Source organism: Melospiza melodia, chromosome 10 (genome assembly GCF_035770615.1).
Source record: "Melospiza melodia melodia isolate bMelMel2 chromosome 10, bMelMel2.pri, whole genome shotgun sequence".
NCBI lineage: Eukaryota > Metazoa > Chordata > Aves > Passeriformes > Passerellidae > Melospiza > Melospiza melodia.
Window position 1 is genome coordinate 16133480 of NC_086203.1, and position 270114 is coordinate 16403593.

General features: G+C 43.6%; 12 protein-coding genes, 1 long non-coding RNA gene and 4 other non-coding genes across 39 annotated transcripts; 8 read left to right on the forward strand and 9 right to left on the reverse strand.

Moving 5' to 3' along the window:
• Window positions 1-4618: 4618 nt before the first annotated feature.
• Window positions 4619-39358, forward strand: STIMATE (STIM activating enhancer). The gene is made up of 8 exons (XM_063164537.1): window positions 4619-4787; window positions 22063-22111; window positions 23915-24010; window positions 26095-26216; window positions 32534-32646; window positions 33541-33618; window positions 34373-34522; window positions 35367-39358. The coding sequence occupies exons 1-8, from the start codon at window positions 4619-4621 to the stop codon at window positions 35481-35483; spliced, it is 894 nt and encodes a 297-aa protein (XP_063020607.1). The 3' UTR covers window positions 35484-39358.
• Window positions 39359-41863: 2505 nt separating this feature from the next.
• Window positions 41864-45386, forward strand: MUSTN1 (musculoskeletal, embryonic nuclear protein 1). Its single transcript, XM_063164538.1, has 3 exons — window positions 41864-42023; window positions 44728-44848; window positions 45046-45386. The coding sequence occupies exons 1-3, from the start codon at window positions 42015-42017 to the stop codon at window positions 45150-45152; spliced, it is 237 nt and encodes a 78-aa protein (XP_063020608.1). The 5' UTR covers window positions 41864-42014; the 3' UTR covers window positions 45153-45386.
• A 2895-nt stretch (window positions 45387-48281) lies between these two features.
• ITIH4 (inter-alpha-trypsin inhibitor heavy chain 4) lies at window positions 48282-65487 on the forward strand. The gene is made up of 23 exons (XM_063164539.1): window positions 48282-48387; window positions 50287-50447; window positions 50851-50955; window positions 51881-52043; window positions 52143-52253; window positions 52338-52466; window positions 53332-53448; window positions 54025-54193; window positions 55188-55304; window positions 56730-56911; window positions 57308-57490; window positions 58062-58201; window positions 58807-58955; window positions 59375-59407; window positions 59751-59798; window positions 60038-60070; window positions 60508-60561; window positions 60851-60893; window positions 61365-61474; window positions 62118-62292; window positions 63660-63814; window positions 64565-64667; window positions 65151-65487. The coding sequence occupies exons 1-23, from the start codon at window positions 48313-48315 to the stop codon at window positions 65224-65226; spliced, it is 2631 nt and encodes an 876-aa protein (XP_063020609.1). The 5' UTR covers window positions 48282-48312; the 3' UTR covers window positions 65227-65487.
• A 2554-nt stretch (window positions 65488-68041) lies between these two features.
• Window positions 68042-88081, reverse strand: LOC134422463 (inter-alpha-trypsin inhibitor heavy chain H3-like). The gene is made up of 21 exons (XM_063164540.1): window positions 87961-88081; window positions 84026-84049; window positions 82733-82899; window positions 81622-81726; window positions 81037-81199; window positions 80257-80367; window positions 79672-79797; window positions 79145-79261; window positions 78224-78392; window positions 77781-77906; window positions 77358-77539; window positions 76188-76373; window positions 75743-75882; window positions 75192-75346; window positions 72559-72573; window positions 71703-71753; window positions 71216-71329; window positions 70439-70643; window positions 69175-69347; window positions 68583-68694; window positions 68042-68482 (listed from the first exon to the last, which is right to left on the reverse strand). Exons 1-21 carry the CDS (start codon window positions 88048-88050, stop codon window positions 68353-68355), a joined length of 2661 nt encoding a protein of 886 aa, XP_063020610.1. The 5' UTR covers window positions 88051-88081; the 3' UTR covers window positions 68042-68352.
• Window positions 73748-76766, forward strand: LOC134422464 (uncharacterized). Its single transcript, XR_010028812.1, has 4 exons — window positions 73748-73819; window positions 74746-74858; window positions 75645-75720; window positions 76718-76766. It is a non-coding gene; the product is annotated as an uncharacterized LOC134422464 (long non-coding RNA).
• Window positions 88082-88992: 911 nt separating the features above from the next.
• NEK4 (NIMA related kinase 4) lies at window positions 88993-102460 on the forward strand. 3 transcript variants are annotated; one of them, XM_063164541.1, is made up of 16 exons: window positions 88994-89141; window positions 91639-91905; window positions 92879-93076; window positions 93917-94024; window positions 94685-94839; window positions 95474-95615; window positions 96448-96873; window positions 97277-97330; window positions 97548-97688; window positions 98482-98607; window positions 98943-99006; window positions 99402-99508; window positions 99620-99708; window positions 100330-100532; window positions 100664-100797; window positions 101482-102460. In XM_063164541.1, the coding sequence occupies exons 1-16, from the start codon at window positions 89049-89051 to the stop codon at window positions 101572-101574; spliced, it is 2400 nt and encodes a 799-aa protein (XP_063020611.1). In that variant the 5' UTR covers window positions 88994-89048; the 3' UTR covers window positions 101575-102460. The 3 variants fall into 3 exon arrangements, with proteins under 3 accessions (XP_063020613.1, XP_063020611.1, XP_063020612.1); XM_063164542.1 differs by having other exon boundaries at window positions 89008-89105; XM_063164543.1 differs by lacking the exon at window positions 98482-98607 and having other exon boundaries at window positions 88993-89141.
• A 288-nt stretch (window positions 102461-102748) lies between these two features.
• Window positions 102749-105791, reverse strand: SPCS1 (signal peptidase complex subunit 1). The gene is made up of 4 exons (XM_063164548.1): window positions 105587-105791; window positions 104528-104587; window positions 104131-104217; window positions 102749-103208 (listed from the first exon to the last, which is right to left on the reverse strand). Exons 1-4 carry the CDS (start codon window positions 105620-105622, stop codon window positions 103086-103088), a joined length of 306 nt encoding a protein of 101 aa, XP_063020618.1. The 5' UTR covers window positions 105623-105791; the 3' UTR covers window positions 102749-103085.
• Window positions 105792-105865: 74 nt separating this feature from the next.
• On the forward strand, window positions 105866-112555 carry GLT8D1 (glycosyltransferase 8 domain containing 1). 2 transcript variants are annotated; one of them, XM_063164546.1, is made up of 10 exons: window positions 105866-105966; window positions 107527-107586; window positions 107689-107787; window positions 108225-108441; window positions 109061-109178; window positions 109715-109799; window positions 110010-110122; window positions 110638-110804; window positions 110932-111044; window positions 111682-112555. In XM_063164546.1, exons 2-10 carry the CDS (start codon window positions 107571-107573, stop codon window positions 111870-111872), a joined length of 1119 nt encoding a protein of 372 aa, XP_063020616.1. In that variant the 5' UTR covers window positions 105866-105966; window positions 107527-107570; the 3' UTR covers window positions 111873-112555. The 2 variants fall into 2 exon arrangements, with proteins under 2 accessions (XP_063020616.1, XP_063020615.1); XM_063164545.1 differs by having other exon boundaries at window positions 105869-105969; window positions 107531-107586.
• A 1169-nt stretch (window positions 112556-113724) lies between these two features.
• GNL3 (G protein nucleolar 3) lies at window positions 113725-121041 on the reverse strand. Its single transcript, XM_063164544.1, has 15 exons — window positions 120980-121041; window positions 120688-120746; window positions 120454-120591; window positions 119701-119814; window positions 119453-119536; window positions 119080-119215; window positions 118526-118629; window positions 118130-118265; window positions 117581-117668; window positions 117019-117202; window positions 115926-116068; window positions 115129-115265; window positions 114436-114668; window positions 114159-114240; window positions 113725-114069 (listed from the first exon to the last, which is right to left on the reverse strand). The coding sequence occupies exons 1-15, from the start codon at window positions 120990-120992 to the stop codon at window positions 113981-113983; spliced, it is 1740 nt and encodes a 579-aa protein (XP_063020614.1). The 5' UTR covers window positions 120993-121041; the 3' UTR covers window positions 113725-113980.
• LOC134422726 (small nucleolar RNA SNORD19) lies at window positions 116688-116764 on the reverse strand. Its single transcript, XR_010028917.1, has one exon. It is a non-coding gene; the product is annotated as a small nucleolar RNA SNORD19 (small nucleolar RNA).
• LOC134422727 (small nucleolar RNA SNORD69) lies at window positions 117267-117342 on the reverse strand. Its single transcript, XR_010028918.1, has one exon. It is a non-coding gene; the product is annotated as a small nucleolar RNA SNORD69 (small nucleolar RNA).
• LOC134422725 (small nucleolar RNA SNORD19) lies at window positions 117767-117837 on the reverse strand. Its single transcript, XR_010028916.1, has one exon. It is a non-coding gene; the product is annotated as a small nucleolar RNA SNORD19 (small nucleolar RNA).
• LOC134422724 (small nucleolar RNA SNORD19) lies at window positions 118952-119024 on the reverse strand. The gene has a single exon (XR_010028915.1). It is a non-coding gene; the product is annotated as a small nucleolar RNA SNORD19 (small nucleolar RNA).
• A 115-nt stretch (window positions 121042-121156) lies between the features above and the next one.
• On the forward strand, window positions 121157-178280 carry PBRM1 (polybromo 1). 20 transcript variants are annotated; one of them, XM_063164568.1, is made up of 32 exons: window positions 121157-121233; window positions 123544-123666; window positions 124694-124849; window positions 125594-125691; window positions 126233-126380; window positions 128629-128769; window positions 129404-129520; window positions 129923-129991; window positions 130743-130841; window positions 131265-131350; window positions 133866-133964; window positions 135495-135586; window positions 138903-139119; window positions 144586-144727; window positions 145195-145292; window positions 147984-148260; window positions 149063-149168; window positions 150312-150954; window positions 151827-152038; window positions 152809-152994; window positions 154234-154391; window positions 154957-155223; window positions 156591-156736; window positions 157027-157184; window positions 157851-158034; window positions 159212-159422; window positions 161827-162028; window positions 165778-165936; window positions 169598-169753; window positions 171977-172047; window positions 173848-174064; window positions 175167-178280. In XM_063164568.1, the coding sequence occupies exons 2-32, from the start codon at window positions 123628-123630 to the stop codon at window positions 175337-175339; spliced, it is 5127 nt and encodes a 1708-aa protein (XP_063020638.1). In that variant the 5' UTR covers window positions 121157-121233; window positions 123544-123627; the 3' UTR covers window positions 175340-178280. The 20 variants fall into 20 exon arrangements, with proteins under 20 accessions (XP_063020638.1, XP_063020619.1, XP_063020625.1 ...); XM_063164549.1 differs by lacking the exon at window positions 165778-165936 and having other exon boundaries at window positions 123544-123675; XM_063164555.1 differs by lacking the exon at window positions 165778-165936 and having other exon boundaries at window positions 123544-123675; window positions 154957-155193.
• Window positions 178281-181817: 3537 nt separating this feature from the next.
• Window positions 181818-183616, reverse strand: LOC134422312 (ubiquinol-cytochrome c reductase complex assembly factor 5). The gene is made up of 3 exons (XM_063164295.1): window positions 183602-183616; window positions 183211-183395; window positions 181818-182146 (listed from the first exon to the last, which is right to left on the reverse strand). The coding sequence occupies exons 2-3, from the start codon at window positions 183359-183361 to the stop codon at window positions 182070-182072; spliced, it is 228 nt and encodes a 75-aa protein (XP_063020365.1). The 5' UTR covers window positions 183362-183395; window positions 183602-183616; the 3' UTR covers window positions 181818-182069.
• Window positions 183617-183843: 227 nt separating this feature from the next.
• NT5DC2 (5'-nucleotidase domain containing 2) lies at window positions 183844-209390 on the forward strand. Its single transcript, XM_063164570.1, has 14 exons — window positions 183844-184120; window positions 191061-191245; window positions 191967-192041; window positions 193817-193872; window positions 195572-195665; window positions 199215-199343; window positions 202374-202434; window positions 202680-202782; window positions 203260-203361; window positions 204584-204665; window positions 207673-207759; window positions 208169-208309; window positions 208541-208605; window positions 209049-209390. The coding sequence occupies exons 1-14, from the start codon at window positions 183877-183879 to the stop codon at window positions 209308-209310; spliced, it is 1686 nt and encodes a 561-aa protein (XP_063020640.1). The 5' UTR covers window positions 183844-183876; the 3' UTR covers window positions 209311-209390.
• Window positions 209391-211702: 2312 nt separating this feature from the next.
• On the reverse strand, window positions 211703-263852 carry STAB1 (stabilin 1). The gene is made up of 69 exons (XM_063164326.1): window positions 263818-263852; window positions 262606-262740; window positions 257090-257226; window positions 255526-255641; window positions 254348-254433; window positions 253249-253318; window positions 252337-252432; window positions 251769-251885; window positions 250836-251032; window positions 250517-250650; window positions 248723-248850; window positions 248418-248509; window positions 247380-247502; window positions 245720-245866; window positions 245070-245132; window positions 244361-244474; window positions 243920-243973; window positions 243031-243111; window positions 242586-242744; window positions 241021-241083; window positions 239624-239725; window positions 238634-238720; window positions 238203-238314; window positions 237536-237719; window positions 237260-237353; window positions 236218-236376; window positions 235263-235358; window positions 234795-234890; window positions 234133-234180; window positions 233140-233270; window positions 232652-232760; window positions 232349-232426; window positions 231875-231976; window positions 231304-231411; window positions 230695-230826; window positions 230388-230516; window positions 229635-229691; window positions 228736-228831; window positions 227486-227681; window positions 226912-227007; window positions 225889-225934; window positions 225179-225258; window positions 224967-225092; window positions 224424-224497; window positions 224010-224084; window positions 223307-223426; window positions 222316-222363; window positions 222112-222195; window positions 221371-221517; window positions 221097-221231; window positions 220463-220522; window positions 220186-220362; window positions 219604-219690; window positions 218992-219138; window positions 218757-218822; window positions 218030-218258; window positions 217256-217405; window positions 216606-216710; window positions 216051-216158; window positions 215712-215905; window positions 214972-215116; window positions 214437-214570; window positions 213957-214122; window positions 213647-213753; window positions 213316-213435; window positions 212788-212940; window positions 212548-212667; window positions 212219-212359; window positions 211703-212029 (listed from the first exon to the last, which is right to left on the reverse strand). The coding sequence occupies exons 2-69, from the start codon at window positions 262684-262686 to the stop codon at window positions 211703-211705; spliced, it is 7941 nt and encodes a 2646-aa protein (XP_063020396.1). The 5' UTR covers window positions 262687-262740; window positions 263818-263852.
• Between the last annotated feature and the right edge of the window lie 6262 nt (window positions 263853-270114).

A 270114-nucleotide genomic window follows, 5' to 3' on the forward strand; every position in this document is an offset into this window, starting at 1 on the left:
TGGGTGAGAGCAATGTTTCACCATCAGAAATCACTGGGACTGCAGTCATTTAAGGTTCAGGGGTTTGTGCTGTCCTCTAGCACATAATTCACCACACAGTACAACAAAGCTGGAGTCCAGGAAAAGGCACTGATGTCTAAACAAATGCCTCCAGTACAAGAAAATGAACTCTCCACTGAGCCTTGTGTACTGTTAATGTGGCTGGGAACGGGAGTTTACCCTTGGCTTGACCCACTGAGGGTTTCTTGCTTGTCATGTTTTCATATGCATTGTGCAGTGTTGGGTTTGCACAATGCACCTTTAGAAACCTGGTGGTGCCACTTTGGCTGGGCTAAGCTCAGCCTTGTTAGGCAGGAGGATTTTGCTGGGTCACTGTTGTGTGCTTTCTGCACCAACTCAAGGATTCTGTAACAGAGAAGTATTTGACCTCCAAAAATGCCACAGAGGTTTAATGTGGTAGAATTATTCCCAAAGCACAAGCAGCTTGCAGTCCATCCTAAACTGAAAGCAGTCCTTCCAGGCAAGGAGAGGTACAGCACTGATCTTTGTGAATGAAGATTACTTTTTTCCTATCTCTAAACATTTCTGAAAGTTCCTCTTTGAGGAATTAAATAAAAGGCAGATTAATTTCTGTATTGTATAGAACCCCAGGAGTGTTTGCAGTCTCTCCTGGGGTTAATGGAAACAGTACATACAGAGTTTGGGAGTGGTTTTAAAGATTACATTCTCTGTCACAACTTTTAGCAGTATTTTGTTGTTTTAGGATTTGCTAGTGTTTGTTCTTTATTCCAGTGATGCTTTAAAGGAGGGAAGGAGTATTTAGCTGCTAGGTCCACAGAAGTGTAAATATATTTACAGGCAATTGGACTGAGCACTCCATTCTTCTGTATGAAGTACAAGCCTTGGTACTTTGTTGGCAGAAAGCCCAGTGGCTTGTGAGATTTTTGAATGTAATTGAATGGGCTTCAAAACTATCGAGCTGGAGTTGGAGACTGGATGGATACCTTTGGACCAAATCTGTTGTTACTAAATGAAGTAGCCTTACCAGAAAGCCAAAAATATGATCCTGTACAAAGCTACTCCTTAACCAGTCCTGTCACAAAGTGTCAGCCTGGTTACTGCCTACTGTGAGCTCAGAGTACCTAAAAGTAACTAAGCACAAAGACATAGGCTGGGTCAGGAGACCTCAGATGTAGGATGAAGGCTCCCTTACAGGGGATTGTGTGCTGACCCCTTGTTTCAGAGTGCTGCTGCCCTTCCCCAAACTTGCATGTAGCCTTGTTTTCAAAGGCAGCCTTTTGGGTGAAGGATTGGGACCACCAGAGACAAGAAGCCTCTTTTATTGTTGTAAAACCAAAATACCAATCTGTATCAAACACAACAAAAATGAGTTAAGGTTAGTGACACTTTGTCTCCATGGCCATTTTGGTGGTATCTGTTCTGAAATGCACCAGACATGCAAGTGGACAAAGTTGCTCAGTCCAGGTGCCCAGGCAGCAGTGTTTGGCCCAGCTTTAAGCCATGGAAGTGAGCAGATGTGTGCTGACAGGGCTCCAGGGCTGTGGGTCTGAGTGACTTAGCACAAACAATGGCACCCCTGGCCTGGCACAGACCGGGGGAGCAGCCCTGGGGCTCGGGGACAGCACTGAGCTCTGGGCACAAAGGAATTGTCACCCACTCTGAAAGCTGTTGAGCACCAGTTTCCAAGAAACCTCAAGGCAAAACAAACAAAAAGAATCTGGAGGTGTCATGTTTCTCCTCTCCTTTTTAATTTCTTTTTTTTTTTATTATTTCTGTTTAAAATAAATTTTAAATAATCTCTATAGACAATCAGAGGTCTTCTAGGAATCTCTACCCAAAAGGGTGCCAGCTCCACACCTGTAGGCCTCTTTCTTATACTAACTCATTGGAACTGATGCACTTTTCCTGTATTTTGCCTTTTTTAATTAGCTGCTTGTTCTTAAACAAAGATTTAAATGCATCTTGTGTTGTGTCCCTTCTGCTTGTTTTATCTTTCTTTATCTTTTAAAAGAAAAAAAAATATATATGCAGTGAGACTGAAGTACTACATGGAAGAGAAACATGCACAAGAAAATATGCCTATTAAGTCCCACCATTGTTTGAGCAGGTGTAACAATTTAATCAGAGGATTTTTTTAAAAAATATTTTGGATGGATATTTTACTTGTTTTGTCTGTAAATAGTGTACAAAAGTTTGTGTTATATGACAGTTTTAAGTGGTTGTAAGAAAATTAAAAAAGATACTTAAACTGTTACTGATGGCTTTGGTATTAATATCATAAATACTGCTGCTGACCATGAGCAATTTTCCATCTTGGAAAACTGTGGAAAGTTGTTTGGAATGTTCCATTGCTTGCATAAAAGGTGAATGCAAACCACATAAATACCACTTGGAGAGGCTTCATGCTGATTGGGTTTATTCAGTCCCCTCAAATGGAGGAGTCCTCTTTATCAAAGCTTCTTCTAAGGTAACAGGTTTTGTTTCACAGGATGCTGAATCCAATTAATATACAGGAGCTGAGGACAGGACCTACAAATTGGAGTCATTTTCTTTTATTGCCTTCTTCAAGCCTTGGAAGATGCTTGATACAATCCACTGCAAACCTTGCAGATGCTGCAGCCTCTGGATGGTTTTGTAAAGGTTAGTGCTACCCCAGCAAGCTGAAATTTTAAAACAGGCTGGCTTTGCTTCCTCTGAATAACATGAGATGTTTCAGAAAACTTTGCCTTGCAAAGTTCTTGTTTCCTTACTTGGCATTCCAACAGATTGTACTCAGCACTTGTTTCTTGGCTGCACTTCAGTTACCTTGAGCTGATTTTACACTGGCTGCAGAAAATGCATAGGAGTGGGATGAAACTGATTTGCTTAACACTGTATTTAGACCTCTATAAATAAGCAGGATTTAACATAAATCTTCTACTTGCCTTCCCAGAGCACTGTCTGCTTGAGAGAAATCTGAAGGCTTGTGAATAGTACATAGCAGGAGGCAGTGATTTGTCTGCCACAGGTTTCAGAAGGGCTTATAGGAGTCATGATGCAATGAAACCCTTGAAGAGGCATTTTGGGGGAATGATCTGGTTTAAAGCATGGAATATGGAGTAACATGAGGCATAAGCCCTTTGAGTTATGTTTCCAGATTCATGTCTGAAATATAGATTTTGTGTGTAAATAGCATTAGGTAAATCTTTAACCAGTATTGGGGTTAAGGTCAGGTACATGTGTGGGATGACTGATGTTCAGCAGCAGCTGTGAAAGCTAAAAACCACCCTGGGCCACAAGCAAATAGGTCAAGTCCAGGTTGCAAATGCAGTGCTTGATGGGTGTTACCACTGTGTGCAAGGGGGAGAAAAAGTAACCTGCTTTGGTCTGTGTCTTTTCTGTTAGATAACTGTTTGCTTTCCTGAGCTCTTGCTTTTGGCAGCTCAGAGCAGAAGAGTGTTGACCTGGGGCCAGAGGCACTGGACAGAGCATTTTGGCTGTGTACTCTCTAGGTTAGAGAGCTGAGAGCATTTCTTTTTCTAGCTGCAACTTCCAGACATTTATGACACAGCCTAAAAAGCAGAAAAATCACTGTTATGTGCCAATACTCTTTGGCATCACCTGCCGGGAAGGACAGTCATGTAGGTAGGTTTGTGATGTAGACACAACAAATGTTATTTAAAGAACTAAATTTAAATTCATGTGCTTGGCTTTGCTTTCTGATAGACTTAAACATGTGCTTTCTGGGTCATATTTATAAGTGAATTCATATTAAGACAGGGATTTTAAATTATTTAAAGAAATTAAAGAAATTGTGTAAGAAAACAATACAATGCAACATGACCTGGGTTGATCCTGCACTAAAAATAAGAGCTGAAACTTGATGCAGTTGTGCCTGGTGATGATGAAGAGGGGTACAGCACAGCGGGGCCAGTCGAGGCTTGCTGGCCAACAGGTCCAGTTTGTCAGTTTTCCAAATGAAAGTGCCGACATGTTTTGTTTAACCCATTGGGCCGGGGGTTGCCCTTTACAAAGGATGAAACATTTTTGCTAAAGAACCCAGGTCATACTTTCATCTTGCAAGGGCGATAGCAGCCTTGTCTGACCCTGTGCGGTCTGGGCTAAGCAAAGCCTCCGGTGCTGTGCTTCTTACCCCCCGGGGATTCCTCGGGGCTGTGCCGCGGTTTGGAAAAGGGGGGGACGCTGGAGCCGGACGGTGTGTGCATGCTGGAGCCGGTGTTTGGATGCTGGAGCCGGACGGTGTGTGCATGCTGGAGCCGGTGTTTGGATGCTGAAGCCGATGTCTGGATGCTGGAGCCGGACGGTGTGTGGATGCTGGAGCCAGACAGCGTTTGGCAGCTGCCCGCAGCACGGGGCGCTCCTCTGCCGCGCCCCTCAGCCGGCTCTGTCCCAGCGCGGCGGCTGAACCCCCGGCTCCGGGGGCCGGTCCGTGTCAGGGCCGAGGGGCGGTGCGGTGACGCGGCGGGGCGGGCAGGGGCGGTGCCGGGGCGGTGCGGGCCGGCAGCGGGGCGGGCAGGCAGCGCAGGCAGCGGGGCGGAGCGGCAGCGGGGCCGGCACGGCCGCCATGCGCCGCTGAGGGCGCCGGCCGGGCCTCGCCATGGGGGCGCCGCCGCCCAACGGCAGCCTCGGCCTCACCGCCGGCACCCCGCGGCCCGCAGGGGCGCCGGGGCCCGGGGACCGCGGCTGCGAGAACGGCGCCCTCATGGACAGATTCGGCATCTTCCTGCAGGGGCTCCTGGGCGTCGTGGCCTTCAGCACCCTCATGCGTGAGTGGCGGGGCCGCGGCCTCCGGCCTGGCGGGGAGCGGGGGGCGGCCCGAGGACGGGTCGGGCTCGGTAGCGGTGCCGCGGCCGCGCTGCCCCGAGGCCGTCCCGGGAAGGGCCCGGCTGTCCCGGGCTCCCGGCCGGGCAGGGCTCGGAAGGGCCGCGGCGGCCTCGGGGGCGCAGCCGCCGGCGGCGCTTTGTGGGTGCCGGGTGAGCCGGAGCGGGGAGGCCTCAGAGGCGGTGGCTCAGGTCCTTTCGCTTTCTTAAACTTGCCTTCCCAATGCTCGTACCCGTGCTGGTGGAATTGATTGGGTGGGTGTGTGTTCTGCTTGGGATCCTGCCAGCAGGAGGAGGCGGTGTGTGCGGAACCGCTCGGGTTTGGGATGCACACAAGTCACGGGTTTGGCTGATCAGGTTTGCTGCAGGTGCACATTCCCTGTCATGTCACCGGCAATAAGCCACGCTTGTTTCGGTGGTGCCTCGCTTCCTTGGAGGGCCGTTCCTGGGAGCTGGAGCAGCCCCAGAGCTGTGTGGCCGCTGGCAGAGCTCAGCTGGCGGGCAGCGCTCCTGACGCTGCTCTCTGATTGTGGGGGAAAGGCAAGGAAGGTCTGGTGGCTCTGCCCTGTGGGAGGGAGTCACAACAATGTGAAACAATTCTGGGGGATTGTCTCTGTGCCGGGTCTAGTTAGTATCCTTTGAGTGAAGGAGTGGAAAAGAAGCTCGGTGTCATTGCTCAGCTGACTGTGACCTTGCTGGTAGCAAAAAATGGGAGAGGAAAAAGAGAACATCAGGGACATGTTTTACAGTTTGATCTAAAGACTAAGATCCTGTTTACATTAGAATTGCCCTGATGCCTTTTCGTGCTGCTGTCATACCATTATGGTTAACTCAGACATTTGCTACCACGTTATATTTGCATGCCTTGGTGTCTTAGTTGCTATTGACAATTACATTGCTCTTCCAAAAGCTATGTGTGTAGCTGTCACCCTGTGGCTGAAGGGCAGCAGGAATCAGCAGTGTAGCATTTGGTCAGTGACAGCAGCCTCATAATTAGAAGTTTTAGCAGTTTCTAAACAGAAGTACCTCTGTGTAATAAGGTGATGAGTACACAGTGTTGGTTTTAGATTTAAGGCATACAAATAGGTAACTTTTATGGATTTGGCATCAACAGATGAAGAACTATAGATGTTAGTTGTCAGGATGGTATTTTTTTTTTTTTAGAAACAGTATCTTTATGCATACTGCAGTAACACTGGACTAAGTGATGACAAGAAAAAGCACCTATAAAAAGTAGGGAGTAGAAAAATGAAAACCTTGTTATTTGAAATGAAATATGAAAACCTTGGCTGCACTTTCTGACTTGGGTTAGGAGCTGTTAAACCATGAACTGGGAGGAGACTGTTGATGCAGTTGTGGCAGAGGGGAGTGGAAGGCTGCCAGTCCTCCCAGTGTATTGGGGAGAAAGGAGTCTGTGTCCAAAGCAGACTAGAGCAAAAACATAGCAACTTATCATTCTTAAAGGTGCATATATTCAAAAACAGGACAGGTTTGTTTGTCCCAGCTTTGCCCCAGTATTTTGTGCCTCTCCCTGAGCAGGAAGAGAAGCTGGTGGGCCTGTTACACTGGTACAAGTCTCTCTCTCTGTTAGGGGCTGTTTTGTGCAAAAATTCTGTTTGTCTGATTGCTATTTCTGCATGCTTCTATTCACTAGCATCATAAAGTCACCCCAGGACACCTTTTTAAGTAATATCCAAAACACCTAGTGTGTTGTTCCAAACCCTTTAAAGTTTCCTCAACAAACAGGGCCTTTTGTGGCAGGTAAGATGTGACAGAAAAGCAGGAACTTGTGGCTGAGCATGGAGGGAGAGCTCAGCAAACATCTGGGCACCTGCACAGCTGTTCCTGTCGAGGCTGCTGGAGCTGCATCACAGCACTGCTTGCATCTGAGCTGGAGTAGCTTTGGTCCTCAAGCTGTCTGGCACAGAGGGAGGAACAAGTGGCTGTAGGCAGGGGCTGATTCAGATTTGTGACTGCAGCCAGGCCCCTTTGGAACAGCAGTAATTCTCTGTGTGCAGCTGTAGCATTTCTCCACTCTTGCCTTACTGGTCTGGTATTTAAATTTAATAAGGAGGAAGTCACTTGTCTTTTGTCTTCTTTTTTTTTTCTTTTTGAAAGGAAGCACTAGAAGGAGATGTTCTAATATTTCAGTTGTGATTAATGGTACTGAGCCCTCTGTAGTAAAAGAAATTAAAGTAGTGGCACCAGAGATACATTGCACAATTGGTCTTTATGCATAGAAACTGTCTTTCTTTGAAAAATATTTGATTTGACATGTAAAGAATGAGAAATTTTGGTAAGTGGCTGAATCAAAGGCTGACCCAGATGTGCCCTTTTCTAGACAAATTTTACCATGCTTGCATTCAGTGGAAAAAAGAAAATATTTTTAAATGTAGGCTATAAGAGAAGGACCTTTTCTGTGCCTCACTGCTGGATGTTCATCTACAAAGAACTGAAGGACTGTTCTGAAAGCAAAATTATTTAAGATCTGACGCTGCAGTGTGCCACCTTTTTGTTCATGCCCCTGTTCAGTTGCTGTAAAGCTGTGCTGTCAGCTGACCCGCCAATAATATCATTCAAACTTCAGATTTGAAGGGCTAAAATGTGTTAAGTTTTTATTTTGTGGAAGATGTGGTGGCTCTCTGCCAGGGAGAGTGTGGGAGCTGCCCTGCTGTGTCTGTCTTGTGAAGCTGGTGGGAAATGCTTTTAGCCCAGGCACATTGCAGCCTACCTGTGTGTTCCCACTGCTGAATGGGCAAACCAACAAGTGACAGGAGTGCTGAATTTCTCACTTTGAGCTGACAAAATGTTCATTTGATATTAATTCCTAGGTTTCCTTTACCTTGACTCCCTGTTCTGACACGCAGGGCATGAGGATCAGTTTCACCACTCACCCCACCTTGCCATTTAAATGAATGACTTCCTTCTAGGTTTTTCCAGATTCAGATATAACCTGTCCCAACCCCTAACCTTTTTCTTGTGGAAGGTGCTTCTAGTGATCATCTATCTCGAGTTAATATGGGAGCTCCCCCATCTCCCTTTAAAAGAGATGAAGTTTGCATGTGGTTTTTATTGTTTTAAGTTAAGGCCACACAAATTCACTCCTTAGTCTCTCTGAATCCAGATTGTACCCTGCTGTTCTTGATGTGAAGCATGTGCAGGGAGGTCCTTTTCTGATGTCTGAACCAGCAGTGAATTTACTTCATACTATCAGAGCCCACCTGTTGTGTTTAATTAGTGTGAATTAATTTTACTGCTCAGCTGTGAGGCTAAAGATGTGTGAAACAGTTTCACCCAGATGCTACAGAGGTTCCAGTACAGGAAAAGCTGAACTGAAGTTGGGTGTGACAACTTCTGTTGGGTCTCTCCTGACCACAGGCTCTCACTCCCTGTGCAAGGGAACTAACTGATGAAAATCCACCTCATTTTGGCAATTCTGCTTGGACTGGCATCCCTCTTGGACTCTGCTCAGTGACTCTCAACCCTGTTTGCCTGATGGTTTGAGGTGTATTGCTTGGTTTTGTTCTTGTTCCTCCTGCCTTACATACGGGTTTGTTTTTCACCCTGGTTTGTTTGAGCCAAGGCACTTCATAACAGGAAGTCTTAATGAGTTTCCCTTGATGGAAGAAATGCATGTTTATGCTACAGGTCACTAAGCCAAAGATATTTTTTTTCAAAGTTTGCTGCTGTCATATTTGTATCTTATTTCACAGGATCTTGATTTAAAATGACAGCTTTGCTCCTGAGGTGTTTGAGGTTCCTTGGTGCAATATTTGTGTTTATTTCCTGATGCCACAAAGCAGGTTTTAAATACTTTAGTATAATACCATGTTCTTTCTGTAATTACAAGCACCTTCTGAACATTGTGTAGTTGGGCTTTCAGGGGTAGTGCATGATAAGAGAGGGATGTTAGCACAGTGTTCTCATACATGTGTGACGTTAGATGGAGGTTTAAATAACTCCATTTTTATTACCTAAACCTGGGAAAGGCATGAGGAGAAAGCCACTGCCCATCCCCTTACCCTGGCTGACAAACTGTTTAAAGTAGTTTATTTGCTAAGCTTGTTTGCCAGAAGATTGGTACCTTATCAGAGTGTGGCAGTGTTTGTTCTGAGCTACTTAGGAATGGCTGAGAAATCAGATGTGAGTTGCATGATGAATTATTGAAAGAGAGGAGTCAGTTGGTTCTCTGTAGGTAGAAGGTTTGTGTCTGTCTGTGAGGAAAATACAAATATGCTGTAAAGGAGACCAGAGTGTGGGAGTCTGTTCCCTTTTTGTGGCCTTGCTAGAGTTTGTGTCTGCACTCAGGCTGAGAAGGGTTTACACAAGTGGGATGATTGGGTACAGGTGCAGTGAATAACCCAGTGGGTGGGTTTGCTGTTGAGTCACAGATGAACAAAAAGAAACCATTCCAATAAAAGATACTCTGTATATATTGTTTGGTGCTCTCTTTGCTTACAGTACCTTAAAGGAAATACCTGAAAAACTGCATCCTTAATGCCAGTGAACTTTACAGCAGGGTTTTCCAACTTAGAAAACTGTCCAAGGAGAAAGAGTGCTTTCTCACATAATAAGCTGTCTTAGTAGGTAATTTAGTAGAATTTGAAATGCCTTAGCAAAAATGTGCTTTTCAGAGGAATTATTTCGTATTTACATGAAGGTAAAGGAGTAATTTTATGGGAATAATTTTCTGGGGAGAAGGAATTAAAGGTAATTCCAGTTGCCTTTAAGAAAAAAGCATAAAATAAGCTAATGGATACAAAAGGTCTAAACCATATGATTTAGTTGTTTTCTATAGCAATTTTCTTTCTGCTTGAGCAGGCTTAGAAAATATGAAAATTTGATAGCCTGTAACATCAGCAGTGGAATACAGACCTCTAAGTAACAGCAACTAGCTTATTATGTGTGACATTTCCTGAGATGCTGGGCAGTGGCCTGCTAGCTTTATTAATAAAAGCATTTCTTCACAAGATTAAATATTATTCTGACTTGCTAATACTGCATCCTTGAATGTATTTGCTCTGAGTGATGCAGTTCATGTTCACATGAATTCCTGAGCACCCCTCAGCAGGGTCCTTTTTGTGTCCAATTTTAAAACTTGTCTCCAAAGTGTCAAATCACAAATGGGAGCTTTTCTAATTGTGAAAATACCAACAGCATTGTGCTTGCACTCTGCAGGCACAGTGCAAAACACACTTTATTCATTCTCCCAGAGCTCTCACAAGTGCAGGCTCCTTGTGGCTTCTTGGGGCCTTTTGGGTCACTGTGACCCTGAGATTGTTCAGTCTCTTTTCCCAGCCCCACGCTTGAAGAATGAATTGGAGCTCTTCAGTTCTCAGTCTCAGGGTTGTTTATTGTGTCTTATCTATAAAAAAATTTTCCTCCTGCCCTGCCGAGGTGCATCCCGCAGGACAGTTCCAGGCACTCTGCCTGCCCCCAGGGCAGTGTTATGTCTTTATACTAAAAAAGACATATACAATGTTTGCAGTTACTTTTCAATACCCATCACCTATGTTAGACACTGAGCTTCTACTCTAAACCAATCTGTAAGTGCCACCATCACAGCAGAAGATGGAGGCCAAGAAGAAGAAGGAGAAGGGCTGGACGTGCCCAGTTCCTTCCATCTTGCCTCCTGATCCCCCATACCACAAACCCTAAAATCTACTTTTCCACCTTGTGATAACTTCACTAATATTCTACCTAAACTGTTGTGGCCTGCTGGTCTTCATATAAGGTTGGTAATTTGCTCCACGGGTCATAATCAAACCCACAGGTGTTTTGGGCTCCATGCCAGGGTCTCTGAGCCCCTTGGCAGGGTCCTGGCCGTCCTGGACAGTCAGAGCGATGTTCTGGGTTCCCACAGTGGCTTGCCAGGTAAATGCAGAGCTGGCATTGCAATGCCGAAGGAGCTCTCTGGGGTACCGCAGCAGCGGGGCTGGATCCCTGTGCAGGTGAAGGAACGCCGGCAAGATGTGCTGTTGCCCTGTGCTAGAAGGCGAGGCTCGGGAGAGCATTATTTTTCAGAAGCGGGAGGTGCCCGAAGCTCCCCGGGAGCGGCGGGGTCGGGGCAGGACCCTGGAGAGCTCCGGGCCGGGGCCGCGCCCGCCCCTCCCTGCCCGGAGCCGGGGCCGCCGCCCCTGAGGCGCCGCGCGCGGGGCTCGGCCCGGGCCGGGCTGGGGCTGCTCCTCCCGCCGGGCGCGGCCGGGCAGCGAACACGGGCTGAAATAAATGTGTGTGCTACTCTCTAACTCCTTCGGGCCCCTACCGCGGCTGTTAGTGACGATCGGTATCGCAGGGCTGCTGTTGGGAAGGTTAAGTGTCTGCTTGTAGCTGCAGGACTTGGAAAAGCCCTGTGAGGTCACTTTGGTCAGGGCCAAGGAAATTGCGCCTTACAATGATCCAGTGTTTCCCTGTCCCCAGATGGTGGGGTATCGCTTGCAGCCATGGAGCATTGCTGCTGCTTGTTTGCTTTAAATAAATCATCAGCCCTTCCCGTGCCTCTGTGACATCCCGAGCCCTGTTTGAGACAAATAGGAGAGATGCACTATGAGCTGCAGCAGAAAAAAGAAATCCAACCCTGGCTGAATTAGCAAAGTAAATTACTTTCTTTTGCCATGCTAATATCATATTACTATTTAACATATGAAAAATCTATGTGGAATAAATTCTGTCCGTTGTAAACTCTCCAGAAAAAGGCACATCTTGCTGACAAGTTTCATGCTTTCCCTTTCCCTATTTCAATAATGGAGTTGGAAACTGATCCTTTTTAAGTGAAGGAATTAACCTGTTTTTTTATTAAAACTGCTTTCAAGATGTCCAATTCTTAGTTGCCATAGATTGTAATAGCACTTTATTGGTCCTCATGTCCTGATCATGTCAGGTCATTAATGTTTTAGTGTCACTAACTATCCTTGAAATACCATAGTGGTAAAAGTTAAGGAAAATAAGGCACCAATTTAGACAAATAATCTGCAATCTCTAAGTCTCTCTTCATTAGGTCTGATGCCCTACTTTGTCTTGCTGACTCAAAGTGTTACATTTTCTTATTACTCAGCTGATTGCTGGATGTAGTTGTAGGCCCCATAAGATAATAAGATTGTTCTAAGTATAATTACACATGACATTCACATTATGAAATGTTTAGGAAAAAGGATAAGTTATGTTGACATTTGTAAACTATTAAAATGATAAATTATCTAGGAACTCTGAAGCTGTGCTTAATTAGGATGAACTTCTGGACTGTTAGCTAGAGTGGTGTTTAACTGTAAAGTGCATAGTGATTGTCTCCTGACGGGTGTTTTATAATTAAATCTGTAAGGAGCTGATTTGTACAGACACACAGGCTGCAGTTTTGCATTCTGTGGTGATATTAATTTCATGGTTAATGAAGTTTGCATTCTTAAAGTGATATTTAACAAGGTCTTATCTGTGTGGATTTTGTTGATGAAGTGAAAAATCAGGTCTGCTTCCTCATGCCTGCTGGTAGGAAATGCTTTACATTCTCAAATATTTCTTGATCTCAGCAAAATTTATTCCCTGTGAAACTCAGTTTGTTAAATCTGTGGCAGACTGAACACAAGCTCAGAGCTTGCATGAGTCTGCCTTTGCAGGCAGCGTGGTGTGGGCATGAGGTTTTAGGGTTTAGTCAGGGATAACTAAACCTGTTCACAGTGATGGTCATGATACTGAAGACCTGTTTTTCTGCCACTTACCCTGAATCACACATTTTATGTATATTTGTTATCATAACCTCATACATATGTTGTCATATGCAAGGAAGGTTGAGAATGAAAATGAGCTAAAATGGATTTACAGTTCAGATTCCTCAGAGCTCACTGAACTTTGAAGAGTTCAAAGTTCAGATTCATAATTCAAGGTGTGAGGTATTTTACAGACGTGCAAGCTACAGCAGGGGAAGTCATGTCAAGGAAGTTACTAAACTTGTTTTTTTCTGGGTTTTGTGATGTTTTTTTCCTCTAAATGTTGCACTTTTTTAATAATAAACAAACTTTGGTTTGTATTTTGATACGTTTTTATATGGTTTTGGTCATTTTGTCTTCTGTCACATTTTGGCTATCCCAGGTTCTAAGCCAAGCATTTCTTCTCTCTTGGCGATTAAGGTATGTTGGCTTGCCAGAGAGGAGAGGAAGCTGTGCCACAGCTCCTTGTTTCCCTGGTGATGGGACAGTTCCAAGCTCAGGAGCAGCTGGTCTGGGAGCTGCAGAGTGCTCCGAAGGTGGAAATTGTGACAAGGAGTTTATTTGGGTGCTGCTGCTGTTGGAGAGGTTTCTCCATTGCTCCACTGACCCTGTGAAAGGGAAGAACCCATGGAAGTAAATACAAGTGAGGTTCACCACAGCAATCTTGGACAGTCTAGACAGTCCCTTGAGAAAGTTCTTTACTTACAGAAACAACCTTTGCTTGCTTTTGCTTGTTTCACTGTGATATTTTTTTTTCTGTTTCTCAAAAATGCAGGATTTTTCCGTGGAACAAAAATTACTTTTAAATTACAAGCAGCTATTCACAACTACCAGCATATATCCTCTGTCTCTCATAATTTCTGAAGATACTATGCTCTAAAATTTTAATTCCATTTTAGAATAATTGCATTTACTTCCTTCCTGGTACTTGAGAAGCTGCTGTTCAATATCTTTCAGCACATCTTCCTTGCTTTGAGGCAGGTGATGTGACTAACAGCCTACATTATTTTAAATACATAGGACTTAAATGCTTTCTTTGGAAGGTAATTGTAAGGTTAGAAGATGAAATAGTCTAAGGAGCTTTAAAATTATTGGGGAGAAGTCCCACCCTCCTTCATCTAATCTTAAAACCTTGAGTTACTTATGGCAATATGTTTTCAGTGCTGGCATTGGGTTGTGATGTAGTTAAAGAGTAAGAAGCCTTTTGCAGGTGGAAATCATTACATTATTTCATCCTGATTTCAGAAATTTAATTTATGAAGTGTATACCTAGTTGTTAGATACATTATATCAAAGAAGTCTGCGTAATTGGCCTCTGACTCTCATGGTATTTGATCATGTGTAAAGAGAATATATGAGAGTAGGTTGTGTATCTTTTGTTCTTTGTAAAACAATTGGTGTTGTATGAAATGTCTGTCTTGCAATTCAATGCTCTGGTGGTTCCAGCCTAGAAAGACTGAATCTGGTAAGCAAAGCTCTTTAGAATTTAAATGGCCTCTGAACATACAGTTTACATCTACCTTTGACCCCATTGATTTAACGTATTTGCTGTGTTACCATTTTTCACAAAGTTTTTACAGTTTTCCTTTTACATCTTTTTTGTATCTGAACTTACATTTCAGGTTTGCTTTCTGCTTTTAAAACTGTTACAGTTTCTGCCTTGCTTGATATTTAATGAATGGTGATTGAGTTTGGAGCTGTGCTGTGGCAGCTCTGCCTGTTCCCAAGAGCTGATTTAAAACAAGCAGCTTGAATGACTTTAAGTTCATTGATACCTGTTGTCATCCTAATAATGTTCAGAAAGCTTCATGTATTATTGAGTGATCTTGTGAATGCTGGACGTGAAAATGGTGTTGTGAATCGTAAATTGCTGCTTAGTGCACATTAATATGGATTGATTCTATTTGTCTTGTACTAAATAATTCATGTTTCCCAAATGGTTCTGATTTCTAACAGAGAAAAAAATCCACTTGAACACAGCAGACTGTATTTTTCAGTCTTCACTGGGTGCTTGCATAGCATGACAGGAATGGCACAGCTGTTTTTCTAGCAACCTTGCTCTTTCATTTGGCAGTTGTTTAATGATACCTGCTTCAGAATATAAAAGTGTTTGCAGGAGGGATCTCTATCAACCTTCCAATGCCAGTCTCACAGGCATTTTCACAGGAAGCTTAAATTTGCTTTGCTTTAACTATCTCATACCTGTTGAAGAAACAGAATAGCAAATGCCTCTCTCTCTCTCTGAAAGTGCTGGGAAACTGATTTATTATGATTTTCAAGCAGAGCACACCTTGACCCAACTGGGCTGTGTATGCTAAATGCAAAGAAAACAAATGCCTGTCTCTTAAGACTGAATCGTGGCTTTTAACTTTATTATTTGGATAAATATTTCCTAAGCTACTTGTGCTGTTTGCCTTAGAGTTCTTAAAGCAGTTACTTGCATCCCTTTATTTTTAGTATTGCCATGGCATTTGGGAGCTGAGGGCTGGATGCTTCTGTTTACAGGGTGTGTTGTAGATGCATTTTATGATTTCTAAAGTGCTCTTCTCTCTGGGGAGACAGCAAATAGGTTAGTAATCAAAAGTGAGAAGTTGTGTGCAATTCTCCCTCTGCTAAGTCAGTTTAGTTGTTTTAAAAGTAAGCTTTACCTTTAAGAAAAAGGAAAAAAGCCCCATGCCAATGGCTATTGACGTGGTGTGTCTGGGCTGCTGGCTCTGCTAAGATGGATTTGTTTCCTTTATTGACAGCCGAGTTAATGCATCTGTCATGTGCTACCAGGGTGCACGAGATCAGTCTTGCTGAAATTGTCTTAGGCTGAATTGTGTGCAGGTGATATGATTTATTTGTGTCTCCCAAAGCCAATCTATACAAGCTAAGGATTTAGGGAAAAGTTTTGAAGCCTAAAGTGCATACATGGTAGGGGAAAAAAAAACTCACCAGCCTCATGTAATGCATTTGGCTGCCTTTCCTGAAGCAGCAGAATCATCTGATTCATTCCAAAGCTCAGACTGCAGTATTTAGGGTTCTTTCCTGATAATGATTTGTCCTCTCCTCCCCTGCACTGTGAAGGGGATCTTTACTTTGTGATAGCCATTTCCTGCAGAATGACTATAAAGTTTTAGTTCTCACTAAACCTTTGAAGGGATGAAATTTACAGGCAGGTTTTTAGCTGGCTGTGGAAGCAGGTAGGAAGTAAATGCTTTTACACAGGCAACTTTCAGTTACTGTATTTCACCAGCATTTATCTAGCAAGCACTTCTGCCCATTTGATAAACAATGTGAAATCCAGTGCTGGCACCTTGTTTTCAGTCATCTCATGTCATCTGTGTTGAGACAAAGGAGCCCAGGTCATGAGATAGCTGGGCTTGATGGATGCTTGGCTCTGCTGTGTTTAACTTTGCAGTAAAACAGAGCCCCTTGTTCTCTGCTCTGACAGAAGTTCCAGTCAGGCTCACAAAGGTTTTGCTGCCTTATCACAACATTATTGTCACTGCTGGCAGTGGAACAGGGGCTGAGATAAGATCTGTGGTTTGCAGGTACCTCGTGGCTGTCCAGGCACTGCATCTTTGCTGTGACGTGTCCCTGAATAACCAACTGGCTGGGTCATTAAACTTTATTGTGTCCAGCTTTCTGTAAAGTTTCTCCCTGGGTGACCTCCTTTAATGGACCAGTTCTTAATTACACTACAGAATCATTAAGGCCAAGGGCACAGTGGAATTAAGGAAAGGGGTTGGGTTCTTGCATGGCTAATGCTGTTTTCTCTCTTACAGAAGTTTGAAAAATCCTTTTTGGTGGCAGGAAAGCTAAGGGCTCATGCACTTCCTCGTATGTCAGTCTAATACTGACTAGAACAAAATTTTCCCTTGAGTGAGTTATTCCATAACTTTTTTCATCATGAAGAAACCATGGTTCCTGGTTTGTATCTGTAATGCAGCAATATCACTGGAAATCAGTTCTAATCCAATCTAATTTCTGCTTTAGTATCAAGGATGTCCCAAGTGTGGAGAAGTCTGCATCCTTAAGCAAAAATATTGTGTAGAATTCTGGTGCTCTTATGCAGGGAAATAAGCAGCAGGCTTAGGTGTCCTGCATTTGAGCATGTAGCTGATGGGACTGAGGAATAGAAGGAAGAATTTGCAATAGGGCAAAAATTGAGTTGCCAAGAGCATAGTGCATTTTGGGGCTGGAGAAATGAGCAGCACACCAAAAACACTGATTCTTTTGGTGTTTTTTTGCAATCACATTTATTACCTCTTTTAAAACAGATGCAGACAGAATTCCTTTTTTTTAACTCTGAGTATGGGGAGATGCTGAGCTCACAAGTGTCACAAAAGCTTTTGGCAATTGAGTGATGCATGGTTTACACACCTATATATCTTTTGTAAAGCATCACTGTAGCCTGTTCTCATTGGACATGTTGTTTCCTGCACAGTTAATTCTAAAACAAAAAATTCTATTTTGGGGAAATCTTTTATGCAATCTCATGTAATTATTTATTCTCACTGTGCTGCTACCAAGAAAATAGTGGGAAAGAGACAAAGTGAAATGGCAAGACAAGCCTCTTAAAGGCTTTGCTTTAATAGTAAAGGGAGGTAAGTACAAATTAATAAAAAAGATCACAAATAATATGAAATTCATTGGTAGTTGTCATTCCATAGTCATGTGAATTTTCAGGACTTACTAGTGTGCATATGCTTGTAGAACAGACATGGTTCCACTGTTGTGGGAGAAGTGTTGATACTAACAAGCAGAACAGTGTTTTTCAAAGTCTTCCCAAATAGAATTTAAAAAATAAAAATCTGGTCTGTGTATGTAGCTGACTTTACAAGTTGTTTACAAGGTTACAAAGTGTAGGTTCAGATTTGTGAGGCATATGGTCTGATAACCAAATGTTCTGGAAATAGTGCCATTCTCTGAGAGTGGTCATCTGAAAATCTGCATCAGATTCCAAGCTGGTGTAACTTCAGTGTTACTCCACACACAGTGAGCAAACACTTGTACAGGAAACTTGTAATCCTTGTCAGGAATGTGGAATCCTGTGAATCAATACCAAAGTAGCCTGCAGATCCCAGCAGTCTTGCACTGTGAGGGCTGTCTTGGAGGATCTGTCTGGTTGCAAACCTGTTATTTGGGAAGCTCACACTGCAGCAGATTTCTCAGCGTGAGATTCTGTCCCTCCACATATGTGTGTGTGTGTGTGATTTTCAGTCAGCCATACTTTAGTCCTTTGATAATTGGTTCAAATCTTGGAACTTCTGAAGTGTCACATCGCAGGAAAATGAGTTTTGACTTAAATACCAATTGGTTTTGGAGGGGACTCCAAATGTCACCTTCTCCCAGGTCCTGCTCAGAGCAGGGCCAGCCCACGTCCCCTTGCTTGGAGCATTGTCCAGGGTAATTTTCAAGCTCTGTCAGACTGCAGTTCCTGCATGTTCTTTGGGCAACTTGCAGAATTTAATTGCCCTCATTGGAAATTTTTTACTTCTTTCACCCTGGGATTTCTCTGGCTCCAACTTGTGGCTGTTTCCTGTGGCTTGTGCACTTGTGAGAAGGGTCCAATCCTGCCCCAGCTGAAAGTGCCCATGCACATGAGGAAATGTGGATGTGGTGTGCAAATGTGATCCTCACCAACCTTTCCTCCTTTTCTCTTTGGCCAGCTCAGCTGTTGCTCTGCTGAGGTCTGATGGCAGAAATGTATAGGAGGTGTATGAGATGAATCAGGCACATGCTTTGTCTGTGACCCATCTTTGAAAAAGTTTTGAGAAGCACTGGAAACACAGGTGAAATTCCCAGCTCTCTCCTCAGAAGAGCAGTGTTGTCATAGTGCAGCTGCAGAGGGCATTGAACATGTTGATTCTTTTTTTTTTTCCTTCAAATTAATGAGCTAGAGAAATCTTTGATCTTTACTGGGGTCATAAAGATTCTTAATGAGAACTGCCAGAGCCTGCATCTAAGACATGCAGTAGTGCATGATACATAGAAACATTTCAAAGGTGTGAGATGAGCCAGGTTTGTGCTGCTACAAGAGCAACCATCCAGAAACTAAGAGTTCTTGAATCTGTACTGAGGTTACTTCACATCAGCAAAATAGTTCCTGTGGGACTTCTTGAGGAGAGAAAGGCTGGATTTCAAGTGTTGCTTTGCATATTGACAACTTGGAGAGGTTTTATTTCATTACTTGTCTCTGTTCTGGCCATTATTTTTCCCTATGAGCCTTCTGAAATTTTGATTGCCAAACTCCCACATTAAAGTAAGTGTTAGAAACCTTTCCACAGTACTTTGGCATTAATTATTCCTAGAATTTCAATGAAGTGGGAAGACAATTCAATGAACTTGAATTTTGCATTAGCAGTACTGTGTCTTCTATGCTTATCTATTATCTGTCCATCTGGCAGCTCACATGCTTGTTGGCAGAAGTGCTTTTATTTCCTTCTCCTGAAAAATTCTGGCATTGAATGTGTAAACAAGCAGTCCTTCTTTCTTCATTTATGATTCAGCACGAGCTCGTGCCCGTTATTAGTTAATTAATATGAACTGTGAGGATGGCTGCGGGTGCGAGCGCGGCGCTCCGAGCAGATGGAGCAGCGGCGCGTCCTCGCAGGCAGGGCCGGCAGATTGAGATCCATCTGTCAGCTGACACACACAGCCAGCCCCAGCCTGTGCTCAGGCTGCCAAGAGAGGCTGGCAGCAGCAATCCTGGCTGCTTTTGGGGGAGCACAAGGGGAGAAATTACTTCCCTCTTCCCCGTTTGATAGGTGCTGAAAGCGCCGGTAAAGATTCAGTAAGAAGCGTGTGCTGGCTTTTGGTTCTAAAATTAATGCATTACTAGAGAGCATGCTGAGGACCCTGAGCTTCCCAGTGTGGTTGTCTGCAGCCTGTTGGGTTTTTGCTCAGTTTGGTTACTAGGAAGGCTCAAATTCTGCATCAGGGGTATGCTGAGAAGTACCTGGCAATGTCTGCATCTGTCAGAAACACCTGATGCTCTCAGACACTGCTGCAAGGAGCTGGGCTGGGCTAACAGAACCTCCTGTGCACAGGTACATACTCATCAGACTGCACCTCCTCAAGATTTGCTCATTTCAAGTGCACAGGTACATTCTCATCAGGCTGCACCTCCTCAAGATTTTACTCATTTCAAGTGCACAGGTACATACTCATCAGGCTGCACCTCCTCAAGATTTGCTCATTTCAAGTGCACAGGTACATGTTCATCAGGCTGCACCTCCTCAAGATTTTACTCATTTAATTTGGGAGCATACATTTTTGTGGTGTGATCAGCCAGTCAGTACATTCCCAAAAGACATCTGCTGAGGATTTCCAAGCTTGCTCTCCTGTTTAATGTGAACTCCAATGAAATGTTGTGTTTCTAGAACTGGCCAGAGAAGCACAGACCTTATCCAGGCTGTTTCTCAGTACAGATAAAATTTGAAATGCTGTTAATGGAATTGCTTTTGAATATCCTCTTCCAAAATGAATTTTTGTGAATTTTTAAAAGAAATTAATGAATCCAGTGGCAACATAGTACTTCATAGCAATAACAGAATTCAGGGGTGGAACTCACCCCTGCCCAAAGCATGCACACCATAGCAGTTTATTGCCATTTTGTCTGCAGAAAAGCATCTTGCACTAACTCCACAGTAAGTTGAAACTTCTGTTTCTTACATTTGTTTTGTGATGCTTTGTGGCTTCCTGTTGTTACACAAAAGTGCCACTAATTAAAGTAATCCATAGCGTGACTGGGGAGGACTTGTCATAAATAACAAACTGGTTAACTTGGCTGAGTGTTGCTCATTTTTAACAGAAGTTTTGTATTTATGTCATGCTGTTCACAGGGAAAACTGCTGGCAAATGTTGCTATTGCAACTTTATCTTTGGTGTAAATGTACAGTCTTTTTGTCTTGTCACTTTTTAGCTTCTCCTGGGGGTGAAACAGTTTCTCTCTGCTGTCAGAAGCAGTGACAGGGAGGTGACAGGTTGGCAGCTTGGTGTTCCCTGAAAGTGCTGCCCCTCCACCTTGGAGGTGATCTATTTAATTGTTTCATGAGGACAGTTACTTGGGGGGAATTACCTTACTTGTGAAAAAGTTAAGATTGCTTCAGAAACCAGAATGTGGTTTAAAGGCTTGTAAGCTGGGCAAGCATGATGTACACAGATGATCCTCTGTAAAGCTGAAACTCATCACTAATACCTGGAGAAGCAGGTTTAAATACCTGTTGATATTTTGCCTGACTACACCTGCAATGGTTTGTGCCTCTTGAACCAGAATATCTGCAATTTGAACGCGTGGAGGAGAATCAAGGATATTTTTTGAGAGATCATTTCTGAAGTAAGAGCCTAAGTAATTGTTTTTCAAGAACTTATGGTGAAAAAAGTGATGAGTGGTACTGAAATTTGGGCAGATGGAAGTAAAACAGTTATGTAAACCTCATTCTTAGTGGAAGAGTTTTGCATTCGCTTGTTGTGTTTGTCTTCTTTGGGATGTGTAAGAATTTAGTATCTTGCAGCTGTAACAAAGAATAAATCTGTGTTAGGATATGAGGCCAGATCTGACAGAGGTGAGACTGCCCCAGCTCCGACCCTTGGCTGTGTGTTCCCAGCAGGAAAAAGGTTTTCTTGCCCAGAAGGAGTTAGAAATGGAATTTCCTAAAAAGATGGAACAAACTTCAGACCAGACAGAGCAAATATATGGACCAGCCACTGTTTGCACACCAGCAACTGCTTTTGTGCCCTTGTTCCTCTGTTTCCCACACTTGTTCTTCAGGAGTCCTTCCAGAAGGACCAGGGATGGGGTGGAAGTGCATGGACATAAATGGGCAGGGTATGAGAGGAGTTTTCTGTCAGATGCCCAAGCAGTTTCTATAATAAACTGCAATAGACAAACTTATGGACTCTCTTATCTTTGTGTATAGCTGTCATTATTTTAATACTGGTTTTTTTTTTGTTTCCAGCATGTTAAGAATTGTCTGCCTTTCTGTGAAGGGATTATCAGACTAAAAAAAGATAAATCTGTCCTTCTTTCCTTCTGTAATTCAGTTTGCCAACAAAATAGAGAACATGTTGTCAGAGAATGTATTTGTCCTGCTACTGATTCACTTGATTGCATTCTGATATTATGAACTGCCCCAAGTTATGAGAATACTTTCCAATTTGAGTTTGGGTCTCCAGTGAGGAAAAGAAACAGCTCTTTCTACTACCTGCTTTATTGTTGGAAATTAAATTTTCTGGATGGGCAGTTGTAACACTCAGGCCAATGGAATGGTGCTCAGATGTGGATTATTGTTTCATGTGAGGGATATGGATATGGGCAGTCAGAGAATGGAGCTCTAGGAACTGAGAGGTGGCAGAAGGGAGTTTCTTTGAAAATGGATCCTTGGAGTTTGATATGGTGAAGTGCAGTAGTGAAAGATGCATTTCATTGAAGGCTGTAACATTTCTGCAAGTCTTATTTGCTTTCACTTTTCTATATTTTTGTTGCTTTGGAAGTTGCTGATTGTCTTCAATTATATTTTTTTTCTCCCTAGTAAAACGCTTCAGAGAACCAAAGCATGAAAGACGTCCCTGGAGGATATGGTAGGTTTCTGCATGCTTTATTATTAACTTCTTTTCTTCTTGCATGTTGTAGAAATTGAAGGGATGATGTTAGTGTCTGATGATTAAAATAAAGAAAAGTAATGACAAGATATTGGTAACTGTCAGTGAGGAACCAAAAAAGTTACCAAAATACTTGAGTCAGGCTACCTCCTGTGTGTTTCCTGGGTAGTCACTTCTTACTGAACACTTCCAGGAATCTGTAGAGATGTGCACTTAGGCATAAAGCTTCAATTTGTGCTTCTTCCTAAAGACAGAAAATTAGAGTAGCCCTAAGATGTATCTGAATATCTACAAACTTGCATAAGCATAGAGGGAGATCTCAGCAGGGCTCAAATAAAATTCCATGTTTTCTTGGTATCCTGCTATGTATAAAATAGAGAACAGCATGATAAAAAATACAAGTACATCAACTATAAGAAATGCAAGATATAAAAAGTGTGTTTGTGTTTACTACACTTTAAAAGTTCCTGGATTGAAGCAATGCCAGCATAAACTTTACCAATTTTGAGACTGGTGTGTAAGTGTTAGGCTGCCATTCCACTTGTTTGAGACTTCAGTGGTTTAAATTCCCCTCAAACAAAGCTGCTTTCTCAAAACTAACATTGACCTTTATTTTATTGAAAAAAGAAGTACAAAATCTTTGTGTACTACAGTCTACCTCATCCTGAAATTCTGACAAGTGCACTGATAGCCCTTAATTTTTAAGCAAAGGATCTTGTTCTGGGACTCAAGTATTGTTATTTATAGCAGAGTGCACTGATTAGATATGTAACCCACTGGCTTCCTGCCTCATCTCCAACACTCAGCTCTCTGTGTCATGCAGTGAATGAGGAGATTGAAGTTCAAGACAGTTATCAGGGAGGGTAGATGAATTCAGGCATAAAATGTCATTTGGGTCTGTTGGGGTGTTTAGATCTTTTTAGACATACAAACAACAGGCAAAATGGTTGTTTTTCTGAATAATACAAACACACTCTTGTCTGCAGAATACTTGTTATGATTCTTATGTTTTACATTTAATGAAACATCCACTGAAAGTTTTGGTTTTATGCAAAGGTTGATGAAAAAAGAATGCTAAGGGCTGGAGTCATTACTGAATCACTGTCTAAGTGGGGGGTTTATATTTTCCCCTTGAGAAACAAACACTTTTCTCTCTGACTTTATCATCTGCTTTGGAGATAATATTGTCAAGGTTGGAATTCCTTTGCAGTGTGTTCTAAGCTCTGCACTGTAGATAAAATTCAGTGAAACCACTTCATGCTTCCAGGTGAAAAATATGCTGGCTTTTAAATGAAATACTGCAGATAAAGGACTCATTAGTCACTGTTAAGTTGTTCGCCTACAAGCACATGATGAGGATTTTATTTTTGTCTGTGCCAGAAGCTTGCTAAAAATGCATAAACATAAAAGGTCCAAAATACCTATCAGGGCTGGAATACTCATTGTTTCCAGGAGGTTATTAAAGACTTAGCTGGAGTTAGTCAGGATTAGCTCTTGGATCATGCACATGATACCAAGAGGATATCCACAGACTTTGTGTTTACAGTGGTAGGTTTCAAGTTAATGTGATTTGAGTTATTGTTAGAAAAAAAAGGGGCAAAATTTAAAATGAAACATTGTTTAAAAAGAACTAAATACTGTGATACTTTTGGCATTCTGGGGTTGTCATTTGGAGAAAAAAAATAGTAATAGAGATGGAGTTTTAATTAACATAAATTTGCAATGTCTGGCTGTGTTGTAAGCAGTTTTGTGTGTCTTAAAAACTGTTTTTACTTTACATAGGTTTTTAGATACTTCCAAGCAAGCCATAGGGATGTTGTTCATCCACTTTGCAAATGTCTATTTATCAGACCTGACAGAAGAAGACCCCTGTTCACTGTGAGTGTTTAATTTTGGAATAACTGGCCTTTATGGAAGTTCTGGGGCTGAGTTGGTGTATGTGGTTAGTAAGGCAAGATAAAGCTGAGAAGAGAGTTTTCATGGTAAAAATCAGTCACTTTAAAAAGCTGTGGTTTAAACTTAGTTAATCAAGGGTCAGGATCCTTTTCTTTAAGTTCATGGCTGGCAGGAGTCTGGGCTGTGTGTAGCTATTTTAAATCTAAAGGGCAAAGCCTTGCTACTTGTCCCTCTCCAGTGAATGAATGGAGACTTGGGATGCCCATTGCAGTTCAGGTTTGTTTATTGAAGGTGCTGGGACCAAAGAAAATGAATATCCTGTGGTGTTCACTGTAGTAAAGCAAGGCTGTAATACAAAGTGAGGTTGCTTTCAGGGTTATTTAGCAAAAATCATTTGTGTTTGTATTTGCTTCTTAAACCTATGTTGTAGTATTATTTTCATTTTGTTAAAAATGGGAAATCTTGCTTGGTAGGCAGGCAGTTAGTACAGAAATTAATTCTGCAATGTCACGCTTGGAGCAGTGTGACTAAATAGATAAGCATTTCTCTGTAGTGCATTAAACCTGAAGATTTTATGACTAAGACCCCGACAGGCTCTTTACAGGAGCTCCTGAAGCAAATGGGAATTGTTTGGGTTTGTTCTTGATAAGGCTCATGCTCAAAGTAGCTTACACATTGCTGGTAGTGAAAGCTGTGAAATTACTTTTAAAAGCCCAGTAATTTGCCTTTTAGAGCCAATCCAGTTCCTTTCCATGGCATCTGCTCACTTGTTGTTCTTGAGTAAACAAAGGAGAGACACAGCTCAAGGAACATGCTTGTGTTGCTGCACAAGCCAGTTTTTATTCCTTATTCCTCCTTGGTTCCTTCTGTGCTCCTGCATGGTAGAAATGTGCAAGAACACTGCTTTTCTCTTCCCACCACAAAGCATTCTGTTAGGCAAAATGCATCTATTTTAGCACGTGAAATGTAAAATTTGAGTTATGGCAGTTTCAACAATACCAGGCATCATTGTAGGATTTTCCTTGCTTATAGCTTTAAGAATTTCCTGAAAGGTTTAAAAACTGGCAGATGCAAATTACTTTCATTCAATTTTTATAACTCAAAAGTATATATTCAAGTGAGGTAACAAAAGCATGTCAGAAATTGTCAGTGTTTAAAGCCAAGGCACAATAGTGTATTACAGTATCTTAAATTTAAAATAACTTTTTTTATAAAAAATAACGCAAAGCACTTTGTTAGGCAAAATAAAGACATGTGCAAGACAAGTCTCTCCTGCATTTACATATTTTTATTTTCAAATCCTTCTTTTAATCTGAGTGTAACATGACACAAGTAAGAGAGTGAGATTATTCAGTGTTCTCAGGATAACTGAAATTACAGTGTAGAGATGAATAATTTCTCAGACAAGGGTGCAGGTTCTTGATAGCAGAAAAAATACCATGCAGCATTAACCAAAATCTATCTTAGGAAAAATATCCCTAAGTCTGAAGGTGGGTGCAGACATGCCTGGCAGCAGCACAGCAGGTCCTGTGGGCAGGTTAAGGATGCATCCCAGGGTGAGCCCGGTGTGCTGGAAAATCTCGGTGTTGTGGGGAATCCTGGGCATCCCTGGAGCCGGGAGCCCTCTCTGGCTGTGGAGTAGGTGCTGGCGCCTCTGATTTCCCTGCTCCTGCTGCTGCTGCCTTCCTGCTGCGGGCTTACAGCAGCCTCTTGTGGCCTCAGCAGGACTCAGCAGAATTGGATTGCCGATGTTCTCGCCACTCAGCCTTGATTTTAACGTTTGACTAATGCAACGTTAATTAAAACTCAGATTTGGTGAACTGTTATTCAAAAATAACTATTTTTATCAAGTTTGGGGATCTTTAAGGACAGAAAAAAAATATTGAGACTGCAAAAATTATTTAAATTGTAGGCACCCAGTGTAATTACAGAAGTGGGTAAATGATTGTTCTCAGTACTCTGGCTTCTCAACATACTTACAGATCTTTTCTCAATCATGGTGTTAAAATACCCCAAACCTGTAGAAAATAGACCCTGACTCCTTGGGTTTTTGTTTTTCCTTTCAGGTACCTTATCAACTTCTTGCTGGATGCCACCTTAGGGATGCTGCTGATCTACATCGGGATCCGAGCTGTCAGCAGCATCGTGGAGTGGCAGCAGTGGGAGTCCCTTCGCTTTGGGGAATATGGTAAATGTTCTGCTCTGGCACTGAAGTGGTTCTCAGGGTAGAATCCCTGAATATTTCAGCAGGTGGTTAACTCATCCTCAAATTGTTGTACAGTCATTTTAGTGTTTCACTTGTCATGAGGGTTCTTCTAAGTTCTATATCTCAGTATTCACCTTGTGTCTTAGAAAGCTCAGCAAGTCTCTGAGCATTCCCTGAGTTTGGAATGACTGCTTGAATTTTTACTTTTTTAAGGAGTGATTCAACAAATTATGACATTGGCTAATCTCATGGAAAAAATACCAGCATGATAAATTTACTCTGAAACACTTCTAAAGAAATGATTTCTGGAAGGTCATTTCCTAGTAAAGCTTTCACTGAACCACATGCCTGAAGATACAGACCAAGAGTTCTGCCAGCCCTCTTTGAGCAGCCACATCCCTTCAGAGAAGGAAATGCAAGATGATCTATGCTGCTCCTCAAGTAATGATCACTGGAGCTTGTGCATGTAGGGTCTGTGTCTCTGGTGAAAAATGTGTGAGGGACAGGCTGTGAAATCACTTCCAGGTGAAGTTGCAGAGTTTATCTTCCATTACTCAGAAGTCCACTGATGTGCAGAAGTTGTGGATTTGCAGCTGCAGTTGACTCTCACACATTCTTAACATCAGCATTTAATTTTGTTCAGTCTGTTATTCTCAGATTGCTGAAAATGAAATTTTTGTGTATATGCTAGAAATCACATTTGCAGCTCCTTGAGACAGGAGTGGGAGGAGATGTTGCCTTATAAGAGAGCTGTGGCTCTTCATCAGAGAGAAAAACAACAACCCCAGTGGTTTGGGGGAGGAAGAAGTTTAAGAAAGTTAAAAATGTTTGCCTAACAAATTAGGAGCTTTCACAGCAGTTTTATAATTATTACTGGTAGGATTTGGTTTTGTAGATTTCTTTGGTTTTAATGATCCTAAGCAGCTGACAGAACTAAGAATAAGTAAAGACCTTGTGAAATTGGAGCACTTTAAAAGCTTGAGAAGTTTGCAATCAAATAACATTAATTGCTATTTGCTTTAATGTCAGAGGTTTAGATATGATAACAAGCAACTTAGAAAGAACTGCCTATGCCATCAGTGCATGTTAGATTTATGGAGATTTAATGCATATCTTTTAGGGTGCAGTTTATGGCCACTTAAGCTGTTTAAATCAGCACTGCCACAACACTGCTTGTCTGCTTTTATCCCACGTGCCTCAGTCCAGTATTTCCACTCTTTTCCTTGGACTGGTGCATATGTGACTCTTCAGGGAATTGAGAGCTAAACCATCAAAAATTCACTAGATGTAAGAAAAGTAAATAGTTCTTTCAGATTAGTCCCAGACTTGTGTCTCTGAGGGATTAGCTAAGCACCAATGCCCAGGGAAGGCAAAGAGGCAAGGAAGGAGGTGAGACCTCTTGCCCAGAGCCCCATTTTCTGATTGTTGGTTTGGCTTGAAGCCATTTGAAGATGTTTGAGCAGCTTTCAGCCCATATAAAACTTGAGTTTCCTCTTAGAGAAAAAAAAAAAGTGTATCTATTATAGTTATAGGTAGGTATTTGTAATCATGTCAGATGTTAGATTTTATTTCTCCCTAATAACATTTTGAATTTTTTTGTGTGTAATCTGTTGTCCTTTCCCATTTTAATGTGCTTTCAACAGTAAGCAGTCTGTGGGTGGGGAGATGTGGGGAGTATATTCACTCCCTTGAAATTTCTCTATTTCTTACTGACTTTCACAATGAAGCCAGGTCTATTTTAGTTATGAGGCATTTCTGACTGCAGTAATTAAGCTCTTAAAATCAACAGATGAACTTGTGTAGTGCTTTGGAGATGGTCTGTGGCTGCTCCAGTGTTGTCACTTTGAATTAGATCTGAAACACCTGACCCTGTTTATTGAGTATTCTCCTCTGTGTGTGTATAAGTGACTTATGAAATTACATAAACCCTCTTTTGTTAGTTGTTCTCTCTAGTATCAGATCATTTAATTAGTCACTAACTTTCTTTTCTGCATCTTTATAGATGTGCTGTCCTGCCCTTAGTGTGTTAGGTTTTTAATCAAGCTGGAGTCATTGTCAGGACTGTTTTAAAGCATATTGCAAATCTGCATTTCCATTAATCATGTGGGAGAGGCTTCTGGTATAAAGAGAATTCGAGAGCAGATGCAAAGTTATTAGTTCTGGCTAAAACTAAGTAGGTGCAGTAAGGTTAGGCCCTCTGTAAGAAATCCCATGCAAAAGGACAAGTTGCATTGGATCATTTGCTGTCATCTTGTTTTAAGTGTCCCTGGGGTTCCTGAAGTGAAAACCCTCCTATCACCAGTTTAACATTTTTCAGTTTGACCCAAAGAACACTGTTATTTTTTGTAAGATTTTTAAAATAAAGTAAAAGAGGGGACTAAAATGCAGTTCTGTGGGGTTGCAAGTGTGTTTAGAACTTGGGATTTTGAAATTAAATATGGAAGGTGTAGCATAGAATCACAGAGTGTTGTGGTTTGTAGGAGAACTCAAAGCCCATTTTGTTCCACCCCCTGCCATGGATAGGGGCACCTTCCACTATCCCAGGTGGCCCCAAGCCACATCCAGCCTGGCCTTGGGCACTGCCAGGGATCCAGGGGCAGCCACAGCTTCTCTGGGCACCCTGTGCCTCCCAGGGAACAATTCCTAATTCCCAATATCCCATCCATTCCTGCCCTCTGGCATTGGGCAGCCTTTCCCCCTTGTCCTCTTGCTCCACAGCCTTTTCCACAGTCCCTCTCCAGCTCTCCTGGAGCCCCCTCAGGTACTGAAATGCTGTAATAAGGTCACCCTGGAGCCTTCTCTTCTCCACACATCTCCTCTCTTCTCCACCCCATGGGTCACTGAAGAGTATCAGAATTTTGGAGCATTTTATCTGGAGTACTAGAGTCAAGTGCTCAGCTTGGAGATCAGTGTGATTTCAGTTTGTTTGTAAATATGGGAAAACAAACAGGAGCCCTCCTTCCACCCCCAGGCAGGTCTCTTCTTGTGACTGAGTGATGTTTGTGTTTCTAGAGCCTAAATAATCATTTGTCTCAAGTTAGTTCTCACTGTGAGCTCATTTCCCTTCTTAGCTCTATTACTTGATCCCTGGTGATTCATTACTTGAAGCTGTCACAAAAATAGCAATGTCCTGCTGGTTTTAAAAGCCTCTTCTTTATATGGAGGATAGTTTTTAAGCATAAATGCCTCAAGGAAGGAATGGATACCAAAATATCAGCATTTATAAATGGTGGCTGTTTGTACAGCAAAACAGCACTGCAGTCTGATTTATGAGCAGAGGGCCAAGACGCTCCCTCAAGGGCTTTTTTACATGAGAATTTTTAATTTTATTGGATTTGTCTTCATATCTATGGTTTTATATTCTCAGATTCATTGCTTCAGCAGTTGGATTTTAATAGAAGTACAGAATGTGTTAATATATTTGAGTGTGTAAAGAGGAGAAAAGCAGTCATGATCTGTACTGAAAAGAATGTTCCCTGCGTTCTCCTTCCCTTCTTGTCTTGAGCTACTTTAGCTGCTGCAAGTAGGAGACAGGTGATAAATCCCTCCTGGTGTTTATAAACTCCACTGGCAACTGAATTGGCTGTGGCCTCTTTCCTTGGCTTTGCCTCTCCATGGCAGAGCTCAGAAATTGTATTTAATGCATCTTTTTCCTCCAGGTCTTTATTTGCCCCTTGCAGAGCAACTTACTTATAGCCAGGTGGGGTAGCTAGCACTGCCTTCAAAACGATTTAAAATTTATTTTGGAGTAGTGCTGTGAGTTGGCATTTTCTTAAGAAAAAATGTCAGGATCTGAAGAACAGAAGGAATTACAGGGTAGAGGAATACCAGGTATTGGGTTCAAGAACTGTTTCTAAACATACTTCCACAAAGCACCTGATGGCAGTGGCAGATACAAGTATAGGCTAATTTGGCATTGCCCAGCAATTTCCAAAAATGCTGCTACAGTTGTCACTGCAGACAATTCAAAATTTTTCAGTTTCATTCTTTATTTGTTTTTCTTACACTAGCAAGATTTCCAGTAATTTGCTGGACTGTTTTATATATGACAAGTATAAAATCAGAATTCAAGAGATGACTGTAAGAGACTTTAGAAATTAAATTAGAGCTTTATGGCTTCAACATTAACATTAAAGTTCTAATTTGGGTTTGTGTACAGAACCTCTGAATGTACAAATGTCTGAAGGTGCTCTTTGGAGCACCTTCTGGATGTGGTGATGTTATTAACTTGAATTTCATGGCTTATAAAACCATAGAAAAAAATTGGTTAGAAAGAAACTTCATATAATCCAACCTCTTGCTCAAAGCAGGATTAACTTCAAAGCTGAAATGGGTTGTTCAGGGCATGGTCCAGTCAGTTTTTAATTTTTCCATGGTTTAGGATTTAAGAACCCCTTTATCTAAACAACCTACTCCAGTAGATTTAACCACTCTCACTGTGAAAGCTTCTTTTCCCTCATATCAGAATTGTATCTTCACCCACCCAGTCTGTATCTTCCCACCTTTCTTCAAGCATACTGCTGGGACACTGTCAAAAGACTTGCTAAATTCAAAGTAGGCAGCATCCCTGTTGTCCCCAATTGTAGTTATAGCTGAGAGATAATTTTGTAGGTGCACACAAAAAATCCTCGAGCAGAATTTAATATATACAACTTCTAATTTCAGTCATGTACCAAAATAAAACCCCAAAGAAAGCAGCATCACTCCCCACAAAAATATTGTGGAACAAAACATTCATTGGTGAGAGTACACAGCACTTTTAATATGGAGTTTCACAGTTTTTGCATGTACAAAATCTCCTGAGAGTTGCAAAAGATGCAAAATTGTTTTCACTGTCTTTGCTTTTAGGAATGAAATAAATATTGGAAAAGAGATTAGAATAAACTGTTCATTTCAATTGTACTGCTATAGCCAAAGCTAGATTATTTTTTTAATATTTGCTAATTAGTGAGAAAAACTATAGAATGCTAAGAAAAATGGGGAGTATAGAAATTAATTGCTAAAATGTAATTCTCAAACCTAATTCAGGCCTTGTATCTTCAGAAGAATCACAGTTGCTTGACTTTGACTTACTGATGTTTTCCCTTTAAAATTCTAACTCTTTGGGTTTTTACAAGAGAAGCTGCAACTGCAATATTTAATTGTAAAACTTGAGCATTTTAATTGCTTTCCTCTCAGACTGTTGAGTGTTGATCAGAAACTCAGCCTGTAAAACTTGCTTAGGAAGTCTTTGTTGTTTTGGACTCCAGTCTGATTTTCAGTTTCTCTGTGTAGCATTTCAGCAGCAAAGCCTCAGTCTCAGAGTATTACCAAGCATTAATACTGAAAGCCTTTCAGGAGTGTTCCAGAAAAGGAAGCAGCAACTGTCCATTATGCATTACAAACACATAAAGGCATCTGATTTTCCATTGCACATTATTCATCCCCAGGCTAAGAGTTTGGAGCTGCCTTTGATGAGATTGCAGAGGCTGCTGCAAAGACTAAAAATCTGTCACCCCTCTCCAGAGCTTGCTTTTGTTTTCTGGTGAAGTGCAGCTTCAAACTCACCTGCAAAGCTTATTAGGCTTACCAATCCTCTTTTTTTCCCCTTTTTTGTCTTCTTTTTCTTTCTCTGCCTTCTTTCAAAGAGTCTAATTGTGTGCTTAAGTTTTCCTGTTCAAATATTTGTGGTCTTCTTTCTGTCCTGGCAGATAACTTCATGCACTCAGGTTTTCACTCTGTTGAGTGCACCTGCTGCACCCTTTCACATTGGAGCTACAATGTGATCCTAATTTTTTATTCAGCTTAATTTTTTATAGCAGCTCTTGCACCTTCAATTGGTTACTTATGGTAACTCACTTCGTAGAGATGAAAAATATCTTTAAGGTAGCCTAGAGACAATGGTGGAAATTTAAGTTCTACTTAGACTGAAGGGAAATGTGTTTTCTCCAGCCATGTTTGCCTCAAATTTTCCCCTTTAAGACACTTAATATGTCATGATAGAGGATCAAAAATTAACAGTATGGGCAGAAACACAATGAAAGTTTATTTGTCTTGCTTTCATCAGATTATGTGAAACAGTATAGGCATATCACAGGTACTGCTGGATGGGACAAAGTCCTGTTATATTCAGTTTCTGGTACTTTTTGAAAGCTGGGGTGAGACAGAGGGAGGGGAGGGAGCAGCACTGAAGGAATTGGAGAAGGCACTTCTGGAGGATTTAGCTGCCCTGCTGTCTCTTCCAATACTGCTTTTTAAAGATGTTTACTCTGAAGTAAATCAAACCTATGCATACATTGAACCTTTCTTCTTTCTTGCAGGTGACCCCCTGCAGTGCAGTGCTTGGATGGGCCAGTGTGCTCTGTACATAATGATTATGACATTTGAGAAAACCATCATCATCATAGTGCTGCTTATACCTCAGTGGAAAGAGGTTGGTGTTTTTACAGCACTTTGCAGACAAGTGAATTTCAGGTGGAAGCTGTAAAGACTTCCAGCTGTGTTTATTGGTTTGGCTCAAGCATCATGATTGTCTACACTCATTGCCAATTAACTCTGTAGTAGTGTTATGTTCTTTAGTTTAATTGGGATACTGCTAATGAGACCTTTATCCATTACCAGGAATATCATATTGTATTTGGAAGGTTTTTTGTAAACTGAAATATCCAAAATTTAATTCTATCTCCATGTCTAAAGTACCCTTGAAACTACTCAGTGGTTCTTTCTTTTCTTAACTCTAATTCTTGCCTACAGCTATTTTGTATTCTTGTAGTATTTTGAAGAATTTTCTTTGCCTGACCTTGTTGATAGGTTTTAAGTGTAGACTTTTAGAAATTCGTGGTGGATTCGTGGAATCCACTGGTGCTGACTGGATTAACCTTTATTTTGATGGGCTCTGTGCAGCCAGATATTCGAAGTGGTGCTGATATTGCCCATTAAAACCAGTTAGCTCTGTTGTGTACCCTGACTACTTCAGGAACTCTGTTCTCCTTACTGTGTATTTTGTAAAACTCTACTCTGTTTAAATTTCCTAAAGATGGTTCTACATGTTCCTTGGGAGTGGCTCTAAAATGTTCAAGATGATTCCAAGGCAGCTCCTCAGACTTCTGTAAACAAAAATGACAGAGATAAGTTTCCTGTCAGCCCCACTTACTTATCTGTGGTAATTTATGAGCTGTCCTAAATACTTTGCTTTTCTCAAAGCTGCCCTTTTTTGGTTCACCTGCGTTATTTCTGTCACATTAGCTGGTACATGAACATTGCCCTGCCTGAGGCAGTTGTGTGCACATACTGCTGTGAGCTGAACCCAGTCCTTTTCTTTCCACAGGTGGCTTTATTGAACCCCATAGAGAACCCCCAGCTGGAGCTGGCAATCGTCATGCTGATAGTTCCCTTCTTTGTTAACGTTAGTACCACTCACTTCTGAGATGTTTACTTGGATATCCTTCTGCCATGTGCTCATTAATTAACATTAGTCCTTAAAACACTCTGTACCTTGGTGCTTAAGTTAATTTAAGGGCTGCTAAAGAATGGGTAAATTGTCTGGTTATGTAGATTTTACAAAGCTGAAATCCATATGGAGCTAAAGAACCAGGTTCAAGAGAGGGGCAGAAATGCCTCATAGACCCCTTTGGCCTGATGACTTCAGTAGTTTGACTGACACAGAGATTATAAAATTACAGTGAAATTTGCTTCAGGAAGCAGTTGGTCTAAGGACAGACATCCTGTGAAGTATCCTGTGTCTTACCATAGCTAATAGCAGCTGGCTGTGGTGGAGCAGAGGAAAAGGGCAAGTGTGCAGTCATCCTTCCCAAAGTACACTCTTGCAGCAATCAGGGATTTAGGGATTAGAGCCAGAGACAGAGGGTGTCCTTGCATGTAATGCTTCACCTGCTGGTAAAGCATTGCTTCATGAAGAGTTAATACACAATCACTGTGAATAGTCATCACTTCTCTGATTTTCTTCTCTTCCCTAAAGGGATAAAGTAGCTGGATTCTAGAGCATTCCTGAAAGGGGTAATAAGATATGTGACACTTTGCCTACACAAGATTTAGCTTTTGGCCAATTCAAAATCATTTTCAAGTTCATTTGGTCAGTATTTGGACCTTCCTTCTACTCTGAAGAAAGCTGAACTGTTGCTTTCCCCTTCTTTTAACAGGCGTTAATGTTCTGGGTAGTAGATAATTTCCTTATGAAGAAAGGGAAGACAAAAGCTAAACTTGAAGAAAAGGAAGCAGGACAAGACTCAAGAAATGGAAGTAAAGTCCGATACAGGAGAGCAGCATCACATGAGGAGTCAGAGTCAGAAGTATGTAGAGTTAATTATTGCAATTAATGCAATATCAATCCAGTTCATCCCTCCTGATACTGATTTCATTGTAGCACTGTCAACTTTGTGTTGATTTGCTGAGCATCTATCTATAGCATTGGCAGTTGAGAACCAGTTAAGGAAAAAGTCATGGTTGTACCACTCTGGCAGGTAATTTCCTTGCAGATGGGCAGGAAGACACAATAATATATGTAAATACCATGGCTAAGCTGTGCTGCAAGTGCTTCTAAAAAATACCTTACAGGGAATACAAAACTAATAGACAATTCTAATTCAAAGAGAGGTTAATAGCTTAAAGTGAGAGGGAGCTGGTGGAGGTAACTGACCTGATTTTTGAGAATTATTTACATAGCTGCCTTAGCATAACATTATTCTAAATTACATTAAGTGAGCAGATTTTAATTCAGCTGAAAGATGGGTGGTTTATTTGAAGGTGGGTCAGTTTAGCTTTAGTAAGTTAATGTAACTTTTCTGTGAGGTAAACAGTGCTCTTATGTGGGGTTTGCCAGGTAATGTGACTGCCTTGTTACCAGTGTGGATCAAGACTTTAAATATTCTCTCAAGATGCTTCTACTGTTCTGGCATCACTCTTTGGGTTCAGAGTCAGTGGCTGTAGTGAGATTAATATGCATCCATCCTTCTGCAGAACTTACTGAAGGTTTCTGATAGTATCTGCAATGATGTGGCAGTAAATCCTAATAGTGTTCTAAGCTCTTTCCTGAGCAAATAATAAGGTGCTTTGCAAGCATAAAAAAGTAAAATTTAAAAGTAGAAAGAAGGATGTGACTGCTCCATGTGCTCAGAAGCTGTAATTTGTTTTTAGATCCTTATTTCAGCAGATGATGAGATGGAGGAGTCAGATGCTGAGGAGGACCTGCGCAGACTGACCAACTTGAAGCCCATCAAGAAGAAGAAGCATCGCTTTGGTCTGCCTGTATGACACATTCCTTGGCCTGTGGACTCGCAGGTTTTATGGCAAAAACTTCTGTCAGTGGGGTTTAATGTTGCAATTGCATCTCCCTTTTCATACAAACTGACTTAGAAGCAAGGTCTACCAACAGAAGGCAAAGCAGTTGGAAGACTTCCAGTTCAGTTGCACTGCAAACACACTGACCAGTTATGCAAGAATGTCTCCTCGTCATGTGTGGGAAATGGAAGAGTCCCTAAGGATTCGTGTGGGAGGTGTCAGAGAAGATCAGAGAACAGATACAGAATCTTTCACTTTCAGTTACTGATGGGACAGTGTATGGAGTTCTCAAAAAGGCATCAGAGTTGACTAAGTTAAAGGAGTGTGTTTTATTACTAAAACTGGCTTTTGCAGCATAATTCCTAGAGCAGAATAGTTTATGGTTACAAGCTGTAACTTAACATTATTTTTTTAAGTACAAATGTTTACTTGCTACCGGGTACCTATGGAACTAATAGGTGGAACAAAGATTTTTTTCCAAGTCTTCTCAAATCTGACTATTTTATATTTAAGTTATATTTTCATACAGTTGTATTTAAAGATTCTCTTTATCAGAGAAATGGGTACCATTCCCTTTTTTGTGCAGAACAGGTCAAAAGATTTGTAGTGAAAATCTTATTTATCCTTGTCTCCTGATTTAAGACAAAGGGATTGCAAAGGGAAAAGCTCTCTGTCACTGCTGAAGTCACCAAATATCACTAAAAAATGCAGTCCTATGTGTGCTCTTGACCACATAATTTGAAAATACCTTTTTCAGTAGGAGGTGGTGTTTGCATATTTGACAAAGGTGCACTTTAGTGTATAACAAAAATCCATTGTGATAAGTTGTTTGTGAAATGAGTATCTATGGGTACTCGAATTAATTCTTTTTCTGCAAGTCTCTTGTGCATACCTCTCAAATGACCCAAAAGAGATGGAACATTTCTGATACTTTTCCTATTATAGGGCCTGCAGTACAGGACTGTGATCTGATTATAGCAGTTGTGCTGCAATATTGCAAATGCAATTCTGTCCCTTGTTTTTTGTTGGAAAAGCAATCTTCTACTTAATGTGCTTAACAGCAACAACAAAATTTCTCCTATTTATTTTCCATAAAGTCTCTTTATCCTTCAATAGTAAAAGAACAACCCCGAGGGGTAGGGGGTAGAGTGCAGTTGTTACCACAGCATTTCTGGGATTTTCAGTGTCTCTTCTGATAATTGAGAGCACGTGGTGATCTGAAACCTAGCAGACATGTTTTCAGTGATATCCTTTTGCTTTGCATATTTTCTAAATGATTGTTTCTGACAGCTTTCCTTGCTTAGCTAAACCTTGTGCAGGACAAGGCAATGTGTCAAAGAGGTGACAACAGACCTTGAATGCAAATCTGTTGTAGTATCTGGACACCAGAAAAATTCCAAGCCTTAAACCAGTTTCATTGGAAAACTGCTCAGAACTTTTTAAGATTTTTTACATTTTTTTATAGATTTACTAGGTCTTAATGTGATTTATTATCCAGACCACTTACCTGGGCCTTAGTAAATACTGAACTGTGCGCTCCCGTGCTTGCTTTCACTATTCCAGCATCCCTTTTCCTGGTGGCTGCCAAGGGGACACGATGCTCTGACACCTCAGGGTGTCCAGCCAGATCCAAGGGACATTTGCCAGACGCGAGGTTTTAGTTGAGCCACTGACCTTTGTTACTGTGCACTGAAACGTAAGAACTGCAATAAGTTACAGTACTAGTGTTTCCTTTAGACTAAATCTAGAGACTAATGACAGTGGAAGCTTACCTGAGTTCTTTTAACATGGGGGGTGGGGATGGGGAAATGTCCCTAATCAGTGTTGCCTCTGGGTTGGGGGGTGTGGGGTTTTTTATTGATTGTATCACTCCATCTTCTCTTGACTATTGACCACTGGGCGGGCGCAGATCTCCAAAAGCACAGTACTTCAAGAAATTCATCAACACAATAGTCTCCTACAGCTCACTTTTCCAAAGGGATTTAAGAGTTAGGACTGGCTCTTGTCACAATTGTCAGCATTTATTTTTTTAGCATAGGATTTGTTCTGTTTCAGATAGTAAACTGAAGCTATTGAACATGTGCTACATCCCAGTGCAGAGCATGGCTGTCCTCGCCAGCTGAGATAACTGAGCAGCGCACACAAATTTAACTGTGCCAGCTTGCATCTTATCTTCCTTTTCCCTCCTCCAGCTACTTCAATTATCAAAATGATTCTAGTCTCATGTTTAGTCTGTGATGTGTCAGTATAAAATTATGGCCTTAATCATGTAAAAATATTTCTTTTCAGCAGACCTCAAGCTTATTGACCAAGTACAAAACAGTATGAAGCACTATGGAGCAGTTTCTTGAAGGTGGTTATAGAAAAGGTTCTGAATGCCTAATTTCTCATGTCTTAAGTGCTGAAATGTCTCTTCTTGTGAGATCTAGATATGCCTAGCAAGATGATGTAGTAAAGCACTATGATCCAAAGACACAGAAGTATTTTAAATACACAGTAGTAACAGGAGGAGCAACCTTTAGAGGGAAAAAAATTAAATTCTCTACTAAGATAATAATTGTATTCAGAATTTTAGATAAGTAACAAAATTTGGCTGTTTTTTCTATATATTCTTTGTTACTATTGTGAAAGAGATGGAAAATGTAAAACTAGCCATTTTCCTCTCTGTAAGGTAAAAATTGGAATTTGTGCAGTAATTATGAGTAGGACAAGTCCTTTTGTCTGACAGGCTTGCATGTGTGAGCAGGGAGTGCGTGCTTAGTGCTTCACTGTGTCTTACCACTTGTTAAGATGTATTGGCAGTACAGTCTGAAATGGACTTTTCATAAAGAGTTGATCCAGTGTGAGATTGCAACACCATGTTTGCATTATCCTCCAGCTGTCACTCTGATTTCTGCCTGGCAAATGTACTTCAGGACAACTCATAGCAAAGGTTTAATTCAGGCTGTGCTTAGAAAATAGGATTCTGTTTAATGAAAATAAGCTATGTAGTGAATGCCAAAGTAAGAGGGAGGGATTATAACTTAGAGAAGAGACACAAATATTGGTGGAGATGGAATTTACCACGAGTGGTCAACCTAAATACATTAACTGTTCCTAGTATCTGACCTGTGATACATCTGCATAAACTTAAAACACTGGTGTTGTCTAGTATGTGGTTTCCAAGTTCTGGCTTCAATATGTTCAGATCCCCTTGTCTTACTTTAAGTAGGTGAATGCTGTCTGTTAATGTTACTAACTAAAATGTACTATAGCTTTTCTTCAGGGAAAACTCAGAAACTGAGTTGCAAATTAGAGCAATGCAAAGTGATCCCCTCGGGCAGGTGTCTGCTCCGATCCCTGCCGGGCCTGGGGAGGGGGGCCTGGGCTCTCCCGCTCTGCTCAGAGCTGAGCATCACAAGGAATCTCTGCCACTGTGCTTGACTAACCCGTGTTTGCAACTTTGCTGTGCTTTTTACAGGAGAAACCAGTAGTGAAAGCTAATAAATTCAGCCACACCAAGTCAGAGTACATCTACAGCATAGGCGTGCAAACTTTTTTAGGTGAAGTTTCCAGTTCAATTACTGAAAATGACTACTATGGTTTTACAAAGTAAAACTGCAGTATCTTTAAAAAAGGGACTCTTTTGTAGGTGTTTTTGTCTTGTGTGGGTATCCGTCTCAAACTGAATGTGGAGTTTGTTTGTAAGTAAATTCAGAGTATAGCCAATGTGAGCAAAACCAACAGCTGTATTCTGCTGCCCTCTGTTTGGACCATATTGTTTAATCAGTGGTGTTACCTTAAACTTTTAAGGGTATCTGATGTAATTACATTATAATGGTTTACAATAAAGTCTGACTTATTACAGATTTGTACACTTGTTTTATACTTGTTCTGTTTCGAAGTGCCTGTGTTTCAGTGTCTGTGGTGTCCTCTCCTGGGAAGCAGATTCTGCTACTTGAGTTTAACTTCAGCTCTAATTGTGCACCCTGTTATGTTGATTTTAATTTCAGTATATTTATTTACCTTAATGGCAAGTCCCATTTGATTGGGAAGAGCCATTGTTCTTAAGTTGCAAATTTTGTTTACAAGTTTAAGAATCCTTGCAGGCTCCTCTCAGATCCATTTCCTGAGGAAGGTTTTTTTTTAGGAACTGAACAGGATGGACCCAACTCTGCCTCTGTAACTCCTCTGTGACATTTCCCTGTTATTTTCATACGTTCCACGTGCCATATCCAAGCAGCCCCACATCCACTGCACCCATTCAGGGAATTCAGAGTATAATCTTCACTCTACCTAAAGTGGCAGCCCCCTGAGAGGTTGTTAGCACTTTCCTGGAGAATTCAAATCTTCCCTGACATTTGGAGACCACAGTGGCAGCCACGTGTCCATTCACTTAATTCTCTATGGTCATTGCCATATTTTAGTTGGAACCATTCCTCCAGCAAAGGAGTTTTCCACAATTCCTAGTACAGTGGAAGTTTACAACTTGTATTTTTAATAGCCACTGTTGGATAAATGAGCCATTTTTTTCCATTGTCATTTATGTACCATTTAACAGATCTCAAGGACCTCAACCAGGTGAACAGGATGTCTGCTCTAAAATTTAAGTAACTGTTGATTTAGGCTGGGTTCTTTGTGAGGAAAAATAGCCCATAATCTATGCAAGAATATGTTTGTGCTGGTTTAGGAAATGGAATTGAAGAGAACAGAACTCTCCAGGTTTTGGGGATGTTCTAGAAACCCCAGGATGTGCTGCCTGCCTCTCTAAGCAATTCACCTGCCCCAAATGGCAAGCAAGGTATGAGTGGTTTGATTTTGTTTGTATAGATTAAATTGCTATGAAAGCACAACTCTGTTGATTTTGAGTGAGGAATATGCAGTACCAATTAAGTGAAACAATTTTGAAAGTTGAAGGGAAAATAATAGTTCAGTGTCCTGAATTCTAAATATTTGCTTTAAACACGCAGAATGTTATTTTGCTGTCATAATAGAATAGTGACGCTTGTGGGGCTGTAGAGAAACATCTTAGTAGAGAACTGTTGCTTTGTACAATAGGAAAAAAATCTGTTTTTTCTAAGGTCAATGTTTTATTCTTCTGTTTTGTTGGCCTACTAAGGGCACTGCTGCTCTGCAGAAATGCTTCTTCTAAGCATTACTAAGACATGGGTTTAAAATAGAAAATAAGGCTAGGGAATAGCTAAGGGCATAACATCCAAGCTGCGTTTTAGCCTACAAATAATTCCCCCAATAAAGGAGAAGATCTCAGGCCTGGAAAGAGTTCGGCTTAAAGGCAGTTTGGGCATTGGGAGGCCTGGGGAGTAGTTCATAGCCAACAGATCCCACAGTCCTACTCGTACAGCGCTGGAGCTGTGGTTTGATGTCATGTTTTCATAGTGAAAAACAAATTTTTGTTACTCTTGTGCTTCTCTGTACCCTAAAAGCACTGGCAGAGCCTGAGGAAAGGCTAGGGCAGATTTCTACCACTACAGCAGTTGATCTCTCTAGTCGAAGGTGTTTGGAGGTCTGCCATGCCTGCCCTTCTCACATTAACCCACCTGGCTGGAGTCTTGGTTCTTTGTAGGTGTTGAGTGCAGTCACGGAAGCTGATTTTTTTTTTTTATTTATGTAAAGATTTCATATAAAAAACCAAAAGGGAAGCATTCTCCTACTCAAACCTCTCCCAGTATTGAAAAATAGAACTCATGCTCAGAGATGGCAGGGCTTTACTTAATTAAAAAATTGTTTAGAGAACAAATATTAAAAGTTCTGAGAAAGGGTTTCCTGCTGTCAGCAAGTACAGTGGGGAACACCGAGTTTATCTGTGTCTGAGTAAGCTATTCCTGTACAGATGTGGGTGAAATGGTTAAACTTGCTCATAGTGCTGGAAGTAGAAGGTGATTTTACTCTCTCAGTTGTGTAAGAGCCTGCACTGGAGCATGATCAGAGATAGAGCTGTAAGGGTAAAACCATACCCTACTTTATTAGCTTTCCAAAAGACATGAAACACTCTCCTGTTAAAGATCCCTGTGCTCAACTGATTCAGGGCACAGTTATGCTTTGGACTTCAGGTTTGTATCATCTTTAGAGAACACATATTTTTGTTATGCTGGGAAAGCAATGCCCACTCTTTTTTTTCCCCTCCCTCCCCCAAGAGAGTTCAGAGTCAATTTTGTGTCCATAACAACATTTTGCCTTTTAAAGCTATAAATAGCTCCCCGGCGGACTCCCCGGGCAGCGTTTTTGGCGGGACCCGGGTTCCCCGCTGCCGCAGCTGCCCCCGTCAGCCCGGCGCGGTGAATGCTGCACGCCCGAGTCATCGCCAGGAATAAACCTCGGACAACAACAGCCTGCCCCGACCCGAACCATCCCGCGCTGCTGCGGGAACATGAGCCAGCCCCTGACTTCACTTGGATGCTCTATATAAGTCCAGGAAAACAACAGGCGCTCGCAGAGCTCACGGGCTGGATTTAATCAAAGTCGGGAACGACCTGGGAGGGATTTCAGCGAGGGAGCACCGCAGTTATGTCACAGGTACGGGGACATCTGTGCGCTGCCAGCCCTCGGAGCAGCGCCTGGCAAACCTGCTGCTGGTTTGGATGCTGTGCTTGGAAAAGCTTATTAGCGAGTTCCTCCCGTTAGCCAGTGAATTCAGCTTTACTGCTCTGTGACTTGTGTGATTAACATATTTTAACAAGTGCGTACTTAGGAAGGAAAGCAGCTGCTCTCTACATGGTTAATTAATTTAGCTTTAAAATGTTCTGGTTTACCTTAAATATTTTTATTCGTGTAGAAAGGGAAAAATCCTTTCCCCTGCCCTGCGTTGGGATGTTTCACAGGTGGAGGAATCTCTGCCTTTCTAACACACTTTCTCAGACAGTGATTCTGAAATTCTGTTTTGCAAAGAGGTGGCTGTGCTGAAATGTCACTGTGTAAAGCTTAGTGCATTAACATGCAGGAGAAAAGAGTGTGATTGAAAATTCTAAGGGTTAGGCTAAGATATTTGAGACTGAAATTTTGTATAAAATGAATACCTTTATATTGATTTTATAACTAATGGTTTGTCTTTAATGCATGCCCCAATAATCAGTGTTTCAAAGTGCTCTTGAAACGAGCTCAAAAATGGTGAGGTTTCAGGTAAATGTTACATTTGCATCACAAGCTGTGTGTGCCTGGCAGAGCTCTCCTCAGCATTAGTTTTACAGGAGTAGTGTGATGGAGAGTAGGAACACAGAGAGAGTAGGAGAGCACAGTTCTTCAGCCATAGAGAGTAACTCAGTTCAGCTGATTTTCTTTTCTCCAAAGAAAATAGTACTTAAAACCCAGTTGTATGTCTTGTAAAGTAGCACTTTCTGTCTTGTGACAGGAGGAGATAAGCACAGGCTGCACTCCCGTGCCAGGAATGGCTCCTGGCAGCCCCTGCTCAGAAATTCTGGCAGCAGTTAGCAGTGGTGGGGCTGTGACAGTGGCAGCTGCTGGCCCTGGCTCACCGTAACCTCTCTGTGCACCAGCTTTGCTCTTCAGCTGGGGCCGACTAATCCACAGCAACTGTCCTGCTGGAAAATCCTCTGCCATCAAAGCATGAGATGGTTTATTTTAAAATAACTGGGTGACATTCAAGAGCTCTGCTCAGCCTGGCTGTATCTTTGTGCATGCCAAGAGCCACCTTTCCTCACCCTGTCCCCAGGAATTCCCTTGGCCCAGTGGGCAGAAGCCTCACAGTTAGTGTCTGTTACCAATAATGGGTGAAGGATCCTTGCAGATTTCACATTGCTCTTAAAGCAAGGGGCTTTTCCCCTTCCTGGGTTGGCTGCCTGTGGAGCGTGCCATGGGCATGAGGGACTGTTGCCATCATGTGCCAGTTGTCATTCCGGAAGGACAGGTGACTCCTGGCTGTGGGGATGTTTGGTTCACCAGCTGAACAGCCATGCATGAGGTGTTGTGAATTTTGAAGGGTTTGCTGACACCCTTTCCCCTCGCTTGCTTTGGCTACTCATGAGTGTTTTCCCCAGAGATCTCGTAAATGTTTTGTTTCCCACAACACATGCGAGTGGCATTGACAGTGAGCTATTCTGAGCGTTCCCAGGAATTTGCAGCAGGCAGAATTCGTGCTGAAGGCTCCAGTGGGGCCAGCCCACCCATCCAGGAGCCAGCCATGCTGGCACTGTGTCTGCAGGCTCCCTGGGACGCGCTGCTCCAGCCTTGAGGGATTTGTTTCCCTCCACAACTGCTTTTAGCCTCACAGGCAGTGCCTGAGTGGGCTCCACCAGTGCCAGAACTCAAATATCAGAAGCCCTGTGTATGTAGTGATGGTCAGAGAAGTTTGTTGTTGATCTTTCAGTGTGCAAATCTATTAGAGTTGGAGTGTGGGGGTCTTCTGTTCCTCTTGATCATATCCCTGTGCCCCTGAATCTTGCCATGAGGGCTGCCTGGTGGGACATTGAAAATCTGTCCATGAAATAATAAACTGATGGAGGAATGCTTATGGTGTTGGCTGCTGCAGAGTGGGGTTGTGTCTGACTGGGCAGTAATTTAAAGATGGGGTAGGCTGATGAAGCAATGTTATCCCTATTTCCTTGTAGTGGAATCAACTGTGAACAGATTAGTACTTGGCTTTAGCAGAGCACCACCTGATGATGCATCTGTTTCTGTATTAGGTTTCCTTCTCCTTCTTTGGGTTCCAAATCCAGGGCTTTAGATGTGTTCAGTAGAGAGCCCTGTTGAGCGCTCAGATCCTTTTGTTCCTTAAATTTAAGATGATCAACCATGGGTCAAGTGTTTATTTGAACTTAAGCCAAGTCCAGATTTGGAATCTCTCTGACCAGTTTTCCAAAGAATTAGTAAGTAGACACAAGCCCAATTTAGTAATAAAGTGATTTTTCCTTTCCAAATATTGGGCAGGTTCTTGAATTACCAATCAGTACTTGCAGAATAAGCTGGTAGGGGTGGACAGAGAAAATCTACGATTTTTTTTTTAATTAAGTTGCGCTTTCATTGCTCTTTCAAAGGCTGTACAATAAAAAAGACAATTTCAGAGTGGTAAGAATGGTAGCTGATTTTGGGAAGGGCAGTGGAATTGTGATTATGGGAAGATCTGAAGTAGTTGTGTATGTAATTTCAGAACTGAAATAGGTGAAATGTTGTGTTAGCAACTCTGTATGTTGTAGCCTTTGGGTGGAGGCAGCTTTGTTCCCTGTGCTTTGAAAACAAAATACTGATGTGTGGGTCTGTTTCTTAGCCAGCCCCTGTGAAAAAGAAGCGTCCTCCAGTGAAGGAAGAAGACCTCAAAGGAGCCAGAGGAAACCTTGCCAAAAACCAGGAAATTAAATCTAAGACCTACCAAGTGATGAGGCAGTGTGGTAAGTGTCCTCGACTGGAAGCAATTAAGCAGAGTAAAACATTGACTTAATTGCCCTTTTCAAGTAAAAGGGTTCCTCATCTGGTGGACAAGTGAAGTATTTATCAAATGTATATATGTATTTCAGCAGCACTAATTTGACTCCCCTAAAATCGGGTGGTATTTCACTGATTGTCTCTCCTGGTTTTCTTTTCTAAGAACAAATGGGCTCTGCAGCACCTTCCATATTCAGCGGGGCTCGGACAGGGGGTGAAACAGTCTTTGAGAAACCAAAGGATGAGCCAGCCAAGAGCGTCTTTGGCTGACGGTGACCTGGACATGACTCACCAAAATGATTGTTGTAACATTTTTCAAATCTTCTGTTCCTTGCACTAAAGTCGCTGTAGACTCAAGTAGCTAATTTCTACTGTAAGTCCTTAAGTAGTGAATATACTCATGTCAAAGAGTAAAATTCCATGTTCATTTTTATTACATGCTTTCTTTCTATATATTGGATAATGTTTGCTATAATTGTTTAATAAAAAAGGTTGTTGGACTCAGCTTGGCACACTGTGGTGACTCATTTCACTTGGGGCTCAGATTAATTCCGTGGGCACTTTGGCACTACAGGCAATGATTTTGTCTGTCAAATGCAAGGAAAAAATACCCTGATGACACAGTGTCAGTGTAATTTCTTCACACCAGGGGATCTGAGGAGGAGCTGATCAAAGGGGCAGCACAGAAACCTGGAGACTTCGCCCAGATCTGTGTTGCTTACAGCGACACCTTGGCGAGAGCCCTCACGGTGGCGGCATGGCGCAGGGTGGTGGCTGTCCCCTCACGGCTTCCCCTCACGGCGCTCCCCTCGCAGTTCCCGCTCACGGCTCTCCCTTCACAGCTTCCACCTCACGGCTCTCCCCCCACAGTTCCCCTCACGGTTTGCCGCTCACGGCTCTCCCCTCACGGTTTCCCCTCACAGTTCCCGCTCACGGCGCTCCCCTCACAGTTCCCCTCACGGCTCTTTCCTCACAGTTGCCCTCACGGTTTGCCGCTCATGACTCTCCCCTCACAGTTTCCCTCACAGTTCTCCCCCATATCTCTCCCCTCACACCCTTCTGGGCAGCAATGCCATGATTTCCCTTTATGTAGCTCAGCTGTGAGGACAGAGGCCAGGCTCTCAGAGTGCCCCAGCACCGAGTGAGGGATTTCAGCTCGTTCCCCAGTGGCTTTTTCCTCCTGTCCCACTGGATCTAAGGAGAAGTGGGGTGTCAGACCCAGCCGCCATGTCCTGCCTTACCGTGGACATGAGAACCCAATGAGTGTCTCTGTACAACACCAGCGCACTCTGAGGGGGAGCTGGCTTTTTTTCAATGCTGTTTGCTTCTTAATTTACTGCATTAAACACCAGACCTGTTTTCTCCCAAACCCCAGAGTGTTTCCTCTCAGCTGGATATCTGTGCTAAAACACAGAGGAACCTCTGTGGGCGCCTGCCGTGCTTCCCACACACCCTGGGTCTCTGCAGTCTGGGCATGGTAAGTCAGATGCCACCTTAGTTAAATAAACTACTTTTATTTTACACAGACTAGGCATGATTAAGAAGTAAAAGTGATGCCAAAGTTCTCTGTGCACCATGAAATGCATCATATTTGGCATTTGTGTCCTAAACACCTGACAGATAAAATTTGACAATGCCCACACAAATCCCAGAGAGGCTGTGGAGAGGAGCTCACTTAAGGCAGCAGCAAATCCTTTGGCTTTAAGGGGAAAGCTTCTTTAAAGATATTGCTGTTGCATTGCCTTGGCCTGCTTTTTTCACTTTAAAAGATTATTATTTGCAGCCCAGGCCCCACCTCCTCACTTTAGTGGGCACAATTTCTCCATGGAGCAAAGGCTCCTCACAGGTATGTACATGTGGCAGAGCCTTTTCCCAAGAAAGATCCTACTAGAGCATGAAAAAAGTCACAGTGGAAAAAATTCCTGCCCTGATAATACTGGAGCTGCCTTTGCATTGGGTTCAACAAACCCTCCTTAATTAACCTGTGTTGAGAAGGTGGAAGGAGATTGTTCAACAGTTATAGAAATGGTGGCAAGGGGCAAGTAGGGCAAAATGTTGTCACTTTCCTTATTGCAGTACAAGGGCCTGACCTGCAGGTTTGCAGGTGGGGTAGCAGGACAGGGGGGTGCTGTATTTCAGACCCTGCTTTGGAGATGTTGGTGCTGATTTAATAAAGCACAGAAACCTCTGTGTCCCACATGGATTCTACAGGGAAGCCAAGTAAGGTGTCTGCCAGAGAAGGGGGATTTGGCAAACAGCTCTATTTCCAGGATGTTGTCATGTTCATTTACTTGTGCTGCTTCCAAGTGTGACAATAAGGACTGGGCATTGTTTTTGGTCTTCCTGTCTTTTAATGTGGACCTCATCTAAAAATGTGAGGGGCAGAGCTGATGCTGCAGCCTAAATCTGTGCAACAAAAGCAGCTCTTTAACATCTGTGTGATCTTACACATGAGCATTTGAAAACTGATGACAGATCCACTTAATTAAAGCTTTGGCTCTTGCAGCTCTTAGGCCACTAAGTGTCTAATCCTGTGTATTTTAAGGGATTAAAGCATTGCATGAGTTGTACAAGTTATTAGAATGTATTGCAGTTTAATTTTTTGTCCTTTAAAAGATATATATTTACATGTCCTGCCATAAAGGATGTGGTATTTGCAAGTAGTATAAGCAGTCTGCCTGAAAGGAGTAAGTTTATTTTTTTAAAAATTACTTAAAGCACAAAGCTTGTAAGACCAGACTGTGCTTAGCACATTCTTTGTAGTGAACTTGTAGATGTCTGGTAAGTAATAAATTATTGAGCTGTGCTTTAGTGTCTCCTTGCAACTCTGAGACCACTAGAAGCTTGCTCTCCACATGGAAACTTTGGAAAACAGGCATGAAGAAAAGACAGGCGCTTATATTTCCACAGGATCTTTGTGTTAATTTATGACAATGAGTGGCATTACCTACCAAGGATCATGGCCAGTTGGGCAGGGAGGCACAAAGGTTGAGAAAGCCATCAGCTGTAATATCTCATGTGAATGCTGCCTGCCCTGGCAATCTCCAAATCTCTGAAGTGCTTGTGATAATGTTAAGGATGCGCTCTTTCCAATTATTACTGTGGAATATGGTAGAGATTCCTGCAGCTTCTTGCACAGACCAAGTCATCTGCCCAAGGGATTTCATGTGACACAGTGAAATCTAATTTTTTTAAAAATATAGAATTTTCCTAATTGTATGTGTTATGAAACATTAAAATTCTAATGTTTAAGAGCAAAGATCTGTTGGAAAAATAAGCATTAACCAAGTCCAAGTTTTACCTATGTTTAATGGGTAAATATTACATTTCTGTGTCTCTTCAAAGCCTACATGATATCCCCAAGTACATGTTATTCATTAACTGATTAAGATAAATAGAGATTTCATTTGAAATTTTGGTTTTTTCCAAAATGGACCAGAGAACATTGCTTGCATTGATGGTCTTTTCCTCACTCATAGTGTTAGCAGAAACTAATGATCAGAAGGTATTTGCTCTATTTTTATTATCAATATCTCATTTGCTGATGCGGTCGTATCGTGGTAACTGGCCAGGCAGTGCAGGTAACTCCTCTGGTAACCACCTCCCAGGGACACTTGGGTGGGTTGTGTTGAGATTTTAGAGCTTTGGGTCCTTTTAAGGTCATTTTGATTGTTTGTCCGGGTTGTTGTAGTACAAATGTAGCAGGAGGTGCTTGTGGATGTGTTTGATGATTCTCTTCCTTTGGAATGTAAGATATCAAATTTGAGAGGTCAGTAACTCTGCTTTGGCTCCTGGATGAGGTTTGGATCTTGACACAGGACCTAACAAGCACTAAGCAGTGCCAGGAGGTTTCTGAGAAGTGTTTAATAATAAATATGGAATGGAAAAGAGAGAAGTAGAAAGTTATTTGCACTGGCTGGAGGAGCAAACTCTCTTTTGTACCACCAGAGTGGTGACTGGTGGCATTGTAAAAACATCAATATTAGAGAGGAAGAGGAAGCTTTGCGTCAGAAGATTTCTCTTTCCATTGTGCCTATTTAGAAGAGAGTGAAGTGGAACTGAAATGCAGGCAGGTGTTGGGGGGCAGGGCCAGGCCTGGTGGCTGCTTCAGGGAGCTGAGAGCTCTGCAGGAAGCCATGGATGGGGTGTATGGGGCCCACAGTGCCTCTGCCTGTGGGTACCTGCCTGGAGCTGGTTCTCTCTGCTTCCTTGCCCTCTCCACACAGCAAAGCTCCTCCCCATGCTGCATCCCACTGACCCCTGGGTTGTGCTGCCCACAGCCTAAAGTGCAGGAGATGCAGGTGCTGCTCCCTGCAACATCCCTTGGACACGTGGCAGCAGAGTAGATTCTGCACTGGGTAAATTTTGCACAGGACAAACCACAGCTTGGGGCTTGGTGTTCCTTATGGAAAACCTCACCCTGAATGTGCCATGGGCAGGTTTGAGTATGGCAGGGCAGCCAAGTTTTGCATTTCAGCCAGTGTCCTAATGGAGGAGAAGCCACTGGATGCTATTAATTGGCAAGCAAAGTACAGGAGATTAATTATCAAAATAGCTAAAGATAATTAGCCATTCAAAAGACTTGGAGGCTGGAAAAGTAAAAATAGAAGTGCAAAGATATTCTTTGTTGTTGAGCTTTTTTGTTTTAATCAGTTATTGGACTGTTGTGAGGCTGGTGATGCCCAGATCAGCCTTTCTTAGTGCCACTGCTGGAACATGGGTAAGGCCTTTAGAAAGACATCCCAAATGCAAAAGGAGGTGTCCATGTAGGCAGGTGCTCCAGGCAGTTCTCAGTCCAGCCACCCTCTGGGGTGCTCCAGGCAGCTCTAGAATGGTGCCCTCCTCCTTTGGCCATCAAGGGAAGAACCAGACCAGGAGAAACCTGAGTGCTCAAAGGGCATCTCTGCTTGTGTAACCAGTGAGAGGTTGGGACAGCCATGTGAGGTTTTGAGCCTGCTAAACATCCTGTGGGACACAAGATACCAAGCTGGAAAACAGGAAGCAAAGTCAACAGCTGGGAGAGCAAATAAACAGTTGCACAAAAAACAGGGACCTTCCCTGGGTCAGGCTTAAAGAGGCTTCTGATCTTCCTGAGGAAAGTCTTGGGCAATGCATGGGGTGATGCAGCAGCAGCTTCACTGTACCCCAAGCAGAGAAAAAGGTTCAACAGAATCCCCTGTGGAACAGCAAAATGCAGATGTAGCTGCAGGCTTTGCATGGGACAGTGGCTGTGGCTGCAGAGAAGGGAATAAGCAGACTGGTTCAGAACAATCCCCTCCCCAGTTCCAGCTAGGCTTTCTAACAGGTCATTTCTTCATCAGACTTTTCCAACAGCATCATCCAGGTAAGGATGGTCTGGGAGCAAAACCTGCTTGTTTGTCTCAGTCTGTTTATTTTTTTCCAGCCTGCTGTTGAAATATACAGCCTCCACGTGGACTGCAAGGTCACATCACGATTTGCTCACACTGTCATCACCAGCAGAATCGTCAACCGAGCCAATGAGTCCCGAGAGGCCACCTTTGAAGTGGAGTTACCCAAGACAGCCTTCATCACCAACTTCTCCATGTAGGACAGTCCTCACCTGCAGTGTAAAGGAGGCAGCTCTGAGGGGGGGGTTCATTTTCTGCTCAAAGAAGGAGCACAAAGAGGGTCCTCTGTGAAAGTGCTCTGTGGGGCTAAGTAGTAAGCAGCCAAATAGAAAAGAGGTGCCTAGGGCCAGGCTGCCTGCTGCATAGGGTGGGTGATAGATGTGCTCAGTGGTGGTGTTTCTCCTGCTCCAGCCTCCTCAAGACTCTGCAAGGACAAGGACTGTTTTCTGGTGGTGGCTCCTGGCATCCTCCTGAGTGGGGAGGGATTTGGGAGCCAGCGTCCCTTGCTCATGCCCAGAGAGCCACATAAAACTTCTGCTGAGTTTCTTTCCCCAGTGCATTCCTTCTAATATGAATTAATTTTCATGGAAACCAAACAGGTCCATTGATGGTGAAGTATACCCAGGAACAATAAAGGAGAAAGCTGCTGCTCAAAACGAGTATGACTCGGCAGTCTCACAAGGACAGAGCGCTGGCCTCGTCAAGTACGTTGTTATTCTGAGTAAGGCAGCCCCAACACCCCTCCTTGGCTTCCTGTTTGGCTGGGGGCAGATTCAATCCTGGACATAGCCTCATCCTAGTGGGGACAAATCAGTGAAATTCAGTCTTGGGTTCTTGGTAAGAGGGACAGTGTATCTTTGTGTGTGTGTATACGCATATATACGTATTTTTAACATATATATAAATTCACATAAATGTGATGTATAGGTGGTCCTGCAATGGGCTCCATTGAAGCATCCCTGTTTAGCAGTGCCTTGGGACTTGCTGTCACAGAATCACTGAATCACAGATCACAGAATGTTCTTGAAAGGGATCTACAAGGATCACAAAGTCCAGCTCTTAAGTGAATGGTCCACAAAGGGATTGAACCGACAGCCACAGTGTTACTAGCTCCCTGCTCTGACCAATTGAGCTAATCTCAGGGTCAAAGCTCCTTAAAGATCATCTAGTTCCAAGCCCCCTGCCATGGGCAGGGACACCTTTCAGGTTGCTCAGAGCTCCATCCAGCCTTGGTCACTGTCATTCAAGAGCACCTTGCCATGCTGGAATGATGCTCAGTGCTGAGTCTGCCTCCTTGCAGGAACAGAGGACCATGGCACTTGAACAGATATCACAGTTTCAGGGTTTATTTAATATGTGCTTCACAGGTATTCACTCTGAGTTATGCAGGGGTTTCTGCTCCATTTCTCAGCTTGCACTCATGACATGTTAATGTAATGTTCAATATGTGGTGTGCATAATAGCACCTGCAATGTAAAAAATCCTCTCTATGATGAAAAATATTTACTGCTATTCTTTATTTTTTTTTATTTATCCCATGTGGCCCCTTGGAGGGGCCACAATAAAAGTGTGCAAATTATTTCAAACTGCAGCCACCACAAGGAGGTAAATCACGGTTTTTCCATCCAGAATTACAGACAGAAAGCTGGAGCAGTTCCACGTGTCTGTCAGCATCGCAGCTGCCAGCAAAGTCACTTTTGAGCTGACCTACGAGGAGCTGCTGAAGCGGCAGCTGGGGAAGTACGAGCTGCTCATCAAGGTCCGGCCCAAGCAGCTCGTTAAGCACTTCCAGGTGAGCTGTCCTGGGGAGGGCTGGGCAGGGAGCAGTGCCGTGGGTTTTAGCACAGCCATGTTCCCTCTGAGACGCTGATGTTCACTTCCCTGCTGCCAGATCGACGTGCACATCTTCGAGCCCCAGGGCATTCACTTCTTGGAGACAGACAGCACATTCATGACAAACGAGTTAACTGAGGCGCTCACCAAAGAGCAGAACGAAACTAAGGTAAAGCAGCAGCTGCCAGAGGTTACTGCCAGGGGCTGCTCTAAGTTATATTGCTTTAGAGATTTCTTTCTGATTGCTTTGCAGGCTCATATTTTATTTAAGCCAACTCTAGAGCAACAGAAGAAAAATTCTGAACTCGATGAAACGCTCCTCAATGGTGATTTTGTTGTGCGTTATGATGTTAAGAGAGAAGCCACTGCAGGTGATATACAGGTAAAAAATATATAAATGAAAATGCTTTTAGATCACAGATAGGTATGAATGTGAAGTGAAATCAGCAAAACAGCAACATTTGCTTTGAAACACCAAGAATGACAGGAAAATCTCTTCCCATTAATCCACAGTCAGCAAGAACTGAGGGTGATACTCAGTAATCCCCAGAGAGATCCAGGTATATTGAAAAAAAGGATCACTCAGGAAAAAAAATCAGTCTTTCAAATTTTATTCAAATGCCCAATCTATATTGGTATTTCATAGATGGTTTTTTGCAGTCTTTTTTAATTATTATTTTGTCTCCTCTAAAAGTGTATTTGTGGCTTCCTGTAAATGAAGTTTAGAGTAATGTGATTTATATCACTTCAAATGATGCTTGGTCTCTGTGTTTTTGTGGTAACTGAGGTAATAACTAAATACAGCAGGAACTTCACAAATATTTATGAACAGATGCCTATTCTAGGGAATAAAATAGAGTATTTTCAATATCATTTCACTAATAAAGTATACATGGGTGGGCTAAAAAGTGGCAGCCACAGTCATTAAGAGATGGACTCATAGGTAATGATAAAGAGGTAATGTGATACACAGTGATAATATGCATATATCATACTTATGGCACTGAGATGTCTAATATATATGTATGTATGCATGCTGCTCTCTGGTAATTTTCTCTCTACAGACAATCTTGCTTCCAGCTAGGAAATACATTTTACTTTCTTTAATTTAAATTCTTTTATTTGGGCTTATCGAGAGAGCAGAATGCTGAGAATGCTCCCCACTTCTTGCTGTGCCAGAATGTTAAGATTTATTCTTTATTTATTCAGATGTACTTTTATAGGTGATTTCACATTCTGTATTTCAGATTGTCAATGGGTATTTTGTCCATTACTTTGCACCCCAAGAAATGCCAGTGTTTCCCAAAAATGTCATCTTTGTTATAGACCGAAGTGGCTCCATGACAGGCAGAAAAATTGAACAGGTAACTTCCCTCAAAGCATGACCTCTGTTAGCAGCAGGCACGCACTCCCCAGCCTTCTGAGGAAGCAACTGGGAATTTTTCATTGGAAGCACACACTGCTTTTGTGCACAGCAAAAGGTTCAGACTTACAGAAGTGCTTGAAAATGCATATGCATATATTGAAGTTACTAAGGAGTAACTCTTGTCTGACACAACTATTTTCATGGATATTAAACATTGAGGCAGAGAGAACCTTCTGTATTTTTGCAGAACTTCTTGTGCTTATATTTTTCTTTAATGAAGCTTAGAGAGTTAATTTATCTGTTTTTTATGTTTATTGATGACTGTGGATGCAGCTCTGTTTGAGAGCAGACAAACCCCCTACAGCCCTCACAGGTTGGATTTTGTGTCTGTAAGTGAAGTGAATTGTCTATTTCTGATGGTCCCAACCTAAAACATACCATTAGAGTTTAATAAAGGCATAGGGCTGCATCTGGAACAGACCTGTAGAGAACTCCCTTATTACACTGTAATTTCAATCCCAGTTCTGGCAAAGAAGTGGAAATTATCAAAATCATTGTTTTCTCCTTGGAACAGACAAGGGATGCCCTGTTGAAGATTTTGCAGGACCTCCGCCAAGAGGATCATTTCAGCTTTATCACCTTCAACCACAAAGTGGTGGAGTGGAAGAGCTCTTTGCTGCCAGCCACTGAGGAGAACGTGGCCAGTGCTGCAGCACTGGTGCAGACTCTCACTGCCAGGGGAGGTACACGTGCTTGTAGCCACAAATATGCACCCAGTGGAATTAATTGCTTAGAAAATAATTATTTTTATTAGTTATATAGTGCCCCAGAGCTACCACTAGTGCTTACAAAGCAGGTCAGTTTTTAAAACTTATAAGTGAGGAGTGGGAAAGAAAGCCTGTGAGTGGTCAGACTGGTGACTACATTATGAGATAGATATAGTTATATAGTACATAAGAGATGCTTACAGCACATCTATGAACCAAACCCACAAAGTTTTGTTTCCATTTTTTATCACAGAGACAATTAGGAGATTCCTTGGTAGCACACTTTTTCTACAGAAAAATGGCAACTTACTCAACATTTGATAGCAATTTCCTGACCTTTTTTTCTATTTAGATCAAGTGTCCCCTTGTAAAAAAAAAAAAAAAAAAAAAAAAAAAGAAAAGAAAAGAAACACATCCAAAGTCATACTCCCTTGTAAGCCATGCCATATAAACAAAATAGGCCAAACAGACATGGCATTTCAGTTGCTGCACCAGTCAGTGTGCTTGGTGTTATTATTTAGTTTTAAGCACAGCTCAAGGGCTCTGTCTCCCTTTAATGTTACACTGTCAGTATGAGCAGAAGTCTCCTTACCCTGGGCACTAACACCAATAAACCCACCCATGCTCAGCTCTTTTCTCTGATTTCTTATAGAAGGCAGGGAAACATTTCTTAAATATAGGTTAACAGATGACAGTATATTTACTTAAGCATTTTTTAATGGCTCTAGACATGTTTGTATTTGCCATGACATATGTGTGGAAAATCCTCCCAAGAGAATATTCCAGCACTGCTGCAGCAATATAACACCCAGTAATTAAGTCCAGTAGGCTAAGTCCCTAAATCCTCCTCTCTCAGAAGGATTACTTCCTGCAGAAAACTTTAAACAAGTCTGCAGGGCCTGGGCAGATGCAGGGCAGCAATCTCTGCAGATTCTGCTGTTGAGGTGAGCAATGCCTGCTGTCATTGCAGGCACAGACATCAATGGTGCCCTGCTGGCTGCCGTGGGTGTGCTGGACAGAGCCGAGGGGCTGCCAGAGCACAGCGTCTCCATGATTATCTTGCTGACAGATGGCCAGCCCACTTCTGGTGAGTGAATGCATCCCAATATTGATAGACCTAGCCCATGTTTTAGAGGAGCTTTGGAATGCATAGGCTGAGCTACTGCTGGATCTGGAGAGGGGGGTTATGAGAGGGCTCTGCTGAGGGCTGTGATGGCACAGCCTGCCTGCCCATGACTGCACATCCTTCAGCTGGGAATTGTTTTGCTGCATACTGTTGCCTTCCCAGTTTATAAACACAAGGATATTGGAGATATTCCAAACACAGCTGAAATAGAAAAGTGAAATACCTAGAGACAAAATACAGACATTTTGCAGATACTGTGTACAGTTCTATTTGAGAGATATTGCTTGTGCTTCTTCACCCTCCATGCCCCAAACTTAAGATATTTTCAAGGTGCTTCTTGTTCTGTATTCTTTGCCATGTCTTAATTAGTGATCAGCTGTGACAGCACAAACCAAAGGATTGAGATTGAGCTATCAGGTGAAATAAGCAACTCCCAGAGCAATGGCACAAACTCCCTTGTCTTGAATAGGGGTTTGTCTTAGTTTAGTGTAGCACCAGCATCACTCCAAGGTCAGCAATAGTACTTCATCTGTAAGCCTGTAATAAGGTCATTCTGCCTTTTAGATTGTGTGAGCCATTCTGCTTTGGGGTTTCTTGATTTTGTTTGGGTTTTTTAATAAAATTCAGCTCACAGTGCTGCCTCCCCAGCATAGTCACAGTGAGTCTCCAGTGCTCCCCACATCCAGCAGTCAGAAATCAGGCCAGGGTGGAGTGTCAGGCATTATTGCCTACACTGTCTTCCATAGCAAAGCAGCTAAAAAAGAAAACTCTGAGCTGCTCCCATGGTATTGCTGCAGACAGTGACAGCTTCAGCCTGGAAATGCTGATGGAAAAGCTCTCACTACATGGCCATCAGCAGCTTCTCAAATGGAGTAAGGTGATGGTGTGAAAATCTTTTTCTCTGTCACACAAAGGGGCTGGGAGAGAAGCATGGCTGACTTCATTGGCAGTTGGTTGGAACTGCACCATTAACTAATCCATTCTTCTCTCAATTGACACACATAATTTTTATGGATGGCACTTGTCTTTTGAATGCTTGATGAAGTGTATCCATCCCTCATGTTGTTAACTTGTAGTGTGTGTCCCTTCCCTACTAAAAACCTCCTCTGGCCCTGTAATCCTATAAAATATTTTGCACTTAGCCATGACAACATCAGAAGAACCTAATAAAAGTCACTAAGGGGGGAGAATCACGTTCTGGCATTCCACATGCAGAGTTGTGGTTTCATTTCCAATTTGATTACTAGCATTTTATCCCCTATTTTTTTAGTATTTTATTCTGAATTATTTTAAAAAACTTCAGGCAGAATTTTCCATTAACCTGCTGCAGTCTTTTTGCGCTTGAAAAGCCCCAAACCCACAATGGTGTTTATGTTTCATTTACAGGTGAGAGAAATGTGGAAGTAATTCAAGAAAACGTTCAGAAAGCAATCAATGGGAATTATGCTCTTTTCTGCCTTGGCTTTGGGTTTGATGTCAGTTATAAATTCCTGGAGAAAATGGCCCTGAGCAATGGGGGAATAGCACGGCGTATCTACGAAAATGCTGATGCAGCCCTGCAGCTCCAGGTCAGGAGTAAGGAATGTGCCAGGAAAGCCTCAGCTTATATCTAGTTCTAGCAGCAAAATCACAGATTTTCTGAGATTAAATGTTGGGGTTAAATTTACCTGTTACTACAGCTGAGGGAGGAAGGCAATTTTGGGGTATCTGAGGATTTGTACTCTCCATGTTATCCATGACTCAAAGTTTTCAAATCAGCCACATTCAGACAAACTGGGAAACTCACACATTTCTCTACTACAAAAAGAGAAATTGTCTAGGGGAAATGGACAATTTCTGAGTTTGCAGTAGTCTTGCACTGCTAAAGAAAAAGCTTTTTAAGGGGGCTTTAGACATTCAACATATTGCTTTGCACAATTTTGCTGTCATTTGTGTGTGTTCTCTGTCCTTCTGCTCTTCTTTAGGGCTTTTATCAAGAAGTGGCTACCCCAATATTAATGCAAATTGAAATGCAGTATCCAGAAAATTCTATTGAAGGATTAACCAAGAACAATTTCAAGCTGTTTTTTGAAGGATCTGAAATTATAGTGTCTGGAAAAATTAGCAATGAGCTGGATCTTTTGCCAGTGGAAATTAAAGCTCAGTCAGTAAGTGTTTAGTTTGCTAATTGTGAAACACATCTCTCCCTTCTGTCTTTTGTGGCATAATAGAAGGCTTCAAGAAGTGTTTTGTGTTTAGTATATGTTTGTTACATTTGGGCTCTCACTTTTCTCATTGTTTGATCTCTCAGATAATTTGTTAAAATTACTCTCTCTTGAATTTGCTACAAAAGAAAAACCTTGAAGAATACCCACAAATAAGTAAACAGAAATTTTAATTGTTTTAATTCTTTAACAAAATTCAAGTATTTTAGCCTTTTAAGCACTTTTAGGTTTCTATTGTTACAATGAAGTAGGAAATCTCAGTTATTTACCTCGAAAATGCTGAAATAGAATTTAATTAACTCCTTTTTTCATCATTGTTTCAAGTGCAGAAATAGAAATCTAAAATGCATGCTTTTTAGATACTTTGGGGATGCATTTTCCAATGGGAAAGAACAAAATTGAAGGACAGCTGGTACTGAAAGATATTAAGTCTCATAATGTGACTATAAATAAAGTTTATAGAGCTGAAGTTTATGGAGCTGTTCTTTTGATGGTCAGTTTTCTCCCACTTCAGCACACGAGTAACTTGACTCTTAAGGAAGAAGCAAATGTCAAAGAGAAGGAGCAAGTGTTCCAAAATCAAAGATACATCTTTGGGAATTTCATAGAGAGACTGTGGGCTTACTTGACCATTCAGCAGCTTCTGGAAAAAGCGTAAGAGATTTTAATGCCTCACATAACAAACTTCTAACTTCTCAAAGCACAAATTCCTTATTCACAAGTTATATGATCAGAAAATACAAAGAAACAGAAATATTTTTCCAGATGGTACCATAAACATAAGATACTGGGAGAATACTACATTACTGTATGATGAACATGAAGTGCCTTTCAGTTTATGATAGCACTACAACATTCAATTTCATGTATATATGAACACATAATGTAACACATTCTACATGAAATGACTATGAAATATATTTCAATTGTATGGGTTGTGTTGAGCTGTTCTTGCACACCCAGAAATATTGTCTGTAGATCAGGAAATGGCAATACTTAGGGAATAGAACAATATGGATGTCCATAAGATACTTCACAGACCATGTATCTATTACTTTTATGTATTTAAACCATACATGTTGCAAAGAATGAAGCATTTCCATAATTTCAGGCACATGAACAGCTGAGTTATCCCCATAAGACTACTGACCCTTCAATGATAAATATCTGAGGAGACACAGCTAATACATGAAGGAATCTGCAGATGATTTGTTCATAGTCCCTACACATTTTTGCTCCATCATTAACACAGACTTTAGTATTTCAGCCCAAGAAGAGGACCAGAAGGCCCTGGAGGCCCAAGCCTTGGATCTGTCCCTGCGGTACAGCTTTGTCACACCGCTCACTTCCATGGTGGTCACCAAACCCCAGCAGCAGGAGGAGCTGGCAAACAAACCCACCGAGGCAGGTAAAAACAGCCCCCCTGAAATGCTCTGCTCTTCTTGAGTCACTGCTGTTGACTTCCACTTAGGTTCATTTGATAGTGATGTAACAAGGCAAATCAGAGGCAGGAGTTCAGGGATTGGCTTCTTTTCAAAATAAAACATGCAGGATTGTTTTGAAAGGTGAAGCGATGAAACAATTACTTCAATGGAAATGAAAAATAGTTTGTTTAAATATTAACTAAAGGTAGTCTAATAGCTGTTACTATGAATGTAGGGGGGAAAGCACGGCCCCAGTCAGAGTTTTGCAAGGGCTATGTATACCCATCCTTTAGCCCAGAAAACAACATCACCTGAAGCCCTTGTCCCAGTTTGCTGGTTCACATGGGTAAAGTAATTCAGTGTTGACTGTATGACACTCATCTGTCCATCTTCCTCTTCACAGATAATGAGAAGCCCAGGAAACTTCCAGCAGGAGGTAAGTGTTTTCTTCTTTTCCAGTAGCATATTTTCATAATCTCTAAAAAAACAAAAAAAAAAACCCAAACAAAAACACAAACAAAAACCAAAACAAACAAAAGAGTTCATGGTGGTTGTTCTGTAGAGGGAAGTATCTGACACTTGAAAAAATATGTGAAGTAAATCATAAGCAATGCCTGCTACAGTCTGTGCAGGTTTTAGGTGGATAACAGGGACAAAGGGAGAAAATCTTCCATTCAGAAAGTCTCACAAGTCAAAATTATCTATGCTCTTGAGGAAAAGCAGTTCTTCAAGTCAATATTGTTAATGATGCTTTCTGCTTCTTCCTACCACGTGTGAAGCATCTCTCCAAAGACTCCACTCAGGAATGCCTGGGGAGGACGATTCAGGTATGTTTTTCCTCTCTGGAAACTGCATTTATTTGAATAATAACTTTATAGGTGAAGAACCTTGGGTTTGTTCTAGTTCTTTCACAGAAATATATCAAGAGAATCACAATGCTGCCCTGTTTCTAGAAGCTGCCTCTTTCAAAGTGCTGCTGGGGAGTTCAATAGCAGAACCTCTCCTCTAAGGGATGTAATGCAATCATGAGTAAAACACAGATACTCTTTTTTTTTTTTTTCTCCAGTTGCTTTTGGACTGAGGGGTGGGCGACTTGCTGGTAAGTACTCCTCCTCTGTTTCTCCTCAGAATAATTCTATAAAGCTCATTTCATATGTAGGGTCATACCAACCTTATTGTATATAAGTGCAGTTGGATTGGAGATGCCCACTTGATATATAATTTAGTTTTTATTATATGTATTTCAGTCCTCAGATATTTTATAATGAACTATAAACTTTTGAAAACAATATTGGTCCCTTTTCAGGAATAAAAAAAAAATATACCTCATGAAAATAAATGTGAAAGATAAGGAAAAGCATGTATTAGTAAGCTGAAAGAAATGGAGCTAAGAACAAAATAATTCACCAGTCCTAGGGTATCCAGAAAAGTCAGTGGACAGCAAGCAAGACAGATTCCCTCTTTCAAAGTGTGGGGAGGGAAGTGCAAGGCATAAACCCAAAGCAACAAAACATTGGGAAAACCCTTTTCTTTCAGATCGATGGCGCTCTGAGCTCCAAAGTGGCAGCAACAGGAAGATGTTTTCAACAGGTAGTTGCTCACAGTGGGGTCAGAGGGGCTGGGCTGGGTGTGCTGCATTCAACACTGTCCAGTGACCCTTGAAAACACAGCTCTAAACCCTCCTACAGCTCCAGCTGAGCACAGGCCCATCCTTGTGCTCTTTTCCCCCATTGGGACAGCTCGTCTTAGGCCAAGCTCTCCACAGTTGTCAGTGAAGAGCTCTGTTAAAAGGTTTCTGTAAAGCATTTGTCCTGGTTCATCAGCTGACTTACAGAAAAATGTTTCATTAAACTCTTCTTAATAATTTTGACTGTTTCAGTTTCCAGGTTCAGACATGCCAAAATAGCACAACCTGTTGGTGAGTGACACACATCCTTATACCCATTTCAATTTCTAATGTAATTGTAATGTACACTTCTTCATGCAACAATGCTTTTTCTGACTGCATCAACTCTGTGAAAACCTTTTACCACTTCTTGCTAACCTTGGCTAGTTCTTTCCATTTAAGTAGAAAGTATCCCTGTATTCCATGAGAAGACCTCTGTGGCTCAAGGATATAAGAAATGCAGTACAGCACATCTTCAGCCTGATCCTTTTTAACTGCTCCTTGTCCTTAGTAAACTCTATATTTAAAATCTGTTGGTTTCATTCATATCAAGGTGCTGTGTCTGGTATGCTTTTCAACAATATTACTTAGTTTTTAATCATTCTGTCCTTTAAAAGCTATAACTACTGTTTAGGCATAAATCTATAAATTATTTCTGCTGTAACTATCCAGCACAGAGGCTAGGTTTTTTTTGTTGCTGATATTTTTCTTCTTTCTTTTCAGCCAGTGAACATCCACAACTTCTCTTGCAATTACCCAGACAAAATGAAAGAATCTGCTTAAATATTGATGAGAGAGCACAAACCTCTGTCCCCCTGCTGTCAGATCCAGAGCAAGGTGAGTGAGCCACATTGCCCCAACACCAAGATAAGGAAAGTCACTGGGTCTGTGAGTGCAGTTGGTGTTTTTGGGAATAACCCCCTCTCATGAAGAGACATCTCACACCTGCTGCCTTGCACTGACCAAAGAGGCTGTGGTAAATTCTGCCTTTCTGTTAGGCAATATTAACAGTGCAACAGCTGGGGGCACTTCTCACATATCTGGCTGAGAATCCCCTTCTCCTCCTGGTGTTACATCCTCCCTGGTCCTTAGAGTGTTCTCCTATCCAGCCCTTGGGGCTTTGGAGGGTGCAGAGACCCTAAACCTTATGGTCCCTGTGTGCCAACAGAAAGGTGCATGTGCATGCTCTGGGTGCACAGCAGATTTTCTGTGGTCCTGTCCTTGAGGAGCCATGGCCCAGGCACCAGGCACCTGCTCTGATTATGGAACAGAGGCAACTGTGTGCAGGAGGTGGAAGCATGGGGTTAAACCAGCTCTAGAGACCCCACCACAGACCTGGGGCATGTGGAGCTACAAGCCAGAAGTGTCCCACAAAAGTAGATTTGAGACCCTGCAGTCATTTCAGTAACAAAACCGGAGCAGGTTTATTAAGATCACTTGTACCTTAAGAGAAGAATCACCTGACACATTTGTATTAAAGGACTCACTGTGATGGGGAAACTTGGAGATGGAATAAATCACTTTGTGCAGTTTGATATCAGCTATGTGAATCCCCCTGTGCAAATCCATGTCTACACTCATGCAATCCTTGTAAGCCACAAGAACAACAACAATTGGCTGTCATGGACAACGTCAACCTCCTCCACCATCCAGGGGTAAGAAACATCTCCCTGTCTTTTCCTAAACTTGAAAATGTGTCAGATCTTTGTTCATTCAGGCCTCTCCTTTCCCATTTACCTGAAGTAAGTGCTTCCAAATGTCCTTCTCCAGCAAGTATATCAGTGTGAGTACCAGCAGAGTATCTTCATAATCCTCCATTTCAAATATGGAGAAGAAAATAAGTTTAATTTTAATTCTTCATGCCTGTGTAAAGACAACCAGAACAACTGCACCATCAGCCTGCTATTCATGTATTTATGTTCCAAAGGGAAGGAGCCATGCAGAGCAGCCTGGTGCCACCAGCAGCCCCTTTGTGTTCCTCCAGGGCAGAGCGAGCACTGCCACTGATGGCTTTGACATTTACTGTCCCTTTTATACAGCTCTTGGCTCCACACAGGCTGGGGTTTTCTTTCTCCTCAGTTTTAGCAATAACTCCCATCTGGGAAGCTGACATTTTTTTATGGGCAGGCATTAAGCATTGGAATAGCTGTCTGTAACTTAATGTCCACTTAGGAGAAGGAATACTTTAAAGCATACCTCATTTGTTGGAGTAATTAAAGCAGGATCCTTCAGTACCCCAAGGAAGAGCTGAGCGGAGCTGGTTCCCCCAGCCTTTTTATATTGCTGGAACAGCTCTCCACAAGGACCCCTGCTGGCCTGGGGCAGACAGGACACGCATTGCTGCTCCCACACACACAGCTCTAGACAATAACAACTCCTGCAACAACTGCTTTCAATTATCCTTGCATTCCAAACAGAGCCAAGAGCTGGCTGGATTTATGTCCCAGTATAATTTGCCAAGCAGAATGATCCTCCTGCTTCAATCCAGCACCCAAGCACTTGCATCAGCACTTTGGGGGTGGCATTGTTAATCCTCTCTGCAGGGAGCAAAATGACAGTGGCATCTGTGTTCTCCAAGACCACCTGGGATCACAATAATATTAATGGGTCAGAAGAAAGGCAAGATCTGAAAAACTTGTGAAATACTCAAGCAAAAAAAATTTTACTTGTTCATTTAAAAAAAAAATAATTATTTTATTAGCCTACCTTTTTTCTCATTAAAATGGTGAGAATTTTTTTTTCCCATCCAAGCATTTCTTGTCATTATGAATAATAAGGTGTATTCATCAGCAAAAAATTGTCCCCTGGTATATTTGCAAGACCCGTTGTGCAGCACGGAGAGAAAAGATATTCTACTCAATATTTTCTACCTTAAAGATAACTAAAACAGATCAGGAAAAATGCAATTGCAAAGAGATAAAAGGCCAAAATGAAATTATTTTGATTAATTAATGTCAGTTAGTTAAATACATATTCTTTCTTCACATTCTTCTTGGAAATAACTTTGTCATTTACTTCCTAGGCTGACAGTGTCAGTTGAAAAGGAAAAGAGTGTTACAGCATCGCTGCCTGATACGGTCACAGTAAAAATTTCCTTGGTCAGGTTTCCAGAAGATTTCCTTGGGCTCTATTTCTTGAACACCGACCGTTTTTCAGCCAAAGTCACTGGAGTTCTGGGTGTGTATCAGCATGGATGTGTGCAGCAAAGAATGCTCCTGTAACTCAGCTCCTGAAATGAGACTCTAGTCAGAAGTTTGTTTTGGGGAGTTCTTGAGAAATTTTGCATTTAATTTATTCCTTTTGGACATTGAACTTTTACTGCCCAGCAATCCCAAAAAGGGGAGGTCTCACTCTAGAAACATAACAGATAACACAATGCTTTTCCACTCACCTTAAGTAGCCCATTGTGGGTTTAGAAGATGTTAAAATAAGACAGAAATAATAGTTGGGCTTAACCTCAACAGTGCTGTGGAATGACATGACTGATGCAGAAAATCCATTTGATCTCAAATAACAGATTATAAATAATGGACAAAAAATTGTAAACAATCATGGTTAGGAAATGAAAGCCAGCTGCTCCTGAACCTCTTGGCTCCAAAAATCCTGGTGGGACCTAAGTTGAAGTTGTTTTGGAAACTTTGCAAAAAGAGAGGCTCTGTATTCCAAAAACCACAAGGATGAAATAATTGTGAAAAACCATCAGAGAAAGGCTGAACCATCCCGTGGAGAGCGTTAGGGATAACAGCAGATCACAGATGAAACAGAGGAATTTTCTAATCTTGCTAATGGAGTATCCAAACTTGATCTTTGGTTTGTTTTCTGAGATGAAGAGCTGCTCTCCTGGTGTTAGAGCTGCCATTTGGCTTAAACAAACAGCAACACTCAGCTGGTTTGTAATTTTTAATAATTTCTATGTCTGTTGCTTAGGTCAATTTTATTCAAAAGCACAATTTGGGACTAACTCCAACAATGATCAGAGAGCTGTGGAAAGACTCCTGAGAGTGTCTGGATCTGAGCACAAAGTTTCCAGGTACCAGATATGGAGGGGAGGGGGTGTGCTTTGAGATGTATTTTATCAGCAAATACCAGAGATCTAAAGAAATGAAACTGAGGGAGTGTTTGTAAGGACACACCTCTTTGGTGTAAATAACTTGCATTTTAATTCTTTCCCAAAAGCTTGCATTTGTTGTTTAAGTGATGCTACAGGGCTCAAGTCTCCTATTTCATTGGGGGAAATAACTACACCCTGGGGGTACAGCTTGCATTGTTAGCCTGGAAAGGGAGAGTGTTCCCTCAGTTGGATTTACCATAAGGAAAATTTTCAACTGCTTTTAGCACACATCTGTGATGGGGAAAAAACAGTGTGAGTGTGCAGGTCCTGGGAGTGCTGAGGTGCAGCTCTGCCCACCCAGGCCTCTGACTCCTGGTACCATCTGCACATCAGAGCAATTCTGACCCTGCCCCTTGATTGTGTTATCACATCACATTTTCTCTTTTTTTGACTTCATTTCAGGTTGTACAAGAAAGATTACAGGCTTGAGTCAGCCAGTGAAGCTGTTTCCTGCTGGTCAATAGAGCTAAGTCCCTAGAAAAAAAAATATTTGAAGGAAATTATGGAAATGAAGCTCTTCCAAGTATTTTTGGTACTTTCATCAAGAAAACCACACAGTTAAACCCTTACTGTTGCTCTATATATGTGTCACAGATGTTTTATCTTGAAATAATTATACTTTCAAGATATAATGGTCCTTGCTTGTTTGCTATTTGAAAATGGTTTCTAATTGCAATGTGGTTTTGTTGTTGAAGATTTATGTGAATGAACTAAATAAAATTGACATTATCAGCTCACAGTTTGATATGGACACATGGACTTAAGTTTCCAAAGAAAAATCAGTAGTGGAATCATCCAAGCCAACAAATGTGTCATGCAAACAGTAATAGATCTCTAGGACTTTATCCAGTTATAGATGGTGTGTTCTTGAACCATGCATTTTGTGAGAACACCATGAAGATTGAGGCAGTGTTAGTTTACCATGTCTCTCATTTTCTATTTTATTGCTGTATCAGGGCTCTCTTGGGGGTTGTTCTGTAAGACCATTCAAAGCTCATGGAATCAGCAGTGAATGGGGTGATGCAAACCCACACCAACTGTGCTTTGGTTCATTGTTGCAAAAGTCTCTGAGGCTCCCTTTTGGAAACATCTGCAGAACAGCCATTGGCTGGTTGCAAAACCTCTGATTGCAAAACATTGCATTTCAACCCCAAAAGTTAGCAGCTTTTTTTGGCTCCATTTCATACATTTTGCAAACATTGGAAGATGTTTTACAAATAATGAACATCTCAAACCCAACCTGCTGTGCATGGAGGTAACACTGCAGAGTAAACACACACACAGAAGCCTCTGCCCATGATATCCAAGCTGTAGTTTCAGTCTTCTGCTTTTTGTAAGTTTTAATTCCAAAATTATTTTGTTTTAGAATTTCAGTTCATTTGTATCTTTGAACTTGTAAACATGCCAGCATTATAGGCAGTTTAACAGAAGTTTCTTCCTATCATGCCAATAATAGATTACTGGAAAAACCTTTTTATTTTAAAGCAATGTACTAAAAGAGAAACAATTTCTTGCCAAAGTCAATAATCTAAAACAAACTGTGTAATTAGAAGCCTGGTTTTTGAAAGAACTGTGCAGACACAATGCCAAGATATGTTTGTGTGAATTGCTTGTACTTTCAAGGTGCTGATTTTGCTGCACAAATTACATGACCAACTGTGGAATTTGGAAACTGGAAGTACCAGATTGCTCACTTCACTGCATCAAAAGCAGGCTTCACAATCTGATTCCATGATAGATGAACTTGGGGTTTGAATCACAAGCTGTTGATCCAGGGTTATATCAGCAGAGTTGCTGTAAATTAAATATTCCCTGCTTTCAGCTGTGGGGTGTCTGTGTGTCACCTGCTGCCAGCAGCAGGGATACAATCAGCACTGAGCAGGCAGCAGTGGCTCAAGGCTGGGGCAGCTTTCACCTGGCACCCTCTGCTTTAAGTGAGGCTCAGTCAGGCCCAGGCCATGCTTGGGAGCTGTACTCACACTGCATGCTGAGCTTTCCCAGGCAGCTGCTGCCCTGCTAATGCAGTTCTCCCTTGCTGCAAAGAAGCTCTGGGCCAGGGAATTTATTAAGGTACAATAGAAACTCCTCACATTGTTCAAAGATTTTATCTGACTTTGAATAGACAAGTTGTGCTGACAGAGGTTTCTGTGCTTTCTGCAGCAGCCCAAAGTTGCTGGTGTGCCTGGCTGCTGCAGCTGCCATATCCATGTAGTGCTGTTTGCTCTCTGCACTGTGCTTTCCATTCTGTAAGTAGGTGCCATTCCACTCTTCACTTGAATTTTGACTTAATTTGTTGTTTAGTCACTCTCCTCCTGTGCTTTCCAAGCCCCAAGGTGAGTTCTGGTGGGTTTCTGATTTCCTATATTCCCTTCCCTTGCTCAGAAGCTGAAGGCAGATGCAGTAATGAATATTTGGCATTTTGTAATTTCTAATTCCAATACAAAATAGTGTCAGTGTATATGTAACAGATCTATGCATATCTCACAGGATATGGCCCCACAGTTCTCTTTTTAACCAGCAGCCATCAGCAGGAGGAGTAAATGTTTTATCTAACTGTGAGCACCTGTCTGCTGCTTCTCTCTGCCCTCTGTTACCTTTAGCCACATTTGCTGTTACCATATCTTCTATCACCTGTTTCTCCCACTACACTCCTCATTTCTCTGTGTTCTACACTCTAGTTTTCCACACAATGACTTTCTTTGTCCTACTTCTGTTGGGCAATTTTCTGCTTTTCCACTGCCTTTTTGTGACTGATTTGTTTAAAATAAATCTTGAAGTAAATAAGAAATATGGGAGGGAGAGTACATGTTTTTGGTTGGGTGGGTTTTTTGCTTTAGAAGGAAGAGCTGGCAATTTCTTGCAGTAAAAAATGAATATATAAATAAATGGGGCACTTGCCCTGAATGTGTCCATTAATTCTTTTATGGGAACAGAAAGAAGGGTCTTCCTCAAGAAAGATACAGTCCAAAAGAACTATCATTACTCAAATGTGAGTGCTGCTTGCAACCTTGGTGTTTCATTAATTTATAAAGGTTCAGATGTTCCAAAGAAAGGTTCAAATTAAAATGCTAAAATACAGAATTCCTGGATGCCAACAGCTCCTGTGCTGGCAGCAGCCCTCAGCTCTGCACAGTCAAGAGCTCAGGTGGTTCCAAATACCACGGGATTATCCCAAAATCTGGGCTGGGCTGTCAGATGTCCTCTTGTGCCCAATTTCAAAATGCATCTGGCACCCTGGGCTTTGTGAAACTGGCATGAAAACATTGAGCTGTCAGAATAACAGAACCAGACACTGAGTATTGATACTTTTATTTAATCACTCCTGACACTCAATTATTGATTAAAAATTGGGTAGAGGGTTTCTGTTATGTAACAAAGTACCATTTTAAGTCAGAATTTTAAACCTAATAAGGAGGTCACTTCAGAGGATGAGGGATCTTGCCCTTCAGATTGGATCAAATACAGAGTAAAACTCTTTATGAGAATCCATCATACCTTGTCCTTGCTAAACATGTATGCTTATATGCTTTGAATAGATCTTATACATTGAAAATACTGTTCTTTCAGACAAATATTGTCTGCCTGTGCTTCTGGAGGAAGTTACTTAGAAGAGACTGGAAACAATATAATCTGTGTGAACACCATCTATCAGCCCAGCTCCATTGTCATGGACAAACCAGCAGGGAATATCAACCCCGTGTGCAGGATCTCTTCTGTAATCCTTCTGCCAGCCCCTGAAAGGCAAAACACAGCCATGGAGTACTGAGGTAGGAACTGCACCTGGACAAGCAATCTCTTGCCTAAATCTTACCTAAGGACTTCATTATTTTGTACCTTGTTACTGTCAGTTCATTGTTCTTAACAATCATTGTGGCATCTGGTTTCTTGGGATCAGAGCCAGGATGAATTTCAAGTATGGTGAAGTCAATGGGCCGGAAAAACTGCCCTAAAAAGAGAAGCTAAAATTACCTTTTCAGACATTAAAACAGAAGCAAACCAAACAGAAATCCCAGAATTTCTACATTCCTGTGCTGGCTTCATATCCCTTCAGAGTTTGGATTGGATGAGCTAACACCAAGTGTCAGGTAAGACTGAACATATGCCTGAGGTATTATTGGTATTATTTCCTGTTTATAACCCAGAATTGTATCCACATCATCTGCATGTAAGCTCCAGTTTCTGACTGCACAGAACAATTACAGCCTTTTCTAGATATCCTTCAAGATATCATCACCTGGTGTGTGGTCTATTCTCTTGAATTTATTCCATATTTTCCAAGTCCTCAGCTTTTAAATAATCAAATAATCCATACGTTGATCTCTGAAATTTCTGGGTGTGGTTATTCTCAGCATAAGTACAATATTCTATCTATAAATTATGTAGCCTCAAGGAAAGATCAGCAGGGAAAGGCTAAACAAAATCATACCTAATAATCCATGGGTCTGTTCAGACAGTTTATCACTTTTCAATGTATACAGTCCCAGGAAATCTTGGTGGAGAGGATGTTTCTTCCACACTTGGTGCAAAACAACAACAAATGAGACACCACTGCCCATTGAGAGCACCAGATTTTTTTTCCTGTTAATTATCAAAGTTAATCTGAGGAAAAAAAGAAAAATATGACTTAGAACATTTTGTTTACCAGAGTTAACGGCAACAGAAAGAAATGTGAGAAGTAAAAAGGAATGTAGCTTTATAAACTGCTCAGGGCATTTTAAGAGAGAGGGTTTGCTGCCTAGTTTGGCCCATGGAGTCTCTCTGTGGGTTCACAGAGAGTCACAGAATCATATGAAATGACACTGGAAAAGGCTACCTGGCCTTTAACATTTCAGTAAGATGTTTTTAGCAAAACTCATCCCTTAACAGTGTAATTGGTTACAGACAGGTTGGTGATATGTAGATAGAGCACCTGATGCTCAGTGATACAAATTTTATTATTAAACCATCAGTTCTTTGCCTGAATGCTACATGACACTTTTTCCTTTAGTCTTTCAGAGAAGCCAACTCCCAACTGCCTATTTTAGTGCTGGGATAGAGAAGATTTGCTTCTGATTGTGTCAGTAATATCACCCATATGTTTATCACAATAAAAAAATCATGTGTAGCAATGAAAGTTTGCTCTTTCTGCTGCACTGCTGGGCCTTGAGAAGGCAGGGATTTTATTCTACACAGTGAAATGTAAAGGAGGAGGAAGAGAAAATGTTGCATGTTCCTTCTATAAACCTTTTGCACAGGTATAAATGATTCTGTAATAGATCCCATGAGAAATATACCTGCTGACAAGAAAAAATATACCAATTCTGTAACTGCCACAAGTTCAATTTTTAAAATGGAGATTTGCTTTTGGAACACTATTATGCCTTTGAAAGATTACACACTATGTCTGAAATTACTCCTTAAGTATTTGCAAGATGCTGCTGTACAAAGCACAATACCAAATCTAGTTTCACCTTAGTCAGAGCAATAGAAGATCAGGGAAAAGTCTTCATTTACTTATTTCAAGCAGAGAAATTTGTGAAATTCAGCAATTATGCAACAAAGTAGAGAGCAGAATTCAGCAAGGCTTGAATCAATTGCTTTTGTAGATTGCCACACAAATCTTAGAAGTTTATTATTGATCAACATCTAAAAATATTTCAAGTAGAGTAGAAAGTAGTACAAGAGCCTGATACCCTTTCTGTAAGTCTTACCCTGCTTGTTGCAAGGTGACTGAGTCCAGCCAGGTGAAACCTGTTTTTTCATCACCATTCTCAATTGTGATCCTCTCAGGAGTAACTGTCAGCTTTACATCCAGGTGCTTATTTGCAATACCAAGTTTTCCAAAATATGAGTTTTGGATCTTTGCATTACTATTTACTCTCTTATCACCAATAAGTTCTCCATTGACTGTGATGCCTAATATAGAAGTAAAACAAATATTGTTTTATAGACAGGACCTGATCAACTGATGTCAAGGAGTGTCTTGAAAATTTATCAACTTAAGAAATTAAATACGAGTTGAAAAATAGATCAGAATTACTTGTGAATATTTGTACCAAAGCAAAATAATATTCTGTGGGTTGTTCTGTGAATTTCCACAAAGCCAACAATCATTTTGTTGAGAAAAGTTCAATTTTCCCCTAAGCACAGAGAGTTTGTGATGGGTACAGAGTCTGAGTGACATCAGTCTCTCTTTACCAGGTATTCCACAAACTGGTGACCTAAGGATTATTTTATTGCTTCTACTACAACTCACTGAGACAAATTACTACTCTCAACCCTTGCACTAGTTTTTAAAGTGAGTTTAAAAGTTCATTTTGCTACAAGAAGTGAAAACAGTCATGGTAATGGTAAGCTATCATAGCTACAGGACCTCCTGCTAGCTTTGCTGGGAACAAAAGCTTATGCATTATAAAGAGATAAATAGCCTTTAAACACATTTTGTTAAAGTATCCTGTATTAAAAGAAAAAAAAAGTTAAAAACTCACCTGTAACTGGGTCAGTTATTAAATTTAAGATCATGCCAGGGTTTTCATTGATATTGAAACAAATGGCATCTTTTTTTTGTGGCACTGATATAATGAAGTGTGGATCTCCATCAACTGTAAAGGCAAATCACAGGTGTCTGTATAGTGATACACAGAGTCCAAGTTGCACATGAGCCTTTAATATTGCTTAATATTTAAATTTAATAACTAAATATAAATTATTTAATAGTAAACAGGCAATTATCAGCACAAAAATTACTGATGGGAAGGAGGACTGAGAAAATGACCACACATAATTTCAATTACTTGATCTTTAGAAGACACTAAGAGATGTTTAAACAGTAAATTAAAATACTTGCCCCTTAAACATTAAAAAAATGGCTGCTATTATGGAAGGAAAATATTGAAAACATTCATAAGAATTGTGTAATTTAGCCTTAAATACCCTCTTCTGTTCTCCTAGACAGACACTACCCCAACTACTCACCACTGGTATACCACGTGGGTGGTGATGCATATGTGTGATAGGCTGGTGAAGCTGCAGAAGGAATGAAAGTTGTTAGAAAAACTCACACCACAATGGAAAATTGCATGGCCTATGAAGATGTCAGGGAGTTAATATGCTAGGTAAATCAGTAATTGCATCCTAGTTTTCAAAGCATGTAATCTATGGAATGACAATTTGTGTGCTGCTTTTAAATCAAAAAAATCTTCAGGATAGACACAGATTTCACATGCAGTCTAAATTGCTCTGAGGGTTTCCATATAGCCCAAGCAATCTATCTGTAGGATACAAACATTTCAGACGTGAGGATCAAACTGTCAGCAAGGAAATGCAACATCATCCATTGAAAACTTCTGATTTTTTGGCATTTGAGTTGGTTTTGTTTGTTTGTTTGTTTGTTTGTTTTTTTTCCAGAATGAATTTAAGTCTTTTCAGTGAAAACTTGAAAAAACTAGAGAGAGATTGGCACTAATATCCAGAGTAAAACCATAGTTCTAACTCTCCCATTTCCAGGATTGCCCAGCCAGGAATTTGGTGGATCAGTTGCTGTCTCTTGAATAAAACAGATGCTTTTTGTACAAATGACTGAACACATTAATTTAGCCAGAGATGCTGACATCAGAGTCCCTGGATTTATATAATTCCAAAGGAAATGCAAAGTGAAGTCCATCCTCTGTTCTTGGGAAACAGCTTTCAGGAAAAAATGGTGGTTTATGAACAGGTATTTACTCCCTATAAACTATTTAGCTGAAGCTCTGTCACCTCCTATTGTTCAATCTTTAAATGTCTTTTCAGCAGTGAGCAGAATTTGGTAGTATTTGTGAAAGTCCAGTTGTACTGCCAGAAAAAGCATCTCTGCCTCTGGTAATTTCATTTGACAGACTCTGCTCCATTCAGAAAAATAAATTAAATTACTTACCCATCAAAGGACCTGTGAACATCCCTGTTTGAATGAAACAAAATGTTATTTTAGAGGCTACAAAGAACAAAACCCAATCTCACCGACTTCATTCCTTCCTCCTTCCAAAACCAACCCAAAAATCTTGTCATTATGTATAAATTTCTAAATATTACAAAATAAAAATTATTTATTTAACAGTGCTACAAAGCAACAGTCTTGAAGGGGCTGAAAGCACACCCTGCTTCCCAGCACAAATGTAACATCTCCCTGGGGTTTGCTCTCTCTGGGACTGGGACAGCCTGCTGTTCTCTGACACCTCTGTGCCACCTTCTAAACTGCACTTATGGGAAGGAAGAATTGCCTGCCTGGTTCCACATTTTTCTATTCTTCTGCTCTTTTTACATCTGAAATTCTGTCAGGATGTCTCTGTGCTTTAGAAGTGGCAATCATGGCATGGATGAAGGTATCTTTGTATGAGATTGCTACACACAGGTACCTGGGAGGCCCTGGTGGCAGCCCTGGAGAGCAGCTGACTTGTACTGGGCCTGAATTCTGGGTTATGGGATGCTGCAATCACCAGAGACAGGAACTGAACTGAAACCACTACTTATAAACTTAGCCATCTGAAAAGTTGTATATCTATTCATAACAGGATATTGATTAATTCCTCTTGAACTTTATGAAAACATTGCATCCTAGATCAAAAAAGTAATGTAGAAAATTCATTTCTATTAAAAACATTAAGTAAATTTAAGAAAAATTCACATACCTTCAGCTGTTACCATGGGCAGGTAAGACATAAAAGGAAGAAAAAGAGAAATTCACAGTTTCAGTTATACAATTAAACAGGAAGGATTATGACCCTAATAAAACATTGTAAAAAAAATTAACTGTTTGAAAACTCAACCAGCTATCTTTAGTATTTTTAAATGCCATTTTCCCAGTGATAAAACACAGAATTTGTAGGTCAAACAGAAATGTACTGAAAGTAAAAAGCTTTTATGCAGGGCAGTGGAACTGCAATTTATTATGTATGGGACAAGAGCTCTATTTGGAACTGTTTTATTGTTGTGCCATACCTATATTGCAAAATGTTCCTTACTGGTTTTATTATTTTGTGGTTTTCCAGGCATTTAGATGATTCTGTTAGTACTGACTGGATGATTCAGTACATTGATTTGTGAATTGAGATTTCAGGGTGAGTAAAATTGGGTTTTTTCCTTACACAGGGTCAGAGCTTTGAGTATTTTCTCCTATTACTGCTCTACACTATCTATATACAGAGAGGATTTCCTTTGAAAGAGGTTTAGAAAAGAGCTTTTATACTACAAATACCTGGAAAGGGAAAGCAAAGAACTGAAGATGACTGAGTGGATGTCACTTCTGACACATGTTTGGGGGTTTCCATGTTATGGAGAGCAGCTGCAAACTTTAAAGTCATTATCTTGTGTAGTGACTTGAATGTTAAATTAATCATGAAGGGGTTTTATGTCAGTATTCCATTATAGGAGTCATGAAAAATAATGCAAAAATTTATCAGCAGAATGCCTGAAGAATGATTCAGAGTTGAAGGGCACTTAGAAATTCACTGGTCTTGGGACCTACTGCAGCTGAAAAAACCTCACCACACTCCAGTATCTCTGTTATGCTAAAATGCCTCAAGTTCCTATGCCAAAATCAGGAGATGAGAAATTTTTTCATCTAGAAGGCAGCAGAGAGCCCACACAGAGCTTCCAAGGAACTTTCAGGGGCTCTAAACAAAAACTGGAGAAAAAATAAAGGATGGTGATAGAAGAGACTGGAAAGCCTCTGTCAGACCTGTGGGATGAGAGTGGCTCAAACAACACAAGGAGATGAGGTTAGGATGACTGGGAGGCACACTGAGCACAGAGCACTGCTTTGCTTGGCCAAAGAGAAGGAGGAACAGAGTATTTGATACACAGGAGTTAAACAGAGAGGCTGAATTATAGGAAAAATAATATTTCACTGAGCAAGGAGTTCATAATTAGCTAAAGTATCAGAGGAGTTGAAAACAAATTGTGTGTTTTCAATATAATTGCTTCTCTTTCTGCAATATATATATGACTATTGTGTTTTACATAAGTAATCTCAATCCTTTTACAGCCTGATATATCCTGCCTGAGGAAGAGCTCATGCAAATTTTCCCTTTTCATGTGGAAAGAGGTTACATCTATCCCTAGGCTGAAGTATGTAGAAAAATAAAGGAGAAAGTGATGGTAAGTCATCTGAATATAGCTGGATTATTAGATTAGAAATGCTTCTTGGTTTTCAGGGTCTTTTTCTGTAATAGTTTTTCTATTTAGTTTAAAATACATTTATTTTAAATTTATAGTGCTTTGCCCATATGATTTAATAATGAAGGATAGTTTGATGGAAATGAGCTTTACAATGAGAAGTAATTTTGCATAAATCACACACATGCCTGACTTGGAAAGTAGATTTTGCAGATACATATTTAAAACTGTGCCCACATGAAAGCCTTTCTTTAGGCCAACATCAAAGGAACTCTTAGCTTCTCAAATACAGTACAATTGTGAAGATGTCTATACCTTCAGTGGGTTTATCAGCAATCCCCTCTTCATTTTCATCTTCTTCTGGTTTTGTTACCACCATGGATGTCAGTGGTGTTACAAACTTGTACATTAGTGAGAGAGCCAGGGCTTGAGCTGTAAGGTTTTCCTTTTCTTCTCCTGTGGCTGTAATGCTGAATACAGAAAGAGACTCCCAGCATCAGTGATTGCTGAATCACTCAGCACATGTCAGATTACATATTTTAAAGTAAAGTAATTTCTCTGCAGGCAATTTATCAATAAGATATAACTGTTACAGCTTAAGAGCACTTCTGATTCTACTGGCTGTCCAAGAGAAAGGCAAAACTGTGCTTTATCCTTGCAATAATTTAAAATTGTTTCCTTTGCAACCTGAAACATGAATACTGAGGCTAGGGAAGAGAATAGCGTGGTGGATTTCCCTCACTGATTTTCATGATTTTCCATTGGCAGCTCAGTGGGATGTGAACGTCAGCTTCACATCCTAGAAACTTCAGGACTCAGAGGCTGTGAGGGGTTCAGAGCTAAGGTATAATTCCAGCTATAATTACCGTTTTTCCAAGAGTTGTTCAATGGTAAGATAAGCCCAGAGCCTTTCAATGTACTCTCCAAATATGTATTGCTGTTCTTGGAAAGCCTGAGCTGTCTGCTCAGCTCCTTGCTGTGTAGTGTACGACAGGGCGTCCTGAGCCTGTTGGGAGTAAGAATGTTCTCTGCATCACAAGTAGCCAGGGACTGACAGGACTTCCCAAAAACTAAGATCTTCACACCTGAAAATCTTATGAAATCGAAAGCCAGTCTGGTTGTACACCAGAAAATTGCCAGTGTTGTATGAGGAATTTTGTCCCATTGTTTCTGGGAATTTTAGAGATGTACACTACAGAACATAACCCAGTATTCCACATACACATGGCACTTTTGTTCATCACAAAAGAGGCAAAAGAAGCATTCAGAGATTTTGTATAGTTTACATAAATCAAAGAAATCCATACTTACACCTTCACCTCTTACATCCACAGACAAATGGTTTTGGTTGCTGTCTACAAAGCGCCCAGCCACCACAATCTCAGACCCATCATAGAAATGCTTGAAGCTGTTAGTAGTTAGGTCTGATATTTCATTTTCTGGGTAGTTTAACTCCACATCTATGAGCATGGGATTTGACACCTCATCATAAAACCCCTGTAGGATTGAAAGAAAAAAAGAAAACATTTAACTATCATTGTTTCTTTAGTTCATGGGTAGATCTGTAACCAGAAACATCCTGCTATTCCAGGAATGAAAACTAAAAGGGTATTTTATAAGAAATATTTAGATATTTAGTTAAATCTCAGAGTGTAAAGCCTAGAAATCTACAAAAAATTGAAAAGAGAAAGGACATACAAACTCTTCAGTCTTGCTAAGAGAGAGGAAGAATATTTGAGAACAATGTGCTGTGGATGATGAGTTCCATCAATATAAATCAAGAGGGATACCAAGCCTCCTGTTATTTGATAGAGATAATTTTCTACACCTCTTCTCTGCAGATACTGACATGGCAACATACTCAAAGGAGATTGGGCATTTGATTTTACCAGAGCTTGCAATGAAATCTAATATCTAATTCTTTGATGAATTCTTTGAATGGTAGCTACTGGAATGTAAAAAAAGACTACCCTGTATGGCCTATACCAGTTTTCATGTCTTATACAACTCTAAAATGCCTCAGGAGTGTGGTAAGATACACCTGCTTGCAGTGAGTTTCTTAAGAAAGAATATCTAGAGCTTTATGATTTGTTACTCTTTTTGTCCCTTGACAGGACATTAACCACATGATCTGTGAGGTGCAGAAGATGCAATGACTGCAGAAATTCCACCAGAGTGTCCTTCAGAACTGTGAGTTGTGTCACCCTATGCCAAGTTTTAAACTCCCTGCCATACCCCACAGCATGTCCCTTTTACTGTCCCTGCACTTCCTGCTTATATAAGGGAAGGGGAAAATTAAATGCAACTAAAGGTCCCTTCCACATCAAACTATTCTATGATTTTAATACTCTGATCACAGCAGACTCTGGAGCATCTCAGTGTCACATTACACACTGGGATTTTGATTATTTGAAAATAAGAACATGAACAGTTATCTGACCTTATGTACCTCTGACCTCATGTACATGGTAATTACTTCACCTGAAGCTGCAAAGCTGCATCAGAGTCAGGGTAAATCCGACGGGCCAATCCTTTATTCTCCAGGGCCATCCTCTCCAAGAAGCCATAGTCAACACCACTGCCAAAGCCAAGGTTGTATAAGGTGTATCTGCCATCAATGGCCTTCTTCACTGATTTCTCAATCTCCTGAGTATTGGATACACCTGCATCAAACCAGGAAATGGTTGAGTTGTTTTCAAAATAGATACAATGATCACAAAATGAAATGTGACTTGGCATGTTCAGATTTCTTAGGAGATATTACCAAAAGCTTGATTTAGTACTATGATTCTGTTAGCGTTCAAATCATGAAAATACCCAGAAGTCAAAGATGAAGGCCATTTCTAACTAGCATTTTTTGTTAGTTAATAACTATCTTTATTATTCCATCCAACACAAACTTACCTACATTTGGCTGACCATCTGTTAACATGATAATTATAGAAGCGCTTCTCTTGGGCACAAGGTTTTCTTCATGAGCAGCATTCAGAATATCAATTCCTCTCATCAAACCACCATGTAAATTTGTCACTATGAGGTAGACAAAGAAATTCAGGTTCAGCAAATGCTGTCAAAGTAAAGGTTCATTTTCCATTGGGGTCTGAAGAGCTTTTATTACATTACAGAAAATGAAAGATTTGGATTTACAAGCAGGGGCAAGTCTAGATAGAAAAGTACCTGGACTTTGGAAACATAAAGAGAAATAGACAAATTTTCTGAGTAAAACTGAACTTCAGGAGTGCCTCATCAGCAGTCTGAAACCCCAACAAACAGTAGCATTGTGTTCAGAATCAATCAATAAATTAACTTACACAATGACCTACTGGCAAGGCCTGTCGAGTACTTACGGCCTTGAGCAGAAATTTGCCGAACAAACTTCCTCGCTTCATCCAAATTCTCAGGACTGGCCTTGATTAATGTTTCTTTCCAGGTAGATATTTCACTATCAAATAATATGAAATTGAAGAAGTCATCTTCTTTAATGTCATCTAGGATTTTTAGCAGTGCTTCTTTTGTCTGTAAGGCAAAGAGATTTAAATACATGATTCAAAATTTAACAGATATGTGCTTACAGGTTTGACATCATTAATCTCTCAGCATTGGGCTATTTTTTACTCTTACACAGTATATATTGCAAAAATTCTGAGCTTGTTCTGTTCTTGCCAGTCCCTGTGTCAATTTCAGAGTAACTCTAGGGAAGTCAGCAGCAATAACATCTGGTAAATCTTTGCAGCTGAGATGAAAATCCGTTTTCCCATCATAGTTGGTTGCTTACACTGAGATAAGCTGGCATGGCAAATGGGTAGTTAGGTTAATGGAGAAGCTCATAAACAAGCATGCCTGGATGTTTTGATGCAGCACCAAAACCTGAAAATTCCAAACATTAACTCAGTCATAACTCTGAAAAGAGCTACTGCTTCCCAGACACAGAGTGAGCAGAGAAAATGCACATAATCTGTATGCACAGCTTATTTTGGAACTGTCAAGCACATGACAAAACTCTCTGGAAATGCTGATATTTAGAGTTTTGAACTAATGACATTTATAAGTAAATAAAGGCTTAATGTATAGATTTTTGCTCTACAGCAACACTGCAAACCAGTACATCTGGCACTGGGCATTAGAGAGGTCACACCATCGAGCCACTTTGTAACAGCTTGAGCAGCACATGTGCACTCCAAGGCATCATGTCCCTTCCAGCACCATCTCCCTCCCAGCACCTTGTTCCAGCTCTTTCACTGGAACTCCATAGTAATGTAATAACTCACTTGTTCTATTTCTCTTCCAGACATTGAGCCACTAGTATCCAATACAAAAATAATATTCTTGGACAGCTTTGGAAGATTTGTTGGTGCAAAGAAGTGTACAAAATAGCCATTGACAATCTGAAAAAGAAAACACCACCAGCAAAAAGTTTGGAACATTATAAAGGTAAAACAGATAAAGGAGATATTACTCTCATTTAATGTCTAGCCTCTGAGCGGCCTAAAAAGTTTTAATGGCCCTGATCAGTCTCACCTCTATCCATGGGCCCAGGGGTGTCATTTAGGTGCAAGACTGGGCTTTTAGACACTGAGCTACAGTGTGAGAACAGCAACAGTGTCCTGTCTCCAGCTGTGTCACACCTGTATCTGTTCCTATCCATGGACTCCACTGTTTTGGATCCCCCCCTGAAGAGCCCACTGAGTGCTCCCACTCAGCTGCCTTAGGAAACAGCTGGCCCTTGCTGCTCCCTGACCTTTACTGTGCAAGTTCAACTGTTCAACAGTTCAGAATTTCAAGTTGTTAGACTTACCTGCAAATTATCTGGAGTTGTTCTCTTCACATCATATTTTACAGTGAAATCCCCATCCAAGACAGACTCTGAGCAACTTGGACACCTTCGCTGCTGGTCGAGGGTTGGCTTGAAAGAGATATGGCCCTGAAAAGAAAAGCCTTCCTTAGATCTGACCCTTAATAGCTGAAAATCTCCTACAGAACACATCTGCATTTTTTTAAAGCTGGTATATTTATTTTCACAGACATAAGAATAACCTGTTTTATTGGGTTAGCTACTAGATTGTACGAATCTATATGTACTTAGAAATTTATTGGTGTTAACTGACACATGAAGGCTGCTTTCCACAGCTTTCTCCGTATGAGTACTTCCCCTTGGGTCAGCTCTTCACTCTGAACAACAACTTTGATAAAGCTGTTGTATCTTTTAGGAATTCTACTACCCCCATACAAGGGAAAACTACTTGTTAGTAATTCAGTTTTTCTATAAGGGATAATCTTACTGGTATCCAGGTTTCCTCTTGCTGCCATTGCTAGCATTGAAATTATTATTTCAGAATTATAACCATAATAAGTAAATCATGGAATGCAGTAATCAATTTACCTTTTTTCCTGAAAAAGTTTTTTTAATGGTATTTTGTAGCTCATTGGTGATGAATGTTCCTTCTGCTTCCAGCTCAGTGATACCCTGGGGCTCAAAGATATCTACTTCAATCTGAAATATTAATTAAAAATTTACTGTCATTAATTAAACCACAATACATCAGCCATTTACAGGAGGATCAGTAGCTACAGATGTGAAAGAGGAATTTTCATAAAGGTAAAGAAATTTACTTTTGTAATACATAATAGCAGTCCAAATCTACACTTGTGTGGTGGACACATCTTCAGCCAAAGAGGCCTTTTCAAACACAGAAGTTAAACACAAAGCTAGAAATAAGTAAACTTTAATAGAAATATGACGTGTTGGAAAGCTAGATAGTTGCATCCTATCAAGGCAGATGGACACAAAAAGCTGCAGTATCCCAGAATTTAAAGATGATGTTGTTTCACAGTGGAGTGAGAAAGCTGGAGTTTATGCTATAAGGGTATATACAATTAGTCCAAGGCATTGCAATAGCTTTTTCAGTTTTTCATACAGGATTTCTTTTGGAGTGCTCAGTAGATGAGCAAATTTGTCAGGTTTACAAGTAAAAGCCTGCATTAAAGTGAATTGATGAGTTATCCCCATGGGACTCATGGAAATGAGTTATCAGAAATGTTATCATGGCCTTTAGCTCACCTGTGAACCAATGGGAATGACCATGGTACTCCACTTTCAACAGATATGCAGAATTCCATCATCTCTTAAATTACAGTCAAATTTGATCAGTTTGCCATTTACCTCAAAATCTTTGACAAGCTGCTTTGGTTTCACTTTGATGAACATTTCATATTTTCCAAACTGTCGCTTCAGCAGTTCCTCATATGTGAGTTCAAAAGTGACTTTACTGGCTGCTTTAATGTTGACTGAGACAGTGAATTTTTCTGTTTTTCTTCCTGAAGCTCTGTATTTAAGTGGGTAGGAAAAAGATCTTTATCCTCTTTCATGGTATTTATTGTTGGTGGCATATGATTTTCAAAAAGAAGTAAAACAAAGATGGGATTTTTTATATACTGCTAAAAATCATCAATCAATACTCAAAATTATGCTCAACCTGTAGACTTTATTCAAGTTTCCCACTGAGCTTAATCCCAGGAATAGGTCCCACAAAGCCAGTGAAAGTTGCAGGAACAGCCTTTCCATAGTTGCAGACAGTGCTTGTGCAGTCAGAGGCTGTATTTCCTTTCTACAATTTGTGCTACAATAACTTAACTTAATGATTGTTCTTTTGTCCCTTAATGTCAGCAAAGTGCCAGAACACAGCATTTCCAATCTCACAGTCTGCTATGGAGTGATGGTGTGGAAGCCACAGGACATGATCCTTACTTTACAAGACCAGCAGTCTGTCCTCTCGAAACAGCCTTCTCATATTGCTTTTTTGCAGCTTCTTTTTCCTTTATAGTTCCAGGATAGGTGACACCATCAATTGTCCTGCAGATGAAAAAGTCCTAGTTCAGTGGAAGGTTGTGACAGGAATTCTCCCTTTATTGATTTGTTTGCTAATAACCTTTCAGAGACCTGCTATTGCCAAGATTTGGGCCCTTTCACTGAAGCCAGGCTCCTGAGAGAATTCAGCTGGAATGAAGAGCTCTGTGCTCAGTGTCATAAAAGAATCTAAACCAATTTTTACTTTAAATTAGATCAAAACTGGGCTACGGCAACACAACTTACACCTGCCATATTCCTGCACTTCAGCAGCTTCACCATCTCATCTCATCTAATGGCAAACCAACTCTGGATGTGACTCACCTGTCCAGATGTCATCATCTACAGAGGAGCATTTCATCCTTGAGCTCCTTAGAGGACTAAGCAGCCATTTCTCATCACCTCATTCTACCAAAAAGGTTCTAAGATGCTCTATGAGTGTTTGTGTCCTAAAGCTAGTGCTCCTCTTCACTGGAGATAAAGCAGGCACGGTGTGATTAGCAGAGATGGATGTGCTTAACTGAATCAAGCCTCATCATGGTGGAGAACTGCACATGATTGCAACTAAAGGTACAAATGTAAAAGAATAATTCTACTTTCTGCCTTTCATTCAAATATGATTTTTAAATGAAGAGATAAATTAAACTATAATGCCATCAGGGAAATGAAGTAATGGAACTTTCCTGGTTTGATAATACCACAGTAAGTAAGAGGCATTTCTGAATAGGTGGATGAATCTGCAGGAAAGGTCCCACATTCCCTAAGGTTCCCTTCTATTCATAATGATGAATAGAAATAATTGAAAATTAGTCATCTTTTCTACAGATGTACCAATGTTTGCCTTTCTCCACATATCTTGCATGTTAAGTTAATAGTACCAGAAAATTACCCAGGAGGTATTTAGAAATCTATTCAAATGGCAAAGTAAAAATGAACACTCAGGTTCCATTTCTCCCAGTTGAATTAGCACAGATTTTTAGTCTTCTTTAACAATATTGTAAAGATTACACACATGCTGAAGTTGGTAATGAAGGCTGTCTTAGGGAGATCAACATCAAAGAAAACTTCTTTGGACACATTTCCACGATTGACAGCTCGGCTGGTGATGACATTGTGTGCAAAGCGGGAAGTCACTTTACTATCAATTTTCATGCTATAGATTTCCATCCCATTGACAACCTGTAAATTGAGAAATGAAAAAAGACAAAAAGAGCACTAGCTGTTACACTCGTATGTGTATTAATCAGTTGTAATCATATTTTTAAAAAGAAACCACAGAAGTACATTGATCACTGCAAAGCAAAAAGAAAGAAAGACCTAATATAAGAACTGGAACACAGCTGTGTTTCCTTGGGTATCTATTTCACTGACATGATGGTGCTATTCCACAAGTCATAACTATAGACTTTAACAAAATACTACCACCAAAAATACTGCCATTATAGGAATAGGTTTTTTCTCTACTGAGTAAGTGACTTTTTATGGTTATTCAAAGAGCACAGCTCTTTACTGCTGCCCCACTGTATTAGTGACTGTGGTTATCAGAGGAGTGGATGACTCCTAGAGCAGGGATGTAAGTAATCCTCTTGTTTTAAAATAGCCAAAATGCCTCCAAATTCCATTTTATGTTATTCTCAGTTTCCTCCCAGCTGGAGATCAGATTTTTCTAAACAAGTAAATGGGCAAGGCAATATTTATTTTCTTTGAATGTTCAGGTTTCTGGACACTAAGTGAAAGCATAGGAACAACAGATGTTCCCATTAGGAACTCCACAGCAAGGTCTGCTTCTGGCAGCAAAACCAGCACTGGAAGGAACTTTGGAGGTTTTATGATGGGTCTGGTTTCTGCTGATTAATTGAGAAGGTCCCCAAACAATCAAAGCATTTAAGCATTGCTGAAGGGGAATCCAAGTGCCAAGTGGAATCAGCCCCAGAGATGAGGTCTCTTGCCTTCCTTAGCAATAGCTGCAACATAAAAGTAAAAACAAAACCAACATAGAATGAAAGTCTGTTAGAGATATGCAGGTGACTTCAAAAGAACTTAGGTATTTATTCAAATACAATGAGATTAAAAATCATTTGTTCATGCTCTTTCCTTGTCCAGGAGCTTCCATCAGAGCTTGGAAAGCAACTGTCGAGTTAGTCCTACTGCCCAAAACAGGCAGCTCTGGGCAGTTTTCCTTGTCACACACTCAGAAATATCCATTTGCTCAGACTGGACTCACAGAAACATTTTGTGAACACATTAAGAATATTCTTGTCACTATAAACTCTTGGTAGCCCAGACAAAACCAAACCTTACTCACCAAGTCATTATCAGCATTTCGCTTCTGTAAAGAGAAAAGAAAGGGAAAAAATCATGATTAGGTAGAAAAGCTGCATTTAGAAATAAATATCTTAGCATCTGTGTAGTTGTCACAAATTAGAAGTCCAGGTTTGAGAAAGATCTTCATTAATAAACTGAAGTAAATTTGAGGGAAAAGCAAGCAAGGGATATGAGGCGGGTCGGAGTTATTTTGCTTATGGCATTCCCAGCTTTGGTGAATCTTTTGGTTTTCATTTGATGTTAGTGTACCCTAAATACAGTGTTTTTGAAGGGCAAGTTAAACTTTGAATGTTGCTGACTTTATGTTGCTCATGAGACACAAAACAGTGTCTTCTTCCAGCTGAAAATACACATAGACCTTTGAAATATGAGGGAGAATGAGAGGAAAAGAGGCTCAAATGCTCAGGGCCATTTATAATTAAATGTTATTGAGATTAAAGAACACACTAAAATCTGTTTGATAGGTCTTCCTTGAGTAAGGGTTGGCTGTGTGGAGACCTCAAGTAAAACCAAAATATCTTGTCCTCATAGTAACATCTTTTTCTTGAGAATTCCCAAATCTGAGTCCTGCAGTACATATTTTCTTTTCAAACTTATTTTCCTTTGGAAGAAAAAGAAGAGTTGTATCAAAGCATAAAAACCCACTTTGCACAGTTTTTTTCCTGGCACACAAATCCAAACTATCATGCAGATGCAGCCTTACATTTTTTTCAGGCTCCTAAATTTTCCTATTTCAGCCCAACAGCCTCTCATCCTAACATGACCAGGTAGGAAAGTAATTCAGCAGGATTAGATAGGAGGGGCTGTCGCTACAAAAAGCTGCATGGAGGGGGAAAAATAAGCAGTTAAAATGTGGGGTTTTTTTCCAATATTTGCTCCCAGAGTAGTGCAAATATCAGAAGCTGTACAACAGTATCGTACTCTGTTCTGAAAGAGAGGACAGGCACTGAACAAACTTCCTGAGTGCTGTTAAAATAACAGCTTGTGTAACTCAATTCCCATCAGCTCAGCTGCAAACACCTTATCTCATCTGGCTCCAAGAGCCTTGGGGGTCACATTTTGTGGAATTGTGTTTACCTGCTCCATCAAAGGCAGGGGTAAGGACACAACAAATCAGACACACATCTCAAGTACACTTAAGGCTTTCAGTACCTTCCCTAGTTGGAAACTGAAACACAGAGGATTATTTTTTTGTTTATTTTGGGGTTCTTTTCAAGACACTATATTAATCTAAGGTAATGCAAAATTTGAGGGAGGAAGCTTCTCTTCTGGTGTGAGAGTCTGGCAAAAAATGTCAGTGTGCATTCCTTCAGGTTCATCTTTCAAACTGTTACTGCCATCCAGATGATTTCTGTGTGTCCATCTCTCCTTTTCACAAGCATATATGCATTCCTTTAATGCCAGTATAGAGTGTGCACCAACTCAAATCTGACCTTTCTGAAACTGGAAATATTTTTTCTGTATCCATATCTGTCATTACAGCTTGTCATTTCCCCTTACAATACCCAAACTGAGGTATGCACCTTGGGAAATGAAAAGCTGGAACTCTGTGAAATGCCAGTTTGTTTGGTGCAAACTTTTCCTTACAGTAGAATTACCACACAGTTTATACAAAATACAAAATATATATATATAAACCTATAAAAATGTGTGTAGCTACAAATTCTGCAATTCTGACTACTGCTTCCAAACTGAAAGATACTGTACCTGCATTTGAGTTTTACAGAATTGCTGTTGTGCACATTCTTTATCAGAATCACAGCTTCAGTGGTAGTTTTGAAGGAGTTCTATTTTGATTCTGTAAATATTTTGAGGGGTGCTCTGCAATTTCCATTGAAACTACAGAAAAATCTCTCTGTGAAAGGCATTGCTCACTTTGCACTTGGGCTGATCTCCAATGGAGATACTCAATCCAGCTGGACATCACCCAGCTACCTGCTCTAGCTGACCCTGTTTGTGCAGGGGAGGGGATTACGTGACTCTAAGTCTGTGATTTTGTTCTGGGTTTTTTAATTTTTAATGATTCACTTGAGTGTACCTTGAGCCATCACTAAATCAAGGTCATTCCAAGCTATGTGGGCAAAAAGCCAATCAAAATGATGATGCAATTCTAGACTAAAATGAGAATTAACATCCTCTACCCTGGGTTATTGTTACTTGATAAAATGTTTCTGTATTATTTTCACATATTTGCCAGCTGCACCAATTATTAGAATTCTATTATTTTTCAGTTGTGCAACAGCAACAAACTTCTTTTGTTTAATACTGTTTTGCTGTGGCAGCAGAAAAGAATAGAGGTGCAAAGAATCTATGGAAATTGGAAAGTAAAAGAGAAACTTGAACTCCCAGGAAAACAGAGAGGGAAAACAGGACTCGATTACAGTACTTGCTGAAAGAAGCTCTGATTGTACAGCTTGGGAAACTAAACCACAGCAGGACTAAAAGACTCAGCAAAGACTGTACAGTTACCTTGGAGTGACCTCTGGGAATCCACAGTGCAGAACGAGGTATTTGCATATATCCCTAAATGCTACATAGGAAAACAAGGCATGAAAATTATCTCTGAATCTACAGCAGCACTGAAGATTCCATCACCCCAAGTGATGCCAATTGGGTGCCACAGAGAAGAGCCCATAATGCAGCTCATAGGAACAGGGAACTGATGAGGATTTTTGTTCCGTTTTCAGCAGAATTGGGTCTGCCAACTGTGTATACCTGACTGGGGCTCTAAAAGCAGCTTTGACAGCTTAAAGGTCACCAGACAGCCAGAATCCCAGCCATGCTTCAGCACTGGATACTGCTTGCTCAAAGGGGCCAAGACACAGATGGGCACCGAGACCTTCACCCTACAGAGCAATCTCTTCCATTTCAATCAAATCACATTTGCATAAAGTACAGAACAAAACTGGGAGAATCAGCTGGCTTTTTCATAGTGCTCTGCATGCATAGATGGAGCATGGCACAGAGTTTTGGCAGTCTTCCATTTAGAAAGGCTTTAGCATTGTAAAACACGTAGAGAACTCCAGACACTACAGTAATCAGAAGGAAAAAGCTACATTATATCTGGGCTACATGATGGTTAAATAATAGGAATCCCTGGCGTTTCCAATTTGCAGCATTAGATCTCAGGTTGACTTTTAGAAGTTAGGCATGTTACTATCCTGATTTTCAAAGAAAAAAATCTTGGCAAAGGTCATAACCTCATCAACAGCAATCAACCAGAAATTGTTTTGTCCTGTTCTACCTAGTAACTCAGAATGCTCCCTAAAGAGATTTGCCCTCTGCAACTTTTCGGAGTGCACAGCCACTGACAGAGAGGGAAATAATTTATGGAGGTGAGGAGTAGTGGACAGCAAGATAACCAAAGAAAATTAGGCAAAACATCAAGTAGCACTTACTCAGAGATCCAGTCAAAACCAGAATGGCTCCTTTGAGAGATGTATCTCATGTTGTGCTAACATGGAAATCTTTTGAGAAAAATCCTACCATGTCATTTGGACTGTGGGCATTTATCTTTATGCCATGTTACAGCTCTGTTTTCTGCTTCTTAGAGCCATCTTTTTCATTGTATTCCTTAACAGGTGTCAAAATCAGTTCTCTGGCAGCACTGATTGCTTTACACATTTAAATATTTTACTAAAACATGTCACCATTACATGGTGATGACAGGGAAAACAGAAGAAAGGGATGTTTTAAAAAGAAAGAGAGAGGAACTTCGGAACTGATTGAAAACTGAGGCTGATTAGAGATCAACCAGTCTGAGTTCCAGCTTTTATCCTGTGTCCAGGGGTACCAGAGAAGACAGAGCTCCAGCTGCCAGCATTGTATGAACTCTCTGATAAATGCTGATAAACTGCAAGAAGTTAATCTCGGAGGAGTGGGAGACCCACAACCCACACACGGTTGATTACTTACCTTGATGTTTCTGACATGTGTTAGCAAGAAGTCTGAGGATGCAAAGGTAGGAATCAATACTAAAATACAAAGCAATAGATTCTTTTCCATTTTGGAAAAAAAGTGAGGTTGCAATTGGAATGATATGCATAAATATATAAAGCTTTGTTTACCCAGTGTTAATAAATAACCCAATGACAGAAGTGGGATAAAGCATTAGGCATTCGGGAAAAATCAGGCGCTGAATTTTGAATTAGTATAATCTACAGAATACTGTTAGAAAATCTCTTAAAGAATTTACAGAATATTTCAGCAGCGTCTCTTCTATGTAATAGCTCCAAACAGAAATTCACAGCCATTTCCGTACTGGCAACTGATATTAATCTCCACCCCAGACCCACTTTTTTCCCAAATGAAAACTGTCATCTTTCTGATACTTCCTTAAAGGCTTTCCCTGGCTCAAATTTACTGCAGCCGTAACAGAGCTTGCAGTCTGTGAAAGCCATTTAAGCTCCATTTCCAAAGCGCCCCTGTAATCCTCCGTATCACTCAGGTACCCGATTTAGGTATCGTTATTTGACACGTATCCTGTCTAACCTAGAAACTCCCCATTCCATGGGTTCCCATTCATCTTGGTGGCTGAAACCAGGTCCGAGCTCCCAGGTTTGCATCTTGCACGCTGACCGTGCAGCTGCAGGGCATTTCCTGCGTTTGTTACCTTGACATGATCAATTCTCTCTTAAACTTTTTAGCTGTTTAGCTCTGCGGAGCTGCTCCGCCCTGCCACGGCTCATGACAGGTGGCGTGTTGTGACACAACTGTGGCCGTCTTGGGCCCGGGCTCGGCACAGGGATATCCCGGAGCAGCACACCGAGCCCACGCTTCACACGGGCCGGGGCGGGGACAGCGCTGTCCCGGGGCCGCGGCGAGGCCCGCCCCGCTGCCACAGCCGCGCTGCCCGCTCCCAACATGGCCGCCGCGCCTGCTTCCAAAATGGCCGCCGCGGCGCCGCGCCCGCGCCCCGCAGCTGCGCGCCGGGCGCTGCATGGCCGCCGCCGCCCCGGGCATCTCTATGGCAGCGGGCGCTGCCCGGGCCCGGCGGCGGGAGGATGCCCCTGGCTGCCTACTGCTTCCTGCGGGCCGTGGGCAAGGGCAGCTATGGGGAGGTGAGCCTGGCGCGGCACCGCCAGGACCGCAAGCAGGTAGCGAGGGGCTGGGCCGCGGGGCAGGGGCACGGCTCGGCCTGCGGGCAGTGCCCGGGCTGGGCTGGGCTGGGCGGGGGTCCCCCAGCGTCTGGTTCGGCTGTGACCCGCGCCCAGCTGTGGCTCCGCTGTGGCTGCTGGTCCTGACCCACCCTGGGCACGACCAGGGACGTGACATCGTGTCATGGTGCAGATGCGTCTACGGGCTGGTGTCAGAGTGGGGCTGTGACGATCACCTGGTGTTGAGGTGTTTTTATAACCATCATCTGGTGTCAGGGTGGGGCTGTGACCATCACCAGGTGTCAGGGTGTTTTTGTGACCATTATCAGGTGTCTGAGTGCAGCTGTGACCATCACCAGGTGTTGGGGTGTGGCTGCAGCCCCCCGAGCTGCTGTTTCTGTTATCTTCCTTTGTCTAAAAGAACTTTTATTAAAGATGTGGAGAAGACTCTTCCCGGGAAGGTTTTGCTTGTGTCAGAGTAGAAGCACAAGCATTTTTGTTGGAGAACTGGAATAATCTGTCTAGTCTGGCCAAAGCAGAGGTGTTTCATAGGGAAGGTGAGAGGGCAAAGAAATAGGGACCGAGAACATTCAGAGAGCAGTGCCACAGGAACTGCTGTGTGAGTTTATGGCCGGGCTTTTACTGGAGATGCTGGAGGAGGATTGTGCCCAGCAGGGAACAGAGGTGTGTCCTTCCCGGACTAGGGCACTTGTTCCCTGCCTGGAATCCCGAGGTGAATCCCTGTGACCCTTGGCGTGGGTAGCAGTGAGGAAAGGACTTGTTCCCTCCAGGCCATCACCACGTGCACAGTCCAATGCCCTCAAAGAGATCCTAACCCCACCTCACCCCAAAAATAAACAGTGCATGGAGGTCACTTTCACTCGGATACAGGTCCTTGGATTTCATTGTGGTACTGCTGATCATTAACACTAGTCTTTCTTCCTGTTTGTCATTGCATGATAAATATTTGGAGTGGTTTGCTGTGTTTTATCTTTTGCCAACTTTTACAAACTTTCTTCTCTAGCACGATGATCAGAATTTTTTGATGGGGTTTTGGCACAGTGCTACATTTTCTGTGAAAGAAATAGTGTCTTATTTAAGCATATTTGCTATTAATTGAATGCTGGATTTTTGTGGGGAAGGTCAAGTACCTTTAAGTGTTTAAATCAAAACTAAATGGAATTCATACACAATTTGGTATCAAATAAGGTGGAAAAGCATTGCAATAGACTTCAGCAGAGAATCTTGCCAGGAAAACATGCTCATTAAACTAAATATAATCAATGCCAAATTTAAAATTAGGCTAATATATGTGCTTTTTACATTTTGGGGTGTATTTTTGCTTTTTCCATTTTGGTGTGTATTTTCTAAAAGCTGCTGATATAAGCTTAAACGATTTCCATGCCCAAAGTTGTAGTTGACTTGTCACACAGACCACAGTATTTGCAGCATTTCTATTTTATTTTGAAGTTAAGTGATGCTGTACATAATTACACACTCCTGGAAGCTTTGCAGCATCACAGGATCTATCTGAAACACAAAGTCATGATGTGCTGTGGGTTTCCTGGGTAATTGGTTCCCTTGGTATATAGGGCCATCTCCTCAGCACTAATTAAATGTGCTGGGCTAATTAATAGGTGCAGCCTGGAGAGCAGACACTGAAGCATCTCTGAGAATGCTAAAATTCAGCAAGTAAAAATGTTTTAAAAGTTTTGATTTACAGCCTCTCCAATAAAAGCAGGTTCAAGCATAACCATGGCATGAGTGTTGTGTGGAAAGCTGATGCCCTAAAGTGATGTCCTACAAAATTTTCAGCAGAATTAGGGCCAGGTCAGACCTAAATATTGATGTTGTGGGTGATGAAAGTGTTCTACGGATTTTATTGTCTCATCTTCAGCTTCATTAATGTTTTTGCTGAAACCTGAAATTCCTCAGAATTACATAAAATGTAGTACATATTAAGGAAGTAGATGACAACTTTTGTATGTAGCTTTGAGAAATTCTTGACCCATTTTAATGAAGAATAAAAGAAATTTAGGAATGAGCATAAGACATTTTGTCTCTTTCAGATGACTTTTATCATTTGTTTGCACATGACTGCATCCTTTATTTATATAAAAGTTTACTATTGATGTGGCCTTTTTGAGAGTAACTGTGGTGCACAAACAGGTACTTCAGGCTTAAAAGGTTAGTGACAGACACACATTTAAAGTGAGAGCGGGGAGAAAAAGAGAAGTGTGAACATTAGTCAGAAGAAAGCAAAACACCACAAAATTCCTGAGCAGAGTTGTATTGAGGTGGATGAATGGAACACACCTCTTCCATTTTTATGGTGAAAAGGTAGAAGAGAAGAAGTTCTGGATAACTTTGATCCAAACTGCAGCCTCTATGTAGATGAATCAGTGGATATTTCAAATACTGCATTCTGGGGAATTTCTTAGGGCTTCTGCAGAGTCCCTTTCATCTCTTACCATACACTTTGCCTTGTCTTTTACAGTATGTCATCAAAAAGTTAAACCTCAGAAGTGCTTCCAGCCGTGAGAGGAGAGCAGCAGAGCAGGAGGCCCAGCTGCTGTCCCAGCTGAGACACCCCAACATTGTCACCTACAGAGAGTCCTGGCAGGGGGACGATGGCCACCTCTACATTGTGATGGGCTTCTGTGAGGGAGGAGACCTGTACCACAAGCTCAAGGAGCAGAAGGGAAAACTCCTGCCTGAGAATCGGGTGGTGGAGTGGTTTGTGCAGATTGCCATGGCACTGCAGGTACAATGAAGTGGAATTTTGTCACTGCCAGATAGAAGCTTAATTTGACTTTTTTTCTATTTAAAAATTCCAGCTAAGCTGCAGCCTTTGGATTCCTGTTTGGCTGGGTTAGCACCTAATTATAATAGTTATTAGTACATTAAAAATGGATCATTGCAGTCAAATCAACTATTTTAAGTAAGAAATTGCTGACATATTTTATGTCCACACCTCTGTAGCACAATAGACAGGGGTGTTTGCAACTGTTGTCTGATATGCTTCTCTGGTTTTAAAGTTTACATTAAATTTACAAAATGGAGTTTTTGGGGGAAAAAACCAAGCATATTCTTTCAGAAGCATTTTGTGTTCAGTCTTGTTATTATTGCTGTTTTTAGTGGTAAATTTAGCTACCAATGCATCGTTTCTATTAAGCCTTATGCTACTCTTTTAAATTTGCAATTGGAGGTTATCAAACTTTAAAGGCAATTGTTACAGCAATAAAGACCAGATATAGATGTTAACATTAAAGAATAAGAAATTGGACAAAATATTCTATCCTAAAGTTTGCTGTCATGATCAAAAATAGACTAATTATGGGTACTGCTTGTTGTTTATTATGACTAATTTTCTTCCCTGTTTACACAAAGCTCACATTATAGTTTCCTCTGAAATGTTTTTAGACTGAGATTGTCAAGAAATGAAAGCAGCAGAAAGTGTGTTACAGTCTTAACTTCACATTTTTATTTCTCCTTTTCTGCTGATTTATAAGGGCCATGCAGGGAGATTTGGTTAAAGCAGTAATAAGTTTTGGGCCCCTGCCTGTATCAGTCACTTTTAATGTTATTTCACCAATACTGTCTTAGCAGGTCACTCCTGACCTTGAGAGGGATTTCTGTGTTTCTTCTGCTTTTGTGTTTTCTTTCTTTGACTTCTTTAATGAGACTTTACAGTTAGGAGTTGATTAACCTTATTTATATGATTTTTTTCCCCATAGTATTTACATGAAAAGCACATTCTGCACAGAGATCTTAAAACACAGAATATTTTCCTGACACGAACCAATATAATCAAAGTGGGAGACCTGGGAATAGCCAGGGTGTTGGAAAACCAGTATGACATGGCCAGCACTCTCATAGGCACCCCATACTACATGAGCCCTGAACTCTTCTCTAACAAACCCTACAACTACAAGGTACAGTATGAAAATGTCATTTCTATTTTCTTAGGAGCCTTACTTTATTTGTCTGAAATCATTACCAGTGTGTTTTGGTTTCTTATTGCTTCCAAGTCTTTTTCATCTTCCCAAAAACCAAACAAAAAAATAGGAGAGAGATTTGTAGGAATGTTTGGTTCTGGAACTGTGTTTAGGAATTCAGAGCACGTACTAAGTTATCCCAACCAAGTTGTTCAGCAGGCTGCCTGTACCTCTCACAGCTGGAGAGACAGAGAATGGGAACAGAAATATCAGCCTGTGTTAGAGATGCACTTTCTGAATTTATTATATACCAGACAGGAAGTTTTACGCTCAAAAATTGTGTTAGAAATAACAGCAGCATTAAAAAAAAGAGCAAAGAAATTTTAATGAGAGGAATAAGCTGTGTTATTGTGAATTTAAAATACAACAGAACAAAGCAAACATGTTCAGCACTTGCTGTAAACACACCATAAATATGAGTGTCTGTAATGAGCAAGAACTGAGGGGAAACTTCTTCCAATGAAAAACCAAGATTTTTCATTTACAGCTAGGATGGATATTTTACTAAAAAAGGTAACAAGCAACATTTCCCCCAAAGATGGCTAATTTCTACACTTCCTTTTGGAAAAAACTGGGGATATTTTTAAGGAAATAGTTGACTTGATCAAAATTAAAAATAGAAGAGTGAGACTGAAGCCAGAAGTTTGCAATGGGATTTGGACTTAATTAGCTTAGTGTCATTAAAAGCCTCTTTGAAAGCAGGTAACTAGGTCCAAAGATAAAACTTGTACAATTACTAAGAAGTTCCCAAACATTTTCTCTTCCCCTTTTTTTCAGTCTGATGTCTGGGCCTTGGGCTGCTGTGTTTATGAAATGGCCACACTGAAACACGCCTTCAATGCCAAGGACATGAACTCCTTGGCTTATCGAATCATTGAAGGGAAGGTAAAATCTCCTGAAATTTTATAGGTGCTTGGGTTTCTTATCTAGAAATTGAAATGTTCTTTTCTAATCAGAAATATTGCATGGAGTTAAAAAAACTTGCATGTAATGTACACCATCATATGTAAGACTGTTGTTTCATGGTGGTGGATGATGTGATACCAAGGAAGTTATTCCTTTGTAGATATGGCTAAAGTTTCTTGTTACCTCTTAATTTAATGAATGTACTGAGTAGTTTTCAAAGTTCTGAGATTACTTTATTAATTTGCTTCTGGTTTTGCATAAACATTCCATAAAAATTAAATTACTGTGTGATGGCATTTTCCTGTTATGAAAGATTAGCTTATTTAAGTGTCCTCTTGCTTTGGCATACAATGAAGTGAATGTGGATTCATTTCATAAAAATTTTTAAGCCTATTTACAGAACTTTTACTGGTCATATTAATAAAATTAGGAGCAGTTCTTAGCCACACACATGGAATTTCAGTATTTTGTTTAACATTAGGCAATTGGGTAGCTTTCAGCATTTGAACAATAAGTCTGTTTTTTACACATACATATTTTTTTATGTATCTGACCATCATGATCACACATAAATGTTCTAGAAGTAGCCCCTGTTGATGAGTATATTAAATAATATCAGGCTTCCCTTTCTTTTCACAGCTGCCACCCATGCCAAAGGATTACAGCCCACAGCTGGTAGCAATAATACAAACTATGCTCAGTAAAAAACCTGAGGAGAGACCAAGTGTGAAAAGCATCCTGAGACAGCCATACATCAAACAGCAGATTGCTTTGTTTTTGGAAGCTACAAAGGCGTAAGACATTTTCATTTGAGTGATTCTGTGCAAAATATTCATCCTATTGTTGTCTTTTTTTTACAACTTTTCCTGGGTTTTGTGGGAGGATAAAGTAAGTTTTGTTATGGGCAGCTACAAAGCATATGAACATCAGTTTCTTTGAATTCTTTTAGAAATATGAGAGAATTAGAGTGGAAAATATTTTTTTCTGCAAATGCAGAATAAAACTCTGTAGTGCTTAAAAATATAGAATTGGTAGAAAACACACACCTTTCCATGTGGTTCTTGAGGCCATTTATCATCTGGGTGTTGAAAAACCAAGTTCCTTTTGATATACACTGATATAATTATTTTTCTTTGTCAGGTTTAGTCAGTTATTTTACAGCTTCCAGATAGAACTGACCTTGGTGCTCTGCAGAAAGGTGTATATTGCTGGCAGAATCTGAATTGGGTTTTTAAGATCCTTTTTTGGAATTGAAAATGAGGTTGTTGTGCACAGTCTATTGAAAAATCCCAGTATCTGATACTCTTTGTATGAAAACTCTTTAGTGGAGTGGATTTTTTTTTAATTAGTATAATCAAAAGAAATATTTTAAAACCTTGTTGATAGTGAATGAATGAGATGGATGAGAAACTTTCATTTTCTTCACAGGAAAGCTGCTAGAAATCATAAGAAAACAGTGGATTCTAAACCTAAAGAGCCTTGTTCTGTCATCTCAGCAAAGAATGAATCTCACAACAGGAATGTTCCACACCAAAACCACTCCTCTGAGCAAGCCAGAAGATACAAAGTTGTAAGATATGGGGGGGTTTTACCTTAAAAAAAAAGCCAACAAAACCCAAATCCCTCTTACTTTTTCTAGATAAAAACCTCGGTTTTATAACAAGTGCCTTGAGCATCCCTGAGAACATTAGATCTGAATCCCAGCAATGTGTAAAATTCATATTAGGGAAGGAAATGCTTTTAGATTAGAGTGGAAGTAATTAAACACCTGTGGATCTAATTGCAGGACCTGTAAGATGTTAACTAAACAACACCTGGTTTTATGTGAGTTACTCTTGGAAGTATTTGGGGTCAAATAATTTTTCACATATCTCATGACAAGTGGTAATAGTTTTTTCCAGTCAAAAACATATTTAAAAACTATTTATAGTCACAACCAAAATTCTTTATTGTTGAAATTCTTTCCAGTGGTTACAGCAAACCTTTTGTAATGGTTAATCTTGTGCATGCTTTTTGTTTTCTGTAAAAGTCTTCTGTTCTGGGTTTAAGCTTTCAGTGTTGAAATACTGAATATATGTGGTGGAGCACATCCTAAAAACTCTGGGTGCTTGTTCCTCCCTTAGGGAAGAGCTAAGTGAGTACAATTTTGCTTTCATGGTCCTGGTGAAAAGTAGGTGCATTCCATGAGTATAAACCAGTACCTGAAATTGCCATTTGCAAATCTGTATCTCTTTAAAAATGCAGATTTTGACTTTTTTGAGGCTCCTAATTTGTTATTGATCATAATTTCCTTTCAGTTTATGTGCCCTGGTATGTTCTTGATTTTCCTTAGTGCTTAGAGATTTCTTTCGTATGTGTGTAAAATGCAAAAGATGACTTTTTTGGTTTTCTTTTAATCCTAGGATGAAGAAGATTGCATCAGCAAATGTAAAGCCAGCAAATTTTATCCCTCAGAGAAACCAGCTGTTGAGTTGGAAAGAAAACCAAGCAAAAATGATCTGAACAGCTTGGGAGACTCCATAGCTACAGTCAGTGGAGTGAACATTGATGTCCCCCTGCCTGAAAGGATGAAGCATGGAAGTGACAAGGGTGGCAGTGAGAGTATTTTAGAGAATAATAAAGCAAAGCATTTACATGGTCCAGGCCATTCTAAAATAACATCTAATAACCCACCAATTAAGGAAAATGGACAACAGCAAAGAGCAAGACAGGCTTTTAAAGCTGAAAGTGTTGAATCAAAGCCATCTTCTGTTGATTCTGTAGAAGATGAGGATGACACTTTGAAACTCCTGCAGCCTGTATCAAAAGACCAAAAGCAAACTGACCTGGTAATGCATTTATGCTTATTTGAAGTAGATTTAACCAGTGGCCAGCTCTTACAATTTAGAGAGCTGCTGCACGTTTTTCTGTCAAAGTAGGATGTTGCTGATGCAATTATTGAGATTCTTAAATGGTTAGGAGCCTTGAGGTCAGATTTGCAAAGGCAATATGGTAAAGTAGTTTTGGGATTGTATCTATCTAGATGATTGGAATTCTATTTTTACAGGGAAAAAATTTGCATTCCCAGCTGTGAACAGAGAGAGTAAGAATAGTTTTGTAACTTTTGTTCTATGTTGTAAATAGGCCTGAATAATTTTGATTTGGATGAGGGGGCTAATTGGTGGTGATTGTCTTTTCACTGCATTTTGGTCTACCATGAGATTTTTAATGAGAAATCATTATTTGTTGCAGAGCTTGGATTCCACTGAAAAGCTGCTGGCACCCTTTGTTCCTGTTATGATTCAAGTAAGTGACCTTCTTTGAAGGTTTAGTAGCTAAAGATGCTGGTACAGCAGGTATTTTATCTCTCAAATAAGAATTTATTGTGCTTGTACCTGTGCTATGTTAAGGTGGTTGCAGTCCAAATTGTAAAGGGGCCTGTTTTGATTATTTTTTTAAGTGTGTTTGTGTAAATCTGGAAGTGACAGGTCTGCATTTTTTTTAAAATGCTTTTACTTATTAGGATGATGTCAGTCATGGAGCTCCAGGAGATGCTCAGGGAAAAATGACCTTGCACAAGCAGCCTCAGAGCAGTGTCAGTGAACCCTCTCTCCCATGGCAGCAGCAGCAGAAGAGAGAGCTTGCTGAAGGCTGCTCAGAGAAGGTGCAGATACTTGAAAAATACTTCTCCTCTCTCCTTTAAGACTCCTGTGTTTTTCCTCTTTAAACGTGGGACCTATTTTCTAAAAAAGGGTGGGTGTTTTAATGCTGTTCTTGTTTCATGTGTGTCTGTATGACTTCAGATCACTGAAGGTGACTGTTAGAAGCAGCCTTAGTACATCTTTTGAAAATCCCCAGTACCTTTCAGGGATGAGGTGGCTGTGCCAGATGGGCTGTGCCTTTACTGGGTTGCAATATTTCCTAGGAAATTCTATCAGGACTTCTGACTACAAGTCAGTACCTTTGTGGATAAGGCTACTTGTGGTGGGTAGTGGCTTAGTAGTGCTTCAGAACAGATGTGTAATGGCTGCCCTGAGCTTCTGAGTGCAAACTGTAGGAGGAAAATCTTGGCCTGCACACAGGATAGAGCTCCTGTCAGTTCCTCCACCCTGAGCAGGGAGGTTTCTTTGGGGAAAGAAGGCTATGGAAGAGGGTGATTGGTCATTAATAACCTGGTTTTCTCTTTGGGTTTTGCTGTTTGAGGGTGGGGACAGTTGTTGCAAAGGCATTGGCTGAAAAATAGTCTGGGAAGAGGGGGATAAGATGTAGGGATGGAAAGATGGAAAACAGATGTAAGCAGAGATGGGGAGAGGGAAGGATCAAGCTGGGAGATGTGAAGAGGTTACAATAGGATTTAAAATCTCTGGCATCCAGCTTTACCATGCAAGAATGTCTTCTAGATTGCAGAGTACTTAAACTTTCAATAAAAAAAAATTCTTGCTCACTTTTCTGTCAAGTTCAGAGCAGTTTCTCCTCGGCCTCTACCTGTTCCTTCTGATGTGACCCCAAAGACAGCCCAGAGGGGTGCAGAGCACCCTGAGCCTGCAGATAGTGCCAAACCCAGGCAAGCAGCCATTCCAAAGGTTAGTGATGAAAACTGTCTGGCTTTTGTCTCATTCCTTCTGAGCAGTTTGTTCTGTGTGTGTGCACAGTGAGTAAAGAAATGTTTGGTAGCTTCCTGCCTCATGGAAGCCCTGCTCAGTGTGGGATGAGCCTTGCTGAGCCTAGGAGGTCAGAAGCCCCTTTACTAGAGTTCAGATTGGTCTCATTGAAAACAGTTCTGTAATAAATAATTAAGCATTAAATAATAGCTCCCCCTCCTTGAACCCTTGAAAAGGATTTTTTGCTTAATAGGTGATTAGGAAACAAAAGTCATAATGGTGATTGCAAATTAAGGCCAAATTAACTTCCTTTGAAGGAGCGGCCCTTGTCAGCGAGAGAACGGAGGAGGCTGAAACAGTCTCGGGAGATGCTTCCCTCTGGTAATTTTTATGTTTATATGTGAACAGTTTATGTTATTTTCAATAACTTTTTCCTGAAGAAATGATAACTTCTTGTCTGTTCTTCACTGCCATCTTCAGAATAGTGCACTAAGGGGCTAGTTCTGTGTTAAATAAAAAGTTCTGTTAACATGTCTGTAGTTTTCTGCTTTTTAGTTATGTCAGTTGTGTTCTGTGTTGACAATTTGTCTTTGAAATGTACATAAAATGTAGGATATTCACTTTCAAACAGAAGTTTCAATGTTTTCTATTAGCAAAATACCTACCTCCCTGCCTGCCTTCTGCTAGGTGATAGATTTTTTTCTTGCATGAGCATGAAACTTATTCAGAATACACACAGCTTAGTTGTAAATATTGTCAAAATGTCATCCATCCAGGGGTTCCAGTGAGACAGTCATTAAATGGTGCAGCAGTTGAAGCAAAGTCACGTGTGGAAAACTGTGTTAAAGTTCCTCAGTTCTCATCAGATCCCAGTATTTCTCAGGTAAACTTTGTCAAAAGTATTTCTTCCATGTAGGAACAGTAATATATGCCATACTGCTGAATTACTTTCAGAATTATTAGAATTCTTGTTATTTATTCCCTCCTCCCTTAGAGAAAGAGAGAAGCCCATTGCCTGTCTGATGATGAGCTAAGCTCTTCCACAAGCTCTACAGACAAGTCTGATGGTGATTCCAAGGAGAAGTAAGGATTCTGTTTAATACTGTGCAAGAATTTTCACTGCTATACTGGACCTTGACTTGGAGTGGAAATAAAAGGCTTTCACACTTTAGCTGTGCATAGTGAGTGATTGAAGAAGTATGTGATGCATAGAGGAAAACAGCCCCACTGATTTATTGTCTCTCTGTGACTGTACACTTTCCACACTGAAGTTTCTGGGTCATGGGATTGGGTATGATGGTTTTGTGAACTGCAGCTTCCCAGAAAACAATCTTCCAGCACCAAAGGACATCTACTGCCAAGATGCATTAAAAGCACAAGTTAAAAGGTGCCAATGTGCATCCTTTCCACTGTAAATGAGCCTGAATTTATCTCTGATTTTTGTCAGTGTAAGCAGCTTTCAAAAGATGCAGTTTGTTGCATTACCAGAGTCAGCAGTAGCCAGTAGGATTGTGGGGTTTTTGCTGGGCTCTGAGCCTTTGTTAAATGAAATAGTACTGATTTTGCTATTGATAAAACTGCACCACAACTAGGAATTTAACATGGAATATTTATTAGGACCTGAATAAACTCATTGAAAGCTCTGGAATGCGGGTGGAAGTTGCATTATGATGGTGACTGAATTATTTATTCCTTGTATCCTAGGAAAAGTATGAATGAAATGAATGACTTGGTGCAGCTGATGACATGGACACTGAAAATGGACTCCAAGGAGAACTCTGAGTGCTGTGTAACCTCAACCCCAGCTCCAGAGTTTAAACTTCATAGAAAGTATCAAGATACTTTGATTTTGCATGGAAAATCACTTGATGAATCAGAGGAATTAAAAATGGAAGAGATTCCTTCAGGTCTGTTTCTCTGGGATTCTGTGGTAATACTTAGAGTCATCCCATATTCTTCTGCAGAATGTGAAAATTGTCTGTACTGAAAGTAATTACTACTGCACTGATTTTTTTTAATTGTATTTTATTTTTAATAGATATGTCATTGGTCCCTTTCAAGATTAGGAGAATGGTTGAAATCTTGAGATCTGATGTGGTGCAAGGATTGGGAGTGAAACTTCTTGAGAAAGTGTACAGAATCATGGAAGAAGACGATGAAGCGAAAAGAGAGGTGAATGTCTTCCATGATAAAATAGTTGAATTTCTTTATAAACCTAGATAATTGAGCAGGCTCTTTATCCTATTGAGATAGGGTAAACCTTGATTCCAGAAGGTGTTTATGTAGTCATGGGGGGGCAAAGATCTAAGTATATTGTAATTTTCATGCTTAAGTTTGAATCCAGATGTAGACCACATTCAACTCCAACTTCTTCAGAAACCATCAGAGCTTTACAACAGTACCATGGGGAAGGTGTGAGGGATGTAAATAATTTTACTCTGTTAATAATTTTATGCTGTTTCTCCAGTAATAAGTTCTTCTGTCTCTCAAATGTTTGCCGTCACATTACTTTCCTTATGCTCCTTATGTCCAAAATAAGAAATAATTTAACATCAATCCCCAATAGAGGTGAATAAGGAATACCTTCAGCTCTTTTGATTCAAAACTTGGTTACACTTACCTAGACAGTATTTGATTTGTGACCTGTGAAGATCTTACATTTTAAATTTTTGGGTGCGATTTGAAAGTCTCTTGCTTTTAGACAGCAATAGTGTTCATTTTTCTTCTCTCTCATCCACATTGCCAAGCTTCACATGCTTATTTGAGCTGAGTGCTTTGGTATTTTTCTGTTAATATTTAGGTAGCATCTGCTTTTTTTCAGTGCCAGTACATGTGGGTTTATTTCTGTGTTAACAGCTGCAGTTGCGGGAGCACATGGGAGACAAGTACGTCAGTTACAGTGCGAAGGCTCGGCACCTCAAATTTCTTGAAGAAAATGTGAAGCTCTGACCAGAATCCTTTCCTTGGACAAAAGAACTGTTTTCTAGCTCCTTTGATAGACTGGACCAGCTTACAGAGCATGTGCATCCACTGATCTCCTTTGCTGGAATAAGGAGGTGAACTTGCAGGAAATGTTGAGTTCATAGTAATATTTTTCATGTTAAAATGTGAACCAGGCTATCACTTTCTCAGAAAAGAAACTTCTGAGTTTCTCTTTAGTTTAGTTTAGTTTTTATTCTCTTAAAAAGTTGCTTTCCATAGGGGTCAATACCAAGTTTTGTATACTAAGGAGTGTCAAAAAAGATTATGTTCTGGTTTGAATTTGTCATAGCAAAAGGTTTTTGGTATGGTCTTATACTAAATACAGTAACAAAATCTCTGCCAAGGCTCTGATGTGATAAACTCTAATCTGTTACATCAGATAGTTGTGAAAATTTAGCATGAAGAAACAATTACTAATTTTTGTGGAACTCAAGGTCCTCAGGTAGTGTAAATTGCCAAGTCCAAGTGCTAAAGGGGGCAGCTGTACTGCTTGTAAGGAGAGACTTTGCTCTTGTGTTTTGTTGCTGAGGCAGTCACCAAGGTGGGGGAAAGCATTTGGTATCTGGATAAAGTAAGTCTGAAAATGTTTGAAAGGAATGCAGCCATGGTTACCATGGTTCCAGCTGGAGAAATCCCTTTGCCTTACAAATACTAATTCCTTTTAGGAATGTAAGTGCCCAAGACCAGAATCTCTTAGGAAAAAGATAAAACATTTATTTCTCTTAGTTTGAATCCAGTGTGTCTCACTACAGCCCCCAGGCATTGTTGTGTACCATACCTACAGAAAAAGCACATTTTTTTAAAATGATAAATCAAATGGAATTGAATTTGTAAAATAAAATTATAAAGTCTCTTTTCCTGCCTGTAGCTGAAATACTGTAACCTCCAGCAGCTGTGAGGGAGCTTACTGACGTGAGCCATTCCTATGGATCCTGCTCACACACTACAAACTCAAGTTACAATGTTTCAAGAGCAATTCTTACTTGTTCTTCCCAGGGAAATTCATTTTAAACAAAAACTGGCTCTCTGTATCCTCCAATCCTGGAACAGTTATTTTCAGAACTGTGGGGTATGTACCTTTTCACAGTATTTATTACAACCTGGCAGTACTGACAACTTGCTTTACACAGAGTTAGAAACATTTCAGTAGAAGTTTAGCTGTTTATTAATCTCTTAGGCTATGGCAACAGCTTAACTAGAATTCATTTTATTCACTGTGTTCCTTTTTAGTGAAATACTCAAGATGTGACCTCCAGTAGCCTTCTGAAGTTAATCCCCCCCATAGTTTTGTTCCCAGTGACTCCCGTGAACCTCCAGACCCAATTTCCAGCCTTCATGCTCCCTGCAGAGCTTGGTTGTATACTCGTGGATGGATACAAAGTACTAAGAAAAAACCCAACCACTAAGCCAAGAAGTATTTCTCAATGGAAAGTAATTTAACAAAACTTAACAAAGTACCAGCCTGCACACCATCATTTTTAGGTTTTGGAATGTCTCTTTGGCTTCCTGTCTGCTGCCTTCTTCTCTTCCGTGCCCGACTCCTGGACCGGCAGCCACTTGAGGGGATTGCGGCGGTACATGGGCCACGGGGGCAGCGTCAGCTGAGGGCAGAGGAGGCAGTCACAACAGGGACACTGGGTGCTCAGGGGCTGTTCTGTACAGCTCCTGAGGAAAATCTTCATCTCTAACTCATTATCTATTAGTCCTTAAAAAACTCTTGCAGTTTCATGTACATTTACAGTTTACATTGCAAAGTCACGCTTAAGTATGTGACTAAAGCACCCCAGGTTGTTGCAAGGAGAAGGACAGCACCCACCCTGAGGTCAAAAGGACTCCTGAGGTGACACCAGCATTCCCAGCACCTCCCACATGCACTGAGACCCTCCCCTCTTGTGGCATCACAGGTAAGTAACACAGGGATGTTTAAGTAAGTAAGGAACAGATGGATGATGATGATGCCAGAGAATTACAGGGGCTTTTCAAAACAGTGGAATGTGTGTGTGTCCTGAGTAGTGACTGGTCAAATTGTGCTGTATCTGAGCTCTTGAGAGGTGTAAGAACCACAAGTTAAACCAGATTGGTTTTACTGTTATTTACTGTTTTACTATTGGGAGTACCCCAATAGGAATGGGACACCTCTCATGTATAGTTAAGTAATTACTCCTGAAATTCCATATTGTCTCCTCAGGCAGCAGGGGACAGCTGCAAAATTATCATGCCAAGCTGCTACTGCACAGAAAGCCTCCCTGTCCTTTCTGTTACTAATGCTGTCAGCTGGACTTAACTCTAACTTTTAATTGAAATGAAAAATGAACTCAAAAGTGGTGTTAAATTGCAAAAATTCTGCTAGCATTTAAAAAAAGCACTTAATGGGCTGCAAAGCATTTTATGCAGATCAAAGGAAGCACAATATTTATAAATCTGAATTGCATAGCATACATTAGTCTGACAGCCCCTCAATTTAGCAATTATTCCTGATTAAACAGTGCATGTGTTTTTTGGTTTGGGGAAAAATATTCTTACCAAACATGATAAAGCAAATCCAGCCATAACTATGTAGACAGTCCATCCAAACTGTTCAGTGATGTATCCATAGATGAAACCAATTACCTGGAAAAACAAACATTAAAAAATTCAAACTTTAAATAAAGAAAAACTTTTCTCATGACATGATTAAGAGGCAGGGGGTAGATTTAGGTAGGAGAATACAGGTTTTTCAAAAGCATGTACATCTTTCAAACTTTTTTAAAAGTGCAGGCCAACAATGAAAGTAAAAGATGGGAAGTATAAAAGTTTTAATCTATGACAGCCCCTCTTTGTTTAAAGTTTTTAGTGACCCCAAACAATAAGAAAAATATTTACAAGATCAGAAAATAAAAATAGTCCTTTATGTTCTCACCCACAGGCCTACTATACTTACTGCAGAGACAAGAATGATTCCTTGAAAAATCTGTTCTGCTAATTTTTGGCCCTTGTAGTCCTGTGGAAAGAGACACTTCTTAGTCAGTCATTCAAAACACAGACCTGCCCACTTAACTCTCTCAGGTTAGATCCTACAGTCTACCTGACCATGGGTTCTCAGCGTTTTTGTTCAACTTTCAAACCAGATTGCAATTATTTTTCTTACAGTGGCTGAAAACACCTCCTCTGCAGGCTTGGCCACATCACCTAGAAACAGAAGCAAGCACTGTCTGATCAGGGTAAGTAATGCAAGTTCAAAATATCATTGTAGTCACCTTAACATCACTAAGTAAAGCTGTATCACCACAGAAGAGGGCACGGTGTGAGTGGCACCTGTGTCCTGGAGAAGGCTGACAGATAAATGTCTGCAGGCTGGGTGCCAACAGGATGGTGCCAACCTCTCTTCAGTGGTGCCCAGCACCAAGATGAGGAGCAATGGCCAGAAACTAAAACACACCAAGTTCTACCTCAACAGAAGGAATAATTTTATGTTGAGGATGGCAGAGCACTGGGACAGGCTTCCTAGAGAGGTCGTGGAGACATTCCAAATCCAGCTGGATTCATTCCTGCTCCAGCTGACCCTGCCTTGGAGGGTTGGACTGGATGATCTCCAGTGGTTTCTTCCAAACCCAACTAATCTATGTTTGCATGATGTTAGAAAACTCTGGGAGCACACGTTGCCTTCTGTCCTGCAGCAGAGGCAGGAAAGCACAGAGGGGCTTCCCTTACACAGACAGCTTCCTTTTACAGCGTGACGGTCCCAAACTCGCTTTTACAGCGTGACAGTCCCAACTCGCAGGTCAAAACCCGGAATTACAGGGATTCATCCTGCATCCCTTTGGCCGTGCCTCGTACACGGGTGTCGTGCAGGGGACACTGAGACCCGCGCCGGCCGTGTCACCGTGCGTGCAGGGACACCGAGACCCGCGCCGGCCGTGTCACCGTGTGTGCAGGGACACTGAGACCCGCCGGCCGTGTCACCGCAGTGCCCCGGTGCCGAGGCCCGAGCGGGCCCTACCATCTGCGTGGGGATGGAGCGGAACACGCTCAGCATGGCGGCGGCGCTTCTCCGGCTTCTTCCCGTTCCTCTTGGCAGCCGTCTCGGCGCTCCCGAGTAGGGCCCTGCTGTTGGTGGGGCGCGGCGCGGCCTCTCCGCTGCTACCGGCGATGGTCGCGGCGGAGCGGAAGGCGGCTGCTGAGCTGGCCGGAAACACGCCCCGTCCGCCCCGCCCAGAGCCCCGTCGGCCAGGGGTGCCGCCCCCAGCCCCGGCCATCGCCCCCGCGCCGCCGCCGCCGCTCCGGGGCTGCTCCGCTCCCGCTCCCCTCAGCCCGCCGGGACGCATCCCCTCGGCAACGGCGGCTTCGCCCCGCAGGACCCCGGCGGAGGCGCCCTCCCCGCAGGTGCGAGCCGCGGAGCCGCCTGTCGGAAACCCGTACTGACTCGGCGGCTCGCGGGCCGCCCTCCCGTCCCAGCTTCGAGCTCGTCCCACGGAGCAGCCGGGCGCCGCCGCGGCCCCGGTATCGCGGCGGGGTCGGCGCGGCGCGGGTTGGGCGCCTGGCGGCGGTCAGGCACCTGGGCGGGCACCCGCGCGCTGCCGCGGTGGCGGCGCGGGCGGACGGTCCGTGAGGGGCCGGGGCGGTGCGGGAGAGCCGGGCACGGGCCCGCCGGCCCCGGAGCGGGGCTGTGCCCGCAGAGCAGCCCGGGGAGCGCCGTGTGCGCTGCAGGCGGCCGGCGGAGTGGCGCGGTGTGGGTTTTATTGTGGTCCGTGACCATCCCCGTGCCGGGGACGTTCTGTCGCTGTCCCGAGCCCGGCTGCCGCGTGTCGCTGAGGCGCCGGCCGTGTCCGTGCCCGCCTGAGCCCCGGCGCTGGGAATCGCCCGGCGGGACGTGGCGTTGTGCTCCCAGTCCCAGCTCCGTGCCCGGCCCCGTGCCAGCAGCGCGGTGCCGCTCGGAGGGCTCGGGGCAGGGATTTGTTGGGCTCCGCTGATGTGTCTGCAGCAGCGGGAGGAAAGTGGTTCTGATACATGTAACAGTCACAGCACAGTCTGAGGGGTTTTAATTTAAGGATTTCGCAAGTCTCTCACCGTTTCTGCTATTTTGCGTGTTGTTAAGGAGCTTTCTGTGTGTCATTTGACAGCTCCTTCGCACGCCAGGATACACAGCTCTTGTTCTGATTTCACCTCAACCCTTAAATAATGAACAAGCATGTTTGAATTTCTTACCGAAATTGCATTGGTGTTGTGTTTCTATCCACTTCTATAACATGATGGTACTGCCTTCTTTCCCACTTGTTTTTTTCCAGTTCAGATAGTTAAATAAATAGTTGCCACAGTAAAGAAAACATATATAATTTTCCAGACCTTTCAGATTAGTTTTGACTGGCAGAAGGAGTTTGGCCTTTTTCTGTCAGTGAAGTGGCAAGATCTGCATGTCTCCTTTCTATCTCTGAGCTCTTTAGATATGTGATTGTAGTGAGGGGGTTCCTAATGTGAGAAGGACGTGGATCTCTTAGAGTCCCTTCCAGTGCCTAAAGGGGCTGGAGAGGGACTTTGGACAAGGACATGGATGACAGGACAAGGGGGAATGGTTCCCAACTGGCAGAGGGCAGGTTTAAATGAGGTATTGAGGAGAAATTCTTCCCTGTGAGGGTGGTGTTGCCCTGGCACAGGCTGCCCAGAGAAGCTGGGATGATGTCTGTGCCCATGGCAGGGGTTGGAACCAGGTGATCTTGAAGATTCCTTCCAACCCAACCCATCCTATGATTCTGTGGTTGTAGTCAGGAACTTCCTGAGACCATACTCACTTTTTAAAATGTGACATAGTTTTATGTATGTCATAAAACTGACAGAGGGAAACACTCACTGCCTTGGACACTGAAGCTGTTGTGACACTCCTGGTGATAGTGTGCTGTGCCTCATGGAAGAATGCACTGACAGTGACTGCTGTATTTTTTTCTTGCAGATTTGCAGGAACCTTATGCTAATAAAATAAGAACAGAAAAATGACGTTAAGGAAAGGTATGTGTGTATGCTTGTCTGGTTTTTTTTATATCTTTTGTATCTGAATTTCTCAGTTGTTCTCTGGTTATATTGATAAAGATTTTTCTTCTTAATTTTCAGTGAACATTTCCATCCTTATAGTGGCTGTTGTCATATTTCTGCTAGTTATTCATCATAACTTCATAAGCCTCAGTGACTTCTTGAGACGAGAATTGTCAGGTATGTTGGGTTTTATTTTAATTTTAAAAAATCTGTATATTTTTAAGATTTGGTGGGAAAACACCTGCTCTGGCCAGACAGAACCTCTCATGTGGTTTGGGTGAATGGGAGGTGGAAGTTAATGAGGTTATAGGCATGACAGAGGGGACCAAAGGCAAGTGCAGACTACTGTAGCTCAGCCTTTTAATACCTTGTGCTGTGTGTGAATATGTGGGGTTAAAAGTGTGCAGTTTTCTGTAAATGTGGTGTTATTCTATTCATAGGCATCTCAGATTCTCCAAAGCTGATGCTCTGAGTGTTTGATACTGGCTCACTGTAATCCACATCTCAGCTCAGGCATCCAAGTGTTTAGCAGAAATAATTGAAGTATTGGGAATTTTAGTGTGGTAATAATAATATATGATAATAAAAACAAGTATGTCATTTTTACTCCACAGATCCAAGTCCCTTAGGACTCCAGCCTATAGATTTCATTCCTGCAGCTCCCCAGAGGCTGGCAGATGAGAGGAATGACAAGGAGATTCCTGTGGTCATTGCAGCCTCGGATGAGAGGCTGGGAGGTGCAATTGCAGCCATGAACAGCATTTACCAGAACACCAGAGCCAACGTGGTTTTCCACATTGTTACTTTGAATGATACTGTGGATCACTTGAGGTAATGATCTTTTCATTGGATTCCCACCTGTATTTCTGAGAGGAGAGCCAAGCTGCCTTTCCCTGGAGCTGCACTCCCTTGACTCCCAGTCCCAGCAGCTTTTTGACAGAACTGCTGTGGGAGTCCCACCATTCCTCCTGGGCAGGTTTCAGGGATGGAAAAGAAACATCTTTTCCAATGGGCTCATGTCCAACCAGCGAGGGGTTTGTTGGTGGAAGGGTTGTAAAAGTTATTTCTATGTTTCATCTAAGCAATTCAAATGCTGGCAATCGTGTTTTTCCATTTTTGTAGATTACTCTTTGATCCTCTTATTCTAATCCCCTTCTGTCCACACTGATGGTTTTGGGAAAGGCCTGTGATAACAGGAATGTGTATTGCTGATAAAGCAAGAAGTGACCTCATACCTTTGACACGTCCCAGGTGTGCAGGTGCTGACCCTGGACTTGCCCCAGTGGCCACACAGGACAGCACTGATGGCAGCATCAATTACACCCCAGATGTGTTTGTAGGGCAGGGAAAGAGTGTCCACATCCAGATCTGTGTCACTGTTAGCTGGGTCTCCTGCTTTTCCCTTGATTTTGTGTCATTACCAAGATCTGTGCCTCTCTCCTGCTTGCAGGATGTGGCTGAGGATCCCTCCTCTGAAGAACATGAGGTACCGCATTCTGGATTTTGACCCTCGGGTCTTAGAAGGCAAAGTACAAGTGGATCCCCAAAAGGCAGACAACTTCAAACCAGTGAGGATGATGCTGATTACTTTTTGCAATTAGTAGTTACTAACAATATATTTTGATGTTGGCTTTTGAACCCAGCTGGAGATCAAAACCAAGTCTGTTAGCATAGAAGCAATCTTTCATAATAAAATCCCTAAATTTCAGTAAAATTAAGTATCTGGATAGTGAGAGATGGATTTGAATATCTGCATATGCATGCCTAGGATCATGTTTTGCTGCTAGCCACAGTGAAACACTGCAGCTGGCATGTCAAGCATGCCAACACCTCAGAGATGCTGCAGATCTATGTGGAGAAATAAGTAATTCTTATATAGACCAGTTTCAAAGTTAGTTTATCAATGCATACATTCATGGTAAACCAGGAATTGATGGAACTTATTTTAAATTGTAGGATATTGCTGCCTATTTTACTTCCTCTATAGATGTTGTCTTGGACATTAATGCCATAGATAAGTGCCAGAAAAATCAGTCAATTTCACATTTATTTGGACACTTTTTTCATTTAATTTTCCACTTGTCTTGCTTTGCTGCCCTCACAGTTAACTTTTGCAAGATTCTACTTGCCCAGCTTTGTACCTCATGCAGAGAAGGTCATCTATGTGGATGATGATGTAATAGTGCAAGGTATGGGACCTTTGTTAGCTGCCACTAGCCTTATGCTGAGGTCAGTATCTTATCTCTCACAGAACTCAAACATTTCTGTACAAACTTTGTAAATATGAGTGAATTGAGTTAAACTGAATATTTATCTGCTAACAATGGACTGAACAAAGCCTAACTTGGCACTTAGTCAGGATTGCTTTTGATTTTCCTGTGCTTGCTTCCATTTTCCAGGTGATATTGTTGAACTTTACAACACTCCATTGAAGCCTGGACATGCAGCTGCATTTTCAGATGACTGTGACTCAACCAGTAGTAAAGTTGCTGTCCGTGGAGCAGGCAATCAGGTTAGTTTTAGTCTTGTTTAGTGATAACAATACTGTAGATCTCAGGCTTTTGGGAATGCTCCAAATGCTGAAACCTAAACATGTTGACTGTCCCTGCCCAAACCAGTTTTACAAATGGGACCTGCAGTTTCTGGTCAGGCACAGTAAATTACCTGGAATTTTTGCTGTGCTTTACAATGAGAGCAGTTCTCATTGTGGAACAGCGGGAGGTCTGAGAACATTGAAGGGACAATTTTTCATTTCTGAATGTATAAAAAGTACTTTAGCTGAGACTGGTACTATATTAATAATATGGTATTATTAAGTCCATGCAGCATTCCTTAAAATATGTAGTCTATATAATCATATTTTTAAAATGTTACACCTCTTAAGCTTTCTTTCTCTCATTTTAAAGGAAAGGATATTTACTGTAACAACTTCAACTTACATCTATCTGCTATGAGTTGTGCAGAATTTTTCTTTAGGAATTTCCCCATATATTTTAAGCTAATTTCTACTTTCTTTTCCCCCCCCAGTACAATTACATTGGGTTTTTAGATTACAAGAAAGAAACCATCCGAAAGCTTGCCATGAAAGCCAACACCTGCTCTTTCAATCCTGGAGTTTTTGTTGCCAATTTGACTGAATGGAAATTACAGAACATCACTAAACAACTGGAGAAGTGGATGGCACTTAATGTGATGTAAGTACCCCAGGCTAGGGCTGCCAGCAGCTCAGGGTTCTGCTGGAGGCATTCCCTCTTGAACAGAGAGCTGTGAATCTCTGCTGCAAGTGAAAAATCAACTGATCAGCATCCTTTCCACTTCCAGAGAGGAGCTCTACAGTAAGACTCTGGCTGGCAGCATCACAACACCTCCCCTGCTAATTGTGTTTTACAAGCAGCATTCCAGTATCGATCCCATGTGGAACGTCCGACATCTTGGTATGTATGAAGTGTTTGTGATGCTGCTCCCCCAGGGCGTTTTTCCAGGGCTGTAGCTGGACATCTTGGTGATGATGTAGCAAAAGGAGATTTTATTCCCCTAATCTGTCCTTTGTTCTTTAGGAAAAACAGTTTTGCAATTCCATCTTGGGACTTGTGGGCCTGAGTTTTTTCAAGCTGCTGGGGGTTAGTTCTTGAACTGACTTACTCAAAATTCTTTTAATTTTCCACAAATATATTGTATCTGATGCGATCAAAGGTGTTTCTTCCAAAACTTTTGAGAAGGGCAGACATTCATGTCTGTTCTAGTGATGAAACCCCAGTGCTGGGAGAGCTTTTTCAGGTTATGTTTCTGATGAACAATACATAGGCTCCTGAATTCATCTGGGTGTTAATTGGATTTTAAAGAATTTGGAAGTTAAGGCAGTGTATGAAAATAGACACAGAGAGATCAAAGTGACATTTAGTTGCACCTGATTGTTTTTCATTTGCCCTAATTCTGCTTCCCCTATTACCTTCTTTCCCCATAAATTATAAGATTTCGTTTGTTAAATCCTTTGTTTTGAAGTTAACGTTTTGCACATTGGTATTTTGGCTGCCTTTATTTCAAACACTAATGCTTCTTTTTCAATTGCAGGGTCTAGTGCTGGGAAAAGGTACTCTCCTCAGTTTGTGGAAGCTGCCAAGCTGCTCCATTGGAATGGACATTTCAAACCCTGGGGAAGAACAGCTTCCTATGCTGAAGTCTGGGAGAAGTGGTATCTCCCTGACCCTGCAGGCAAGTTCAACCTGATCCGCAGACACTCGGAGGCCTATGAAGCAAAGTAGAGTCCATTTGAATAAAAGATGACATTTTCTCAGGAACTTCTGGAGCCAAGCAGAATATTTTTCTTTAAGCCAACTTGTATTACAGAGCCGACCCTGCCTTCTGGAGCACAAGGTGATGCACTTGTTCAGGTGCAGTTCTGAAATCCACAGGTCCAAAAGGAGGCTCCTGTCACCTGTGTGACACACGATGCTACTCCAGCAGCACTACAGAAAACAAGGGAAGATCTCCACAAACGAGCACTTTTTTGTTTTGTCATTTCAGTTGTGTTCTCCTGCTCCTTACTACAGGTCTTCTAGCGGGGGATCATTTTGTCAGTTACAGAAACAAAGTTTCTAGAACAAGATACAAATCCAGCTGGTGCTTGCTTTCACCAGCAAATCTTGCACAGCAATGTACTGTAATTAAGAGCTGCCTGGGTTTTGTTTTGTTGTTTGTTTTGTTTTGTTATCCTGTGAAATAATTCCCTCAACAACCTTCCTTGCATGAAATCTCCTCCCAACCATTTCTCTTTAAGTCTTTCTTACAGAATTCTGCAAAATTGCATCCTTTTTGAAAGATTAATCCTTTGAGTATTATTTCACTATGCAAAATGGTTTTAACTGCCAGTGAACACTAAACCAATTTTTTTGGAAAGTGGTGGATGAAACTTTGTTCAAAAATAAAGCTAATTGTAATGTGCTGACTCCAGCCTCAGGTAAATGGCAATCTAATTCCAGTCTTGATATAGGAAGTGTTTCCTTTGTGCACAATAGCAAGTGATTAAAGCCAAAGTGAATTCATCTGGTCTTTGTGAAAACAATCTAAGTCTAAAATCGTACAAACTACTTATTTTGGGGACCAGGCTGTATTAATTACAGATTAATTTTCTTATTGTTGAGTTCCTCATAGTTCTCTCAAGTGAGCTACACTCTGCTATGGTTTTTCCTGCTGTGCCTTTCCCCATCTGGAAACTCATCAAATGAGAAGCCTGTGCCCTCTGCAGCCAGCTGTCCATCGCCTGTGCTAAGGTAAGTTGGTTTGTTTTTTCTAGTTGTATTATTGAGTGATAGTTATTATTAGCTGACATATCCCAGCAGCCACTGTGCCAACTACTCCATTTAACAGAGGTTTGCACTCAGGCTTGTGAAGAGCCCTTGGTGGAGGATGTTCAGACAAAAGGCTTTGTGTTCATCACAGCTGAGTCTGCCTGGTCTGAAACACAGGGCAGCAGAGGTAAAGGACTCCTTGACTGTGAATATGGTTTTAGTTCTGCTTTAAAAGGATTTTAAACTGCTGCTCTCATTGCAGTCACTGCCTGTAGTTCTGTTTCTGTTATGGATACCCTGATCTGGTTTGTTACCTATTGTTTCTTTTCCTGAGTTTTGATGAACCATTAGAACAAGAACCATTTTTGTCCTTGAAGCAGTTAGGAGTAATTAAGTAAATTCACTTATCAATTTTGAAAGATTTTACTTTGATTAGCTGACAATGCAATTCAGCTGAGCAAGCTGGATTTTAGCAGACTTAAAGGAACTGCCTGTTTGTGTATGCACTTGACATCTTCTTAAGTTGCCCATAAGAATCTATGCCTCAGCAGACACTGAGGGAAAACAAACCTATTTATCAAAGAACACAGAAATCATACTTTTCAGTTTTAGGAAGAAAACAGATGCACAGGAGATGTTTTGCAAAAATGTACTGAAAAGTCACTGTCTAAAGTCACGCTCTAAGGGTAAAGTCCTTGTAATCCTCTAGGAAAACAGATTTGTTTGAACGTGGCTAGAATGAAACATTTATCAGTTATCTTTCAAAGACAAAGGGTTTATCCTCGGAAGGTACTTTATAAGGCAAAATGAACAGACTACCAGTCTATTAGGAATTTTTAAAATAGGCTTTAATGTAGGAAATAAACTTCATGACAAAGCTGAATAAGTTTCCTAGACCTGTATAAAATCTGGAACTATCCAGGGAGATGCACTATTATGTACATTATCTGACACAGCAACAGCTGAGTCTGTGCAGCAGCTCTGGCTCTGCAGCATCCTCCAGCTTGTGCTGCAACCCCAGTGTTCCTGACTGCTCTTTAAGCCAGCAGCAGCTCTCCAGAGAGTGCTTCCCACCTGGTTTGTTACACATAGTCTGTATTAAAATCATAGGCATCATCCTCATCTGCAGGTTTGTCTAAGCTGAAGGACAGTGATCTGGAACGTTCATTTCCTGAGAAGAGACAAACATGTGTTAGTGAAACCAGTGCAAATCCTGGGGCTTCCAGAGCCCATCCCTGAGCCGGGGTTCTGAATACACACCTGCCCTCTGCTCCTTGGGATTTGTAGGATTTGTTTGGTGTTTTCCAGGCTTTGCTCTTCTGGTGACCTGAACTTGGCTTTCCTACAAGTCAGAGGTCAGACATTATTTTAACATCTTTAATGAAATTTCCTATGCAAATGAAACCTAACAGAGCCTGGGGAAAGTGTGGATGGCCCCTTGTATAGCTGAGCCTCACTGCTGAGGCCAAGTGACTTGGAACAATGTTGCTTCCTTAATTCAGGAAAAAAGCCCCGTCCTAGTAAAACCCTCATTTACCTCTTTGACATCATCATCATCATCATCATCTTCTTCCATATCATCTTCATCATCATCACTTTCTGTGAATTCCTCTTCCTCCTCTTCGTCTTCCTCTTCTTCCTCCTCCTTGCTTGTTTCCATGTTTCCCCAGTTTGACCCTTCCTCTATCACTTTATTTTCCTCTATTGTCCCATTTGTCATTCCAGCTGACTGAAAAGCAATGCTGCTTGCTGGACTGGGGTGCTTTAAAGCTGCAGAAAACACAGCAAGTGTCTGTTCAGCACAGATGTAATGCCCAGCCCCCAAGTGGGGACACTGCAGTTCTGTCCCCTCCCTGCCAGACAGGGCTCCCACACAGGGTTCTGCCATCAAGGCAAGGAAATTCTCTGAGAAAAGCTTTCCATGAGGCATTTACAGAAAACTGCTAAGAGCTGGAAAACCTGGATTTGAGTGTAGGTGAGTTTACCCAAGTGAGTTTAGTTTAGATAGCAGGAAAAAATTCTTTACTGTGAGGATGGTGAGGCCCTGGCACAGAGTTCCCAGAAGTGTTCAAGGCCAAGCTGGAGGGGGCTCTGACTAGTCTAATCAGAGTGAAAGGTGGCCCTGCCCACAGCTGGGGGGTTGGAACAAGATGAACTTTAAGGCCCCTTCCAAGCCAGGCCAATCTGTGACTCTATGGTTAATGGTAGTCTATTACAGGAACAGTCCTACCTTGAACAGTGTTGCTGTTTTCTTGTTCTAGGTTATTTAAATTAAAGCCTTCCTGCATTTCAGCTATTTTTTGTTCTGTAAGATAGGGTGGTGGTTTCTGAGATCCTGGAGGTTGTGAGTAGTACTTTATTCTGGCTCTGAGAAAATAAAAATCAGCATTAAAAAACAACTATTAAATCACTGTATTTAAAAATAAAACCCAGAGCACAAAGCTCTCAAACTAATAACTATTTTACAGCAGTTCAATAGATAATAAATCTGACTCTGAAGTTGTCAACAGTATTAAGGGGATAGCCCACTCCTGAGAGGAAAATGCAATGGCACTTTGTCACCACAGATCACCTGCCTGTAAAAGCAGCTGAGTCACTTCAGCAAGGGAGATAGTCACAGTCAATTACTGAATCTGAGTTACATTTATTCCTACCCTCAGAATATAGGAACCACCCTGAATTTCCACAGAAAGTTTGCCATATCCTTTCCTGTCCAGAAGAGGACAACATAGACTTGGTATTTGAGAGGAAAGCACATTTCCATTACAGACACTGTCTGTGGAGTAATGTGCAACAGGCTTTGACTCTTCTTGTGTAACCTTCACTACTTCAGAAAATTATCTGTGGATGGCATTCTCTAAATCTGATGGACAATCCAGCTCTTTACCCAAGTGAAATGTGAGAAAGGAAGGGGAAAAAAGCAGCTTCTCCTTTTTAAGTACTTTGCTGGACTCAGTGCTTCTGCTGTGCTGGATTAACAGTGAGAAAAAGGTGAGCAGTAGAGAGCAAAGTTCACAGCATACATACCCTGTCCAGTCACAAAGCACTAATTTAGCCATATTTTCTATGTCAGGAACACCTCCCTTTTTCAGCATGCCCCTCTTCTGAGCCAATAAAGATAAAAACTCTTCAGGGTCCCTGAAATCTGGGATGTTATAGTGCATCATTACCTAGGGCAAAAGAAAATGGCACATTCAGAAAGACATGCCCATCCTTCTCATAGTTTTAGGAGTATAAAAGAGCAAATAAAGTTGGATAAAAGTGAGGACAGAGTAAGAGAAAAGCTGTTTTTCTCACACTCGTGGGAGTAAACATTAGAAAGTAAAATGCCTACTTCATCAACAAACTCATCTGCCATTCAAGCAGACTCGTGGGTGTGCAGACACAGTGTAGGTGCACAGTTTGTGATGATTGGGAGTGGGGCTGGCCCAGCCTCATCCCCAGTGGGCACAGCTGTGAGCAGCAGGTGAGCAGCACTGACAGCAATGAGCCAGGGAGTGCCCAGGGGCACTGCCCAACCACCAAAGGGAGCAGAGGGCACAGAGGTGCAGGGCATCAACACGAGGGGATAAAAGGCTGGGCTGAAGAACAAGAAAGGCAGATGCTTGAAGCCTTCTGAAGAGTTAAGGTGTTACTCTGTGTGGGCTGAAGCTTGCTGAAGTTGTGTGGGGATACTCTGTGTATTGTGGCTGTCTCAAACACGACGTGCTGCAACAGGACAGCACACTGGTCTGTGAAAACTCTTCTCAAAGAACTGAAAGGCAATTAGGCTTAGGTTAATTTGCTTGAAACTAGAGTGAAATCAGAGTTGGATCTGAGGTCTTCACTGTAACCTAGGCAGCATACAAGCAGTATCATCATTTTTCACTCTCTGATTGTATGGTGATGAAGTCTTAAAAGCAATGCTCTTTACTCTGGCTGTCAGGATTGTGGCATGCTGTTCTGCCTTCTGTTTGTAAGGATGAAGGATCACCCTTGGCATTCCCACTTTGAATGCTTAGGAAAGCAGTTCAAAAACTATCAGCATTAGCTACAGCAAAATGAACTTTCATTACTGGGCCTAAGAAACCTACAGAGAAGTCTGATGCAGTGAGAGACATATAAAAAAGATGGAGCTCACCTGCTGCTTACTGCAGTGATTTATTATGGCATTTACTCCTTCAAGCACAACTGCTGAGTCTGATCCTTCAGGGTCTATGATACTTCTCAGGGCCAGAGCAAGGGCACTGTTAGAAGGATCTGCAATTATACTTGGACTGTCCAGCATCTTTGTCTGCTTATCAAGGTGCACAGCTTGCATGGACCTGTTCAGAGGAAAATGCACTGTGAGCAGATAATCACAGTGGATGGTGATGGTGAGAGATGCAAGACACAAAGCTCAGTGTTGGATTGAATGTACTTCATACAGTCAGTTTCAATGTTTTGTCATCATGTGCTTTGTGTAGGATAGACATTTAAACAAAACATCAAGCTTATGTATAAGTTTATCCCTTGTGTAGATAAGGGATACATAAGGAGAGAGCTTGCATCATATATATCAATACCTTTCATCTTGCAGATTTTAATGTCCATTTAAAGCTGCACACTGGTGTGCTTTGCCCCTAATGGACTGAAACACAAACTCATGGTAACTGACACACAACAAACAAGGAAAGGAACAGCTTTGATCAGGCTGAGCTTACTTGGTAACACCTCTTGTCAGGCCAACATTACAAGCACGCTTTCCTTTGAGACTGTTGATTATGCTGCTCTTTCCCACGTTAGGGAAACCTGAGGAAAAATCACATAAATCCTTGTAAGTTAAATAAGCAAACAGCTTTTTAACACCCATCAAAACAGCTTCTACCAGTTATCTTTGCTAAGGTAAGCATCAGTGTGAGATCAGAGTTGGATCTGAAGTCTTCACAGAAATAAGACAAAGAATGTATCCTCATTTCTCACACTTGTAGGATTTGTAGTGCTGCATTCCATGGGATTTTTGTCAGGCATGAGGCAGGCAGTGCCAGTGGAGCACATATCCTGCCTTCTTTGGGCTCCCACAGATCCCTGTGGAAGTGCACCATGGATCCCTGGCAGCTGAAGCACTACAACACTGAGAGCCTTGGATCAAAGAACAGTGACTGGAAAGCTCACTAGCAAACCAGGTGTTAGCAGTTTTACTCAGTCCAGTAATACAGGATCCCAAAGCTTTATGGGAGAAGAAAACTCCTCCTGTTTCTCCAAACACTTACCTACCACCCCAACCTGAATGGCTCTGTCTTGGGTCTTGCCATACCCTTGGAGAAGCTTCAAAAGGCATTTGCTTCCAAAGTACTGAGAGGTTTCTGAGAAATCAACACGTGCATGTCTTTTTGTGACCTGTTCCTGCTACAGGAGTCAAAGGCAAAAAAACCCCATGGTCAGGAGCTATTAAGGAAGATAAAATATGGACACAGATTTATTCATCTACTGTAATTGCAGTGGTAAGAATTCCCCCACTGTACTGCAAAGCTCAGTCAACGTGTAAAGGCACATCCATCAGTCCCAGAAGTGCAATCAAACCAGGGGGAAAGGAATTTTAAAGATGTTTTAACATGTATGACTGCAAACACATGACCTCTTCATGGGACAGCCTGCAGTGCTCTTACCATAGTCTTGTCCTTCATCATTGTTGCTGACTTAAAAGCAACAGTTGGAAACTCTTTCTTCAAATAATTCAACCATTTCTCTATGTTGTCCTTTGGCACTAAATCTGGAAAGAAGAGCAGTTCTTTCACTCCTTGAATTAACCTTACCATGAAAAATACCCTGCGAACTCTAATATAAAGGACTGAGTGCATTCCCCAAAGGCCCACAGGGTCTCTGCCTTAGCAGAGCACATCACAATTACATTTCTGGCCTCTGTATTAGGTTTTTAATGCTGGGGTCTTGCAAGAAGACTTTGTATGGTACAGAATGATGTTCTGTGAAGGATTACCCCACAGTCCTTGCAAAGGCCACTTTACCACAAAGTTCCCTTTGCTCTTGGTATTTTATTTTCTTTACTTAGCTGCTGGTACTTGGTAATTTGCAGCCTTTTTAGTGAGCTCAGAGTTGGATCTCATGTCTTCAATGAAATGTCAGATTCCTTTAAAATCTTCATAGCTCACCTACCAAAGGACCACAGTGCCAGTAACACTCTGAGAAAACCTGTGTTGCTTACCAATTTTGTTCAGAACCAAGAGCAGCTTTTTGTTCCCTCCAGAGGAAGTGACAGCTTGCTCCAGCTGAGGACACCTGCAGCCCATTGGATCTCTGGCATCCAAAACCTCCAGAACCACATCTGAGGCCTCAAGCACCTGGGTCAGAAAAAAGACAAGACTTAAACATGACATCACAGACCAGATGACAATCCTGGTATAGCTGTGGCTTAGAAAAATAGTTGTTAATATTTTCTGTTGTAAAATCCCTTATTTAGTGTTCTAGTTTCTCACAGACAAACTTTGTGTTCTAAACAGAAATACAAAAAAAGGAAAATAACGTGGTCTTATTACTGACTCTCATATAGTGATATAAAAATAGTTAAAGCGTTTCACCTTTGTGAGTTCCTTGCAGAATGATTTCTTAGAATTCTTATTCAGCGGTTTTTTAGTCTTTCCTTTAGATTTGCCAGAGGATTCCTAAAGCAAATAAAAACAAAAAGAAATTATTTAAATGAGAATTAGTGCCTAATATTTGTATGTACATTCAGCATGAAATTGTAACATGCTGCTTAAGAAGGTTCAGTTTCAGAATGACTTCTACATGTTCAAGAAATCCAAATCATAGAGGACAGGACCCCTACCTGTCCCTCTGCTTTCTCCTTGATTGTGGCTGCATTCTTTTTAGCTTCCAGCTTCCTCTTCTTTTCATGTTCTTTCTGTCTGTTGAGCTTCTGCTTTTGTTTCAGTTCTTCAAGCTGATTGCAAACAAAACCCCAGGCCACATAAGATATCTTTCAAAGTGGTAAGGAAGAATGTTCTTTCTCCCCATTCCTCACCCAAGCTCCTGAGCCAGCTCAGTTAGAAGTCAGCAATCCAAGTGACTCTGGGGATTTTTTTTTTTTTTTTTTTTTGCATCATACCCAGAGGCAGCCATGCATTAGCTTGATCCCAAAGCAGCAGCTCTGCAGCCACCCCTACAGCTGACAAATCTCACATTAGTCCACCCTGCAGACAGCAGATCCCTATTTTCTGTATAATCCCATAATGCCATCATTTAACTCCCAGCACCCTGATGGGACATTTCTGTATCCAAGCACCACAGGGAGTTCTGACTGCGTTAGAAATGTCCCTTCCAGCACGTTCCCGTGCACAGTGAGGAAACAAAAGTTAAAAATAAAAGAGCAAATCATTATTTGATTTGCTTATATTTCCAGCGTTGCACACTGTACAATGCTGGAAATAAATGCATCGTTTTTCCAAAGCACGAGTCTGCTGGGACCGTCTACCATGACTGTTCCTCTGAGTGCTCACTTATGCACACAAAGCTTCCATAAAGAGAGGGATGGTTTTTGCCCTCTCGGTTTTTGCCCTCTTTACCACAAACTGCGTTTTACCCTCTGCTTTCTCTGCTCCGCTTCCCGCAGAAGCTCCTCCTTAAACGGCGCCGCGCTGGGAATTCCGGGATCCTTCTTGGGTTTTTTGTGTCCGCGTTTCTTGGCCTCTTTCCGGACTTTCCGGTGGTGTTCTCTGATCTGAAGCGGGCACAAGAAATCTCCTCAGCCCAAGGCCCGGAACCGCAGCGCGGCGGCCCCGGGACGGCCAAACGCGGCACCGGGGCCGGGCCTCACCTTCTTCTGGATCTTGTAGCGCTTGTGGCAGCTCAGCCTCTTGCTCGCCTTCCGCAGCTCTGCAAGGCACCGCGCCCGTCAGCGCCGTGCACCGACACGCACATCCCCGCCACCGAGCTCCCTCCGCCGCTCCCCCGAGCCCCGGTCCCCGATTCCCGCCCCCTCGATCGCCGCCGCTCGCTTGGCCACGGGCGGCCGCCAGCCCCCGGTGCTGGGCCGCCTCCCGCGCCCATCCTGGCCCCTTCTGTCCCGTCCCCGCCCGTCCCGTCCCAGAGCCGCTCCCGGCGCTCACTCGGTCGCTTCATGGCGCCGCCACGTGCTCCCGCCGGCGGGCGCTGCCGTAAAGCGCGCCGGCGCTGCCCCGCCGGGGTGTCGCGCGGGCTCGGCGCGTTGGGCGGCCGGGCGCGCTTTGCGACAGCGGCGGCGGCGGCACCGGCGGTGTCGGGACGGGCGGTACCGGCGGGACGGGACGGGCCGGGCCGGGCGGACCCCGCGCACCCACCCCGGGTCGGCCGCGGCTGCGGGAGGCGGAGCGGAGCCGGCGGGGTGAGCGGCGCGGGCGGGGCGCGGGCCGGAGCTTGGAGGCCGCTGCCTCCCTTTGTGTGGCGGCGCCGCCCGAGCGCGCAGCGGCCGCGCCGGGCCCGGGGCGCCGAGCGCCGCCCGCCCCTGTCACCCGCCCCGGGCCCGGGCCGTGTCGCCGGGCCGGGTGCGCCTCAGCGCTTCCTTCCCGCCCCGTTCCCGCCGTGTTCCCCGTGCCGGCGCCGGGCCGGGCCCGCGGGGTGACAACGGCCGCTCCCGGGGCGGGCCCGGGCACAGCGGCGGGTCCTGCCCGCGGTGGCGGCAGCGCGGGGCGGGCCCGGGACACGGTCCGGAGCCGGGAAAGGGCTTCCCTTTGTTTCCTGCCGGGGATAACCCCTCAGCTCCCGGGCTGGGGCTCCGCCGCCTCGGGGCAATCACACATTCGGTGTCTTTGTTCCTTGTCCCGGTGTGGATAAAGCGGTGGCTGTGTTGTCCCTCTCGCTTTTCCCCAGCTTTGCCCTTTCACCGTGCCTGGTCGCTGCCAGCCCCCTCTTCCCATCCCGTGGCAGCTTTCTGTGCGATCGGTAACCTGGGGAGATTCCGGCTGCGTTTCCCTCCCCTGTTCCCTTGGCTAAATTTACCGTGTTTCGTGTTTCTGGTGAAACGTGGGAGATCCTGATGGCAATACATACTATCCGTGGTATCTATTGGTTTTTAGCTCTCTGCCAGGAGGCAGAAAATGAACCTCTAGAGTGCTAGGATGTTTTATTTTAAGTGTGTGATGTCCGACGTGTGTAAAACCTGTTGGTGTGGGGAGATTGGAGTGACACTTGTGGTCCTTCTGTGCAGCTTTTGGGAGAGACAGCCTTCCTTTCCCCGTTGTGTATATCAGTGTACCTGTGAATTAGTAATTCCTTGCTGTGGTTTTGTGACATTTTTCTGGCTGGTGAGGCAATTACCGAGGGGATGCTCAAGCTCCTGTTGCATTGGAGGTGCTCATTGATAGCAGTGGAGATTGTTGGTGTGACTGTTGTGAGCCAGCAGTGCAATTGCAGAAGAAGCTCGGGGAGAGAGGTTCTGCAGTAGAACTGTGTTTCTGTGCACAGCTGAGCTCTCTGTGCTTGGGAGTGTGGCAGTTTAGGGAGAAGTTTGTTTTGGAGCCTCGCCTTCAGTGAGTGTTACATCAGCAGGTCTCTCACTGAGTGTTTGTGATGTTGTCCAGACAGATCAGTGTTTTGCACTGTTATTGGAGGAGAAAAACGTGTTTTGGAGGCTGTGTGTGAGTGGTGAGGGTACCTTGATCACCGCAGTGTCACAGTATGGCTGAGAGCCACAGCATTGTGCCTGGAACAGTGGACATGCAGCAGCTGATGTGCAGCCTGCAGGCAGGTGCTGGCAGGGAGGTTCCCAAATCTTTATTTCAGGATGGGACTGGACTGAGTGTACTCTTGGGTTCCCGGTTGAAGCAGAATTATTGATTCTGGTAGTCCCTCCTGCCTTTCTTCCACAACCCAGGGCTTGTGTTTCCCAGCATGTACCTGGTGCAGCCACTCCAGACTGTAGCCCTCAGATGGAAGTTGGAGGCAGTGCCAAGGCTTGAGGCTGTTGTCAGTTCCCAAAATGAATTGCCTGCTGATAAACCACAGGGCTTCTCTGCATGTCCATGTTATGAAAATGTCCAGAGTGCTGAACAGGAACAGAACCTCTCTGGGGTTAGATTGAAGGCAGGAGTTGGAAGAACTACAGAGAAGCAAACATTTTGCCATAAAATGGTTCTGTATATTTCACATGGAATTTCTGTGAAAATAATCAGGCTTGGAGACTGCATAGAAATTGAAACTGGTTTTTTTTTAGTGTATGGCTGCATATTTAGTGCTTACTTCTGAATATAAAAATCTACCCTGAAGAGTGTTGGAGGTGCATCTTCTTAGAGTTTATTAAGTGTTTGTTGACCTTAAGATTATGTTGTTATAAGCACTTTTCTGCTTTGCAGTCTGTAACTTGCAGCTTTCTGGTTTGTACTCTCAGGTCAGGTATCACTTCTGTTTACTTTCTGCTCTGCTTGATGAATCATTCTCTAGCAAGTGGCTGTGAAGTCTCTAATGCATATTCAGGAACATTAGAGAAATGTATTTTTACTGTGACAATGACAGAAGTGTCTAGCATTCTGTGTACAAAATTACTTCGTAGAGTTTCTGCTGGGCTAAAAAAAGTTGCCTTCTGTTTCTTGCTTTTTTTCTTTGTCACTGTAATTATCCACTTTATTCTTTGATTTTATTCTTTATCTACCTACTCTGAATTTTCTTTCCTCTCTCTTTCCTTTTTCTTGTCTTCCAGTTGTGGCTGTACTAACACCATTTCTGGTTTGGCACTCTTAGAGTGTCTCCTTCTCGCAGTATCTGTGCTTGCCCATCAGACACTATGAGGAGATTGGCTTTTCGAGGTGCTGGTTCTACTCTGGTAAATCTGGTAAATTATTGATTGTGTCTCCATCCCTCTGCCTTGGCCTTTTGCTTTTCTTTTTCCTAACTGTTAATTATTCCTACCTTATTCATCTCATGTGTGTGCCTGCACTTATCTCTGTCTCTAACAAAAATGCTTTAATTCAGTTATATTGTGCTGCCATACCTTGTCAAGCATCTGAGTGCCTCCTAAAAGAGATCCCTGGGTTTGGTTGGAAAAGGGGGATAGGGATGGATGCATCTGTTCTGTCCTCAGCCTTTGAGATGGCCCCAAATAAAGATACTTTTCTGGTGCTGTCAGTGGAAGTTGGGAAAGAGCCAACAACTTGTTCCATAAATTACCATAGTTGTTGGATGGTGGTTATTCATTTGTCACTGCTTGTGTTGGTAAATGCAAAGCTATGGCCAAAAGAGGAGTGGGCTTTCCCTGCTTCCCCATGGTTGAGCCATACATCCCACACAGAAAGTGGGAGTGGGAGGTCCCAGGGTGATCCAGACCTTCTCCCTGCTTCCCCATGGTTGAGCCATACATCCCACACAGAAAGTGGGAGTGGGAGGTCCCAGGGTGATCCAGACCTTCTTTTCACTTGAATGTAACACAAGGTATTCTCTGGCCCTTTTCATTTGTAATTTGTTTTGCTTGGTTGTTTTTTTTTTTTTCTCTGTTGGTCTGGTTTTTGTGGTTTTTTAGTTTGACATGGAATGAAGAGTTTTTACACAGTGGTTTTGCTTAGTTGTTGTGCATGTGATGGGGTATGAAATTGTGGAATTTAAGAATATATTCTGTGAAGAGTTGCTAATTCAGTGTGAGCTTGGGGGTTTCTGGCCTTGCTGTCATTGGTGACTATAAAACACTAGGAGCATTTTGATTTCCCTTTACCATTGGGAATTTCCACCAAGTTGGAGTTGACAGAAATAGCATTTGGCAAATGTATCATGTGAAGCTTTGCTAGCTCTGTGGGTAGCTCTGAGCAGAGGGTTTGGATGCAATGCCAGGGCTTTAAGAAGGTTTCTGTTCATTATAGAAGAAGTTGGATTCCATGGGTTCCAAGAGGCGAAGAGCAACCTCTCCTTCCAGCAGCGTCAGCGGCGGGGACTTCGACGACGCCCATCACTCCACCAATGTTCCAGGCCCCAGCAGGAAGAGGAGGAGACTTTCCAACCTCCCAACTGTAGATCCTGTTAGTACCTTCTTACTGATGGCACCCTTTTTCTTGGGGATGCTGTATCCCTGTGTGGATTATGCTGGACTGTAAAATTAATGACCTTATGTTGCACATGTACCCTGGTCCTGAATCTGTTCCTGCTTTGGCTGAGCTGTGTTTAGGACCTGGTTCAGCTTTGGCTTGGCTTGGTCCTGGCTCACCACTTTCATGTTTTTCTTTGCTGTTTTGATTTTGCTGCTTTTCTCTTTTTGCTGACAATTTTAGCAGATGGAAGGATGTTGGAGAATGAGCTGAAATCATAATGTGCAGAAGTAGAGAGCTTTGTCTGCGTAGCAAATGCAGAGGGATGAGTGGGGAATAGCACAGGCAGTGATTGCTGAAGTGTACAATGCCCCTGCTATGCCTGTGCATGAGCAGTCTAATGTTAATTAACTGCAGGGCAGAAGAACCCCTGTTGTTATTGTAGATGCCTGCAACCTGGAGAGCATTGCAGTGAATTAATTTACATGTTGGGTATTTTACTTAGAATTAGTATTGAAATAAAGCTCCTTGTGTTCAAAAAATAAATGGAGATCCTGCAGTACCTGGCATATTTGTCAGGTATCCTGCTAAAGTGTGAGGTGCTCCAGTTGCTTCTCACTTCTGCTTTAGGGCATGCTTTGGATTGGCAGTTTGTCCTTCCCTTTGTAAGCATGCTTTTGTTTGTTACCTCCTTAAAATTCTCTCCCTTTTCCTTATTTCATTGTTCTTGCCTTTCAGATTGCTGTCTGCCATGAGCTCTACAACACCATCAGAGACTACAAAGATGAGCAGGGCAGGCTCCTCTGTGAGCTCTTCATCAGGGCACCCAAGAGAAGGTGAGGCCACAGGTCTGGTTAAACCTTGAACCTGAGATTTAATCAGGGACAAGTAGAAACTGATAAATACTTCAGCAATAATTTGTGAAAAATCTAAGCTAAATTTGCCATCGTTTCACATCAGTGTTTGATTTAATTATTCAATGGGATGAGCTTACATTGGTGCTCTTTTTCAGGAAAAAAAAAGGATACACTGAATTAATTTGTATTACCTGCTTAAAACATCCATACCTTGGATTATAAGATATTCTATATAAGTGGTGAGATGTAATACTAAGGACACAGCTTGGGAGGGTTAATAGAAGTGACCCTTGAAAATGCAGTAGCTGAGTCTGAATTTTCTCTTAAACTCAGAAAATTGAGGACAATAACAGTACATGAAGTGAGCTGACTGATAGAGCACTGCACACATCTTTTAGCTGTAACAGAAATGTATTGGAACTTTCTTTGGTTCATTTAGTCATAAACATGCACAAGCTTTAGTGCTGTGGTTTGGGTTTTACTGCTTGGAACATGATGCCTGTTTTTGTCATTGCAACAGAAATCAGCCGGATTATTATGAAGTGGTTTCTCAGCCAATTGATTTAATGAAAATCCAACAAAAGCTGAAGATGGAGGAATATGATGATGTGAATGTGCTGACTGCTGATTTCCAGCTTCTCTTTAACAATGCAAAGGCTTACTATAAGGTGAGCAAACTAAAGGCTCAAATCCATTGTAAAAGGAGTAGAGATGTTCAAATTCTGCCTTGGTTTGGCTAAAACCTCTTCAGTTTAGGCTGAAGTATTATTGGTAAGAAAACAGCACATATTGCAGTTATTTGCATAAATTTCCATAATGTTGACTGTATCTTTCTAAAATGCCCTGCTATAACAATTTTTCTGTGGAAAATCATAAAATAAAGTGGGGATGATCTTCATGTAGTTTTCCAAAAGAGGTTAAAAGCAAAAACGGAGATATAAACTGAGAAAAATATTCCTCTGTCAAAGCCTCCTCATTTTACAACATCCTCTGTGTTAACAACACCCTCTCCACCTTTGAAATGGAGAAAGATTTCTTTTTTTTTCCCTCCCAGAAGGAAAAGTTTATGCTCACAGCAAGCTTATGATAGGAGTGTTGAATCTTTCTCTTCCATTTGCCACTTAATAAAATAAAAAAAAGGCACAATGACTGTCATAGTCAGTGATGATAGATGTGAATTTAATGTCATCAAGACAACCCCCATGGCAATTCCCCCAAACTGGGTGTGTGTTTTATTATGGATAGTAATGGGTTTTATTGCAGTTTTCATAAGGAAGTGGGGGAAAAAATTGGACTAATATTGTTTAATGTTTCACTCCATAAGCCAGTGAAGTTGTATGTGGTGAATGAGATGATACAGCAAATCTAAACCTGCTAATATTGCCTTTCACGTATCTTTGACTTTGGAGATGATCCAAATGAGTTCCTTCTGAATAACCCAGCTAGGGTAGCCAGGTGACATCCAGAAAGGCAATGTTTGTTTCACTTGTGTGCGTGTAGTAGCTTCTCGAAAACAGATTTGTGGCTTAATGCGTTTCTACATTCTGCTTCCAGGAGGAAAAGCACAAAGATTTCCAAATCCATTTTGTACTCCTGGAGCTTTGCAAGGCACTCAGTGTGAAAACCCCACATTAATGGGTTGGTGGCAGAAGAGAATGACTGGGGTTTTACAGAATGTGTGCTGCCTTTGCCTATAGAATTGTGGGCTCAAAATTTAACTGTGTCATAGAGATCTTGCATTAGACTAAAAATAGGTATCCATTATTGCAGGATGAAAGAATGTTGGCATTCCAGAGATTTATGGAGCTGTGGCACAAAAACTTAACCTCTTCTTCTTTTCACCTTTTACCTTCCCCAGGCAGCTCCATGGCATGGACAAACCAGGGACAGTGATTGATTGTCAAGGTCTTTGTTCTAGCAGATGTTTTATTGGCAGTGCTCCAGCAGAGGTGCAGCCTTTGGGGTTTTTTTGTATTTCTGGTCAAGTCTCTCACTCCTGAGCATCTTGCATTAATACAGAAGGAAGCAGATTTGTGGAGCAGGATACCCTTAAAAAATCTGCTCTTCATAAGCAACATCTGGTTTAATGTGCTGAGAATATTTAAGCCTAATAAGGCAAGATTAAGAACAGTTCTCATGTTGGTTTCTCATTTGTATTACAAGCTGTCAGAGGTTGAGAGAGTGAAGTAAGAAGAGTGCAATCAGCAGTAATAAGGTGATATTATCAGCAGGAATACCTGAAATAGAGCCTAAATGACAGAGGAGAGGGAAGGAAAAATACACGGATGGAAAAGCTCTCTTTGTTCTGTGTAGCGGGTAATAGGCACGTGCTTGCTTGCCACTATCAGCTCTGTATTTTTAAAAGTTAATTTTCTAACTAATGCTTCTACCTCTTCTAAAAGATGTATCCAGAGGTGTACCCAGGTGGTAGCATGTTGTCAGGTTCTTTGGAATTGCCCAGTGAATGCTGAGTGTAAACCAAACCATTGCAGTGCTTTCAAAGATATTTATTGTCATTCTTCTATAGAAGTTCATTTTCAAGTGCCATGCCATGGCAGCAGTATTGGCATTAATCAGATTTGTGGCATACTGAAATTTAATCTGTTTTAAATGCTGGTGGTGTACTTCAACAAAAGCCAATGATTTCTCAGATTCATCTAGTTGGCTTGTCCAAGCCTTGACCCAGCTAGTTTTATTGCAAAGTTTTCTGAAAGGCTTGGATGCTTTTGAGTGATACATGTTATATTTTCTAGTGCTTATTGTAATTCTTACCTCCTCTGTCAAAGAACAAATGAAGCAGGAATTTCCTAAGTTTTCTATTGCTCATATTTAATAACTTTCAGCTGGTAACTTACAAATTTCCTCCAGATGAGAGTGCCCTGAATTTTGACTGTAATATTTGATTTGTTTTTACAGCCAGATTCTCCTGAATATAAAGCTGCCTGCAAACTGTGGGAGCTGTATTTGCGCACAAAAAATGAATTTGTTCAGAAAGGTGATGCTGAGGACGATGATGATGATGAGGAAGGACATGACAATCAAGCAAATTCTGAATTAGTAAGTGTGGGCATGACAGCTGCAGAAGGGGAAGGCTGTAACTGTGGATGTCAGCTGGCTCTGAGAGGGTGAAATTCATTGAGTAACATTTTCATTGTTAAATTATGCCCCAAAGGATATTTGTTGTGCAAGTTTATTAGTTCATCACTTCACAACATTGTGTGTGTGTTTCACTTTTGCCTAGCAAAAAAAGCTGTGAGGGCTTCTGATATTGGTAAAGCATGGTTCTGGTTTAGTTGGAATAATATGAAGTGTGCTTGAGTTCATGCCAGCATTGAGGTTGGTTGCAAGCAAGATTCATGTGTAATGACATCAGTTGTCAGCCAGTGCCCCATTCAGTCAGTGAAGCTGTTCCTGGAGTGTTATGAGAGGAAATTTGGACTAGCCTGGTGTTTGTGATGTTGGGATGCACATTTTCAGTAACTGTGATGTGTGTCTGACAGTCTGCAGTGTAAAGATGAAATTAGAGTTTTTTAGTGTACCTTTACCTGCATAAACAATACTGTCTTCCAAAGTTGCATCAACTATTTTGTAGCTGATTTTTTCTGCCTTTGAAATATTCAGCACAACTTGAAACCCTCCACTCTGGCTGCTATTCAAACTTACTTTCTGTAATTTTTGTTTCTTACATTAGTCATCTCCAGGTTACCTGAAGGAAATTCTGGAGCAGCTTCTTGATGCTATAGCTGTTGCCACAAACCCCTCAGGACGACTCATAAGTGAACTGTTTCAGAAACTTCCTTCTAAAGTGGTGAGTATTTCAGTAATGTGGGTTGTGTGCTAAGCTGGAAGCCTGGACATTTCTGTAACTGGTGTTACAGGCTCTGATGGCCACGCTCAGGGTGCAGCTCTCTGTTTCTGCCTCATCAGTGGCAAACTCCTGTACCTGTTTGTACTGCTCTGTTTCAGAACAGTGGTGTTCTGGTTTTGAGGTGGAAGTTTTAACCAGCAGAATAAATATTCTGAAAACTATCACCATGGATTTTCAATCAGACCTGGTCTTTTATGTCACTTTATTGATTCCTTGTATCTGCCTCATTTGAGGCTTACACTGTTCTTACCTTCAATTCATCTAATGGCTTGTTCTGTGATCTGTTAGAATAAAACCTTTGTGACTGTTTATAGTAATACATAAATTCTTTCTGTTTTCCAGCAATATCCAGATTATTATGCAATAATAAAGGAACCCATAGATCTTAAAACCATTGCCCAGAGGATACAGGTATGAACATATTAATGTGTCAGGGTACAGCCTTTTTTAACAGAATTGTTAGAAGTCAGGATTTACGGTGGCAGGAAAGGCAGCGAGCTTTCCCTCTGCTATTAAAAAACCTGCACACTGTGGTGATTCAATGTTCTGTGCTGGGTTAGTGCTGCAGAAGATGCTGTGTGGAAGATCAGGCATTGTGAGCTGTGGAGTGCTGGCTTTGAGCCAGAATATCTTGGGTTCCTTGATGTTTAATGGCTTAAAGCAGTTCCTTGACAAGTGCTGCTCATGTAAAACATTGGAGTGCTGAGGCTTGGTTGTGCATTATCATCACCTACTTCTGTTCTAGTGCTATAAATAGATGTTTTGTACTGATGCATTTTTCATCTCACTTCTCCAATAATTTGAAATACTGTTCTGTAATTCTAGCATTTTGTATAGTAGGGATAGGACATAGACTGATTGAACTAGAGAATAAAGTTAAAACAGCATTTTGTCAGAACTCTTCAAAGTAAGGGTACTGTTATCTTTTAATTAAGTGTTTTTTCTATCTTAGCATTCATGAGCTTTATAAAGACTTAGCACATATCTATGCTACTGTCTTGATTACTTTTTGTAGATACTTATCTGTTGTCTTTACAAATAAGTTGCTTTTCTATGAACATTCCTTTTACTGAATATGAATTCCTTTGCTTTTCACTATTGGCTTAGTTCTCATGCTGTCTGAAAGTTGCCACTTTAACCAGTTCTGCTTCTTGTTGTATAGAATGGAACTTATAAAAGCATTCATGCCATGGCCAAGGACATAGATCTTCTGGCAAAGAATGCCAAAACCTACAATGAGCCTGGATCCCAAGTATTCAAGGTTAGTTTCAGTTGTTCATAGTGTGATTTGAGTTCAGATTTTCTTGACTACTTTCTATGCTGGTTGATCTTTAAATAAGTCGTGAGCATAAAGCTCTCAAGACCCTGATTTTATTTTTTTTAATAGCTTTTAGTGGGTTTTTCTTTTTTCCATTGCTTTTTGTAGAATTGTGCAACCGTGACAAAAAAATGAGCCTAGCCTGAAGCTGCTCAGGTCTTCTATTCAGTTTTTTCAGGCCACTGTAAAAATACTGTGTGGGAGTATTTCAGGCACACTTTGTTCCGTGTTTCATTTCTCATGCAAAATTGTTTTATATCTAAATGTAAAAACACCTTAATTTTTGTTTTAGATAGCTGGATATATCTGATTACAATATTATTCACTTTCAACATTAAACAAAAAAAAAACTCTTTTCATTGACAGGATGCAAATGCAATTAAAAAGATATTTAATATGAAAAAGGCTGAGATTGAGCACAGTGAGTTGGCCAAGTCAAGTCTCCGAATGAGGTACTGAAAATTCTATAATCTCATATGAAAACCTCTATTGACATTCCTTTAATTGTGCTGTGGAGAGTATAGTGGGAAATAATGGCTTGAAAACTTACATTAGTGTTGTTTTATTAGTTGTACATTGGTTAAAATAGTTTTTGAAAGAAAGCTTTTTTCTTTGAAATACTTCAGTGAAATATTTTTGTGATGTACTTGATTATGAAAAATACTGTCAGTGGATGTTTAATAAGTTATGGCAAATTTCCACCACATGTTTATAAGTTAATAACAGAAAATGAATAGTGAGGAACAAGATGCTTTCTTTTATTGAAAAGTACTGGGTATTCTTGAACCTTGTTAGGAACTGAAACCAAAGAGCTCACAGTTAGGGGCAAAAACATAGGAACAGAACCTTGGGCAAAAGATACTTAGAGGGAAATCCATTCATGTTTGAAAAGCAATTTTAGCTATGAAGAGAGGCACAGGAACCTGAAGATCCAGATTTATTAATCAGTGAAGCAGAGATTTGGCCCTGAATATGCAGGTATAAAACACTTGATGAGAGTTGATAGCTCTATTTGTTTCATGGGGTGATTTTACTTAGGAAACAGCATTTTCTTCCTGTGAAAATCCATAGTGTACAGAGAAGTGATGCAGTCATTATAAATGTTTCTTGACTGAAATGCAATTAAATTTCTTCTGATATAAACATTTTACTTATAAGTAACACTCAAGAGTAGGTTTAGATATTATTTGTCAATGTGAGCTGTGTCATTTATCCCAAAAGAATTAAGCAACGTCCTGCAAGCCATTCAAGGAGTTTGAAAACTTACAAGGTGGAATCTCTTTATCTGTTTGAGCTGTTTACTGGTATTTGGTGCTGGGAAACCACTGTTGGCATTTCCTGCCAAGGTGTGTATGGTACAGCTGGAAACACTGTCACTGCCTTACTTAACTGAAAAATAGTTTCATTTTTTCTGTGTATATGTGTCAGTTTTATAAGTGTTGCTAGGATTATTGTGTGAAAGAAGTGGAAGTTGCCTGGTTGATTTTTACTGCTTGGTCTTTTGAGAAGTGGTTTTTTTTTGGTTGGTTTGTTCAGCATCAGCATCCTTCCCATGGTTGGGTGAATCATTGCTGGAGCATATAAAAATAAAAAGCAGAAATACTCTTTAAGGAGCAATTCCCGACACATAGGTGAATAATTTTCCTTCATAAAAGTATGTGTAGTGGCAGGAGATTTGGATTCTACAGACACTGAACATCCATATGTGTTTGCTTTGCAGTGACTAGAACTACACAGAAGCATAGAGGTTTTCTGTTTAAATTGTGATTGTATTTCATTTTCGTCACTGTGTTGGCCATTGATGAAGCTCAGCATGTCAGGGTGTGTGTCATATTTTTTTCTGAGGCTCAATGGTTTTTCTTTAAAATCTGATTGTGTAAGAAGGGATGACAGATAAATCACACTGATATTTGTTAGCTGAATTCCTCTCTTGCACTGCCAACCATTTCCACTTCTCAGCTGCCTTATTCTAGATGTTCCTCTTGTGCATTGTGTTCTCAACAGAACTTCAAATCCTGAAGTAATCTATCAGAATCATTGACAGCTCCCTTCTTTGTTTCTCTGACTTGGGGGGAAAAAATAATGCATGAAGCAGACTGCAACAATACTGGGCTGAATGCAGAAAAAATGTGGATAAGAAAAGTGTCATGAAAACCAAACCTTTCACCTGCTATTGTATTTCACTGGTTACTTTTTCTGTTGAACCATTCTTTTTTTGTTTGTTTCTTTCTTTCTCAAGAATCTGCTTCACAGAATCATTATTCTTATTTAAATTCCTAAGTGTTGAATTGTGTTAAAGGGGAGTTCTTTACCTATTGCTGATTTGGGTAAAACTCCCTCATAAGTTTACTTTTGTACATTTTCTATATTTTTCTTCTGAATTTGCATCTGTTGTTCTTTGTCATTGATGGCTCAAACTCAAATCATCATAATGCTACTAACCTAAGCTTTATATGTTGCCCCTGTGTCAAAAATCATGTTTTTTATTGCAGAGCTCATTGTCTCCTTTGCCATCCTAAACTGCTCTTTGTGGGTGCATTTAACTGTCCTCCCTTAAAGTGACAAAATTGAATTGTTTGATAATATGCACTGTCAGCCAACCTGACAGTGACTTTAAGTGTTGATAAACATGACTGGACCTGTATGATTGGCTTTATCTGGATGCTAAGGAACATTTTGTTGGCTGCTTTCACTGCTGTTTAGGCTGAGCTGTGTGTACAGCTATCAACGCTTGAGCTGAACGTTACTTTCCTCTGACTTTATAAACAACATCCACATAAATGCTGGAGCACTGAAAGGATCTCACTTATCTTTTAGCTTCCAAACATCTGTTTCTGAACTTTTTGGCTGATCTATCAAAGTGATTCTGTAAAAAGCTTTTTTTTCTTGCTGCATCTTTTCATGGGTTTAAGGTGGGCCTGTTTTTTTTCCTCCCCCCTTTCCTTGGCTTGCCTCTCCTGCCTTAAGGACTGCATCAAATTTGGCTGCTTCCAAGCTGACAGGTCCTTCCTCACAGGGTAAAGGCAGTGTTGGGGATGAGAGAAATTCTTCTAACAAATATTATCGGTAAGTAAATTGTGCCCTTGGAGGAAAAGCTGGGTCCTCATCCTATGGAAATGCTGAATTTTGTTTGATTTTCTTCTTCATACCTGCCGTGCTGCTGGGCTTTGGATTAGGATGAGATGAATGCTGATAAGACACTGATAGTGTAGTTATTGCTGATTGGGGAGTGTGTGCAGTCCATGCTGGCAGTGCTCCCTGGGGTGGCTACAGCAGCTGACACTGCAGCACAGGGATAAAGGGATAAAACCACCTGGGCTGCTCAGCTGGGCCTGGATCTGCTGCTCAGGCTCAGAACCTCTTTGTGAAAGTGCCTCATGCTCATGGCCCCAGGGCCTGGGCCACTGAACAGCAGCACAGCAGCCAGGGCTGGCTCAGGGTGCTGAGGCTGGAGTGGCCCTTGTGGATCTCCACTGGCAGTGGGAAGGTGAATTACAGCTCCAGGGGCCTTTGGGAAGAGGGGCTACAAGTGGATGTGCTCATGATCCAGGTGAGGATTGCACACCATATCAGTGGTACTGCAATATAAATGACCCAGGTGAATGAAGCTTTTTTGGTGAAAAGAGGCAAAGCACAGCAAGGACAGAAGCAGAAGTGGCTTCATCACACAGCAGCCCAGCACCAGCACTGCTGCCCTGCAGGACTGCAGGGACAGATGGAACCCAGAGTCAGGGACTAAAGGAGCTCAGTGGATGTTTTAGAGGGATGGCCCACACACTGAGGAAATGATACCTGTGTGTTTGTATCAAAAAGGCAGAAAAGGATGTGTGGGAGAGTGCAGGGCCCAGGCGTGCCCTCAGCTCATCTGCTTTTACCCAGTCTTCACTTGGCCCCTGCAGGACAAGGCTGAGCCCATTTCTGGAGTAGCCTAAAGAGCTGATCTTGTAAAAAGGCAGAGAATGTCAGGCATAGCTAATGTAGTGGGGTATGAAATGCTGTGCCCCAGGCTTGGGACAAAAGAGAGGGATGCTGAAGAAGCCCAGATGAGACTGTAGCCAGTGTGGATGCCAGGTTACTCCACCTAAGCATAGGAGGCTGCTTCATGTGCAGGCACTGTGTGTGCTGAAAGTGCCAAAAGTGAGGATAAGGGAATGAGAGGAAATAGAATATACAGTGTGTGGAATTCTTTCCTGTAGATAAATCCCAGTAAAATAGGATCAAAACCTAAAGTTGTTAATTGGGAGAGACTTCTTATCATTCCCCTACTCTTGCAATCAATCAAATACTCAAGTATACAAAACAGGACAGAAGGTAGTAGGCTGAAGCTCAGTTTTCTGACTGTGTTGGATGGACCAGCTCATATAATAGAGGCAGACTCATGGCTTGGTAAGAATTTCTCCTGTTAAAGGCTCTGGCTTTCTTTGGTCACTGTCATAAGCTGTGTTCCTGCTTATGGAGTCATGACTTGTTTGCTCACACACTCTGGGTGACTGCTAATAGTTAATGTGATAACCCTTTCCTTTTTTTTTTTTATTATAATTTTCTCCTTTTTTTATTTTTCATTTTAAAAATTCCTTTACTTTTTCTCTTTCATAGCAACAAAAGATCAGCCCAAGGGGATCGTTTATCAGCAATAACCATGGCACTGCAATATGGATCAGAGAGCGATGAGGATGCAGCTTTGGCTGGTAGGAGCTGAAATGCAGTTTCTCTAATTCCTTTCATTAAAATGTTCACATGATCAAATCTGTAGAGCTCTTGATAAACTCAGTGACATTTATTTCAAAAATGTTTTGTACTTAGTGTGTGATTCCTTTGACTCTTACAGCTAGTGAAATAGGGTAGGCCAAACTTGCTGGCATACTTTGAGTTTTCTGTATCTTTCCAAGTGTTCTTACCCAAGCTTTAGGGAGCTGTTGCCTGTTTTTATTCCTTCTAAAATTGGGTGCTCCATGCAGCAAAAGAGATTGGTAGTGCTGGAATTGCTTCTTTGTTTAATTTTTTTGTTTACATTATTTCTTCAATGATGTTGAAAGATGCATCTGTTCAATATGTATTATTGGGGCATTTATTTCTTACCTGGTAATTGAGCTGTACTCCACACAGTTTTCTAGTGGATGGGTATGTAGAATTTTTTGAATTTCAGCTCTTACTGTAAGCAAAAGCATTTTGATTCCTGGTTAGCTCAGAGTTCAGTTACTGCTTCAGAGCAGCTGTTTTCTGGGAGGTGTGGGGAATATTTATTAGCTGGGTTTTGCTTTTTTGTTAACTGTTATTTTTTCAAGTTGCAGTGCTATAAAAACATGTAGCTTTTTATGTTTTAGTGATTTAATTCTTCCACTGATTAAACCACTTTCTGGTGCCACCTTTGCTATGGACATTATTGTCATTTTTTGTAAGACCTCTCTCTGTGTGCAAGGCTTTTGCCTTGCTGCTGTTGAAGCTCTTCTATCTTTATTGCATTCACCTAAGAGGCAATGTTATTTTTTTTAGCAGACCTGTCCCCCCTAGGATTTTCTGTGCTTCCAGTGTACTACTTGGACAGCCCTGTGCTGCCAGTTTCTGGGTGACAAGGGCTTTTCGTTAAACCAAGTGATATTTTTATTAATTGCTCTGCTGTCTCATTTCTTTTCATTCCTCTAATGCTTGTTAAAATAAATGAGAACAAGGCTGCATGACTGAACATTAATAGAACTCTCTCCTTGAAACAGAGCTGAATCTTTATGAGCTTCTTTGGTTGTAGCTGTTGCCTAAGCAATGAACAATATCAGTTTCCAACAGAGTTTATCCTGTCAGCTGCAGATGGGGTTGGTGTGGTAGAGCTTGTAGAACATTTCCAGCCCCAGTGTAAAAGTTGTGAGCAGCTTCAGCAGCTCCCTTGCTCCTCATTATCAGTCCACAGAGGCAGGCATAGGTGGTCATTATGTATTACTTGCATGTATTTAATTTTGTAAACAAGGCTGTTTTGTTTTTACCGTCTCATTTAGAGATGGTTTGAGACTGGATGCTGCTTTTGATTTTACTGGCAACCATCTTCAGTTGGACATGGAGCTTTCATTGTTGTTGGGGTGGTCTGGGACCACAGAGGAGACAGTGGGGTTTTTGTGGTATCTGCAAACTGTAGTTGTGGTAACAGCACAAAAGGACTGCCTGTCCCTCTCCACTGCCAGTGCTTGCTGGGGATATGGGACCTGGTGCTCTGCACATTAAAGAAAGTACAGTCTTGCATCAGATTGTTTGCTCTATAAGAGCAAAAATATTATTATGGCAAAAATAATAATTTTTCTGTCTTCTGGCCTGAGTAATACATTCTTCTTTGGCTCTTAATAAAGCAGGTTTCATATTAGGAGATCAGAACAATTTTTCTAGATAGGTAAGAATATATGATGTTTACACATCACTTTTAAAGAACATGCACGTTATAATGAAAATGTAGCTGTATATTTATTTATATTTATTTACAGCTGTATATTATGTAAATATAGTTATATCTACGACCATAATGTGTATATATTTACTCATACCTGTATATTATATAAATATAATACAGTCAAACTATAATACATAAATGCTTTATTTTAGTATATTTTGAAATAACTAATTAATATCTAATTTACTTAGATTTCTTTTTAGGGAATGCCTCCTTTCAACACAGTGAAAGTACATTTCTTATTTAGGGTATTGAACTGTTTTGTTGCTGCTCACACACAGCAGAGAACAGCAAATACTTGACTGGTCCCTTTGTGTTTTCTCTTTCATAGAAACAAGTTATTCTGCTTTTTCAGTTTGATTCTTACTTTTGGTAGAGTGCTCAGAACTGAGCAATTTGAGTAAACAGACCAGACTGTTTGAGTAAACTAAACCATAATCTGTTTTTGAAACTTCACCTGATTTCAGTGGTAGCTCCAGTGATTTGTTTCTACCTGAGTTAGTGTCCAGCTCCTGCTTTGCTGGCTGTGGTGTAGTAGGTGCTGGGCCATTAAGTGATGATGATTGGCATCATTAGGATAATTTTGGGTGTCTCCCCAAATCAGTAATGCACATCCTGAGTGCATGTTTGCACATCTGCTGATGCCTGGGTGTGTTTTAGCTTTGCCTCTGACCCTGGCAGGTCTCACACACTGATGTAGATGTGGTGTCAGGCTGCAGAGCAGCAATGACAGTGCTGTGTTGTTACAGTCTGAGTGTGCCCTGGCTTTGTCACCATTTCTGTGTGACTTCACTGAAGGTGGATAGAGAGCTTGAAGCTGTGGCAGCCTCCTCTGAGCAGTAATGGAAATGCCAGCTGGAAACCTGGTGTTGGAGAGCTGTGTAGCTGAGTGGCTCAGTGTGTCATCTGCCAGACTCAGAGGGGAAAAGGGGTGAATAATTTGACTCTGGCATGTGCAAAGCCTTGTAGATTTTATGTTATGTCTGTCTGCAAGGTACAAAGTGCATTGTTCATGTGACTTAGAAGTGTAGAAGGATTGGCCATTTATTGCTTCCCATCTTGTTTCCAGTACCAGTGTTTTCTCTTTCCTGTTGTGTTTCTGTTATTCATGTAATGTTTCTCCTAATTTTATCTGCAGTAAGTGTTAGCTCTTCATAGGTTTTCTTTCATTCATCCTAATCCTGAAACAAGATAACAAAAAAAGTTTGCCATGAAGTTTTTAAATATTTACTATGAATTTTGTAGGCCTATTAGATAATCACTGTAAAACATTTATTTCTTCTTCATTTGCTGTATATGTTAGAGGAGCATCATCAGGTTTTAGTATCAATTTTTTCTGTTAAGCTTCACAATTTTTATTGAGCTGTGATTAATATTATCTAAAGGATTGCAATAAAGGGGTTTTTTTTTTGTCAGCTTGAGTCTCATTAGATGTGTGTTGTATCATTTTCTGAGGCGTGAATCTGACTGCCAGAGAGGGCTTTCCTTTCCTTCTGCTTTACACCTTTGTCCACCAAAACACCCACTCTGAGTTGTTCTGCTGAGTTTCCTGGTTTTCTTCTCTCTCTGTGCAGCTGCTGCTCGTTATGAAGAGGGAGAGTCTGAGGCTGAGAGCATCACCTCCTTCATGGACACCTCCAATCCCCTGTACCAGCTCTATGACACAGTGAGAAGCTGCCGTAATAACCAGGGCCAGCTCATCTCTGAACCCTTTTTCCACTTGCCCTCCAAGAAAAAGTATCCTGATTATTATCAGCAGATTAAAACACCCATTTCATTGCAGCAGATCAGGTAAGAGAACAGAATGCAAACTGGTGTGAAAACAGAATACATCTGGTGTGAAACTATTCAAGTGTTTCTTTTTTTCTCAGAATCTTCTCTTATGGTCAAATTGGTGGTACCTGTCCTCTACATCTCATTGCTGCTTGTTTCAGCTCAGTCTTTAGATCATCTGTGGTACATGGCTGCTGTTTGGTTTATTTTTCATTGAATTTCATTTGTAATGTGCCTAAAAATTGCCATATGAATAATTCTGAAGGCTAGGTGTGCAGCAGAGATGAAAGCTTTTGCAGAACTCCATTTTTCTTTCTCCCTGACCTGATGGCTTGATTACCTCTTACTGCCATGTTCTCTAAGTTAAAAGTCTTCAGTGTGAATTGTAGGAAGATGGTTGCAATTACAATCCTCCTGTCTGGGTCACTGTGTAACTGTGGAGAATAATTATATTCATGGTGATGTGGTTGGTCTGGACTGAAGCCAGCATTTATAAATGTGTGAGCCATGGAAGGTCTGTGAGCTGCCAGAGTGCAGTTATCAGATTAAAGACCTGAGTGAAGTGAGCTGTGTCTTTCTTTGGTGGCTCAAGATAAGCCAGTGTGATGGGTGTGAGCAGGTCCTGGGAGCATTAAAAGGCTTTAATGGTGCTGCCCAGTGGCACTGGGGCTCCAGGCCCTGCCCCAGCCACACCCTGGGGGTCCCTGCAGTCCTTCAGCCCCAGTGAGGGAGCCCTGCACCCTCCCACTGCTCATCCCTCTGTAATCCACTCTGATGCACAGGTCTGTACATTTTAGCTATACCATAATGCAATCTGTCAGACTTGATGGAATTGTTGAATGAGCAGGGTCTTTGTTAAATCAGAAGTTGACAAAGCTGATTTTTGGCTTTTTATCTTGTCAGGGGATGTTTTGCATGTGCTGGGGGATAAAAGCTGCCACACTGGTTATCTCTCCCATCAGTGGCTTTAAAACATTTTTTCTTATGTCTTAGTACAGCTGTAATAGTGGTAAAGAAAGTGTCTTGCCTTGAACAAAGCATAAAATGTACTTCATGAAAAAAAAACCAAACAGTGAAATTAAGAAGAATCATTGACATTGTGTGCCTGAATCTACCTAAAAGTACTGGCTCAAGTTATATATAAACAGATTTGTTTGGGAGAGATTTTCCATTAAAAATACCCTTGATATCAGTTATAGAACAAATAACTTGCTATAGAGAGGCAGCTGCATTTCTGCTTTCCTTAACAGTGTAGGCAGGTTGCATCTGGCTGTGTGAGCAGCACAGAAATTCCATACCAGTGTGTGCTGAACTGTAGAAAAAAGTAACTTGACTTACTGTCTGGGGGCTTAGAAAATAAAAAAGGGAACAGCCAGGCTTTTTAGAAATAGTGTTTGAGGCTCACAAATTAAAGTACAATGTTTGTAGAATCTAATTTCCTGCACATTCAGAAATTCAACTGTCTTTTAAATTACCTTGTAATCTTCACTTTTACTATACCTCAAAAGCCTTTAAGTCATGCATATGTGCTCTTAATTGATGGGCTTTAGGGAAAACTGAAGCCTCATGGCTTTGCTGATAGTGCTAATATGTCTTTAGTATTCAGAACTGCCACTCATTAGGGGTGGAGATTGTTTATGGGGTTTTGGGTGTTTGGTTTTCTGTGGGATTTTTTCCATTCTTTTCTTGTGGTGGTGGTTTGGGGATTTTTTTTTGAGATGTACATAAATAGAGCATGTCCTCTGTTCCCAGATGGGGATAGAAAAGTTCAGTGTCCCAGTGAGAGGCTGAAGGAGATGGAGTGAAGCCTGCCATTCCTGTTTCATGTCTGTGGGGCTCTGGCATCTGGCTGCCTCAGCTGTCCTGCCAGAGTGAGCTGTGAAATGTGTGGCTGTTGAAATTTTACAGCTTGTCATGTATTTCAGAGGGTTTGTGTGTGCTAAAAGCAGGAAGTCTTTAAAATAATTCATGATTTCCAGAGGGAGTGTGTGTGTTCTGGTTTAATGAGATGTTACCTATCCCAGCCTCTCAGTCACTTTGAGTGCTCTAAAGCTCAGTCATTTGAGCTGAGTGCTGATCCTGAGCTGTTCCTGCCTGTGGGAGGTAATCATGCTGATGGCTTTTAGTTGTCTCCTGATTTCCCCCTGCCTTGCTGCTCCCAGATCACAGAACAGCTGAGTTGGAGGGGAAACCATCCTGCCCAAGCCCTGTGGCAGGGTCACCCAGAGCCTCGTGTCCAGACTGTGTCCAGTCAGGTTTTGAAGGTCTCCACACATGGAGACTCCACATCCTGCCAGGGCAGCCAGTGCCAGTGTTTGAGCACCCTCCCAGTGAAAACCATTTGTGTTCAGCTGAAATTTCCTGTGTTCCCCTTTGTTCCACTCACCTCTGGCCAGTCAGTGACACAGCTGAGGTGACCCTGGCTGTCCCTTCATCCCTCCCAGCAGATGTTGAGCACATTGATGAGAATTCCCTGCCTCAAAGAGAGCAAAGCTCAGAGCTGAGGAACAAGAAAATCCTATTTAAAAAGAAAGGCATGATGCTTCCAAGACTGTGGCTTTGACATGTGGTGAAAGTGCCTAATGCAAAGTTGACATTGCTGGGGAAGAATCATTCTGTTAATTACAAATAACCACAGGAGCAGTCAGGGGAAGATGCAGGAGAATGAGTTCAGTTCCCAAGTGCACAAGTGCTGGATCCTGGCAGGCTTACAAGAACACTGTTCCTTATTAAATTTTACAGTGTTGGGAAGTATCATCCCCTAGGCAAGTGGGTCAGGCTTTTTTATCCCAGAGGAGGAAGGTGTGCCAGGGAATGCCCTGGCAGCAGCTCTCTCTGAAACACATGTGGGAGTACAGGCACTGAAATTGGTACCTTCACAGCACACCCTGGTGTCTTGTGCTCCTGGGGCTGCAGCTGAGGTTTAAAAATGATCAGGTGTCTAACACACTTGGGTTTGTGTGATAGCTACTTTTTGGGGAATTCAAATCAATTCTTTTTAATCAGTGTGATCCTTTTTGGACAATGCTCTGTGACACAACAATTTAAATGTTTGCATTTATGTGATGTGTTGGGGTTCTCTTGAATTTTGTGGTGGTTTTGGATTAGTTATAAATGGTTTGAGTGGAGCTTATAGTAAATGTCATCACCTGGTCAAGGATATTTTGCCATATAACTTAAGCAGTTTTAGCAATGTGGCAAATCAAAAAGTGGAACTAATTTTGAAGTATTAGAGACTGGTGCCTGGGCTACAGTTTGAAGGGTTTATGGAGAACTGTGTTTTTGTTTGCTTGATTCATAAATGAGTCAATTGTGAAGAGAAAATGATGCCTCTAATATTTTGAATCCACTGTAAATTTTCACTTTATCTGAGATTTAGGAGTTCTTTCATTCCTTTTGTCACTTAATATAACTTATTATTTGGTGAATATTGTATATTTTTGAAGTCTTCTCTTTGTGTAACCAGTTTTCCTGCCTTAGGAAGTACTTTCAGTGCATGTTGTATGTTTATAAAATCACAGGTTCTAGTAAAGAAGTTTCCCAATATATTTTAGAAGAAGACTGTCATCTTCACTAGGACATTTGTTAAATGCATCTCTTGATCCCACTCATTTTTTGTTAGTGGGTTGTTTTTCCCTCAAGAGGCAGGACTAGCACTTCACAATTTCTGAATAAAAGAAAATAAGTTGCATAACTGATCTTATCCTGGTGTTTGAATATTTTTCAGTAGGGAAGTTTTAGGCTAAGTGTTTGTCTAATAAATAGATCTTTTGGTTATATGGAAAGAGTATGTCTCACCTTCACTCCTTGCAGATATTCCACCTGGACGGACTGATGAGTTTGCAGTAGACATTTTAGGGAGTTGAGTGCCAACTTACAGTATTCTTTTAATTAATATTCTGATTTCAACCAAATTAAATGTCATTCAGTGTTGTTTTGGGCTTGGTGGTCTTATGAAACTGTAGCCTTACTTTTAAACTTTTTTTTCTTCATTTTGCCAAAGTCATTTTGTATAAAAGGAAACTCTTTCTCGTTTTACTCTGCCTTCAGGTACTGTTATATCCCTGTCAATAATTTTCACAGAAATTTCTCTTAGTTTCTAGTATATGATTTGTGTTATGTTGGCAGTGGCTTTCTGTAGAGCCATGAGTTTGGTTAGTTTCAGCCTCACTTTGTGAAATAAACTGATGTTTATAAAATCCTATCTTCCCAAGATTGGTGAGATGGCTTGTTAAAAATTTATTGTGAAAAGCTGCACTTCATCCTCTAAATCCAGAGAAGTCATGATGCTTGAGTTCTGCTGAGTTTGAGTGTAATTAAATCTGTTTGAAATACTTATGTAATAACCTACCTAATTAATCATCCTATTGTTTGCTAACAGCAGCACAGAGAATGGTAGGAGAGGAATTTCCTTGCAGGCTAGAACAGGATCACTTCTGTGCCTGTACATTTTTCATTTCTTATGTCCCTGGTTGGAAGTTACCACTTTCCAAACCATTCAGTCTAAGTGGGGTTTTTACTTTTGCTTCAGACCTTTGATGAGCACAGCTGTGAACGTAAATGGTTTGCTTAAAATCAGATGGCTGCACCTTGGTTGTTGGGTAGTGGATAAGCAGGAGCAAGCTTGGGGCTGAAAGGTTTTATATTAAATTTATTTCATGGTAGTGATAATGCTTCATCAGGCAGGGACACATTCAGCCAGGTGGTGCAGAAGCCAGGCTGGGTGCAAAGGTGATGTCTGACTGCTGGATGTGCAGCCAGGAGGAGGAGGAAGTTCTGTTGCAGCTTGACAGGTTTTGGGGTTGTGTTGCTGCAGATTAGTATTTTCTGCTGTGTGTCATGAAGTATTGGAAGGTTTTAAAAAAGGTGGCTAGAACTTCCAGCATTGTGTAAGAAAACACATCAAGTTGAGCATTAACTCGTGTTGATTCATGTGTTTAGCATGTGAAAAATGACTTTGTTGTTGTTGTTACTCCTCTTGTAACTGTTGTCAGGTGAAGTGCACTTTGCTGTATCACCAGTCCACAACCAGGTGTTTTTTTAAAGAAATTCACAGATTGGAGGGTTTAACATGAGAGGTGCTGGGTGCTTTTGGCTCTCACTGAAGATGAGTGGAATTGATGGAGGGAAGGCAGCATTTGGGGCTGTGCAGAGCTGGCCTGGCTGAGGTCAGGGCTCAGGGGCACTGCAGCCTGTGCTGCTGCCTCACCTGTAACATCTCACCCCAGTATGAAAACAGAACTTCAGGCTCCACAGCTTCCAAAATTACTGAAGCCATTCTTTGAGGAGATGCATTTCCCTAATCTAGTTACAAGTGGAAAATGTTACTAGAGAATCAAAAAGTAAATCCTATTTCTGTAGTTAGAGCTCTTTCACTATTGCTTTGTCATGAAAATGACAAAAAATGACAAAATGAGGATATTAAAGGACTGTTTTGCACTGTGTAGCTAGTGAAATTAATTGACTAATATTTCTCTTTTGCAGAACCAAGCTGAAGAACCACGAGTATGAAACTTTAGATCAGTTGGAGGCTGATCTGAATTTGATGTTTGAAAATGCCAAGCGCTACAATGTCCCCAATTCTGCCATCTATAAAAGGGTGCTGAAAATGCAGCAGGTTATGCAGGTATGTGGAGGAGAACAAGCAAAAGGATAGAACTTCACATGTAAATTTATTTCCCTAAAGGATATTTTTCCAGAATAATTTTTAACTAGACCTGTGTTTGCAGAAGTATTTTCTTGCTTAGAGGGAAGTATGGGAAGGGAGAGCATCATTAAGTGATTTTTTCCTCAGCACACCTGCTGCCTTCTGTGATTTCTTGCAGCCACTTTATTCCTTACTGTGACTCCCAACCTAATTAAATTGTGAGAAAATTGATGATGTAGGGCTTTTGAGTTTCCCTTTAATTGAATAAGGCTAAAACCTGTCAGATTTCATTAAGTGTTCCAGCTAATTGCTGTAGTCTGAAATGGCATTGTTTTCAAGTTGGTTCCTCAAAAATTGTTCTGTCAGAAAGAACTATACTGCTCTTTAATTCTGTTCTCTAAGTGTTCAGCAATGAGTTTGGCTTCAGGTCTTTGTTCTTTTTTCAGGCAAAGAAAAAGGAGCTTGCTAGGAGAGATGACATTGAGGATGGGGACAGCATGATTTCTTCTGCTACATCTGATACTGGAAGCTCAAAAAGGAAAAGGTATCTGCTTCTGTAGTTCCTGCAGGACATAACATTGCTGCATCTCTTTTTGTTACAGAGAGTATTAAACCATGGTTTTTAGCATTTGTGTAAGGATTTGTAATTTTAATTCTGAAACATCATTAAGTGTTGATTCTAATTAATTCAAAACTATTTGCTGACTATTAATTCCCAATTTTGGTCTATTAGTTGGCAGTTGTCAACATCAGTTCAATAATTAAAATGGGCACTGTAATTGCACTGAACTCAGTGATTTTTCTCAGCAGATTTCAGGATTTTTTGGGGAGAGTTGTTTTATTTTAGCCTGACAGATAGATAAACTGATTATAAGAGGTTGATGACTTAGGATCTTATAACATAAACCAAATTTCCAGTGATTTGCAATAGACTTTTCTATTGAGCATAATGATACCTTTTGGAAGGTATTCTTTATGGTGATAGCTGGTTTTTAATTAATGTTAGTGATACATTTCACTCCAGCAAGAGGGAGTTTCTCTAGTCTGCCTTATGGTGTCATTTGAAGTAAAGTCCAGCTCAGATAAAATTGCAGTGGTAGCAACAGACTGTGTAAAATTGCATTTCAGCATCTTTCTTTGGTGCTGCTTATGAGCATTGGCTTCCTGGGTATTTATTTCTTGTTTTGTCAAAGGAACAGCAGTTGTGGGGGGAGGAAGGGAATGGAGTAGAGCATCAGTCGAGAGTCACTGAAGAACAATCAAATAAGTGCAGAAATGTACATTCATTAAAAAGCTTCAGAGGGAAAATATGAACATGGGTTTGGGGGGGGGGCAGTGTAGGGATGCTGGGAAGAAAAAATTTAATGGAAAGGAAAGGCAGACCACGGAACCAAGTAATCAAGAAGGAACAAATTGCAAAAATTGTTAGATTTGTGATCTTCGGATTCAAAAAGAAGTACTAACCTAATCAAGCAAGTCAAATTGTCATCAGAGTCCTTTTAACCTCATGTTGCTTTTGATCACCTCATGCCAGACTCTACTGAAATGCTTAAAAGGAAAAATTCTGTCAGGCTCTGTCATCTAAGAACAATAAAAGAGGAAAGGGAACAAGGGATTTCCCATGTTGATAGGCAAGGGAGATCAGAATAATGCCTGAAGAGCACCTGAAAATGCTTTTGATGTTGTCAGTTTGATGCTTGTTATCCATTCACTTGCTGAATGATAGCAAGGAAAAGATCATAAATGCTGATGATCACAGAAGTTAAGCAATGAGAGGAATTCCAAAATGTTGCTGGAAAAGGAAACCAATAACCCATGCAAAATTCATCCTGTTGGAAAAATAACAGTTACCCAGAAGAAAGTTGTTTGAATGTCCCCTTTTATGTATCAGATGCATGACATGAATCTTGAGTATTGGCAGGCCTTTTTATTGCTGTTTCTGCTTTGGTTTTGCTTTGCCTATAACTGTTGAAATGAGTGAGAAAAACCTGGAAACACATTAAAATGGGGGATTTGGCAGCATGTCTGTGTTCTGGCATTGCTCAGCTGCTAGTGGGAACAACTAACCAACATTTGCCAACAGTGGTAATGTTTAGCATATAGAACATATATTTTGAGTTTTCTTTGTTGTTAGTTTTCTTTAGTTATTTTGCTGATCTCACCAAGGAGTAAGAGATATCTGAGGCATGAATAAGTTATGTTTTAAATGTATAATGAAAGGATGAACATCATGGGAAATCTGTGTTGCAGTTTGGTTTCTAATAAATTGTACTGGGATATTTTGCACATTCTGCAATTGAGGGTAATTTTTTATGGTGGTTGTTGTCTTTGCAGATAATGTAATAGTCAAAGTTATAACTACCTGAATAAGTCTTGAGGAGATTGCAGATAGGAAGCCTGTTTACAAGTGCTTTGTAGTGAGTGTATTGCTCAGTGCCACAGTATCTGAGCTGAGACTATGCATTATTGACATAAATTTTCTTCTCCCTCATTTAATTTACTTATAGGCCATGTACTATGTGTACAGGGAGCCATGTACTTTTTTATGATAAGCTGTGTCTTGGTTGTGCTGTCAAATTTCTTGAGACAACCATAACAGCTACACACAGGATGACCGTAACATTTGTGGGGATAGCATGTACCATTGTGGGCTTGCAGTCTTGGGGAGCTTTATTGACTTCATTTGGATTGACAGATATTTAAGCAATTCTTTCTACTGCATCCTTGATATCCTTACTTGGTACTGAAGAATGCACAAAATTACTCTGAGATAAATAGCTCATGTCTTTGATATTCTGTGTTCACCAGAAGTAATCATGAAGGTACTGACTGGTGGGTTTTACCCTGTTCACTCTGGATCTTGAGCTCTTGGATTCAGATGCCTGATCCTGACTGGTCTGTTTTCTCTGCATCTGGAAAGTGCTCAGAGCTCCTTTTGGCCTTTGCACTTTGAGAAATGAGTTAGTTGATTTATTTTGTAGTACACTTGAACTCAGGGTCAATGAGAGAACAATCATCTGGAAGAGTAATTTCCTGTTTCTGTGTCAGGCTCCTGATTGTGATGCTGTTGTCAATTGCAAATTCTGGTCTAAATGTTGAACTTCTTGTCTGTGTTTAAGTGGTTCTGGTTGTCTCTTCATGGTAGAAGATAATATCATTTTGATATTGGTGTTGGAAGTGGGGATAGGAACGTCTGACATTTATTCTTTTCTTTGTGTTCTTCTTAACTCGACAGTAAAAAGAACATCCGGAAGCAGCGCATGAAGATCTTGTACAACGCGGTTCTGGAAGCTCGAGAGCCTGGCACAGGCAGGAGGCTCTGTGATCTGTTCATGGTTAAACCATCCAAAAAGGACTATCCAGACTACTACAAAATCATCCTGGAGCCAATGGACCTGAAGATGATAGAGCACAACATCCGCAATGACAAGTACGCGGCGGAGGAGGCCATGATCGAGGACATGAAGCTCATGTTCCGCAATGCCAGGCACTACAACGAGGAGGGCTCCCAGGTACTGCTGGGCTCAGCAGCCACACTCTCTGCTGCTTTGCAGGCATCAGCTGCTCTTAGGATGGCTTCACTGCGATTATTACACATATTAATTATTGTAATTGGTTATTGAACTAAAGTAGAAATTCTCAGAACTTCTGAGAAGGGGTGTCTTAGAAGGAAAACAGCTTTGTTTTCATGGAAGTGGAGAGTGTAGGAGATCAGACTAGAAGACATGACTTGTTTAGCTTAGCAAAATGAGTCTGAAAGGGATATGGTTTTCATTTAAAGTATATTGTTGGGTGTGTCTATATTGTGATGTTTCTCAGGCAGCAGGAATGATGTGAAACAGGGAGGTGGTAAGAAACCTCCAGCTGTTTCTAATGAGGAACTTGGTCAGCTACTGCACTTCATCACCAGGATTGGGTTTGAAGACCCAGGACTGTTCTAGTCCTTTGTACCTTGATGGAATCTCAGTGGTTCCAGGGATCTTTCAGTGCTCAGCAGAAGGATTTGATGAGGATAACACAGCTGCCCCTTGCCATTTTGTAGTCTGGAATAGAAATGTATCTTAATTGAATAATTTTTGCAACATTTGTAGCTCCCTGATTTAGAGGGTGGCATCAGTTCTGCTTACCTGTGTCAGTAAAAAGAAAGGCTTGTTTGTTTGTTTGTTTATGTATTTATTTATTTATATAAAATACTCCATTTTGCTTTCTGCTTTTCCAAACTAACATTGAAGTGTTTCTTAGGAGCTAGTTCTTAACTAGTAAATACAGTAAACCTTATTTTGGTTGGATTTTGATTACTTTACTGATTAATAGGTGTACAATGATGCCCATATGCTGGAAAAGATCCTTAAGGAAAAAAGGAAAGAGCTGGGACCCTTGGCTGAAGATGATGATGTTGCATCCCCTAAACTAAAGCTAAGTAAGACAACCTTGTGCTTTGCCTTGTCTCATTTCAATACTTACAACAAATACAGGTGAACAGATCTTCCTTTTACACATAGATGTGTTCTGCACAGTTGTTAACACTGACAAGGAAAGTAGAATTGTATTTTCAAAATCTTGATAGCAATGGCATGTCTGTATTTTACAATATAATTAAGTTTTTGCATGTAGTGTTTTCTAAGAAAAATAACTTAGAGTGAAGAAAAAAGACTCGAAAAGGGGTGGAAGGATTTAGTCATACAGTGTTATCGAAATGTTAGATGATGCATTATGTGCTCAGTCAAGTAAGGGGCAAATCTCTTCATTTCACTGGTTGAATGTCTGGGATTTCCACAGAATTATTAAAAAAAAGCGAACCCTGTTTGGCAGATTGTTGAAAGCCATGAAGTGCATGGAACTGAAGTTCCTAGAGCTGTTGCCCTTACAGCCTTGCTACTACTCAAATCTTATGTTCTCTTTATATGTGTTCAGAGCTGAGCAAACTGAGGTGGATAAAATTGCACAAAAACCTTAAAGAAAATAACTGCACACAGTCCTCTTGCAAATTAAATGTGCAGCTCCTGGGTAAAGCACAGGTGTAGAGTACAGGTGCAGCGCGGTAACAAGATCCTGAATTAGTCAAAAAGCCAACCTGATAATCCCATGGGAGGCCTTAGTTTGCATATTACTTATAATAATCCTTTCTAATTTGGCATAAACATGTCATAAAGGAATCTGATCATATTTTGAATACTTAATTTTAGTGATAGCCAAACTCTGTGATGACAGGATTTTTAGCAGCTGCAGAGATAAATTCACGGAGAATTGGAAGACCAAAATGAGTTTAGAGGAGTTTGTTAATGATGTTAGGTAGGAAAAGATGTTTTCCATGCTGAAGCCTGAGGAGGCCTTTGCCAGGTGGAGCATGGAGCAACATATTCTGTGTTTGCCAAAAAGAATATTAAGAAAAAATTTCATAGAGTTATGAAAAACAAAGCTGCAGCCTGGAACAGGCTCTGTGTTGTGAGGCTTCTGCTCACACCATGGAGTGCTTCTCCCATGAGCAATCCTCTGGACGAAGAAACTTGCAAGTTCTCAGCTTTGCCATTTTATAACTCCTTTGTTGTTTTTGTGGTGTTAGGTAGGAAAAGTGGCATTTCTCCCAAGAAGTCCAAGTACATGACTCCGATGCAGCAGAAGCTGAACGAGGTGTACGAGGCGGTGAAGAACTACACGGACAAGCGCGGGCGGCGGCTGAGCGCCATCTTCCTGCGGCTGCCCTCGCGCGCCGAGCTGCCCGACTACTACGTCACCATCAAGAAGCCCGTGGACATGGAGAAGATCAGGAGCCACATGATGGCAAATAAATACCAGGACATCGACTCCATGGTGGAGGACTTTGTCATGATGTTCAATAATGCTTGCACGTACAACGAGCCCGAGTCTTTGATTTATAAAGATGCCCTGGTGCTCCACAAGGTTCTGCTTGAAACTCGGAGAGAAATAGAAGGAGATGAGGATTCTCATGTGCCCAATGTCACTTTGCTGATTCAGGAACTTATCCATAACCTCTTTGTATCTGTTATGAGCCACCAGGATGATGAGGGCAGATGCTACAGCGACTCCTTAGCTGAGATTCCTGCTGTTGATCCCAACTTCCCAAATAAACCTCCTCTGACTTTTGATATTATCCGAAAAAATGTTGAAAATAATCGCTATAGAAGATTGGACTTGTTCCAGGAGAACATGTTTGAGGTGCTGGAGAGGGCCCGGAGAATGAACAGGTGAGCAAACCCTTATTTTTCAGGTATCTTTATCACAAGGCTTGCATTTAATGTTAGACAAAGGCTGAAGTTTTTTAAGGTGTTTGCTTTCCTTGATATGGGTGTTTGTAAAACTAAATTTCTAAAGCTCTATCAGATCTTCAGTGGAACATTTGCTTTGATTTGAAAACAAGGAAGAAGTTAGTTTTCTGCTAAGAGATCCTTTTGACAATAATCTTCCAAAGGAGCACCTCATGACAAAAAGATTCCTACTAACTTTGAAATTGAAAAAGAGAGCTGTTCTCTAACTGCTCAAGTAGTGAATTACTCTTTTGGAGCAGTCACACTTGGTTGAGTTATGGTGTGAAAACTATGAGCACTTGCAACTTCTTTTAGTGTTTTGCTTGAATTCAGTAGCCTTTTTGGGAATGTGCAGGTGAGAGCTTGACTGTGAAGAGAGGAGGTAAAAAATGATCTTAAAGCATCTACTGAGAGGAGTATGGATAGTTAAAATAAGTCAGTTTCGTAAATAGTACTGTTATTACTTGAGTTTTCAGAAGTTAACAGATTGTAGAGGTCTAGTGACAAGGACTTCTAGCCTTGGTCACAACTAGTTACCTTTGGTTTTCCTGGCATTTCAGCACTGGTGTATACCAAAATACTGTTATGGGTGAACTGTAATGTAAATTGACAGTGGACTAACAGGTGAACCATCACTTAATGCTTCATGGCTTCAAGCCAGTCTCTGCTGCTGCTTATGAGTAAGCAGAGAAATCCATTGGCAGAGTGAAACTTTCAGTTGGTCACAGAGTGGTGACTGATGGGTGTGTTTAGGCTCCTGTTTGACCCTGCACAAACTGTAGTTTTACTCTGTTGCTCATGTCTTTGTACAGGACTGATTCAGAGATCTATGAGGATGCAGTGGAACTTCAGCAGTTCTTCATTAAAATTCGAGATGAGCTGTGTAAAAATGGAGAGATTCTGCTGTCACCTGCTCTCAGCTACACCACCAAGCATCTTCACAATGATGTAGAAAAAGAAAAGAAGGAAAAGCTGCCCAAAGAAATAGAGGAGGATAAGCTCAAAAGGGAGGAGGAGAAGAGAGGTAGCTACTTTTGTTTCATATATTTTGAATGTACCAAATCAAAAATGTACCCACACATATAATGTGTTGCTGCAGCTTTGCCTGCTGAAAGGACCTCAATAGTCAGCTTGTCCCCCAGTCTTTTATTTTCAAGTTATGAGTGATTTATTCATAGGCCAGAGAGCTTTTAAGAAAGAGATGTAGGTAGATATTATCCCTATGTGAACTCCTTAATCAGAATACATTGGGGTACCAGTATTATTTCATGTGTATTATAAAAGAAAACAGTAGTTTTTTACTTCAGCTTTCTGCTGATAATAAACTTAACCATGAATATTCCCATTGACCTTTTAGTCATTTTCTTTTTGACAAGTACTGATGGTGTTGTCTATGATCATGGTTTTAACACTGCTGAAGAACTGAGGTTTGATAAACCTTTTGTGCTTTGGCTACTGTGGATGTGCAGAGGAGTGGGCTAGCACTATATCGTAGGGCATGAAGTATACCCTGAAGGTCCTTTATTTCACAGTTCCTGGTTGTTTGTGCTCCATTGTGCACCATGTTTAAATGAATAAATAAGCTCTCCAATTGTACCTTTCCACAGTCAGGAGCACAGCTGTTGGCAATTTTGTCCACAAATCATCTTTCTAACATGGTTGATCTTCCTTCATAGATGTCAGCAGCAGTAAAGCCTGGTAACTCCAGGCTCAAAGTGAGGCACTGACATCAAGAATCTCAGCTAATATGGAATTATGACATCACTAACACTGGTTTTCCCTTTTTGAAATAAGAAGCTGAAAAGAGTGAAGATTCCTCTGGATCAGCTGGGCTGTCAAGTTTGCATCGGACTTACAGCCAGGACTGCAGCTTCAAGAACAGCATGTACCACGTGGGGGATTATGTGTATGTGGAGCCTGCAGAGACCAGCCTGCAGCCTCACATTGTCTGCATTGAGAGGCTGTGGGAAGATTCAGCTGGTAAGGGTGTCCTTACTGTAGGAAAACACTGGGGTGAAACTTTATTATTATAATTTAAGCTTCTGTGGTATTTGCATGGACCCCTGTGGCAGGGAGAAATGGTGAATCTGACTCCATGTTCTCAGAAGGCTCATTTATTACTTTGTAATACTATATTATATTAAAGAACACTGTACTATACTAAAGAATACAGAAAGGATACTTACTCAGTGCTAAAAAGATAATAATGAAAACTCGTGAATCTCTCCAGAGACACAGCTTGGCACCAGTTGGCCAAAAAGTCAAAATAACTCACACCAGAATCCAATGAAACAATCTCCAAACATATTCCACATGAGAAAAACAGAGGAGAAGCGAATGAGATAAGAATTGATTTCCTTTTCTCTGAGGCTTCTCAGCTTCCCAGGAGAAAAATCCTGGGAGAAGGGATTTTTTCAGAGAATGTGAATGCTGCAAGCTTCCAATTTGATTTTTTTTCCTATGTAGATTTTATTTATTTTATTGGCAGAACTGTTTGAACCAGTGAGTATTTTTCTGTTGCTGTTTCTGAGCTCCTTTTTTCTAGAGGATATTGCAAACAGAAAATTCTTGAGACAGCATGGGCATTTTTTGATGTTCATTTCTGCTTACCATCAAATTGTAAGCCTTGAAGGGATGGGGTTCTGAGTGGCATGGACCCCTTGTAATTTAGGTACAGAAGAGCACTGTTTTTGTGCTGAGAAATCTGAACCAAAGATGGGCATAGGTTTCCTTTGATTTAGAAAAATAGTACATATTTGTAACTTCTTTATAAATCATTGTTATCGGTTCGAGTTTGTCGTCAAGTAATTTGTCACAGCATAAAATGAAAGAAATAGTTCTTAAAAAGCTTAAAAAGAATTAGCTGAGACTCTTGAAATAATCAGGTGATTGTTGTGTGGACTTCAAAGCCATTTCAAGGCCTGAAAGTCAAGATCTACAAATAAGAACAAATTTTCCCTTTATTTTGCTGAGTCAGGATTTACTGGAGAAATAACAATTGTCAGGCTTTTTAAAATTATTTGTTTTCCTTTTCTGAAAAGTTGAATACTTGTCTGTTTAAAAGCAGTTTGCTCCTAGTATAAATGACTACATGGTTATGTGATTAATCATTCAATTGCTAATTGTTCTTACTTGGCTCATGCACTAGAGAATGTCATTTTACATTTTTTTCTTTTTATCTCCCTTCTCTTTTTTTTTTTGTTGTTTTCTATTTTAAAGGAGAGAAATGGCTCTATGGCTGCTGGTTTTATCGACCAAATGAAACTTTTCATCTTGCAACACGAAAATTCCTGGAGAAAGAAGTTTTTAAAAGTGATTATTACAGTAAAGTTCCTGTTAGCAAAATTTTAGGCAAATGTGTGGTCATGTTTGTCAAGGTGAGAGACTGTCCAGACTAATTTATAAAACAAGTCATGCTTTCTGCTATTTCCTGTTGAGCTGTAGGCACTCTAACATAGAGACATTCCAGTTTTATCTAAATAAAATAGGACTTGCTTCTGTGGGCTGTTTGGATCTTCTTTTCTTCCTGAGATGTGGGGTTCAGCCAGGTGATGGAGGTTCCCTGTGCTGGTTGATTTGTGGTTATGGTCCCCCCTGGCTTGGTGAATTGTCCTTTTCCCAAGTCAAAGCTCAGAAATCTTGTGAAGGTGATTTCAGGCTGCAGATCTTGTACTTGTTAATGCACTGGATTGGGAAATGAATAAAACCTAACTTTTCTCATGTGCCAACCTGTACTGAATTAGCTCCTTCTCTAAAGGTGAGATTTCTTGTTAGTTATTCTTGGTAAAACTTGGCCATCAAACTGGAAGAAGAGAACTGGAAGAAGCAAAAAGGCTTCTGACAGAAGCATAGAAAAAGCTGAAGCCATGAGAGGGAGTTCACTGTGTGTCTGTGGAGTGTGGGTGTTGCTGAAATATTTCATATGTTTCCTTCAATCTGCAGGAATATTTTAAATTGTGCCCTGAAAACTTCAGAGATGAGGACGTCTACGTGTGTGAGTCGCGCTATTCTGCGAAGACAAAGTCTTTTAAGAAGATTAAACTGTGGACTATGCCTGTGAGCTCTGTCAGATTTGTCCCACGAGATGTGCCCCTGCCTGTGGTCAGAGTTGCTTCTGTGTTTGCCAATACAGACAAAGTAGATGAGGAGAAGCACAGTGAAACACTGGAGGACAGTAAGGTGGGAGAAAGTATCCTTCATCTTGAAAAGGTATGCAAGGGGAACCTTGATTGTATTTGACAGACAGAGAATGACAAAATATTAGCCCTCATGGCTTGGGTTTCACCACATCCAGACACAATGAAATATAAATGAATATAATATTTTTGTTATAAATTATATGACAGACAGTTGTAAATTAACACAATCAAAATATAAAAAGACAGAAAATAATAAACTGTGTAAATATTTGTTACCGACCTGTTTCTTGTGATGGGGTTAGTTTGGGTTTTTTACCACTCCAGAAAGTTACACTTTTACTATAAGGCCTGCCCTAAGCCTAAAGAACCTGTAGAACTGTAAGTTAATTTTAGTTCATGGCAGTGCTGAAATGCTTTGTTGTGTAGCATTTCAGTAAAACAGGCAGTAGCTCGGCAGCAGAAAGTAACACATAATATTCTAATGTTTGTGGCCTGTTTGTGGTTGATAATGAATTAGTTTGTTGTCAAAATCCTTAAGAATATTTCTGTCTAACATAGTGGATAAAATGGTTCATTTATTGTACCTAGAGTAAGAAAACAAATAAATTTAGGTGTATTAAAATCAGTTAGATTTAATTAGTTTTGTCTGAAATAAATTTAGAGCCATGAAAAAATAAGAGACTCATAAAATATCATAAATCAATAAAAAACACCCCTGAAAAATCCACTGCATTTTCTAATAGAACCTTAGAACACAGTACCCAGCACACCCATTGTCAGCTTTTGCCAGACACCTAGTGTGTGTTAGTATATTTATTCATGGCAAAAGATGTTATTAATTATACTGAGAGAATGAAAACTCCTAGGATCTTTCCCTTCCATGCCTTGGTGAGACAGCCTGTGTTTCCTTGATTTCTGGAATCCCAGGCTGAAAGTTGGACTGAGGCACAATTTGAGTTTTTACTACAAAGTAAGAAATTTAAATAGGGCAGATGGTATGAATTTGTAAGCAGTACATGGAGTGTTCACATTATTGTCTAAGAGAGTTGAATAATTACATTTTTGTGTCTGTTAGCCTGGCCATATATTCACTTCTTGCTTCCCAAGCACTTTACTGGGCTTTAAACCATCAAAGCTGACAAGATTTGGCTTGGCCAGTTTACTTGGAAACACTAGAACAAAAAAAGGACCTGTAAATTACTACTCTAGCAAAATTAGAGCTGTGTGAGGTAGGAAAGCTTGTGACAGATATGGAGGGTATCTTTGGCTTTGCAGTTTTAATTCAGGAAACTTTTGCACACACATCTCTGCTTAGTGCTTACCTATTGTTGTTAACATAAAGGTAGAGCAAAGCCTTTTACTGGTACCTGACATCTCTTTATTTCTGTGCTTGGTTTTCCTCCTTCCTCAAGTTTCTAAATGCTTCTTCTCCTGCAGGACAAAGAAGATGTTCCAGTGGAAATGTCCAATGGGGAGCCAGGTTGCCATTACTTTGAGCAGCTCTGCTACAATGACATGTGGCTGAAGGTTGGGGACTGTGTCTTCATCAAATCCCACGGGCTGGTGCGGCCTCGAGTTGGGAGGTAGGGGCAGCTTCTTGTTTGCAGTTTACAGCTGTAAAAATAACTTGGGTGGAAGAGGGGCTGGTTGTAAAAAGGTATAAAAGAAGGTGGGAAAAAATGTGAGTGAAGTGTTACAAGGTGTTGATAGATTGAGGTGGAATTTTAGCTGCCTGATAAAAACCTGGTCTGGTTGTACAGTTGGAATTGGCTGTTCTGTATTTATCTTCCACTGATGGTCTTCCTGAACATCCTGCTGCATCATCTGGGAGAAATGGCCTTTCATTTGTGTTGCTGGCTTGGTTTCTTTGCAGAATTGAGAAGATGTGGGTGCGAGATGGAGCCGCTTATTTCTTTGGTCCAATCTTTATACATCCTGAAGAAACTGAGCATGAGCCAACTAAAATGTTCTACAAGAAGGAGGTGTTTTTGAGTAACCTGGAGGAGACCTGTCCCATGAGTTGCATTTTGGGTAATTATTAACAGCTTTAATCTGATGTACATCTTCTTTTCCTACCCAATCTGAAGTGATTGACGGCTATGTGTAGGCTTGATTCCAAGTACATCTTTTTCATTGAGGGAGGGAGGAGATACTATTCATTGAGTTTGTAATATGCATTCTTTCCTGTGGGACCTGTGGTGAGAATTCACTGTTAGGAAGCTTTATTACAATAAGGGAATGACATGTATTATATGAAAGTGAACATAGCAGCCAGCAAACAGAAAATTCCATTATTCTTGCATATTAATGTAATAACTCCAGCACATATTACCTGCAGAGTTGAAAGGAAGAGTAGGAGGTTGGAATTTGATTTGTTGCAGAAGATGATGGCTGTGTGCTTTGTTTTGGAGTTATGATGCTGTGATAAATATGGTAACTGACAGTGATCATGGGGGCTTGTGATTTTGTTGATTCTCTAGGTCTTAAAAGTAATCCAAAGGCTGCATTAAGTTGCTGTAGGTTTCTTGTGAGTGCAATTATTTGATTGGAGTATCAATTGATGTATTTTCCGTAGTTGCGCCAAGTGCCAGGAATCTTCCACACTTACAAGACAGGCTAACAAATGGACTTTCCACACTTCTAAAAGAAAACCTGCAAGTGTGGCTGCCTTCTTACCCAGCTCTTTCATTTCTGCAGGAAAGTGTGTCGTTCTGTCATTCAAAGACTTCCTCTCGTGCAGACCAACAGAAATCTCCGAAAACGATGTTTTTCTTTGCGAGAGCCGCTACAATGAAAGCGACAAACAAATGAAGAAATTCAAGGGCTTGAAGAGGTTTTCACTGTCTGCGAAAGTTGTAGATGATGAAATATACTATTTTAGGTAAAAATGTGAGGGGAATGAGGGAACACTCTTCTGGATTGTAATGGACTGGCAGCTAAGCCCCCACCCAGCCTCTTGGTCTGGAATAGGGGAGAGAATCTGAAGGGCAGAAGGAAGAAAAACTCCTGGCTCAACTTAAAAACCAGTTGGAAAATTGGAGCAAAGCTACATGCATAAACAGAGCAAGATAAGGGATGAATTCCCTACTTTTCATCAGCAGGCACAGCTGTTTCACAGTTCAGCTGTTTCCTGGAAAGCAGGGCCTTGGCACCTGTAATGGGTGTTACTGGGAAAGAAAAATGCCATAATCCTGAATGTACCCTGTCCTCTCCTTCTCCCCATATTTTATTGCTGAGCACGGTGTCAGAGTATGCAATATCCCCTTGGCTGGTTTGGCTTAGCTGTCCTGGTTGTCTCCTCTCCCAAATCACTGCCCAGCCCCAGCCTGCTGGGGCACAGAATGGGGAAAAGGAAGGGCCTTGAGGCTGATCTGTTCACACTATTTGCAACAAGATGTGTTATCCACCCTGTTGTCTCACAGATCCAAAACAAGGCACCTCTCAGCTGCTGTGCAGGGAATTAACCCCATCCCAGCCTGACCCAGGACATCCACAGAAGTCAGAGGTGTAATTTCAGATAACCACACTCTTGGGAAGAAATGCAGATAGCATCAGTCTTTTTATGGTCTTAATACCAATGGATGTTTTCTTTTTCTTCCTCTGACTTCAAGAAAAGTCATTATCAGATTGGTACATTCTCTTGGATATTGTGAAAATACTTAAGTCCTCATTATGAGTAGGGAAAATCTTTTGATGAACATTCATATTAATAAAATAAGAATATTGAGTTCTCACTTAAGTAAAATGTGAAATCTAAGGAAGCTGTGGTGTTAATTTCTACAATAGAAGGCAATTAAGTACTTGTATTGAAATCTCCTACTTACTCATAAAAAATCCTTCTGACAAGTGACTGAAATGCACACTGGCCATAGACACAAAATTAATTCTGCTCATGATTCTCAAAGGAAGTTTAGGCACATCTCAAGTCACCTTTGTTTCTATACTGTTCAGTCAAAAATTAAGAAAAGTTGATTTTTCTCTTCAAAAAATAAGTTCTTTCTCCAGTAAGGTATGAGTCCGTTCTCAGCTGCTTTTCATCTTCCTCCTCCACCTTCCAGAAAACCCATAGTTCCTCAGAAAGAGCCATCTCCTCTCCTGGAAAAGAAGATTCAGCAGCTGGAAGCAAAGTTTGCAGAGCTGGAAGGAGGTGATGAGGACATGGAGGAGATGGGAGAAGAGGAAGGTGACATGACTGAAACACCTTCTATGCCTCAGCTTCAGGCCCCCTTAGCCAGTGATTTGGATATAATGCCTTATACTCCACCCCAGGTAAGGACTTTCCTTCAGGAGCCCTTAAACCTTGATAGTCCACATTCTTTTCCCAATCCAAATGAAAAAAGTAACATTTTATATACAAAAAAAGGATTTATACTGAAGTTTACAAGTGTACGGAGTAAATGACACAAAACAATGTTGACATGTGCAAAATGATATCCAGGTGATAGTGTTTCATTCCATTAAATTATTTTAAAAGGAGACTATTCAGCTGAGGAAAACCCAGGGTACATTTTTATGTCTTAGTATTATTTCTAATAATAGGATTTTCTATGACACTTGTTCAGAAGTATCAGGTCTTTATATAAAATTCAAATACAAATTTTCTTACACAAGGCCTGGAATTTGTGTAACTGAGTGTGGAAGCAGAGTGAGGAACTATGTTAGCTGGAAATTCAACTAACCGAAAAAGTTTCTTGGCAAGTGGATTAAACCCTGTATCTGTGTCACCACACTCCCACATCCAAGCTCATGCCAACCAATCTTAAAGAGGCAATGGGAATGATCTGCTGGGAACAGGAGGGAGTTCCAGACTCTTTTGGGGCCAGCAGTGTGGATTTCTGCTGCATTACATTGAAAGGAGGTCACCCTGGGGTAGAAATGTCTTTGGATGTTGTGATAGTTGCTGAAGTTGAAAGCTTTTGCCTGGTTTGAGTGGGATGTTTTGCCACGTGAGCAGCCACCAAATGCATTTTCCCTTGCAAGGTTGCTCACTGCTCTTGCTGAACATGCTGAATTTTATAAGCAACTTGAAAATTCTTAAAGAGTATTCCAGCAGAAGTGGAATTTTATCTAGCAACTGTTAAACCCCAGAACTTTTAAACTTTTTTTTCTTCTGCCAACAAAGAAGCTCTTGTAACACCCAAGAGGAGACAAGACAAGTGACTGTGGTGTTGTGGGGCTTGGCAGATAGGTGGGTGATGCTTTCCTGCTGCAGTTTGCTGTGAATCAAGTCAAAGTACTTAAAAAAAAGATGTGCAGCTTCATTGTTTGCTTCAGCAATGGCTGAGATAAAGCATGAAAGAGGGTCCTGGTTGGTTTCTTCTTTTAACAAGTCTGAAAGTATATACACATTTATCTGGCTCCAATGGAGAAGACTTTTAAAAATATGTGAATGGGAGATGGAAAAGAACAGAGAATGCAGGAACCAAATTTGGAATTCTTATGATTTCTCCAAGTCCTGTTTGCCCTTCCAAACTAATGGGAAGGCTTTTTCATTAGGTTACTGTTATCAAAACTGTTGCAAGAACTATATAGTTAAAAACAGCTGGTAAACTTGTAGCTCTCTATTTGCAGGTGTATCAAAGGCCAAAATATAATTAGATTTCCCTCTCTTTAGTTTGAGAACTCTCCATGTGCCTCTGTGGCTTGTCCAAGAAGCCAGGATGGAATTGTATCTGCCCTGTGTACCATCCCAAACCCTGTGTGGAGTTTTCTTCACTTCCCCCAGTCTTTATGTTTGTAATGAAAACTTCTAGGGTGGATTGCAAGTTAGTACAGTGAAGTTTGGGATTACATTTAAATGGGCCTCAGTTAATCTTGTTTAAATTGATAAGCAAGAGTTTTTAAGCATCTTAGTATTACTAAAGCTTTGTTTTTAGCTGAGAGGAGAGTGTTGAACTGTGGGGTCAAAGCAGCAAGTAGGAGTCAGTAACATGGTCAGAATTTCAGGAGAGGAAGGAAACAGTTAAATGTATTTTTGTTTCCTTTTTTGCCTCCACCAGGTACTTGGAAACAATGGCACTTTTCAAGATGTGACAGATTTGTAATGTTTGGGGTGTGAGAAAGGCCTTCAGAGGGTTTTGATGTGATGATACCTTTATGGGTCATGCTGGTCAGAGTATGAATGAATTATGGTTTCCTAGCAAAAAGATAGGTGGAAGGGCCTTCAAAAAGGAGCTCCAGCTGTGGTATCTCAGTATTGAGATGACAGAATGGGTTCATGTTTTGGTGGCTTAAAACATCAAGGAGCTCTCACTGGGGGCATCCATAGTAGGAAAAGCAGGGGAGCAGAATTTTTGTTGCTCTTTAACATAAGAACATGATGGGAATCTGTGGTGCAGGTAAATGGTGATCAACAAAACTGGGCTTTGGTTTTTCAGGGACAAATGGTTACTTATGTAATGAGAAGTGAACACTGGAGGAAAAGGAAGATCTGGCAGGCAAAATAACATTTAGAAGTGGAATGAGGGGAGAGTAGGGATTGTAAAGGCAAAGGAGGAAGTGGGGAAGCATTTTTCTAAAATGTGAGGTGGCAAATAAAATATTTTACTCAACTTGTGTTGGCAACATCTCTGAACAGCTCAATGGAGGAAATCTGTGCCATGACACAATTCCTTTTGTTCTCTTCTGGCCTTCTCTTTTGTACACTTGTGGTCATAACTGCTTTTTCTCACAGTCCACTCCCAAGTCTGTTAAGGGCAGCACCAAGAAGGAGGGATCAAAAAGGAAGATCAACATGAGTGGGTACATCTTGTTTAGCAGCGAGATGAGAGCTGTGATTAAAGCTCAGCACCCAGACTACTCCTTTGGAGAGCTCAGCAGACTTGTAGGAACTGAATGGAGAAACTTGGAAGCAAACAAGAAAGCAGAATACGAAGGTAAGTAAAAACTGAGATGCTGAACTCTTTTCTGCCTTTTTTCTTTCTCAACACTTTCTGTTGTTCAGATGACAAGTTTAATAAAAGAAAATATTTATGTTTGTGTTCTGGATGTACCTTAAAGAGAAGTTCATACTGAGAGATGGCTGAAGAGGAGCAAAGAGCATATTTCAGTTATGTAGAGCACAACTGATAATTTAAATGTCTTTGCCACAAATAACCAAATTAGCAAATTCCCAGAAAAGGGGGACAAATTAGAAGTAAAGGGGTATGGAGCTCCTGGGCTAGAAGTCAGTTGGAAAAATATTTTGTCAATGTTTCTTTAAAGAAGGACTGAGGGGTATTTTGGAGAAGAAGCTCTTGAGAGCTGTAGCAGCAGGTAAGAAAGGCTTACAGGGGAGTGGGGGAAAGTTCATTATTAACAGTACTTAGAGTCCTAAAGGCTGTGTACTGTACTGTAAATATGACCTGTTGTTCAGTACAACTGAACATCAACTGTTGTAACTCATTTTCTTGAGAGATTTTGTATCCTGAAGTAGGCCTAGGAATATTTCATAATCATGAGATACTTTAGACCGATCTTTCTCCCCTTTCCTCCCTTCTTTTCCTCAGTTCCTTCCCTCCTTTCCTTTCTTTGCCTTCCTCCTTTTCTTCCCTCCCTCCTTTCCTTCCATTCCTTCCCTCCCTTCTGATAAATAGTCACTGTGTTTTAACTTTTATTTGATTGAAATAAAAATACAGCTGATCTTTAACAGCCAGCCCTTACCCAAGCCAAACACATGGGTTTAACATCCATAGTTACTTCTCTAGTTAATAGCATGTCAACACTATTAACCACTGTATTGATGCAACTTTATTTTTAAAAAATGCTGCTTTGCATAGGAACATTTCAACACCTGGGAAGTTATGGCCCAGTTCAGTTCTAACTTTGAAAATGAGATTTGATAGGTTTTCTGCACACTCATAACTTAAAGGCAGCTTTGATCTTGAGGCTGGAAGCTTGCATGCTGTCACTGTCCACTCTCAGCCACCTCAGTCCTTTCTGATTTTCAGTAGCACCTCTTTGCAGCTCTGGAGGGAAGCACAGCACCCTTTGCTCTGTGCCAGTTTGCTTTGCAGATGCTGAGAGGGGAAACGGTAACGCTCTTTCTTTGTGACACTGCTGGGGCCTTACTTTGTTCTGTAGTTGTTTCCTTTTACACCCTTCTAGGTGCATGTGTGATCTTTTTATTGGCAGATGCCTCCTTACAGCCTCATCCTTCAGCAGCAGGATGGCTGGCATGTCACTGCTTCCTTGCTTAGAGCAGCTTGAAGTCCTGCACTTCTGCAGGAAGGCTCTGTTTGTCCACCGTGTTAATGACTGTCTGTGTGCTTCCATTTGAATCTTCCTTCTCTATTCAAATTTTCCAAAACTTTTGGGGTTTGAGCTGCAGTTTCCCTGGCTTGGTGTCTGCCCTGAACTAGACTTACTTTTACTTGGTTTTGAGGGGTTGGGATGGGGTAACATAGTGTCCAAAATGTGTTTGCTTACCATGTGTGAAAGGAGAGAAACTCTACTCCTTCCACTGCGGTGAGTCAGAACTCAGGTGTTCCCTGGTGTGGATGTGAAGCAGGGAGCAGGGAGTGGGCATGGTTTGACATCTCAGTGAAAAAAAGGGTGCTGCCATTTTCTAGTGAGAAGTAGTTTACATTTTCGATCCACTTTGACCCACTGAAAATTTTGTTTGGTTTATGTTCAGGGTATTAATTGGTTTTCTAGCAATAGTTGAGAAGAGGCTGTGTTGGAAGTGCCTGCATGGCTGAATAAAGTAAAATAAAAGGGATTGAAGGAAAGGCCTGTTGTAAGGAAAAGCTCTGTTCAAAGCAGAAGGTCTCTTCCCTGTCTCTTGAGATGTGTTGGAAATGTTTGAATGATCTCAAGTCCTGGCCTATGTGATTTGGGTTTATTATTGAGTTTTAGGGTGAATGCTTTGGCAGTGTTATTCCATTTGTGACTTCTGTGGCAGTCGGCATGGAAAGGGGCTAGATAAAACTTGAGTACTGTCCTATGTCAGGTCCTTCTTCAAACCTCAGCACTCTGAAGTCTGATAAAGCTGAACACTTAGCAGTAATTTCTCATTCATCAGAGTGTCTCTTTTGCCTCTTTTGTCTGACAATTTTTTCTTTTTTAGCTGGCCAAAAGTAGGTGAGAGTCAGAACAACTGCTTCATCTTTTCCCAAAGTGCTTGCTGGGCTCTGGAGAGGATTTTCTCATTTTTTTACTTCAGGATCTGCCTTTAAATATCTTGTGTATTTTATGCTCAACTGCATCTGAGTTGCCTGTATAAATGTAGGAGTTTCTCTGCGTCGTCATCACTGCCTGAAATTGCAGAAGTGGGAAGAAGGAAGGAAATGCCTTTGGAAATGAAACTGGTCTTTGAGTGTATGGAAGTAGTGCTAGAAGCTGCACAAACAGGTTCTAGAGGAAAAGTGTGGTAGATGTTCAGTGTCCTAGAGGAGGCAAGTAACACTGGCAAGATGCATAACTTAATCTCCTTGATGAACTTCTTCTTAGCCTTCGTTTGACAGAGGACCTTGATTGCTAGTTTAGTGCAGTTTCCATCTTTCACCAACTGCAAGAGAGAACTCACGGCCCTGCATTCATTGTTGTTGAAAATTGCTGGAGATGTATTCTGCATCCATTTATTCTTCCTTATTCCTCATTGTGCCAGTCAGACACAACGTTCAGAGTAAACGAAGCAGGAACTTGCATGCCCCCAAAGAACCTGGAGTGGGCATTCAGTATTTCTCCTTTTTTGTTTGCTTGGGTTTTGTTTTTTTTCTTTCTTCTTCCCATGACCCTTTGCCCTTCCCTTAATATAAAATTGTCCTCTGGTCAGATTACCCTGCAGTAGATCTTTTGTTCTTGCAGTCACAGTGAGAGACTTGATTGAGATAATGACCAGATTCATCGTACAAAGGACACACATGACCTCCAGTGAGCAGCACAATGTGAGTTAGACATCTTCAGAAAAACAAGTAACTCATAGGGGACCAAACGGGGAAATGACAGAAAGAGGCAGAGAAAAATATTTTGGGTTTGTCAAACTGCTGCTTGCTATGTTCCAAAAGCTAAGGACCAATCTGCACTAGGGAAACTTTACAAGTGCTCCCCTATTTTGCCACCACTCTTCAGCTGCATCAGTAGTAAAATACATGGGGAGCCCAGAAATGACCGTGCCACCAGCTGGCACTGCTGTCTGCTCTTTGCAGCATTCTTTAGGGCACACCTGGCACACATGGGGCTTCAGTTCCCACAGCAGCTGGTAGAGGATCCACCCAAGAGCTGCTGGCCTTAGCTGCGGCTGGTTTGGCTGAGCCAGTGGTGTCAAAACAGGGAATGTTTTCCCATGTCCTAGTGCGGACCGAGCCTAGTGCTGGACTGCTGCTTCATGTTGGTAACACTGGTGTTATTATCATCAAATTTGTTCTTTTAATTTTTTAAAAATTTTATTTTATTATTTATTTTAATTATTTATTTTTTTAGAAAGAGATAAAACTTTGTGGAATATTTTTCATGAAAGGTTCTCTAAAAGTCTTAGCTGCAGCCACATGAAATCAAATCATATGCTGTATAAAAAAGATTCATCTGTTCTACTTTATATTTGACTAAACTATGCCAGTGTCTGACTAGTCCTTTTTAATGAACAGATAATATTTTGAAAGTCTGGGTTACAAAACAGAACTGAAAATCTAAAATACTTTTACAGAGCGGGCAGCTAAAGTTGCTGAGCAGCAGGAGAGAGAGCGAGCAGCACAGCAGCAGAATTCCTCCCCCCGGGCAGGCACTCCTGTCGGGGCTCTTATGGGGGTGGTGCCGCCACCAACACCAATGGGAATGCTCAATCAGCAGTTGACACCCGTTGCAGGTAAAACGTAGGAGCTATGACCATTTTTTCCTCATCCACTTTATCAACCCCCCTTCATAACTCTGAACAAACACTCTCTTGGGTCACGATGGAAGCAAAAGCTCAAACTCTTCAGTCCTTCTTCATGATGAACGTGCCTAGTGCAGCAGTGGCCTGGTGTCCAGGGAAGCAGGGTCCTCCTCGTGCAGTGCTCCTGTTCTGGTGGTGTGCAGTCGTGTTTATTCACTCTGCCTTGCAGAGTTCACCTTCAGCCCTGCCGTGGCAGGAGGCCAGCAGCTAAATAGTCTTCTAGTGCATGCAGCATCTGTGGCAGTGCTAAAGCAGGAGGGAAATTGTTGGGGGCTTAATTATCAGGGAGGTGAGAGGCCAACAGAGTCTAACCCAGATTTTAAATCCAAGCAAAAGCTTTGTAGAATTGCCTCGTAGGCACTGGTAAGCAGAGCAGACCAGGATCTAGAGCCGTTGCAGAAACAAAGACAAAATGACAACATTGCTGGTTTTATCAGGTTATTTTTCAGAATAGAACTGAGCTTGGAGAACTCTTCCACGAGGTCCCTGTTGCTGGGTGTTGAGCTCCTTACCAGTTGTAATCCGGCTTGATTTCATAGGGAGTATGCTCAGAGTAAGTATTTTCAGGATCAGATCTGAAGACAATGTAGTCCACTGAAGATTCTTGTATGGAAATCAGCCATACATGGGTGAGAAAATTAATTAGGTGTGACCTGATAGGTTGTTTTCCTTCCCCAGTTTCTAATTAAAATAAGAATTAAATTACTTCAGTCAAGATCAAAATAGTGTTGAGTAGATAAAAATGAGTATTTGGAGGGTTCTGGGTTTGAGTTTGGGGTCTTTTTAACTTTCCCTTAAGACATTCCAATTATTCCATTTATTCTTTTGTCATGTTTCTTTTTCTTTCTCATCTCACAGGCTGTGGCCTTATTTCAAGCTGACAGCCTGAAGCGTTTTTCATCACAATCTCTAAATCCCCTTTCAGTAAATAGGCTGCATGGATGTTTAACTGAAGGCACATTCCTTAGTTGGTTCATGATCTCCAGGTTATAAAGCATTTATTTACACTGAGTTGCGTTTTTCTTTTGGCCTTTTTTCACTCTGTTCATGGTAATTTCCCTCTGAACTGTTTGCAGTTGGTGTATGTTTGTGTGTGTGTGTACACTTATCTGTGCATATATTAAGAAAAAGGAGGGGGAAAAAAAAGTTTCCCAGTTCTGATCTCTTTTGTGAATAATTTACTTCAATCTAGAATATGTAGAAATACCATCTTCTTGTGGTTGTGTTTTCTTAGTTTGGTGCTTGGGTTTTTTGGCACTGAGTCACTTTTCCAGTTTTTGGAGGCAGGTGCTGATGGATGGTGGTACTTGCTGTTAACACTGCCTTAAAACTTACCCAAAAGTGTGCATTCTGCCACCTACACATGCTACCTTATTTCCTGTGGCAGCAAAACTCTGTTTCAGGCCATTGTCTTATTTGAGCAGGTCAACACTCAAGAGTCTTCACTTTGGCTTTGGGAAATACTTCCTTAAAATAGATGATGGAGCAGATCCTTTTAAACTCGTTCTCCTTCTGTGGCCCATTAGAAAAACACAATCTTTCATCTTTTGGTTTTCACAAGTCGTACTTGGAAGTATCTTGTTCTGTTTGGACCTCTTTGACATCCTCCTCCATCCTTGGATTGCTAGTTCAGAGAGCTTCTCCATCACAGAACTTCTTTATGGCCCATGGGGCCAGGAAATCTGGAAGCCTTCTGAAGTTTGTTTCTCTTAGTGTGCAGCACTTTGGTGTCTTCTACATTAAGTTATTGCAAAAGTCTACTTAATCTCATATTGCTATAATAAAAAACCAGGAGAACAAGTAATTTCAAAGACATCCTAAATCACAGTTGTGGGAGCTGGAAATAGTTTGGCCATGTTTGGTAGTTTAAAATAAAAGTTTGCAGTTCATACATGGGGTAAGAAAATGGTTTCTCTTGCTCGGAATGAGCTACAAGAAATGATTTCTCATGGAAGTTTGATGGCACCTTTATTAGCCAGTTGTTGAGTGTTTTAATTGGAAATGTAGAACTAAGCTTCTTTGATTGATAAATATGGGTTTGATTCCTTGGAGAGTTTTCTGTTTGTTTGTTTGAAAGCTTCAGAAGTGCATTAACTGCTCTGAAGAGGTGTCAGCAGCACAGGTGCACTGGAGGTACCAGGCAGTAGCTACAGTGTGAGAGCTCTTCATGCCAAGGAGGCTTTTGTTGTGTTTCTTCTTTCCTTTCTCCCTTAGATATATGGGTTTCCCTGTAATAAAGAGGTACAGATAAGGTTCCAGATATTTGAAATAGGTACCTACAGCATATTTCACATATCAGTCTTGTTCCCTGTGGAAAATGAGGTCTCAAGGGAGATTAGTTCTTTATTTTCTTGTTGTTTTCTCCATGTAAAGCTTTTGGGATTAGAGGTTTCTCACTTCTGTAACATCCTGAGGAAGTGACAGGTTTAGCTTTTATTTTGTAGCTGCTCTCCCTGTTTAGACCCTGAGCTTGTTACAGCTTTGTTCTCAGTCAGAACTAATGAGAGTTTTTGACCAGTCTCATTCCAGAAATCTCTGTTTTGAAAGTTCCTTCTGTGAATTACAGGGAGTGTGGCAAAGGCTTGGTGGTTTCTTAGAGCAGACTGTAGATGCCCCAGCAAATCTGCATTTCTAACTAACCTCATCTCTCTAGACCTGCTTCTGTCCTCTGTCATCTTTTCATTGTCTTTCCAACCCCTTTCCTTGCTTACCTGGCAATGCATCCATTTAAATTAAACATTCCAGGGCCTAACAAGCATAGTGCAGTTACATGGACAGCAGAAAATCTGGGCCAGAGCCAGAGAAAACTCTCAGTTTTCTTCCCATACATGCAGAAAACAAAATTATTGAGCAGCAACACAATACAGTGTTTGCAGTGTCACTGATTTTCCTCTAAAGACACCTTGCAGACATGGACAGTGGAATTCTGTGAGGGACTGCAGGTGCTCCTTAAAGCCCTTCAGTCTAATGCCATGAGTGTAACTTACTGCAGCCCAGCACTTTAAACCCACGTTTAAAATTTGTGTTACTGCTTTAGTTCATTCTGGAGATGGTTTAATAAAAATCACCCATCACTGCCATTAGTTTCAAGTATGTGAATGTTGTAGGGCTTTTGTGCATCAGTTTTGCATGTGTACTGCAGGAACATGTCTGGGGTTTATTTTTGTGGCCTCTGAAGCAGCCCACAGAGCAGGGCTGGCCATGGGGCTGGCCAGTCAGTGTTGTGTTTGTAATCTGTATGCAGATGGCAGAGCTTTAAGCTGTATTAAAACTGCTTGCATTAGTAACATTTAATTGTGGCTGAATTTATTCCTTGTGTTAACATATTTGAATATTCAACATTTATTGCCTTGTGAGAAGCATACAAATACACTAAATACTAATTCATCAAAAGTATAGTGTTTCATATTTATTTTTAGTTTTTGTTTTGTTTTGTTTTGTTTTTTTTGCAAGATACTAATTGTAGTGTTGTCTTGCTGTACTAAAGGTGCTTTTTTTTATGTGTGTGTGTGGATAGTGCATGTCTGTGCATACTATGTAGACCGTATTGCATGTTATTGATGCATGTTTGAAATTTGTTGTGTCCTTCAAGGCATGATAAGTGGCTATCCACCGGTGCTGCCACCTTTGCAGGGCCCAGTTGATGGCATTGTTAGCATGGGCAGCATGCAGCCACTTCACCCAGGGGTGCCCCCACCCCACCAACTCCCGCCAGGTATGCCAGGCATCCCAGGCATCCCAGCACCCGGTAAGAGCCTCATCCTCATTCCCTCTTTGTTTCATTGTCATGTACTTGGTTTGACCCATTCTTACAGGAGTTCTCTGCAGTTTGTTGTGGTTGTGCCTTTGGTTTTTGAGCAGCAGCACTGCTGAATGTGAGGGGTGTGCAGAGCACTGACACTGCAGCGTGGCCAGTAAACCCTCAGGGAGAGGGTGCTGGAGAAACTGGTGCTGCTCCAGCAGGAGGTTTGTTCCAGCCCAAAAAGCCTTGGTGATTGTACTTGAGTTTATCAGAAATGTGAAAAGGTGAAATCAGCCTGTTCATATCCTTATGTCATTTGAAGTGTCTCTGCACTTACCCTTTTCTTATTTGAAGTGAACTTACAAATGAGATTTATTGTTCTCTTTCCTTACCAGAGTCTTTTTCAGTGTGTTAATGTCAGACTGCACTGAAATGAGCCTGGTCATGTGAGACTCCTTGGCCACTGGGGCAGTGATGTGTTACTGTAAAACAGTGTTCAGCTTAAAGCTTGCTGATGAAACAGTGACTAGAAACACGTGTGAATTCAGTATTCTCTGTGGCAAAATTTTGAATTGATTTTTGAGAGCATTTCTACTGCATTTACTGTATTTTACCACACTTTTGATGAAAAGTGAGGCTTAAATGAAGCAAATATTTTGCCAATGTTAATACCAGTAATATGTCCCAATTAAGGTGAAAAACATTTGTCTGGCCTCTCTTCCTGTTTCCTACTGATTCATTTTTTACCTCTGATAACTCATGTGCCTGTGAAAAAGATGTGCCATCCCTCTGTTCAGCAGTAAACAAGCTGTGGACAAAATGGTCTCATTTTCCTCTCCCTACCCCCTTGCAAGTGTGTTTATCAGAAACTCTGTTAAGAATTTTATGAATCTGTACATAAATGATGTGAGTTGGGGAGGTTTTGTTTGCTTGCCTGGTGTTTCTGAAGTCCATCAGCACCACCCTCTAGCTTGGCTGGGCTGTGGATTCCCTGCCATGGCACCTAGAGGGAGCAGCACAGCAGCTGCCAAACGTGTGGGAGGTGAATCCAGGACACTGCATCCCTCTGAAGGGCTGTTCCCGCTGCTGTGGGCTGGATGTTTGTGTGGAAAACTGACAGGATGTGCATTAGCAAAGAAACAATGTCTGGGAGTGGAGTGGTGCTGAGCTGGGCACAGCAGGCTGAGGGTGAAGCTGTGCTCTGATGCTGGGAAGGGGAGGGTGCCCTCCTCCAGAGCCCTTCCTTCCCTTTGGACCAGTTCCAAGGCTTGTGTTGGCAATGTTTTTCCCAACTTCTGACGGATACATTTAAAATGGGAGCTGTGATCAAATGGAAAGTGCACTTGGAAAACCCTTTAGTGAGTGAAACCCACTGGCACACCCTTTGATCACTGATACAGAAGTCATGCATTTAATTCATGGAAATTAAACCTCAGGAAGAGCACAGTTAGTCTGCAGCTTTTCCAATGAATGAGCATGAGAAGTGGCACAAACAGAAAGAAAAGCAGCAGCACACATAACTTTCAAGCATCTCTATGTCAAATGTCAGGAACTGCATGACTCATTTAGATCTGTACATTTTTATATGTAGGACTGACACAGTTGTGCTGCACTCTGTGCAGCAGGGAAAAGTCCTAATATGCTTGAGAAAAACAGCTTTTTTTTTTGACATTGATTTCAAATATTCATTGTTCTGTATTTAAGGCTATTGAACCTTAACCTGCAAGTTGCAGTTTGTATTACTGAGAAGTAACAGAATTTGGACAAAGACTTGAATTTTATCCTGCTGTGAAAATATTTTACAAAACTGAACGCAAGGAAATGTTAAATGTTGCTAAAGCAGATCAGCATTTCCTTTCTTAAAGGAAAGGACTTCAGGAAGATCCTGTGTAGCCAAATACATTATAAATGAAAAGATGCAGTCAGGCAGTCACTAAGTAACATGAAAAACACCTGAAAAGCAAAACCTATTCAGTGTGCATTTCTCTAACTTAAATAATTCAACAGGCCACATATCAATGTTTAGTAGTTGTCATGTTGGCTTTTTTTTTTTCATTCAGAAACTTGTGAAGTTTTTTATTAGGGGTGAGGGGGATATTTGAATGTTGTACATCTACTTAAAATAACTGTGAGCAGTGATATCAAAGTATAAATTCTGCTATTGAAGACCAAAAAGGAATTTGTCACTGCTCTGAAGTAAGACTAATTATTTTATATTTTGGAATATAGGTGTTATAGGCCAAAATGTGTCCCCTATGGTAGGCACTCCAGCACCAGGAGCAAGTCCTTTTGGACAGCAGGTGAGTCATTTTTGTTTTGTTTATGAGGCTCTAAGGCTCAGAACTGTCACTTGAGCAACATCCCAGTTCAGACATGTAGGGATGCACATAGGCTTTCCCAGGGAGAACAGAAATGAAATATTCTGATGTGTTTAGAACCAGTTAATATCTCATACTCAGAGTGTATGTCTGTATTTGATGGTGGAATTGTTGTTACAGTCAGGAGGTTGGTCCAGTGAGGTAACTTCAGTATAAACAAGGCAGTGTTTTGTCTTAGTTTTCTACTGGACTGAGTCATTTCAGCATAGTGTGAAAATGCTGATAGTTTAGGTTTTGTGTGCTTTGTGACACAGAGAGGACACTGCCCATTTTATCAGCTCTTGATGAATAGGTAAAAAATATTCATATTTCACAAACTGATGAAGCAAATGTTCATTGGCAGTTCAAAATTTATGAGTTTGGGTAACTGTGATGATCTGATGTTTCTTCTCAGTGATTAATGCAGGTTTACTGTTCGGAACATTCCAAATTTTACTGACCAAATTTTTGCATCATTTGTAAAGAAAAGGAATGAGGGTGGCTATGCATGGGCAGATAGTGGCCGGAGGCAGGGGAATAGTTTTAAACAACAAGAGGAGATGTTTAGCTTAGGTGCTGGGAGGAAGTTATTTATTCAGAGGCACTGACACAGGGAGCCCAGAGAAGCTGTGGCTGCCCCACCCCTGGAGTGGGTGACACCCACTGGAGTCATTTAAGGCCAGGTTGGGTGGGGCTTGGAGTGTCCTGGTCTAGTGGAAGGTGTCTCTGCACATGGCAGAGGGTTGGAATAGGATGAGCTTTAAGGCCTCTTTCAACCCATACTATTTTGTGATTCTATGAGTACCAGAAGTTAAGTGGGTGAAGTGTTGATGTCATGACAGTGAGTTATTCCAGACCACAGGATGTCTGTCCTAAGAGTTCTCAGTGCTCTGGGCTGCTGGTTAAGCACAGTAGTAGGAATTCTTCTGTAGGACTGGGAATTTTCCTGCCTGAAATTTCTGCCTGACAGAGATTCTGCTGAAGTAACCCAGTTGTCCAAGGATCCAAAACAGTTGGGATTAGATGATTTAGAGTTAATTTTTGCACTTCACAGACCACAGTATTTCAGATCAAATTGAAGAAGAAATGAAACAAAAAGGAGATAAAAGGTGTAATTAGGGTTAGAAAAGATATGGTGATGATAACGAGTGTGACGGTTTTCACAGGGGTCTGAGGATGAGGGAAGAGACGAGGATCTGACTCCATGTTTCAGAAGGCTTGATTTTTGATTTTATTATATATATTATATTAAAACTATACTAAAAGAATAGGAGAAGGATTTCATCAGAAGGCTAGAAAAGAATAGGAAAAGAATGATAGCAAAGGCTTGTGACTGACTGAGACAGTCTGGACAGCTGGACTGTGATTGGCCATTAATTAGAAACAGCCACATGAAACCAATCACAGATGCACCTGTTGCATTCCACAGCAGCAGATAATCATTGTTTACATTTTGTTCCTGAGGCTTCTCAGCTTCTCAGGAGGAAAAAATCCTAAGGAAAGGATTTTTCAGAAAATAACATGGCTACAAATGAGAGTATATTTACATAAATCAGAAATATGAACAATGTCTGTTGAGTATGAATGGTTGGTTTGCACTTCCTTTCTCCGTGCATCTCCAGGAAAATTTCCTCAGGCTTTTGCACATAACCTCATTTGAAGCTCCATTGCAGGAGGCTGCCCCGAGGCTGGGGTGTTGCCTGCAGTGCCCTGGGTGTGAGCCCTGGCTGGTTTCCCTTTCAGATCGGGATCCTGGGCCCGCCGGGCCAGCAGGCGCCGCCGCCGTACCCCGGGCAGAGCCCCGCCAGCCAGCCCGTCATGCAGCAGCCCAGCACGCCCATGTTCGTGTCCCCGCCACCAAAGACACAGAGGCTCCTCCATTCTGAAGCCTACCTGAAATACATTGAGGGGCTCAGTGCTGAGTCCAACAGCATCAGCAAGTGGGACCAGACCCTTGCAGGTAAGGCTTTGGGTTCCTCATAACCCGAAATGCAACATGCATCTGCTGTTTGCATATTGAAACATACACATGTAATTAATTCCTAAGGATAGATCAACAGATTGAGAATATATGTGTTATCCACAGGCAAATTCCAGCTGCTCTGCATAAACCTAAGATTTAAGTGCAATGGTATGGGGTTAAATACTAGGAGCAAAAGTAGAATATCTTACATTGTAGAGTTACATTTGCCTTTCTCTAGAATAAGCCATGAGGTGTCATGTTGCACTAAACAGTTACTTAGTTGTTTGCACTGGGTGTTTTGGTAATTTACACTGTTCACATGATTTTTATCCTATGACCTCATGGTCTTTGCCTTTTTTCCCCCCTAAATGTTAGGGAGACCCTGGTGGTCTCCCTTTCTTCCCTTGTCAGTCCTTCCCCCTGCCCATCCCCACTTATATCCCATTGCTTGTGTGTGACCGTGTTCACAGGGGTCCGAGGATGAGGGAAAAGACAAGGATCTGACTCCATGTTTCAGAAGGCTTGATTTATTATTTTATGATATATATTATATTAAAACTATACTAAAAGAATAGAAGAAAGGATTTCATCAGAAGGCTAGCTAAGAATAGAAAAAGAAAGAATGATAACAAAGGCTTGTGTTTTGGACAGAAAGTCTGAGCTAGCTGGGCTGTGATTGGCCATTAATTAGAAACAAGTCTATGAGACCAATCACAGATGCACCTGTTGCATTCCACAGCAGCAGATAATCATTGTTTACATTTTGTTCCTGAGGCCTCTCAGCTTCCCAGGAGGAAAAAATCCCAGGGAAAGGATTTTTCATAAAAGATGTGTGTGACACTTGTGGGCCTCCTCTGGGGTATAAGAGTCATGTTCCCCTCCCCCCTGCCATCAGGTCATGCCCTCTTTCTCACCTGGGGAGTCACCAGAGCCTGAGGTGTCTTCCAAGTCAATAATCAGAGGACATTTGTCCCCACATGGAAAAGAGCGCTTCCAGTCTTTCGCGTTGTCTGTGTAAGGCCGCGTGGGCTGGGTCAGTAGCTGGCCGGAGTGGACACGGTGTGACAGTGAGGTAATGGAGCCCTTGTTGATTTTGCAGCACGCAGACGAGATGTGCACCTGTCCAAGGAGCAGGAGAGCCGCCTGCCCTCGCACTGGCTCAAGAGCAAGGGCGCCCACACCACCATGGCCGACGCGCTGTGGCGCCTGCGGGACCTGATGCTGCGCGACACCCTCAACATCCGCCAGGCCTACAACCTGGAGAACGTGTAGGCACAGCCCAGGACAATGGCTGCTCTGCTTACTGGGTGGCAAGAGATAACCAACAATAATTTGTATTGCATTTTACTGTACATTGCAAGACCATTTTTATATAAGGACACTTTTAATAAGCATATTTCACTTTTTGTTATATTAAGTTGACTTTATCGAATACACAGATTTTTTGCATATGTTTCCTTTGTTTGAAAGGCGATTTCATAATTGGTTGAGTGTAGTCAAGGATTCATCTTTCTTATACTTTATTGCTGAGAATCTGATGCCATTGTTTTTATATTAAAAAAAAAAATGGAAAACAAAGTATTTACAAATTGATACAGTGGAATGTGAAGTAGTCATAGTTTACATCCTATGAGAATGTGTGTACCTGTGCTTGTGTGTGCTGGCCACTTCGGGCAGAGCTGCTCGGGTGTGAACAGGGAGGATCTCTTTAAAGAAGCTAAAGGTAAGATGTGCTTTGGCACCAAGGAGGATTGGCATTCCAAGTCAACACTGAGGCAGCTGGGTGGGCCACAGCAGCCCTGGAAGTGCTGGTGTGGACGGGACAAGGGTGTCCTGACTGCTCATGTTGTCCAGTCCTGTCCAGTTATTTAACTGTGTAGCCAAGGCCATTGTGATCCTAAATCAGTAACACAGCCCCTGTGCTGGCAGGCCCTTAGAGGGGAAATGTTTCATCTGCCATGGCCTGGGCTGGGGGTTCTGTGATGTCCCCAACACCCAGCAGTGGGACAGGGAAGCTCCTTCCCTTCCCTGGGAGCTTCTGTCTCTGCTGGAAGAGGCTCACAAAACTCAGAACCAGCCCAGGTTTTGGAAGGTAAGTTAGGGGAGAAAAGTGGAGTTGTTCTGTTAGTAAAGTAATGTGATGTTTTTTGAAATTCACACAATTGGGCATTGTAAGACATTTTTGTATGCTTTCTTTAAGTGTATTCATTAACCTTAGTGAAAGTTTTGCAATGCAAATTGGAGTGAAATTTGATGCTTAAATTAACTTGAAAGTAAAATACTACTGTATGGTATGTGTAAGGTCAGCATACCCAGTACATTGGAGAAATAGAGTACTTGCATTGCAGCCTTCAAAGGGTTTGGGGTTGGGGTTGTTTTGGGGCTTTTTCTTTTTTGGTTTTTTTTTTTAATCTAAGTAAAGTAGGTATCGACTCTTCTTGCCAAATTTCAAGGCTGTGGCTGCCTTCTGCTAAAAACTTACCTGTCCTCAACTAACCAACCTTTTGGACTACAAAGTTATTTGTTTAAAGGTAAATCTTTTCATTTATTTAATTTTGGAAAAAGAATTAATTCTTTTGGATTGCTTTAAGTAACTGGGAAAGCTCTATGAATTTGGGAAAAGTCAGCAGGAATGTGGGCACTCCAACTCAGCCCAAATGAAATTATTTACTGATACACTTCATTTATGCTAGAGATGTTCATCATGTGGAAATGAGTTCTAAAGTCTGTTGGTACAGAACATTTTCATTTAAGTATATTTGGCAGAAGGTTAAATTAAATATTTTCCTTCAAATACTGGATATCTTGGGGTTTGTTTTGCTGATGTAATTAATACTCATGAGGGAAGTGACCTTGCAAGTATAAACTGTGATTTAATTTTACTGGCCAATTCTTCTCCCTCTCCTATTGCAATCTTCCAGTCATTGCACAAAATACCCCAGGTAATTACAAATAGGCACTTAAAGTTAGTTTAGGTCACATGTGCAATGGATGTGAAGGAAATGGAGCAAAACAACATAGAGGGAAATGACAGTTTTGAACTCTACAAATAGCACACCCATGGTACATAAGTTCTTTACTGGCCTTTGTAAATTTCCAATTTTATTTAATAAAGTAGAAATTGAATAGTCTTAGACCACCCCTATGAAATGTGTTTATGTTACTATAGGTTTTGCAGGTTTTAGCCACAAAGATGGGATGTTGAAGTGAATCAGGCAGCAAAATCCTAGTTTTTGAGCATTTGGAACTATCATGGATTGTACTAATACACCACCAGATTCTCCTACTTCTCAGCATTAACAAAAATTACACCAAAGAACCTGGGATGAATTTTAATTAAATTATTGTTTTATTTATTTTCTTTTGAGGACTGGATGGGACTCCCTTTGGAGCCTGTATAACTCAGATGTTTAATTTATCTGAAGGTCAGTGATGAGCAGATGTGCAGCACTGGCTCTCTCCTGCCGAGCAGCTGAATCCCTCCTTTCACTGCTCTTTCTGGCCCAGGAGCAAGAGATTGGAAGTGCAAACAAAACCTGGCTCCTCCCTCAAGGCAGTGCAGAGCACTACCACTAAGCCACTGGGCTGGCCCTGATCAATTATTTTAAGCCTTATTTATTTCAAAATCGTTTCTCTCTATACTGGAGGCATTTCAGTCGATTGCAGTGAAATTTAGGATATAATGGCTACAGTCTAGAATTCAAAACCAGCAAAAGAAACTTTTCTCACTCTGGTTTAAAAAAAAAAAAAAAAGACATGTCTGTCTGTCTCTTTTTCTCTCTTTGTGGGTGTTTGAGCCCCTCATCTGTTTTTCACTGCCGTTCATAGTACTGGCGTAAACAAAACTTTCATATTAAAATAAAAGGATGTGTGGGCAATGGTTGGCTTCTGTGAGAGTGGAAAATAGATAAAACCAGGACAGGTATTTTCATAAACCAGTTCGAGACAACTAATAATTATTTGTTCTCTTCCTCAGTCCTTCCCTTCCATGAGAAAATTTACTGTTTGTGTAAAAATTCAAAACGTTGATGTTGGTGACTTTTTTTCAGCATATGTTTTTGTACCTGGTTTATCCATGCTTGGCTTTTCATTAGATCTTGTACTGCTGAAGGCTGAGCTGCTAACCAGGTTTATAACATGTATGTACCATCACTTTGTTTACCTGAGTCTTTTTAATTTGAATAAAAATAGTTTGCAAAGTGTTTTGGATTAACCAGGTTTGAGTGTTCCATTAAGACTTCTGTTAGGATTTTAATTCAAGTAATTCTGGCTGTAGCTGATCCAGATGTTCTCGAGTCCTTGGTACATGTGTGCTTGTGTGTGGATAAAATATCCTTTTTCTATTGACCTGTGTATTTTGAGGTGTTCCTGTAGGTGATAAGAACAGTGGTGTTGGAAATTGAGCCATCACGAGCATGAACAGTGAACCTTGAAAAATATCTGAAGCATTGGGAACCAGCTGAGTGGAGGTGGTAAGATTCAGTCAGTCCCAGATGCCCCCTTATTAATTGATTTGAAAGTAAACAGCAAACCTTAATTTCATATGGAAGCTAATGTGGTTCAGGATTGTCTTTCATGTGGCTGTTTAATAGAGGAAATTAGATGAGTAACATGGAAAAAACATCTTTTACACAATTCAATTAGAACCAAGGATAGAAATTTTCTGTACAAACTTCAAGAAAAATTAAGTGACAGGAACCTCTCAAGGTGCCTGGCATACAATTTACAGAGCTATTTAAACAGTCAGAACACAGCATTACTTAATTAACACACAGCCATGTTTTCAGCCTGGGGGATAAATGCTGCCTTTCATTCAGGCTGCCAGTTTCACAACACTTCTACCCTTCTGTTGCAGTTGCCTAGAGGAAACTAATTCTGATCATCCTCCACATTTTATTTGCTTAGTCTGAGATACTAAAGATCAACCATAAATGAATGTAGCTCCCTCTTAGCTACAAGTGCACAAAATTGAAGTTTCAGAATGTCTGGGCACTGAACGTTGTGTGAGCTCTGGTTCAGTGAAATTTTGGTTCATAAAATGAAACCTTATATTAATTTTGCCAACTGCATTTGCCAGTGAGTCTAATTTGACCCTCATCTTTGGTATAAAGCACCAGCATCCAGTACTGATTTCAGGAAGTTCCTCAGGAGCAGCATTCATCCCACCAGTGTCAGAAGATTTTTTTTCCCTTTTCTCTGAAGGAGCTGGGGATGGCCAGGAGCAGAGTGCTGCTGCAGTTTGGATCTGTGTATTAACTCCAAAGTAAAAGCATGCTTCCACTGATGACAGGAAGAGTTTTGCACCAAGGAAAAATTCCCCAGTACATCAGATGGCTGTTACTTCCTTTTGCTGCTTTTGAAAAGCTTGGACAGAACTGCTGCAGCCCTGTGCCAGGGAGGAGTGCAGGCTGGCACAAACACCCTTCCTTGGCCATAAACTTCTTTCAGCTCTTCCCTGGCTTGCCACAGGTTTTTCAGCAGATCCTTGTATGCACAGCTGCAGGGGAATGATCAACAGATTCATTTTTTCCACAGAAGCATTCTGGATTGGTGGTGGAGTTGTCCCCTCCCTAATGCTGGAGTGGTGAGCAGCACTGCTTGAGTGTGGGATCACTGTTTGTTCCGAGGTGACTTTTTACTGCTGCTGCCTTACTGAGTTGAATTTTTCCATGCTTGGTGTCAATCTTGCCCTGACTTCCACAGTTTGGAAAGCTTGCAGCAGGATTGCTGTGCTGAGTCTCACCCAGAAGCTGTTGCCTTTGCAGAGCACATGAAAATGCTGTTGGTGGGTGTGAGCTGTGCTCCAGGTGGACGCAGCTGAATTCCCTGCAGAAGGAAGGGATGTGCTGAGCCGTGGAGCTGGCAGGGCTGGAAGTGAAAGCTGTGACCCTGGCTCCCTCCAGTAGCCTGGAACAGCCTGAGTGCTGAGCCAAAGGAGAGCTCTTGCTTCCTCCCTGTTCCCTTTGCCACAGCAGATGGATGGGGAAGCTGCAGGAGGGGAGGGAGACAGGGATATGAGAGTCAGAAAGTACTGGGGAAGGCAAAGAGCACAGAGTTAGGAGTCAGCAGGAATAAAACTGCAAAACCAAATGAAGGCTTTGGTTGTTGAAGATGGGCTGTAGTTTAAAACTGATACTAAATCCCTGAGTGTGCTTGGCTGTGGAATGGGCTGGAATTTTGGAATGGGAAATTGCAGCTGTTCTGATTTCCAGCATTAGTGAGAGACTGGCAAAATCTAAAAATGCCAAGGGGTCAGCACTAGCAAGCACACTGAGGATGGAGACTGCAGCTCAGATTTCTAAATGTCAAGCTTCATATTCTGTCATAACAGCTCTGTGTTGCCTGAAGTGGTGCAATGCCAACCCAGAGGATTTTATTCCTGCAGCATCAGTGACATGGAATTCCCTGACACCAGACATCTTGTGAGTGACTGCAGCCTCCCTCCCTCTCTTCACCTGGCTGGAGACATCCCTGAGATCTTCCAGATGTGCCTGGTGCTCTCAGCTGCCAAGGGAAGCAGTCACTGCAAAACAAGAGGTGTGAAGTGGGAACTGGGCTTGGCTCACACTGTCTGTGGAACACTCTGAGTGCTTCAAGGAAGCCTCAGGAAATTTTCACATCAGGCTCCTGAGTCCAGAGAAATAACTAGGGCACAGTGCTCTTGCTTGAAAAAAAAAAACAAAACAAACATATATTGAAAAACTTGCTTGGTTTTATGACAAGAGAGTTTCAAAAGGCTCAAGAAATAAAATCTCACGGAGCTAAAGCTCAGGAGTTTTCAATATCTGGCTTTTTCATTATTGCTTTATTCTTTACTGCTACAGTCAGGGTTGTACTTCAGTGTGATGGTCTGTGACTGCAAAATGAGCTTGTTCATGAGTTTTGGGCTCTACCTTGGAACTAAAGTCAAAGGTTCTTATTCTAGAGGAATAGAGGCTTTCCTCAAGTTATTCACTTGCTTCTCAGTCAAAATATGCAGTGACACAGTCACATCTTTAATTCTGTCAGCTTTTATCCATTGAAAACCCAAGAAGCACTAATCCTCCAGGCTGAGTCCTTGGAAGGCACAACAGCAAGATTCCCCTTTGTTTTGCAAGTGGAGAACCTGCACCTTGACCTCTACAGAGCTGCCTCTGTCTCTGAGTTGATGAAGTTACAAAGGCTGGCAGGAGGAGCACGGGAACCCCTGTAAGTGCATGAACTCCCTCACGGTTGATTTTAGGCTGATCTTAAGAATTGGTTTCTTTGTTGCACCTTCAGACTACCCTCAGAAATTAAACAATTGTATCAAAGCAGGATCCCCAAAGATTACACTGTACCAGTCACTGGCCCCACAGCGCTCTGGTGTCCCTGTGCAAGGAGCAAACCCTGCTGGGACACAGCAGCCACCCTGTTCTCCTGCCCTGGGGACAGGATTCCCACCCCTCAGGGGTGCCAGGACTGACACTGCACATTGCTGTGCTCCCTGTCAGACCTGGGCAGCACAGCCCCAGCACACAGCTCACTCTCCACACACTGTGGGCTGAGCAAACACTGAGCAGCAAATCTCTGCTCTTTATCCAGTTACAATTGTACCACACTGCAAGGAAAACAAGTCAGCTGCCAGAGCAGCTCCTGTAAGTACAAAAGAAACTAACTCAAAGTTACTGTTTCCATTATGCTGAGATGGATGCACCCTGTAATGTTTCTTTCCCACTGGTCTTGTCACAAGGGGGGTGTCTCACCAAGGAAACAAAAGCAACAGCCAGACTGTTTACTCAGTTTACTTTATTTAAAAGCACTAAGCAAGCATTAAATTAGGGGCAAAGGCCCAAATACAATGAAATTTTCACTTCATTTAAATACAAATATTACAGATATGGAAGAACCATCTGAGTCTATTACACGTGTGGATCACATTTCATCTCGCAGAGCCAACATCTTCCCCCACCTTCAGCGTGGCAGTGCTGTGGCTTTGGCACTTGTACAGTTGAAGCACTCAGGAGCTCCCCATTGAAGAGTTTCAGCTTTCTGAAAATTCCCCTTTCTCCATCCTTTCCTCGTACTGTCTTTCAGATTGTTTCCTACGGTAAACATCATCTGCAGAAAAAGATTTTTGATGTTAGAGTTTCCCCAGTGCAAGCTGATGTTAAATACATGAATCCTGTCATCTCTTTTTACACTTTTCAATCCAGACTTCTCTTGCAGATGCTGACTGACAAGCAACTGGAAATTCAAGCCAACAGAAATCCTTATTGCCACTTAAAATAGCTCAGGTTCTCTCCCATATAGGCTAAAGTTCTTCCCATCAGTCCCAATGAAATATTTTTCTAGGAAAACTAAGTTTCCAATGTGAAACAGTTGTTTCTTGTCTACTTTCCCACGAGGGTAATTAAAATCACAAAAGCCCTAACTAGCTGAAGGGAAATTAAATTATAGGCATGAAGTCAATGCCTGAAGGCTTCCAGCCTGACTTCAGTATTTTAGTCTTTTTTATATCAACAAAACACAGGAATATTCCCACCTCCATGGTCTTCCCAGTCATTTTTCCTGCCTCCCTGCTCCCCAATACCACATACAGTTGAGCTGATCCCTTCAGTGAAGTACACAAAAATTTCTAGCAGGGTTTATTAAGGGGAGGAATGTCACATTAGAAATAAATGCTTTAACTTACACAAACTAAATGCCATTAGCCAAGTTCTCTTGAGCTGTTTTCATTCTTATTTTTTAAATTGTAGAAGTCACATAATGCCACACCTCTGCCTAAACGCTGGCAAACCTCAGGAGTCTTTTTCAACCATTGCAGAATGGTTTGAGTCGAGAGGGGCCTTAAAGGTTATCCCTCTGCCATGGACAGGGACACTTTCTGCTAGATCAGTTTTCTCCAAGCCCCATCCAACCTGGCCTTGGACACTTCCAGGGGTCGGGCAGCCACAGCTTCTCTGGGCAATCTGTGACAGAACCTCGCAATCCTGAGAGGAAAGAATTTTCACCCTAATATCCAATCTAAATGTATCCTCTTTCAATTTTATTCAGTATCTAAACCCAAGATTTTTGTTTGTTTCTGCTGGGAAGGCAGAGCCCGCAGTGCCCCATGCTGCCCGCGCAGGAGCGGTGTCTGCCCAGGAGCGGCCGGAGCGCTCCGGGCCGGGCCCCGCACTCACAGAAGGTCTCTTTGCCGATGCGGACGTTGATCATGAACCACTCCATGGCTCCGCCGAGCACAAAGAAGAAGGGCAGGAACCTGTAAAAGCCAAAGCGCCGCTCCCCGGGCACCAGCCTCAAGAGGCGCTTCAGCCTCTCGCTGGCCACCATGGCCGGGCGGCACCGGCGCCTTCGCCCTTCGCGGCTGCAGGAGAGAACAGAGGGGGGCGTGTGAGAGGCGGAACGGGCCGTACCGCAGTCACACCGTGGCTGCAGCCGGTGGCGGGCGAGGAGCGGCCCCGGCCCGGCCGAGCCCCCTCGGCCATGGCGGCCCCGCCGCCCCCTGCCCTGAGGCGGGAACGCGCAGCCAATCAGGGCCGCGCCCGCCGCGCGCGACCCCGCGCCGCTCACCTCCCGCGCGAGGGCCCCGCGCGCGCGGCCGGACGGAAGGACGCGCCGAGCGCCACGTGACCTCCCCCTGCAGGGCCTCGTCTGATTGGCCGGGGCGGGGCGGGGGCGGGGCCTGGCGTGAGGGAGCCGTGAGGCGCCGGCCCCGCCCCCGAGCCCGGCCCGGCCCCTGTGGGCGGAGCGGGCCCCGAGCCCCGGGGATTGTCCGCCCGCCGGTGCCGCCGCGGCCCGGGAGAGCAGCGGAGCGGTCCCGGCGGTGTGCGGTGTCCGGCGGGGCCATGGCGGCGCTGGGCTCGGCGGTGCTGCGGAGGGGAGGCGGCGCGGCCCCCCGGCTCCTCGCCGTGGCTGTGTCCTGCCAGAGCTGCCGGCACAAAGCTACCGGGGACGGAGGGCACGGGCAGCCCCGGGAGCAGCACCCGGCGGCCCCCGGCAGAGTCGGCGGCCAGCCCGTCCCGGCCGAGGGAGCCGACACCAAGACCTACCTGTGGGCCAGGTACCACGAGATGAAGAAGCTGGTGTACGGTAAGGGGCTGCCACGTCCTGCCGGGCCGGCCTTTCCGTTCTTTTTTCCCCTCTCCTTTCTCCTCTTCGCATCTCGTGCCTCTGCCCGCCCCGCAGCCCTGGGATGTGCCCGTGCTGTGCAGATGCCGGGTTAGGAGCCTTTCTCCCCGGCCATCCCCATCCACATCTTCCGTGGCCCGCGGCTCTCTGGGATGGTTTTATTTCATTGAAATCTGGTCTCGATCTTCCTCTCCCCATCCTGGGCTTCCTTCTGTGCAGATCCCCGTCTGGACTCAGCATTGCAGGACATGCAGGGTACATGGGACTTTTCATAACTGGCCATTGTCGGCATTGTCGTGGCAAATGGTCTGAATGAAGGGCTTGTTGCCTTTTTCTGCAGTTTGCCTTGGCTGGCACACGGAATCGCGTTAGATTCGGACAAATGGATGGCGATGCTGAGTGAAGGGTGACGAGTCTGAGTCACCAGTGGCACAGGAGTGAGCCTGAAGAGTGCTGATGCTGCAGCTCCTGGGATGGGTCCTGGTCGTGAGCTCAGTTTGGGTTCCACATGTTTCACACCTTCTGCTCAGGAGTATGATTTTGCTTCTCTGACAAAAAAGTTACCTGGCTCTGTCGGGTGCTTTGAAATCTTGCCAAGCCAGGAGAAAACTCAGACTGCTCGCCAAGTCTGTCTGTGTGTAAAACAGGATTGTGGTCTTTTTGGCAGCAGCAGACCTCCACTGTATTAAACTCTCCTAAAAATAGCTTTAATGACATGAGGGCAAGGAACTTTTTCCTGTTGGTTTCTTGATTCTTGAAATGCTGAAGGTAAGCACTGTGCAGAGCTAGGAAGTGAGTTTGTGCCTGCTCTTACAGAACTCTCTGTTAGCTTTTGTTTACTTAAGGGCTTGGATAAGGATAGCAGTCAGCCCTAGGCATCTGGAAGAACTTTCTCCCTGTTCTGAGATCGACAAGGTCTGTCATTCCCTCCTCCCCCATCTTCCAGTCCACTGCATTTGACATCAAATCTCGAGTCCTTCATGATGCACAAACCCAAGGGAATTGGCTGCTGATCCATTGGGTGCTCAGGCTGCTGCATTCCAGGATGGGAGCTCCTTTCCCAGCGCTGTTGAAGGCAGGGCAGGATGCTGACAGAGGACTGGGGCTTTGGTGATACCCTCCAAGACTGAGTTGTGGTTTTAGCCCCACTGCTTGAAAGAAATTCCAATTTGCAGTGCTTGTATTGCTGTTTGGACCTTGCTATCCTCAAAGGCATTATTGTGTCTTCCATAATGGGACTGAAGCCATAAATGCAGATGTGTGCTAATAGGCTGTGGCACGGTCTCTTGGCAGAATGCTTGGTTTGCTACGTGAGATTGTCAAGTTTGTGTTCACATAACTCTGGTGTGATGCAAGAGAAGCAGTTTTTAATTGAGGTGGAGCAGTAATCACCAGGAGTAAATGCCAAATGAAGTCAGGTGAAGTAGCCCAAGTGTCACAGAGCAGAGTCTTCACAAACCTTCAGGAAGCCATCAGATATGGTGAATAAGGCCTTCATTTGTTCAAAGAGTATCCCCCCAAACTAAAATTTCAAGACTGTGCTGTTATTCAGACCTTGCCAGGAAGAGACAGAGTTGGTCCAAGTTTTAATTGTTGCTTTGATGACTGAGCAGTTGTGCAGAATGTGGCAGCAGTCTGTTCCTTTGGGCTTGGTCTCTAACTCTGGTGTGAGTGTCTGTGCTTGGCTCCTCAGTATTGCCCAGCACTGAGTTTGGGCAGGCTCCTGTGGTGCCTCCTTCCCCTTCCCCCTCTGAGATGCCACCTTTGTGCAGTCCCTGTCCTGTGCTGTCAGTGACTGTCACTGGCTTGGAGCGAGTCTCTGCCAGGAGAGTTCATGGTGTTTTCAGCTCCAGCTCCATGGAGCCCTGCTGCATTTCTGCACCACAAATGCTGACTGAGCTGAACGGGGCAGGATGTGCAGCACGAGTTTCTGTGCAATGGTGGTGCAGGTTTGGGGCCAGAGGAGAGGCACAAGGAGCTCTCAACTCTATAAAGACATTTCTGCTCTGCCAGGCTGGAGTGGGGTGACACAAATGACAGCACAACGAAGCTGCACAGAGAGTGCCTCTGAGGTGGAACTTCTTCTCAGCATTGACTCAAGAGAAACCATTCTCTCCATTACCCCCCTGCCTATTGCAACACTGACTCTTATGACCAAATTTCATTACCTGTAAAAACTTGAGCATAAAAATTTAAAGCACTTACTGTGCTTTTTTCTTTTTCTCCTGCCAAAAGGAAAGGTACATTCACATTAGTCAGAGGGATAGAGTTGAGCAAGACTTGCTGTTTTCTGATCTGATAAATGTCAAGGAAGGCTGATAAGCTCTCGCAGTCAGCTTTGAAGTCCTGTGCTCTAGGAAACATCGGGACAGCCAAGCCAGTGATGCTTTGGCTATAAGCAAGTGTCTGTTTTTTCCTAGGTGTTCCAAATCTGTAAACAGTGGCTACACTAACTCAGCTTTCCTGGGCAACTTTACAATATCTGCAAACTTCTTGCATGACAAGTTTGAGAATGGCTAAATGTGAGAACAGCCAGAACTGGAAGAGTGACCAGTTATGTAAACTTCTCAGTTTTGCTTTCTTGGATATAACCCATTTTTCTTGTGAAGAACTCTTGTAGCATTTCTGTAGTGCCTTTGTATCTTAAAAGTGTAATTTTAGAATGAAATTCTATTTTTAATATTGCTTTTAGTTAATGTAGATTTCATTGGCAGAAAATCCCAAAATATTTAGGCACAGTAGCATAAATCCAAGGTCTTTTAACATGGTTCCTCTGAAATTAAATGGTCTTTAGATAATATTTTTCTCTTCCTACCATATCTGCTTTGGCTGGTGGGAGTGCTTTGCAGGAAATGGCACAAAACAACACTTCAAAAGGATAAAGGGGTACTTGGAAGGGAGGAAACTGGCAGTTTGTCTTTAGAAAGCAACTTAGTGTGAACAAGGGAAACTTTTTGATTCATGAAGAATGTGGAGGATGATGGCCATCTGCTTCTCTGTACCCTTCTTTTCCCTGCTTGTCTTATGAAGAAATTAGTGCAGATGTCTGCTGGGTTGAACTTGTGGGAGTACAAAGGGTGTGAGACACGCGGGTGAGTTGCCTCGTTTGTGTATTTCCTGCAGGATGCTCTTGGCACCCCGGGAGCACAGAAAAGCAGGAGACGTGCTTGGCACCTCCTGCCCAGAGCGTTTTTCACATCAGAAGGGGCCAGATGGTGTCTGTAGTGTCTGCTCGCAGTTAATTACCTGCTTTTGTTTCCATCTCTGCTCTCCTGTTGGGGATTGAGGGTTATTGCTTTCGAACAATGTGCGCTATTGCCTGGGAAGAGACACTCTGATTTCAGCAGCTGCCCAGGTTCTCACAGCGGGAAAATGAAGATGTTGTGTGTTTATTGTGCATTTACACCCAGGTGTGAGAGATCAAACACGCTTTCTTGTGGTCTGCTGCTGAATTTCATCATGTGCCGTGGACATGCAGCACTTCCCTAAAATCAGCCGGAGCTGCAGACAGGAGCCGATTGTGCAAGCAGGCAGATTCCTGGGGCTGCATCCAGTGCAAGAGCAACTTTTTCCACACCGTCCTCCCATGTGCCCACTCTGCCTCTCCCTCAGAGCAGACTTCCTGGGTGAAGTGCTGAGTAGGCAGTGACTAACTGATATTGTCTGCCTTTCTAGTCAGGACCCAGACAGAAGGAGTAGTTGGCATTATTATTCCTTTTTAATAACCAAAACTGGTCTTCGTTTTGTTTTGTGTGGTTGTCTTGTTTAATTTATTATATCTATCCAGCAATTTTATGGTGTCATGGCAAAGGAGAAGAGCAAAAGCTATCATTTTTGAAAAATGGCATCTTCATGAGCTTCTGGTGGGTGTCTGTTTGTTTTGATTTGACAATTGCCAGGAAATCTGAGACAAAGATCCCTGGCAGATTACGTGCAGAGCAGCAGCGCCCGAGCCTGCAGCCCAGGATCTGATTAGCACTGAGGATTGGTAACCACCCAGGAGGATATCTTTGAAAAACATGCAAACAAACAAAGCACCACAAAAAGCAAACCAAACCCCCAAACAAACACAATTAAAGCAAGCTCCTTGAAGCCTGGCTCAGTAACCCTGAGGTGTGTTGGGGCTCTGGTATTGAAACTGATTTTGTGTGTGCTCCCAGGTTGTGTCTTTTCCCTGCTGTAGTTGGAACCTGCACGGAGACTGCACGAGTTTGAGGAGATGGAGACCTGCAGCTCTGTTGAGGAGGGTGCTGCAAAAGGACATTTACACTGACACAAACATGCATCATGAATCTCTAGACTGAACCACAGAGATTTCCTCCTTCTCAGAGGAGCAGTGACTTTGAAATTACTGTCAATTCAAGATGTAGGATGATGGGGTGGACAGAGCAAGCTGCAAGTTGTGAGTGATGTGGAATAGGAAACACAACAAGGAGATGTGTGGTGCTTGGGAAAGTGAACATAGGGAATGTTGTGTGTGAGCAGTGGGTGTAAATCATTTGGGTTGCTGTGTGCATCCTTTTTCAGCCCTTAGGAGGTAAGAGAGAATATGCTGTGTAAGTGAATGACAAAATATGAGTGGGGAAAAATGATCTGGGCTGTCAGAGGACAGCAGAGAGGCTCTGTACCTTTGAGGCTGGCAGGGAGGAGCATTGCTTCACTCCCTGGGTCTAAATGTACTGCATAAGTTGTGCTGTGGCACAGTAGCTGCTTATCACAGATAGGACTTGCTTGGTAAAGCTTAGACTGCTCTCTCCTTGTTACAAAATCCCACTGCTCCCTTAGTTTTTCCTGATATTTTTGCAAAAGTTGTGGCTGGCATGTGTGGCTGAATCTAGAAGATTCTCTTCTGTGAAAAGAGAGATGGGGTTCAGGCAATGGTATTTTGTGATGCTCTCAGCCTATCAATATGTGTTGTCCTCAATATATTAGCAAAAGGGGAATGTTGGAAGAGCTTGACCTCTCTGTAGGGATACTGTAGCAGCAAGTTGGGTGCATTTGTCATAGAAAGAAAAAAATGCTTTAATAGAAGAGGAAAGCCCTGCACATTTCCCCTGAGATATGATTAAGGTTGTGTCATCATTTTTCTTGTGAGGGAGAAAAATAACACCCAGCAAATCCCAGTGTAAGCTTAGAAAAAGGTCTTGCCACAAGTTGACTGGGGGTGAGGACAGGAAGTGGAGCTCTGTTTATTTATGGTGCAAAGAGCATTTATGATGAAAGTATGAAAGCTGTGATAATCTGAATCCTATTTACATTTCCCATCTTTTAAAATCTCTGTGGAAAGTGCTTGGATTGCATCCTCTCTCCTAAGCCTCTTCCAGGAACTTTGCCACCAGCTGAGCACTGACAGAGAGCTTTTGTTCCTGGTGTGTAGCCAGTAAGTCAGCCCTCCTGCCTTAATGCACTGCTTTATTTTCTAGTGATTCCTTGCCACATGATCTGGTGAATGGTATTTGAAGGCCAAATGGAAGGCAGTTAGGAGAGAAGGAAGGGTATGTTTTGTAACAGTGTTTTTTTTTTTCCTCTGAGAAAGAAACATTTAGAAATATTTGAATCTATTCCTTTGGTTACCTCTCTGAATTACAGCTCACAAAAGAACTTCAACCTTTTGCCTAAATTCTGTTATAATTCCAGACAAAATCTTTATTGGGAAGGGCTGATATCTCTTTCTAATAACGTATTTTTTGTCCTAGACACAGATGGAACTTGGTTTTATAGCAAGGAAGCAGTAAAGAACGAGGACAGGGGTCCTTGCTAAATGCCAAAAGTTAAGGTAGGAAAAGAAAAAATCCTACCCACTGATGCTGAGTAGGATCTGGAAAACGCCTGCTCTTTTATCATTCAAAGAGAAAATGACCCATCTTTGAGGAGGGAGGAAATATCTCCTTCCCCTCTGTCCCCCAGTGTGGCTGTGACCAGGCAACCTACCACAAAGAATTGTTTTTACTGCCCTTTCTTGCTGGGGCCAGTCCTCATGGAGCGGGGAGCCTGTGGGAAGATCTGTTCCTGCCTCTCCCATTGCAGTGGAGTGGAAGCTCTCCTCTCTGCACTGCCTCTGGGGAGGGATCTCTATCCAGGTAGTTTAGCTGATTGGTCACTGAACCCCATTTTCTCAGTGCTCTGGGGAGCAAATTGTTATTCCCAAGCACCTTGAGCAGTAACCCTGCTTTGCAGTGACAAACCTCATGTGAGGACTGAGCTGTGCCCACAGCTGTTTATCAGAGGAAAGCAGATCACTTGCTGCTATCAGCATTGCATGCTCCAGGAGCATAACTTACTGTGGGGTATTTTTTACATGTAGCTGTTTGTACTTTGGTTTTTCCTGCCAATTAATACAAAAATTTTTAAAGTCCTAATGGTATTTGCAGGATTTCTCTGTGAAGTCTGGTTGCCTCTGTGAGAAACAAAAAAATGCCAGAAGACAAACCTCAAAATTTCAGATTTGGAGTAATCTAGACTTTTCCAAGAGCCTGTTTGCTTGTGAGGGGTGTGTGTTTTTCTGGTGATTTATCACAGCTGCCTTTCACATTGAAGCCTGCAGAAACTGCAGCTGCTCTGAGATAGAAATTTGACACTTCAAAACCTCGGGTCTGCTTTGCTTCATGTAGGCCAGAGAGCAGGGGGCATTGTTTTGCAGCTTCCTGACACAAAAGGTCGGTCTGGCTGTGCAGATGGTTACAGAGCTTTATCTCCAGGTGCAGCCAGAGGTTTCACAGTGTGTTTTTTCACGGGGACGTTATTTGAGTGAGAGAACAAACGGCAGCAGCCTTCCCCAGCAGCTCTGTGCTCTTTGCTGCTGCTGTGTGGCATTTCCAGCTGCTGTCAGGTCCAGAACAAAAAGTCTAAACTTCAGTGATGCTCTCAGTTTCTCTAAGTCCTCCCCTTTCCCTTGTTTTAGATCTCCTTCCACCAGGAGTCTGCAATCTGCTCAACCCCGCCGCCATCTACGCTAACAATGAGATCAGCCTGGGAGATGTGGAGATCTATGGCTTCGACTACGATTACACATTAGCACAGTATTCTAATTTACTGCACTCCATGATTTTCAACACTGCCAGAGACATCCTAATAGAACAATTCAAGGTAATGAGGAGCTAAGAGTTTCCACTCAATGAAGCTTGCTGCTGTCTTTGCAATGCCCCAGACATGCTTGTGCAGGCATTATACACACATGTCAATTACTTGATTTATTGAGATAAACTTAATATTTCACAATCTTTGATTGCAGAATTAATTTCCTTTGAGATTATTTAACATGATGTACATTCCTGAGGTTTTATAAATGTGGAGTGGGAGCCTTAGTGTAAAAAAGCCCAGGTCAGCTGTACTCAGCTATGGAAATAATGCCTACAGGATTGCTGGTAGGAGGTGCACATGGTGGCTGAACATAAATCATGGGCCAACTCTGAAGCTGAGCAGGACTTGGAATGTGCTGGTCGATGGGATGATGCCCTAGAGCATGTCCCAGAACAGACACTCTGTTTGCAATGGGTGACTGCTTATGCATTTTTTCTCATCCTGCCTTTCTGTTTAGAGGGGCTTTGCAGTGCCAATCTTTAAAAATATGTGCAAAGATTACAAGAAGTGTCCTCACTGCCTCAGTGAATCTGATGCTTTTTCACTACTGTTCTTTACATGAGAAAAACTAGTTTGGGGTATCCTGATCCCTTTGTCTTGCTCCATTCATCCACTTTCTTTGCTGAAGGGCCAAAATTAGACAGGACTAAAGGAGCTCAACAGGTGAAATGATTGTGTTGATTGTCCAGTGCTTATGCTCTAATGATGTGGCTGTTTGTGTTCCCAGTATCCAGAAGGGCTTGGGAAGTATGACTACATTCCAGGGTTTGCCATACGGGGACTTCACTATGATGTACAAAAGGTAAGCTGTACAAAGTTCACTCTCCTGGCCTTTGTTTTCCTCTGTTATGTTTTTAGTGGAAATACTTTTTGTCACTGCTTGCAATAACATCTGTCACCAAATGACCAGCGAGTCTGGCTGGCTGGGCTCTTCACTGCTTGGGTTCTTCCCCAAAGAAAGATGTCTATTGTGCCAGCCTGGCCTCCAGCAGAATGGGACATTCTAGCAAAGGCCTCTGCTAAACAGCCTTGCCAATTTAAAAGTCAATTCATTCCACAGGCTAATTAATAGAAAACTGAGCTTGTTTATGTGATCATTTCTGTCTTTCAGGAAATTGAAACAACAAAACTCAGTCTTGCATCTACAAGTATTTGCCAGGAGCAGAGGCATAATGTCTTACTCTAATAATAGAAATGACTTGCCAGGAGAATGCTTTGGGAAGCCTTCCCCACCCCCCACCCCGAATAATAGGACTGCCTGGAATAAGATCCAAGCTACTTGAGATGCATACTTCTTAAGAACACAGGCAGCAGAGTGCAGGCATTAGCTTTAACCCTTTTCAGTGCTTTGGCTCTGTTCCCTGATGCCCAGTGATGCCATGCTGGCTGCTGCAGCCAGGCAGTCAGGTGGGAGCTCAGCACAGAAAGTTGTTTCACTGGAGTAGCTTTATTGTATGTTGAGTTTGAGTGAGTTTAGAGAAGCAGGCAGTGCAGGCTGGAGTGTGTGTGCTGTCCTCCTGCAGGAGGGAAAAAGGAGAATGAAGGAAAAAACTCAAGAGATTTTCTGTCTTTTGTCCTAACTGTGGAGACAGCATGGCAGCAGAGCCCTCATGCCTCTGGCCTTACAAAGCAAGAAGTAGATCTGTGGGAAACTGAAGGTTCTTTTTCTGTTTGAATCTTTGGCTGCTGTATCTGAGAAACCTGGGCAAGTGGCCTGGCCAAGAAAAGCACCCTTTGAGTGAGTGGAAAGTAGAGAACTCTCTTTTCTCAGGATCAGAGTTTGCAAAAAACACAGAAATCTGGGCTATGCCTGTCTACAACTTTCAGCATATTTGCCTGCACTCCTCACAGATTACTGGGAGGTTTGCCCACAGTGTAACAAGATACACTGATATTGTGTCCTGATGGAAGAAGTTCAATGCCACCTTCCAGTGGGAGCTGTGGAGTGATGTGGGTTTAGTGTGAGGCTGCTTCCATCCCAAGGACTTGTGTTACAGCTTCAGAGTGATGCATGGAGAAGGATGGCTCATGATTAGGGGAGTCTCTGTTACCAGCCTGGTGTGCTCCTGGACATCTTTCCTTCAATGTCTGCTGGGGAGGGGAGAGCTGGAGCTCTTGTGTGAGGAAAATGACTGAGTGCTGCTGTGCTCTGAAATAAAACTTGCCCACTTAGTTCTGCTTAAGATAAAGGTGGGGGGAAACAGATCTGTGCACACAACGCTCCTTTGGAATATGTGTTTTCTTGAGGAGAGATAAGAATAGACTGTCATGAGTCACAGAAATATTGTTGTCCCTGTTTTTCAACTGCATCCCTGTCTACAAATTGGGGTATAACAGACTTTGGCTCATAGAAGGATGGTCTTTTGCCAGAGAGACCAATAAAAAGACACAGTATGAATAAATGTGTATAAAAGTAGCTGGAGAATAAGTGCTGTCTAAAGTGTATAGAAGTGGTATGCTCATACTGAACTTTATTTTCTGAATATCATTTGTGTGGAACTTTAAACTGAATAAGGTTTCAGTGTAAATTTTAACAATAACTGAGTTCTAACAGTAAATATTTATCCCTTGTCACAGAGTCTCCTCATGAAGATCGATGCTTTCCATTATGTCCAGCTGGGGACTGCATATAGGTCTGTCAGTTCTGAAAATCACTTTCTAAATGCTTATGTATGCAAAAGTGGATTTCTACATCTCACTGTATGTTCATGGCATAGGTTGCTTTGCTTCTTTCCTGAGCAGAGCACAGTCTTGCCTGGCTCATCCTGTTTGCTCTTGCTTCAAATGCTTACCTGGCATATAATTGCAAGGAGTTAATTTTTCTCAAGCATTTCAAGCCAGGTGTGGGTGGGAAGACCTGGAGCTTTTTGTAATGGTTAATAGCACATCTGGTCACATACACTGCCTGGTGTTTCAGCTGCAGCTACAGCATGGCTGGGTTAACACCTGAGAGCAAACAGAGCCTATAGGGAAGGGCTCTTCTGTATGTGGCTCACACATGGGCCTTTTTCAGGCAGGAGTTTGTCCCAACAGTGCTCTGCTGGGCCTTGGAGAGTGATCTGGATGTGCAAATTACATCTTAAAGCAACATAGATGTGCCAATAAATTAATAATGCATCAGAATCTGGGCTCACTTTAAGTCCCAGATTGTCCTGTTTTTCCTTTAGTTCTCCAAAAAGAGCTGGGTACGCTTTGGGATAAGTGGCCGATACAGTGCAGAGCAAATTTTTCTCCTACAAGTTGTGAGACTGGAGACTGAGAAAATACCTTGCTCCAAAGAGGAGTGGAGTTGGTGTGTAAGAAGTAGTAATTTATAAATATCAATAGCAAATCTCCTGTAAATCTTATGTTGTATTTCCTGAGCATGGAAGCCAATGTGTTTTTTTCCTTGATCTCTGCCCTTTTGCTGTTAAGCTTTAGTTTCAGTAAACACTCTAAGAATATTAAGAAGGGAGTTTCATAACCAGAGACAATTGGCTTCTTTGAGTGCCAGCTTGGGGGGTGAGGGGACCAGGGGTTTGTACTGCTCCATATTTTACTTCATCTTCATAAAGAGATTTTTAGTGAAAACACATTTTCATTTTTCTTTTCCCTAGTGTCCTTTGGTAACTGTCTTTTTTTGAGTATCCTTCTAAACTTTCCTTTGCTTTTGTGCACAACTGAGGCAACATTTAACAACTTAGATGCTGTGTCATAACTGAGTAGAAAAGGAGAAAGGGAAAGTTGCTGACTGCTTGAGCAAAGAGTCATCAAAATTGTGGAAGAGGCAAAACCTGCAGCAGTCAGATAACCTGATGTTATGAACTACACAGATCAGCCATACTCCTGGTTTGGGTGTTTTTGAGAAAAACAGCCTTCTCTGTTGAATGGTCTTAGTCAAGATCTGGTTCTGTTTAGGAAAACTGAATAAGAAGGAAACCCTGTTTTCAGGAAGCTTTTTCCTGCACCTTTCATTAAAGGTGATGTATCTCATGGAAGCAACATCTCCAAACCAAGTTAGTTACCCAGTGCTGCCCGAGTCAGGGCTGATTTGGTGGGGCAGTCCTGTCAGCAAATTGACAGCAGACAGAGAGAAGCCTCTGGCTGGACTCTGCTGGAATGTGGATAAAGCCCCTCAATTAACTTGTAGGAGCAAAAGAGGTATCTGAGGAATGTCTTGGGAAAGATTTTATGTGGATCTTTAGAGCCGTTGGGCTCTCTGCCTGTCTCCTTTGAACAGGAGGAATTTTTGAGTTTTAGGAAAGAGCCTGTTTGCCCTGTCCTGTTTTTCTCTGCTGTTTGTAGCACTGCACAGACAGTGATTATTGACAAACTGCTTTGTTTTGTGTCTAGGGGGCTCAAACCGGTGCCTGATGAAGAGGTGATTGAACTCTATGGTGGTACCCAGCACATCCCCCTGTACCAGATGAGTGACTTCTATGGCAAGGTATTGTAACCCCCCCCAGCTCTTTGGACAGCTGGAACACAAAGGGAATTGTATGCACATGTAAATGACTGCAGCCTCCCTTAGAAAGGCTGGTCCCCAGTGAGCTGCAGTGTGTGTTTTTGTTCTAGTGGGAATATGCCCCAGAGGTTATTTAGCAGTTTAGCATCTGAAAGACATCTGCAAAGCATTTTTAAATACCAGGGCTATTGGCCTAGAGCTGAATGGCTTTGAAGACTGACAGGGAGATGTTCCCTGCTTGTTCCTTGGCCAAATCAGGCTCCCAAGCTACCCCTGCAGCCTGCAGTGCTGTGTTTGCAGTGAGCTGTTGGGGAGGAGGTCTCTGGGGGTAGCAGGAGTGCCTGCAGGGTGCTTGCAGTGCCTTTCTGTCTTTGGTTTTGGGTAGGGTGTTTTCCCCTTCATGTTAAGGATCTCCCTCCACACTCCTTCAGAACTGCTCAGGGGATATTATTTATAGAGTTGTAGTCCATGAGTGTAGGGATAGTAAAATACTGACATTCTGTCTGTAGGGGCTGTAAAAATCCTCTGGTTGCCTGAACTAGAGGAAGTTAGGAGAGGTTTTTCTTCCTTGTGTCTCATGTGGCGCAGTGGCCAAGCAGGACCTTTCACATCCCTTCTCCCAGAGCTGCTTTGTTTCTTGCCTCAGTTCTGGTGCCTTAGGGGAAGCTGGAAGGAGAAGGGCACACTTCCTCTGTAATACCCCTGTGAGTCTGCTCTGTGAAGTCTCCAGCAAGGTCACTGCTTGATTTTTCTCTTTCTCTCTTGGGAACAATTAATCTGAGTGGTTGCTTTCTGGATAAGTATATACTCTGTTTATAGCTCAATGACGTTTCCAGCTTTGAAATAGGACATTTTTGTTTAGAATTTGATCTGTCTGTAAACTGCCCTTGACTGGCCTCCTCCTGTGCAACTCTCCTCACTCCTGCCAGACTTGAGCTGATTTCATCTTTCTTTTTAAATTATTGTAAACATGAAACCTGCTGCAAGTTGTGGCTTTCTGTAGGACCAGGTGATTATGCTGAGGTGCCTTTTTGTACTTGTATGTACCAGGTGCTTTCTTCTTTCCTGTAGCTGGTATTGAAAAATTTGTCTACAGAAGTAGAGATATCAGCTTAGTCTTTGTGAAGAGGTGAATCTCCTCTCCTATTAATGTAATAGACTCCATGAGCTAATAGGTGGATCTCAAAGAGAACAAAAGTATTGACAATTAATAGCATTTGCATTCAGCAATGTCTGCTCAGCCTGTGCCACTCAGTGGGGCATATTTTCCCACATTAGTGAGAAAGATGAAAGAAGGGTTATGATGACTGCTGGTGTGAGCAGGTGCAGTGAACTGGTGAGGAGTGAGCCTTTAGCAGGGCTCTTTGATTTGTTCTCCTCAGTCTGCCATGCTGATGCTGCTGTATGAGCAACAGGAGAGTTGCTAACAGGCAACAAGAGAAGTAGCACTGATATGGTTGAAGTGTGTAAATACTTAAGTATTTACTTAAATACTTCAATAAATCCCTTAAGTGTTTTCCTGGATCTCTGTTAGCAGGAGTGTGTGACAGCTGCCAGCATCTCAACACCTGCAGTAGGTGGGCACAGATCTTTCCCAAGGTTCAGCACTGCAGCTGGTGTGGCTTTACATGTGATGGCCTGTAAGGAAGGTGCAGGTGTCAAGGGAGTTGTAGAAAAAGCATATGTAACACTCTGAAAGCACAGTCCAATTTTTGTCACAACTCCTGTCACTATGTCTGCCTAAGGAAGTCAAGGCTATTAAAGGGACTTGGGAGAGGTTGGACTTGCCCTGTAGAAAAATGAAACAAGGCACAGAAATTAAATCAGAGTTGACAAGGTAAATCTTTGCTGTTAACACTGAACATTTACCTGTCTGCTCTGTACTACAGGTATTGACAGGTAGGACAGGTCATTGCTCTGCTAAATCCCATACCTAGTTATTTCAGTAGGAACTGCCTGGCTTTGTCCCTCTTGCTTCTTTCCCATAATCTCTGAACAGAAAAAAAGATGAAGGCTGTTTACAGAAAATTTTGGTGTTGCTATGGGAGAAATATTCCCTTAGCAAGCAGACATCAGAATGGACAGAAGTGTTGGAAGGAGTCAGTGAGTATCCTAAGCAGCACCACCATGTGTGGTAGGTGGCCCTTTGTGTTGTCTTCTGCTGTAGGTGAAATTGTCCTGTGCTGGGTGGATGGAAATTTATAACCCTCAGCACACCAACATGGCTTTTGATTGCAGCATTTTTTGGTAATACACCTCAAGCAAAATGCTGTTTGTTATTCCTTTGCCCTTTTGACCCCAATTTGTATTGCCCCAGGTGTTGCCTTTAGACAGGGCTGGTCTCCTGCCACCCTTAGCCAGCCAGACTAAATGGGAGATGTTCTCTTGTTACACATTCTGCCACGACAGGGCCACATTTGTCATTAGACTGCAGGGGCCCTGTCAGCTTCCATCATCTGCACCTTCTGTGGCTTTCTGGGTGCTGCTTTCATGTCTGTGTTTCACACAGCTCTAATAAACTTTCTGAAGTGGGTCAGTACTATCCTACAGTGTTCCAACTTCATGGCCCTCAGTCCTGGATTGCTCAAAGCCCATGCACAGACATGATGGAGCTGGATTGCCAGGGCACTGCTGGTGACCAGGTCATGGGGAGTCTGTGTGCTTCCCAAGTTACTTCCCATATACAGGACCTTAGTAATTGACCCATTCTGGTCTGGAACTTCATCAGTGGAAAATAAAAAAATTGATCCCAGCTTCATCTTGCAAGGGAGACTCACTGCAGTCCTCTGCACAGGTGGTATCTGCAGAATAAATAAAGTTTATTTTACTGGAAAGCCTCTCTGGGGCCAAAGTTGGCTCTTGGCCTGCTGATAGGTTTGTGATTGATAGGCAATAACAATAGCAAATGTGTGTGAGAAGCAAGGGCAGTTATTCCTTGGTCAGGATGTAATTGTCCATTTCCACTTGACTGCTGCTGGGCTGCAGTTCTTTTTCCTCTGGGCTTTTTCTAGTGACACAGGCATTGACCAATGGCTTGTTGGAGTGATTCTTACACTGCCTTGTGAAATCTCACTGGAACCTGGTTTGAGCAGCTTGGTGCCCTGTGTAGCCTGGTTAAGATGAGCAATGTGGCATCTTCAGCAAGGCCCTTGTCTGCTGCTGTAGCAGTCTGTTGGCACCTCTATTAATGCCAAGAGTCCAGGTGGGAAGCAGAGGTTGAAATAAAAATATCTGGGACCAACTCACCAACTCCCTGCTTTCCCCATCTTCACCATGTGGTATTAATGATGCTGGGTTTGTGTAAACATTTATGTGAAGGAGACACCTCTCTCTCTCTCTTCAAGGTTGGTGTTTTGGTTGAGAAGAGAAGGCTGCTTGCTGAGTGACCAGGATTTCCCACACCAGGGTTTTTCTTGTTATTAGCCTGGAATATATTTCAGATGATGCTGGGTGATACGAGTTTGTTTGTTGGCTTTATTTTTTTCCAGTATTTTTGGCCTAATGCCTCCTTTTAATTTTTTTGCTTTCCAGGGTCCATCACTTAAGCAGTTTATGGACATTTTTTCTCTCCCTGAAATGACACTGCTCTCTTCAGTCATTGATTACTTTATCACCCATGGCATTGAGTTTGACCAGGTGCATCTCTACAAAGACATATCTGTAAGTGAAATGCCAACTGCCCCACAGCTCACACTCATCAGAGCTGTGAACTCTGCAGCAGCCAAACCCAAGGGTTTGCAGTGACCAGCCTGATATGACAGCTCTGTTGTCCCTTTAGATCAAAGCCTTACCAGGGAATATTCAAAGCTGTGTTTTCAGAACATGTTTGGGCTCTGTCTGTACTACAGAGCTGGTGTTTCTGGTGTATCCTCTGTGGGAGTGCCTAAGCTGCTTAGGCTGAAGGTCCTTCCATGGGAAATATATCACAAAGCTTGTGTAAATGTTTTCTGGTTCTGCAGACTTTTAATTTGTTTTCCTTAATATCTCATTTGTCAAATAGAAAAGCTGTGTATCAAACAGTTTACTTTATACAGTGATTGCTGTAAAACACCTGTCCTGGCTTGCTCTGAGAATCCTGTACCCCTTGCAGCTGCATAGTCTGATCCAGTGGTGACTCCAGCTTTCATGTGTCATTTACTTCAAGGTGTTAAGTGGCACTTGAAAGGGCTGTGTGGTATTATCAGCATTGTTGGGGCTGTTTGACTTCTCAGTTCATGCTGTAGACAAGATGTAAGTGCTTGAGATTGCTGCTCTGGATGATTTATGCTGACAGACAACACATTTTCCTTATTGCACTCCCTTTTCCATGGAGAAGGGTTTTTGATTGGTACCTTGTGGGGATCTTAGGCTCACCCACTGGCTGTACAGTTCTGGGAGGGAAATGGGGCTCCAAGGGGAAATGGGGATCCAAGTCTGTGCTGCTGCCTTGTGATAAGGATCCACCTGTCAGCTCTGTGTCCTGGCCTTCTGTTGGTGCTTGATAGGAACCTGCCTGCCCATTTCCCACAAGACCTTAACATGTTTCAAGGGTGTTGTTTTTTCTCTTGGGGTGGGGAAAATGTGAAGAGGGCATATAGCTGACTCCTGAGGCCTTTTGTGAAGAGTATCTTCTATTGAGATCAAAGTATCTTCTATTGAGATCAAATGGATGTGTTCCTAATTGAAATCTTGAGAGCAGGGGGATGGTTGCCACAGCTGATTCATGTCCAGTGCAGGGCAGCTGGTGTGGTGCAGCCCTCAGACTGCTCAGTGCTAATCCTGGCTTTGTCCTTTTGGAGGAGAATGTGGTCCTCCCTGAGGAACAACTAAAGTAGGCAAAGAAGAGAGCTGTAGCAGAAAATCTGTGGCAATGCCTGAGATCTATATTGAAAGTAGGGACCATCACAGGCTCTCACCAGAAGAGTTCTTGCTTTTTTCCTGTACAATGAGGATAAACAAACATTTTTGCAAAACTTATCCCTTTGCACTACCCAAGTTCAAGTGCAAAGAAATGTTTTGTGAACGTGAGCACAGAGATCCTTCTGTGCCTGTAGAGGACTTGCATAGCCCAGCTGTGAGGACAGCACTGGCTTAGCCTGACACCCTGCTGTAACTCCTGGTGGTACTGCTGATGTGTGTTTGGGAGCAGGCTGAGTGCTGCAGGCACTGCACTGAGTCAAAAGGGCAGATCCTGGGCTATGGCAAAGGCTGAAGCTGACATGTAATTAAAGCAGTCCTGTCACACCAGTTTGGTCACTTTATATTTGAGAGTAAGAATATGCAGTTTACCCTGCTTCCCCTTGGAGGCATTTTTTGATGCCTACCAAGGCTCCAAGATTTTACGTACAGAAACCTTATAGTTTCCCTTTCTTCCTTTCCCTTTTTTTTCTTATTTTCTTTTTTGGAGGGCAGGAGTTTAGGGAAAGAGCACACTGAAATGTTTTTTCTCTGCAAAGGTTTTGGCACAAGTCCAAAGATCTTCTTGCTTTTAAGTGACAGTGCTAGTTAAGAGAAAGCTGTTTTGTTGTCAGAGCTCCTGCCCTCTTTTCAGATTCCTTCCAATAAGGCAATGAGATGTGACCTCTGCCTTTTTGCCCTTCAAATCCACACGATGGAAAGAAGCTCTTAAAACTCCATTTTTAAGTGGCTATGCCTCCACCTTCATCATCCCCTTTTAAGTTGTAAATTGTGGTTCTCTCCAGCTCTGAAGGAAATTTTTTTGGGGTCATGAGGAGGTTTCCCCAGCACTGCCATGAGAGCAGTTGACTGTGTGGCAGTGTTACTGTAGTGATATCAGTGGTGAAGTCTGAAAGGGCAGCTACTGAAGGGGCACACACAGTGTCATAGGAATTTAGGGTCCTGGGGAAAGGCAGCAATTTGTTTACCTGTGTGAATTGTCAGGGATGAAAACAGTGCTGTTCAAACAAGCATTTGCATGTGCAAACTGTATTGCTGCTCTGGAAATGGTTTTGTGGGTCTGGCATATCTTGCTGGATGGAGACTTATGCAGAATCTCAGTTGGGTGTGTCTAAAACTGTGCTGTATCTTGGCTTCTGGCCTGGAAAATAGAGAATATTTGGATGCCCTTGACAACATCTGTTTTAACTTGCCTCCCTCCCAGCTGTGTTTTGTGCCACCCTGCTATGGGAGCTTCTGCTCTGCCTGTGCACACTGGTCACCCAGGGTTCTGAGCTGTGGCCCTCTTTGGTTTGTGGGGAGCACTGGGGATCACAGGTGCTCTCCTCTGCTGCTGTTCACACTCCTGTCCTCACTCCTGTCCTTTGGGTCACACCTGGCAGAGCTTCCACAGGCACAGGGGGAACAAAAGCCACCTGGGGTGTGAGACAGTACAGTGTTGGGACAGTAAATGGTTTTGGAGTGGCACAGTCCTTATTGCCTTGGAACCAGTGGGGTAACGTGTGCTCATTTGCAAGAGCAGGAAGGAACTTGTGCTTCCACAGATAAGTTTTGAGGTTTTCCCTCTTACACTGCATCAGCTGAGCCAGCCACCCTGTTCTTCTTCAGGCATCTTGGTGAGCCTTGCTGGGCAGGCTCTGCTGCTTTGCAGTGATGGAGCTTTTGTTCATTCAGCAGGGAGGGGATGTGTCATTACTGCCTTGGTCCTCAGTGGTGGCAGTAGGTTTGTATGCTGGGAAACAGGAATGCCATGTTGTAAAACTGAAACATTTTCCCCCCTGCTCTTTTCTTTAGGATGCAATTAGAGATGTTCATGTGAAAGGAGTGATGTACAAATGGATTGAAAAAGATATGGGTGAGTTAAATAGAGCTCTGGTGCCAAATTCACTTGTCACTTCCTCTTTAGGTAGAAGTGATGGGGATGAGGAAGGCCACTTTGTCACCATGGTGGTTTATTACCTGCCTGCCTGGGGTGGATCTAACTCTGAACTTTTGCATCTTTAGTGGTATAGGGGCTAGGTTTGGTTTGGTTTATAGAAATGTGGTCATGACTTATGCCAGAGTGTTCTGATGGATGCTGTGTGTTTCATTCTGGTACAGAGCAGTATATCCTGCACGGGGATGAAATCTATGCTGTGCTAAACCGCCTGGTGAACCACAAGAAGAAGCTGTTCCTCATCACAAACAGTCCCTTTAGCTTTGTGTGAGTACCATTACTGCTCATCAGTGGGTCACCATGGCACAGCAAGAGCTGTGCAGGGCACTGCCTCCTCTGAGCACCTGGAATTTGTATGGGACAGGGTTTTGTAGCAGTAGTCATGGAGCTCTCTGGGAACTGTTTGTGGTGAGTGTTGCACCCACAGCATTGATCTCACTTTTTGGAGAAGTTACAAAGCTGTGGTTGGCCACAACATTGGAGAGCTGACACTGCCTCTAGCAGTGTTTGATGTATCACAGACTTCCCTGGGCTTCCAGTGGTGCAGAAGAAAGTGTGTGACAGCTTGAAACAAAGCACAGCATCGATACTTCATCCAATGAGACAGCTTTGGGGGCTTCACAAATCTGTTTTCTTCCCTGTTACTGAAATAAGAGTTAATTTAGGGCAAACTGTTGTAAAGATGCAGTGTTGGGTGAGAAAAGAGTACTGGATCTGTTAACTTTTCTGCTCCTTTGCCCCTAGGGACAAAGGAATGAAGCACATGGTTGGCAAGAACTGGCGGGATTTGTTCGACATGGTCATTGTGCAGGCGGACAAGCCCAACTTCTTCACCGACCGCCGCAAGTACGTGTGCAGGGCAGCCCTGCCTGGCCTGGGCCCTCCCTGCAGGGAGCTGCTCCTCTGGCCTGCCAGGAAGCACTGCCTGCTAAGCACAGTCTGCCTCCAGGAGGCATTCAGCCTTCTCTCAGATACTCTCTGAGGAGGCAAGGATTGACCAGTCTGGGAGTAAGGGGATAGAATGTGTAGAGCCAAGCAGAAAACGTGCTTCTAAAATTGGCATGAGAGATGGCCATTTCTTGTCCTGAGAGTATGACAAAATCTTTCCTTTTCCTCTTCCCCACAGCAAGTATCTGTGTGGTTTGTTTTTTGAGGTTTTTTGGGATCTTGTTTGTATTGGATACATGTTTGGGAACTGGCAGTCCTGGAAGCCTTTTTATGTGGCAGCTGAGTTTTGTGGTCAGTTAGGAGCTGCCAATAGAAAGGCTGCTGTCCTTACTTTGCTCTTTGGCTTCTTTGCTTTGGGTACTTGTGTCTGCTTAGTTGGGAATTGGTCTGTTCTTTCCTTTGTATGTATTTTCCTCCCCCACTACCCAGACTGTTGGCATATGCTGGAGCAAACCTATGGAATGGCTTTATAAGCTCTGCTGGCCTGGTAAAGGTTTTTTTCATGGGCTGCAGGTGACATGCTTTACTAGCACAGCTTGGAGCTATGATGATCTGGCCCTCTTGGAAATAAAACCTACAGCTGCCTGGTGTCTTAGATGCACTCATGGAGTGGAGAATGTCATGGCAAGCCCTCAGGAAAAACAAGAGACAGCTCAGTTCACCTGGTGAACTCAGCATGGGGACTGCTTTCCATTCTCTCTGCAGACTTGCTTTATCCTATTAGGACATTCCATGGTCTCTGTTGGGCTGGGGCATAGCCAGGTTGGAAGAGTACACAAAGTGTTTCATGGCAAAGCCTTCTTGGCCTTGGTGTTTCAGAAGGAGTTATTATGGTTATTTTCTTCCTCTCTGTATGTGAAAGCAAGAAGAATTGTTAGGGATTTTGACATGAAATGGTTACAGTCAGTGAAGCATTTTGGAAAGGTATTTCCCTTTCATACTTTCTCTTCCCCTGAGAAAATAGTGCAGAAAGCCCAGAAGGTCACTTAGAACTCATATAGAGCTTTTATTTTAAGTTGTTACATAGGTAAACAAGTTTTGTGATTCAAATGTTCTGGTTGCTGGGTAACAATCACCAAAAATCAAAAGAAGTTGACATCTCCCCCCGTTTTTTCCCCAGACCTTTTAGAAAACTGGATGATAAAGGCTCACTACAGTGGGACAAAATAAACCAGCTGGAGAAGGGAAAGATCTACAAAGAGGTAAAGTGAATGGGGGCAAGCAGGAGTCTGAAATGGTGGGGACTTAGAGCACACCTGCAGTTTTGGAAATCACTGGAAAAACAGGAGAATCTGCTTGGTCAGGGTGAGGGGAAATGGGTTCTGCTGTAGGACACTTGTTCGTGGTTGGTGTTTGAAAGGTAGAACACAGAAGTCCTTGAAAAGAGCATCTGTAGAGGTAGAGGGTGTTTGTAAGATGACACACTCTGGGCTGTGCTGGCTGTGGGCAGTGGGAGGTGGCCTGTCCCCAGGAGCTCTCCCTGCCTGGTAGGACACTGTGCCCCAGAATGCTTTCAGCATGGGTTTGGCACTAGGCATGGAAGGACAGAGACAAGTGGGAAAGGCAGAGCAGGGCCAGGTAACTTAAGGTGTGGGGTACTTGCTTTTCTGCCCAGGGGAAGCTGTGCTGAGTTACCTCTGCCAGGCTGGGTTGTCCCTGCTGCTGCCCTGTTTGTGTGAGGTGGGGTGGAAGGGAAACATCCCCTGGATGTGTGGGAGGGGCCAGTGAATGTCCCCTGCCCCCTTCACCCTGGGAGCTCTGCTCTGACATTGTCCAGCACGGCCAACTGTGCACTCTTCCCTCAGCTCTTCTGATTCTGGTCCTGAAACTCTTGTCCTGGAGGGGCTCCCAGGTCTGGTAGTTGAGGCTAAAAAGGCACAGCTCTCTGAAATCTGATGTGCATGCAAAGATCTTCCACACCTCACTCCAAACTGTTCTCCATAAGGTTGGAAAAGGTGGACTTGTGTAGAATAAAGAAATAAGGAATAAAGAAACAAGGGTGATCCTGTAGGGTACAAAGCATCAAAGAGAGTACAAAGCCTGGCTCCTGACTCTCCCCTTCTGGAAGGAGTAGCATGTCCAAGGATGAGCTGCAGCTCTGGTGAGCTTGCTGCCCTGAGTGTTGTCCTTGCAGCTGGCCTGTCCCCTGAGACCAGCTGCCTCTGGCTTTAGGACGGTTTGTTCTTGGTTATTTGAGCTGTCCAATCCCACGGGAAGAAGCTGTTAGTGAGATTTCAGTCAATTAGCTGGGACCTGACCCGTTGTAGCAGAGTAGGTCATGTCCTTGAGTAGTGCTGTTGGGAAACCTCTGTCTGGTGGGTCTGCCAAAGGGCTGGGCTGGTGTCCCATCCTCTGCCAAGAGCTCAGAGCTGGGAACATGCAGGCAGAGCTCATTCCCAGAGGGTTAGCAGCTCCTTCAGGAGAAAGGGCACACCTCACCCATGGAGTTCATTGCTGCACTAAATCCTGCCCTTGACCCACCTATGTCTTGTGGCCACAGGTTGCTCACCCAAGTGAGTGGTGCACTGAGGAAGGGAAAATACGAGGGAGGAAGGTGGGCTGGGTAGGATTTTGGGCTCCTGTCTAGTTCTTCCCCACTGTCATGTTTATCTGACTGCATTAAGGTTGTTGCCTAACTGTGGCTCTTTGGGTGCATCCTGGTTGTAGCCCACCCTGTCTCCAGGATTTTTATTCCTTGGAGTGTCACAATATGTTTCTTTCTGGCAAGTGTCACTGGCCATGGCCCTTGCTGTGCTGGGGATGTTGCCAGAGGCCTCTGAGCTGTTGCTGTCCCTGAAGCAGGGCTGGATGGTAGTTTTTTTCCTGTGGGTATCTCATGAATGGGACCTCAGGGATTGGTGTTTTGCCCTAGGGACTGGGAAGTTGAAGTGATGCCCTCTAGTCCCTCTGTTCCAACAGATGTGGTGTTTTCTATATGTGCCAAGTTTGTACTCCTTTCCCTCTCCAGATCTGTGATATTGGGGGAAATGAGGGCAGGACCTGGAAATCTCAGAACAGGTGTGGCTCCATGGAGCTCCAAGCACAAGTTTCCTCCTGCCATTGCTGTTTGAGGTGACTGGAGCACAGCAAGAGGACTCTGCTCCTTGCAAGGCTGTGCTCCATCTCCTTCTCTGACAGTGGCTTCTGAGCAGGCCTCATGTGAGCAGCAGCAATGTTGTATCTGAGAAGTGCAGAGGCTGTTTTGTGCTGTTAAGGGAAGTCTGCTCAGCTCCAGGGATGCTGCAGGAACAGAAGGCCCAGCACCCTGGTCCTGGGCAGCCTTAGCTGTGCATTCAGCAAGCTGCCAGTGGCTGCTGGGGGCTGCCTTGTGTTTGGGGGCTTTCTGGCCAGGCTGGTGCTGGTGGCTGGGGGTGCTGGCTCCCTCCTGCCACTGGAGACTGGCCAGAGGGATTGCTGCTGAGTGCCTCATAGGCTTACACTGACTGCATGTGCTGCTCTGCTGGCATTGATGGGCCCATTTCCTTTCCTAGTGGCTTTTGTTCTCGTGACTCATGTGCAAAACTTGTGTGGAGATGGAAGGGTAGTCCCTGAAGTGCCTTCTGTGCATGTGTGGATGTTTGGAAATCCTTGAAAGCTGCTTGCTGCTGTGCTTTAGCTGGTGCTTTGGGGTTTGGTTTGTTTTACTCAGCTGTGAATCTGTGCAGGCTGCCTGGCTCTTTGGCTTGGTTAAACAGTTCCTGTGGACATGTGGGTGTTGTTAATCTTTGGGGTTGGGATGGTGGTCAGGGATGTAGAACAGCTCCTGACTCCAGAAGCCTTGCCTGGCAGTGCTCCCCTTCCCTCTGGTGCACCCTGTGAGGTGAAATCATTATCACCTGAGACCAACAACTTCTAAACCAGGTATTCTTTCTGCCCATCCTCAGGCTTTTCTAATTTAGGCATTTCTTGGCCTCTAAACTGCCTCCTTTTGTTGCCTTTTTACACCATGTTTTCCTCTTGACTTGCTGTGCCCTAGACCACAGAACTTTGGAAGAATTTTTGCCTTTTTTTAAGGCTAGAGAAAAATCTGAGGGATGTAGAGGGAATTTTCACATAGGAAGAAAGTGAAGTGAGGTGGGGAAGGACAGAGGGCTCTGGGTGTAGATGGTGGGGCAGCACATGGGGTTGACATCCCATGAGAGTGCTCACACCTGCCTGGGGTAAGGTGTCCTGTACCCACATTTCACTCTGTCCTCCTGTCACTTGCAGGGCAACCTCTTTGATTTCCTGAGGCTGACAGGCTGGCGTGGATCCAAAGTGCTCTACTTTGGGGACCATCTGTACAGTGACCTTGCGGTGAGTGCAATGTCTCTGCCCTCCAGTGGGCTGGGAGCAATCCCACATGGCTGCTGGGGCTGGAGATAAGGCAGGGCCTGCTCTGAGTGCTCAGGGCTGTGCTGGGTGTCCCCCCACAACAGGACACACAGGCTGTCAGACAGAGGCAAGCACTGGAGAAAAGGCTCCTGAAGTACCTTCTGTGGGTAAAGTGTGAATTTGAGAGCAGTTTGTAAGGATCCCACCTTTTTAGGTGCTTCATGCAACTGATCCTAGTGACCAGGAGATGGTTGTTATTGGCACGGGCCATGGATGGCTGTCCCCTGAGAATGAGAAATGGGAACAAACCCACTCTTCTAGGAACCAGGGTTGTGTTTGGCTTTCAGTCTTTATGTTGAATTCTTGGTTGTTTTTTCACCCTGACCTCCAGGACCTCATGCTGCGTCACGGCTGGAGGACGGGAGCCATCGTTCCTGAGCTGGAGACGGAGATCCGGATCATAAACACGGAGCAGTACATGCACTCCCTGACCTGGCAGCAGGCTCTCACTGGGCTGCTGGAGAGAATGCAGGTAGACAGCTCCTGGCTGAGCAGGACAGGTTATGTGCTGCCTTCTGAGCCTGAATTTGGGGTTTAGCATGGGGATGAAGGGATGTACCATCTTGCCTGGTTCCTAAAAACATCTCATCCTCCTCCTGGTGCAGTGGGCTCTGGGTTTGTGAGTTACAGTGGAAATTGCAGGGAGCTGAGGTGTGGCCTGCAGGACTGATGGATGTGATGCTTTCTACTGCTGTCTTTGCAGATGTATCAGGATGCAGAGTCTAAGCAAGTATTGCTGGAGTGGATGAAGGAACGGCAGGAGATCAGGTGAGCATTTCCCCCCCTCACTTGTGAGGTCTCTTGGGGGCTCCCAGGCCCTGCTTTGTAACCTGCTTTGGGGACAATGCTGCTGCAGCTGCTGGACTCTGGTCCTGCCTGGTGTCACTTGCCTCTGGGTGGGGGCCATGCAGCAGTGCAGTACTGCAGGCTGGGAGGTTGGACTGGTTTGAAGGCAGGGTGGGAAAGGAGAGTGCTGGGAGGGGCTGGTGGCTGTCTGCTACTGCAGCTCCCACAGCTCCTGACACTGCCCATAACAGTGGAGCACTGAATATTCATCTGTCTCACTGCACAGGGACTGGCCTGCACCACAGCCTCGGGAGTACTTGGGGTGATCCCCTGATGCCCAGGGAATGGAGTGGCCCCGGGCTAAGGGAGTGGGAAGAATCTGTGACCACAGTTTTAGCTACAGAGCACCATCTCTTTGTTCTCAGGTCTCTGACGAAGAACCTGTTCAACCCCCAGTTTGGAAGCATCTTCCGCACCTTCCACAACCCCACGTACTTCTCCCGCCGGCTGGTGCGCTTCTCTGATATCTACATGGCTTCCATCAGCTGCCTGCTCAACTACGACGTGAATTTCACCTTCTACCCCCGGCGCACCCCTCTGCAGCACGAGGCGCCGCTCTGGATGGACCAGCTGTGCACGGGCTGCATGAAAACGCCCTTCCTGGAGGAGATGGTGCACATCCGGTGAAGGGCAGGTACTGCAGGCGGCAGCAGCGCGGCCGGGGCCGGCAGCACCTCTGTCTACCACTAAAGGGCGTTTGACACTTGCGTGTGTGTGTAGATGGTGTGTTTATTCCTCCCTTCACTGGCTCCATCCCTTTCCCTGAAGTGCACTGCAGGCTGCACAGAGGATGGGCCCTTGTGCAGGGAGTCCTCTCTAGGAGTAGGTGAGATGGAAGGGCCAATGCTGGTGGTGGGACACTGCCCCCCCTGCTCTGTGCCCAGACATGTGGCTCAGGCACAGAGCTCCACATCTCCAGTGCTCGGTGACAACAACCCATGGGAGGCGTGACAAGGTGTGTCAGGTCTACAGCTCCCCCCATAGCCTGGGACTGCAGCATGAGTGACTCTGCAGATGGACAGGGAGGGTCGGGGCTGCCAGCTGGGCAACCACTCAAGCCCATCAGTGAGAGCATCACATGACAAAGCAGCAGCAGCATTACCTGTCCAGTTCCCCACCAGACTGGTCTGTGCTGCTGGAGACTCTGCTGGGTCACTGGGCACGATGTGCAAGCCTTGGGTGTGGGAGTAGGTCACAGGGTCTCAGAGTTACTGTCTGGGGACATGGCTGCTTTTTGAGAAAGCTTAAGGCTGTGCACTGTTGGTATTTTGGGGTTTGGTGCCATCAATACTGTGGCAGTTGATGTGGTGTGGTCTGCTGTGAGCTGCAGAGGGATGTGTTCAGCCCTGCAGGGAAGGTGCAGGGCTGGCAGCAGAGGTGGTGACCTTCATCTGTGTTTACTGAGATGTGGCCTAAGGAGGGCCTGGTGAGGATGTCTGGGGAGTGTGAAGTGCTGTGGGGAACATGGCCACACAAAGCCCTCAGTGGTGCCTCCCAGCAGGAGGAAGAGCAGAGAGATGCTAATAGTGATGCCAGAGTCTATAGGAGTGGACAAAGTGACAGGCAGGAGGCCCAGGAAGGTGAGAGCTGGTTTAGGATGGGAGGTGCACAAAGTGGGCTCTGCACTGGCTCAGGGCCTTGCTGGTCCTGTTCAGGCTTAGATTGTCCCAGGGCCATGCAGGGTCTTGGGGAGGGGCAGAGGGCAGGTGGGGTGCAAAGGAGGTGTTGGGAGTTTGTGCCACTGTGATACTGGTTGGCCCCAGGAGCCAGGAGCTCATGCCCTCAGAAAGCTGGTTGGTGTGGGAAGTGATGGCCACAGGGTGAAGGGATGGCAATACTGACTGCCTTCATCCTCCTTCTCCTCCCCTCACTGCTGCACCATTTGCAGATGGCAACAAGGCTGACAGTGCCAGCTTGCTCAGGGGCAGTCAGTGAGTCAGTGTTGAGGTGACAGGGAGGAGAGAGGGGACAGAGGAAAGGGCCTGGCAGTGAGCAGCGACAGAGGAGGTGAGTGAGTGACTGCAGAGTGGGTAAGGGCTGTGGGTTTGGAGGGAGCTGAGCACCAGGGCTGTGTGAGCACTGGGCTGTGCTGCTGGCTGTAGGGGCTGCGTGTGTCAGTGTGGGGGCAGCTGAGGAAGAGGAACCAGGGCAGTGAGGAGGACCCTGTGCCAGGACCTGTGACTCAGAAAGGTGCTGTGTGTGTGAGCAACCCTCAGTGAGCCACACACACACACACACACACACACACACACACACACACACACACTTCTCCTACCTGTTCCTCCCCAGTGCTGTGCCAGGCTGGCCTGTCAGTCTGTCACTTGTGTGTCACTGCCTTGTCTTTGTGCCATGTGCCAGCCTGTCGCACACTTTCAAGATGCCTTGTGCTCAACTCAGTGGCTTGGACAATCTGTTAACGTGGCTGCTCTAATCAAACACCTGTAGTAGGTGCATGTGGCATTGTCTTTGTGCTGTGTGTAGTGTGTAGCTCAATAAACGTCTGCAGCATGTGTCACTAACTGACTAACCCGCTCCTTTCCCTGCCTGGGGGCGTGACCGAGGGCAGCCTGGGCTGAACAGCGAGGCTGGGGCGAGCAGCACGGAGCAGCGGTGCCCTTACAGCGGCAGTGCAGGCCGGGGGCACCCGGAAAGGTGGAAGGTGTGTCCCAAAGGGTGTTCGGGGTGTGACTGACGAGACTCGTACCTGACCATGGGGCAGTGGGAGGGCACGGGAGCGAGGCCCGGCGGGCCCCGGGGGTGCTGCACGTGAGGACGGAGGGCCGTACGGCCCTGGCAGCGGCGGAATGGGGCTCTGGGTGCTGGAGGCCCCTCGTACGGGGCTATAACGGGCGGGGGCGGGGACACGAGGGGCTGGAGCTCCCACCTGCAGGGGGCGGCCGGTACCGGCGGGGCGGGCGGTGGGAGGCCGGGGCCGGGGCGGCGAGGCAGGCGCGGGCACAGCCGGTGGCGCTGAGCTGTTTATTTCCCCGCGGTGCGGTCGGGTCGGGGCCGCGCGGGGTCACTGCAGGAACCCGCGGGGGTCGGTGCCGGTGTCCACCAGGGGCGGGTCCTGCGGGGCAGAGAGCGGCGTGAGCGCGGGCCGGGGCTCGGGGCGGGGCGGGGGGAGAGCGGGCCGGGGCTCGGAGCGGGGCGGGGCTCGGGGCGGGGCGTGGCTCACGTGCAGCGGTTCGTAGTCGGGGGCGTGGCCGCCGTACAGCGGGTTGGGGATGGCCACGAGCGGCCGCTGCGGGCGGGGCCTGGCGGTGCGCGGGCCCGCGCGCTCCGGCCGGGGCCGCGCCTCCTCCTCTTCCTCCTCCTCGTGCTCCTCGTCCCCGCGGAGATCGGCCTGCGGCGGGAGCGGCGGTGGGCGGGGCTGCGGCACCGGGCCGGGAGAGCCCCGCCCACACCCTGCCCGTTGTCGCCCACGGGCTCCCCCTGGCGGCCCGCCCCCTCCCGCGCAGCCACCGGGACTCCGCACGGGCCCCGGCCGATTCCCCCGAACCCCGGCTCCATCCACCGCCCGCGCCCCCCGTACCTGATAGTACCCGAACTGCCCCTGCTGCCGCCGCCTCCTCACGCAGTAGTAGGCGGCGCCGGCACCGGCGAGCAGCACCAGCGCGAAGCACAGCGCTGACAACGTCCCCGTGGCCACGGCGCCCGGCCCCGCACCGTTCACCTGTGCCAAAACAGCGGCTCCCTGACGGCGCTGCCCCGGCACAGCGGTGGCACCGCCCCGCAGTGGGACCGTGGGCAGCCCTCCCAAAATGAGCCGTGCCAGGAGCAGACGACAAGGCCAGGCCTTGGGATGACTCTGTCACATCATCCCCAGGCCTGATGCCAGCCCTGTTGGTGCCCCAGACTCACCTGGCCAAGGTGAACAAGGGGCGGTGGGATCCTCAGCGGCTCTGCTATCACGTGAATGATGCCATTGAAAGCTACGATGTCCCACTCCACAATCATCGTGTCATTGAGCCCCTTGGCGTCCTACAGCACAGGACACAGATGATGTCACCTGCCCAGAAAGGCTCCCCATCATTCCCTGTCTCAAAAGAGATGTGATGAAAACTTGTGGGGTTTTTTGCCCTTTGCTAAGGCTAAACCTACTGAGTGCTTTGTACTGTTGCTTGCTGGGAGCTCTGATACGTGGAGGTCGTATCCTGACTGGGATGGGATGATGGTGCCCGTTGTGAGGTTGAAGCTGAAGAGGATGACATTGCTGGATGACACGTGGAGCTTCAGTTCTTCTCCTGTCAGTGTCTGAATAAGCACCAGTGCACAGGGGTGAGAAATGGATGAGCTGGTCTCTCCCTTTCCCTACTGTGCAGCGCCCCAGCCAAGCCCAGGCTCTCTCATGGCCACAGACAGCTCCATTCACAGATAGCACAGCACAGAATGTGCAGAGCAGAGGGGATTTGCCACCCTTAGGATTGTCAAAGCTCAGCTGGAGAACACTCTGAGCATCCTGACCTAAATGGCTTTTCTGAGGGAATGGTTGGACTGGAGATCTCCAATCCACAGGTCCTCTCTGACCCACATTCCTCCTCCTTCCCCAGGCTCTTTCACACTGTCATGCCAGCTTTAGTGACACCTGCTCTCTTCTGGGGCTCTGACAGTTCATCCCTGCTTGCTTACCTCATTGTCTGCAAAGCCAGAATTCAGAGGGGCAAAGAGAGTTTTGGGAGCAGAGACATCAGACAAATACATGAAAAAATCCAGTCCTTCTTCTGTGTCATTGGCAAAGTTGAGCAACATCTGGAAGAGATGGGAGATCTTCCCCATCAGCACATTGCTGGCAGCACAATGCCATCCCCTTCCCCAGCCCAGGAACCCCCCAGCCCTGGACAGAAACCCCCTCTGTGTCTGTAGCCTCTACCTTGCAGACAGCCCAAACCCCAACTCCTCCCTTCCCAGCTGCTCCCTCCCTGCCTGGCTGCTCCTGCAGCACCAGGAGAGCGTTGCTTACGGAATAGAAGGTGGAGAAGCGTTCCTGGTCTGCGAGCACGTCGGGCAGTTTCCCACTGCACCAGTACCCATCTCCCACAAAGCCGTCACGGCAGCTGCAGGTCACGTCTGCAGAGGAACACCAGGCTGTGATGGGATCACCAGTGCTGGCTGTACCAAGCACCTTTTGATTTCTGGTACCCTCATCACATTCCCTCTGGACATGGCCATGGGGAGAGGCCATGGGCTGTGCCCACCTGCCCCGCTCCAGGGCAGTTCCTGCCTGCTGCCCTGACACAGGACTGTCCCCAGGGAGGTGCTGGCACCCTCACCCTTCTCCCGGTAGCAGAATGCATCCCAGGTCTCGCTCAGGTTGCTTCGGGAGCCGTAGTCCACGATGCCCACGTGGCCGGACCCACAGCTGGGGTTGGGGTAGGCTGTGGGGTATCCAGCTGTGCCATTGTCCAGCCAACCCACCAAGCACAGATGGAATCCCATCTAGAAGAGGAAAGCCAATGATTTGGTTAAAAATAGCTCTGCCCCAGATTTTCTGCCCCAATGAACATTCCCATTGTACCTCACCCACCATACCCCCATCACCCAAAGTGTTGGGCATGGTCAAAAGTCCCATCCCAGTGTGCCTGGCAAGACCCACCAGCCCTCCTGTTTCATGGATGTAGATGGAGCAACAGGGCCTGGCTGAGGGGCTGAGAGGCCACCCACCCACATGTTCCCCCTGGGCTGGCCCAGGCCCTGGGAGATGCATGGCCTGTCCCAGCCCCACGAGGACACAGAGCCATCCCTGCCCTGACCTGCAGCGCTGCTCCCAGCTGCTGGAATGTGGCCAGGGAGGCGCCTTCTGCAGCACAGGCTGCCTGAGCCTGCTCGTAGGTGAAGCCGTACTTTTTTCGGGGTGACTGCAGGTGAAACACACCCATGGTCTTATCTGCAAAATACCAGAGCCCAGGAGCATCAGTACAGGGCACACTGAGCCACCTCCCTGGGCAGCCACGTGTGTGACCACGGGCAGCACTGCCAAGGAGGGGGGGATGTGGACAGGGCATGAGTGAGGGAGAGGCTTCCTCTGAGCTTCTCGCCTCCCACACGGGAGCCACTGCCACCAGAGGCCACGTCACATGGAGCAGACGAGCTCCATGGCTCACCCTCCCCATATGACATGTAGGGAAATGTGAAAACCATGCCAAGCTACAGAGATGAGCCCCTGTCCCTCTGGCCATCCCACCCTGCAGCTCTCCTGAGGGGAGCTCCAGGCCAGAGGTGGAGGATGAGGGAATGTGGCCTCTCCATGGAGCACCATTCCTGGCCAGCAGGGCTGAGCACACTCACCGTGGAAGTGCAGGTCAGTGCAGATGGCCTCACGGTGGCACTGCCCGTTGGATTCCAGGCACCGGTCCGTGGGGGGCACGGCCACCTCCAGGCACTGGATCCCGTCACCAACATAGCCCTGCTTGCACTCGCAGCGCCGCTCGTTCTGCAGCAAAGGGAGGGGTGGCAATTGTGAGTGCAAACACATTGGGGATGCTTGCATCCCTGTGGGGATGGGGATGAGCCCTCAGAATGCCTCTACAGCCTGATGAGGCTGAGACAGAGCTGTGAAAGGCCACATGGCCTTGTCCTATGCCCACACCCAGGCAATGTCACTTCGAGTCCTTGGCACGTGCTGTTTGTTTGAGCTGAGCTTTGAGGTACATGGTTCCTGACTCTTGTAATACAGCCTGCTCCCAATCCTATCTTCTGGCCTGTGGTGATCAGCTTCGGTTCTTCTGCAAAAATAGCCAGCATTGTCCTTGAAGGACCATCCAGGAGCCCCCAAACCAGCCCAGGAATGACACAATTGACACAACTTTTGCTCCTTAGACAGAAGAGTGGGGGAAACAGGCTCAGCCCCAGAACTGTCACAGCAGCACAGCCCCTCCCTGGTAAGCATCCCCAGGATGAGCACAGCCCCTGAGGGCACCGGAGAGGAGGGGCAGGAGGGGGACACTGGCACAGGGCTGTCCCCGGGCACCCAGCTGGGGGGCTCTCCCAGGCACACGGATGTCCCCGGCCCTCGGGGCCGCGCTCACCGGGCCGGTGCTGATGCAGAGGGCGTGCTCGCTGCAGTCCCCGTTCCTGCCGTCGGCACAGCGGTCGATGGGCTCGCAGATGTAGCCGTCCCCTCGGTAGCCGGGGCTGCAGGCGCAGGACACGTTCACGCCCGTTTGCGAGCACTGTGCGTGCCGGGCACAGCCCCCGTTGTCCTGGCTGCACATGTCGATCACTGCGGGAGGCAAATCCTGGGTTAACTAAACCATCTCATGAGGTGTCCTGGGGCTGTCCTGCCGGCTGTCAGCCCACCGTGGCCATCGGCAGACGGTCACCTGCTGTCCTGCCCCGTGTCCGCCCCCCTGCAGCACAGCCCGTACCTGAGCAGGTCCTCCCGTCCCCCTCGTAGTGCAGGTCGCACTCGCAGAGGTTCCCGGCGCGGCAGGCGGCCTGGGCGTGGCACGGGGGAGAGCAGGTGGGTGTCACCACTGAAACCAGAACACACCCGGCCCACAGTGACCGCAGGGCTGGGACACGGGCACGGCTGCCACCACCGGCCTCTGCCCCAGCCCACCCACCCCACACTCCCACCTCTCTCACTCCCCGTTCTCTTCTGCAGATGCCTTGCCCAAACACAGAGGTTTGTTACTCCATTGAGCACACCTCACATCTGCACCTCAACCTCGAGCCCTGCCTGGAGCACCTCTGAGCTCAGGGACTTGTTCATGATCCAGCAGAGCATTTCTCATCTGCCCCTTCCTCATCACCCCAACCCTTGTGAAATTCAACAGCATGTGGCGGATCTCGGGATGAGCCTCACAATTGAGAGCTCCTTTCTGGAGATCTTTCTAAACAGCTCCCAGGAAAGCAGCCATGCGGCAGCAGGTCCCAGGGAGCAGCAGGTGGGTCCCAGGGAATGGCTGAGCACCCCTCACCCAGTCTGGTTTCACAGCGCTCCCCAGTCCAGCCCTCGGCACAGAAGCAGAAGCCGTCGCCGTGCAGGCCTCCATTGCACACACCATTCTCAGTACAGTTGCACTCTGTGAGGAATGGACAAACACAACATTTATGCCTTGGTGAAAGGGCCTGGGACAGCCACGTGGCAGAAATGTGGCATTGTGGGCAGGTGTGAAGGTGGGCACCGGAATCTGACACATCCCTTCCTGCCAGTCCTGGCCCCCGGTCACACACGCCCTTCACAGAGGAAGAGAAGCCTCTGCACCCACAGTACCCATCAGTCCTCTCCCCTGGGCATTTCACTCTGAAACATTTCCTGAGGCCCCATGAGGTCTGGTTTGGGATGGGAGGATGGAGAATTCTCTTTTCCCTCTCTTTGCTTTTGTCTCACATGGCACAGGTCCCTGCTGAGCATGTCCTCTTTCTGTACGGAGTTCACCACAACTTCTGCATCCCCCAGCTCACAGCACAGTGAAATACTTTCTCCCAAACCGGGGCTCTCAGCTGTGCTCGACAAACGAGGAGGGTTCTGATGCTGTGGCGTTATCAGCCGTGTGCTGCGAGGGGCTGAGGCCAGCCCTGCCCTGTGCGGCCGGCGCGGTGCCCCAGCCCCGCCCAGCCGCGGTACCTCGGCATTCCGGGCCGTATCTGCCGGGCGCGCACAGCTCGCAGCCCGTCCCGATGAACTCCTGGCTGCAGTTGCAGACCCCTGAGCCGCCGATTTTGTCATCGCAGGTCCCACGGTTGTTGCACGGCGCCTCCAGCCCTCCTGGGCACGCTGCAAATGGGGCACCTTAGTGAGGCTCTGGTGACAAAGGGACGCTGTGCTGGAGGGTCCCTTTGCCCCTGACCCCCCGACCCCCACACCAGCTGCTGCTTACGGGGTGCTCAGACCACAGACAGCTCAGCAGCCTGGGCACTGAGTGCTGGGGACATCCCATGACAGGAAAACTTAGGAATGGGGGCAAAAGGGACAAATGTGGCACAGCTTCCAGCCTGGGAAGAAGCCCTGCTGTGGTGTGCTGGGTCTGTGCTGTTCTGCCCCACACTCTGTCACAGCAGACTCATCCGAGGATGTGAAAGCTGCCCGTGGCACAGAGGGCAGATGCCAGGGAATGGTTGAGCATTGACAATGTCTAGAGGTGACATGCCTGACAGCTACCCCCAGCAGCCCAGTGCCCAGGGCTCTTCGCAGAGACAAGGTAAATTCTCCAAGGAAAGGGAACTTCTTGTCATAATCTCAGGGTATTGCTCCGGCACCCTCTACAGGCTGGGGCTCCCCGCCTGGGGTTTTGCCCACCCTTCTCCGGGGAAGCACGCTCGTGGATGTCGGGTGTGCTGAACCGGCAATGTCACCTCCTCGCAGGGGACAGGGCCGGGCGGGACAGGGCGTGGCTCTTACCCCGGCAGTCGCGGCCATAGTGGTTGGCACAGCACTGCGGGACCTGGAGGCTGGACACGCAGCTCCTCCTGCAGCCTCGTCTGAGAGGCCCCCTGGAAGAGAAGTGTCTCCTGAAGGGGTCCCACGGGGAGTGCGGGGGCCAGGCCGGCCGCAGGAGGGAGTTGTGGTGGAACAGGAAGGTGTTCCTCAGCAGCTGATTTCCATAATAGTAGCAGCGCTTGGTTTCCCCCTGTGAGGAAACAGGCAGAACACAGACATTGCCACACTGGTCACTGATAACTCACCCTGACTTTTCTTGTGCCACTCATTCTGTTTTATGGCAAGCAACAGAGGCTTCCTAATATATGCTGGGGCTGGCTGGTGACAATGGAGCCCCAGAGGAACCTCAGGGTTGTGCCAGAAGCCAGCATTGACAATGGGGTACAGCCACTGCCTCCCAAAACTGCTCATCGTGGGATCCCTGAGCCACTCCCAGGCTGAGCTTTTTTGCTGCAAAGCACCCAGGGCCACCCCCACTGTCACCCACGCAGGACTGACCCAGCAAAGACCACTGGGCCCCATATTTTTCAGCCCAGCTCCTGCATGACTTGGGGCAAGGCATGGACCATGTGACTGAGCCAAGGGCTCGCCACACACAGGTGAGCCTTCATTGTGCTGCTAAAACATGAGGGGCACATGGGGGGTTGTCACCTATGGGCCTCCCTGGTGACAAAGCTGTGAGCTTTACCCGTTGAACGGAGCCAGCAGGGCAGGGTGGCTCGAAGCCACAGAGTCCACAGCTCTCTGTAGATCCCTGTGGAGGGGAGAAAGAAACCTCACAACAACTCAATACATGCTGCTGCCTGTCTTGGCTGCTCAGAGCTCTGCCAAGGAAGGGCAGCAAGCCCTCCAGAGGTCCCTGTTCCCAGGCACAGGCTGCGTGGGTGGCCCAGATCCTCATTCAGCCCATCCCAGGTGCTCACCGGCAGCTCAGTCAGGGTGAAGTCGTCACACCGAGATCCCAGATCCGGTGGCTCCAACAATCTGTCAATGCCATAGGCAATGCCCCCATTGAACTCCATGTGCCTCTGGATGATGGTGGCATCGCCATTCTCCAGCAGAATCTCCCCCTAACACAGGAAGAAAGGAACTTGTGATTCTGGCACATCCTACATCCTGGCTGCACCACCCAAAAGTGGCTCCGTTTAGGCAGCCATGGCTTCTTAATCACTCCAAGAACTCCAAAATCTCTGTGCATGTGTCCTTGACCACCCTTCCCATTTAACACTTTTCACAGCCACCTCTCCTAAGGATGGCCTCTGTCCATGCAGCACGTGCTCTCTGAAGGTTGTGACACCATGCAGCCAGGTCATTGTGACATTCATGTACAGGTACCAGACACCTGTGCACTCCCCTGCCAGCTGGCCATGTCTTGTGCCCCTCCACAGCCCAGCTGTAGCCAGGGAAGGGGGGGTTCCAGCCTGCAAGCACCCCAGCTCTGTGTCCACTCCCTGCCAGAAGCAACAGTTGCCCCATGGCCATGCCCAGGGACACTTGCTCCATGGGAAGCCAAGCCTGGAGTCACCAACACTCACCACGTGGGCTTTGCTGCAGCTGAATGAGATGAAGGAGCCGCGCATGGATCGTACGATTTCAACCTGGGGCATGTTACCAGCAACAATCTAAGAGGGGAAAAGAAGAATGTGAAGGAGACACTGACAAAACTGGCAGTTCATGTAAAGACATGGTGAGGGCAGGGGTCAGTGGCCAGCCTCAGAGGGGTGTCATGTGGCAGTCCCTGAAGCTGGTGTGAGTGGTACAGCACAACTGTGCTGGGTTAGTCCCAGATTCATGCACAGTGAGAGGCCAGTGTGAAAAAGCAGAGCCTGGCTTTGCCCACCTGGATCTCCCCTCACTCATATCCCTATACACAGGAGCCTGTTTGTGAGCCTTGCAGCTCCCCAGGAGCTGATGACAGAAGGTTTCAGCTCAGCCACCAGAGGTTCACCATGATGCTGTAGGTGGCCCAAGTGCTCAAACACCTTTGGGTCTTCTCAAGACAAGGGATACACTGTGTGCTCTATGTCAGCAGAGTATTCAGCAAGGTCTCTCTGACACAGCCACAGCAGACAGTGACACCTCGTGTGGCCCTGGCAGCTGTGTGCTGTCCCGTTTACCTTGGTGTCCCTGATGATGTGTGCTTTGAGGTAGGAGGCCAGCACGTCGCGGTGCTCCCTGCGGTACAGGAACTTCTGCCGGCTCTCGGGGAGGGCGCTGAAGGCGGCGTCCGTGGGCCAGAGCAGCGTGAAGGGTCTGTGCACGGGGTTAGCGAGCAGCGGCAGCAGCTCCGCGTCCTGCCCGACAGCACAGCGACACCAGGGGGGAGCCCCGAGCCCACCGTGACCGTGCCCCGGCACGCAGCACCTCCCCGGGGCAGCGGGGGCAGCGGCTCACCTGCAGCAGCTTGCTGTAAATGCTGTACCCAAAGGCCTCGGCCACCTCCGTGATGTTCTGCTGCACAGGGAGGAAAGCAAACAACTGACACCAAGGGTTCCCCATAAACACAAGTTTATCTCTGTCACCATCGTGCTGATGGTTTGGCCTGGAAAGGGCTGGCATTCAGCAGCCACCACTTTTCTGATTCATCCTGGACAGACACTGCTATGGCAGGAGCTGGGATGAATTCCAGCACGCTGTTGTGCTGCACAGAAAATGTGTTATATTCTGTAAAATGCAGGCTCTATAAGCCCCTAATGCTTGCTTAAGGAATCACAGAGAGACATTGGCAAACTCATGCTGCAACCTGCTCTGTGCTGGAAAAGGAGTGTAATGGTTGGCACGGGACAAGATCCTCCTGCCTACATCCAGAAATGTTGTTCCCTCATGATGGAAAAGGCTCCTTATGTTCCATATATCCCACAAATGCTGTCACCTTCACAAGCCAAATCTGTGGCCTCAGACAACCCCTGGGCAGGCAGGGACAGGGAGGAAGAGCAGACCAGGCAGGTTTGGGCTGAGGCAGCTCTGCTGGGAGAGAGATCCTGTCCCTGAGCACAGCCCTGAGAGCAGGGCATGGCTCCAGCCTTACCTGTGAGAGCTTTGAGATGTTGTGGCCCACCAGGTCACTGGGAATGAGGATCTTGTTGATGAAGTGGATGACCCCATTCACACCCACGATGTCACTGGTGAGCACAGTGGCTTCCTCATTGAGAGTGATGCTATTCTGAGAGAGAGGGGCCCTGCTGAGGCCTGCACAGCCAGCACCGTGCTGTGGGCCTGGGCAGGCCACCTGCCACAGCCACAGTGACTTCATTCGACAGGAAAGGTGACACCCTGACAAATGGGACAGCAAAGGGAAGTACCTCATTCACTGTGATCTTTATCTTGTGGCCAGATAAAGATGTAAGGGACTGCTGGCCTTCCAGGTCACTAGAGAGCAGCTTCTGGCAGCCCACCATGTGGTAACGAAGCAGCTCCCGGAGGAGGCCTCTGCTCTTCCACTCCTCAAACTGCAGACAGAAAACACAGTGAGGTCACACCAGGGCACTTTGCCTTGCACACAGAGCCCCCAGCCCCAGTGAGGGAGACCTGGACTGCCTGAGTTCCCTCTGACTCATCCCTGAAGGGAACGTGGTCCCCCCAAAACACACTGAAGGCACAAAACCATTTGAGAGCTTTGGGAAATTTCAACCAGCTTGACTAGTCAGTGATGGGGTCAGGATATTCCATCACACTGACACCAAAAAGCTGCCACTCTCTTATTCCTGAGAAGGAGTAAGGGGTCAGTCACAGATGCATGGGAGCCTTGTTGTTACCAGCCCCATGGGCACCAAGGGCGCCACACACCAGTCATCCAGCACAGTGCTTCTGAGGCCCACAAGACATCATCTCCAACAAGAGGAGATATGTCCACCCCTGTCCAGGTTGTATCCTCAGTGGGATGCCTCCAAACTTCTGCTTTTACACTGATGGAGAACATCAGTGTAACTCTCCATGGTGCAGCCCCTTAGCCTTGGTTCACTGGGCAGAGCAGTCCCAGGGGGACATTGCCACAAACTGGAGCTGTCAAACACCCGACAGAGTTGGCATGGGAGGGCACTTACCACTGTGCTGTTTCCTATGAAGTCTGTCTGTGGGACGAAGACAGTGAAAGGCCCTGCCCCACTGAGCTCTTTGATGCTTTCTGCCTGTGTTAGAAGGGCATTTGTGGGAAGGGAAGCAGAAAACATTGTTCCAGTTAGCAAGACCCTTTGCAGAAAGCTCTAGGTGGGATTTACTACACAGACAAGGACAAAGCTGTCACCAACCTGTATCATCCTAAAGAACATGGATGCTTCCGGAATCCTTCCAAGCTCCTTAAACAAAGGGAATCAGCTGGTGTTAGCAGGGTCCCTTCCACTGGTTTCTCCCCAACCAGCACAGTGACCTTCTCCTTCCACTCTGGGTCACTCTCCCACCCCAAGAGACAGCAGTTCTCCTGGCACACCACAGTGATTCACCCTCACTCCCTCCCCAGCTCTGCAGGCACAGGTGACATGGATGCTGCAGTGAGCTCTGCCTGCACCATTCACAAGTGCTGCAGGATGGAGTGACCAGAAGATGAAAGCTGCTGGTCCTGTAGCACCTCTCACAGGTAACTGCCCCGTGCTCATGGGACACCTTGAGTGCTTCAAAAAATCCCTGTTTTAATCTCACTGTGCTGCCACTGCCAGTTCTGGGATGCTGTCCAGATGGCAGACATACCCTAGAAGAGAAACCCCCTCTCCTCACCACATTGACTTCCAGTAAGAGCAGAGGCACACACAGTCCATCTCGTTTCTCCTGGCTCTGCTGTGGGCACTGCTTTATTTGCCACTGCCTGAAAAGGGCACCAGTTTGCCCAAGGACAGCCATTGTACTGGCAAGAGAACTGGACACAGACTGCTGCCCTCCAGGCTGGGCCCCAAGTCCTGGCATGGCCTCAGGGGACACCTGCCCTCATCCCACTGGGCAGAAGTGAGTTGCCTTGGGAAAAAACAAGATTACTCCCATTTGTTTATGACATGAAGCAAGCAGTCCCCTGGAGGTATGGCAAATGTTGCTGACAGCAGTAGAGTGTTCCTTCCCTTTGGGGCAAAGTCACTTTGCCATGTCCCATAGCTGGCACACCAAACACACCTATGATTTATGGAGAGGTTGCTCAAAGCACCTGTCTCCTCTCCCACAACACACACGTGTCAATGTGACCCCAAGATCTGAGAGGAGGGAGTGGTTTTGCTGAGGGCAGGGGACACAGAAGGTGCAGCACAGGCCACTCACCTGAAACATTTTGCCACGGCAGGTGAAGCCATCTCCAATGTTGTACCAGGGGCAGGTGCAGTTCCGAGTGCCAGGGCCTGTGTACTTGCACAGCCCAAAGGGGCTGCAGCCTCCATTGTTCTGGCAGGGAAAGCAAAAGGCTGCTTGGAGGGGCTTCTCCCAGCACCTGAACTGCTGCTGGTGTGTGGGAGCTGCAAACTCCATCCAGCCCAGTGAAAGGAAACCATCCCTCCCCCATGTTTAGTGCCTTAGAATAAACCTCACCCAAATTCTCAAGGGCTCCCCAGCACCAAATCCTCCCATGAAATAAGACTTTTACACCTCACTTTGGAACACAGGGTCCATGACAAAGCCCCTGATTCAGAGGGACAGTATGACATGGCAGTGATGCCCATGAGCACAGAACACTCTGAGGATTTTGAGCACATCCCACACAAAATGTACACAAAGGAAAAAGCCCACATGCCTCCAACCCTATGTCCCTCTTCCCACGCTGAGGGAATGCTGGGTGACAGACACAACTGCAAGTGACTGCAGGAGGCAATGGAGACCAAACACACAAGGAAATCCTTCAGTATGTGCAAAAGCCAGACTTCAACTCCAGCCAACCAGGCTAACACTGTTCCTGCTGTTAACTCCTGGGAGAAAGGAACACTCCCAGGCTGTGGCCTTCACCTCTGGAAGCAGCCCAATGCTGACATACCTGTTCACACAAGTTGATGGGGTTGCAGTGGCTCACACCATCCCCACTGTAACCAGGCAGGCAGTTGCAGGCGACCTGGAGGGAGAACAGAGCCTTGGGCTCAAACTTGGACCAAATAAAGGAAACACACAAGGGCTGCCCTGGACAGAAGGCATGTGGAATAGCAACCATTGCTGCCTCCATGAATAACCAAGCTTGTGTCCACAACAAATATAACCTGAGACTGCCTTCAGCCTCTGGCCAGCAAAGCCATCTGCTCTCATGGAAACAGCAATGTTTTCATGCTCTTCCAAGGAACTTTCTCTGCATGGAAGGGAGTAAGCACAAAGCAGGGCACTGCAATGGACAGAACTGTCTCTAGTGACTGCTGTGACAACTTCCATGATAACATTGACATCCACCCCACACACTCACCTTCTTTGGGCCTGTTTTGATGCACTCTGCGTGGGTATGGCAGCCCCCATTGCTTTCCAGACAGAGATCAATTTCTGCAGCAAAACAAAAAGGCCAAGTTATTGCTGAGGGCTGCTCAAGGCAGCTGGGAACTGGTGATCCAAAGAGGTTTTGGGAAAACAACAGGGAGAACTTTTCCAGCTTGGGAAACAGTTTCTTGGGAAAGTGTCTTGTGATAGCAAAGGAATAGGGTGCAACTGCAAAGTTACTCCTGACACATATGGGTCTCTGAGTTGTGACATATCTGCCACAGAAAATTCCAAGCCTGTCTGAGTGTACTTTAAAGAATATGAGAGGACTGGACTCCCTCTAGCTCCATCTTCACCCAGAGCACCACTGTGGGAGACTGCCCTCTACCTCTGTCACTGGGCCTCTCCATGACATGTACAAGAGCAGGAAACCTTGCAGGAATCTTTTTGTCTGAGACCAAAACTCTGGTGTTTTAGCCTGAAATTCCCCTCAGTATTGATGCTGCTACTCCCAAGACACACCCTGAGTACTCACCCATGCAGAGTGTCCCATCCCCAGCATAGCCCTCCTTGCAAGCACAGGTTCTCTCTCCTGGGGACACTTTGGTGCACACAGCGTGCACAGAGCAGCCACCGTGGTCAATAGTGCAGGGATCTATTTCTGTGACCAAAAACATGAGGAGCTTGAGTGATCTTTCCTCTGGCAGCTTCCTGCCATTTATTTCACCTTGTGTTTGCTGGACACACCTGTGCAGTGGGTCCCATTCCCTGTGTATCCAGCAGAGCAGATGCAGGTCGGTTGGGAATCTGTGGAACTGTTGAGGCAGCTGAAACAAGACAGGGATAAACAATCACTGGCTGATAAACACCTCCCGATTTGCTCAGCTGATGGGAAGCACTGTTCAAATCTGGCACATGCAAGAGACCACAGGAGGCCCATTCCAGGTATTCCTTTACAGCTCCAAACGCTCCAGTCATGCTGGGCAGGACTTGGTGTCCAGCCCAGGCCTCCCACAGGGCACCCTCACCACACCCATGAGCTTCTGCAGGGTGCAAGGGGGATGGCGGGGTCCCTGCCTAAAACAGGAGTCTGGATAATGGATGAAGAAGGGAGCATAGGGGAGTCATTCCAGCCCTGTTTCATTCCTTGGCAGGGCAGAAAGAGTTTGTAAATGGCACGCTGACTTGCTCCATGAATAAGGGCAGCCTTGGAGTACCTTGGAATCTCTGCTCTCTGCCATCCACCAGAATGGATTTATGCCTGGACGGACAAAATCCTTGGAAAGACTACATGTGGTTCAGGTCCAAAGAGAGCTCCCAGAAAGGAACTGACAATTCTGCATCTTTGATGAGTAGGCACCTTCTGCCAGTCCTCTGCCAAGCCCTAAGCCAGAATCACCTCTGTGTAAAACTCACACAAACACACATGGATGACTCAGCCCCTCTTCTGCACTTACTTGGCCATTTGATGGCAAGTGTTATTGCATAAGTCAATCTTGATTCCTGCAAGAGAAAACACAAATATAACTTGGAATTTTCAGCTGGGCCATTTCTGCCATCTAGAGAAAAGGAGCCTGCAAACCAGGAGTGATGCTAACTCTCTTGTCCTATGTGGCAGCAGGAAAATCTCATGGGATTTATGTTTTGGCACTTTGCAAGGGAGTGAATTTGATGTTCTCTGTCTGAGCTATTGGTTCAACTTGATTTTATCTGTGTGGCCTCTGCACTGGTCGGAACAAAACAAGGAGTGAAACCTCGTTAACCCAGAACACAGAGCCATTTGGCTTTGGCCCTTTTGAAGCAAAAGATGAACTGCTTTCATGCTTGATATTTACACTAGATAGTACAGCTCTGCTTGATTTCTATTTCTAAATTCACAATAAAATCAACCCTTATGTGCAAAACTTTAAAATCTCAAGGTATTTAGAAGCTAAGGTTTCTCCTCATCCAAATGCTAATCAAAATCCCAAATCCATCTTCAACGTATTATTTTGACACACAATGACAGATTTATTGAAGACTGCACACCACGGCCTGAGCTCACCTGAGTGACTCAATCTGTGAGCAGAAAAAGCAGCTCAGCAAACACACTGGGGCCTTTTGAAAATTCAAATCAAGCCCTGACACCTTCTTAGGAAAGCAACAGGAGTCATGACCAACCCAATGTGGCTGGAAGCTCTCATTTCTCTCCCAGAGCAAGGGGCTGTTTTTGAGGTGCCTCTAACCTCAGTGGAGGTAGAAACAGGGGTAGGCTTTTCTTGGTTTACCAAAATAACTCAAGGGCTTGTGTATGGTTGGGGAAGTCACAGCAAATGCAGCTTGTATGCAGGAATGAGCAAGCAGAGTCTGAAAAGGTTTTGGGGGAATGCAGAGTACATGTGACTCCATGGTCAGAGCAGCCAGAGCTGCTCTGAAAACTCGATAGGATCCCTCAGACTTTTCTGCCACTGGTACACCAGAGGCCCCTCACACTCACGTACTTTCTTGGCAGGTGGGGCCCGTCCAGCCCGGGAAGCACTCACAGCTCCCGTCCCCTCGCAGTCCATCGTTACAAATGCCATTGTCACAGGCACATTCTGCAGGGGAAGCACAAACACCTCTGTCAAACCAAACCAGCCAGGGCTCACCAGCAGAGCCTTGCTGCCATTTCATTGTCTGCTCTGTTACTAATCCAACACATCAAACTGCCATCAAGAGTATCAAAAGAAAAAGTCATAGGAGTATCAGCTCTTGATCCCTCACTGCCAGGCCAAATAGCCCAGGAGGAGATCACCTGCCTGTGCTTGCTGTAGTTTGGGTGGCAGCAGGAAGAGCAGCACAGCACAGCACAGCACATGCTTGGTTTGAGGATGCCAAATGGGGCCATTCCTCTGGCTGGCCCCAGGTGCTCACTCCTGCTGTCTCTCTCTCAGAGACCTGGCAGCCATTTGCCTGTCTCAGAGTCTTGGCACCTTTCTGCTTTCCCACCACCCCCCCTGAGAGCTGAGACGTGGCCACCTTTCTGCCCTTGCAAGCAGTTTGGCAGAGCCAAGCTGCCCCAGCCGCGGGTGTCACCTGATTTGCAGTCGGCTCCGAACCGTCCCACTTCACACATCTCGCAGGCGGTGCCGTGAAAGCCCTCCAGGCACCGGCACTCCCCGCTGCCCTGGAGCCCATCCTGGCATTCCCCGTTCCCCGAGCACCACCGGCCCGGCTTCCCGGGGCACATCTCACACATGTGCCCGTAGTAGCCGGGGCAGCAGACAGACGTCTGGAAAACCAACAGGAACAAGCTGGGGTGAGCCATCCTGTGCACACAGACACGGCACAGCTCAGTTCCCCTCTCTGTGTGACAGCCATAATTTCTGACAGCACATGGAAAGAACAGGTAGGATGGAGTGAACAGACTGAAATGAGATGCTCTGTTGCCCAGAGCTTCATGTAAAGTTCTGCACTGCCCTTAAGAAACAGGGCCCCTTTGATGAGTAACTGAAATATCCTGTGCCCCTCCAGCCTGTCTCCTGCCTGTGTCCTCAGAGAGAGGCTCTGGCAGGAGGTGATTTGCTTCCAAAACCTGATTTAACTGCTCTCACTTCTGTCTGCATCTACCCATGGAGGGAAGAAAATCATGACAGGACAAAGTTAGACATTACAGATGATGAGAAACAACATCTAATGAAACAATGCAAAAGTGCCAAATGAGGTACAAGTGCTGACTGAAACTCTATGTGAGTACAATAAGTCTAACTCCCCCTCTCCCTTTTCAATTTCCCATTCCCTCTAAACCTTCCAAGCGATGCTGCAACACCTATAAGATGTCAATTCACACAAGCCTTTCTTTTACCATCTCCTCTTTAAGTGTTTTCTTCCAGCAACCCATTTTCACAAAACTGGTAGAGGCCCTAACACACACAACATGAGGTGTGAGACCTTCTGCTCCTCCCTTTGGTTTGGCTCCAATGAGTCATCAGTTATTTGGGAAGGCACAGGCACAAGCAGAATACCATCACTCATGCCTCATTTCCTTAGGAAACCAGACTGCAAACATTCAACTCCTTCTCTTCCTCTGCAGGACAAAACCCAGAGCAACAATACTGAAGCAGCAGATCCCAATCCATCACGGTGCAGACATTTCTGCAGATCTTTTGTTGCTCCAGTGCCCTCCACCTCCTGACAGAGAGCGATTCCCAGACAGCCCCAGTCTCAGCTATGCAATGGCACATGCACAGCCAGGATTTCAGCACAGCCTGCACTCCCATGGCTGTGCTTCTCACACCCATCTCTCTTGCTTTCGCCAAAATGAAAGAGGCAAGTGTTTTGCTCACCAGAGAAACTTTTGCACAGGTGAAATGGCAGCCTGTTGTTCCTGCACCCGCAGAGCGCAATCTGCATTTAGCGAGATTCCCTCTTCCAAGGGGCTCCTGAGGATATAATCAACATAGACACACTTAGGAGACACTACAATATTTAGACAAATAATGTACATTATTGTGCACATGTCAGTGTTCTTGCTGTGTATCTGACAGGAATAGCCCTAAAAATCTGAACTATCCAGAGCTGAGACCAATGAAGCATCTCTGGATGTGAAGTCACCACATAGTGTCTTTTTTTACCTGCCAAACCCATGGTACACATTAAGTCTGCATACTGAGAAGAAAAGAATTGGGAATTTTTGGGTATAGGGTAAAGCAGCAAGGCCTAAAAAGCCAGATGTAGCTGCTAGGCATTTCACAGCCAGCATGGAAATTAAATGCTTAGTTATTTTCCTCTCTGGATATGTTTGTCACTCACTCACAAACAAGCTGCAGGCACAACCAGCCCATCTGCATGAACAAACCAATGGTCCAGACAGGGAAATTGCTACCAGGCACTCTTAAATTGGCTTTCCTTGATGATAATGCCAAAATAGTCAAAGATAGAATAAAATAAAATTTAAAAAAAGACAGCTCTTTTTCCCTGTTAAGTGGGAAAAAGAAAGGGATCCCAAAATTCAGGCAAAACCTGGTGCCAGCTCTGGGTGGAGCTTCATGATTCATGTCCATTTTGCCTGCGTAACTCTCCCTTGGTTTCTGCTTTTTCTTGCAAACCTTGGCAATGGATGAGCCACAGAGGACTCAAGAGCACATTTTTTCAGGTATCAAGATGACACCTATAGAGCAATAAAAGGATCTCAAAACATTATCTGCAACCATTCTGTGAGGTGTCCCAAGAATCCAAGACTCACCAAAAGAACTGATCCAGCAGGACACTTGATCCCCTTGTCGCACTTGCCGCACCTTGACTAGGGCACAGAGAACAGGACAAGTCACCAGTGTGCCCTCACCCACATCACACCAGGACACTAATCTTGAATTGCAAATGCTGCTCTACAGGCTGCTGCCTGGGACAAAGATGTTTTTATCTCTGTGGCTCAAAACACCAAAAGAAGAGATCATACGCCACACATTTCCTGAGTCTCGGGGATTTTTGTACCCCTGGGGTTCCTTCACACAAAGCTGCAAATAGTTTTTTCCTGATCTGTGGCAGGCAGTCTGTCACTGCAGTCTTCAGGTTTAGTGGTTTAAGTGTCATGAGCCACAAGTTGGAGTTTTGGCCATGATTCCTAGGCAAACCAGGGAGCATTTTCTAAGGGAGCTTGTGGTCATGGCATGCAAAAATTTGGCTGGATTTTCCTTCCAGAGCTGAATATCTGGGAGTCCCTGCACTAGCCAGCCTCATGGCTGGCACTATGAGGGAGGCTCAGCAAGGAAGCTGAACATGATCTGCACAAGAGCTGCATTAGATATACAGAATCTCCAGGTAGGAGGTGCCAAATCTCCACAATGTCCCATTTCATGAGGCTCATCTGGGGTTACACCACAAGCTACTGCCTCATCCATGAGGGCAGCCAAGGAATGTTGTCTGTTACCCATCAGTTTGGTTCAGCAGGTGGAGGAACCCTGTGAAATGGTGTCAGCTCCTTGGACATCAGCATTACCCTCACTATGGTGGTGGTATTGGCAGTGCAGCGATTCTTCTGGACCTGGAGCACCTGGGACACCCCAATCAGGATGCCATTCCTCGTCTCAAAGGACTTCCCATCCAAAGGAATGTTATTGACAAACTTCTGCAAAGGAGGAAATAGCAGCTGAGACAATAACCTTCAACTCCTTTGCATGGATTGCTTGGCAGCTCCAAGATAGTCCAGCAGTAAAATTGTGAGGGTGTGCAAAAGAGAAATGGGAGCATTGGGTCACCAGCTTTAGGAAGTGATAGGTCAATCCAGAACTGCCTGCCTCCCTTACCTGAGTGCTGTTTTGGTAAAACATCAGCCAGTAGGAGAGCCCTAACATGCTGTTCTTATGAACTCCACTTCTTAAGTCTGCAGGCAAGAGCTTCTCTCCCAGAATGATGTGGTACTGCACTGTTTCATTGTCCTAAATCCACAAAAATACAAAGCTTTGGAGTCTTTTGACTTCCTAGATTACAATTCTATCAGAGGTATGGCATAAGACATGTTCCTAAGCACCTGTAATGGCTAATTAAGCCCACAGAGCCTAGTAACTCTCTGTAACAGATGACTGATCACACTTAATGATTCTGATACTTGATGAACCCATTAACATTTTTTGGAACCTTTCAGAAGTCTGAAAATTGCCACAGCCAGTCAGGAAGTGGAAGATGTTGTGCCATCTATCTACATACTAATTTACTCTGCCCTTGGGGTCCAAATATTCTTTTCAGGTCCACTGCAACACCCCTGGAAATCCTCTCATTTCTCTGCCACATTTCTCCCAGCTTTTAGCATCAGATATTCATCTCCTATGCATGCAGAAATCCCTGAGCTTGTTTACTATTTGTCAGTGTACCTGCCCCTATACCCACCACAACACATACTCAAGCAGTGAGCTTACCAGCTGGGTCACATTGGCAGCACGGCAGTACTCCTCAATGGAGTTATTTCCAGGAACAAAAATTGTGTATTGTTCAGAGGACTCAATTTTCCCAATGAGCTGGTACTCCTACAAAATGTCCAAACAGTAACATTAGAAATTACCCTTGTACTCACTAAAACCCAAACCACATGTGAGATCAATTACAAAGACAAAAGGAAAAGCTTGAAAATGGGATTTACAATTTCTACTCAGCCATACACATCTGACTGCTTGCTCCTTGTCCTGGCTGATAAAAGAGCACCTTCCCAGCTATGAAAAAAATCATCTTTTTATTCTGGTTTTCTCTGCCTTGTACAGACATCAGAGCACCTGCAGTAGACAGGTCATCTTCCACTGTAACACATGGCAGTGATTGAGAGATCTCACTGTAATTATGCAACTCTGGCTGCTCAAAAGCTTTATGTAGGACACACACAATCTCCCTTTCTTACCAGGCAGCCCAAATTTATGTCCCCCAGTACAGGGGGAGGTGGCATTTGCTCCAAAGGCTGCTGTGACAGTGACAGCTGTGCTCACCTTGAGTGCTTACCTCTAGCAACTCCTGGAATGTGCTGAAGGAGGGCACAGTGCTGAGCTGCTCCTGCAGACCAGGAGGGCTCGGGGGGATATCTGCTGGGGACGGCAACAAAACCTGTGGAAAAAGCAGGCTCAGAGCAAGGGTGAGCAAGGGGCTGAGGGGAATCTCACTGCACTTCTGCCCTGCTTGCAAGAAAGGCAATTAAAAGGCCTCAGTTTGCACAGTCCTGCAATAGCCTGAACTCTTCTATCAGCCAAGAGAAGGAGAACTCTCCTCCCACTGGCCCTGGAGACAAATGTTTTAAACATTGAACACTGCTGCACAGGAAACATCTGTCAGGACCTTGTGATAACCTCATATATTTTGCCTTTATATCCTTTCCTAACCATCCAGACATGTGTTCCTCCTTGGCCCTGTAACAGAGGCTGCTACACAGGCCTGCTGCTACATCTGCAGCATTTCCCAGTGCCACATATACTGACATACCTTGCTGAGGACATGGATGATGCCATTGCTGGCAGGGATGTCACTGACAACTACAGTTGCATTCTGGATGGTCAATACCTGCACAAAAACCAGAGGGAGAAGCAAAAGGATCAGGAAGTGCAAAGCAAGTGCAAAACAAATACATTGTTCATCCAAGGCTGCACATGGTTAATCTGGGTACAGTTTGTGAAAGATGCCTGCATTTGAGGGCACCAGTGTCCCACCCAGGCTCCCCACTGGGAACAGCAGCCCCTCAGCAGTTAAATTTGAGCTTGGTACATTTCTTATGTAAGAAAGCCTTACGCCACTGGTGGTGTTTATCTGCCATCTGGTCTGTGGGTTGAGAGTGGGTAATTCTGGCCCGTACTTTTTGAGCTTTTCAGCAGTGAAGACACCTTCAAGGAAGTGGGCTCTGTGGGCAACAAAATCAGATAAAGAAAAGATTAGGGAAGTGTTGGTTATGACAGGGAGATAAGACCATGCCACCCAACATTCACATCTCTCACAGGAAGTACTGTAGCCTGTGGAGAGAACAATGCAGAGAATTGTTCTGATGCCATCTGACTGGGAAAATCTCTCTGTAAATACATGAAAAATAAACCCACTTCCCATGGTCTGTGGTCTGTTATGTTTTAAATACCTACTTAATTTTTTGCCGGCTAGATATTTAAATTTACTTCTATATTTATCTCAAGGTATGTCCTCATTGGTCATGCACAAGAAAAAACCCATTTCATGGCTCTGTTACTGTTGTTTGGCCCAGTAAAGCAAAGGCAGGAGGCTCCTCCTACCTGACTAAAAATGGCAGGGTGTAAGGGGTCAACCAGAAATCTTTGTCAGCATTGCTCAAGTTCTTGATAGCTGCCTCTGATGGCACCAGGACAGTGACATTGGTTCCTGCTGGGATGCTGAAGAGAGATTTCTGTTGTCCAAAGCAGAAAAATGAACAAATAAGACACGCCACTGCCACATCTATAGTGCAAAATACCCCCAGCATCCATCCCACCCTCACAGCCATGTGAAAGGGATGAGGAGGAACAGGGCAGTGCTCAGCAGCACATCAGGGTCTCCTGCCTCTCCTGGGCATGGCAAGCAAGGAATGCCACAGGTGCTTTGGCCAAAACAGCTGACACCTCATTGCCAAGGGAAAACCTGCTGCTTTAAGCTCTACCTTCCCAATCAGTTTTCATTCAAACACGTTCAATCATATCCATAAATCATTTTTGAATGCCCAGCATCAGTTCTGGGGAAGGGACCAAGATAGCTGCTGGCAAAAGCAATTTTCTGTGCAGCAGGTCAGGTGAGCTAAAGCTCAAGTTAGAGGCTGTCCATCATAGTGAGTTTCCACACACTTAGTACAGTCTCTGGAGGGTCTCTCTTATTCCCACATAGAGGCAGGGAAGCAGTAATGAGAAAAGGAACAAACATGCAGTCTAATGTCCCAAAGGATGCTCTTCTGAAAGACAGTGTTATAATGTTACCCCTGCTTTCCCTTCTATGCTGTGTTTTGATGGCCAGGTGGTACAACCATGAAAATTAGGTGTAACACAGCCCCAGCTTCCTCTTGTGTGAGAAACAAAGCTCCCAAGACACACTCATGACCCTCATTCTACCACAAACTCCCCAGCTTTTCTACATGCCTGCTCTGCAACCATTTCTCATTTGCTTTGCTTTGTTTTCTCTAAAGAAAAAGATATTTGGAGTTGCCTGTCCTCTAACAGACTCATTCACAGACTTCACTTCCACAGAACTTACCCATGTGGGTGTCCCATGGTTTCTCTTACCTTAACCCAGTTGTAGAATCCTACAAAGTGGGAATTCCTGGCCAGCTCCTTTCAAATAGAAACAACAGAAGAGTTAGCTCTGCTGAGCACAGGGTACAGGGCTGGGGGACTAGGGATGGGGGAAAGGAGCAATATCAAATATCAAATCTGACAATATCAAATCTGGCAACAATGACTTCAACATTCTTCTCAATTCACAACCATTACAGGCACCATGTATTGTGAGGAGAGATGGGCACTTCTAAAACCAAACTTCAGACATTAAAATATATATTTCCAAATAAACAAACTATTTTCAACTCATCTGCAATGGGTTCATGTGTATCAGGGACAAAAGATTGAATCCACAATGGCCTTTGATATTTCTAAAGACAGAAAATAGGCCTGACAGCTCTGACCTGAAAAACTTTCCTAACAATGAAGGAAAGATGACTTATTGCACAGGACAGGTGCTGCCTGCACAGGGGTGAGGCAGCTTAGAAATTATGCTTTCACTGGCAGTAATTACTGCTGGCATCACTTCTCTGCCTGTGGCCTTGGAATACACTTGGGCTTCATGCTGATGCTGTAGGAGTCAGCTCAGGTAACAGGGAAAAGCAAAGAGAGAGCAGAGCCAGTGCTCTCCAGTCTCAAAAAGGCTCAGACATTTGCTGCTCACTAACTTTTAGAATGTCCCCATAGCACGTCATGCCATCCCCAAAGTAGCCTTCAGAGCAAACACAGGATCTCTCTCCTCCACCAAGGGGTACACATGAAGCCTGCAAATACAAGGAAAGGAAGAAGAAATTAGAAAGCAAACACAGGTTATGTAGTGTTACACCCATCTCAGAATTGAATTCTGGCTTTCCAAGGGCTGGGCTAGAGTAGCACACACAAACTCCTTCCCTCTGCTGCCTTTATGGTGGCACTGAGTGTTCCCCTCATGCAGCCAAGCCTGGGTGATTGCTCTGGTTGTGTGAACCCACAAAAATCAGAGGATCCATCTTTGGAGCACATCAGTGCAGGCCAGTAAGATGACATATCACAAACCTTTGCAATTCTCTCAAAGCCATAGCTGCTGCAAAACCTGTCAGTGAGCAGGTGAGCCTGCCCTGCCATGCCAGCCTGAGGAAAGCTCTTTAACTACTCACCAGGTCATGGCAGCCACCATTGTCCATGAGGCAGGGGTTGATGGCATCACAGCTGTAGCCATCACCAGCATAGCCCCTCTTGCAGACACACTTGCTCTGCAAGAAAGACATTTCAGTTTTATAGACTTACCAGAGCATCCTCATTACTATCCAAAACATGTCTAAGGCAGCAAAACTTATCCTTAATTTATTTTCCCAAGTTTTCTTCCTGGTACCTCAAGACCTGGAAATGTGGAGTTGTTTCCTTAGCAGGGCATCATCCTCTATCACAGCACACAAGCTGCCAGATTACTTAAGCACATTGAACCCCTGCATTGCTTGGCTGTGGGGGTCACTTGAAGATGATGGTTTCCTCCTTTATTTCCAAGTTTTCAGGGAATGACACAGATTTTGGGAATGGCAGAAAGAGGAATTAATTTCAAAGCTTCCTGCTTTGAAGATATCTAGGAGAGGACTTGCACATCTCACCTCACTAAAATCTGCTACAGCTTTTGTACCTTTTTTCAGCACCTTGTGCAATGCTCCCCATGCTCAGGGGGAGAAGCAGCACCCTCAGAAGTCTCCTCTCACATGCACCTTCCTCCTCCTCCCTCAACATGCATTGCTCTTGGCCCAGCTCCCTGCACAGGCTGTCTGAAGAGCTCACATGCTCTTCAGTGCTGTGGTCTGGGACAGGGCCATGCAGCAGCTGCTGCCTATGGTCAAGCTGTGTTACAGAGTGCAGTCCTGTCCCTTTGCTGCACAAGTCCCAGAGTCAAGCAGCAGTCCTGAGCACACTAGTGCACCTCACATGCAAGTGCACTGTGATGCTGCAGCTGCAGCTGCTGTTTCTGGCAGTGGACAAGCAAGCTAGGCTGCTGGCCAGCCCAATTTTTGCCTGTGGCAGTCCAAGGCCATCTGAGAGCAGCTGAGGGAGTGTTAGCTCCAGCTCCAGGCTGCTCAGCCCTGCCCATACCTGCCCAGGCCCGGTGTAGATGCAGTCAGCGTTGAGGTGGCAGCTCCCTCTGCTCTCCAGCATGCAGTTGTCTATGGGCACACAGACCTTGCCATCCCCAGTCCAGCCCACATTGCACTGGCAGGTGGCAGTGCCAGGGCCTGTACTGGTGCACAGGGCCTTCAGGAGAAGGGACAGAGAAGGAATTATACCCAGCAGAAGGGAGAGAGTGCAATGAAAATACAACAACAAATCTCCTTCCTCACGCTGTGGAGAATTTCTGACTGACCAACTCTGATTCCAGCACTGGGGACGGGGGGTGGAAGCATCTTCTCCAGAAAAGTCATAGAAAACTTCATAATGAAGTGATTCTGGAGACATTTTGTGTTTTCAGAGAGGTAGACACTTGTGCCTGAGGTGGCTCAGAACTCACAGGGCATTCATTATCATCATGTAAAGCTATTCCATTACACAATAAAGTATTCCCTGAAGAGGGGGACCACAATCTCCTGCCTGGATGTCTGGGATGGAATCAATGATAGATGGCAGATCTCCCTCAGGAAAAGACCTACTTTGTACCCAGTGCCATCCTATTCTCTTGCATATGGGCCAATGTCTTCCTCTGACTGAAGAGTCTAATTTATGATGAGGTTTGACCATTTGGCAGTAATTTCCAACATGAAGCACCACATGGACACAAATGTTGTGTTGGTGGTTACTGGGAATATGTGTTGGATCTCACAGTTAAGCTACAGAGAAAGTAACACGTTAGAAGAGCTTGAGGGGAATATCATTGCAAATCAAAAATTATCTGTACAGCTAATCTGTGTGGCTGATAAAATATCTGGTGTGAACCAGCCAAACTATCCTTGGAGTGTCACATTTTGGCACAGGCCCAAATGATCGACATCTTTACAATGACTATGCCAAGGCACTTGTTATTCCACCTCATCTGACAGACAGGAAAAATTAGCACACAAAATGTGTAAGAGTCCCAGGAGCCCTGGATCCCTGTTCTGATTGAGAGGAGCTGCCTCTCACTCTTCAATCTGACCCCACTTACATTCTGTGAGCAACCTCCCCGTCCTGGCTGACTGCACAGGTCAATGGGCTGGCAGGAAAACCCATCCCCTTCGTATCCATCCATGCAGATGCACCTTAAAAGTATAAACACAAAAGGGACACAGGTAGAGCAGTCCCTCAAGCAAGCAAGATTCATTACTAGCAGGCTGGCTGAGTCACTCAAAGCATGCTGTGCACCAAGCACACAGCCACACGCAGCCACAGGGGTGGCAGCCATGTACAATGGCAATGTGCCCTGAACGTGCCAGAGACTGACCTTGCTGTGTCATTGAGGCTGCAGACAGCGTGCTGGTGGCAGTACTGGGACAGCCCACTGGGGCCACAGTTCCTGGAGGTCTTGTCACAGAATTTCCCAGTGTAGCCTTCCTTGCAGGACCAGGACTGACACACCCCCCCACTGCCAGGCCTGTTGTCACAGACACCATGGACACAGCCACAATCTGTCAAGGACATGCAGTAAGATCAGTGACTACAGAAAGCCCAGAATCCACCACAGTCATAGATTTCCAACTTTCCTTCACAATCTCTTGTGACACCAAATAATCATTCCATTATTTTTTTCTGATAGAGGGGATGTCTGCTGAGAGACATCCATCACAAATCAAGCCTGGCCAGGGAACGGATCCTGAGACTGCCTGTAAGAACAGACTCAAATTTAGGCTATCAAGCTCAAGGTCATTGTCAACTCTCTTTTGTTTCCTAACAGGAGAGATCTAAATTAGGTTGATGTTTCATCACTGAAATATCACCACTGTCATATCAAACATATTTTCTCCACTGTTGTTTGAAGGGACACACACGATGACATTTTTGTCACTTCTTTCATGATGCTGGTCTTGCCAGAATGGAATCCCACATATATGAATTTGCACCATTATCTTTGTTCTAAATTTTCCTTTAGTCTCTCCATCAGAGTTACTAACCTTCATCACAGTTCTCGCCGTGCTTGTTTGGGTTTGCACAGATGTGGCAGGCTGTGCCTTTGAAACCTTCAAAGCAGAGACAGTTGCCATTCCCTTGAATGCCATCACTACACTGGAAGGACAACAAGAAAAAACCAAAGTGATTGAAACTCAGAGAAATGCCAAGGCATTAATATCCATCAAAGGTACTTTGATACACACAGTAACAAACAGGACTTTGAAGAGTGGTGGTAGTAATACAAGATCCCACACAGCCAGAGCTGTGCCCAACAGCTATCACCTAATTCTCACTAAATATGTGCCATTTTCCTTGGATTTTCTGCTACCACCTCTGTGGGTTTATCCCTGGAGCACAAACTCTGAATTGTACTTATCTCAAACTACACTGATGCACCTGCTCATTGCAATGCAGAAGGTTCCTCCACACTTACATTTCCCCTGCCATAGCATGGGCTGGAAAATCCCCCTGGGCATGGCATGCAGTCTGGACCAAAGAACCCTTTGCAGCATCCAGGTTGCTGAAATGAAAGCAAAATTGATAAGTATGACATGACTTAACAAGAATTTCCTGGAGTACTCCTGTGCTTATAATTCTCAAATTCTGGTCCTTGTCTCTGCCATTGGGGGAAACAGAATGTTGTATTTAGCATCTGTGTTTCTTAGGAGCTCCTGCACCTAAATTATTTTTCACCAATGACCTTTTCCTGCTCACAGCCAATTCTTCTCAGAACAAACCATTATTTTCTGCTTACTCTGTGACTTCAATACATGGGATGCATGTTTTTTATGAACTTTTAATTCTTTAATAGCACTGGTCCACTCACTTTTACTTTATCCTTGCCCAGAACTGCATTACTGAGGAGGGATGGAGCAGTTCTGGATAGCAGGCCTTGTCATGACTGACCAAAGGAAGAACAATCATAATGCAAACAATCAGCAGTATTTAATGAAACACCCACAAATCATTACATACAGTTGGCACTGCGAGAGCTCAGGATCTGCACACAAACATGAGGTCCATAAATTGACTAAGACAGACTTTCCTGAACCATCTGACAGTGGTTCATAAACAGGATGCAATCACTTCACAGCTTATAGCACTTTCTCTGTGCTCAGCTTCCTCTGGGAGACATGCTAAAGCTGGCACACTCCAGTTAACACTACACAATCATGGCTTCCTCATTTTGTTTAGTTGTTGCACTCAGGTTTAACTGAGCTGCCTTCTAACATCTGCAGTAGGTTGGTACCCTGTGTTCTCCTGGACAAAGGAAAAGCAGGTAGCTCATTTATGTGATGTCCTGGGGACAGTTTTCCTTTTGCTCCCATCCAGCCACCTGATTCAGGTCAGAGCTGCTCCTGGTGAATGAGGAAGGGCAGAACTGAGCTGTCCCAGAGGGAATGTGTTCCTAAATCCCACTCACCGTGATGGTTTGATTGCAGTACCTGGCACACCCCTTCTTCAGGACATTCAGGCCTTGTGGGTCATGGATGTAAACACATTCCTTTGGGGACAGGGTTGGTTCCTGCACAAACAAAACAAGCCACCAGCACTGTCACCTTCCCCTTGGCTCTTTCTGCTGCAGAGAGCAGCTGTGCCTATCTCTGAGCCGGGGAAGTTTACTGGGGAGCCAAGGTGAGCAGCACACAGCTGGGGCAGGCCTAGGATGGACCAAGGCACACAGTGGCCTCCTCCTGCTCCCAAGAGTCCCCAAGCCTGAGCCAAGGTGCTGCCCTCTAGTTCTAACAATAGCATCTGTGATAAGGGAGAGAGCAAGCACAGGGGAAGGAAGGGAGGGAGAGGAGACAGGGGGAGATAAGGGCAGCAGGGAGGAGAAATAGAGGGTAGGAAAGAGGGGAGGAAGAAGGAGAGGGGACAGGGGAGGAGGGAGGGATAGTGGGGAATAGAAGGAGTAAGGAGAGAATTACACAGTGAGGGAGGGAAGGAAAAAGACAAAGGTGAGATGAAGAGAGGAAGACATAAGAGGAAGGGTTGCAAATAACATTGGAACAATGCTCAGTGACCCGTCTTGGAGTTAGGCACAGGTAGAACTGGGCCCCAGGTGACTCTGACTTCGTCAGCCTCAGTCAGAGAGGCAAATGAGCAACTGGTGACTTTGCAGATCTCTACTTCAGACATCCATGCTGAGACAGCATTAGCAAGTTCCTCTGAAAGTCAGACCTCTCAGAGGACACTCAAGAGTTTAAGGGCGGTGAGCACCTCTCTGGCTTTCACAAACAACACCATTTCCTGGAACTTGCTGTTCTGCTAACCTCAGCATGGGATAACTCAAACAGCAACACTCCTCCTTCCTCCACCTTCAGCTAGCTCTGCTCATCTCTGAATCAACAGGGAACACAGGACAGGAACAAACTGTTTCTCACCCTCTGCAGAGCAGAGAGATTGTTGTGATTCTCTGGCTGTAATATAGGGAGAGGCAGTACTGAATGGTACTTGAGGAATCAGGTTTGCTTCTGAGACTCTGGAGCAGCTGGCAAACCTTGCATGTGGGCAGGAAAGCTCTGCCTGAGGCAGAATAGAAGTGCTAAAAGCTGCAAGTCTACAACTTCATTTAGACCAGAATTTCTCACCATGCTCCACATTGATTCAGCAAGCAGACTCCAGAATAAGAGAGTGCACAGAGCAGTGAGTGGGCAACAGTCTGGGACCACAAAGCTTGGATACATACCCCCTAGCAAGGCTCTCTGCTGGCTGCCTTTCCTGCTCCCTATTTATTTGAAAGTGGCTTGAGTCAGAAACTGTCAGTGTGCCTGTTTGTTATTATGCAAAGAGATTACAGAAATAACTACAAATATTTACCATTTCTTTGCTGCCAGGTGGGCAAATGCTGTTGTTGAGGGCTTCACAATCCACACAAGTGCCCTGTTAAGAAAAGAAGAGGCAAAAATGTAATCTTCTCAAAGGAACCCCTTCCCCATGCCAAGAATGCTACAGAGCTACTGTTCCCAGTACATATATCCAAAACCACACAAAATGTATCTGAAATATTTAACTACTATCAGTTTCCATTCTCTGAAAGGAGCCAAGTTTATAACTTAAATAAAATCTTCATGTGTCCAAGCAGATATTTGCACCTGCCTGAAGCTGGGGTGTATCTGCACTCTCTGAGTTTCTCTGCCACTAGGCATCCTGCTAGGCTGGAAATCTTTGGGAATCCAAGCAGCTTTGGGAATCCAAGCAGCAAGATTCACTGAATCAGCAAGTTATGTGGACACTGTGGCCCCTTGGGATTCACTGCGTCTCTCCAAATCCAAATTCAGAGTCTCATCTTCTTTCCTCAGTAAGCTACCAATTGATGTGGTGTGCTGTAATGTCCCATTTTGGCCTTCCAGGTCACTTTCTCAGGTGTGCCTATACCTCTCTCCCTTCCCCCTTGCCCCCATGCTGAGTGAGTCCTGTCAATCAGGCTTAACATTCCAGCAAGGCGTGGTGTGGTTGGTCAAGTTCAAAGGATGCCCCTATGCCCAGAGGTCATTGGCCTGTCTGGGTGTCATCTTCCCCTGAGACCCTGCCCCTCTCACCTGGTTGGTGGCTCACCTGTACCTCCCCTCCCCCTGTCCCTGAGCTTAAAAGGTGATCAGACCATGCGGCCGGGTTCTGTTGGAGCAGTTGCTCACGTTCAGACCTCTGTAACCATGGAATAAACCTCTGGACATTAAACCCTCCAGCAGAATCCTCTCCTTTTTCTCTTCACCATCGCCTGAAGCCATTCCTCCTGAGGTAAACGGGGTTCCAACAAGCCTGGACTTGTTCAGTGCCCAGCTGCAACCACCAGCAAGCCAAGGTATCTCTGGGGTGATACACCACAGTTGCTGCCTTTGGCCCAGCAGCGAGGGTCAGACTGGCCCAGGCACAATCTAACTGGTAATATTGGGAGCCTTTTTCCAATACCAATGATCAAACTGGGGAGCAAGCACCTCAAATAAGGTGTATGAAACAGATTGTGTGAGAATACTGCACAGCATTTGTAGGTCCTGCTGCTGAATGCCTGCTCCCTGTCCAGGCTACAGGACACCAGTGGGACAGAGGTGGGAACAAAGCACTGTCAGCCGAGTTAGCAACTCTAGTGGGAGGAAGATCATATAAAGGAAAAGGCAAATGTACTTTGGAATCCAAGGTAGGATGGGGGCACAGAAAGAACAACAACCTATAAGGAACATGTGCTGATTAGCAGGAAAGCAGTGCCAAGTGCAAGCAGAAGAAACACTGACAGTGCTGCCAAAGTTCACACCAGGGGAACTCTCAGACAGACCACCTTTCCCAAATGCAATTTACAGAGCTTTCTTTTGGCCCTCTAGGTGAGTGTGGGGTGCACAGCAAGCACCAGCTGTGCTTGGGCATGAGAATGGAAGGAGCTGACTTACCATCACAATCTTATGTTGCTCTTCATTGCATCTGTGAGGCAAAATGGGAACGATTGAAGGAGGGATGAAGATGCCATCCAAAGTATGAATAATACCATTTGAAGCCACAATGTCTCGCATTTTTAAGGGGATCCCTGATTCATCCATCAGAATTCTTCCCTGATGTAGAAACACAATTTTAGCCCATTAGACAGGATCAACTACATAAAGCCAATGTGGGAAACAGATGGTTCACAGCATCAAGGGAAACCACACAAATGGTCAAGACTCCTAGTGGAGTCACAGATTGGATAAGAAGCAAACTAATTCAATGATCTCATTTAAGTCTAGATTTTTAAGCAGAGGAGGAAGCAGAGATTGGCTGAAACCACACAGTTCAGAACCATGTGCAGACTTTCTCCTAGCACAGAAGGGTTTGCCCCAAAGGGTTTTGATTCACACTTACATCTGCACTGATGTTGATGGTAAGCATCTGGTTAGCCATTGTAACAATGTGTGGCATCATTATCAGTTGCTCTACGGCCACCTGAAATAAAACACAAGGGGGTGGTACCATGAAAAATGACCATGAAAAGGGTTATTTCAGTGTAGCTTACAGAATCCCCCCATGATTCCTGCCACTTGAGAAACTTCTGAAGGGGACTTAACGTTTACATTTCATGAAATACCATAAAAACAAGCAATGGGTCAGAGGGTAATCCAGGACTTTGTGTGAACTGTTTGCAGAACCACAAACACAGCAGCTGCCTTGGTTTTCATTCCTTGTTTAGGTAACTGTCCAGCACTACTGAAATCAAGTCCCACTAGAAGTGTCTCTTGCTAATACAGCTGCAAGTAGGGTCAGACTAATAATGTTTTTTTCTAGGACATATTCAATAAACAATGAAAGTTCAGCCAGAAGCATAATAGAGAACATATTTTGACTGAAAAAATAAGCTCTAAGGCAGAAAAAAATGTAAATTTCAGCTTCTGTACTTAGAAATGTAACTATTTGAGTAGAGAGTTCTGAGAACCCGGACAATTCTTATTTTTGTGTCCTGCAGAAAATTCTGCTGGACAATATTTTCATTGTAAAGGCCATCCAACTAGGGAGCACCAACACTCCAGCAAACTCAGAGCTCCTTCATGGAGAGAGCACAGCTGTCCCTTTTGGCAGCTCCTTTCATGGCAAACACTTTGCTTCATCAGATCCTGCAGAGTCACATCTCTGCTCCTCCAGGGGAAGTCCAAGAAGCAGCAACTGAAGTCATCAACACTGAGGCCTCTCTGCCAGACAAAAGGGTTGCTAAGGGGTTGCTCTGAAGGAGCTCTGGGGTCAGAGCTGCCTGCCTTACCGCTGCTGAAGTGTAGATGTGATGTTTCACCAGCTCCTGGAGCTTATTGATGCCCTAAGGAAAGAAGAGAACATGAGAATTAGATACCCCTTCAATGCTCAGGAGGAAGAGCAAGCAACTACATTTCCTTCTAATCAGAGATTGACAATGCCAATGTCTATAGCAGTGAATTCACTTGGTGAATAAGTTCCTTCATTTTCCCCTGCCCAAAGCTGGGTGAGGAATGAAAGTCAAACACCAGATTTAAGCAATCTGGCTGACCTGTAAGCTCCATCAGCCCCCACTTCTCTCCTAGAACCTTACAGAAACAAAGACATGGTTTGGCCACCCCCAGGAAGAACAACTTTCAGCAATGACCAGATCCATTGCACAAAGTCATTCCAGCACAGCCCAGTGCAACTCAGCCAGCTCAGGATGCCTTACAGTACTATGGGCTCCCACCTCTGTGAAAAGATAAATGAGCCTTCCATCTCTCAGCTTATCCACAGCATCATTGCTGGGTACAAACACAGTGAAGGGGCCTGGTCCATCCAGTATTGCAGGCAGGCCACAGTTCTGCAAAAACAACAGAAGACTTCATCATGGATCTAACATGGGTTACTGAGAGGGGTCCGGCAGAAGTAAGAGGAAATATTAAACAGCTCACTAAAGGCAGAGCTATTGTAAAGCAAAATGTGCAAGAGGCAACTGGACACCAGGGACAGGGGTGTGATAGAACAGAAGTGTAAGTGCTACAAAACCACAGCTGGGAAAAGGAGGCCACTGGTGGGAGTGCAGCAAATATGAACAAGGGAGTTCTGGGCTAATGCTCCCTGCATGCTTTAAACACAGAGACACTCAGCTGTGGTCAAGAACTAAATATGCTGTGGAGAAGAACTCTGCAGGGACAAGGGGAAGATGGGAAAGAGGCATGTACCCTTGCTGCTTGTGCCTGATCACCTACAAATGTGAAAACTCCAACGTTTTCCATTACATTTGCTTAGGTAAAATAAGAAAATAAAGACCAAAAATGGTACAGAATAAAAGATCCAGAAAGAAAGCCAAAGCACTGAGATGTATTTAAATGCTATTCAAAATTCCCCCCAAATGAGCAGCAGGCTTTGTACAGCAGCAATACCTCAGCTTCCTGGGCAGACACAAACTTGCTTACCTCCAGTATAGTTTCAAATCTACTGAAAATCTCCATTGAGGCAAGGATCTCACCAATGGTTTTCTGCAAGAAGATACAAAGAGGAAAAACATGGCTGGGGCTGAAGCCATACTGGTCTGAACACATACTGGAAGGCCAAGCTTGTGGTTTGCATGTAAAGATCTACAGGAGACCATCATCCTCAAAGGGATGGGCACAATCTAATGATTATTTGTTCTCATTTAACACATAGACAACTTTTTGATTATAATTTCAAAATGCACTACAGGCCAATTAAAGAAAATCTTAGTTTGATTTTTATGTGAAAAATGCTTTTCAATATTAATCCCATAAGATACATATTCTGTAAGATACAGCAGCAGAAGAGCTCATTTGCTGATTTTATTCATGAAAGTAGAATTCTCTTCTCCTCCAAGCACTGTAAAAGCATTATTGCAAGATTTGTATCTAATTTATGCAGTACTTTTAGCAACTTTTAAAGGTTTTTTAATGATACCTAACAGGCCTAATCAGAGATGGAGACAAAATAAATAGCCTTTTCCCTTAAAAAAAAGCCTCACTGATTTGGAAGAATAATGATGAAAATTGCTTTTTAAAAAGTGTTTATTCTGCTTCGCCATAAAAGAAGATAAATATGAATGCTTCTGTACCTGTGGGTTTCTGAGGTTGTCAGGGCTGGTTTTTTTCCTGAGGCTGTTGACAATATGTATGATGCCATTGGCTGCTGGGAGGTTTGATTGCAAGATGTTGTACAGTTCCCCTGGCAGATCTTGATACCGGAAAGATTTGATATATGTCTGGGTGATAATAATAATAAAAATTAATAATCATAATCATAATTGTAATCACCATAACAATAACAATAATATTGATTATGATGATGATAATTTATTTCCTTGTGTTTCATCTGTGTTACCATGATACAGCTATAAAGCAGTCCTTATGGCTCAGCAAGGGGAAGGCACTGCCAGAGCTACTCTTGAAAAAGTAAATGTAAGGAATGGCCTGGGTGTAAGACAAGCATCCCACCCTGCTGGAGTCTGGGTGATATTTTGATCCTGAGTGGTACTTTCAAGTCTTAATACATAAAAAAAAGACCTCATCTGGGACACCCTGCTCCAGAATGAAGTTTGAGTGTGAGCAATGCTTGATCACAGCTCTGGATCACAAAAGGATGTCCTGACAACTGCATAGCTGATTTGGAGGCAATCCTGGAAGTGCAGCTTTAACTGCAGCTTTTATTAATTCATTGTGCCCACAAGGAGTGTTCATAACAAGGCCAGAGCAGTCAGGCTCACTGAATTACAAGGCAGGTGGCTGGTCCCTTCACTTTGTATGGATCCATGCCCTGCAGCCTGGTGTGGGAGGGTATCCCAAGGTTAACCTGCAAAGTAAGCATCCAAGCCTTGGTGCTGCAGCTGTAATTCAAGTTCAGGGAAGCACAGCTTTCCTGTGCTACTCATTTTACCATGTGCATTTTGAATTGCTCCTCCCTGCCCTAAACTTCAGTTCACATCACCAAGGACTCAGTCTGAAACAAAGGAAGGGGAGTGCAGACTTCCCAGATCAAAAAACTCCTAAGTAAACAAACAGGAAAGAATTTTAAAAGGAGCATTGACACACTCAGTTCGGATTCCCCTGCTCCAATAGTGCTTTGTCCTTTTGATGTATTATGACCTAGACCTCAAGGCCAAGGCTGGATCCTCAGAGAGGAAACTCAGGGCTCTCTCCCTTGGCCACCTGTGGGTTTGCAGGAAAGGCCCAGGATGGAGAGAGAGAGAGCAGTGGATACCGGAAAATGTGAGTCAATTGGAAAAGGAAAAAAGAGCCTTCCACGTCAGAACACAACAATGAAAACTTCTTTGCTAGGACGACTAAGGAAAATATAATAGAGAGGAAAAGAGAAACTAGAAGAGGAAATATTCATCATGTGTCTGTGTCCAAGCACACAAACTCCAAGGGAGCAGCATTCAGTTCTGAAGGGAGACTTTGCTGGCTCTTCCACATCAGCCACATGGATATGGTAGCTGCTGACAGTATAGGGAAAAGGTCTCTCCTCCAGAACATTGTGCACATAGAGAGCATGGAAAGACCATTCACATGTCAGATTCTTGGTTGTCTGTGAGACAGGAGATGTGGTTGCTTGGGGTGTCTGGTCTTAAATCACCTTGCTTTAGACTACACAAAGGAGCTTCTTGTTTTGATCACAGAAAAAGGTTTTCTGGTGAAGAAAGCCATCAAGGAAACCAGGCTCAAGCTCCAGCCTGTCCTATGTGAAAGCAGTGCCCCAGACCCTCAGGAGTTCCTCACCTGGCTGGTGAATGTCAGCTGATGTCCTGACAAGGTCCACATAGTCTTGGCTTTTATCATGTCTTCTATCAAGTGCAGACCAGGAACAATGTGCATTTTGCACAACTGCTCAGCAGTTGTGTCCTTTGGGGAGGAAAGCCCACATAAAAAAGAAAAATTACATGTTCTTTCAAAAACTTCATTTACCACAACACCACCTTTCTCCTAGCTAACACACCCACAGAAATTCTTAGCATACAAGACTGAGCTTTCCTCTTCATTTTGATTCACTGGAGTAGCACCCTGGCAAAACTCTCCTGTTTTTCTGCACGTCCAAGAGGGAGATTGATTGACCTGCAAGTGACTTTAGAGCAATCCTCTGGACAGAAACCCATTGGACTTGGACAAATTAAAAATTATCCTTGCATGCTCCAGATTATAAAATTTGCCAAAGCTCCCCAGGTGCAATCTTTGCCTATGCTGGACCATGCAGGTGGTCTAATCTGCTGAAATTACATTTAGCTTCTTCATTTCTTCTCTGAACTTATCATCATTGCTGCTTTTTAGAAAAATCTTCTGTCAATACTGATTTAGGTGAAACTGATCCTTGGGGAACAGGTCGACTGGATAACTTGGGGCCCTCTCCTGATGCATTTTCTATGGATCCAGAAGTTAGTATTTTTAACCACAGGTTGAATTTCCAATACATTGGTGTAAAAGTTGGCCCCTTTTGAAAGTCACACCCACAGGTAGTAAAAAGCCACTTAAAACTTTAAGAACAGTCTTACAGAAGAGTGACTTTCCTGACATTGAAAACAAAGAAAAAAACTCTGTCAGTATTGAAGAAAGAAATAGAGTTTTTAAAAATAATGTGAGGGGATGTAACATCCTCTATAAGGCTGCAACTTAACCAGACAATGAAAAGTATTCCCAAGAGATGATTTCTATAAACAGCACATGCCAAAGTTCCTCTCTTGTGTCAATCAGTTTTTACAGGCTGCAGAGCTGAAACAGGAAAGAACCTTAAGACAAAAATTTGCTAAAATCAAGAAAACTTACATTGAATTCCATTCTGTCAAGAATGGGAAGAAGGGATGGCACAAAGACTGTGAAGGGCCCATATTTAGTCAGCAATGTTGAGCACCCAGAAGCTGTAAAAAGAGGGGCAGTGTGAACTAGTTAGGCAGTGATGGTTTAACCACAGCAATAAAAATATTTCTCTTGTTAACAGCACAATTCAATCTACGCAGTATCAGCCTGGTGCAAGCAACAAGTATTCATTTACAAGGAAGCAGAGGGAGTTTGGCACTGCTACCCTGTCCCCAGCTTGCTCCATCCCCCAAGCAAAATAAAAAAGCATTTACCAAACATTTTCTTGGCGACGTTGAGCTTCCTTATAAACCTTCCTCGCAAATTCTGCTGATTTATCTCACCCAAGAGATCTTTATAGCAATTTCTCCCATCTCCAATCTCCCCTTCTTTACACACACAGCTATGAGGCAAGGATGAAACATGACAAACCATTGTAAACCAGTTTGCAACACATTCAACAATTGCCAAGTAGAACAACATGTCAGTATCTACACTTGGAAGACCAATCCCAGTTCCCACATCTTAGAATCATAGAATGGTTTGGGTGGGAAGGAACCTTAAGGATCATTTAGTTCAAACCTCCCCTGCCATGGGCAGGGACACTTTCCACTAGACCAGGTTGCTCAGGGCCCCACCCAACTTGGCCTTGAACTCTTCCAGGGATGCTGAGTAACTTCTGCCTAAACTGAGTGACAGGAAAAAAGATTCACATTTCTGCCAGGAAAGCCAATTTGTATCTACCCAAAGAGAATGGAGATGCATCTTTCTCAGATACAAACAACATAAGGGTTGTCTGCTCTAAAGTTCAGAGTACAGATTGCCACAATATAATTATTGGCACCTTTTTTAATTAGATATTTAGTCAATTGTAGTAATTTCAGCATCTGAAAATCTGAGGTAATGCATAAAACCCACAGGCTAAGTGATGATCTATCAAACAGCACCTGTGTGACCCCTTGGCTGCAGTGAGAAGCCAGCCCAAGCACACCAGGTAGCTACAGTTCATCTGGAGCTCACTGAGGGCCCCATGCAGGTTAATGACTTTTCCAGAAAAGCTTATCTACATGTGAAAATCTCTGTCCTGGTTCACACGGGTTTGCAGTCATCACTCAGAGACTACCAAAGCTGTTTTTTCCCGTTTGGGCTTTGTCCAAGTATCAGCTCTGCTCTTTCTGTGTCAGCCATGCAAAGACATGCGACACAGGGGAGGAATTTGACTCCAGTCCAGCCTCAGAGGGCTCAGTGCCAGCTGCTGGGGAACAGATCTGTAAGGCAGGGACTGCGCTGAACACTCTGTCCTGCACTGTGCTAGCACATCTTCAGAAAGGGAAGTCTCTGTGTTCCAGTCTTGGCCTGGAGCACACAATGAGCAAGTGGATGCTAATAGTTTTAGCAGCATTGGAGAAGGAAGGATGGAGGAGATGGGACTGCTCTTTCCCTCTTCAATGTCTCAGAGAAGCTCTACCTTTTCTTGAAAACATGTAAAATTCTCAGGGAAGTTTTCTCTGGTGTTTGAGAAGCCATTATGCAAAAATGATCCCCTATCCAGCCACATTTCCCATCTAATGGGTACAAACTTGCTGCAAAGGACTACATGAGGTTTGGTGTTTCCTCACTCAACTTGCCCTTTCTCTGACACTCTGCAACTCTAATTTATTTATTGCTTACAGATCTGACTGGGAGAAGAGACAAAGTCTTATTCCTCATTATCAAATATGCACAAATGTGAGCAAACACCCACACATCTCCCTTTTAATGATTGGTTATTACAGCACACCAAAACATCCCACCACTAGCTTGGGGAGCTATACCTCCAGCTCACATCAAAGGAGACTCTGTCACCCCAGATTTAAAGCATTTTGCGACCCATGTGCAATAATTTACAATGACTGATGTCAAACTCTTCTTCCAATAGGTTTGTTACAAACAGGCTCTTCTCAAAGGGTAACTCTCGCCTGTAGTCCTGAGATCACCCTCAGTTTCTTCAAAATTCAGTTCATCCAAACCAAGTTGCCATTCTAGCTGCAGGAAAAGCTTCTTCATTTGCAGTTTTCCAAGTGGCTTACCTAGGAGTCCCCTGAGCGTTAATTTCACAGGTGGCAGTCACATCGCAGAGGTACTGCCGGCAGTCGCTGGGAAATGCCAAACACTCGGATGAAGGAGGTCTCCTACTCATCCCAGGCTTGCAAACACACGTTGCCTAAGGGAAGGAAACACAGTGATCACAGAGCTGCATTCACCATCTTTTACCCTGTGAGTAATCCTACAAAAGAGCTGTCTGGTTTCCCTTTGCATAATCTGAGGTGAGGAGAGCAGATTTGACCAACACATTCATCAGTTCATGTGAAGATCTCCCCTGGACAATTTTGGATGTTATTGCCTTACCTCTCCTGGACGTCTGTAAACACAAATTGTAGAGTTTTCTGGGCAGCCTCCATTGTTGTCAACACAAGGGTTGATGGGCTGGCAAATCTTTCCATCTCCTTGAAATCCTTCTTTGCAGGTACATTCATATGTACGTGGTCCAAGAACTTTACATACAGCAAAGGAGGAACATGGAGAAGGAGTACAAGGATCCTGAGCTGCAATTAAAGAGATTAAAGGTGAGCAGAACCAAACTTCTGTTTTCAAAACAGCACTTAATGCAGCACAGCATGCTGTAAGGCATGGAAAGAATGGAGCATAAGGAATTTGTACTGTTAAACTTCTAAAATTTCACAGGGAATTAAATCATTCCAGACAGCAGACATTTGGGGGTTTTTATTCTGAGGAATTTGGATGACACATTTTCCATGTTACTTCAGTAACAGAAGTGTGAGTGACAGAGGATGCTTGGATTGGTTCTGAATTTGCATCATGTCTGAGGATACATGAAACTGCAGTTTGGTCAGCAAAACCTGTAAAGAGCCAGTGAAAACATCTATCCATAGCTAGCTCATCACATGCGTCTTATCAACGTTCTTTTAAGGAAACCAATTCAAAACTTGAATTTGAAATCAGTGAAGAGCTCCTTTGACTCCACACTTTTTAACTGGTTCAGACTCACCAACATCCTGCTGTCACTACTTAGTGCATAATTATATGTGAGTGCTGGATGGAACCTGAAACTCTAATTCACTTCTTACTTTTTTGACCAAGTGAGAAGAGAGCCAAAAGCTTAGCCCTTAATGTTATGTGTATTCCTGAAAAAAATGGTTTAAAACAACCTCTGCAGTGAAGTAGGCATTGTGTTCACAGTAACCAAACTCCTCTGCAGACAGCAGTGTGATAGGATTTTTTCCAAACAGAGCCATTGAGGGTCACAGAGAAGTTTCTCACCTTGACAAGTGCTGCCCTGTTTTCTGTAGCCCAGCTTGCAGTCACACAGGGCTGTGCCATCCCTCACCACGCACTCACTGTTGGCCTCGCACGTCACACCTTTGCAAAGGGGGAGCTCTGCAGTCACACAGCAAAGAGAGTTTCCCTTTGAGCATGTGGGGCACTGGTAGGAGATATAATTCACCTCACACAATATCTGGAAATGAAGGTAAATGTGGATTCTGAGGACCCCAAACTGGCACAAAAGCCAGAGGATATGAGCAGTGCAGGCAGCTCTAAGTTGCTGGCAGCCTAGGTAGTCAGGAACCCAAAGGATGAGAGAAGAGATCTAGCTGGTGTCCAGAGAAAGCAAAGAGGCATACAGAGATGGTACATCTTAACCCCTGTCACAAAGTGGGTAGACCCAAGAGTAGACCCCAGTTCTTCCCTCTGTCTTGATCTCCAGTGCTCACATCATCTTTCCTCTACATTCCCAACCTATCCAGTGCCACCCTGCCCCTTTAGGGACACCCAAGCCCACATCATGGGGCTGCTCTCCCAGCCCCTCTGCAGCTGCCAGTGTGTTTACCTTGGTCACACCTGGGGCCTGTGTAGCCTCCATGGCACGTGCAGCTCCCATTCCCAGCGATGCCGCTGTTGCATTCCCCGTGCACACAGTCACACTCTGCAAGGGAAGTACAGACAAAGCTTCAGCCCTTGGGCTGCCAGGCAATGCACAGGGCTCCAGGAACACACTGGCCAGCTGCCCTGGCACTTGGCATCCTGATTTCCCACCAATAACCCACTAGCTCCTTTTAAAATATGGCCTTGCCAGTCAGAGCTTTGAGAGGGTAAATTGCATGTCCTGAGCTCAAGAAGAAGAGATAAGGGCAGCTCTGAATGCAAGACCTAGACCAGCTTTTCAGATGTTTGTTTTAACACATGGGTACAACCTCCAAGGTGACACCTATCTCACCTATGTGTACACAAGGAAGCAGGAGCTAGACAAAAAAGGCTCCAGTAACAGCCAGGCTGCACTGCCATAATTCACTTCCCAAACTGCCATACATGAGAGGCAGCATGGTGTGTAATCATGTTTTTATAGAGGAAGGAAGGAAAAAGCTGGGAGACAAGTGGAGCTGTTATAGGAGTCTGAAAAACAGCTGGGAAGTGAGTGTGGGTTGTTTTAGGGATGCAGGTAATGGCCTGGCTAGAAAGAGAGAGGAAAGTGGGACAGCCTGGATAAGGGGGGAGAGAGAGTGATTTACAACAGGAAAAATGGACAGTTTGAGTGAGAGACTGAGGATCATTTATTTAGTGGGACAGTGCAGAACACAGAAGACAGTGCAGAAAGACAAAATGCCCAGACATCTGCTACTGAACACTGCCAGCTCTCTGCCACTTTCTCCCTCTCCAGCACCTTCCTCACTCAACCTCTTCCTCCTCCTTCCTTGTTTTCAGTTATTTTTGTGGAGGTTTCCCTTGAATGACTTGTTCTTACCTGACTGACAGTGTGGGCCAAATCGATTTTCATCCCGGCAGTTCTGGCAGCCATACCCACTGTATTGCTCCTAGAAGGGCCCCAAAATGTGTCAGGTATTATTTTTCTGTATCACTCTATTGTTTCACACTTCATTACAGTTTAAAGTCTCTCCCCATTTTTGATTTTCTGTGATATCTGAAGCAACACAAAGAAGAAAACTGATCTGCTCAGTGCTCCAGTACTAAGCAGCCCCCATGGCAAAGGAAAACCCAGTGTAAGCTGACACACAGAGGGCATGCAAATGGCAGGAAACTCTGCTGGGCACTGAGCAAATAATGTCCTAATTACAGACAGACAGGAAAGTTCCAGCTGGCTCCTGATATCTGTCTGAAAAAGGAATCTGGAGGTCATTGATACCAGTGGGATTTTTTACACTGATTTTACAGGGCTCAGGGACTTTCAGCATACATTTTAGTTGATATAAGGTGTCTTTGAGTTAAATCCAAAATCAACTTTTCTCAAACACGGGTCCAAGAGGTAGGATTTGAGCTGTTAATTAAGAATGCTGTAAAAATATACAGTTCATCAGGGAAAGTTTCAAGTCTAACACTGATTCATTACCATATACATTTTAGAAGCACTGCTCAATTCCGTTCAATTCAATTGTTTATACTTTGGTTGTACTAAGTCTGGAGTAGTAAAGAAAAAAGAAAAAAATATCTGCCCTAAATTCTTTCTCATCTCTCCTGTTTCTCCTGAGAGAGGGAGTCTCTGCCTACCTGGATACAGTTCATTAACAGCCAAGTGTTTCAGGGCTTCTTGCAGCCATGGACAGATACAATTATTTCAACTGATAAGGGGTTAAATTAATGCAATTCTTTCCTTATTTCACCCTTGAGATTCTTCCCAGCTCCACACCATCATCAACAGTGTTTTAGTGCTATTGCTGACAACAGCAATGCTGCAGGAAAACCACAGACACTGATGCTGGGATGAGAGGAGCTGCAAATGCCTTCCAGGCAGAAGGGCAGCCTCCACCCAGAGCTCCTGCACAGACACCACACAAACAACTCCCTCTGACAAAGCACATCACCCTCAGAGAAAATCATGCCTTCACCTTGCAGATGCAGGTCCCATTCTGCTGTATACCATCCAAACATGTCCCATGGCCATTGCAGGGATTTTCAGAGCCACCTGGACACTCTAGCAGGTAAGAGACAGGACAGATGAGATTAAATTGAACAACCAGCACCTTCCCATCTCCTCCTGCCCCAGGTATTCCAGCTGTACAAAACAAAGGTCAATACACCAGCAAATTATCCAGCATGCCTAACACTGGCCCAGAGGTGAAAGGTCTAAGGAAAGTCCCAACAAGCCATAACTAAATTTCAACAAAGGCACTGAAACATTTTTTGAGGTTGGGCCACTGCTGCCAACAGCACTGAGAGGTGAGGGCAGTTCTGGAACTAGGAACAGACAGGAGCCTGCTTTGCAAAGACACTGAGCATTTTCAGCTCTCCTTGACTTTATGGAGCACTGGAAGTGTGCCCAGAAAAACAGGGTCTCCACATCTTTAGAGTGGGGTACCTCCAGATTCTGAGGATTATTTCTGATAATTCTGAAATCTGTAATTTCTCTGATTAAACTAGTTGCTTATTCAAAGTTAGCATGAGAACAGGCTCAAGCACTCAAACAGTCTCCCATTTTCTGCAGAACTGGAGGGGGCCTTTCCATATTCTGTCAGTCAAACACGTGAGAAGTGTTCAGCTTAGTAGGTCTTGATTTTGGATTTTTGAGACCAGACAAAACAAATTCTCATTACTTGGCATAAATCTGAGTGGGAGTTCTGGGATTGTTATTTTCACCTTGGCTTGGAATTGCTAAGTATTTTCTGTGGCTGAACAGCTGACTGACTCCAGACTATAGAGCAGCACACGTGGCACACGCGCTGCAGACAAGAGGGATATCAGAAAGATCTTCCTCTTCCTTTGGAAACTTTTGCAAAGAGGAACAAAAACATCCCTTTCCAAAAGTTTATTTTTATAGAAGAGACAAAAGGAAGTTCCACCACAGGAGGTTATGTTATGTGTTAAATGTAAGGGGATTCAACTCATCTGGAGCAAAGAGATTATGTGCTGAACAGACAGATATGCTCCCAGACAAATAATGGAGACCTTGTGAGTGTTCAAAGAATAATGAAAATTAAATAACCTCAATATATATTTAATGCCTCTATTAAAACTGGTTTGACCTGTTCAACAGCTGAAGGTTGTTGTAAAAAATCCCAAAACTTACCATAGCACTCTGTACCCCAGAATCCTGGACAGCACTTTTTCTCCTCAATTTCCTTAGTACATATGCGATGGCACCCTGGCAGGGAAAGGGTATTTTCTCCTAACTTGACAGAGTATCTTAAAAAGAATAATCCAAGATTATGATTATAGCACAAACCCAGCACAGACCTGCCTGAGGGTTTCTAGGCAATCCCACTGCAGTGCCCTGATCTCTGAAGGGAAGGCAGGGCCCTCATCCCTGTTCCATGCACACACACAAGAGGTTTCACTCCAGTTATGTCTCCTTTAGAGAGGCCCATTGATTCAAGCCTCGGAGATTGGTTAGAAGAAACCTGTCAGGGACTGGGCATGAGACAGGATCTTGCATCAGGATGGAAACCTTGGGTGCTGAAGGGTTAAACAGCACAGAAAAAAAGGTAGGATTTCCAGGATGACTCACCATTCAACTTCACATCTAAAATAAATTTGAAAGAAAAAAATCTCCTTTCAGGACCCATCCTTTTGTGTCTTTTACTGAAGATTCCAGATCAAAATGCAGTAAATTTGGATTTAATAGCCATATTATTCACAGATTCTCTATTAAATCTTGGACAAATGCCTTAAATCCCTCAAGGAAGCATCTTTTGAACCCATCGTCCCCCCCTCCACACACTGGGTGAGTCCTTGGTGGCAGTGCCTCTTGTTCTGCACATACACATTACAAAACTATTCTTGGGTCTGTCCAACAACCACCACAAGAGCAGATAACACTCAGAAAAGCTGCATAGACTCACATTATTCTTACACTTCATTTTATTTTTGGCACCACATCCTTCCCAAAAGGAACTTGGAAATTGTCTCAATAGCATTGCTGCTTTGGCTTCATCTGACTCCTGTGTGTGTGCAAAAACTGCTATAAACTGCAAAACTGCCACCACTATTTTTAAAGTATTCTGAGGGAATCAGAGAAAGAGCAGACAGTGGAGCTTTATATTAACAGTTAACATTCACTGCTGAATACATACACAAACAATAATCTATAGTGTTTCATTTTACAAAAGCCTCCTAGTAAATTCAGTTTTCCTTCATCCTTTTCCTACCTGCCAAACTCAACAGAGTATGAGCAAGGAACACATGAACAAGCAACTGTCATAAAGTGAACTAGGAAGGCTAAAAGTTCAGAGGATTATTGCTGGAAGCTGGGAGGATATACAAGGGGAACTATCATTAATTTTTTTTTCTTAATAAGCCACTAAGGAATTCTGGGTCTGAAACAGGTTTTTATGCTAGACAGACCTCTGTTAAATGGCTATACAGCAGGATTAACAAACTCAGGTTATTTGGGGCAAGTTAAGAGGTTATTGTCATTTAATTTGTTCTCTGTATATAGAACCTGCCCAGCCAAAAGTCTGTGGGATTTGCAAAGAGACAAAAGCAACAATAACAGGGGCCATAAACCCATCTGAAACAGAACTCCATGGACCTTTACAGCTCAAAACCACGTGTGTGTTCTCCTGAAGAGCACACTACTCCCTGCATAGAAGGGCTGCACCAAAAGCATCACACAGTTAGGAAACAGGCCTTACCTGCAGTCCCCCATCCCTGGTCTTTGGGTGGTCCTTGACCAGCCTCTTGGACACAACATTTTAGGCACTGCAGCACAAGAAGTACACGCTGTATTCATGGTGAACATCGTCTTGACATTGCACCGCATGGATTTTAACTTAAAAAGAAAAAACAGCACAGAAATAGTCCCAGATTAAATTGTTATCCCAGGAACTTATCTTGCCAATCTTGTAATATCTTTATCAAGTTGCACCATGAGTTAGATATCACTGGGGAGGGCAGTGGCCAGTGTAGCACACTCTCCCATGGATTAAACCCTCCTGCCAAGGTGCTGCATGCTTGGGTCCACTGGATCTCAGCTAGAAGCAACAGGGCAGATCACAGCTATCTTATCTTCCCCTATGACCCACAGCAAAGTTTCTAACCATTTCTAAAATAACCACAACTCTGTACTGCTAATTTCAGCTGATCTTTTACAAACATGTAGGACTGGTGTGTGAGGACAAGCCCTAAATTAATAACCCTTGCCAGAAGACACTGAATTAAAAGGCAACACAGCATTTATCTTTTCCATGCCACTGATAAAATCCAGTTCATTGCTGTTGCATGGACCTGCAGAGCTGACTGTGTTAGTTCAGTCTATTTCCCAGAGCCAGGAGCTGCTCACAGAAATATTTCTCATGGCAACTGTCTGTGAGGAGGCACAGAGAGGTGGATGAAAAGGAAAGGTGCTCTGCATCCCTCTGAACACCTCAATGCTTTGACCCCAAGTGAGAAGGACTCCATAAACATTGGCATGAAGATCAGGTAGGACACTTGGATATATCATATGGCTGGTGAATAAATCAGTAAGTCCTTCCACCCAACCAGAATGACTTTAGGGGTTTAGTTTTCCTCACAGGGCTTTCCTGCACCCCTGCACAACCTTGCTTTTCCAAGAGAAACACAGATGACAAAGTACAGCCTCAAGAGTGAATGATCATCATCACATGCCAACCTGTCATTAAAACTTGTGATTTTGCTCCAAAAGCATTTCCTTGAATTTCTAAACTTGTGGAAGCAAGCAACTGCATTGGAAACCTCATAGGTAATTTTGAAAAAAGACAGCATTTTCCACTGCTGATGACAGAGAAAAGCTGAGAGGCATGAGCTGTGTATGCTCCAGAAGGTCATTGACTGGAAAAAACCCAGAGCTCATCTCTAATGTCCCTCTACAGGCATTGTATTTTCTAAAAATAAAAACATATCAAATTTTGGGAGAGGCCTTGATCTGGAATTTTAAAGCCAATCCTGAACAATGCTGCTAATGCAGTAACCCTCCTGTCCCCAGAACTCCTTGTTTTGGATTCCTATCAGCAATCTCAACTTTGCTTCCTCTGAACTTAAGCCCAAATACATACATTTGCCTCAAGGCAAGGGAGGAAGCCCATGGCTTCCCATCAGTTATCAAGAGCTCAGGAAGGCCCTCCCAGATGATAGGCAGCAGACTCTGTCAGGAAAACCTCCTGAGAGATAACCCTCAAGTCTCAGGTCCACAGGGACATGTCCCTGGAATATTTCCCAACTCCTTCCCCCTCACTGGAGTTGTTGAGCTTTTGTTCATGTTTATGGATCCACCTTCTTGAGCCATACACTCAAGAATGCTGCCCAGTGAAGGAAATTATTTCTGTGGCTGTGGTTGCCCTTCTCATGGATATTAACTTCTAGTTGTGCTTCTGAGGCTTTTCTACCATACAGCAACCTCCAGTTCCCCTGGCAGCAAAATCCCCAGAACCTCTTATATCAAGGACCCCCTTGCAGTATAAAGAGCTCAAAAACAATCTGAGATCCATCTCCCCTGTGAGCACCAGCTTTACTGATATTATCCAGCAGAACAGAGATCAGCTTTGCTGTTCCTTATGCACAGAGCAGGTAGATTTCCCATTTTTCATGGATCAAAGCAGAGAAGAAGACAATATGGATGAGCAAACAAGGTGCTGCCTCCAGAGTACTCTGCCTCTAAAGACCAGCAGGACCATTGATGGGGTCACCATCTGACTGGATCTTAAACAAGGACTCCAGATTAAAGCTGGGCTTTTGAAAGGAGCCAGTTGAAGCCAGGCTCATGGGTCTCACTGAACAGCTCCTGCCCTTTTGGTTCCACCAAATCCCAGCGTTAGCCTTTCCTGAGACAATGCCTCAGAAAAAGGAATGGGAAGATGCCTGAGCAAGAAATACAAATGTGGGCTCCTTCCTGTGAGTTAGAATTATGCCACAAACCTCTACCATGTATGTGAGCCACCCTATCTGTATCAAAAAGACCACTAAACATAGAGCACAAAACACTAAATTAAAATTCTCCAACCTTCTATTTCATCTGTACTTTCAGGCATCAGACAAAGTTGGACCAGTAAATGTATTCTCTGTCATGGTGGTGCAGGAAGACACCATTGTTCACATATTATTCTATTTCCCTTCTCTTTTCTCCATCAATGTGGCTCCATTTCTCAATGGAAATGAAGAGTGGGAGAGATGGATGTCTACTATTCCTCCCTGTTGGCATGTTTAATTACTTGCAGACCTCTAAGACAAGACAGTTATTGTGGAATCCCCCCCACCCTACTGGGACACTAGATAAGCTTAGGCAGCTTTCCAGTAAGACCTTCCCCTTTTTATAAGGAAATATGCTTGTGTCAGCAGCAACAGGCAGGAGGAAAGAGGAAGAAAACAGCTGAGTGGAAAAGTATTAAAAAAATATTTCCCTTCTAATTTGAGTGACAGAACTGATGAAGCAGTCATTTTCTGGAGAGTTTTTCTTCTTAGAAAAGCAGAAGATGGAATCAAGGAACATAAATGCAACAGTCTGGATATTCAAATTCTGGAAAGGATGAAAGACAGACAGAAGTTTGAGTCAGAAGTGGCTCCTGGGGCACAGCCTCATGGAAAACAATGATGAACTGCTCCCTTGGGCTTATCTTTGACTGGTTCCTAAGTGCAAAGCCACTGGAAATGAAGTGACAAGAGGGAATATCTGTCCCTGTGATGCAGCACTGCTGCCTGGTGACCGTCACTGTTCTGATCAGGTGATGTTGTGAGCTGGACTGGGTCACAGTCTGTGTACAAAGGAACAGGAAAGGAGGACTGATGCACTCAAACATCTCCAAAATGAAAATTTTAAAGCAGAAGAGATCCAGCTGTAGCCAAAAGAAGTTAAGAGCCAGGGTGCCTCTCTCTTCCAGGCTGTCCTGTGCTCTCTCCCAGCACTCAAATGCTTGTGCAAGAGCTACCACTGTTCTCTGCACTCAGCTGAGACCCAGAGAAGCTTCTGGATGCTGCAATGTTTCCTTCCCTCCTCTCTGAACAGATGTCCCTCACTTCTCAAGTGCTCATTTCTCATACTCCACCTCAGGAGAATAAGCTGGGAAGTATTTCGTAAGGGCTAGTTTCATTCCTCTCATTTTCACTCTTTATCTTTGCCTCCCAAACCATAACACAAATCCTTCTGCATGGTAAAAATCTCAAGGAAGAAAGAAAAATGTATTTGGACGTCAGTGCTCAGTTCCAACAATCCTGGGAGCCAGTTCTGGAAATAGCCATGATCTAATGAATCACCAAGTTTCCAGGGCATTTGTCCTTTACAAAACAGAGCTGCAGACACATGCTCGAGTCATTATAGTCATGAACCTTCCCAAGCAGTTCTCAATAACACTGGAGCTGAACAGAGCAGCAGCTCCTGGACACACAAATTCTTCACACTCGTTCAAGGAAGACACTTGGTAGTGTGAAGATGAAGAGTCAAGCTCAGAAATCACAAAACATGAGATTTACTGTTGCCCTGGGTTTCCCAGCATCTCAGCTGCAGAGCACTGGAAACATGGGGATGCTCAGACCACTCTCCTCATTTCCCACCTGCCTCCATTCCTCCTCCAGCACAGTCTGGGATTGGCCTCCTCCCAGCAGAAAAACTCCCATGGTTCTCACATCTGTTGCATCTTCCCCAACCCATAGCAAGAGGTATGAAAAACCAAATCAGAATAAGAGTCACTGTCATGTTTGAACCATTAAAGCTGAGTCCTGAGGTCACATCAGTGATAAACAGGTAGCACACAATCTCTCCTCTCTCAATGGCCCCTGTGAGCCAAGAAAAGCCTCCTGTGGAATCACAGCACTTTTATTCCAATCAGATCCAATGGGTTTTCTAAACTGCCAGAGAAAGCTTCATTAGATCCTTATTTTTCCTTATCTCCTACTATAACTTTGCAAATGTTTCTTTTCTTTCTCCATAAAGAGGGAATTTTTGAGGAAAAAACTCTAAAACGGAGTTATTCTGGGATTAAGTTAACTGCTCCATTTAACTTCTCTGTAAGTGGGTACTCATACCTAATAATGTAACTGTTTCATGCCAAGCCAGACTCCTCAGTGATTGCAGAGATCAACAGAGTGTCTCCATGCAGAGAGACCTACATTTCCCCTTACAGCAGCTAAAGACACAAGCCCATGCCTCTGGACACAACCTGAAACCCATCTGCCTGGAACCCACATCTCCAGACAGGTGAAATCCACCCCTAGAAACACTTCATGTTTGTGCTCAAGTCACCATCATGATCCTACAAGCCTTCCTAGCATTCATTTATGGCCCTTTCATGAAAGAGTCTATACAGAAGCTTCCACCCAAAGGTCTGACACTGAAGCATCTTTCCAGTCCTCTGGCTTTTTCTAAATCAAGTCCTTAAGACTCATAGGTCTGTCCATTCCCCACAAGGCCCTGCTGTGTCATTCAAGACAAGACAACCCTACACAGGGTGTTCCCCCTGCCCAGGGAACTTCCAAATGCCCCCCACAATTCTGGGCTTAGCAGCCAGTTCACTCCTCCAACAGCAGGAGACGAGGAAGGGTATGGCAGGAGACAACATAAAGTGAATTAGTGTGAATTCCAGCCCACAGGAACTGGGCTGCCTCACCACAGAGTCTAGAGAACAGATCTACAAAGGTATCACACATTCTCCTATGTGCTGCTGCTAAACACAAGAGTAGAGGGGAAGAAATCACAAGAAAAGCAACAAAATTGAAATAAAATGGAAAGTATTCAACAATCCTTACTGAGGAGCTTTTGGGAAATATACTTGAAACAAACTGTTGCAAAGGGACAAATTGATGAGATTGTAAAAATTTTTTTAAAGTAAAACTCTTCTGGGAAACTTATGGATCTGTCCTGATGGATACAAAGTTCCTGTCCCACATACTGAAACTAGCAGAAGACAAAGATGCTGAGAATTTCCCTCTGATGTTGCTTCTTTTAAGTTCAATGCCGAACACAGACACAAATTTAATCTGATTTAAAACTCAAGCAGCTCCCTTCAACCTTATATTTAGCTCCTGAGTTTGGACTACAGAGAAGATACCTCACAGCCCTACAGTTTTTACTGATTTTATTCTGCACCTAACTAAATGTAAATGAAAAAAAAAAGAGTTGTGGAGAGGACTATTTCCTAACATGCTACCATCCAAATATGAAGAACTTCTCAATGAACATTTAAACAAAGACCCGCAGACTTACCTTCTGACTCTGGCAGTCAGCTGTGGGAGTGAAGCATGCTGCTAAGAAGAAAAACAGCAATCCAGGAGGATGCATTTTCATGCTTTTACAGCAGGACCCTTTACACAAAAGGGGTGGCGAGAGAGGCTGCAATTTCTGTAAGATAACACCGCCTACTAAGAATCAGATCCAAGACAAACCAGAGGTTAAAAGTAAACAGGGAGAGAGCATTTTTGCACTGTGCTTTTTGGCTGCAAAGCCTTCAGAAATGGATCTGCTACTTCTAGTGTGATTTCTGTATCAACATAAGCTTTTTCTTTCCATTCTTTTTTTAAATGCACAAGCAGAACTCCTTAGTAAAAGGTTTACTCAAAACAGGAACATCTACGGATTTCCTCTTACATATCAGTTCAAAACAGAAGGAAGGAAATCCTTAGTTTTCAACTAATTGGAATGAAAAGAGGTTAACTGTATGCTTAACAGAAAGCAAATGCAATGGGCAAACTTAAATACCATAAATTCATGAAGGGTAAGTTAATTTCCTTTTGCCACTGATGTGAATATGTCCATAACATCTCAAAGTGAAGGTAGAGCTGAGCAATGCCTATGCCAAAGTATTGCAAGAACAAAGCAATGTGAGTGACAGGCTGTGCTTCAGAACAGGAATGGAGCACGTTGCATCAATCAATCAATCAATCAAGCACTTTGGGCAGGCTTTGATATTTTTATTTTAAATAGTTGACTTCTCAGCGAGAAAAGCTGATGCTATGGCAGCAATGGCAAAATTTATAATTTCCAAATACTCTGCTGACAGCTTGATGAATCCAAGGAGCATTTCCATAGCAGTCAGAACAGAAAAGTCCCAAAACAGTTTAAAAAAATACACACTAACCTGAGGTACAGTCTGCAATTTATATTCTCCTTTTGAATTTTACAAAGAATTGATTATTGATAGATTTTCCATGTTCTTTGTCTCCCTGCCCTGCCAAGAGAGCCCACTATCCTGAGCAGTGTAAGGACTGCTTCTGTTAGCAACAAATCTCACTAAGCGATGAGGCACCTTCATATTTTCTAGCCATTAATAGCACATGAAGGTGCCTAAATGAAACCAGGACATGGAACCATTCTTGTGTTTGCATAAATAATGAGAGCATTAATACCTTTTTGCCCCTGCATCCCCACAAAGCCACACATGCTGTAACACACGAGGCGCACAGGAAGCGCTGTACTTACTGCTGCCGTTAGCTGTGCTTCACTTCTGCCTTCATCCTACAGGGAAAGGCAGCATGATGAACAGCCAGCCCTGCTATATATCCTGCACTAACAGGAAGCAGATAAGGCACACAACCATCCACTGCAACCCATGTGAGCAGCACCAGCCCACAGCTCAACCCAACAGCTCAGCCCTCTTGTCCTGCCACAGGACAACTGCAGCCCCAGGAGTGTCACTGCCCAGCTGGTGCCACCCTGTCAGGGTCAGAGGGCTCACACTGCTCTAGAAACCATTTGGTACCCTGAAGGTCTTCAAAATGAGGCAGAGGCACCATGGCTCAGCCAGCTCTGGTGGGATGGGAAAGTCACAAATGGGCAGTGGGGACACTCTTATTTGAATGAGAGAATGAAAGTGTTTTCTTGGCCTGCAGTCACGGCCCTGAGCTGGCCATGGAAACACAAGAATGAGGTTGCTCCTCTGCTCCATGCTGCCCCAGGAGGATGGTGAAGATCGTTGGGTTTTCCAAGAACTGGCTGGATGACACAGGGATTAAGTTGCCAGAATCCACACATAGCTGATAAGTTTTTAAGGTGAAAATAGCTTACCCTGGGGCACTGGAAGGTGCATTGGATTCTTTAATGGCTCAGCACTGAAAATGGTACAGGGCAAGAAAAGACACACAAAGACTGATTCCAGGGTTTTCCACTGCTGCTTATCATCACTGTATCTGACCTACTGCAGGGAAACCAGGAAGGGAGAGAAATGCTTGGTGAAATTCCTGTCTGAATTAAATAAATCAGATTCACAGCAACATCAAAAGGTTCACAGCCAGCTTCCTTATCTGACCTCACCTCAATTAAAGACTAGCAATACAAAAGCAATATACAGGCTAAAAATGCAAACAGTGAGTAGTGCCATTGTACAGCAGCAGAGCATAAACTGAAAAATCAAAAGGTCATCTGTCATTAGACCCTGCTTTCCTGACCAAGCAGCATAAGCACTGTGTGTTTCAGCCACTGCCTATGAGTTGCTCTGAGAGAATGGAAACTTTGCTCACCACCACTGCTGGAGCTGGAACACCAAAATCTGCAACACTTTTGGATCTTCATGATTCTGAAAATTAGTAAGAAGGTGAATCACTGACCACCTCTAAATTAATAGGTGGCCAAGAGCCATTAGTAATGTTCAGTGCACAGAAGCCAAAGTGCTCTCAGCAGCACTTCCAGCTGGCAGTGTCATCAAAGATGGCAACACCAGCAGAGAAACAGCACAGGAAGCAAAAATGAGCCAAACAAACCCAAATTACTGCTCCACTCACGGTTTCTGCTCTCTTCTCATAGATGGATTCCTCCTAGGCAGATATATCTATTTTCTCATGGATGACATCTATAAAAACTTTATACCTTAGAGGCAAAATGCATTGGATCAATTTTTTGATTCCACTGTTTAGTCCAATACTCTTCAAAACTGTCAACAAATAGAAATCCCAGTTCCCTCACTCATTTCAATATTAGACCCACTCATGCACAGAGGCATCTCTACAAAGTATTTCAGACCCCAAAATCTCATAAAGCAAGGTCCTGAGATCTGCCAGAGAGCCTTCATCAAAAGAGAAAATTTAGGCAAGGCTTGTAAAGATCTAATGACAGAATACACAAACAGCCCTGTGCAGGCAGAGTAGGAGGATTTTGTTCACGTCCTAGTCAATGTTTGATTGAAATAGGATTGTGCAAATCCAATTTTAAAGCATTCAGTAGGAGTTGTCAACTGTCTGCCAGTGTGTTTATCTGTGAGGTTTCACACATGGATTTATTTGTTTTAGAAAGCATGGAGATTGACTTCTCTGTCAAGTGTCTCTTGCCCACATAACAGAAGGTGGCTGGTTTAGCAGAAGTCACAGACGTGGGTCTCAGAAACATCTTCAAATTCTGGCCCTGACTTCTTCAAGATGACTGCTACAAAACACTTAAAATTTATCTTGTGGGCTCAGTCTCCCCCATCATCAGCAGATTGTTGGCAGCAGGAAAGCTCAGGATTTTTCTCTCTCAGGGAAAAATTCCTTCTCCTTTTATTTATGGATCAATTACAAGCTGAGTCCTCTAAAGCAACTTTTGTAAGACCTGGAATTTTTATTGTGTACACATTAACATTTGAAGTTGAGAATCTGCTGGTAAAAATTACTCAACCTGTTTCACAGAATAAGAAACCAAACCCCCACTTGGATAAAGTCAAAGGATAAGGCTACAAACCCTCCCAGACTCCCTGCCTGCCTGTGCCACACACTGTGTTTTAAAATGCTGGGTCACCAGCTCTGTTCTGTGAAGTGTGTGCAGCTCTGACCAGATTGGGCAATTTCCTGCTATTGAATTCTTTTGTATAGAAACTACAGAGCCAAGGCAAGTGATTTGCCATCCAGTCCACCTTGCCACACAGCTTCTCTGGGAACTGACCATTTGGTTACATCCACAGAGAGAAAAGGACTCTTGTTCTGCACTTCTGGCAAAGCTGGGAAAGGACATTAAGTCCCTTTGCTTGAGTTGTAAGGCTGTGAGTCTGAAAAGGATTAAGCAGGCCAAGCCAATAGTGCTTGTGTGTAGGAATGGGGCCAGCTGAACCATACTTACCCAACATACCCTCAGGGTCCTGGTGAAGATGCAAGGACACAACCCTCATTTTCCTTTCCTCTTGGCAAATTGGAAGGAACTGGAATTTTTAAGGTTTGCTCATAAAAGCAAAAATCTTGCAAGGACTGCACAGAGAATAGAGTCTGTTTATCCTTCTCTTTCTCACACACACAGTAGTCCACTTCCAAGCAGACAAGTAGGGCTGCCTGAGCACAATGCTGTGGCAGAATTCAGAAAGAAATTGTCATGGTTGCTCACATCCTGTTACTCCAAAACCTCTATGGGCACCAGTTCCAATGTCAGTAAATAAGTGCTTTAAGTCTGGCCTATGACTTTCTCTTGACTCTGAGTTTCTTTACATGTTCTGCTGCAGTGAAAAACAGCAACATTTTCCTGTCTTTTGGTTTTAGTTTTGTACCTTTCCCATTTATTAATCTGGGATTGTACTGGAAAGTCAGACTCTAAATTCCCCACAGGTACCCAATATTAATTAGAATTCTGGGTAAAGCTCTTTGTTCAAATAGCTGAGCTATTGAAACTCAGTACCTGCTGATGGGAGCACAATGGCAGAGGCAGTGAGCTCTCCCATGAAGTGCTGCTGATTCTTCAGGCCCTGTTGTCTATAAGGGACACAAAGGGCCTGCAATGTGCTTGACTCAAGCTGTACCCAAGAGTTTGCCAAGGACAGCACTGATGGGAGTCAGAATCCTGCTAGCTCTGCATTTTCAGCAACTTCAGAGATGCCAGGGGTTCTTGTCATCCCCTCTCAGAGACCCTGAAGACTGAAGCACAAGGGCTTGGTGCCCTCCTCAGCTACTCTGGCTACTGCTCTTCATGCACCTATTCAGGCAGATTTTTTCAGTGCTGGCCAGTCTTTCTGGATCTAATGAATTTCCCATCCTCCCTTTTTCACATCAAATTTTAGCTTTCCAAGTTACTAAATGCCCTTTAAAATCAGGTGGGCATCAAGCTATAGAAGCTTGTGGTCTGCTCTGAGCCACAGCTTCCCTGCTTTTCCTCATGTGGCTGCTTTATGCCTAAGATTTGGTGTGTTTGAAGATTACTACTGCACAAGTAAACTTTCTGATCAGAATGCAAGTAAGATGCAGCAGCACTTTGTGCTACACCAATTAAAAAACCCAGTTCATTATCAGGGCTGATAAGAACAAGAAGGTGAGGGGTTGATGGAAATACATGACTGTGCAGCACATCCACAGCCAGGCAGAGCAGAGCTCTGTAAAGCAGCACAGGAATGGACACAGGACACACAGGATGCAGGTCACACTGTCATTTCTTCTTGCAGACAAAACAGTGTAGCCCAGGTCAGCACCTCATTTACTTTCCTTCCTAATGAAGTTCATTTACAATTTTTTAATTGTGATACAAGGAAAGTTTTAAAACCTTGATCCTTGGCAGATGACACTGAACAAAAATAATTGTTTGGGCCTTCCTAGGGGGGCAAAAATCTACATCAGCTGTAAAGCCAGAACACAGAAGTTTGAGAGTTCAGGAGATACTTTCCTGACAAAGGTCCCCCCACCGGCCTTTGTGTGTTTCTGGTCATAACTTCAGCTACTCAGATATTGTCTTAATGTTATACAAGGGTTGGAAGCTGGAGAGAATTTGAGGACAAAGGGTTACTAAAGAGGAATAAGCCTGCAGGGTTTTGTAGTGCTCTTGCAAAAAAAGAGGCAGAAATCAAGACTATTCTACGTGAGCTCAGCTGTTGACAGTGACTTCATTCTGCAGAGCTTTCTGTAGAAACTAAATGTGAAAAGTTCTGGGAAATCTTTGTGAACTGAAGCAATCAATTTAGTTGCAAGATAAGCAATTGTACATTTTCAAGAAAACCTCACTTAAGTTCCTGTATTTAAGAACAAAAGACTACATTAAAATTACACAATAAAGACAACAGGCTGACACTGAAGAATGACAGTTTATGAAAATTTTCAGCTTAATATTGCACTTAAATGAACAGAAATGCACACAAAGCACTGACTTCAGCAGGCTCTAACACAGAGCATCTCTCCTCCTCTGGAGACTGACTGGGAGAGTTTGAGCTGTTCAGGCTGGAACAAAAGCAGAACCAGGGAGATCTGACTGCAGCAAAATCAGGATTTAAAAGGTTTTTAATGAGGGACTTTTTACCACAGCAGACAGTGATACAACCAGCAGAATGTTTTATAACTGAAGAAATTTAGATTAGATGTAAGAAAGACATCCTTCACTCAGAGGCCCTGGCACAGGTGGCCCAGAGATTCTGTGGATGCTCCACCCCTGGAAGTGTCCAAGGTCAGGCTGGATGGGGACCTTGGAAATTCAATCACATGGGTGGTATCCCTGCCCGTGGAAGGGGGGTTGGAATGAGATGATCTTGAAAGTCCATTGCAGAATCACAGAAACCATTCTGTGATTCTATGAAAGCAACAAGGGATCAGATATCTGGCAGCAGGAAAAAGAGGGGATATCTTGTTTGGGGTTTGGTTGGGCTGTCATTTCTAATTTTTTTTCCAAGTAAAAATGGAAAAAGAGGTGAAGTATTAAGGAAAAAGCTTTATATAGCCCATGCTCTACTTAGCAGAGAGGAAAAGATTATTTACTGAAAAAATGCTCTGAAAATAAACAATTCTGATAGCATCACAAGTAAGATAGTTAATGGAAGAATCAAACATACTGCAGTTGTACTGAACATTTCATTAATCTTGAAATGTGATCAATGCTTACCAAGATACAAAGGAGGAATTGCAGCTATTTCCTGGATTAATATTCTGTTCCAAAGGCACAGATTCTATGTTTTAAACAGCTGTAAACCTAAAAAGAATTTCAAGTTTAACCAGAGACGTGTTTTTTCTACAATAAAATATTGTAGCAAAAAGAGGCCTTACCTGCTCTAAGTATGTGACAAGCAGGGGGTTATCCCTGCCTACTCTAATACAAGATTCTCTGGTACCACTACTGCTTTAAAATACCTTTAAAACAGTTGGGTTTTACAAAAGATGCTTAAACAGAACTCATGTCTGTCTCAAGCACAGGGCACCCCCCAGAACAGCCCTTATAAATAAGATGGAAGCAGGCTGACTTATCCAGAAGCAATGACAAGTATAATCCTCATTTGAGAGACAGATCTGTCCATGCTGGCTCAAATCCCAGGCAGTTCCAGAGGAATCCTTACAGACTCCCTTTGTATTCACTTATTAATTCATGTGTAAATGATCTGCTCACTTGGTAAGTCCTCAAATGCTTTGGAAAATCAGACTAAGTTGCCACAGGCTCCTCAAGTGTTACCTGGACAATTATCAGTAAGTGATTAACAGAGCTACTTCAGAAAGAACTAGTGAAGACATAAGATTTCTTTTAATTACTTTATTCCTAGGATGTTTAACTTAGAAATTAGCTTTTTCTATCCCATGATAATTAAACTTAAATGAACATAAGCAACCTTGAGATTTCAGAGAACAGAAGAGCTCTAAAGTACAGGAAAATTCAGTTTTCTCCAAGAAGCTGCAGTACCTACCTTAACTGTTCAGTCCAGTCTAAGCTTAAGGAGTTAGGCTTCCTCTGTCAAACTGGGAGCAGAGCTGCACTCCTGCTATGCTCCTCATCTCTTGCTTTGGGAACTCCACTGCATCCTGCAATACAATTTGACTTTGGCTGCCTCTGTCTTTGTCATCCTTGCACTGACTGCAACATTCC

Coding starts and splice junctions, on each gene's coding strand:
- STAB1 (XM_063164326.1), bottom strand. CDS start 262,686: ATGAAAATGCATCCTCCTGGATTGCTGTTTTTCTTCTTAGCAGCATGC. Junction 247,503..248,417: donor TTGACAGAATGGAATTCAAT/GTAAGTTTTCTT, acceptor TCCTCCCCAAAG/GACACAACTGCTGAGCAGTT. Junction 230,827..231,303: donor CTGCCAATGTGACCCAGCTG/GTAAGCTCACTG, acceptor TTGTGGATTTAG/GACAATGAAACAGTGCAGTA.
- PBRM1 (XM_063164568.1), top strand. CDS start 123,628: ATGAGGAGATTGGCTTTTCGAGGTGCTGGTTCTACTCTG. Junction 148,261..149,062: donor ACAACGAGGAGGGCTCCCAG/GTACTGCTGGGC, acceptor ACTGATTAATAG/GTGTACAATGATGCCCATAT. Junction 155,224..156,590: donor GTATCCTTCATCTTGAAAAG/GTATGCAAGGGG, acceptor CTTCTCCTGCAG/GACAAAGAAGATGTTCCAGT.
- LOC134422463 (XM_063164540.1), bottom strand. CDS start 88,050: ATGGAAAAGAATCTATTGCTTTGTATTTTAGTATTGATTCCTACCTTT. Junction 82,900..84,025: donor GAAATGCTGATAATGACTTG/GTGAGTAAGGTT, acceptor CTCAATTTACAG/GTTGTCAATGGGATGGAAAT. Junction 68,695..69,174: donor ACAGACCCATGGATTATTAG/GTATGATTTTGT, acceptor TTCTCTTTTTAG/GGCAGTTTTTCCGGCCCATT.
- STIMATE (XM_063164537.1), top strand. CDS start 4,619: ATGGGGGCGCCGCCGCCCAACGGCAGCCTCGGCCTCACCGCCGGCACC. Junction 24,011..26,094: donor GAAGAAGACCCCTGTTCACT/GTGAGTGTTTAA, acceptor TTTTCCTTTCAG/GTACCTTATCAACTTCTTGC. Junction 34,523..35,366: donor ATGAGGAGTCAGAGTCAGAA/GTATGTAGAGTT, acceptor ATTTGTTTTTAG/ATCCTTATTTCAGCAGATGA.
- NEK4 (XM_063164541.1), top strand. CDS start 89,049: ATGCCCCTGGCTGCCTACTGCTTCCTGCGGGCCGTGGGCAAGGGCAGC. Junction 97,689..98,481: donor CTGAAGGCTGCTCAGAGAAG/GTGCAGATACTT, acceptor TTTTCTGTCAAG/TTCAGAGCAGTTTCTCCTCG. Junction 100,533..100,663: donor AATGGAAGAGATTCCTTCAG/GTCTGTTTCTCT, acceptor TATTTTTAATAG/ATATGTCATTGGTCCCTTTC.
- MUSTN1 (XM_063164538.1), top strand. Junction 44,849..45,045: donor CCAAGTGATGAGGCAGTGTG/GTAAGTGTCCTC, acceptor TTCTTTTCTAAG/AACAAATGGGCTCTGCAGCA.
- NT5DC2 (XM_063164570.1), top strand. CDS start 183,877: ATGGCGGCGCTGGGCTCGGCGGTGCTGCGGAGGGGAGGCGGCGCGGCC. Junction 184,121..191,060: donor GATGAAGAAGCTGGTGTACG/GTAAGGGGCTGC, acceptor CCCTTGTTTTAG/ATCTCCTTCCACCAGGAGTC. Junction 208,310..208,540: donor GGCTGCTGGAGAGAATGCAG/GTAGACAGCTCC, acceptor CTGTCTTTGCAG/ATGTATCAGGATGCAGAGTC.
- ITIH4 (XM_063164539.1), top strand. CDS start 48,313: ATGGACCAGAGAACATTGCTTGCATTGATGGTCTTTTCCTCACTCATA. Junction 60,894..61,364: donor ATAGCACAACCTGTTGGTGA/GTGACACACATC, acceptor CTTTTCAGCCAG/TGAACATCCACAACTTCTCT. Junction 64,668..65,150: donor TCTGAGCACAAAGTTTCCAG/GTACCAGATATG, acceptor ACTTCATTTCAG/GTTGTACAAGAAAGATTACA.
- LOC134422312 (XM_063164295.1), bottom strand. CDS start 183,361: ATGGTGGCCAGCGAGAGGCTGAAGCGCCTCTTGAGGCTGGTGCCCGGG. Junction 182,147..183,210: donor CATCGGCAAAGAGACCTTCT/GTGAGTGCGGGG, acceptor CTTTTTCTGCAG/ATGATGTTTACCGTAGGAAA.
- SPCS1 (XM_063164548.1), bottom strand. CDS start 105,622: ATGCTGAGCGTGTTCCGCTCCATCCCCACGCAGATG. Junction 104,588..105,586: donor GCTCCATCCCCACGCAGATG/GTAGGGCCCGCT, acceptor CTCTTTCCACAG/GACTACAAGGGCCAAAAATT. Junction 104,218..104,527: donor GAATCATTCTTGTCTCTGCA/GTAAGTATAGTA, acceptor TTGTTTTTCCAG/GTAATTGGTTTCATCTATGG.
- GNL3 (XM_063164544.1), bottom strand. Junction 114,669..115,128: donor AAACAGCAACACTGTTCAAG/GTAGGACTGTTC, acceptor TGTTTTCTGCAG/CTTTAAAGCACCCCAGTCCA. Junction 114,241..114,435: donor ATGATGATGATGTCAAAGAG/GTAAATGAGGGT, acceptor TCTGACTTGTAG/GAAAGCCAAGTTCAGGTCAC.
- GLT8D1 (XM_063164546.1), top strand. Junction 107,788..108,224: donor CTTGAGACGAGAATTGTCAG/GTATGTTGGGTT, acceptor TTTACTCCACAG/ATCCAAGTCCCTTAGGACTC. Junction 109,179..109,714: donor AGGCAGACAACTTCAAACCA/GTGAGGATGATG, acceptor CTGCCCTCACAG/TTAACTTTTGCAAGATTCTA.